Here is a 223,929-nt window from a genome sequence, read left to right as displayed (position 1 = left end):
TAATTAAACACAAAAATATGAGGGAATAATAGGGAGTTAGCCCTACGACGAGAGCCGCGCTCGTCGAATCGACTACCACTCACGGACGAGAGTCGCGCCCGGGTCTGTTTACGAGCATGACCTTTCGTTCTACAAACCAAGTTTGATGTATCTGTGTTACAAATAATCGGAATCATGTCGTGTTTAACATCATTTTAATTGGGAGAGTACAAGGAATCGATTGGTGTTACTTGCGTGAAAATCCGTTTGCGAATAAGAAACTTCAATTTTTCCTATTTAAATCCCTAATGCTATCGTTGTTTTTTATGACGTCCTTGTTCTCGGGCGTCGAGCTCGATCGCGATGGTTCCAAGAATTGGTTTCTCGGCGGCACGTATCAAACGAGGTAGTGAGGATAAACCACGGCTCTCGTCCGTGTAGACGAAACGGCTCTCGTCCGCAACATTACTGTACTATAGGTTTCAACTATATTTTAACATAAACGTAACGTATGTCGTACGTTTTCGATTAGAATAAGACCGCCATTAGAAATAAGACATTACGCATGCGCGAACTACGACTGACGGGTATATAAAGAGCTGCGGAAGCAGCAAGAGGCACACTTGTCCCTGGTATCAGGTTCCGAATAGACGAAGATCTTGAAGGTACTTGATATACTCGTCCAGTAAGATCGAGACCGCTCCTTTAGAGGTAGCTATACCGTTTTCCAGCGATCAAGAGTATTTGATGCTCCTTTACGGGTTCAGTCTGGAGTAGCCTTATGACAGTTGCATTACGAAGATTCCTGTTAAGTGCAGTACGGGCGACATCTTGGAGGAAGCTGATATACTAATAGATCGAGACCGCTCCTTTAGAGCTAGCGACCGTTTTAGCAACGAGTAATTGATACTGCTTTAATATAGAGTTCGTGCTCGCGGCAAGCAGACAAATCGCCTGCTAACAAACGCTAGAAGCCATTCCTAATCGGACACATTTCTAAGATCGCTCTCGAAGAGTCTTTTCTCCAGGGTAGCGACTGTTGTGGGAAAGATAACGAAGGGCTTACGGATGCTTAGGCAATTAGGCAAAGATTATATGTTTTATGGAACCTTGAGATCGCTCTGAAGTTACAGTCACCTATAACTTTGGCAGCAACCAGGGCATACGAGACAAGATCTATTGCAGACACACACACACAATACACTTCGCCTTGTATAGAGGATCCTCTACCGCGAATAATATAAATAATTACATAACCTAACTCTCGTTCAACGACATATATATCGTATTTGCATAACTCTTACGTTATCGAGATAATTGATAGATAATTATAATATAACCTTACATATAGATAATCACACATAATATAACCTCATATCATCTTATGATTTTATTTAACCAAATTAGAATAGTTATCAATGTTGTATTGACGTTAGGATTAGAATAAGTATTATTGAATAAATTATTGTTAAGAAAGATATAAGCCTTGGATTTTAACTCCTTAACGGTACGCCACACGAACCCCCACCTTTTCGTCCATTGGAAAGCCGCTCTTCCATGGACAACGTAGCATCGGTTTAGGGACGTTACACTTGCAATTGTCGACCACTAACAAAGTCAGTGGTCCTGCGCTTTACAGCGCAGTGCGACGATGGCCAGTAGTAAGATTTGTACTGCTTTCCGAGAGAGACCTTTTTCGCTTCTCTAAGCATGCTCTCTCCTCCAGTATAAATTGAGGCTCCCGAATGTGTATACCCCTATTATACCGGCTGTCTATTAATTCCGGTAACATGCACTCCATATAAAATTGGATTAACTGTAATTCCATGTTACTCTTCCAGAAGTTATCATCCTTATCAATTCGAAGACATTTAAATCCTCTACGGGTCCGCAAACAAAATAGGCAATATTTTCTGGCTGTAATGTGCAGTTGTCCCTGCACCTGATAGTAATAGTGATGATTTTTATTCATTGTTGTTCCCATTTCATCTTGAAATATTCTCCGGACAGTTGCAACAGTTTTGATGGCCTCCTCCGGCAATAAATTTTCTGCTGTTTTCGGGCATTTGATTTCCACAATGCCCTCTTCATCAATGACTCCATCTGGTGAAGCTCCTAAGAAGGGTATTGATGCATCGATGAATAGTCCACATTCCTGAATTTGTAGACCAATATTGGTACTGAGTTCTTCACGGGCAATCTTTTCACATTCCTGCCCGTATTCTACTGCAGGAACAGTAATTAATTTTGGATGTACAAATGACTTTACTGCATTTCCACAGAATGTGCCACTTCTGCGACGGCATACTCGTCCAAAATTTGATGCCGTCAAAAGTTTCGATTTACAATTCAACCATCTCAGATTCTTTGCTTGGCCGATGGTTTCTTCTTGAATCTCATTTTTTCTACTTTGCCAATTGTGGAGCATTTCCATATGTTTTTCCTGCTCCATTTCGTATATGGTTTTGTCAATATCTGGTTTTTTTTTCTGGCATAATTCGAATCCTTTGGTTTGCGGAATTATTTTCGCACATACTTAGAAGTTCTTGTTTCTTTCAGCTTCTCAGCCTTCTTCAAGTTTTCTTTCTTCCTCCTGTTTTCGATGTTCCGCAAGTACGGGTGGTTTCTTGTTCATTACCGTGTTCAATCGCGACAACACTTCTTTTGTATTATATTGTAAAACAGCAGCAGCACATCTTCCTGTGTACGATCCTCTCTCACCAAAATTTAATCTTTTTCCACTTGTGTATTTCGCTATAATTCCATTAAAGCTTTCAACAGCATTATTGTTGCTATTGTACAGCAAACTTTCTGCATGTGCTAATAATGGTCGAAGTACTTCTCTTATTTGTTGATATACTCCAATCTTTATTAATTCAGGAACGATGTTTTTTTCATCTTTTTTAATTGTTCCATCGCAGAAGTAATGCAATTTTGAACATTCCGCGTGTTCACCGAAAACGTGGCTTGGCACGTTCTGTATGTCACCATACAAATTTTTTATTTTCTCGGCGATTGTTTCATTTTGATTATATCTATATTCTGCGGCTTTTACAATGTCTGCACGCATCCGCCGAATACTGCTTTCCACGACTCGTCTCAGTGGGCCAGATGGTGTCTTTTTTGCAATCTCTTTCATTTTTTTGCAAAAATTCCGTAATAAATGATTCGTGCATTCAATTTTTTTTACACGAATTTGGGCTTTGTACGGATCTGCATCTATAATTTTTTTATATACGCTGCTGTCCCCATCAGCAATTAGCGTTGAATATACGAGTCCACGTTTTTCTAAGCTTGTCTTGAAACCTTCGACTATAGCATCGCTTTCCATAGCCGTTGATGCTTGATTTGTGCTCCAGTTCTTGAAGCACACGTGTTTTCGATGCTCTTCCTTCTTCTTCGCAGCACTCCGACAAATTCTGCATATTTTATTTCTTACGCCAGTAAATAAAACTTTCTTCGTGTGATATCCAATTATCACACCGACTCCAGACATGGAGTCGTACGTTCCAGTGCGGTACGATCTCTTCATCCAGCTTCCGTCAGCCACAACGGGGATGTGAGGAATCCCGGACATGGGAAGAACGTCGCCTCTTTCAATAGCCAAGCGTTTTTCTTCCTCAGCCGCTGCTATCATCTCTTCTTCTGCGGCAACAATGAGGGAATTTATTATTTCATCGTGATGTTTTCTAAACTGTTTCTTGGACATACAGGGTATGTTCATTGCTGCAAGAAACTCCTCCATTTGGGTATAACCGCCACCGTTCAAAAATGTTCCCGCAACGGCGCTCTTGTTGGTTTCTATTTTATCCGTTTCGTCGGGTTCACTGTGGATTTCACCTTTGTAATGACACATTGTGCATGTTACACTGAGGGTGGTCCTCAAACCAGACCGTTTCTTGCCGGTTATTTTTAGATATCTGATTCCACAGTCTTCCCTATTTCTTGCATGGTCGCCAACTTTTTGAAATTCGGTAAAAACATGCTGCATGTCTACGATGCTCAAGCCACTTGGAAGGGACGATTGTTCTTCAGGCTCGTTCATAACTGCTTCCTGCGTGACGAATGTATCTTTCTCGGAGATTGTACTTTCTAAATCCGTTCCTTCTTGTCTACTTTCTGCTTCTTGCATTTCCACAGACAATTCTTCTGATATTTCATTCAAACTCGCCATTTCAATTTCGGAGATTAACGATTTCTCTACACGTTCCTGAATACATTCTTCGGGACTTTTACTTACATCCTCAGTAAAATTGTAACCCTGTAAAATTTGTATTGTGTTTTCCTTTTTTGAAAGGGCCAAGCGATGTCTCCTTTCACGCCATATTTTTCTTTTTGAAAATCTTTTTCTAGATAACGGTAATTTTTTAGTGTAATTTCTTTTCACATTCAAACAGTCTTGCTCACAACGATTATCCGCTTCTTCGTGGATTTCTTCATCAAACACATTTTTTCCAACACTCATTCTCACACTTTTTAAAACACTTCAAAACACACTTCAATTCGCTTCAATGCACTTCACTTCAATGCACTTCACTTGAATAAACTGGTTTTTTTTCAAAACTTGGAAAAGGATTGAATAATCCAATCCGTTTGGTGTTTTGAAACAAACTGTCTATAAAACATAAAATGCGAACCTTTTGTTATTGAAATATGGTACCGCATCGAGTGGGGAGCAGAGGAATGTAGAGGTGTTTTTTGGTAAGACGACTGATATTCTTAGTACGGGCAGAATCGTTATAATATATTGTTTATAATTTCGTTATGAAAATCACTGTTGAAGAATCGATCGATAAAATCGAAATGACGATCGTCGCACGTATGATGCACGGACATGAACGCTCGATCGTTACTCGCAAAGCAACATTTGCAGAACAAACAACGTAAGTACCCTCACATTTACTATACCTGTCTTTTCTATTATAATAATATCATAATTCATTAAAAACATGTCCAGGGAAAATGCATTTGTGTCTCTTTTTACACGATTCACATTTTTATGGATTTTTTAACACATTTTCTGTCGGCGATTAGTAACCAGAGATCAGAGACGGCGGCATTGCACGTGTAAAAAAGAGACCCAAATGTATACATAAATGTATACTTTATAAACGAGAATTCTTTTGTCGAATAAAGATAATTTCTTTCGTGGAGTTCCGTCTTGAGAATACAATAATCTATTTATCTTTATGTATAATCTTAGTCGACGATTTATTTAATCTCACATAATTTTCGATTGCGTGCCGAGGAATCGGGGACTTGCACCTTACAATGTAACATTGTCCAATGACGAACATTTTAACATTTTTATAGTCATTTTCAGAAACAAATTTTTAACAATTTCCTAATACTATTTTCAAAATGATACGATCAAAATGATGTGCAAGACAATCTCCGACTCCTCGTCACGCACACGAAAATTGTGTGAGGTTAAATAAATCATCAACAAAGATTATACATAAAGATAAATAGATTATTCTATTCTCAAGACGGAACTCCACGAAAGAAATTATCTTTATTCGACAATACTTCGAAAACTTATTCGATTTCTTTTCAGATGGAAATAGAAAACTTAGAAACAGTTCCCTCTCCCGCTCCTGCTCCCTCCCCCGCTCCTGCTCCCTCCCCCACTCCTGCTCCCGCTCCCGCTCCTGCTCCCTCCACCGCTCCTGCTCCGTCCACCGCTCCTGCTCGTTCCGCCGCTCCTGCTCCCACCACCGCTCCTGCTCCCACCACCGCTCCTGCTCCCGCTCCCGCTCCCGCTCACAATGTGAATACAGAAATAGCAAAATACAAAAAAAAAGTAAGTGGATACATAAATAATATAATCACATTTTATAATGAATCGCAAATAATATAATAATTGCGTTTATTTTTTCCATTGCAGATAAAAGATTTGAAAAAGGCGATGTATGGAGGCCGTGGTGGTGGCCGTGGCCGTGGTCGTGGTCGCGGTCGTGGTCGGGGTCACAGGGGCAAAAGAGGGGGGAGGGGGCGATATCAAAATATTTTTATTTTTAAATAAAAAAGTATTAAATAATTTCGTTTGTTTATTTCTTATGAATGTGAAATTTTGTGTAAATCTCATACGACAATGTTGTTTTTAAAGTTTGAATTATCTTACAATTAGACTACTTTCATAATTAAGGGCACATATGTACTGTCTCATTCGTAATACTCTTTCTTTCTCGCTTGCACCGTCCTTTTCTATATTCCGTATGAAGCAAAATATCGGCTCAAGTCGTATTCAGCAGAGATTTACTGATGCATAAAATTGTAATTGATGTGGCAACAGCGTGACAGAACTTTCCTACGATGCGATTTGGCAATTATACCTTCGCACTTCTCATTTGTAATTCAACAGGATAACGCTAGATGCCACATTATCAAATGTCTCATGTATGAATTATATGTTTTCACTAATGCCCGTTTCTTCGCAACAGCGCTTCGATCGATTCGGAGTAGGCCCCGAAGGAGTCTGCCCCCTTAAGGGGGTACGATCAGATATGTCAGAGTAGCGACATTACCGACAAAATTAGGCAAAAACAGGGGTTTACGGCCTGACACTTTTCGTCCTTATATGAGATGATTTTAAGCTGGGAATGGGTTCATTCGAAAGAAAAAAGTTCAATGCAGCGCAGTCAACTCACGATTTAACGAAATTCTACTGATACTTAGTAATACGAGTGTTATAAAGTAGAGCAAAAATCTACCATTGACAGCTATGGAAATTTAAGCGTTTTTATGTAATTTAGAGAGTGTTTTGAACGAAATCGCGAGTTGACTGCGCTGCGTTGTACTTTTTTCTATCGAATGAACCCTTTCCCAGTTCAAAATGTTCTCATATAAGGACCAAAAGTGTCAGGCCGTAAAACCATACCACAGTATTGCTTTTGGCTGGGTTATCGATAAAACAGAGCAAAAAATATGACAAATTTAGTTGGCCTTTTGCGAACCAGGCGGCGCCTAATTTGAAAGGCTTGTGGATTCTACCTCATAAAAGAATAAGCGGAAACAGGAAGCTAACGTCATCAAAAATTCAATTTACGCGCGTTATGTTTATTTGTTTGTTAATTCAACTATTTAATTTGTTTATAGTAACGGGAGAAGAGGATTGGCTCTGAGATTGTGATAAGAACAGTCGTGTATTTTGTGAGAAATTTAATATATACATTTATTTCATAAATATTGTAGTTTTTAATATAAAAGAATCGCTACAATATTTAATTGGTGACCCCGACGTGATCGGATACAAATAGATAATTAAATAATTTTTACAAATTTCACAAGAAAAATGCCTCTTGATCGTTCTCCATTACGGCAGCCGGAATTCTCGCCATCTAACTCGAGAACAGAAGATTCAACACAGGATCAAGCTCAAAATGATCCGGGAACTCAAGAAAACGGTCAGCAACAAAATTTCGGTGCAATCAACGCAACCAGTTCCGTCAGACTTCCCCCGTTTTGGAAAGAAAATCCAGGACTTTGGTTCGCTCAAGTCGAGGCAGCGTTAAGCATTGCACGCATTTCCAGTGATGACTCGAAGTACAGGTACGTGGTCGTACATTTAGACCAGAGCATCCTCCCAATGGTGTCAGACATCCTTATCGATCCACCTCAACAGAATAAATACCAAACGATAAAAAGTAGAATCATTAACGCTTTCGAAGAGACCAATGAGTCCAAATTACGAAAATTAATGCATGGTTTAGAAATTTCTGAGGAAAAACCCTCTAATTTCCTACAAAAATTAAGAAATTTATCAAACGGCCAATGTAACGATTCAATACCACGTTCGTTATTCTTAGAAAGATTACCAGACAATATTCGAAGTATATTAGCCATCAGTGAAGTTTCTGACTTGCAGAAACTAGCCTTACAAGCGGATAAGATATATGAAATGTCAAAATCACATATCTCGACAATTTCTTCTTCGACAAATACGGGCACACCTTCGTTATCCGATGACCGTTACAAAGAGCTGAAAACAATGATAGAAGCATTAGCGGAAAATATTTACACACGTCGTTCAAAACAGAAACAAAATCGATTTAGACACAGAGCTAGATCTAATTCCCGAAATAGTAAATACTGTTTTTATCACCAAAATTTCGCCGAGAAAGCAAGGAAATGCACCCCACCTTGTTCTTGGAGACAAGCTCCAAATCAGGCAGCATCGACGCATACGGAAAACTAGTAAAGTCATCGGTATCAGAGGCAATTCCGGATGACTATTCAAAGAATCGCCTCATTATCGTAGATAAGAAAACGAAAACACGTTTTCTAGTTGATACCGGAGCTGATATTTCTGTAATTCCAGTAAAGGGTTTTAAAGGAACGCGTAAACAAGACGACTTAAAATTATATGCCGCAAATGGTACAGTCATAAATACTTTCGGTCATAAACTTCTATCCATCGATTTCGGTCTACACCGAGAATTCACATGGGAATTCATAATCGCAGATACTTCCAAGGCTATTTTAGGAGCTGATTTCCTAAAACATTATAATCTTCTTGTTGATTTGAAACGGAAAAGGTTACTGGATGGGATCACATTTTTAAGTTCCCCAGCTTACACCACATCCAAATCTTACGTTACCTTATCGACAATTAACGAAGCCGGAAAATTTTCATCTCTCCTGAAAGAATTTATTGACATTACGAAACCTTTAGGAAAACGTGGATGTAAACATCATGTTACACATCACATTCTTACTACTGGACCTCCAATTTATGAACCAGCTCGCAGACTCACACCAGAGAAGTTACAAATCGCGAAGAAGGAATTTGAAAAGATGATGAAAGAAGGCATCTGCGATCCCTCTTCCAGTTCTTGGGCGAGTCCACTGCACATGGTTAAGAAGAAGACGGGAGATTGGCGTACATGTGGTGACTATAGAAGGTTAAACAAAGCTACCATCCCGGACAAATACCCCATACCTCATCTCCACGATTTCACACACCGACTACACGACTGTAAAATTTTTACAACGTTAGATCTTACACGCGCATATTATCAGATCCCAATTGCCACAGAAGATCAACCAAAAACTGCAGTCATCACACCTTTTGGCCTTTTCGAATTCAAAGTCATGACTTTTGGTCTCTGTAATGCCGCACAATCATTCCAAAGATTCATGGACACAGTTCTACGTGGACTGGATTTTTGCTACTGTTATATTGACGACATCCTCATCGCTTCGAAAGACCTTGTCGAACACAAAATTCATCTAAAAAAAGTTTTTCAAAGGCTTAAAGATTTTGGTTTAAGCATAAATGTTGCAAAATGCGTTTTCGGCGAATCGAAAGTCACTTACCTCGGATATACAGTATCTGAACAGGGACTTAAACCTCTTCCTGACAAAGTTGAAGCCATTAAAACTTTCCCCACTCCGAAGAATATTTCTGAACTCCGTCGTTTTCTCGGAATGATCAACTTTTACAGGAGATTCATCAAGAATGCTGCGACTGCTCAAGCTCCACTCAACGCTCTGCTGGGTAATGCTAAAAAAAAGGACAAAAGATTAATTTCCTGGACGCCTGAGTTACTCCAAGCCTTTAACTATTGCAAAAATCAATTAGCCGACGCTACTTTATTGGCTCATCCTATTACTGATGTTCCTTTAGAAATTCGTACAGATGCATCGGATATCGCCATTGGCGCCGTTCTTCAACAATTCCATGAAGGTAATTGGCTTCCTTTAGCATTTTTCTCTAAAAAATTAAATGACACTCAGAAAAATTATAGCACCTATGACAGAGAATTACTAGCTATTTACAGCAGCATTAAATTTTTTAAACATCAAATAGAAGGTCGACAATTGACGATACGCACTGACCACAGACCTTTAACTTTTGCTTTTTCTCAAAAGTCTTCAAAAGCTTCTCCACGGCAAGCAAGACAACTCGATTACATTTGCCAATTTTCCACGAACATTGTTCATATTGCCGGTCAATCTAATATTATTGCTGATACTCTTTCGCGAGTAGAATCAATAAATATGCCTACTGTTGTTACTATTGACGAATTACTAAAAGAACAACAGAAGGATCAGGAGTTACAAAATATCTTACAAGCAACAAACTCTTCACTGAAGCTTTGCGGTCTACGCGTAGATAATTCGGATTCTCTACTGTATTGTGACACATCCGGAGAAGACATTAGACCTTACGTACCCATCTCTTTACGGAAACAGATTTATACACAAGTACATAATCTTTCACATCCTAGTGGAAGAGTTACATTAAAATTAATCTCACAAAGATTTGTTTGGCCACTTATGAGGAAAAACATAAAAGATTGGACACGTTCCTGTCTCCCATGTCAAAGAAGTAAAATTCATAGACATGTGAAAAACGTACCAACACAATTTCCAGTTCCAAACTCTCGTTTCGAACATATTCACATGGATATTGTTGGACCTTTTCCTATTTCCCATGGTTTTAAATATTGTTTAAATATCATCGATAGATTTACTCGATGGCCAGAAGCTATTCCAATCATTGACATTTCTGCTGACACTGTAGCTACTGCATTTTTTAATAATTGGATATGCAGATTTGGTTCTCCAGCCACAATTTCTACAGATCGAGGAAGTCAATTTGAATCACAACTCTTCCAAAGCTTGTGTAAACATATTGGAGCAAATAGAATTCGGACTACGGCTTACCATCCAGCTGCCAATGGTTTAATTGAACGCTGGCACAGATCTCTTAAAAACGCCATAATTTGTCATGCAAATACTAAATGGATGGACGTTCTTCCAACCGTTTTATTAGGTTTACAAACCTGTATCAAAGAGGATTTGAGGATTTCAACAGCAGAACTTGTTTATGGAAAATCATTAAGAATTCCTGGTGATTTCTTCTACGATTCTGATTTCCATCCTCCATCTGAAATATTCATAAACAAATTCAAGGAATATATGCAAGAAATCCGACCTGTTCCTACCTCACATCATTCTAAAAGAAAACCTTTCAGATTTAACGGATTAAATACCTGTTCTCACGTATTTGTACGAGTTGATGCTACAAGAGGATCTTTAGACGCACCTTATGAAGGACCTTTTGAAGTTATAAATAGGAATTCAGATTTAGTTTATACCGTTAAATATAATGATAATTTAGTTACAGTTTCCACTGAAAGGCTTAAACCGGCTTATTTTGAAGAAATTCCCACAGAAGTCGTTGAAATACCTACAGCAGAAAATGATCATCAACCTTCATCCTCGTGGTATGCAACAAAAACATACCCTGGGAAGAAGAAACTCACATTTGCGTAGGTTACTAGGAGGGGAGTACTGTGGAGTCTACCTCATAAAAGAATAAGCGGAAACAGGAAGCTAACGTCATCAAAAATTCAATTTACGCGCGTTATGTTTATTTGTTTGTTAATTCAACTATTTAATTTGTTTATAGTAACGGGAGAAGAGGATTGGCTTTGAGATTGTGATAAGAACAGTCGTGTATTTTGTGAGAAATTTAATATATACATTTATTTCATAAATATTGTAGTTTTTAATATAAAAGAATCGCTACAGGCTGCCGATGTGGAATCGGAATCTGTGATACCCAAATTGGCGATGCGAGTTACTGAAAATTTCCCCCTCCACTACACACACCATCTTAGGATTCGCGTGTGCATGAGCTCGACGCTTCGGGCCACTTCGGACAGCTTCGGAAAGTCAAAAGAGAACGCGAATGTAAAGTGAATCTTACTCTCTCGCTCTTGAAATACTGTGAAGTTGCCGACAAACGGCGCGCGATATTTTCATTTGCCCATATTTATTGTGTCAGCATCGCCGACTTCGACGATCTCTAGAAATGAAGCCACTGTGACTACACCGGTTGTAAAAAGAATCAATACAAGAATTAATTTATGAATTTATGAATTTATTTATTTTTTCATTATAATAATCACTTTATTATAATATTTTTTGGGCCGTGGCCCTCTCCTCCCCCTCTTCTCTCGCCTCTCCCGCCTCTCCCGCCTCTTGCACCTCTTCCGTACTTATAAAACTTTATTAACTGTTTCATTTTTTTCATCTATAATAGAAAAAGTAAATAATTATAATGTTATGTAGTCTGAAATTGCGTATGTATCTAATTATAAGTACGTACCTTTTTAAGTAAAGCCAGCATTTCTGTTGCCGGCGGCGACGGAGACCGCGGCGTTGTCGCTCCTCCTGTGACTTCCTTCGATGGAGAACAATCCATGATGGTTTCCTTGTTTGCCATCTAAAAATAAATTAAAGAAATTATTGTACCCTTTTCTTGAATTATTATTTATAATTCATAGACAAATTACAAAATCATGCTATAATTCACTGAAAATATGTCTTTACTTATCTCGAGTGTCGAATAACTTCTTTATCTTTAATTCGACGATTTATTTTCTCAAATAATTTTCGAGCACGTGTCTAGTCGCCGAATGCTGACTCGGGGACAGCCTCGAACATTACAACGTAACATCATCCAATGACAAAAATTTAATCTTTTATTACCATTCTTAAACAAATAGGATGAAAATCATAAAAAATTCGTGCATTGTCCGTACGACGATCTTCATTTCGATTTTATTAATCGAAATTCCAGCAGTTGTTTTCGTAACGAATATATGACACTCAATACTTTTCAAGATATTAGTAAAATTTTATTATCTTCTATAAGTATAAATAAGTTAAACATAATATTGAGTAATGCGTTGGCGTAAAAAAACTTCTTCTTTTCAAAATTTTCTGATCTATTTATGTAAAATAATTACAAAATGTACAAAATGTAATTATGTTACATAAATAGATGAAACAGATTCAAAGAGAAAAAGGGATCAATTTCTTGCCATTCCAAGGGTATACAACTTGATACCCCTTGGATGATAGTTTCGCGTACTTTCTTCTTGTCAATACATTATTTGATATCACCAAGATATCAAGTTTTATTTTTAAATAAAAAATTTTAAGACATGCATTGTTTAGTTATTTCAAACTAAATGTATTGTGTAATTATCGTTGTGATGGATCGTAATCGATGTGGGCGAACAATGAATAATATGAATGTAGTGGTATTTAGAATGTGACACGTGTAAAAGTTATACACATACAAATAACATGTGTCGTTTGCTAAATACCACTACATTCACACGATTCAGTGCTGTATTGAATCACTGAAAATATCTCAGCAATCGGAAACATCGCGCGTGGCTCGTGCCGCTTGTAGGGATGTGAACAGTTGAATGTGGCGTTTCAAGAGTGAGAGAGTAAGACTCATATTCGCACTCTCTCTACTTTCCGCAAGTGTCCGAAGTCGGTCGCGACGCGTCGAGTTCACGTACACATAACTCGTATAGTAGTGTGTGCAGTAGAGGGGGAAATTTTCTAAGCTACCTCCCGAAATCGAAATCATAGAAAGGCTCCATCTTGCGTTCATCAGGCAGCCACGTGTCTGTGGGTAATACTATTTCTGTAACGAAAACTGTAATAGCAGATACCGACCTGGCAATCTCGAAAAGTCACGTGACTACCGTACTCCCTTAAGAAGAAAGTTAGAAACTATCGATTTTGAGGAAGGAAAATACGATGACACTTTTGAGCTGTTAAAAGACAAAGTTTCTCAGTTCCAAGATTCTCGAGACAATGACTGCACTCTTGGACTGGGATACATCTTGAATAAAATTATATACAAAACAAAGTGGGATTTTGTAAGTAATGATTTCTTATAAAAAAGTATAATGAAAAATTGTAATTTTTTATATTTAAATATTTTGCCAAATGTAGGACAAAACGAAGGAACGCACGGGCTAGTTATAGCGTTAGGAGGTATATTTTCCCGTTGGAAACAAAACATTACGCACTACATCACACCTAGCAGTTATGATGGAGCAGTTTTAAAACCTACAATATTAATCATTATCCGCAAGGCAGAATCAATCGGATTTCGAGTTCATTGTATCTCATCTGACATGGGATCGAGTAATCAAAGTTTGTGGCGCGCGTTTGGTACATGTATCGCTGGTCATTATACAAATATTATAAATTCAATAATTTATCGGTGTGACAATCAACGAAGACTGTGGTTTGAAAGCGATCCAGATCATTTAGAGAAAAATCTAAAATGGTGTTTGATCAATAATAAATTTATAATTTTACCTGACAGTTTTCTTAAAACGTACAAACTGTCGAGCTCAGTTGTGCATTTCGAGCATCTATCGGATTTAGTAAACAGACAAGAAAATTATGATTTGAAACTCGTTTCGAAATTGAAAACAACCGATTTTGTAAGTAGTACATTTGGTAAAACGGAGGTGAATAAGGCAGTCAATTTCTTTTCTCGAGACAGTAGTTCAGGACTTAAATTTTTACAAGAATACACGTCGAAAATCGAGTATTTGACAACAGCAACTTTTGTTGAAATAATATCCGAATGGTTTTCAGTAGTCACTTCACGCACCCCTTAAATGGCGTTAGGAAAAACAATAGGCAATGCAGCTTCAATTAAAAAATTCAAAAATTCGATCATGTTTCTCCAATCTGTCACCGAATTATTTTAAAATGTCAAAGTTGGCAAAAAGAACACATTTAAACCAGTACAACAAGGTAATCATGTTAACGACGAAAACAGTCATCGAATTGTCAACTTATTTAATCGAAAAACATAACTACATTTACATTTTAAGTGGACGGTTTACAACAGATATTGTGGAAAATATTTTTTCATCTATTCGAGCAAAAATAACCGTTCCAAATACATTGCAATTTAAACAAAATCTTAAAATAGTTACTATTTCTAAATTGTGACCACGCTGCGGCGTGGTCGCTGGGGGGAAGCAAGGAAGAAGGTGCCGCCTCAGTCGGGCGCCGGGTTCGTTGTAGCGAATAAAGGGAGTCAGTTAAGTCTCGGTTGAGAACAGTCTTTTATTGAGGTTCGTGAAACACGCCGGGAGAGGGCACGTATGTCCCAACGGTGGTGTCGGCGGGTGTTGGGAGCCGCTGCTCCATTCCGTATTTACAGTACGCAGGAGAATAGAATCATCGGGATCGGAGTGTGTGAGTGGTGCTACAGGTTACGGCGGCTACGCCACCCGTTGACCTTGGTCGAGGGGTCCGTAGCCTGTGTCCACCGGGCTACGCCACGAATGGGACACAGAGACCCGAGGTTAGTGACGCGAAGAGAGAGCTATCCCGTCGATGATCACGATTATTACCACAAGGAGCGGTTATACACCACCTCCAAGGTCCGTTGGAAGACTAAGCACAGTCCGTTAAAAAAAGAGAAAACCAGCTTGTGCGCTATCGCGGTACTCGCTCGCTGTATGCACGCTCGGTGGCTGGAACGCTCTCACCCGGTGCCGTTTGCCTGCTTTATATTTCCGCGGTGTCGCAACTTCACTCGCGGGATCGCGAGATTTTGCGGTGGCCGCCTCGCGGCCGTGGTCTGAACTACGTTCTCCTGAGGCAGTCTCGAGTGGGGAGTTGGCGGTCTCCCCCTTACTCGTTACAAATATTTGAAACCTTTACCAACTTGCAATTATGAAGATGATAGACTGATTATTGGTGATTTTCTTCATAGAAAGAAAGTAATGAAACCCTAAACATGTGTTCCTGTAGTTCCCGATTTATCGCAAGAAGTGGTACGTATACATGATCTCGAATAATATGTTTTATACAATATTTCGGGTTACATAGTTTCTCGTATTTCAAAATATAACATATCCTGTAAAGAATGTTTGAACTCAGCTGGTTCATTTTAGCATCGTCCACAGACAAAATATGCTCGACATGTTCAGTTAAAGCGTTTCAAAGAAAACATATTATTCTTTGTGAATGAACCGTCATTTGAATTTTTTTTAAAAATGGAAATTGAATTTTGACGGTACTTCTTTTACTTGAAAAAAAATTGTAGCAGTTCAGATGTAAATTTTTTGGCATTTTTTCTTGAAAAATTTAAAACATTACCTTCTGAATTTGTTATAAATTGTCATAATGTTAAATTAAGAATTATTAAACGATTTATTAATTTTAAATTAAGAATTAATAACAAAAAGATAAAGACATCAAACATTTTTAGTAGTAATACTATGACGATGTATTCTGCTGCGTTTTAATATCAATTATGTTTTCTTATATCTTTGTAAAGTGGCATAACAAAATATTTATCTGTAAAATCTAAAAATTATTTCTTATAAAATATAAAAACGCAAGTTCGTAATACATTTTCATTAATATCAACAATTGCATTTCAGATATCTATGCGTTTCATAAGTATTTTCTAACTCGTACAGGAAAAATGCTAAATTTTTAAAAATTTGAACTTTAAAGAAGCTTCTAAAAAAATGTTTAAAAGTGATACATATCAGACTTCATTTATATGAAAGTTTATACTATTGTAACGAACCGTGCGTCGTAGTACATAAAACGTTCATAAATAGAGTGGCTTACCTGTGAACAGGGAGTAGGATGCGTGTGGCTTGTGGTTAAAAAATAAATTTCATAGACTGATTTTTCTTTAAAACAAAACATGAAATGATTTATTATCGAGGTTCTATATCGACGGAATATTAATGATTTATAATCTGAGCAGATGGCAGTGATGATCAATTTCGATCAAGGAAAAGCCAAGGAGCTGGTTAAAGCTGCTTCGGTCGGTAACCAAAGAGCTGATTAAAGCTGCCTCGATTTCGAGGAAGGAGCTAGTTACAGCTGCCTCGGTTAAGAGTAATCCAGGAGCTGGCTAAAGCTGCCTAGGTCGAAGGAACCAAGGAGCTGGTTAAAGCTGCCTAGATCGAAGGAACCAAGGAGCTGGTTAAAGCTGCCTCGGTATGGATTTGGGAGCACTCTGCCGAACTATCTTGGTTCTATCTCCATGCCTCTGCTGATGCTAGCGCTGCCTTATCTATACCAGAAAATTGCCTGCTTCTTTTGGGCCCAATGGCTGCCCTCGATGTAAGGGTAGCGTCGTGTTGCACCTGCATGTTCAGGAGTCATTGCAGGATACGCGCTCCCAGTTGGTTCTGAGGTTTTGGCGCATGCGTCTGGCGGTGTTTGCGCAGACATATAGAGAGCGTTGCTTGTTGATTGGGTCATGCTGTCATCATCCGGTCGTCATCCTGTCGTCAATGCATGTTCCATCGCACGCCATACGATGTCACTATGGTGACGTACTGTACAGGGTTATCGTTGAATCGGCAGCCCTACTCTGCTCTTGTTCGTCTTAGGTGATCAGTGCGTATGGGAAACGTATGGAGAAACTAAGTCAAGTAATCAGTATCACATTTGTTGCTCCTCTCGACGCGCTTACAAGGCCAGCTGGGTAAGCTCTCCTCTAGCTTGCGTACCGCGCGCATGCACATCTCTTTTTCCCTCCACTCCCCAATCTGGGGGTACGGAATGCTGGTCTCCACAACTGAATTTGTGCGCATGCGTAATGAGAAGCGTCCTGTTGTGTGTGCACACGCGCGTTGCGTGTCACTGGCACGAGAATTCGATTTAAGGATTTGAGGTTAGGATTATGAGTTAGGAGTTTAGATCACTGCCACTGTTCAGATTTAATTATCATTCATTATTTATTAAAGAAGAGATTGTCTTTCTGGTTAGAACTCGATTTCTTCGTAGCCGAAATCGCAGATGGTTGTTACACTATTGTTAACATATGCACATAGCTTTTTATAAATATTTTATAAAAATATGTTAGCGTTCCAAATCCATATCGCTGAATAGCCTCGCCAAGAGCGCCTTCAAAGCAGCGAGTCGGATGTTTTATTATTGCAACTATTAGTATTAATTATTACAAACGTTCTTTTGTTCGTTTTTTACCACGTGGCTGTAGTTTTTTCTCGAATGTGCATCGTGATACATCTCTCGCTGAAATATTTTGTTCGATTTCGTACATCCTAAATATAAAAGTTTGATGTTATTTGATTTAGTTTCATTAAAGTTTAGTTATATATTATGTGTTGTATCTGTATATTTAATTAGTATCGTATGTGTAGTGCATGTATATTACAGTTAATAAATTATAAATCATAATGTGAAGTGAAGTTTGTAATAAGTATTTGAAATACATTATGTCGAAAAGTATGTTTCATTTTATGTCACTATCGGCTCTTTTATCTGCAAAGTGTTAAAAATATTTATTTTTGTAGACAAGTATTTCTTCAAAAATGAGGATTTATACAATGTTTGGCATGGCGAAACTGATTCTGATAAGAGGATTATTTCTGTTTTTAATTTCATTTTTTATTCAATAAACGAAGCTGACGTATCAGAACAATATAAACAATTAATTGAAGACAAAGTTCACGTCTTCCGCAACAACTTATTGTGAAAATGGAAAAATTCGTTTCAAGTGCTAAAAACATTTAAAAGTAAGAATGTTAAATGGTTGCAAGGACATTTTAGTTTTGACAGATATGATTTAAACGCTGAACCTTCGACATCCGGAAGCATGAGACGTCCTCATTTGTCGTATAGTGAAAAGTCGAGAGTAGTGAAAGATGAGAGACATTAATGCTTGCAGAAAAACTAGATTATCAATTAGATCTGATAATGCACGCCACAACAATTGCACGAAAAAGATGCCAGAAAGATTTAGCTGTTGTTTTAAAAGAAGGCACAAAAAGTCCAGACCGGGCGAAAAAAAATTAGGAAAACGCTCTTTACAAATAAGAAAGAACAAGCTCCATTCACAATAGAGGAAGCTGTGGCCTTCTTTTTTGATAATAATATAACAAAACAGCAAACATGAATATAAGATTGGAAAAGAAAAAAGGAACTGTGACATGTATCTACCATATGAAGCCCTTCTGGAATATAGGCAAAGTAGCAGACCGAACGAAATCACAATAACAGAAACCACTGCAAAAGTTTCGCTACAAAATCTATCAAACAATGCAATACATAGAATTATTTTACAACGAAAAGAAGTAATGGAAAGTATAATTTCTACTACTAGGAATGACATTATGGAAGTACTGGCTATTCCAGATATAAGCAAAAGCTCGAAGAAACTTCATCTGATTCAGATCTTTTTGAAACATTAATTCCGCTTCGATACATAACAACCGATAACCCGATTCTATGGAATAATGTTACCCCTCATGCTGCGAAATTCTGCAGACCAATCCAATTGCAATTTGTAAAAGAATCAACACAACACAGTCTCAAAGAAAAGGAAGATATTGATTATCAAATTAACAACCTAACTGACTGCAACATACCACATGAAAATAAAATTTTTAAAAGTAGTTTTAAATTAGTTATGACGTTGATTGATGGTACAGTTTTAAAGATTATTACAAAAACTATGTCATATCAGTGTTCTCCAATATGTGGAGCAACTCCCCAACAAATTTTAAAAGTAGATGATTTTCGAACGGATGAATTTACACGTAAAAATGAAGAAAATTTACAGTATGGCATTAGTTCTTTGCATGCTTGGATTCGAGTTTTTCAGTGCGTAATTTATATGACTTATAGAACAGGAATTCAAAAGTTACAAGACAGGTCGAAGATAAGGAAATGCTATTATCTCGTAAAATCGAAATACAAAAATTATTCTGGGAAAAACTTGAATTACATGTAGATAAACCTGAAGCAGGAGAAAGCGGAAACACAAATGACGGGAATACAGCTCGTCGAGCATTTTAAGAAGTAGAATTACTTGCTGAAATAGCATTAATTACTACTTCTTGTCAGTTCTCGATAGATTTAGAGAAGTTCGAAAAATTTTGTTTCGAAACTGCTCAGGTATCTAAAACAAAATACCCGTGATTTTCGATGTCACCTACAGTACATAAGATTTTGATACATGGAAAGCAAATATTACAGCACTGTTTTGCCCTCTGGATACCTGAGTGAAGAGGCTTCAGAATCTAGAAACAAATTTTATAGACAATATATCATAACGAAATATATTGTGGCGACCCGTGCACGTGCACGGTGTCACATTGCAAAGAATCCGGCGATGCGTCGATCGCCGTCTTTCACGCTTGGGCAGAACGGAAATCAGTTTAAGTTTGTATATATTTCGTGGCGTCGTTCTGCCCCAGCGTGATAAGCCGTCGCCTAACTGTCGCGTAGTCCTCAAGTGTTTAGAGAAAGAGGAAAACCAAAAAGGTTTTTCTACAGTCGATCACGAGACACCAGCGAGCGACGACGCTTGCAATAAAACGACTGAAGCGAACATATGTATGTGTGGAAGTGATTTCACACTCTACATTCCTTCCCACAATATCATTAAATTTTATTTTGAATTAAAAAATTAGTATCAATCGCCTTTGAGGTTATGATATACGGCGTATTGTAGCCGCCATTTTAAAATTGAAACTTTTGTATTTAAATTTGGCATCAGCTACCAAAAAAATCCCTAATTAGAAAGTTTTAGAAAAATCGGATAAAATTTTGGCTTTTGGCCACAACTTGCCGCTTGCTAGACCACTGTGGGTTGTATAAAACAATTGCGAAATTAAATGAATTAAAATATGAAATTTTGGAACAAACCAGCTTATTCACCGAATTTTTCGCGAACGGTGTTTCATTTTTTTATACATTTAGAACAGTTTTTACGGACTAAACAGTATGAAAATGAAGACAGCCTGAAAAATTCCATATCAGAGTTTATTGATTCTAAAGATCAGAATTTCTTTAAAACAGGCATCTATGATTTAAAATCTCGTTGAGAAAAGTGTATTGAAGTAAATGGAGCATATTTTAATTAAATAAACAGCTTCTGAAAAAAATATGCAGTTTTATATATTCACTTAAAAATCCGACATTTCATACTGTTTAAAAAGCGGTTATGTAACGAGTATTTGGCTCGTCCGAAAAATATGTGGTTTGTTGGCACACCTGACCGACCGAAGGTCGCCTTCGGTAGGAGATTCCGTTTATAAGTTATTTTGAAACGTTCTACGGCATTTCGTAAATAAAAACAAGATGATACACAGTTCGGCGGCGAAATTAGGATCGATACTGACGATTTTTGCCGAAGTCCTTTCCTCGTGCCCTCGCATCCTCGGGGTGTAGTTTCGTCGAAATACTCGAATTTGATTTGTTAGTTGACACCAACGAGGTTGGATCTTCCTCGGTTACTTTTCTAGTGGAGGTGGTAGTCTCTTCTTCGGGTCGAAAAAATCGCAAGCAAATTCATGGGAGAAAGCAAAGGCATATCGGATTAGGGTAGGAGACTGTAACGAGTATCTCGCAGATGTAGCCGTTTATGATGACAGGTATTGCCCTGCAAGTTCGAAGGCGCCATCCGTACCCGAGACTGAAGGCCGCAAGGGTCGTGTCACGCTTAGAGTTGAAGTCCTTTCGAGACTCGAGCACAGCAAGTAGTGAACGCTACGCCTAGCTTGTGCCCTGTCACCGGACGGGCGTCCGTCCACTATAGGCGCTCTCTGATTGGTTGATGTTTTTCGTTAATAACTCGTTAACGAAGGCCCGGAGGAAATTTTTACTAAGGAAAAAATTGCTTAGAATTACCCCAGGAATCACCCTTTTCCGGGTCCAACACATATTCTAGGGCACCCTGTATATCTACACCAAAAAGCATCAAAAAAAATTTAGATCGAGTAAAAAAATCACTTTCAGTTAAATTTTAACATAAACACAACGTATATCGTACGTTTTCATTTCTGATTAGAATAAGACTGCCATTAGAAAGTAAGACATTATGCATGCGCGAACTCCGACTAGCAGGTATATAAGGAGCTGCGAAAGCAGAAAGAGACACACTTCTCCCTTTTTTTTCAGACACTTTGGATAGCAACTCTACTCGTTGTTACAAAGGACGCTTCCGGCCTGTACAAGGCTAAGAAGGCAAAAATTACGGATCCGACGGCGATCGCACTGAAGGCATTCAGGAGCCAGTTTGACTTTATGAAGGCCTCAACTTCAAAGGAATTGGCTATGGAGACCATACGGAACACTCCCAAACAAGTTACCATAAACGATATGAAGGATCAGCCTAAGTTTAATAATCTCCCTTCCGCCTCGGTGATCAAATTAATCAACACACAAATTAGAAACTCATCCACTAATATGGATTATGAAAACATACCGAACATCGCAACACATAACCGATTTGACATATTGAACTCCTTCATCACTCCGACTTCTGTCACTCCCGAAAACACCAACCTCATTCGTCAGACAGTTAGCCCACAAGATACTAAAGGAGATAAACCTCCCCCTATCTACGTTAAAAACTTTGATGGAGACATCGTGAAATTATCCAAGTCATTGGAGTCAAATTATGGAAAAGAATTTAACCTCAAATTTCTGGGTAAACAAGTTAGAATTCAACTAACAAAGGTCGACGACTTCACTAACCTGAAACAAAAATTGATTGCAGGAAGCACACTTTTTCACACTTTCACGTTAAACTCTCAGAAACATTCAACTGTTGTGCTGAAGGGTGTGGCTGAAGTTCCTATTGATACCCTCAAGGAAGAAATTGTAAAATACGGTCTAACACCTACTCACATTTCCGTCCTCAGACCAGCCAAAAACACTTCTGTCTACTGCTCATACAAAATCTCATTCTCCATGGGAACATCTCACAATGAGATAAATAAAATCAGATACATTTTCTACACCAGAGTGTACTGAGAAAAATTCTACTCAAAAAAGTCGTACACCCAATGTTTTAGATGTCAATCCTTTGGACACTCCTCGGCTAACTGTAACTTGTCTCCAAAGTGTGTAAAGTGTGCATGTAATCATCTTACCAAAGAATGCACGAAAGTCCCAGAGACTCTCCCAGTCTGCTCCAACTGCTCAGGTAATCACACAGCTAATTACTCCAAGTGTCCGGCGCTTGAGAAATACCTAAATCGAAGAAATGGTAAAGGAGGACAACGCGTGCAAGGGTTAGAAGCCCCAGCCATAAATCAAGAGAACGTTCCAACCCTTCCTAAAACTAAACAATACATACCACCCTCCTCAATGGCTATGTATAAACTACCAGTCTCATACAAGGAAGTACTCCACCCTTCTTCAATTGGACCTTCGCCAGTTACTCCTGGCACCAACTCCATCATGGAAACCTTCAACGTGTGCAAAGAAATTAACAACATTTGGAATATGGATGCTCTTTTCAATGCAGCCAAACTGCTTCTCTCTAAGTTAAAGAATTGCAGCTCCAACGCGGAAAAACTGATGGCATTTTTTGAAGTTGCCCAGACTCTTGACTAATGTCCGCTCTTCCTAACTTTTTACTCTGGAACGCTGGTTCTCTAAACAAAAAAAGGAACGAACTTATGCTAGTGCTACAGAATAATCAAATTCATATAGCTCTCATAACCGAGACTTGGCTCAACCCAAATGCTGACTTCTCCATGCCTGGCTATAAGGTTGCAAGGAAAGACAGAGGAACCAGCTCAAGGGGCGGCGTGGCAATACCAATCCACAACTCTCTCTCATTTACCACCATCTCAAATCCATATCTGGACACTAACTCTTCCTTCGAGAGCATCTTCATCAAGTGCTCACATCCATCCATTTACATAGGGGTGGTATATAATCCGCCTAATAATAATTTAAGCTCTGCAGATCTTGATGCATTCACTGGGATAGGATCCCCATTCATAATTGGCGAAGACTTCAACGCGAGGCACACGTCCTGGCGGAACTGCAACAACAATAAAAGTGGTATTACACTTTACAATCACGCCAATAGAGGTCCCTATCAAATTATCCCTCCACAAAAGTTCACCTTCCAAGGTGCACCTAAACAAAACCCGTCTACACTGGATATCTTCTTGGTTCATCATCAAAAATACACTGAGTGTGAAGTCAAGGATGACTTTACAACGCAACATAGACCAGTTGTCCTACGACCCACTGAAAACGCAATGAGCCCTCCTGGATGGACTAGAAACACGGACTGGGAAAAATACAATCTGATTACTCACAATTACAAATGTGAGTCTGGAGTTAGTAAAAGACTCATCTCACCACAGTAATCGACATATACAACTGCATCACCAATTTTAACAAATTTATCATCACCTCTGCTAGAAAGGCTTCGGAAGCCATTCCCACCAACGATGGCATACCCATGGACTCCTTATTAACGACATACATTCGCCGGAGGAGAAAAGCCAGGAAAAACTGGCAGAAGAAAGCTGATCAAAAACTGGTAATTTATATTTCCATTCAGTCATGAAGTTATACTCCAACGAAATTCTAAAGCGAATTTCTAACATCCGCTCTGAAAAATGGAACACTCATCTCAAATCTCTGGATAAGGCTGATCCAACCTTCTGGAGAGCCTACAAAGTTTTAACTCACACTCCCACAATCATTCCACTCCTCAACATAAATGGAGCACTCAGTCCGGGCGACAAAGAGAGAGAGCAGACGCCCTGGCAGCCTCCTTCGCCGCACCCATTCCCAGCAACTCAGGCTCGCAGTCACCGCACGAGCAGGAAGTCCAGGAATTCATCGATTCGGTCAAATCTGACATCATCGATAAACCACTAGAAATCTTCCAAGTGAATTTCAACGAGATTTGCGCTGAAATCAAACGACTCCCTGCCAATAAAGCACCTGGACCAGAGGGCATCACTGCCAAAATGCTACAGTTCGCCTCTAAAAAGATTATCCTACAAATTGTGACGTTGCGCATAGCGCTGTCCCCGGGTATCGCAGTCGGTAATGTTATTGAGAAGAAGGACCGTACGGCCCCCTTGCGAGCACCTGCCGAGAGACGTCTCCTGGGGGAAAAGTCGCGTCTTAAGAATAGTTGCTAACTTCGGGTGCCTCCGTGCCGAGCGCGCACGACATTTCAGGGCCGTAGAAGATATCTGAGGGACCCTGAGCCCGTCCCCGTCCCCTGGCCGTGCATTCCAGATTCAGGCGCAGTAATGACACCGGATGTTACGGGGGCCCTCCACCCTCAGAGTTGAGGGACTTGCCGCTTCCGCGGTGGACCAAAGGGCCGAAGAGGGAAATCACCACCAGACAGATGGTTCCGCGGCGCTGCCCTTCTAAGGAGGCTCAAACGGAAGGCGAGGGTGGAGGCGAGCCCGGAGATCGTTGCCCAGGCGACCAGAGCCACAGAAAGTCCTGGGGGAGTCTCCACATTGGCGGACAAATGCAGAACGCCACCGGAGAGGAGCGGAGCCTCGCTCCTCACGTACGCGCCTGGGCCAGAGCGAGTACGCGGCGGGGCTATAGCGCTTGCGCGGGGAAGGGACGTGCCACGAATCGAGGGGGGTCGCATGCGCGCGTGCCGAGTATCGTCACTCGTCGAAACGGCGGAGAGATCATAGCGAAATTAGGGTAAGCCATTTGATTACTTTGGTCTTAGAATTTTATTGGGCACGGAGTGCCGGTAGTGCGAGGCGCGACTCGGATTTTCCTCCAGGGCGTCTTTAATACCGCGATAACACTTTCACGTCTGATTATCGTGCTAATTCGACAAAATTTGTGACGGACGAGTCCGCGTGTGCCGAAGCGTCGGACACGTGTCTGTTAACACCGACCACCTGTGGTCTTCCTTCACCGTGCCGTCTGCACGGTGCCGTAATTGTAATAAACATCTGTGGGAGACAAATTGAGTTTAGTTTTGTTATCGCTGTAGCCCGCTTTTCCGCGTTTCCGGACCACGACTCGTCCTCTTCCGACGAGCTAGCCGAGAAAAGCCGCCGTGCCCGTTCTGCAAGTGTCGCGTAGTGTTGCGAGATTTTACTAAATCGGTACAAAAGTACCTGGCGCCCATCCGGTCAATCGGTCCATTAGTAGAGCGACTTGCAGGGCGGATACGGCGAAGTTATCAGGGCGCCCTGCCTCGAGCTCTCAACAGCTCGACGCAGGAGGATTCCGCGAAAAGCATTCCGTAGAGAATAAAACACCTGATAAAATATGCTACTTATTTCGAGCCTCAGTCACCCTCTCCTATGTTCCAAACTCTTGGAAAATAGCAAGAGTGATGCCCATTCCAAAACATGGAAAACCCAAAAACGAAATAGATAGCTATAGACCAATCAGCTTACTGCCGATCTTGGGCAAAGTCTTCGAGAGGTGCATCCTCAACTTAATGAATCAACACATTCAGGACAAAAATATACTCATGAACGAACAATTTGGTTTTAGATCCGGACACGCCACAATCCATCAACTGATACGAGTTGCTTCGGCCATAACTCACGAACTCAATGTAGGCAGACTGGCTGCCATGGTCCTTCTAGATCTGACAAAAGCATTTGATTCCGTCTGCCACGACGCACTAATCTACAAACTAAACAAATGTGGATTTCCAATGGTTATAATTAAACTTCTTCACTCTTACCTAACTCAAAGAGGGAATTTTTGTCTCCATCCATGGCAAGAGATCCGGCACATACACCCTCACATCAGGAGTGCCACAGGGCTCCATACTGGGACCTTTATTGTTCTCACTCTTCATAAATGACATCCCAAGAATGTTTGGCTTTCTGTTGTCATTGTATGCTAATGATACAGCCTTAACCGCCTTCTCATGGAAAACCACAGCATTACTGTCGAAGATACAAGCATATCTCAATGACATTCTGGATTATTTTACCTCCTGGAAACTTACAGTAAACCCCTCCAAAACCCAGGCAATCTTCTTTAATACAATAGGGGCTCCTCCTCCGGCCGATACACTCAAGATTGGAAACAACAGCATTCCGTGGTCATCTAAAGTCAAATGTCTCGGAATTATCTTTGATAAAAGGTGCTCCTGGCAGCCAGCAATCAACGACAGAGTCAAAAAAACCAGGAAAGCAGCTGCAGCAATCAAAAAATATCTCGCTCCATCCTCACGACTTAATCTAAAACTCAGGTTTCACACATATAAAACCTGCATACGTCCAGTCCTTCTTTATGGACATCAGATCTGGGCTTGCTCCGCAAAAACCAGCCTTAAAAACATACATTACACACAAAGAAAAATCCTGAGAATGATCACAGGAAAGTCTAACACATATTCAACAACACAGCTACACAAGGCCACTGACACAGAGCCCATACTGAACCACATCAGAAGATCCATTAACAAATACTCAGTCAAAAACCATCAAAACCCGCTAGTCCAGATTACTGGCACGTACGATTTACATCGTATTCCATACAAAGTAAAATACCTTTTTCCCCTCATGATGAGAACATAACCTATCAAGCACTTCATATTGACCTCAATTTTATAACTCCCTAACAATCTCATACTCCCTAATGCTACTCACTCTTTTAATTAAACAATACTCGGGTTTTTGAAAATTTTTCCTGGCTTCAACTTAAAGCATTCACTACTAGGATATCAAGACGGTAATCCCATATCAATCAGCTGCTGACTGCTGGTAAGGTGGCGCTGCAGCTCCCAGGAACGGCGCAATACACTTAAGGAACACGGCACAAAAAAAAAAAAAAAAAGAAAGAAAGAGACACACTTCTCTTTCACTTTTGTGTTCATCATTGCTGCTACGCCTTCATCGAGGGGCACTTCCAAGAAGGGAAAATCCGAGGACTCTACTTTAGGTATCAAGGGAAATCCCATGGACTTCGAAGTTAAAAATAGGTTCGACTTTCTAAATTCTGAATTCTTCAGAAAACAGGTTAGTGAGGTAAAATCTAGTAAGTCTGGAAATCAAGCAAATTCCAAAGTTGTTACTCCATCCACAACGGGTACTCATAACGTCATTTCCCTAGCGAAACAGTTAAAAAACAGCATAGGTGATAAATTCAAATTGAAATTTCTAGGTGATCAGGTTAGACTGAACTTTAATGAAGTTCAGGACTACATAGATTTTAAACATACCCTTAATGACAGAGGACTGCAATTCCACATATACTCCCTTAGATCGGAAAAACCTCTATCCGTTATTTTAAAAGGACTCCCTTCATTAGACTACACCGAGATAATTGATGAGCTCAAATCTGCAGGCCTAAATCCCCTTAGCTGTATGCAGGTTAAGGGGAAGTCATCTTCCAAGTTCTCAATTTATAAGATTTCATTCCCTCCAACTGTCACCTTTACTCAAGTCACCAAAGTCAATCACCTCTTTTATCTTCGGGTTTGTTGGGAGAAATTTAACAGTACCAAAAGATACACCCAATGCTTCCGATGCCAGTCATTTGGACACGCATCCGCCAACTGCAACAGATTGGAAAAATGTGTAAAATGTGGAGACGCTCACCCTACTCGCTCTTGCAGTAAGTCATCAGAGTTACCGCCCAAGTGCGCTAACTGTGGGGGTACACACACTGCTAACTATTCAGGCTGTTCCGTTCTTATAAAATTTCTAGAAAAAAGAAATCACATCAATCACTCATTAAGACAGTAGTCAACTCTTCTCAAATTATTAATCATACTAGGAATTTTCAAGTTCAACCTTTTGATTCTAAGACTCACTCTCCTACCACATCCCCTCTTGTTAAATTTAACACAGTAAATACACCTAGTTCAGTTAATAAATCAACGCATCAAATGTCATATGCTAAGGCTCTTATGAGTAATAAACCTCAATCACAAACAACATACGACTCGCCACTTTCAATTATGGATGATCTTAAAAATCTAACTAATGCGATTTCAAATCTTGAAAAAGTCATTGATATCAAAAAAATGACCTCTATAATTATTTCCTTAACGCAAAAGCTTGCTTCATGTCAAAATAACATGGAAAAACTCCTTGTTATTCAAGAATTTGCTCACTTAATTGATGACTAATTCCACTAAATGTACCCATAATTTCATGACATGGAAGGCATGCTCCATTATTCCCAAAAACTATACAAGAAACATGGCTAACCCCTAGCTCTTCTTTATTCATAAAAGACTACTCGATCATACGAGCCGATCGTCCAGATAACTCGGGTTATGGGGGAGTTTGTATCCTTATACATAAAAATCTCTCTTACACTCCATATCCTTTACAGAACACCGGTATAATTGAAGCTGTTGCCATTAAACTTAGAAATCCTAACCTAATCTTTATATCAGCATATTGTCCCCCTCAGTTAAATTAATCCGTACTTTTCTAGACACATTAACCTCCTTCCGTATTCCATTTATACTAGGAGTTGACCTTAATGCTAAACACCCTTCTTTGAACAATCCCTCTCGCAACTACAACGGTGGCATTTTTAAAACTCACTCGGATAGTGACCCTTATAACCTAATGTTCCCTCCTACTCAAACGTTCTTCACTCCAAACTGCACCCCCTCTACCATCGACATTTTTATTACTAACTCTCAATTTCGATTTTCTTGTACCACAATAGATGACCTCAGCTCTAATCACAAACCAGTTACTCTAAATCAAAGTCATAATCAAAAATTACCCCAAGCTACCTGCGCCAGCATAACCGATTGGGATGAATTTAAAAGCCTAACAAATCGTTTCACTATCAGCTCCTCCTACAACTCTACAACCGAAATCGACAACTCAATTAGGAAACTTGGATCCTTTCTTGGTAATTGTAAAAATAAAGCTTCAACACCAGTTCATGTTTCCACACTAGATTACACACCTGATAACGAATTCAAAACTATTAAAGCACTCCGCAACTCTGCCAGACGTTCGTGATACCGCACCGGTCTATAAAGAATTTTATAAATCCCTAGCAACAAAATTAAATTAAAAAATTATCACTTTAAAAGCATTAGAAATTCAAAGCCAAATCAGTAATGCTTCTAAGCAGGACCATACATTCTGGCCCATATATAAAAAGATCACTAAAACCAAGACAATTATTCCACAACTACAGGATTCCTCTGGTTTACTATATGACAGAAATTAAAAAAGCAAATGCTCTGGCCAAGCAATTTCAAAACACTCACAATATAGCAGCCTCTATTCCCTCCAGTATTAAAAACATTATACAAGAACAATTATCATCCTTTATTGATTCCAATCCTCTCACTCCCTACCGGACGGAATTAGTAAATTTTTAACACCAACAGTAATTAAGGAACTCATGTCTAGTTTGAATTCTAAAAAGGTTGTAAGTCTCAACGGCATTGCTCCAGAAGTCCTCAAAAAAGCCTCTGGTAAAATACACATGCAGATCTATTATTTAATACGAGCTTTAATACAGTTTAACTATTTCCCTTTAAGTTGGATAACCGCTAAAGTTATTCCTATACCTAAACCAGGAAAAGATAAATCTAAAACAATAAACTATCGCCCAATTAGTCTACTACCCACTCTTTCAAAAATATATGAAAAGATTATCGCAAAAGTAATTCTTACACATACAGACATAAACAATATTATCCCTCATTTTCAATTCGGTTTCAGATCCAACCACTCAACTATTCATCAGCTTATTAGAATCTCCCAGTTTTTAACGCACGAATTGAATATTAATCACTTTGTAGGTATGGTTCTACTTGATCTTGAAAAAGCTTTTGACTCTGTATGGCATGATGATCTTCTAGTTAAATTCATTCAACTTGGTTTCCCTAACTGGATAATTCACCTTTTAAGTAATTATCTTAAAAATAGGGAATTCTTTGTGCAAATTGGATCCAGTAAATCCTCAACTTTATCAATTCATGCTGGTGTTCCCAAAGGTTCAATTCTTGGCCCTCTTCTCTTCTCTATTTACATTTCTGATATCCCTAATCCTAATAATACCTTATTAGCATTATATGCTGACGATACTGCTATTATTTCTGCATCATGGAGCCTTTCTCTCCTGCAATCCAGACTACAACATGCCCTCCTTAATCTGCAGCAATATTTTTCAGACTGGAAGCTTACGATCAACCCCAATAAAACACAGGCTATATACTTTACAAGAAAGGTAAAAATACAAATTCCTCCTCTACTGTCATTGCTAGGGATCTCAATTCCTTGCAGCAAGACAGTCTCATATCTAGATATAATATTTGATTATAAATTTGTTAGACTATGGTCGCAGACCGGATCGGGTGTGATCGGGCGCGTTTGGAATGCGACGGAAACATGTGTCTGGGAGCGTTACGAAGAGCGTTACGGTGTACGTGCCTTATAGCGTGACGGCATGGTCCAATTTGTTTTTAGAACTTATATTGTAATATTTCTATTTACGATAAATATATTTTCTTATGTGCATAATAGTGTTAAACTTGATCCACGAACAACAGTATGGTAGCAGAGCGTGGTTCAAATAGTGGATGGGAATAGATATTGTGACGAGTGTGAGGTTAGAAAAGACACGTGGTTGAAAAAACAAAGTGCGCCACAATGGAAGAAGAAACGATTTCTAATAGACGCGTGGACCTGTTAACTGACAAAAATTATTACGTCTGGGCTTTGAAGATTAGTTCCATCCTAAAAGCGAAAAAGCTTTTTAAGGAGGTTATAGAAGATTAAGAACCTCCGAGGACAAACGAACGAGATTCCCAAGCAGGTAAAGCACGTTTACGATGGGAAGTAAAGAATGACGAAGCTTTTGGAATAATTATAACTTCGTTGTCAGACGAACAAGCTGGACAATTTCTCGTAGAAGATAACGCAAAAAGGATTTGGAATGAGTTAAAAAATATACACGAGGGAGATGTCCAAAATAAACGAATAAACACTAGCCTCGAATTAAAAAGCATAAAGATGAACGATAAGGAATCGGTGATGGATTATATCACGCGAGCAAGAAGCATTGCATCCAGCAGTGCCGCACTGGGATTTGTCATAGACGAGAGAGAAGTAAGCCACCATATAATCAGAGGTATACACCCCAAATTCGAGAAGGTTGCAGTTGTGTTACGAACACAGAGAAACAGCAAAATTGAGGAAATCCGGCAAGCATTAGAAGAAGAAGAGAATCAGTTAGGCTGTTCAAGTTCTAGACACGAACCTAAGGTAGCCTTTTCTGAAAATGCATATAGAGCAACTCGTAAAATTAAAAAACAATCAAATTACAGTGGCTGTTTCATATGCGGAAAAACAAATCATAAAGCAAAGGATTGCTTTCACAATAAAGCGGCGAAACAAAATAAAAGCTATAGGCAAATACACAGATACACAAACAAGGGAAATCATCGGAGGACCAAAGATGAATCCAGTTGCATGCTCATAGAACGTCAAGAGGAATACAGTTTACTAACAACAAGATCCAGAAGAGGAATCCACAACTGGGACAACGTTGAAGATAAGCAACAGTGGACACTCGACTCAGGTTCAACGTCACACATGTCATCGAGTATGGAAAATATGGTTGTAGCGGCCAGCAGTACGTACAAATAAGAACATTTGGCGTGCAGATGGTTGGCAGGATTTTTAGACACGTGCGTAAAGAAAGCTATTTTTGAGAAGATTGTTCCGTTAGCTGTTTCAAACAGTGCATGTTTCCTTTTGTTCAAGACTTTTATTTTTGGGCCTCAATAGCTACGGCGGGTGTCATAAAGTCCGGAATTTCCGAGAGGCCTAGGCATTGCGAGATTGACAACGTGCGGGCCAAATGGTCAAGCGACTCGGGCCTCTGGGAAATTTCGCTGCGTTGCCAAGTTGGGCCAGTAGACCGTTCTCCGTAAGGTAGTGACACGAGGTCACCGTCACGACGGTTGAAATAGAGGGCGCAACCGAGCTGGAATTTTCCCATTGGTCAAAGAGCGTGAGCATTGGCCAATGGGAAGGTAGGGATAGGTTCGGCGCGCTTTCGTGGTAGCGAAAAAAAAAAGACTTAAGAGAGTTGACTTGTAGACGCCTACGCGACAACCAGAAAAAAATTAAACACCTTCTTCAGAAGCAAAATAAGTGATTTTTGGAAACGCATCCTTTCGCTAAAGTCGTGACCCCGACGTGATCACGGGTTCTGAAGAGTGTTGAAGTTCGTTTTTCTTTTGGACAGTACGCGTACATAGTGAAAGACAATGGCATCAGAAAGTGACGCAACGGTGACAAACAATTCAAGTGCTGCTGCAGTTCTCAGGTCCGACATGACGCCTGAGGTAAGCCGCGTTGGTATCCGGGTTCCACCGTTTTGGCCGGAGCAACCCAGCGTTTGGTTCAACCAAATAGAAGCGCAGTTTGTGTTGAACGGGGTTACGTCGGATACGACGAAGTTTTACTATATTATGTCTCAATTAGAGCCGAAATATGCGTTACAGGTGCAGGATATTTTTAACAATCCTCCTCCGACGGATAAGTACGAGACATTGAAACGGGAATTAGTGCGCCGATTGTCAGCGTCTCAGAGTCAGCGCATTCGTCAGCTGCTGGAGCAAGAGGAAATGGGAGATCGGACTCCATCCCAGTTTCTACGGCATATGAGGAGCCTGGCCGGCACGACTGTGACGGAAGATTTTTTACGGACGTTGTGGTCTAGCCGTTTGCCCGAAATGACACGAGCCATTGTGACGGCTCAGACAGATCTTGGTCTGGCTAAGCTGGCCGAAATAGCGGACCACATTCATGAGAATGCAACTAGAACGCAAGTGGCAGTGGTATCACAAGACAGGGTGAATGACGCTCTGCTAAAAAGGTTAGAGAGCTTAGAGCAGCGGATCGCGGAGCTCTCGAGATCTCGTTCGCGCGATCAGTATGGCAGCGGAGCCCGTCGTCGCTCTGGGTCGAGAAGCGGCAAGCGTCGAATGTCGCCTGCGAGGAACGGTCATTGCTGGTACCACCGTGTATTTGGGAACAAATCCACGAAGTGTCGTCCTCCCTGCAACTATGAGTCGGGAAACGCGGAGAATCAGCACTGAATGCGGCTATCAGTGACTGGGCGAAGTCTAGCCGCCTCTTCGTAGTGGATCAGGGGTCGAAGGAGCAGTTCCTGGTTGACACTGGGTCGGACCTCTGTGTATATCTTCGTAATCAAGTGAAAGGACGACTTACAAAGACGTCGTACGAGATGTTTGCGGCTAACGGTTCCGTCATTGGGGCATATGGAGTACGGACCCTCGTCCTCAACCTGGGACTTCGTCGAACCTTTAGCTGGAAGTTCGTGATCGGTGACGTGTCAAGACCGATCATAGGAGCCGACTTTCTCAGCCACTACGGGTTGCTGGTGGATCTTCGATGTCGACGCCTCCTGGACCAAACAACCTCGTTGTACACCGTTGGAAGGAGGATCAGAGAAAACGAGTCGGTGAAGATCATCATCGGGGTTTCCCCGTATCACCAGCTTCTTGCGGAGTACCCAGATATCACGCGCCCAACAGCGGTTACTCGTACGGTAAGACACGACGTAGAGCACCATATCAATACGTCTCTGGGGCCGCCGACATTCTGCAAACCGCGTATATTATCCCCGGAGATGTTTCGAATCGCGAGAGCGGAATTCGAGAGCTTGATGGCCCAGGGTCACATTCGTCCTTCGGAAAGCCAGTGGGCTTCAGTACTGCATATGGTAGCCAAGAAAGGTAACAAATGGAGGCCTTGCGGGGATTATCGCGTTCTAAATTCACGTACGATTGCGGATCGCTATCCTATCCCGCATATCGAAGATTTTTCGCGGACGTTAGACGATAAAACTATTTTCGACGCTAGATTTAATTAGGGCATATCACCACATACCGGTATATCCGGATGACATAGCTAAGACCGCGATAACGATGCCGTTCGAATTGTTCGAGTACGTGGTTATGCCGTTTGGTTTGATAAACGCTGCTCAGACGTTTCAAAGGTTCATTGATACTGTCTTGAGAGGTCTTGATTTCTGCTACGCTTATATCAATGATATATTGGTCGCCATAAGAAATGAGTTAGAGCATAGGCAGCACCTACAGCAGCTTTTCTCACGCCTTAACCAGTATGGCATAATTATAAATCCAGGGAAATGCGTATTTGCCGAGAAAAAGATCAGGTTTCTCGGGTATACTGTGGATGAAAATGGTACGAGACCTTTAGCTGATAAAGTGCAGGCTATTGTAGATTTTCCAAAACCCGGTACGGTGAGACACCTGCGTAGATTTCTAGGGATGGTAAATTTTTACTGGCGGTTCGTACCCAACGCCGCGAAGTTGCAAGCTCCACTCAATGTCTTGTTAAGGGGAAAGAAAATAAAAAGTAATGCACCGGTCAGTTGGTCGCACGAGGCAGAAGCCGCGTTACAGCAGTTAAAAGACACGCTAGTCAACGCAACATTATTAGCGCATCCATCAAGCAGATCGCAGCTCGCGATTATGATGGATGCGTCAGATTTCGCGCTAGGTGCAACTTTGCAGCAAAGGAAAGGTGATACGTGGCAGCCGTTGGCTTTCTTCACGAAAACCTTATCACCAGCGCAACGTAAATATAGCGCCTATGACCGGGAATTATTAGCGGTGTATTCGGCCATTAAGAAGTTCCGCCACGCGGTGGAGGGCAGGCCATTCACAGTATACACCGATCATAAACCTCTGGTGTACGCATTTCGCCAAAAATTAGTTAAATGTACACCTCGACAATTCCGGTACCTCGATTATGTGAGTCAATTTACGACTGATTTGCGTCACGTTAGCGGAACGGATAACGAGGTAGCAGACGCTCTATCTAGAGTTGAGTCGGTGGTCGCGTCACTAAATTTTGAAGATTTTGTCCGATCACAGGAATCAGATGAGGAATTGAGAAGTCTCCTGACGGCGTCTGATACCTCGTTACAATTAAAGAAAATTAGGTTAGTCGATAGTACTGTAAGGCTATATTGTGATATTTCTACGGGTGATGTTAGACCATTCGTTACGAAACCTTTCCGGCGACAAGCGTTTATGTCTGCACACGGTTTGGCACATCCCGGTATGAAAGCCTCGGTAAAGCTTGTGAAAGAGCGTTTTGTGTGGCCGTTGATGGAGAAAGATTGCCGCGAATGGGCCCGTAGTTGCCTCGAATGTCAACGAGCCAAAATAGTTAGACACGTATCTAGCCCTATCGGGAGTTTTGCGTTGCCCACCTCTAGGTTCGAACATGTTCATATCGACCTAGTAGGGCCGTTGCCGATTTCGCGGGGTAACAGATATTGTTTAACACGCGTCGACCGTTTTACGCGATGGCCGGAAGTTTTCCCGATTGAAAACATTGAGGCCGAGACGGTCGCGAGAGCATTCTTAGCAGGTTGGGTGGCACGTTTTGGGCCGCCAGTACGTGTCACCACCAATCAGGGCAGATAGTTTGAGTCGCAATTGTTTACGCGATTGAACGCTTTATTAGGGACAACGCATCTACGAACGACAGCGTATCATCCCGCGGCTAACGGATTAGTGGAACGTTTTCACAGACAGTTGAAAGCAGCGATCAAATGCCGTAGCAACGAACGTTGGTCCGATGCGTTACCGGTAGTTTTATTAGGTATAGAGCGGCCTATCGCGAAGACTTAGGTGCGTCAGTCACAGAATTAGTTTATGGCGAAAATTTACGTTTACCAGCGGAATTTTTCACATCCGAGAAGGGAAATAGCATGGAACCGGTTGAGATGTTAAAACAGATTCAAGAACATTTCCGCGAATAGTGACCAGTAGCAGGATCAAAGCATGGTAGTAAGGAGGTTTTTGTTTTTAAAGATTTAGCCACTGTGTCGCATGTATTTGTAAGGGTGGATACAGTAAAAGGTCCACTACAGAACCCTTATGAGGGATCGTTTCCAGTTATTTCTCGCTCGGAGAAGACTTTTGTAATTAAGCTTAGATGCTGGAAGACCACAGTTTCGGTAGATAGACTCAAGCCGGCATATTTGTTTGAAGATAGCGATGAGTCTGATTCGATACCCCCGCAAATGTTAATACCTCGGAAGGGACAGAGGATAAGGTAACACCGACTTCGACAAAAGAGTTAGTACGAACTCGCTCAGGGAGATGTGTTAAGTTCCCAGACAGCTTACATGTTGGTGGTCGATAAATGCTAGTGTAAATAGTTAAGTAGTTGTATTTTGTAAATATTCTTCGTATATAGAAGCGTTAAGATAAGTAAGCTAGTTAGATTTTAGATAGCGTTAACACTGGCGAGGGAGCGATGTAGCGGCCAGCAGTACGTACAAATAAGAACATTTGTCGCGCAGATGGTTGGCAGGATTTTCAGACACGGGCGTAAAGAAAGCTATTTTTGAGAAGATTGTTCTGTTAGCTGTTTCAAATAATGCATGTTTAATCTTGTTCAAGACTTTTATTTTTGGGCCTCAGTAGCTACGGCAGGTGTCACAAAGTCCTGAATTTCCGAGGGGCCTAAGCGTTGCAAGAATGGCAACGTGCGAGCCATGTGGTTAAGCGTCTCGGGCCTCTAGGAAATTCCGCTGCGTTGCTAAGTTGGGCCAGTAGCCCGTTCTCCGCAAGGTTGTGACACGAGGTTACCGTCACGACGTTGGACATAGAGGGCGCGACAGAGCAGGAATTTTCCCATTGGTCAAGGAGTGTGAGGCAATGGCCAAAAAAGATTGGAGTAGAGTTGACTTGTAGACGCCTACGCGACAACTAGAAAAAATAAACACCTTCTTCAGAAACCAAAAGTGATTTTTTGGAACACAGATCCTTCGCTAAAAAGTCTTTAATTTTTGGTTCTTGAGGTAGAGTTCTATATTGGCTCTGGAGTGGTTCCTGTTAAAAGCTATTACTTTTATAACTGTTTATAGCTATAACTGTTTTTGTACTAGAGAATTTGAATCCTATGGATTCGGACCAGGAGTGAAGTTTGTTAAAGATATTTTGAAGTAGATTTTGGGTTGTGTTGTAGTTTTTTCCTTTGCATAACATTGTTAGGTCATCTGTGAATAACAATGCTTTGGCTGCAGCGGTTATGTTTGTCAACACGTCATTGATTGAACTAGAAACAGTAATACACTTAATGCTGAACCTTGGGGACTCCATTTTCGATTATTTTTGATCGAGATAGTGTGTTGTTGGCTTTGACTTGAATTAATTGTATTTTTAGAAAATTCCTGATGAAGTTGAATATGTTACTTTGGAGGCCATAGTTGGTTAGTTTGTTGAGAGTGTAATGTCTCCATACCATGTCATATGCCTTCTCGATGCCGGTACAGACAGCTATTAGATGTTGCTGCTTATTGAAGGCATCACATATGTTTGTTTGTAAGTGATGAGGTAGTCGTACGTTCAGTGGTATCTACGGACCCCGCTTTAATATTCAGATATGAGATGGTTGCTTTCCAGAAACCTTCGTAGTCTGGCGTTTATCATTTTATCCATAAGTTTGCAGAGAGTATTGGTCAGAACAATTGGGCAGTAACTGTTGGGATTTGTGGGGTCTTTTCCAAGTTTCAATACAGGGATTACTATTGCTTCTTTCCATGTTTTTGGAAAGATGTTGTGTGTCCAGATACTGTTGAAAATGAGTAGTAAGTGCCCAAGGGCTACTAGTGGTAGTTTAGTTATTAGGATGTTATGTATACTATCGGAGCCTGGGCTGCTGTTCTTGGTTTAAATTAGTAATCACATCAGTTCCCTTAACTGGAACGGAACGTCAAGAGTGGCTATGGATAATGATTCTTCAATAGTATTTAAGGCTTCTCTGGTGAGGGATTCTGTATTTTCTTTGTATGAACGAAATGGTTGGGAGTAACTGCTATTACTTGCGTTATTTGGAAGGTTAGTAGCACGTAGTTCGGCTATTTCTAAGGGGTCGGTAGTGATAGAATTATCCGTTTTAACGAGTGCAGGGATTGATTGTTGTGATTTGATCCCTTTAATGGCTCTTAGTTTTTTCCAGATTTCGGAGATAGGGGTACTGCTGTTTATACTTGTAACGTACTTTTTCCAGGATTACAGTAATGTTGCGAACGAGAGCCGCTCTCGGGTCTGGTCGCGACTCTCGTCCGCGACTGGTAGTCGATTCGGCTTCCTTTGCTCTCGGTCGCCGAGATAATTGGTACACGACCGGAGAAGCAAAAAAAAGGGTCTCGATCGACCGTCGATGCTCGAGCTCGATGCCCGAAATCAATGACGTCAGAAAAAACAAGGATAGCATTAGGGATTTAATAGGAAAAATTGCAGTTCCTTATTTGCAAACAGATTTTCACGCAAGTAACACCAATCGATTCCTTGTGCTCTCCCGATAAAAATAATATCAAATACGACATGATTCCTATTATTTATAATAAAGATATTTAAATAATAAAGGTTGGAACCCTGCGACGGTTACGGAGAATCGTCAAAGTTACTTTTCTATCAGTTCTTTACGAGCTAAAAATGACAGTAAATGAAGATTTGGCTAACAGAATTTATGTATGTTATATTTAATCGATGTCGGAAAGAAGATATTGAAAATAAAAAAATAAAAATTTCTAAACATTTAAAACGGAACTTATATACTTTTTGTGTTACGCTTTCATTTTCTTAACAATTTCAGTCATTAAATAATTAAACACAAAAATATGAGGGAATAATAGGGAGTTAGCCCTACGACGAGAGCCGCGCTCGTCGAATCGACTACCATTCACGGACGAGAGCAGCACTCGGGACTGGTCGTGCTTAAAATTGACTACCACTCACGGCCGACAGCCGCGCCCGGGTCTGTTTACATAACGCGCTGAGCATGACCTTTCGTTCTACAAACCAAGTTTTATGTATCTTTGTTAAAAATAATCGGAATCATGTCGTGTTTGACATCATTTTAATCGGGAGAGCACAAGGAATCGATTGGTGTTACTTGCGTGAAAATCCGTTTGCGAATAAGAAACTTCAATTTTTCCTATTTAAATCCCTAATGCTATCGTTGTTTTTTATGACGTCCTTGTTCTCGGGCGTCGAGCTCGAACGCGATGGTTCCAAGAATTGGTTTCTCGGCGGCACGTATCAAACGAGGTAGTGGGGATAAACTACAGCTCTCGTCCGTGTAGACGAAACGGCTCTCGTCCGCAACATTACTGTATCTTATATTTTTTTGTATCACTTTTCGTGCGATGGCTCTATATTTTCTGAATGTTGTAAGTTTTTCTGTAGATTTTTCTTTTTTATAGGGGTTGAGTGCGTGTTTGCAGTCCCCTAGGGCTTTGCCGCAGTCATCATTCCACCATGGCATATATATTTCCTTTTTCTTGTTGATGGGTCGTGTTTTCTCTAATGCACTGAACTGGCCATTTGAGATGTTGAAGCGAGTCGTTTTGTCGAAGTTTAGGAGGACTAGGTTATTGTTGTCAAATATTGTTTCCATCGTTATACCTCGGTGGTTTGTTTTATAGGAGCCCCATATGTAGCTGTGGCTGTTAAAATCCCCTACAAGGATGAAGGGTTCAGGTAGTTGCTGAATTATATTTCTTATTTCCAATTCCTTGAGTCATTATCGATTGGGAATGTAGATGTTGCATAGATGTAGGGGTCTTGAGATTATTATTTTAGTAGCTGTCACTTTTAGATTCTTCCGCAATATCAATTGGGGTAACTGTCCCTATTAGTAAGCCTGTTCCTATTAGTGTGCCTTTATATTTAAATAAGTCGTCAAAAAGAATACCTCGAAAAATCAATGAAACAAATTTTTTTTATTTAAGCTAAACTATTAATGCATGTGTTACAAAAGATAATATTGCATTTATAAACGTTTAAAGTGTAGTAAGATTTTTTTTAAAATGCACATCACGAATCCGAGGGTTTTACTCAATTATCTTGTTAGAAACGTTAAGGAACACGTATTTATCATAAGTTAATAAATTGATAAGTAATATGTTTTATATGTATATGAAGTAAGCATTGTATCATAAAGATGTTTACGTTTATTAAGATATCGCAAAATAAATCCTTCTGAAACGTTTACGTATTTTTTAAAGTGAATCTATTAACACTGCAAGATTTTACGGCTTGTCCGTATTAATGTGTCTCAATATGTTCACTTACTGATACTGTGTTACCGTCAAACCTAACCTTATTTTCGGTTCCGAGACTGGCAGAGCGCCGGAAAGTTTTGTCGTGAAAACCTTTCGAAATTAGCAAAGATGGATATTGTAGGCATAAACGAATAAAGATTTAAACAATATTTACCGAAACGGTTAGTTTATAAGTATTATTCATTTCAACAATTATCAAACTGAATACAATACACAGAAAAAGCGGAAGACGTACATCCAGGAGGTTATGGAAAAAGCTATAGAAGCAGTCAAATCCGGAACACCCATCAATACGGCTAGTAAAACATACAATGTTCCACGATCAACACTGCATAGTATAATTACAAAAAAATATGCTCGTGATAGACCTGGACCAGCTACAATATTGACAGAAGAGGAAGAAAGTAATCTTGTGCAATGGATTTTATTTATGTGCTCCGTTGGATGTTCAGTGACAAAAGAACAATAGCGTGGTGATATTAATACAAAAACTAAATAAACCGACCCCTTTTGTAAATAATCGACCGGGTCGGCATTTGTACGAAGGTTTCCTTCGTAGGCATACTATATTAAGTAATAGAATATGTGAAAACGTATCGATTTCTAGAGCATTGGTTAGTGAAAACAGTATAAGAAAGTGGTTTAAAGATGTTGAACATTATCTGAAGAAGAAAAATTTATATAACACTGGTGCTTCAAGAATATTCAATACAGATGAAACATCTTCGTAATTAAATCCCAAAGGAGGTTCTGTGCTGGCTGAAAAAGGATACAAGAACGTATATAATATTTTTAATAATAACGAAAAAGAAAATTTGACAGTTCTTGTGACTGGCAATGCTGCAGGACAATTAGCTTGTACCATGGTTGTATATGCTTATAAAAGAGTTCCCAGTAGCATTTACGCTATGCTATCAGAAGGATTTTGTATTGGAACATCTGAAAAGGGATGGATGACAGCAATGCTGTTTTATGAATACATTACTAACCAATTTTGGGACTGGATTGTTGCAAAGAAGATCCAGTTACCAATAATTATATTTGTAGACGGACACGTATCACATTTGACACAGCCTCTGAATGAGTTTTGTTATGCGCACAACATAATTTTAATAGTTTTACCACCGAACACCACTCATTTTATGCAGCCCATGGACATCAGTGTATTCTCACCATCAAAAGCTTATTGGAAAAGAAATGTGAATGAATATAGGATAAAGAATGAAGTGTTAAGCGTTAAAAAAGAAAATTTTGCACAATTGCTTCAAAAAGTATTTAGTGAAATGGACCTTGTAAACATTATGGCAAATGGTTTCCAAACCTGCGGCCTTCATCCATTTTCAGTTGAAAAAGTGAACTTTTCAAAGATTTTTATTCGTTCGAAAGAAAATGAACCAGCAATTGCACAAACCAGCTTAAGTGAAAATAAATCACTAAAAATATTGAGGAATACACTGATCCATTAACATTAGAAGCATTTAGATCATATAAAGATATAGATAAATGGACAGGTCGAATAGAAGATACAAGTCTTTTTCATGTTTGGAAAAAGATACCAAATAATAGCAAAGAAAATGAGGCTTACACTGAGTGTAGCGTTGAGGCAAATGTAAATAATATAACCATTTTTTAATGTCTGTTAATGTTCTTAATTTAGATATTAATGTTTATAGTTGTTTACAGTACAGTAACAGATCTATTGATTTAATGGTAGAGCATATAAACAATGAAGCTGACAGTTACCAGAGTGAACAAGACCTAAGAATCGTAGATACAACACATATACAACCAATAAATGAAAATAACCAAAACAAAATTATACACACAGAAGTAAATTAAAAATTAATATATTTATTTTTAATGTAATATTTCTATTAAGCAATTAAAATCCACTTATTTTGTAAATTCAATTGATCTATTTATTTCACTAAAGCATTTTAACAATAGTATGTACAGGGTGGGTGTCTGACCTGATTTTGACATCTTGATTTTCTCGCTATCGTTACTCGTAACAAAAAATGTTTCAATGGAGGCTTAAATAGTATAGAGTGGAGCATATTCTGATGTTATTAGTTTTTTCGTGAGTGGACGCGTAAAGGTCATATAAAAATCAACTTTGGCTTTTTAAATGGAATGAAGTATTTTTTAATACATCAATTGATGCAGCTGGACATTCGTTATAAAAAAGTACTGATCTATGTGTGTTGAAAAGTTCGTGGTTCAGGAGATATTTCAGTTTAAATTATTTAAATTCTTAAGGCATCATTACTGACACACTAAGGCGTTAGTCCTGTTTACCATCGTTAGACTAGTGTAACGAACCGTGCGTCATAGTACATTGTAGTGGCATGACCATGTGGTGTGTGGGGCAGGGGCCCTTGAATGTGGGTAGACGTGATTGAACCGCGTGGCGCGCAGATCGCGGCGAAAGGAAGCGACGGGAAAGAAAAGAACAACGGCGGCGTCGCGAGGAGAGTCGACACGTTTTCTTACGAATAAAATCCTGACTACGGTTTCTTATTTTTCCAATGGGTTGCCTAATCCATTACAATTTCAGAAGTGGGATCCGGGATTCACATTCGGATATGAATTCAGATATGATTGAATTCGTTTCGTCAGTGATCCACGTGCTATTTTAGTGAACGACTGTCGAAAACGTGTGTTGCAGTGCATATTATGTGAAGTTTTAAGAATTGATCTTCTCGTTATGGCGACCCTCCGAAGTGTTCCAGAACTAAACGACAATATTAGCAGAGCACCAAAAAACGCAATCGTTGCATTGCATCGATTTGTGTTTGCGGAAGATGGCGATCGAGGTAACCGATCACATTTGCGGAAATTTACCAGCTTCAAATTTGCTGAAAGGTCTGAAGTATATAGTGCGAAGATTCAGTGGGCAGTGGAAGAATTCAGTTTAGCAGACTTAATTACAATATGTAATGTGTTGCGGATAGATTACACAGATACCACATTGGAGTTAGCCTCTCGCATTTGTCGGTATTTAACGAATTTACAATTGTTATGTAGAGAGTGAGACAAAGTCAGACAATGAAACAGGTGATGATACGGTTATACCAAGGAGACGCGATGGCGACAGTGTTGAAACAGATGAAGAATCGTCAGTGAATGTAACCATGCCGACTTTTACCATGAGTTTTCAAGACATAGAAGACACAATTCCCAAGTTCGACGGTGGAGATAGTTATCCAATTGAAGTGTGGATATCGGACTTCGAAGATAGCGCAACTTTATCCGGATGGACTAAGTTGCAAAAATTACTTTTCGCCAAAAAATCTTTGACGGGATTAACGAAATTATTCATCAGAGGAGAACGAGGAATAAATTCCTGGAAGAAACTGAAGTCGCTGCTATTGCAAGAATTTGCGGTGAAGATTACAAGCGCCGAACTACATAGAACCTTGATTCGAAGAAAAATGAAACGCGAAGAATCGGTACAAGAATATTTTTTAGCTGTGAAAGAGATCGCTGCGCGAGGATCCATAGAAACTGATGACAACACATTGATACAATATGTGGTCGACGGAATTCCTGAAGAAAGTAGTAAGAAGATTAGTCTATACGAAGCATGTACTTTAGTGGAATTAAAGACTAAATTGGAAGTTTATCAGAAAGTAAAGCAGAGGAGTCAAGCACAAAATTTCGGAAATTCACAAAATCGTGCTAGTGACAAAACTCCATCGCGAAGCGGAAGCAGAGGCATTATCGTTCCGTCGAAGGAAACAAAAGGCGAGGAGTGTTGTTACAACTGCAACGAGCGTGGCCACAGCACTTCTGCCTGTCCTAAACCAAAGAGAGACAGGGGGACGTATTATACTTGCGGATCAGCTGATCATCAGAGGAGGTCGTGTCCTCAACGTGCATCGGTAAAACAGCAACCTACGACAGCAGCCAGCAATCCTGCCACTCATCTCGTCCAACCGCAGCGGAAAATGATACCTTCGTATAACGTTTCTGTTAATTTGGACATTGGTGAGATTAACGCCGTATTAGATACAGGTAGCCCTTTATCTTTATTGAATAATAACGTCATACCGAATCAGATTCAGCTTGAACCGTACATCGACACCTTGCAGTTCGAAGGTGTTAATAAAAGTAGAATTAAAATATTAGGTTGTCTGAAACGAAAGATTTCTGTTCAAGAGCGCGAAGTATCAATTAATTTTTACGTAGTGCCAGATAGTGCAATGAGCTATGCTTGTTTGTTAGGTCGCGATTTTATTTCATAACCGGATATTCAAGTTGATCTTAGCAATCCCGTTAGCATACGTAAGAAAATAGAAGTAGAAACTGCTAATTTCATCTCGGAAATAATGCAAATTGATGTATCGGATGGTTAGTAAAGACGTTCATGTTCAGGTGAATAATAATATTGATTGGGAAATCCAAAATCGAGTAGGGTGTCTAATAGATGAGCACTACGTACAACCCAGGCGACCCGAATTTTCAGTAACGAATTTAGAAATGGAATTGGTGTTAAAATCAAACCATCAACCGTTCTTTTATCGTCAAAAACGTTTGTCGTACAGCGAAAAGGAGGCAGTGACTAAGATCATTCACGATCTATTAGATAGAAGAATAATTCAACCGAGCCTTTCACAGTATTGTAGCCCTATTGTATTAATTAAGAAGAAAACCGGGCAGTATAGAATGGCTGTTGATTACCGAGATTTGAATAAACTAACGCTACGTGATAATTTCCCCATTCCAAGAATCAATGATCAAATCGATCATTTGCGAAACAAGGTGTATTTCACTCGTTTAGACTTAAAAGATGCATTTCATCACATAAAGTTGAAAGAGAATTCTATCCCGTATACTGCGTTTGTTACTTTTATGGGTCAATTCGAATATTTTCGAATGCCTTTCGGTCTCGCAAATGGTCCTTCTTTCGTTATGCGATTCGTTAACACACCTTTTCAAAAACTCTTAAGGGAACAGAAAATACTGATTTATTTGGACGATATTCTGATCGCAACCGAAACAGTAGAGGAAAATTTAGAAATATTAGAAGAAGTTTTATCCATTCTCATAAATAACTGTTTAGAGCTAAAGATGGAAAAATGTGTTTTTCTGCTCACGGAAATCGTATACTTAGGATACAACATAAATTCTGCTGGAATCAAGCCAAGTGCTGACAATATTCAGCTTGTAACTGATTTTCCCATTCCAAGAAATTATCGAGAACTGCAAAGTTTTTTGGGTTTAGTTTCTTATTTTAGAAAATTTATAAAAAATTTTGCCTTGATTGCTAAACCTTTATATGATTTATTGAAATCCAAATCTGATTATAAATGGGATCAGGAAGTATCGCTTTGTTTTGAAACTTTGAAGAAATTATTAATCTCAGAGCCGGTGTTATCTATTGTAGAATGTGAGCACTGACGCGAGTGCGAGTGTGTGTTTGAGTGCGTGCGTGTGTGTGTGTGCTAGATGTATGTGTTGTTTTTGTATACGCCGCGACATCGTCATCGACGCGTAACGAGCGGTTACGCACCTAATTTGAAAAGGACGCCGAGAATAGGCGAGAATATGCGAGAAGATGCGAGAACATTCGATCGGCGGAAAACAAAAGGCCGCACCCGCGGCGCGCGGGGTCAGAGCTACGCGAGTCAACGAACGAGTATAGAAAAACGATACGAAAGATCGATCACGACGACAACGGCTTTGAGTACACGAGACGGTTTTCGGCTTAACGGCGGCGCTTGAACGAATTTTTGCCGATCGCATACGCATATTAATCGTACTTTTCTGTCGCGTGCTTGTCCCAATAAATAGATACAAACAATTCTATTCCTACACTATTTATTCTCATTCAGCTGAAACCGAATTACATTGTGATGCGAGCACGCATGGGTTTGGTTCTGTTTTATTACAAAAACAGAAAGATGGAAAATTCCGGCGTTAAGCCGGAATCATAATATTTTAGTGATTGCTGAAAATGCTTTCGAAAGAAACTTAACAATATTACAGGATTTAGATCCGGAAATTTGTAACATACGAGAAAAATTAGAACAGAACGAGGACAAATTCTACGAATTAAATAACGGTTTAGTATATCGTAAAACAAATCACAAATTGTTATTTTACGTTCCGAGTAGAGGTTGGTCATCAAGGTATTAGTAAAACTATCGAATATTTAACTCGTGTTTATTGGTTCCCGAAAATGAAAGAAAAAGTTCACAAATATATATTGAATTGTCTAAAATGTATAACTTACGCAACTACAAGTAATAGGGTTGAAAGCAAATTACATTGTCCTTCGGTAGGCAATCTTCCATTCAAATGTCTTCACATTGATCATTATGGACCACTGGAAAAATTGAGTCATCGGCAGAAATATTTATTTGAAGTAATTGATTCTTTAACAAAATTTGTTAAGCTCTATCCAACTACGAGTACTAATTCAGACGAAGTAATACAACATCTTAGAACATATTTTTCAATGTACAGTAAACCTACCAAAATAGTGTCAAACTGTGAGGATATCGTGATATATTATGGGGAAACTCCCTCTTTACCGACCGTGTCGCTGGCGATCATTTGTTTTGTTTCTATTGTAACCTCTCGAGGACGAGTGCCAGTCTAGACGCCACGTGATAAATCGCTTAATAAATCCTAACAAAGAATACCGGTGTTTTGATATTTATACCTGCGCCTGCCAACACAGACCGAGGAACCGCTTTCACATGAGCAAAATTTAAGGAATTTATGGTGCAAAACGGTATACAGCACATTTTAATAGCAGTGGCTACTCCTCATGCAAACGGACAGATAGAGAGAATTAATCATTCGTTGACTCCAATGTTAGCTAAATTATCGAATAGTACAAGTACATGGGATCGCATAGTTTCGGAAGTAGTTTGCACTAAATGATAGTGTAAATCGTTCCACGGGAGTTACTCCTTCTAAATTATTATTTGGTGTCAATCAGAGACGTCCAATTAATGATGATATCCGATTGTTGTTGGAGAAACAACAATCTAATGATCGAAATTTAATTATTATTCGAGAGAATGCGATAAAACAAATACGAAACTCGAATGCGTATAATGAGAAATATTACAACATCAGCATAAAATTTCTACTTAATATAAACAAGACGATTATGTTATGATTAAAAACGTAGATGTTACTGTTGGTGTAAATAAAAAACTATTACCGAAGTTTCGCGGATCGTACGTTGTTAAAGCGGTCCTGGATAAAGATAGGTACGTCGTTATGATCCCGAAGGTCATCAGTTAACACAGATGCCTTTTGAGAGCGTTTGTTCACCGAAAAATATGAAACCCTGGATAAGTATTAAATAATTCGCATTTATGTAACTTGAGTTTAGACCGTATAGTTAAGTTGTAATATATACAATGTGTAGTCGTAACAAAAGCATTATAATTTTAGATGTAAGTCTGATAATTGTAGTTTTAGGTTATTCTTTATTTAAGTTTAGTTGTTTGTATCACAAGAAGGAATGTACACAGTTCAACGGATCGTGCGTATGATGGAATGTAACTCTCATGTATGGACTGACAATCATATGCTCTTATTATGTTCATTCTTATGATTATATTACGTGAACTTATGTGTATCCCTTATGTTGAATATCATGTGAGAAAATTCGGATACGCGCCGCAATATTCGAGAAGCTTCGAAAAGCTTCGAGGGCCTCAGCCAGCAGCGACCTACCGCTGAGCTGGTTAGCAACAGTGACCAGGACCCTCGCGGGAAAAACCCACGGAGGTCAAGTCATCCCTTAACGGCGTCGCGGGAGATATAGGCAGACCTTTTTGCGAGAACTACTTGTAGTCAACCTCTCGAGCTGGATAGATCGACGTAGAGGTGTTTCGCGTACCTTTGTATCTGTGTTCGAGCATATTACACTCCGAAATTGTTTCACTGAATACCCGTCTGTGTGTTCAGTCCCTATTCGCCACACCACGTCCTCACCTCGTTTTTGAGATTTTCTAACAATCACATTTGTGGTTGATTCTTATGTTCCGATTGATGTTTGAATTCTTATGTATTATTTTATGTATCGTATATAGTTTCTTATGGTAAATTATGGTGAATTATGTATTAAGATGTGTTTTGTATTACACTATTATACGCTTATGCTAATGATCGAGGGCAATCATTCCGTCAGAATGGCCGAACTGTAGTGGCATGACCATGTGGTGTATGGGGCAGGGGCCCTTGAATGTGGGTACACGTGGTTGAACCGCGTGGCTCGCAGATCGTGATGAAAGGAAGCGACGGGAAAGAAAAGAACAACGGCGGCGTCGCGAGGAGAGTCGACACGTTTTCTTACGAATAAAATCCTGACTACGGTTTCTTATTTTTCCAATGGTTGCCTAATCCACTACAACATAAAACGTTCACAGATAGAGCAGCTTACCTCTTACAGTAACTATAGATGCTTTTAAGACTCCCCATCTCCGTGTTTTCGAGGGGTCATGAATCTATGCTTCGAGAACAAGCGCCATCTGATCCATTCCAGATAAAAGAAACACTTGAAACACTTCGCACCGTAGCAATCGAATATAGCTTGACAGTAAAAGAAGAGTGCCTGTTTTATCAGTCCATCTTTTACCTTTGTGAGTAAAAAAACTACATTATCCGCTCTGGTGAAAGAGTACATATATAGTATTCGTGCAATATCACTAGATCTAACAAGTCTGTTTTCAGTTCGTACAACAAAACAAGTACTATCTCCTTTTATTTCATAAAATGAAAGAAGACAACAAGTGGCTCATTCTACGTTGATCGTGGTTGATGCAATAATTATATTATTAATAATATAATATAAATAAATATAATAATTGTATTTAATTAAATCAATAAATATTTAAATACATATCATGATTATATTTAGATTCAAATATTGATTAATCAAAGATTATTGCGTATATTTCTATCGTCTATAATGAATAGCGTAATATTATAGTAGGTATATAAGTAATAAATAAATATTAGTCATCATTACATAGTTTGGGAATTGAAAATAAATGTAATAGAGGTAAAAAGAAATTGACTTAAGTGGAGTTTTGAACTCACATTAGAATAGTGCAACGATTTGTCAGCTTAAGACTTTACTGCCTGGCCAACGACGCCGTTGACAGTCAAAATTTTTATAAAATATATAGCGCTTGGCATTGTTTCAATCGACTGAATTTTTTAATCTACTCTATTGTGTTGTATAATAATTCATTGAAAATGCTATAAAACATTTATTTAACAAACCTTATACAAACCTTTCCCTACTCTGTATATATACTTAATAAATATGTGCAATATAAATGTTTTACATTGAGTTTTGGCATTATTGCTTTCTATTAAAAGGTTCGCGTGCCATTTGTTTACAATTTGTGTGACAATTACGTAACCATGTAACCACGTATATCAGTATCGTGAGATTACGACAACAAAACGAATCTCCACCAATTTCTAGTAGGAAAATATGGAGTATTCTAAGAAACACAATATATCATCTAAGAAATGTGCTTCCCGCAGTTGTAAAATTACGTCCCGGAATAAAAAAAAAAAGTTTCTTTGCATAGTTTCCCCATTAACGATGGGGAACGATTAATTGAGTGGGTGGTGAACAGTGGAAATGACGACATCGCAGAATTGTCTAATGAAGTCCTGAAGTCCTTTCGAGGAGAATGATAAAATCATCCAAATTGGACTGAAGAAAGGCGCCGTACTGGTATTGTATAATTCGTGTAATAATAACTAACAGCCTATTCCTAATAATTTTCATAGTCGACCAAGTAAATATCGTCCTCGTATGCAACAGAAAGAACAAGAAATTGCATACTTGAAAACGGTAACACAAAAATTGCGTAGATTGTTGGTAAAAAAAAAATAAAAGAATTGCGTCACTAGTGCATAAAATAGAATCATACAAAATAAAGGACTCAGGTGTAGTAGAAAAAATAAAAAAAAAAAAAAAAACGAAAAACTTACGGATACAGTAGACATTTATATTAATGCTGTTATGTCCGTAACGAAGAGACATATTTTCTTCCTCCTATTTTCCTATAGTAAAGGAGTTGCAGAGAGGGGAAAGTTTTCCAAATGCGTCGTTTACCAACTAACAGTTGCTTTTCAAACGTGGCCACCCAGTTTCGGAGCATAAATTCAAGCACTGCCAGAATAGGGACTTAAGGACGCAACCCGAGCCTGGCTGGACCCATATTGTACCGTACCGTAGTGATAGAAAACAGATATATTTGCCAGTCCCTGTTTTCTCATTGACTTTTCAAACTGGGGGAGTAAAGTCCTGAAAGGCCCCTTGGCAGGCAGTCTTAGTTTTTCGGTCACAGAGTTCACGTCTCTGCAGCTCCTCTTAAGCACACAACAATTTTTCCAACACTAAAGTATCCCGGAATAAAGTTCTTAAATGAATTGATTCAAAAGCGGACTTCATTTATTTCACACGATATTCCCAACAATGCAAATTGGTTCACGTCATATTTATTCTGCAGACGAGCATCAAATTTGCCTGTCGATGCATTATACGTCACCAAGTTTATACCAAAAACTTCGTGATCATTTTGGCTTCAATTTACCACCTAAAAATACAATTAGTAGGTGTTTTAGTAGTACAGAAATGTGACCAGGAATTTGCACAACGTTTCTTGCGCAATTAGGGGGAAAGGTATTGTGAATGGATGTCTCTGAACGACATTGTGTGTTATTGTTCGACGAAATGTCAATAAAAAAATGTTTCGATTTTAATTTTAAAAAAAACAAAAGATCGAAGGCTTTGAGGATTACGGAGCCTTTCTGTTCCGTTCGGCGAGGCAATCTGAGGACATCATTTGGAGAACAGCAGCCACCATCCTCTGAAACTCACTCATCCAGGACAGCGGACGGTTCTCATCGACATTGTGAAATCCAGCGAAAGGTAGGTTTGTTATTGAGATTTGCCAATCAATCCCTACACAAACTTTCCTTCCACTTCGTTCAATCTGCCGCGCTGTTAAAAGATGGCAACCGATTCCTCCATCACATCCGATCACTCCGTCGCGCACCTTCGTGACTTAAAACACAAACGACGGTCGTTCAAAGCTCAGCTCACAATGTTCGGAAATTGGGTCGAATCTCCAAGGGAACGCGCCAAATTGCGGGATCGAATTGAACGGATACAGAACCAATTCGCCACTTTTAATCGCATCCAAGACGAATTAGGTTTACTGGAATCCTTTGAGGAAGCGGAAAACGAACGCCAAACGACCGCGGACCATTATGACGACGTTATGGCCACAGCGGTCTTACTGCTCGAAAAAGCAGAAATGCGCGGAACGCAGCCTCCACCCGCGAGCAACAATTCTCAAACGTTACCATCGTCACCGTACGCACAATCGATCAACCTGCCGAAGATCGATTTACCGAAATTCGACGGCCGCCTCGAAAAGTGGATTACATTCAAGAATGCGTTTCACACCTTAATCCACACGCAACCTGGATTAAGTAAAATACAAAAACTACACTACCTACGTTTATCGTTGTCCGGAAAAGCCGAAGCCGCGATCGGGGCCTTCAGCATTACGGACGACAACTACGAAGCCGCGTGGAAACATTTGAACGAAATATACGATAATAAACGCGCGCTTGTATTGCGACACGCTTCTCTTTTGCGCGATACCCCTGCGATGCCAGACGACTCATCTGAGTCGATACGCGATCTGGCAAATCATATGCAGCTGCATCTTAGATCTTTGCAAGCTCTTGGTCGGTCACCAGTGGACATCGCCAACGACCTCCTAGTGAGCGTTCTCATCTCGAAAATGGCGATCGACACCAGGAAATCGTGGAAACGCACCTTATCTGATACCGAGGTGCCAAAGGTTAACGATCTTTTTAAGTTTCTAAATAACGCGTCCCACCAATCTAAGGACTACGAGACTGTAAAAACTCATGTGTCATCATATAGTGACTCCGTCGGTAAAACTCGGTCGATCTAGGTTAACATCACGTGAAACGGGTGGTCAGCGAGGTATTATTCACATTCGAACAGTTTAATACTTTCGCAATCGAAATCGAGGCGATTTTGAACTCACGGCCACTTACACCGCTATCGTCCGATCCTAACGATCCTTCTGCCTTAACCCCTGCCCACTACCTGATTGGTACTTCCATAACGAGCATGCCCGAGTCTGATTTCAGCAGCACTCCCTGTAACCGGTTGTCAAATTGGCAACATATTCAAAAGGTAAAACAGAACTTCTGGACCAGGTGGCACAAGAAGTACATCCATCAGCTGAACGTGCGGAAGAAGTGGACCAGGGGCTCGCACGAGATCAAGGAGGGGTCTCTCGTCATCATAAAGGATGACTATCTACCGCCATTACAATGGCATCTCGGACGAGTAGATAAAGTGCACCCAGGACCGGACAACGTCATCCGAGCGGTCACCGTGCGGACCAACCAGGGCATCTATCGGCGCAACGTCAAGCAACTGGCACCTCTTCCAATCCACGATGCGAAATCGGGATAAAGACTTTTTATTTTAGAATATTTTTTGTTTATAAGTTTCGTAGCGATAAGTATTTTTAAGTGATTTTCCAGAATACGTGTTTTATTCAGCGCCTAACGGAACGACCGTTCGAGTTCCGATTCGGTCAACGTATTGATTTCTATATTGATCAACTTGGTCGATCAACGGGGGGAGCATGTTCCGTTCGGCGAGGCAATCGTTGTTTATTGTTGCCAGATGTGAGAATTCAAGATTCATTTAGACAATTGTCTATTGAGTCGTTCGTTCGAAAGTTCCACATCTGGCAATTCATAAAACAATTTCGTGCTTTCGTCGAGCGGCGTGTTCCTTCTGAGTTATAAACATCGAAGGCTGTATTGCCCCACAGTCGGTACCGTTACGCCAACTCATCGTCCGTTCGAATTATCGGAGGGTTGACGCCGACTCGCGGGACAATACAGCCATAAAAACATCTGGAAAACACTCGCGTGGGCCCGTTCGAGCCGCGTTATTCCGGGGCTCGTTCTTCCTCCCCAATCTTCGCGAACCTTCGACCTGAGGGAGAGGTTCCTCCACCACCACCGCCGCGGAGTGACCAGGAGGAGCCCGTTCCACCCCTTATCGGAGCGACTGGGGATCCTCCTTCCTCAGGTCGATAGACAAATCGATTGCGAGCTTTCGTCAACGCCCAAAAACTATGACACTGTGGTGGACCTTCACCATTTTTACTAAAATCTGTGAGTCGGAGACATGGTTCGATGATAAACAGATGTGGGAAGTTTCGTGAAAGTTTTGCGCAGCGACAGGGCGGGTGGTCATCCTGTGCGTTTCAAGGAAGGTTTTCTCTTCCTTGAAATGTTTTAGGAAAATGCCACACGTGTGCGTTAGAGGATCTTCCCAAAAAACGGTTGCGAGAGCAGAATCGTCTGAACCGTCCAAGCGGTCGTTTCGCTTGCAGCGCGTCACGATTGTACGCACTCGAGTTTACTTTACTCATTCAGTGTGTTCGTTTTTATTTTCTTTCCTGTAGACTAAGTGTTGCGTTTTTAATAAAGTTTTATTTACTTGTTCACGAGCACAATTTATGACCTACCCACGCTAATCCCCAAATTGGTGACACCGACGTGATCGGTAATAAACGGGGTATCGTGGGCTGTGTTTCTCTTGTGACATTTGTGATTTGTGTAATAAATCATCATGGAAAATCAACCAGTCAAAGTGTTTTCTGGTGAGGATTCCGCTAACGTACAGGATTCCGCGAGTGTGGCTGCCACTGCCCCGATTAAAATCCCCAAGTTTTGGCCACAAAAGGTTGCCCTGTGGTTTCGGCAAGTAGAAGCCCAATTTGTTATCGGTCGCATTACTAGAGACGAGACAAAGTTTGGTTACGTTGTCGCCCAGTTGGATGGGAAGTATGCCGAAGAGGTCGAAGACATTATCTGCAACCCTCCGGACATTAATAAATACGAGACGATTAAAAAAGAACTCATCAAACGTTTATCGGATTCGGACACCACTCGAGTTCGAAAGCTGTTGGAAACGGAAGAGATCGGGGATCGTACGCCAACGCAGTTTTGGCGGCATTTACGAGAGCTGGCAGGCTCGGCGGTTAGTGACGATTTTTTGACCGAAATTTGGAAGAACCGCCTTCCAGTAAAAACGCAGTTAGTGCTCGCGGCGACGTCAGATAAGGACGGTACGAAATTAGCAGAAATAGCAGACCGAGTTCATGAAATACCGGTCGAAAAAGGAAGAATTGCTTCGGTTTCTCATGCCTCGGAAATTGATTTGTTGAGAGAAGAGTTGAAGCAGATGCGTTTACAGTTAAATGCAATGTCGAATGGTGCACGTAAGCGATGGCGATCACCCAGACATGGACAGTTTAGGAGTCGGTCTTCGAGCAGAGACCCTTCGCAACGTACCGGGGGTAAACGCGAACTGTGTTGGTACCACTACAAGTTCGCGGAGAAGGCTGCGAAGTGTATTCCTCCCTGCAAATGGGCAGGTAAGCACTCGGAAAACAAATAGGACCGTCGATTGTAAACGCGGCTGATTCCGACGGTCCCCATACCCGCCGCATTTTTGTTACGGACCGACGCACTAAAATTAAATTCTTAGTGGACACTGGTGCGGATTTGTGTGTTTTTCCGCGGACGCGTGTGAAAGGACGTCCGGATAAGTGCGAATTTGAGCTCTACGCAGCAAATGGCACCCGCATTGCGACTTATGGCACCGTCATTATGAATTTGAACTTGTCGTTGCGTCGCGAGTTTGTGTGGCGTTTTATTGTCGCTGATGTGGAGAAGCCTATCATTGGCATGGACTTTTTGGCCTACTACAATTTAATTGTGCATCCGAGGAATAGGTGCCTGTTTGATGCAACAACTAGTTTGTTTGTGGTAGGACGTCGCGTTACGAACAATGTGACTTCGATTAAGACAATTAGCGATTCGGGATATCATCGGCTGCTCGCCGAGTACCCCGATCTCACCAGGCCACCCGTGTTTCGTAAGGAAACGGTAAAACACGAGGTCGTGCACCATATCCTGACCACGCCCGGCCCACCGGTTCATCATAAACCCCGACGCCTTGCTCCGGATAGATATCAGGTAGCCAAGGCCGAGTTTGATTTGATGCTTCAACAAGGGATCATTCGGCCTTCTAAAAGTCCATGGGCCACGCCGCTACACATGGTGACGAAGAAGGATGGCAAATCCATGCGACCATGCGGAGACTATCGAGCGCTCAACGACCGTACCATACCCGACAGGTATACACCCCCTCATATCGAAGATTTCGCTCAGAAATTAGCTGGTAAGAATGTTTTTTCCAAAATTGACCTTGTACGTGCGTATAATCAGATCCCTGTGGCACCTCGGGATTGCGAAAAAACCGCTATAACTACTCCGTTCGGGTTATTCGAATTCGTTTTTATGCCGTTCGGATTGCGAAATGCCGCGCAAACGTGTCAACGTTTCGTGGATAGTGTAATTCGTGGTTTAGATTTTGTATATGCGTACATTGATGATTTTCTTATAGCCTCGGAGAATGAAATCGAGCATAGGAAACATCTTAGACAACTTTTCGATCGTTTAAGTCAATTTGGAATTGTCATAAACCCGGCGAAATGTATTTTTGGGGTCAGCGAAATCGAATTTTTGGGTTATACAGTTAATCAGGACGGAGTTAAACCGTTGGCGGAGCGCGTGGAAGCTATTAGAAATTTTGTCAAACCCGCGACAGTAAAACTTTTAAGAAGATTTTTAGGCATGGTAAATTTTTATCGTCGTTTTGTGCCTGGCGCCGCGAATTTACTAAGAGCCTTAAATGATTTATTGAAAGGTTCAAAAAAGGGCAATGTACCAGTGCTCTGGACTGAGACGGCGGAAGAGGCTTTTGTAAAAGTTAAAGAAGCCCTTGCAAGTGCTACAATACTTGCGCATCCCGTTTCAGGTGCACCCATTAGTATTACTGTTGACGCGTCTGATTATGCAGTTGGTGCCGTTTTGCAACAACTGGTTAAAGGTGTTTGGCAACCGTTAGCTTTCTATACAAAAGCCCTTTCTGCTACCCAGTGTAACGCCCCGCGACTCTGTCTCTGTCTCTGTCCTTGTCTCTGTCTCTTCCTATTTCACTCTATCTCTCTCTACTATCGCTGTCTCTCTCCATCTTATTGTAAACATATCTATCTTTTTCTATTTCTATCTAATAACTGTATAATAGCGCGTATTTTGTTATCCAATTATTAATAAACATTTTTGTATTATGACACATATTATATATTATAGATTTTAATTACATTTTCATATAAGTATAGCAGATTTCGTACGTTTTCATGTTAAAATAGCCACTATTAGAATAAGAGCGCCATTAGAATTAGAACAACTGCGCATGTGCGAACTCCGACTGGCGAGTATAAAAGGAGCTGCGAAAGCAGCAGGAGCACACTTCTCTCTGGCATCAGGTTGCGAATAGACGAGGATCTGGGAGGCAGCTGAGATACTCGTCCAGTGAGATCGAGACCGCTCCTTTAGGGGTAGCGACCGTTTTCCAGAGATCAAGAGTATTCGATGCTCCTTTACAGGTTCAATCTTGAGTAGCTTTATGACAGGTGCACTACGACGATTCTAAGCAAGTGCAGTACGGGCAACATCTTGGAGGTAGCTGAGATACTAAAGATCGAGACCGCTCCTTTAGGGGTAGCGACCGTTCTACCAAATAGTAATTGATGCTCCTTTAATATAGAGTTCGTGCTTGCCGTAGGCAGACGAATCGCTTGCCAACAAGCGCTAGAAGCCATTCTAAGTCGGACGCATTTCTAAGACCGCTCCTGAAGAGTCTTTTCTCCAAGGTAGCGACTGATGTAGAAAAGATAACGAAGGGCTTACGGATGCTTAGGCAATCAAGCAAAGATTATATGTTTCATGAAAACCTTGAGACCGCTCTTAGGTTATAGCCATCTATAACTTCGGCAGCGACCAGGGCATACGAGACAAGATCTATTGCACACACACACACACTTACACTGCGTATCGTCTAATACAGAGGATCCTCTACCGCAATTAATACGGATTAATAATTGATAACTTAATTTCTATTCACGAATCATAGACACATAACCTAACTCTCGCGAAGTATATCGCATAACGATTACGATCAACATAACCTCGTCTGTACATAATAATTAACCTCAATTGTTCTTGTAAATGTTTAACGAATTAGAATAGGCATTAGTATTGTATTTACGTTAGAATTAGAATAGGGTTTTACTGAATAAATTAATGTCAAGAAAGATCTAAGCTTTGGATTTTAACTCCTTAACCGCACGCCACACGAACCCCACTTTTCGTCCATCGGAAAGCCGCTCTTCCATGGACAACGTAGCATCGCTTTAGGGACGTTACAGACTACGTATACACTTTTTGGTGACAGCGGGGTGGGATATACGAAGCGTAGAACCGCGTGTAATTTCGATAGAATCAACCCACGATAAGCTTAATATCTTACGATAATAAGCTTTGTGAAGCCTACTCCAAAATATAAGTGAGTACTATCGATTAAGTTGTGGCAACGAGAATTACTTCTCAGCGGGGCTTATATCTGACTTGGCATAATGGCATCGACTAACAACCCTGACGTAGATAACCTAGCGAACGATGTGGAGCAATTACAATTAAACACTGGTAATGCGACGCCTGTTCATACTACTCCTCCTTTTCCACATATGAGCATTAGAGATGCCGCTGATACAGTTCCTTCTTTTGACGGTAGAAACTTAGCCGTTTATCAATTTGCAAAAAGCTGTCGCAGTGCTAGGCGAATGATTGCTCCAAACGCTGAGTACGGATTAGTACAGTTAATAAAAAACAAACTCTTTGGACAAGCTTCACGAGTAGTTTTAAGTGGTGATTATAACACCATTGAAGACCTTATTTCCGTGCTCAGTTCGCGTTTCGCTCCATTACACTCGTCAATACAATTATATGGCGACATGTCTAAAATTGCTCAGATGCCAAATGAAGCCGTCGTAGATTATAGTAGTCGCGTTTCGAACATTCTACTACAAATAAGGAATTGTAACGAGATCGAAGTACCCAATCATACCGCGCAATACAATATAACTGCGGAACGCAACGCTATCAAGGCTTTCTTAACAGGGTTAAAACCCGAGATATTTTCCCGTATGCGATATTGTGATTATAGTACTCTCGACGCAACTATTAGCGCAGCTATTAGGGCAGAGGCCGAACATCACGAAAATCAAATGCGAATTCGAATGGCAGAAGGTCTTATTCAGAATACCCAATGCACAAATTGTTTCGGCTACGGCCATAATACAAATACCTGTAGTAGTCAGCCTATGGGAAATCAACAACAAGTTTCTCGAGTAGATTGGCAGATGAAACACTGTCAATTCTGTCAGAAGAGAGGTCATACAGTTCAAGAATGCCGAAGTCTAAACCGTCCTAGAAGAAACGCTCAACTTACAGACGTTCCTACATGTCAATTCTGCAAATTTAAGGGACACACAATTGAGCAATGCAGGAAGAAGAAATACTTCGACCAACGGGAAGCTGCAAAAACCGCTAACCAGGAGAGACCTCGAAGAGAACCAGTACAACCAAGAATGAATTCGACAATGGGCGAGCAACCTTAATGGTGGATACAGGCTCTGACTTAAATGTCATAAAGAAGTCTGCCATCTCCGCTTATGCACCTATATCAACCAATCTCATCTTCGATCTCAACGGAATTACGGAAGGACGACTTACTACCCTAGGGTATATAAAAGTAAAGACCTTAAATACAGAAATCATCTTTCACATCGTTGAAAACCTTCCTATACCTCAGGACGGCATACTGGGAACCGAATTTTTTGGAAGTAACAAGGCGACCATCGATTACACAAAATCTGCAATAACATTAGGGAATGAGGTATTACCCTTTGCAGATCCAGAAACTATTACAATTCCCGCAAGAACAAGAACTCAAATCTACGTACGCGTCGCTAATCTACAAGCAACCACAGGGTATATTCCCAAAATGAACATACATCCCAACATCTACATGGGAAATGCTGTAGTAGCAAATCATAATGGCACCGCCTATCTCTTTGCTATTAACTCTTCAACTGAAGATATCGAAATTCCAGTGCCCACGGTCGAAATACAGCCTTTTGAAGAGGCACCTTCAGCTGAAAACTGCACAAGAGGATATAAGGACCCGTGTCGAGCTTACAAGGTACTCCAACACATGCGCCTAAATCACCTTAACTCTGAAGAAAGAGCCAGTGTAGAGACCTTGGTAAAGCAACATGCAGACAGATTCTTACTTCCTGGAGAAGAGCTACAAGCTACAAACAAGGTGTACCATAGGATAATTACCGAAAATGAAGTTCCTATACACGTTAAGCAATACCGCTATCCTCAAGTACACAAGGAGGAAATAAAAAATCAAGTAAATGACCTTCTCGATAAGGGAATTATTAGACCCTCTTCCTCCCCATATAACTCCCCCGTCTGGATCGTTCCGAAGAAGGAAGATTCCCAAGGGAAAAAGAAGTGGAGGATGGTTATCGACTTCAGGAAACTCAACGAAATAACTATGGGAGATGGTTATCCACTTCCAAATATCGCAGATATATTGGACCAATTAGGAAGCGCCAAATACTTTTCTGTATTCGACTTGGCTTCTGGATTCCACCAAATCCCCATGCACCCTGAAGACCGGCACAAAACCGCCTTCTCCACCACCTACGGGCATTATGAATATGTACGGATGCCCTTTGGTCTCAAAAATTCTCCTGCAACCTTCCAGAGGCTAATGGACGAAGTTCTAATCGGCCTACAAGGGGTAGAACTGTTAGTATACGTCGACGACATAGTCCTCTATGCAAGTTCACTTAATGAACATGCAATTAAGTTCAAGAAACTAATGAAACGTTTACAAGAGGCCAACCTCTCACTACAACCAGAAAAATGCGAGTTCTTAAAGAAAGAAGTCGCATACTTAGGGCACATCATCAGCGAAAATGGTGTTAAACCTGATCCAAAAAAGCTGGAAGCCGTAAAAAATTTTCCAATTCCCAAAACACAGAAGAATGTAAAACAATTTTTGGGACTGTGCGGATACTATCGTCGATTCATTAAGGATTTTTCTAAAATTGCTAGACCCTTAACAAACTTAACAAAAAAGGACTACACTTTCGAGTGGACAAGAAATCAACATAAAGCATTCGAATTTCTACGAGATGCACTTTGTAAAGAACCTATCTTACAGTACCCTGATTTTAACAGGATGTTCAACATAACAACAGATGCATCTGGCTTTGCTGTAGGTGCTGTTCTCAGCCAAGGAGAAATCGGTAAGGACCTTCCCATAGCATATGCATCCAGAGTCCTGAACGATGCCGAGACAAGATACTCTCCAACAGAGCGAGAATTACTTGCTGTAGTATATGCTGTGCATCACTTTAGACCTTATGTGTATGGCAAGAAATTCCTTCTCATCACAGACCACAAACCATTAGAATGGTTACAAAATCTGACTAACCCAACGTCACGGTTAATGCGCTGGAAACTAAAACTAGCTGAGTATGAGTTTAAAATCGTTTATAAACCTGGCAAATATAATACTAACGCCGACGCCTTATCCAGGAATCCGACTTCACTTCCTGTATATGCAAAACGAGCAATTACTCACTCAAGCCCAGATTCGGATGAATTCAAGAGGAAAAAGGAATTTCACCAGTACAGAACCCGTCAAAGATCAACATCTCGCTCTAGCTCTGACCATGGTCACAAAAGGAAAAAAGAAGTTCACCAGTACAGAACACGTCAGAGATCAACATCTCACTCTAGCTCTGATCCTGAAGATCACAAGAAGAAAAAGGAATATCACCAGTTCCCAACACGCCAGAGAAGCACCACAACTTCAGCATCTGGGAATCCAGCCCCAAAGAAACAAGCAAGAATATATTCAAGCGATACAGATAACGAAACAGAAGTAGAAATTAACGGAAAAAAGAAACAAAAAAGGAAAAAGAGCCAAACAACTTCCTCCTCCAACCAACCTGCACCTAAGAAACGAACAATTCAAGTGGAAGTCCATGAAACCCCAAGATCACCTCCTGCCAAAAATCCTAGTAAACCAACTCCCCTTAAGCAAAAACCAGAACCTACTGACTGGAATGAAATTATGGAAGCTGACGAGGAAACAATAGTCCCCAAACATCAATTTAGAGACCCACCAAAAATAGATTCTTGCTCAAAAACTAGTAGCAGTACAAGTTCCAGCGAAGCAACACTTACCGCACCTAAAAGGGAACCAATGTCAGACTCTAGTGGTACGTTAACAGCCCCCGTATCCCCTATAAGGATCAGCAAGAAGGAACACAGAATACTTACCCCTCAAGTCTATGGACCAGTGCAGAAGAAGACAACAAAAGAAGTGCACAAGAAACCAAAAGTTGTTAGTAATGTGCCTGTAGGAGTTAATATTCAGGAGTCCAACGATCACCTATGGATGAGGAAGGAAACGATAATAATATTCATTAATGAGAATGGCAAACCATTAGGAACATTAGGGGAAGAATTAATAAAACAGAAAAAAATCAAACCATGCAAACCACTGCAAGCAGGACAAATAGTAGAATTAAAGAAGGGTAGGAACACTGTCTTTGGTATAGTCACTACCAGCAATCCTTCAGAAGAAACCCTCCATAAGGTATTGAAGTCACTAAGGATTAAGCTGCAACAAGAAAACATAATGCAAGCATGCATATCAGGAGAAAAAGGAAAAATTCCGTGGAATAAATTACAAAATTTAATCCGGTTAAATTTTCTGCAAACAAATATGAAGTTTATTTTGTGTAAAGGCACCATCCAGATTCCACCACAGCAAGATCGCCTACAAATCATGAAGGAAAACCATGAATCACCAATAGGAGGTCATAAGGGTATTAAGAAGACTTACCATCGCATCAGAAGTCAATACTACTGGAAAAACATGAAATATGATGTTACAAATTTCATCAAAACTTGCCTACAATGTCAAAGAAATAAATTAGTTAGAGTAAAAAACAAGGAACCAATGATAATAACAGACACACCTGTGGATGCATTTGACAAAATTTCCATGGATATCTTAGGACCACTTCCCTACACTGAAAGGAATCATAGTCACATTCTGACAATCCAAGATAACCTCACAAAATACTCCCTTGCAGTCCCATTAATGGCGACCACATCTGAAGATGTTGCCAAAGCGTTCACTGAACATTTCATATGCAGATTTGGTAGCCCAAAGGCAATATTAACAGATCAAGGCACTAATTTCACAGGATCCCTTATGAGGAAATTTGCACAAGCCTTCCACATCAAGCAATATCGAACCTCCGCTTTTCACCCTCAGTCGAATGGTTCCATTGAAAGAAGTCATCATGTTCTCATCGAATACTTGAAGCATTACGTATCCAAGGAGAAACAATGGGATCTATGGTTACCTCAAGCAATGTTCTCCTATAATACAAGCACACACGAAGGAACAAAATTCACTCCGCACGAACTTGTCTTCGGCAGAAAAGCGCGCTTACCCTCAAGCATTCCTTCAAATGACAGTCTAGGCACTTATACAGATTATGTAGACAATTTAATTTCCAAATTACATTCCATTCGGGAATTAGCACGAACTAATCTCGAACAATCAAAGTATAGACAAAAATATTACTATGACAGGAAAATTCATCCTGAAATCTACAAAGTTGGAGATTATGTGATGCTACTCAATCCGCGACGTGATAAACTAAGTAGCGAATACAGAGGGCCTTACCAGGTCATTGAAATCCTAGAGAATAATAATGTAAAAATTGCTATAGGACCGAAACAACTTAAGGTTGTCCATATGGACAGAATTAAAAAAGCCCATCTATCATAAAATACATACATTAAGACAAAGACAACGGCCATTACCGACGCCAAGAAACAACTGACAGAGCCAAAATCGTAAGTAAAAAATAGGAAAATTTAAAGAAGATATAGAATAGAATACATTATTTTCTAGAAGATCATGGAACGGTATACATGTCTGAAAAAAACGGCGCCGGTAGAAGTATGCCTGATCAAGGAATTCTCAAGGATGGCCTGCGGAAAATGTGTAACACGAGAACCAGGAGAAATAGCTGACTGTCCCGACGCACACTTATTAGTAACAAAGGCAGCGAGAAGAAGACTCGCGATATGCCACTTTTGCCGCCGCATTCTATACGGGCACTATCCGGCGGCGAAGTGCATGGAATGCAGGCAGGCGTCCCAGCAATTTTCCGAAGAAGATTGGTTCATCCTGGGACAAGACAGGCCTGTCCCAATTAGGACATAAGAATAATAATAATAATAATAATAATAATAATAATAATAATAATAATAATAATATATATATATAAATAAATAAATAAATAAAAAAAAAAAAAAAAAAAAAAAACGCGACAAACGAAACAAAAAAAAGCAAAATTATTCATTTTCCCTATCATAACCTTCCTGCGAATTCGAAATGGCGCGACCAAAGTGCGCCCCACGACCGATAAGAAGCAAATGCGCAAGAGGAAAATTCAAACGATATAAATACTCCTGCGCAAAGCTGCAAGCGCACCAATAGGGAAACAGGAAAAACAAAGGGACCAATCAGAAACCTACAAGATTTTTCGACAGCTTCGAAAAAGGGTATAAAAGAGCGAAAAAAAATCACAATCGCCACAGAAGAGAACATCATGCCGAAGCGAGCAGGCAAACGAAGAACCTACAGAGCTAACCTGGAAAGAATTATGGATAATTTACTCCAGATACCCGCTCCCATTCTCCCTATCCCAGAATCCGTCTTAGGACCGGTAACCATTAACTGAAAATTTTCTTTATTCTTTCATCTTAAAAATACTAATAGCCTCTAATCTAACGAAGCAGCACCGAGAAACGCAGTCAAAGCCGACTGTGCGGAGCAATGTGCCGGTCGATCCGGGAACCAGGATAATGGTAGCAGGAGCTGTCCCAGGCCTTTATCCAGAGGGCGCCCCAGTCCTTGTCCCAACAAAAGCAGCTGCCCCTGCAGAAGACGCTCCAGCCGTCCAGCCTCCAGAGGAAACCTGGTCCCTCCCAGTCACCCCGACCAGACCAATAACCCCGGACCCTGGACCCCTCCCAAAACCCACGATCCCGTACCGGCTAGTACAAGTGGACGTCCCAGAGCCAGACTGGAACCAATACAAAAACCTACCCGAAAACGACCCCCGAAAAAATTTGTGGCAAATAGGAAGCCTATTTGGAACCGGAGCTGCGGGTCCCCCAAATTCAAATGGGAACTGCAGGTGCGCCCGATGCACGAGGCCACCAAAAGAAGACACATCTCAGCGCAGAAAGACAAAGGAAATCCCAAAAGCCTTGAAAAAGCAATGGGTAAAATCCAAGTCAAGACTCGATCTCTCGAGGACGAGAGATTCCGTAAGGGGGGAGGTGTAACGCCCCGCGACTCTGTCTCTGTCTCTGTCCTTGTCTCTGTCTCTTCCTATTTCACTCTATCTCTCTCTACTATCGCTGTCTCTCTCCATCTTATTGTAAACATATCTATCTTTTTCTATTTCTATCTAATAACTGTATAATAGCGCGTATTTTGTTATCCAATTATTAATAAACATTTTTGTATTATGACACATATTATATATTATAGATTTTAATTACATTTTCATATAAGTATAGCAGATTTCGTACGTTTTCATGTTAAAATAGCCACTATTAGAATAAGAGCGCCATTAGAATTAGAACAACTGCGCATGTGCGAACTCCGACTGGCGAGTATAAAAGGAGCTGCGAAAGCAGCAGGAGCACACTTCTCTCTGGCATCAGGTTGCGAATAGACGAGGATCTGGGAGGCAGCTGAGATACTCGTCCAGTGAGATCGAGACCGCTCCTTTAGGGGTAGCGACCGTTTTCCAGAGATCAAGAGTATTCGATGCTCCTTTACAGGTTCAATCTTGAGTAGCTTTATGACAGGTGCACTACGACGATTCTAAGCAAGTGCAGTACGGGCAACATCTTGGAGGTAGCTGAGATACTAAAGATCGAGACCGCTCCTTTAGGGGTAGCGACCGTTCTACCAAATAGTAATTGATGCTCCTTTAATATAGAGTTCGTGCTTGCCGTAGGCAGACGAATCGCTTGCCAACAAGCGCTAGAAGCCATTCTAAGTCGGACGCATTTCTAAGACCGCTCCTGAAGAGTCTTTTCTCCAAGGTAGCGACTGATGTAGAAAAGATAACGAAGGGCTTACGGATGCTTAGGCAATCAAGCAAAGATTATATGTTTCATGAAAACCTTGAGACCGCTCTTAGGTTATAGCCATCTATAACTTCGGCAGCGACCAGGGCATACGAGACAAGATCTATTGCACACACACACACACTTACACTGCGTATCGTCTAATACAGAGGATCCTCTACCGCAATTAATACGGATTAATAATTGATAACTTAATTTCTATTCACGAATCATAGACACATAACCTAACTCTCGCGAAGTATATCGCATAACGATTACGATCAACATAACCTCGTCTGTACATAATAATTAACCTCAATTGTTCTTGTAAATGTTTAACGAATTAGAATAGGCATTAGTATTGTATTTACGTTAGAATTAGAATAGGGTTTTACTGAATAAATTAATGTCAAGAAAGATCTAAGCTTTGGATTTTAACTCCTTAACCGCACGCCACACGAACCCCACTTTTCGTCCATCGGAAAGCCGCTCTTCCATGGACAACGTAGCATCGCTTTAGGGACGTTACACCAGCGTAAATATAGCGCTTATGATCGCGAGTTGTTAGCGATTTATATGGCCGTTAAAAGATTTCGTCATTCAGTGGAAGGACGTGATTTTGTGATATATACAGATCACAAGCCACTTATTTTTGCCTTCAAACAAAAACTTGAGAAATGTTCTCCACGTCAGTTTAGGTATTTAGACTATATAGGTCAATTTTCTACTGACATTAGACACATTAAAGGTACTGAAAATAATGTGGCAGATGTATTATCGCGAATCGAGTCTATTTCTTCACCCCCAGATTACAAAACGATTGAACAAGTACAAGAGGTGGATGAGGAGCTTAAAGAAATTTTAGCTTCCAATTCAAGTGCACTTTGTTTGAAAAAGGTTCATTTTCCTGATTTCGAGGTGTCTTTGTTTTGTGATGTGTCGAACGACACAGTTAGGCCTTTTGTACCTGAGTCGTTACGGCGTGCGGTTTTCAGTTCCCTGCACGGACTGTCCCATCCAGGGGTTCGTGCTACGCAAAGGTTGGTAACCAGCCGTTTTGTATGGCCGTCAATAAATAGGGACTGTCGCGATTGGACGCGGCACTGTATTCCTTGTCAGCGATCAAAAGTTACGAGGCACGTGGCAACCCCTATTGTCAATTTTCAAAATTCGGGTAGATTCGAGCATGTTCATGTCGATATTGTAGGACCTCTACCGATGTCTCAAGGTTGCAAGTACTGCGTAACAATGGTCGATCGTTTCACGCGTTGGCCAGAAGTCATTCCGATCGCGGAAATCGACGCGGAAACGGTGGCAAAAGCGTTTGTAAGTGTGTGGGTGGCACGTTTTGGTGTACCTTTAAAAATTACCACTGATCAAGGACGTCAGTTCGAATCACATTTATTTAAAGAGTTGCTACGGTTAATTGGGTCATGTCATCTACGTACTACAGCGTATCATCCGCAAGCTAATGGGTTGGTAGAACGGTTCCATCGTCAGTTAAAAGCTGCAATAAAATGCCACGCGACTGAGGACTGGGTACAAATACTACCTATTGTGTTGCTTGGTATTCGGTCAGCCCTTAAGGAGGATTTAAAGGCGACAGCCGCAGAGTTGGTTTATGGTGCAGGTATTCGTTTACCGGGCGAGTTCTTCGTGTCAAGCAGGGTTGAGGGAACTTCCGATTTTGTGAATCGGCTAAGGAATTTTATGAAACATCTTAAGTCCTGACCTGTTACACGACACGGTTCTCGTAAAACTTTTGTCTTCAAAGATCTGGCTACCTCAACATATGTATTTCTGCGACATGACGCTGTGAAGAGTCCATTACAACCGCCTTATGACGGGCCATATAAAGTCGTACAACGTAGCAATAAAAGTTTCACGTTAATAATTAACGACAAAGAGGTTAAAGTTTCGATTGACAGGCTAAAACCTGCTTTTCTTCTGACTGACGATGGTAATCACCAACCAGTTAGTAGCAGACAAACAGCTCCGGAAGATAATCCAAAAAATTTATCTACTGACGAACAAATTAGACAGTCTGATCAGAATGCTGTGCCACCCACAGAAAATCTTGGCAAAACGCGATCTGGTAGACGCGTTCAATTTCCCGATCGGCTGCAAGCTGGTTTTTGAACTATGTAAATATTTTATTGTTCGCTAGTGTATATTAGTATTGTGTGTTTATCAGATTCTACTATATTTCATATTATTGATATACCTTTTTCTTTTGTATTCACGTTACATTTAATTCTAGCGTAGAAGTTAGCATAAGTTTGCTTTAATAATTTTTGTGTGTAATATAGTTATAAGACATTCTTTGTTCTTTTGTTGCGTTATCACTGGTAAGGGGGTAATGTGGTGGACCTTCACCATTTTTACTAAAATCTGTGAGTCGGAGACATGGTTCGATGATAAACAGATGTGGGAAGTTTCGTGAAAGTTTTGCGCAGCGACACGGCGGGTGGTCATCCTGTGCGTTTCAAGGAAGGTTTTCTCTTCCTTGAAATGTTTTGAGGAAAATGCCACACGTGTGCGTTAGAGGATCTTCCCAAAAAACGGTTGCAAGGGCAGAATCGTCTGAACCGTCCAAGCGGTCGTTTCGCTTGCAGCGCGTCACGATTGTACGCACTCGAGTTTACTTTACTCATTCAGTGTGTTCGTTTTTATTTTCTTTCCTGTAGACTAAGTGTTGCGTTTTTAATAAACTTTTATTTACTTGTTCACGAGCACAATTTATGACCTACCCACGCTAATCCCCAAAACACCACCGAACGCGCGAATCGGGGGAAGAAGAGCTGAGGAGGAATCGAACTCCGGAGACAAAAATCAGAAACGATTCGAACGAACAAGTGAAACGATTCGAACGAAGAAGGTTACGATTCGAACCGAACAGGAGAACCGACTAACGAGTCATTTAAGACATCTCCGAAAAATTCCCAACCGATTCGTGGGAACTTAGCATCACGGAAAGAGTAGGAAACGATTCGAGACTTCGCGGAAGTACAACCGAGAGGTTTCGCGACTTATTCTTTCGACCCCTCTATCAAGCGTTCGTGATAGAGTTAACCAGTTATTTCAAAATTAATTTCGCGAAATAACGCGTTGATACGAACATCGGTCGGTTCGTCAACACTTTGGAAAGCAATCAAAACCTGGCACGCACGCGCTAGTGTTTATGATTCGCGGTTTGTTTTACAATTGGAAACAATCCGTTGCCTATTTCATAAACAGCGGCACCGTATCCACTATATATTTATTGAATATACTTGATGCAATAATTGCTGCTCTCTTTAACGTTGGCTTACGCGTGCGTGCAATTGTTTGTGATCAAAGTTCTGCTAATCGATCATTAACAGATAGAAAAGTTTGCGTGGAGAAACCATACATAATGTTTAAAGAAAATAAAATTTATTTTCTTTGCAACTATTTGCATATATTTAAAAATATTCGAAATAACTTATTAGAATACGATTGCATGATTAATAATTCTTTAGTTTCATGGTCTGACATATCGTCCTTATGGTATTTTGAACGAAGCAAAGGTACTAGAGCAGCTACAAAATTATCAGAAAGACATATTCGACCAAATTCATTCGAGCGAATGAATTGTAGACTCGCTTTGCAAGTTTTCAGTCGAACAGTTTCGGCAGCTTTGTTAACGGCCAACATGCAAGGAGAGATCCAAAGCGATACCGTTGTTAATACTGCATGCTTTGTTCGAATATTAAACGATTTGTTTGATAGTTTAAATAGTCGAACCGCTTATAGTCCAAATCCGCTAAAGTGTGCTTTATTAAATACTGCCTCTCAGGTAGAGCAAACTTTGATAGAGCAGGCTACAGAATGCACAAACTGGTTTGTGATTCAGAAATGACAACAAGTACGACCGCCGTGCTTTACGGATCTTCAATTATCAATCAACGCAACACTACAACTATGGCATGACGTTTGCGATGAAAGTGCATCATATTTGATGACACCTCGATTGCAACAAGATGCAATAGAAAATCTATTTTCTATGATTAGGCATAACGCGGGTAGTTATGAACATAATCCGGCTGTGAAAATGTTTCGATTGTCTTTGCAGAGAAATATGGTTTTAAATTTAAATAAGCCCACGCAATTTGCAAATTGTTGGGATGACGAAGATATGCACCTTTTTGATTCGATAGAAATTTCTAAAAATCTTCCACCATCCAGTGGCAATTCTTCGTCACAATTATCAATTCCCATTGATGTTGAAAGTCCCGAAACAGAAGACACGAATGATATTGCTGACATTTCGTTACCAACATCTGAATCTGACCATACACTAGAATCGTGTGCAATTGAGTATTTTGCGGGATATGTCGCAAGTGTAACGTCCCTAAAGCGATGCTACGTTGTCCATGGAAGAGCGGCTTTCCAATGGACGAAAAGTGGGGTTCGTGTGGCGTGCGGTTAAGGAGTTAAAATCCAAAGCTTAGATCTTTCTTGACAATAATTTATTCAGTAAAACCCTATTCTAATTCTAACGTAAATACAATACTAATGCCTATTCTAATTCGTTAAATATTTATAAGAACAAATAAGGTTAATTATTATGTACAGACGAGGTTATGTTGATCGTAATCGTTATGCGATATACTGCGAGAGTTAGGTTATGTGTCTATGCTTAAAATTCGTGAATAGAAGTTAGGTTATGTGTCTAAGCTTTTACATTCGTGAACAAGAGTAATTATGCTGTTATTAATTATTAATCCGTATTAATTGCGGTAGAGGATCCTCTATTTTAGACGATACGCAGTGTAAGTGTGTGTGTGTGTGCAATAGATCTTGTCTCGTATGCCCTGGTCGCTGCCGAAGTTATAGGTGGCTATAACCTAAGAGCGGTCTCAAGGTTTCATGAAACATATAATCTTTGCTTGATTGCCTAAGCATCCGTAAGCCCTTCGTTATCTTTTCTACATCAGTCGCTACCTTGGAGAAAAGACTCTTCAGGAGCGGTCTTAGAAATGCGTCCGACTAGGAATGGCTTCTAGCGCTTGTTGGCAAGCGATTCGTCTGCTTACGGCAAGCACGAACTCTATATTAAAGGAGCATCAATTACTATTTGGTAGAACGGTCGCTACCTCTAAAGGAGCGGTCTCGATCTTTAGTATATCAGCTACCTCCAAGATGTCGCCCGTACTGCACTTGTGTAGAGATATAGTCAGGAAATGATAAAGGGGAATTGACTTTATCAGCACTCCACTGGTAAGGTTTAAACAAGAGTTATAATAAAGTTTATTTAAAGTCTAACACAAGTCTATAATACACACTTAACACTCTAGGAATATAAAATATAAAAATCTGTACACTAAAACTAATTATAAATTATGTACCGCTCACTAGAGTTTCTTTATAATACACGTTAAGTTTAACGAAAGTGTTAAAACCTTTGCACGGAATAACACGTCTAACACCTAGCACGCTTGCCAAAAGAATGAATGAACGCTTGCCGGAAAAAGGGAAAGTACGCCTTCCCGGAAAAGCCGGGAAAAGCCGCGTCCCGGAAACGTGCGGCGCCCTCAATACAAAATGTCGCGCGCTTAAAATTACAGGAACCGCACTTTTCTACGGAGCGGCTGACTCAACGACTGTGCCGCCACACTTGCTTAGAATCGTCGTAGTGCACCTGTCATAAAGTTACTCAAGATTGAACCTGTAAAGGAGCATCGAATACTCTTGATCTCTGGAAAACAGTCGCTACCCCTAAAGGAGCGGTCTCGATTTCACTGGACGAGTATCTCAGCTGCCTCCCAGATCTTCGTCTATTCGGAACCTGATGCCAGAGAGAAGTGTGTTCCTGCTGCTTTCGCAGCTCCTTATATACCCGCCAGTCGGAGTTCGCACATGCGCAGTTGTTCTAATTCTAATGGCGCTCTTATTCTAATAGTGACTGTTTTAATATGAAAACGTACGAAATATGTTATACTTATATGAGAATGTAATTAAAATCTATAATATATAATGTGTGTCGTAATACAAAAATGTCTATTAGTAAATGGATGAACAGAATACGCGCTTATATACAGTAATAAGATAGAAATAGAAAGAGATAGACATATTTACAATAAGATGGAGAGAGACAGCGATAGTAGAGAGAGATAGAGTGAAATAGGAAGAGACGGAGACAGAGTCGTGGGGCGTTACACAAGGAAAAGCCTTAGGAAAACCAACTGCGACTTGTGCGAGTCAGAATTTTTTGATAGTACAACAGTTCTTTCACGAAATGAACAGACGTTAATTTATCTTCGTGCTTATAAAAAAAAAAGATAATGTTTCGGATTTTGGAAGTCTGAAAGCGCCTAATAAAAAATTTTCTTACATATTTCGAATATGTAATGCTATTTTTGACCTCGTATATCCCACCTAACAGGCTGAAGAGGGCATACTTGATAAAATATTTACATATTTTGTGCAAGGTGTTGACATTTCGTCTGACCTTCGTGGTTGGTTTGAAAGCAGTACCTGTAATGAACATAGAAGAAAAATGGCTTATTTTATGATGAAAATAAAAATTCATAAAGACATTATCTGGCTCGGTAAAGAATTACGACGTCCTAAAAGTATTTACCAAAAGTCAATGCCAAAGATGTGAAAATTGCAAGGACTATAAACCTTTAAATTACACATTGTAATAGCGAAATTAATTTCGTTCACGATTGAGGGAAAAAGAGCGAAAGCCCTGCTTCAATAATAGATACAATCGAATAGATGTATTCAATAAAAAATTTAACAACAATTTGTCGTTTTTAAATATATTTATTATGATTTTCAATAATAATAATTAATAAATATGTTGCATGTACGTGCCGTTTGAATGGGCCGCGCACGCGACCGTGGCGCCCGCGACCGTCGCGCCAGCGGTATAACCCAGAATAATCCGTTTTTGTTAAGATGGCGACAAAGCGCTACGCGTATTAGTGTAACAAATAATAAAACTGAGTAATAAGTATAATTGGAGTACAAACCATATTTTCCCCAATTTCCCAGAGGACATAATAAAATACATTTCCGTTTCCTCTACCCGCTGTTCCCCCTCTTCCTCCTCTTCCTCCTCTCCCACCTCTCCCTCCTTTCCCTCCTCTCCCTCCTCTTCCGAAAAACTAGGAATGAATGGTAAGTGCAGCGGTAGAGTGTAAAGTTGTCACGCCGTTAGCCGGAGTTCCGGATCTCGTACCATTTGATTACTTTTCTCCCAGTTTTTACATTTTTCATTAATTTTTAATCATGGAATAACATTTTTGATACTTTATGCATCCTTTTTTGAATACACGTTACATACTATGTATTTTGCGTTTACATATTATATTATAACATAATATGTTTTAGGAGCAACAGTTAGCTACGAACGTAGTTACGAGTATAAATAATTGTAAATGTTATAAATTTCGCTGCACATGTTAACGCGCTCTTTCAATTGAAGAAGACAGACGACGTGCGCGGTCAACATTCGCGACAACACGCATCCGCAGAATGAATAAATTATTCATTATAAACTAATGTGCATGATTATTTATTGTATTAATCCTGACAAGAAGGCAAGTTATTTAATTACTATGAACGAGAAATGATTTTGTGAACTCTTCCGAATAAAATAATATGAATAGCTTGGCCGTTTTTATCAATAATATTCATAATTTAGAAAGATATTAATTTTTTTTCTTTCTTTTTTTAATTATAAAAGAAAAATAAGGAGATAAATTGCGTGTAATCAGACAACGAGTCTCTTGTACATACGCCATAATTAAATAATCTTATAAAAATTAAATCATTGTACACTGTACACGACTTTTCAAATGTTAAAATTCCTTACTCTGCTCTCCGCTGAAAAGGATGTTGGCAACATTATACGAATTCTATATATACGTTTCTTCACCACATTGGATAATGTAATTGCGTTGCAAATATGATTGACAAAACAGGCATGACTGTCGATATCGCAGTTTTCTGTGGGTAGAGACCTACCTTTATACGGGGGTCTCTGGGACCCCCGAAATTCATGACCCTCGAAAACAGGCAGTGGGTAGTCTTGGAGTCATCTATAGTCACTGCCTGTGAACAGGGAGTAGGATTTGTGTGGCGTGCGGCTAAGAAATAAGTTTCATAGATTATGATTTCTCTTTAAAAAGAAAAGAAAAATTTCTCTTTAAAAATAAAACATGAAATGATTTATTAACCTAAACGTTTTACACCACGAAAGTACTTAATTCTATTCTTATAATCATACAAACTTCAGTCTTTTGATGAGATAGATTCTTATTACTACATGAACTGGTATTTGTCGACGGAACAGATGGCAGTGATGATCAATATCAATATAGATCAAGGAAAGGCCAAGGAGCTGGTTAAAGCTGTCTCGGACTGATAATCAAAGAGCTAGTTAGAGCTGCCACGATTTTGAGGAACTCAGGAGCTGGTTGAAGCTGTCTTGGTTACGAGTAATCCAAGAGCTGACTAAAGCTTCCTAGATCGAAGGAACCAAGGAGCTGATTAAAGCTACCTCGGTATGGACTTGGAAGTTAAGGTTGGAGTTTGGAGAAAGAGAAGTGCACTGCGTACTACTACTTCTGTCACTCCCTCATCTGCTAGCGCCATCTTATTTATACGGGAAAATTGCCCCCCTCTTTTGGGCCCAATGACTGCCCTCGATGTAGGGGTAGCGTTATGTTACGCCTGCGTGTTCAGGAGTCATTGCAGGATACGCGCTCCCAATTGGTTCCGAGATTTTGGCGCATGCGTTTGGCGGTGTCTGCGCAAGCGTATAGAGAGAGCGTTGCTTGTTGATTGGCTTGTGCTGTCATCATCCAGTCATCATCCTGTCATCAATGCGTGTTCCATCGCACGCGATTGGATGCCACTCTTGTGACGTACTGATTTTGTGCGCATGCGTAATGGGAAGCGTCCTGTTGTGTGTGCGGACGCGCATTGCGTGTCGCTGGCGCGAGGATTCGATTTAAGGATTTGAGCTTAGGGTTATGAGTTGAGAATTTAGGTCACTGCCACTTTTCAGATCAAGTTATCACTCGTTATTTATGAAATGTAAAAGGAAAATTGTCTTTTAAAACTCGATTTCTTCGTAATCGAAATCACAGCTGGTTGTTACACTAGCAAAAATAATTGACTGAGGTCGGTAACGTTGAAATGTAAACATTTGAGAACTATTCAATTATGATAATCATTCTTCAGTTTGAGTTTAGTTTCTCGTAGACATCTATCTGTTTGTCCTAAAATGAAATACGCAAGAGCCGAAAAAGTAGACATAGTTGCAGCGTATTTGGAAGCTGGAAAGAGTGTAATGCGTGCAAAACAGTTGTATGGAGAGAGATTTTCTCGTAGAAGTCAACCATACCGTAATACTTTCAGTTATCTCTTCAATCACTTTCCTCAAGCTGGAAATTTGTCACGTAAGACACCTAATCGAAAAAAAAACAGCGACAAATACTGCACATGAAGTTACTATTTTGGCTACAGTGACAATAAACCCATCTCTAAGCTGTCGTCAGCTTGAAAGAGTGTTCAGTTCTTTTGTTTGCGTTTATTTCTTTCATATTGGAAGCACGAAGGAAAGAAATGGGAACGCAATAAGCGAAGATCGCGCCCTCTGTAAGTCGTTAAAAAAGTTTAGATATATTAGAATATGTGCAAGGTGTGTGTGCTTCCCGGGATTGCTGAGAAAAATTAAACTGATAGGATACTTTGATCGTATTGTCGAATATTGCATGTTACATGTCGTTTGTATGCAATTCATGGCTGCTGTTCGTTGTGGCTCACAACTGTGTATGACGCCCTGGAATTGTCTAAAAGAAATAAAAAGTTTCACAAAAAGAATCCAATATTAGTCGTTCTAATTTTTTTTATTAGTATCATACGTGTACTGCATAGGTAAAATTTCACCCATATCACATATCAAAAGTTCAAGATTTCACTGATAATGACTTTCATCGTCGTTTAGAATTCTGTGAATGGACTATTCACCAAAGTGCTGATTTTTTTTAAAAGGTTATGTTTACAGACGAAGCGACGTTCATAAAAGATGGAAATTTCAATTTAAAAAATACACATTTTTGGTCGGTACAGAATCCACTTTGTTTCAGACAAATTGACTATCAACATCGATGGAGTTTGAACGTATGGGTTAGTATAATCGATACTCATATTATTGGTGCATATTTTATCGATGGACCACTGACTGGACCGAAGTACAAACACTTCATAATGAAAATTTTACCTACATCATTGGAAGATGTGCTGCTACATGTTCGTTTAGGAATGTGGATGCAGCAAGACGGATGTCCTGCACATTATTCTTCAGTAGCAAGAAATGCTTTAAATTGAAAATTTTCGAATTGTTAGATTGGAAGAGGCGGTCCCATTAATTTTCCAGCACGGTCACCTGATTTAATGCCTCTCGACTTTTTCTTATGGGGCGTTTTAAAGAATAAAGTTTATGCTTAAGCTTCAACTACAGTGGTCGATATGAAGCAACGTATTATCACTGTGTGTCATAAAATATCAGACAATACATTAAACATAAGTCAGTCATTACTTGATCAATTTCAAAAATGCTGTGATGTAAATGGTCGTTACGTTGAACCATTCCTGTAAATAAACGCTAACGTCTTAGTATGACAGTAATGGTGTTTTAGAATTATTTAAATTGAAATATCCTGAACCAGTAACTTTTCGACATACGTAGATCAGCACTTTTTTTATAACGAATGTCCTGCTGCATCAAATAATGTATTAAAAAATACTTTATTCCATTAAAAAAAAAAAAAAAAATTGACCTTTATATGACCTTTATGCGTCCACTCACGAAAAAACTAATAATATCAGAATATGCTCCACTCGATACCATTCAAGCCTCCACTGAAACATTTTCTGTTGCGAGTAACAATAGCGAGAAAATCAAGATGCCAAAATCAGGTGAGACATCCTGTATAATAAAGAACAAGTACCGGACAAGTTTAGAAATGTCCTATTAGTCGACGAAACGAATGAAAGTAATATTTTTTTACTATAGAAACATATACACGTAAACACGAACTTATTAGCATCATGCAACACACGAAATATTAATACAATAATACCAACATAAGCAGAAGTAACCAATATTGTTTGAAAGTAGTGGAAATCAAATAAGTTGACCCGCCTTTCTCCGGATTGTCCGTTTGACCAACTCTTGACAGGATGTGTATGCAGAGTACTCCGTTCCTTTTTGATTTTCTATTACTAATATATTGTAAGTTTTATACACTGTTTTGTATAAATATTTTAACAGAGATAATCAATTTGTTTGTATATGATAATCTTCGGCAGAATCAGAAAGTTTTCATGTTTACATATGTAACTTTTTATTTTGATAACTTCAATGACTCGTACACTTTGTTGCATCGAATTTGTAAACATAAATCTGTCATAAACGACATTACATGAGCTTCTTTATCTCTTTGTTTTCCACTTTCGTATACAATGACAAGCGTCATTTTAGGATCAGTATTGTACATAGCATATGCGCATGAGTCCTGAAACAAATTGGTATGTATTATCATGTATATATTTATCACACTTCATTCGATAACATACTTTTGCACTTTTAATTAAAATAATTTTATCCATAGTTAGAAGTTCTAACTGTCGTTCCTGAATTCGTTTTCGTATATTATCCAAGTGAATCGATGGCTTCTGCACAAATGTCTGAAACAACGGATTTTGTTATAAATGATAAATATAATATTAGCACTAATCATTAGAAGTTTAATCATTCAAAAAGTTTTTTTAACAAATATCACTGGAAGTAAAATTCATAATGAGCGAAAAAGTTAATATGGACAAAAGGTTATTAAAATTATCTTTACGGAGAATAAAAATACACGGTTAAAATTTGCTCGAAATTATATGACTTGGCGTAAAAAACTGAAGAATATAACAATATCTTCTGTCAAAGAAACGTTTAATTTAGATGAACTTGTTGGTTTCAAAAGGTCTAGCAGGATAAAGGGGGTCAGAAGTGCCCTTGAGCTGATTTTTATCGGGAATGTGTCATTCGATAGAGTAACAAAAGAAAACATTCCGTGTCAATTACGATTATTACCCAACGTAAGTTGGGTCGTAATGGAATTAAAACATAAGCTTTTTTTATTTCAGCGTTATTGAGTAAACACCGCGTCGCAAACCGCGCTTCGCCCTATAGCAATGAACGATTTGTATTTTTTAACATTGTTTGTATTATAAATATTGCGAGTATTAGCTCTTTTATCATTTTGTTTACCTTTTTGTTGTATTTCTGCACACAATTTTTTTTAATAATAAATAATGCCGCGAAGAAGTCGTTTAAATATAGGTTATATTACTAGAGAAGCAAACAGAAAACGTCTTAATGATGAAACCGAAGAAGAAAGGGAAATTAGGGTGTCTAATAAGAAAGTAATTCTTTGCGCAGAAATAGAGAATCGTCTGTTGAACGTGAAGTTCGTCTCAATCTTGACCGGGATAGACATAACTCACGGAGAGCCAGAGAATCCTCCATTGAACCTGAAGTTCGTCTTAGTCGTGACAGGCATAGACATACATCTCAGAGAACCAGAAAATTGTCCAAACGCAGGTCCATGAGGGATCCTAATGTGTGATCAAATAAAGTGAATTCTGCCATGAATTACGATTCTTTCATTGAATACAGGAATGATCCTGTCGTTTCAATAGGTACAATGTCTGTTGTCTGTGAATACTGCTCTACTTTGAAATGGAAGGATGACTCTAAAGGCCTGTGTTGCTTACAAGGAAAAGTAAAATTGGAGGAAATTCTTTCTCCACCCGAACCACTACACTCTCTTCTTACAGGTGATCATCCTAAATCTAAACCATTCATGCGCAATGTACGCCAATATAACAATGTTTTTCAAATGACCTCTTTTAACAGTACGCAAGTTTTTGAGTGAGGTTTTATGCCTACATTCAAAATTCAGGTGCAGGTATATCATTTAGCAGGAACCTTGCTACCATATCGGCCCGATGATTATAAATTTTTGCAGGTCTATTTTATTTCAGAATCGGAAACACAAACATCAACGCAGTGTAACAGTGTCGCACAACCAATTGATAATAGTTTCGTGAGATCTCTACAAGATATGTTACATTCCCATAACAGTTACATACAATCTTTCAAAACTATTATTGAGAGTGTTCCACCAGACACAACCGACTTCAACGTCGTAATCCATGCAAATAAAGTGCCTGCTGAAGTACACAGCGGCCGTCATAATGCCCCATCCATGAGTAAAGTAGCAGTTGTGATAGCTAGGCAACAGTTTGATAAAAGAGAGATTGTGTTGCACAGACGTGACGTAAACTTGCAAAAAATATCAGAGTTGCACCGATCTTATGACAGCTTACAGTATCCTTTAATGCTATGTCGGGGAAAAGACGGATATACTATCAATATTTCTCAAGTTGATCCGGTTAATGGAGCACATCTACGTAAACCGGTTTCATGCATGAACTATTATTGCTACCGTAACAACCAGCTGCGATTTCGCCTACGAAAAAATCGAGTTCTAACCAAAAAGACAGTCTTTTCTTTAATAAATAATGAGTGATAACTAAATCTGAACAGTGGCAGTGATCTCAACCCCTAACGCATAACCCTAACCTCAAATCTTTAGATTGAATCCTCACGCCAGCGACACGCAATCAGTACGTCACCGAAGCGACATCCTATGGCGTGCGATGGAAGATGCATTGACGACACGATGACGATCAAGCAGCGACATCGCAAACCAATCGGCGAGCGATACTCTCAATACGCCTGCGCGAGCACCACCAGACGCATGCGCAAAGATCTTCGAACCAATCAAAAGCACATATCCTACGATGACTCCTGAACACGCAGGCGCAACACGACGCTACCCCTTCATCGAGGGCAGTCATCGGGCCCAAAAGAGAGAGGCAATTTTCTCCTATAAATAAGGCGGCGCCAGCACCACCATTCAGATAGAAGGAAGATAGTAGTAGTAGTACGCATCGCAGTTCTCACTCTGAATCCAAACGCTTAAATCATACCGAGGCAGCTTTAACAAGCTCCTTGGCTTCTCCAAATCGAGGCAGCTTTAACCAACTTCTTGATTACCACTTGATTGATTAAGTTAATAAATATTGTTATATATTATTTTAAAGAAAAATCATAGTCTATGAAATTTATTTCTTAATCGCACATCACACGAATCCTCCTTCCTGTATACAGGTAAGCCGCTCTATCTGTGAACGTTTTATGTACTACGACGCACAGTGGGGCAAACGTGGAAAAAAATCCAAAATCGAAGGTCCATACTTCAAGTTTAATTTTATTGTATTTAATTCTTAAGAGCCTAAGAAATAATTACCCACACTCTTGACTTCCCAACATTTTTTTTAACGCGGGAATTATAAATTTTTGTTGATGTAAAATTATTTCAATTTTTAAAGAATATTATTTCCAACTTATTGCAGTAAATTTGCGTAATTATTGTTTTACATCATTAATGTACCTGTATTAACGTCTAACATTATAACAGTAACTATCCAGTAAACCCCTCCAATAACCCATAATATAGCATTCAAAATTATTAAATTGAAACAGGTTTGCAGAAACGGCGTTACGCCGCTTTAAGCTGAAAGTTGTTGATCTAGGAGTAGAATGCATCCGAGAATATATTCCCAAAATTTCATTTGGCTATACTTGCCTATTGGGCAGTTATGGTCGTTTATGTGAAATAGATAGAACAGATTAAAGCAAATTTCTTTAGTTATCACGCCAAATTAACTTATTTTCTGCACAATCAATTCTTACCATATAAAACGACTGTGAGCAAAATTGCCATCATTTAATAAACATTTGGAGGATCTCGCGGCCACATTTCATCGACTTCGACGATTTGGACTTCGTATGAAACGGGAGAAATGTCATTTCTGTTGTACAGAAATAAAATATCTGGGACATGTTCTGACATGTGAAGGCATTAAAGTGGATTCTGGAAAGGTCGAAGCCATTCTAGGAAGAAAATCACCTAACAACGTAAAAGGTCTGATTAGTTTTTTGCAAACGTGCTCATGGTATAGAAGGTTCATTCCGGGTTTTGCGGACATTGCGGAACCACTCACTCGTCTCACTAAGAAGAAAGTTCCTTGACAATGGGGAGAGAAACAGAAAGAAGCTTTTTCAGTCAACCATGGATGATTCAAACGGATGCTAGCGGATACGCTATCGGAGCTGTTCTACTCCAGGGGGAGAAAGAAGAGGAACGCCCAGTGGAGTATGCTAGTCGTTTATTATCTGCACCAGCATGTAATTACTCAACAACGGAACGAGAGGGTCTTGCAGTGGTATGGGCAGTCAACAAATTTCGTGGATACATTGAGGGAGCTGAGGTACGAATAGCCACAGACCATCAACCGCTACGATGGTTGATGACGCTAAAAACTCCTATTGGACGTTTGACTACGTGGGCATGAGTATTGCAGGAGTTCAATATTCAAATTATGTATACTCCTGGAAGATCCAATCATTTGGCAGATTTTCTTTCTCGACCTTTTGAAGAAGAACAAGAGCAAGGAAAAGAACAGGAGTTGGGAGTAGTCACTCTGGACGTTCCAACGAGATCTAGTCACGAAGTACGAGAAGAACAGCTCGGGGATCCTGAACTGTAGAACATCGTTAATTGTTTTGAGGAAAATCAAAATAATGAAAACTTCCTACATTGGACTCAAAAAGGATATATCTTGGCTAATGGGATACTGTATCGTTACGCTCCTGAAACGGATGCTGAAGAAGCTCAACTCGTGGTGCCAGCACATGAACGAGCGGGGATTTTAAAAGAATACCGCGACAGTCCGACTGCAGGACACTATGGAGTAGAGAGGACAGTTCACAAAATCATGACTCGTTACTATTGGCCGGGAATAAGGAAGGACGTTGCTCAGCATGTAAAAAATTGTACTCAGTATCAGAGATACAAAATTTCTAATTTGAAACCTGCTGGTTTACTCCAAACTCCATCAATGCAGCGTCGATTCGAAGTGATTTCTGTCGACTTATTTGAGCCTTTACCAATAACGGAGAATGGTAATAAGTGTATCCTGATAGTAGAGGATACTGCAAGTCGATGGGTAGAACTATTTCCGTTGCAACAAGCTACATCGGAAGCATGTGCTACGACACTCATCAATGAAGTCTTTCTTCGTTATGGTGTTCCCAGAAGAATGATTTGTGACAATGGGACACAGTTTCTCGGAGGAATTATGCAGCAAGTGCTTCACTGTTTTGACATTCACGTTCAGTTCACACCTGTGTATTATCCAGAAGCCAATCCGGTGGAAAGGAAGAATAGGGACTTGAAAACGCAATTTGTATTGTTGGTTGGAGACCAACATCCCACGTGGGATAAAAATGTTGCTGACATTCGGTTTGCAATGAATAGTACGAAAAGTGTTCCAGTACTGGATTTTCGGCAGCATATCTGACGTTTGGCCGAGAATTAAGAACGATGGATGATGTGTCTCGCGATTTTCGAGCAATTGTGCAACCAGAAAACTTTATTGCCGAAATCACTCCGAAATTATTACAACTTGCTGAAACGCTACGTGCAGCTCGAACACTCAAGAGCATGCACAGGATCTGCAAAAGAAGTATGCTGACCAGAGCAGAAGACCAGACCCTGGCTATCAAAACGGCGATTTGGTGTGGGTGACTACACACCTGTTAAGCAAGGCTGCTAAGGGCATTTCTGGAAAATTCGCTCCTAAGAAGGATGGACCGTACGTGATTCTTCGTCAAGTGGGATCTACAAGTTATGAGGTGGAAACTCGGGCTAATCCAACCGTACCATTAAGGATATACCATACTTCCACTCTTACTCCATGTCGAATAGAAGACACGGATAAGCCAGAGCAACCGATTGCCCCGATCCGAAGGAGAGGAAGACCACGCAAGGATGACACCCGAGGGGGAGAATTGTAACGAGACAGTATTAACATGTAAATAGTGAATTAGCGTGTAATAAGTGAATTAGCAGAACGTCGCGCGGCGATGCGACAGGACGATGGGACAGTGCAGGTAAAAAGGATCCGCCCGCGTACAAAGGTAGCGCGCTGCATCCTCATTGGTTGACGCTAGGTGCGAAAATAAGTATAAAAGGCGGCGATTAAGACAAAAACAAGAGTCTTAACGGAGCAGACATAGAGCACGGCACTCCGGCCAACTAAAACATAGGAAGAAACCAATCCCTCTAGAGGAAGACGTCAGAACGCACGGCACCTCTAGGTTTCGGCACCCCCAAAACCGTTCAAGCAGACGTAGAGACGGCTCTTGTGCGATTTTTCCTTTCACAACATATCCTCAACCTCCACGGGATCATACTTGTCGTGTCGCGGACGTTTCTTTTTACCAGGAAAAGCGAAAGACTAACAATATTCTTTTCCGAATAGAACCCATAGAAATTAAGTGATTTGTGTACCACCTAGTGAAGAGCGTTTGTTTAGATGTTTCTGTTTTTGTTTTAATAAATTGTGTTAAAAAGTGTTTACACATGTCGAAAATTCGTCTATTTTTCGATTTTATTTTATAACTCGTGAACTATGCGAGATAGGAAAAAGCTTTTGAGACAAAAGTTATTTCTTTTGATTATATCTACCAAATGGTAAAATATTGATTAATTGTTTAAACAATTATAAAAAAGTTATAAATAAAAATGTTGATAACTTTTAATAAAATTAGTTTTTCTCGTGAAAACTTAATCAGTGGTACAAATAATTATAAAGAAACATAATCCATGTTTTTTTTCATACCTATATAACCTGTGCAGTATTGATAAATTCTATTTCTCGATTATCGCAGAACATCTAACAACGCCACGTATCAGCTGTAAGTTGCGAAGCCAGCCATGTTCCTCTAACATGAGAAAACAGTACATAACACATAGATATAAATAAGATAATTTATACAGGGTGGTCTCTAATTTACGGTACGAGTCAGGTCAAGGAGATTTTGTGATTCAAAATAATACAAAAATCAAGAATAAAAGGATTAGGTTGTTTTCGAAGAAACTGGATTTTAAAAATAATTGAGTACGCATGCACTTAATTGGCATTGTAAATATTACAATGGGTACAAACCGCTGGTGTGGCTATTTTTGTTCACGGTACAATGTTAGTGCTACGTCTGCCGTTATCTAGCATTGAGAAGAAAGTCGAGGAAAGTCAAGATGAACAATAAATATTATGAATGAGATTAATAACGCATTTCACTGTGTAACGCCCCACGACTCTGTCTCTGTCTCTTCCTATTTCACTCTATCTCTCTCTACTATCGCTGTCTCTCTCCATCTTAGTGTAAGTATGTCTATCTCTTTCTATTTCATTCTTATTATTGTATATAAGCGCGTATTCTGTTCATTCATTTATTAATAGATATATTTGTATTACGACACACGTTATATACTATAGATTTTAATTACATTCTCATACAAGTATAACATATTTCGTACGTTTTCATATTAAAACAGTCACTATTAGAATAAGAGCGCCATTAGAATTAGAACAACTGCGCATGTGCAAACTCCGACTGGTGGGTATATAAGGAGCTGCGAAAGCAGCAGGAAAGACACTTCTCTCTGGCATCGGGTTCCGAATAGACGAAGATCTGGGAGGCAGCTGAGATACTCGTCCAGTGAGATCGAGACCGCTCCTTTAGGGGTAGCGACCGTTTTCCAGAGATCAAGAGTATTCGATGCTCCTTTACAGGTTCAATCTTGAGTAACTTTATGACAGGTGCACTACGACGATTCTAAGCAAGTGTGGCGGCACAGTCGTTGAGTCAGCCGCTCCGTAGAAAAGTGCGGTTCCTGTAATTTTAAGCGCGCGACATTTTGTATTGAGGGCGCCGCACGTTTCCGGGACGCGGCTTTTCCCGGCTTTTCCGGGAAGGCGTACTTTCCCTTTTTCCGGCAAGCGTTCATTCATTCTTTTGGCAAGCGTGCTAGGTGTTAGACGTGTTATTCCGTGCAAAGGTTTTAACACTTTCGTTAAACTTAACGTGTATTATAAAGAAACTCTAGTGAGCGGTACATAATTTATAATTAGTTTTAGTGTACAGATTTTTATATTTTATATTCCTAGAGTGTTAAGTGTGTATTATAGACTTGTGTTAGACTTTAAATAAACTTTATTATAACTCTTGTTTAAACCTTACCAGTGGAGTGCTGATAAAGTCAATTCCCCTTTATCATTTCCTGACTATATCTCTACACAAGTGCAGTACGGGCGACATCTTGGAGGTAGCTGATATACTAAAGATCGAGACCGCTCCTTTAGAGGTAGCGACCGTTCTACCAAATAGTAATTGATGCTCCTTTAATATAGAGTTCGTGCTTGCCGTAAGCAGACGAATCGCTTGCCAACAAGCGCTAGAAGCCATTCCTAGTCGGACGCATTTCTAAGACCGCTCCTGAAGAGTCTTTTCTCCAAGGTAGCGACTGATGTAGAAAAGATAACGAAGGGCTTACGGATGCTTAGGCAATCAAGCAAAGATTATATGTTTCATGAAACCTTGAGACCGCTCTTAGGTTATAGCCACCTATAACTTCGGCAGCGACCAGGGCATACGAGACAAGATCTATTGCACACACACACACACACACACTTACACTGCGTATCGTCTAATATAGAGGATCCTCTACCGCAATTAATACGGATTAATAATTAATAACAGCATAATTACTCTTATTCACGAATGTAAAAGCGTAGACACATAACCTAACTTCTGTTCACGAATTTTAAGCATAGACACATAACCTAACTCTCGCGTTATCGAGATAAATAATAGAAGTATATCGCGTAACGATTACGATTAACATAACCTCATCTGTGCATAATAATTAACCTTACTTGTTCTTATAAATATTTAACGAATTAGAATAGGCATTAGTATTGTATTTACGTTAGAATTAGAATAGGATTTTACTGAATAAATTATTGTTAAGAAAGATCTAAGCTTTGGATTTTAACTTCTTAACCGCACGCCACACGAACCCCACTTTTCGTCCATCGGAAAGCCGCTCTTCCATGGACAACGTAGCATCGCTTTAGGGACGTTACAACTGCATAAACATGTTTTGTTCATACGAAATATAGTAAAATATACATAAGTACTGGTTCAGATCGTTATTACTGTCAGTGGTATTCAAAAGATTTGGAGAGTGACGATTCATTAAGAATAAGAAATACTTCTCCGCAGTCCTTGTAGAAATAATTCGTTGTAGTCCATTATAACATTGTTAACAGTAAATGTGTTGTTTCTGTAAAGAGACGTGTGCCGTTTAAAATGGTTCGTATAAATCCTGTAAATATGGCCCGTTTACTTATGATATCATTTGATATTGGAAATAATAATGAGACACCTATTAATGTCAGAGAGAGGGAATTACATGATATAATAAGGGATATGATTATTAAATCTAACGAAGATACTTCATTTTCAATGGAATCTGATGTCACATTAGAATTTCTGGATCCATTTAGACCAAATTTTGCAGAATTTGTTGATGATACATATTCATCTACGCCTGAAGAACTGCTGGAAGCGACAGAGATCGAAAATGAACAGTGTGTACCAGAAGAAGGAGGTATTGTAACTTTACAATATAAAGTTAATGCTGTTACATACTGGAAGAGTGGGAAGAGGCAGCGGCATTCTTTAGAATCTGTCAGATATAGATTTCAAAAAGTTTCATCCTTACAACAACTGTATAGGTGAGTAGAAAACAGAGTAGAGTTATGTTAAGATGGTTGTGTTTATGTATTTTATTCTTACAATGTTGTTTTGTATACATTAGGTGGGAAGAAACTACAAACAGGGGAAGGACCCGACGAGAAAAATTATTACAAATTTCCGAATATGTTTATAATAAGTTTGTTGTCGGAGTTGAATCCCATGCCAGTATTCATGATTTAGACCTTCAAAGATGGGCGTCAAAAGCTAATAAAGAAGTAAATTTGGAAAATTTTAAAGCATCTCCGCATTGAATCTAGAATTTTAAAGAAACTTATAGAACAGTTTCAAGAAAAGTAAACAAATTTATTACCCGCTCATATACTACAAACATAACAGAGCTAAATAACATTGCTTCAACTTTTGTTAATGACGTAAAACCTCATATTAGAGATATTGGGAAACACAATACATATAACGCCGATGAAAGTGGAATTACTTTAGAATTACATTCCGGTCCAGAAAGAACAAAAGCGGTTCAAGCCGTTGTATAATCTATATCTGCACCTACACACAATTATACTGTACTCCCAATAATATCAGCTTCTGGCAAACTACTTTCTCCACTATTTCTTGTTCTGAAAGAACAGAGCGGTACTTTTGGTCCACATATACAAGAATCTTTATTTCGACCATGGAATATTCATATAACCGTATCCAAATCTAGAAAGCTAACAACGGAACTGTTCAGTGAATGGTTCACAGGCGTACAGCTCCCAAATGCGGGATCTCGAACCATTTTATTATTAGACTCGTGGACTGGCCACTGTCCATCTACATTGCAAAACAGTGTACCTCCTAGTCAGCATATTGAAATATTGACAATACTAAAAAAAATTACTGGATTGATACAACCGCTAGATGTCTATGGTTTCCGAATATGGAAAAACTTTGTACGAAAAGGTTCTGACCTTGTGTTATTGTTTAACTATAATCTAGAAACGCTGTAGGGTCTCGACGCCAAGTACATGACGAAAAACACCCTGTATATACAGGGTGTCCCAGCGAACACTGTACAGTGCGTTAATTCCTAAAGTATTAGAGATAAAAACAATTGTTCATATAGGATTACATGAGATATGATGGTCAAGCTTGGTTTTTTAAATGGACCTATATACTTTTTTACACATCAGTTGATAGTGTGTCTCAAGACGAATCTAGCGACATCTAATTTATATACTTTTTTAAATTAATTTTCGAGATATTGCGCCTACAAATTTAGTAATTTTCGTCGAAAGAGAACCTTAGTATCAGTTCGGTTCCGACCGTCGACGAGTTTCGTTTAGTGCGAATGTAAACATTGCCGACCGTTAGCGACCGCGAGTACCGTCAATTTAGGAAATAAATCATAGTGAAATATTGTGTGCAATTGTGAAAAATAAGGTGTAATAAGTGCATCTGAGGTAGCTCTCTGCGCAACTAAAATTGCAGAATGGCCTCTGACAACAGGAGCCATTCACAAGTTCCAGCGACTCAAGAATCCAACGTGCAACGTATCCCAAATGTCAGCTATGTGTCAGTAACACGAAACACCGTATTTCCTACCAAAGATCAAGCCATAATTATGGAAGTGAAAGATGGAATAGAGCTCAAGGAATATGTCCGTGCAATAAGGAATCTAACAAGTCCAAACAACATACGCTTTGCATCTAGAATATCAAATGGCAGAATATGCATATTCCTAGCGACGAAAGCAATCGCTGAGAAAATGACAACTAAATACACCAAGGTTAACGTAGCTAACACAACAGTGGAAATTCGTCCCTTAATGGTTAAACATAAAAGAATAATCTTTTCTAATGTATATCCAACAATCCCACGCACCGTAATCGAAGAAATATTAGATAAACTAGCTGTCAAAAGAGAATCTAAAGTATCTTTCTTGCGAGCCGGTCTATCCGAACAAGGATATAGACATGTACTTAGCTTCAGACGTCAAGTATATATTCATCCCGATGACGCCAACGAAATTCCCTAAACTATACAAATAAATCACGACGATACCACATACTGGATTTATCCTTCTTCCGAAAATCTGAAATGTTTTATATTCAAAAAGGATGGACGCGTAGCAAAAAATTGCCCAACTAATGAAAAGCATTCAATATTAGAAACAGATACGAATTTCAACTGGAACAATTAGAAGAAATAAGAAATGTATTCCCGATAACTTGAAACAAACTAACGTAAACGAGGTAAAATATTTTCGAAACAATGAAGTATTGTTCTGTGCGTATCGCGAAAAAAAGAGTGTAAAAAATCCTGTGCTACTAATTTCGACGAAAGCAGAAGAGTAAGATGTGACTGTAACGAAAAATCAACATGGCAGAGAAATACATTCCACAAAACCCGGTATTATTCAATCTTATAATGCCTTCATGGGTGGTGTCGATGAATCCGATAAAATGCTGTATACCTATCTCGATGAACGAAGATCACTTAAATATTGGGAAAAAGTGGCCTTTAATATAATCAACCGCATGGTTTTAAATGCGTATATAATCTACAAGAAAATAGTTAAGAGCAAAGCAATAGTCTCGGTTAGATTTTATGTCAAATATTGTTTAAAAAGCGGTTATATAACGGGCATTTGGCTCGTCCGCGAGATTCCTGATCTGTTGGTATACGTGACCGGCCGAAGGTCGCCTTCGGTTGAATATTCCGTTGTTCTAACAGCAAAACACGGTCAATTGTCGTATGACTCGTTTTTATCGTTAAAATTGAAGTTCATACAAGGTGAGCATTGTCGAGCAACGGTTTTGAACTCCAGGCCCGATGTCGAGTGGGAATATTGGAGCCTGGAGGAGAGAGAGAATAAGTCGTATCACATTAGAACGATGCAAAAGATAACGTAGCTGCAAATTAGTGTATTTCGCGTTTTGCGGAGACACACGCGGCTCTCGCAGCAGCAATCGTCTTTTGGCAGTCAAGCTTGCGCCAGTCCTTTAGACAGGTCGTCAAGCCATCATCAGCATAGCCAGTTACATGATTTTAAGTAGTTTGGTCGCCAGACACTTGAAATCCTACTTGCTTCATAGCTGAATCGTTGTCTCCTGCGACTAAGGAGTTGCTCTGTTCGATTTAACACGTATTGTACGTACGACAGAGCACCTAGTTCGTCAAAAGGTGACAATTCAGCGAGATTTGCGCTCTTGGAATCGGGGACTGCCCTGATTCTCTGAGTTTCGTCTTCGTCAAGGAGCAACAAAGGCCGCTGCCTGGTTGATCTTTGAGAGACGGGTTACAACAGAGAGAGTTAACGTACGTGCCTATCACCTCTGCGTTACTCGCGCTGTGCCACCCCGTTTAGGATCAACTCCCGTGTGATGAATAGAAGCACACGGTGAGGTGAACGGAGTGGTGGAGCCTCTGGCCGTCCTCAGCCACCAGAACTAGCAATCGCTAGCTATAGCGTGTTTAAAATATCTTTACAGAAAAAGGAAGTGTAAAGAAAAAAAGTTAAAAGTAAAGTAGAACATGGTTCAATTTTTCCGGACCATACTATAATATAGTATGATAACTTCATGGTTTGTAACTTTTGGAAAATAGATTGAAACTAAGAACTAATACATTGTTGTATGGTTTAGTCAAGACGGTGAATTTGTCGTCAGTAACACTGTGCTATAGGTTTCTATACATTGTTTTAATTCAGAGCTCTGTTTTGTTTTTCAAGTCGTGGAGATCAGTCGTGTTAAACCATTTAGAGTGTTTCTTCGTCTCGAAAAACTTGTGAGCAGTGTAATAGATTTGTATTTTATTGTGTCTTTGAATACTCTTTCGCGTTTTTCTTATTATGTGTATATGTGTATGTGTATCGGCGTATTTTTGTATGTGTATATATTGTGATATAGTGTTTTTATAGTTCATTTAGTAGATTTATTAGTGTAGATAGTATACTATAGTATAGTATAGTATAGCTATTAGTGTAGTGCCGTAATTAGTTTAGTGTAACATAGTGCAATGCCACGAAAGTGCGTAAATGAACCAAACTCTTTCTGCTATATTTGCGGAGAAATAGTTTTAAAATCTGCTCGGCGAAATATAACTACCCCGATCAAATATGCTTATAAACATTACTTCAAGTGCAAATTCGACAATCAGGACAAATATTGGGTTCCGCATACTTGTTGTCAACGTTGTGCGATAGTACTTTTAGCTTGGGTGAAGGGAGATCGAAAGAATATGCCTTTTGCAATACCGATGATATGGAAACAATCGAGTGACCATGTTACGGATTGCTATTTTTTTATATGCAACACTAAAGGTTTTAATAAAAAAAGGAGAAGTAAAGTCGAATACCCGAGAGTTTCTTCTGCCATCCGACTTGTCGCACATTCCGAAGAATTCCACGCATCAATGTCACCTCCAATTAAAGAAAATGCATGTGCAAATATTATACAAGAGGAGATCAAAATTACAAGTGCAAAATCAGATGAATATGAAATAGACCCTGTCACAACATCGAAAGAACCGCATTTTATCACCCAGTCTGATTTGAACGATCTTGTACGGGACTTGAACTTATCATAGGGACAGGCAGAAGTTCTGGGATCACGTCTACAAGAATAGAATTTGCTTCACGATGTAAAATCACATCCTTCAGAAAACGACAAGAAAAAATAAAACAATTTTTTCATACACACGAGGAACATTGCGTTTGTACCGACACAGACAATTTAATGAAAATTTTAGGTTTCGAACATGATCCAAAAGAATGGAGATTATTTATAGATTCCTCCAAAAAAAGTTTAAAAGCAGTTTTATTACATATTGGTAACGTTTATCCATCTGTATCAGTTGTCTATACAATAAGTGTGAAAGAATCTTACGGATCACGCAAAGAAATTTTAGACAGAATTCAGTATGAAAAGCATAATTGGAAGGTTTGTGGAGATTTAAAAGTAGTCGCAATATTGCTTGGATTGCAATTAGGTTACACAAAGTACTGTTGCTTTCTGTGTGAATGGGAGAGCAGAGCAAGGGAGCAACATTATATAAAAAAGATTAGTTCCAGGATTAAAAAGATTAATTCCAGGACAGAAAAATATCAGATACAAGAATTTAATCGATCCGAAGAAGGTATATTTGCCACCGCTTCACATAAAGTTGGGACTTAAGAAAAATTTTGTAAAAGCAATGGATCAATCCGGACCTGGCTTCACTTATTTAAACACAAAATTTCCACATATTTATGACGCAAAAATCAAAAAAGGAATATTTGTTGCACCAAAAATCAAACATTTAATAAAAGACGAACATCTCATGGGACTACTGAATTAATCAGAAAAAGTAGTATGGCTTTCATTAAGAAAAACAATAAACTGTTTTCTTGGAAAAAACAGATGAAAAAATTATATTAGTATAGTAAATGAACTACTGAACAATTGTAAAAAACTAGGTTGTAACATGTCCTTAAAAATGCATTTTTTGCATTCGCATTTAGATTTTTTTCCTCCAACCCTTGGTGACATGAGTGATGAGCACGGAAAACACTTCTATCAAGACATTCTAGCTATGGAGAAACGATATCGAGGGAAAGAGATGAGTGCAATGCTTGCAGATTATTGCTGGACACTTCAACGAGACAATAAAAACAATCTCTAAATGACACTCAAGACGCAACCATTTCTAAAGTGTCTGGAACAAACGATACTGCAGTTAATTCATTTATTATATGTTCCATTTTTGTCTCTATAGTTCAAGAACAAGATTAAAAATATGTTTTTAACCGGGTAACAATTATAGCTAAAACTTTCACTAATTGAAAATAATTTAATAGTTTTTACCATGTATACCATCATAAAGTCAGAAAAAAAATCATGCCTTAAATAGAAAAAGTGGGCCCTTGTTGGACAACTTTATTGGTGTCGATTGAACGTAGTTACAGCACTGACGAGTCGCGACGGACGAGCAATTGCCACGCGGCAGCAAAACGCTGCGCACATGCTGCCGATTAATGTTTTCTCAACCTGTTCGAGTTAAAAACCGTTCTGAAACTTTTTCCAGACTGATTTATCTTCAAAAACGTTCACAAAAAAAAAGAAAAAAAACATCGAAACCCTATGGGGCGCGAACCCGCACCAAAAAGTATGCAACGGTCCCCAGCCAGACACTTTACTTACTGCGCCACGGCCACCATTGAAAAAGTGACTGATGGACCCCTGATAAAATGTGTAAACGAGCAGCAACCATTTTTAAGTACTTGTACGTGATTTTCAAGTGCCTCGGTAGCGCAGTAGACAGCGCGGAGTGGGGGGTCGGTAGAGCATCAGACTGGGATTGAGTCACTGCAGAAAATCACTGTGATATTTTATTAAATAGTGGTGTTTTCCGTCGCTTTGTTTCGGCGGATTTATATATATTCTTTTTTGGAGTTTTCCAATTGTTAAGTGTGAGTGTTTGCTACAGTCTTGGTGGCCTTTTTGGCCGCCTTCAGGGCGTTTTCGAAAATGAAGCCTCGACCTCATGGAAGTAAGAGGGACGCCAATGAGGACGACAAAGAAAATTCCAACCCGGAGGGTGTAATTGGAACTAAAAAGCAGCGTAGCTCTAAGTTACATTCATTGCAACTTGATAGACAATACAAAGAGTTTATCAAGGACTATGATTTGAAAAGCATCAAATCAAATATTATACCTAACCTTAAAGCGGCGAGGGCTTCCACTAGTAAAATGGTGGATACATCTAAGGGGGTAACTTCTTTACCCTTGGAGACGGAAATCTCTAACCTCAATGATCTAGAAAAGGATGGGACTCTAGCGGACTTACCGACTGGGGAATGGAGAAGCCCCAAAAAAGTATCTAAATCAAAAAATATATCTCAGGATACAAATAAGAATTTGACTTCGCCTAATATTTTTGAGACTCTTATCCAAGACGATGATATGCGCGCCTCTGAGGTGGAAGTTATTCAAGATGCTAGCGAGAGGACACCGAATAAGAAGATCAAACCACCGGCTATTTTTAACTCCGGATCTAACCTCAAATCGATAATAATGACAGCTACGTCTGCAGGGCTTTCAAAGAAGGATTTTGTGTTAAAGGAAGTGAATGCTACGAATCACACTTTATACGTGTTTTCGCTGGATCACCATGAACTAATGATTAATAGACTGAAAGAGAATAAGTTATCCTTTTATTCATATACGCCGAAAATCTTAAAGCCTAAATCCATAATTCTAAAGGGCATCAAAGGGGGTTTTAGCCCTGAAGAAATTAAAGCAGAATTGATGGAGATTTGTTTTGGCAATATAAAGATCTTAAAGATATCTAAATTCTGTTATAATAAAAATTTACCAGACAACTATCATTATATACTACAAATTGCGCATGACTGTTCACCTGCTTCACTGTTCAAAATTAAGTATGTGGCTTATCAGAAGGTTAAGTGGGAATTTCTCAAAAAGCCTCTAATTTTCCAATGCAGAAGGTGCCAAAGGCTAGGCCATGCTAGTTCCAACTGTGCTATGGATTATCGCTGCGTGAAGTGTTCTCTATCGCATCAGCCTGGTGAATGTAATATTGACAGGAATGCTCCAAAAAACTCCCTTAAATGTGCAAACTGTGGTATGGAAGGACACCCAGCTTCATATAAAGGTTGTCCGTATATCAAATTTGCGCTCGATAAGAAAAAAAAAATGGACAAAGAAGTGATCGAGGGGAAGATGAACCAAATTAAAAAACTTACGTCTTCTGTGAGGAAAAATGTATCATATGCTCAAGTGACTCAAAGTAACCGAGTTCAATCAATAATTAATGAGGACATCCCTGCTGTAATTAGTCCTGCAAAGGAGAGGACATTGCCTTGTCAATCATCGATGGATAACAGGATGGAGTGCAATAACCTAAATAAGGAAGTAACAGCTGATTGGGTTGCCAATCTGAAGACCGATCTATCAAATGTGATCACAAAACAGTTCCAGTCCTTGGCAGCGCAGGTTACAGTCAACTCTGAAAAGATTGAGTATTTGATGAACTATTTCTTCTCCACTCATAATGGCTAATACAACATCGTTTAGTCCTTTATTTTTATTAAAACTTGCAGCAGTAAATGTAAATTCTATAATTTCTAATGCTAGAAGGCATGATTTGCTACAATTTATTGATAAACACAATTTCGATATAATTTTATTATCCGAAACTAAATTAAATCCTAAACATGTTGTCTCATTTAAAGATTATTATACAATTAGAACTGATAGACCTGAAGCTATCCAAGGCGGAGGGACAGCTGTACTAATTAGGAGAAACTTTCAATTTGAAATTATTAAATCTCCTTCTTCTGTCAATAACGAGATTATAGAATTTACCATAATTAAATTAAATATAAGGAATAATTGCGATCTTTTTGTGATTAGCATTTATGCAGTTAATGACAACCGTAGCTTATTTATTAACGAATTGAATGCTTTGTGTGAGGGTTTGAGGCTACAGAATAATAATAATTACTATATTATAGCAGGAGATATGAACGCTAGACATTATCATTGGGGTGACAGGGTATGCAATCAGAGAGGCAGATATCTGAGACAATGGGAAGATAAGTATGGTATAAAATTTAAAGCTAAATTTTATTTCCCCGAAGTTCCGACGTTTAAACCTGCTCAGTCATTCTTAGATATCTGCCTTGCAGATTCAAGACTGATGTTATCTAGGAGCAATAACGACAGACTACATACTCTCCCTTACGATAGTGATCATTTAGCGGTTCTCTGCGAATTTGAATTGCCAGCCGAAATTAATTTATCATTAGTACAACCTCCTGAATCTTTAGGCTTGAATTTAAGGGCTATCAACTGGAAAAGATTTACTGAATGCTTGGATAATATTTACAATGACCATATTCCGGATGACAGGAACTTGTCAATTGTGGAGGTGGATAGGAGTATCAGTATTATATCAGAGGCTATAGTATGGGCTCTAAGATTGACTGCACCTCTGAGAACTGCAAGGAATGGTTCGGATAGATATCTAAACAAAAAAATTATCAAGCTACAGAAAATCAAAAATAAACTTGTGCCGATATCTCACGATTTATATAAGATTGATCCTTCTGGTAGACTTCTTGTATCTAGGGAGATCAAGCGGGCTATCAAAGAGGTTTCAACCAATCTCAGTTTGGAGTTTAGAAAATCGGCTGATGAGTTCTGGAATAAGCAAATTAAGAAAATAGATTACCATAAATCAGAGGCTTTTTTCCCAAATATAAACAGAATTTTTCGGGCCAAACCGATTCAGAATATTAATAGTCTTTGTGTTGATAACGATAAAAATAAATTAATCAACAGAAGCAAGTGTGATTTAAACAACGCAACCATTAATAATAACTCTTTTACATTCCATAATCAAGATGATATTTTAAATTTAATTGGTGCACATTTTGAAGAAGTCAATTCCCCGAACTATTTAAATTGTAATTCTAGATTGAAAGAAAGGGTGGATTCTACTGCTAATAGTATGAGGAACTTACATGATTCTCGCAGAATTAATAATTTAACAGTTAATGCTTTTTCTCCTATAAATAAGTCGTCATTTCCAACACCGGGGGATGCACCGTTATCCCCTTATTGCTACAAAATTCAAATACAAAAAATTCTACGTAATCTTCCTAACAAATATTCGGCAGGCCTAGATGATATCCCTACGGTGGCACTTAAACACTTGCCAGATACAATTATTTCTAATCTAACCATAATATTTAATAATGCCTTAAATCTTTCTTACTTTCCTAGGGCTTGGAAAAAGGCCAAAGTTATACCGATACTAAAGAAAGGGAAAGACCCTGACAACCCTGCTAGTTATAGGCCGATTAGTCTAACTCCTACGCTGAGTAAAGTGTTCGAGGCAATAATCAGTAGTATGATTAGTACCCATTGCGCCCTTAAAAACATTATCCCAGACTGTCAGTTTGGCTTTAGATACCAGCTTTCAACGGTGAATGCTTTACACAAATTCTCAAACGACATCAATTTGGCAGTTGAAAATAGTCAGCTTGTGGGTGCAGCTTTGATAGACATTGAAAAAGCATTTGATTCAGTATGGCATAATGGCCTTTTATATAAATTAAACAAAAAAGAGTTCCCCCCATGGCTTATTTGGATTATACTCGACATGATCAAAGATAAAATCTTTGTTATATCCAATGGTTTAAGTATATCTTCCGAGCTATTCTATATAATGGAAGGTTTGCAGCAGGGGGCGGTTAACTCCCCTATTCTTTTCAACATTTACATTAGTGACCTACTTAACCTATTTGATTTAAATAAATCAAAAGAAATTTCAGCTATAGCGTTTGCTGATGATCTTATCGTATATGTCGTTGATAACCGGATTAATAAAGTTAAAAATAAATTGGAAGAAGTTGTTGATAAAATTAACCTCTACTACACCCAATGGAACCTAAAAATAAATCCTAACAAATGCGAGACAATTTTATTTCGGAAACCGCTACATTATCTAAGTTTTAAAGCTAAAAATGGCAGCAATCGGTTTCAAATATCAACATTTAGACCGGGGTCGATGGATAGAATAGACATACCTCATAAAAAAATAGTTAAATACCTGGGTTACAATATAGATTATCTACTAAGGGGTAACTCTCATATTGATATACAATTAGAGAAAGCTTTCAAAGCATTTCAAGCTAATAGCAGACTCTTCCACTGCCGGTTCCTTTCTGGAAGATGTAGAGTGATTTTATATATGCTTCTGATAAGACCGATTCTTACATATGCTGCTCCCATTTGGTGGAACATCAACCACTCCACAATGGAGAAGTTACGTGTATTTGAACGTAAGTGTCTGAGAGCATGTTTGGCTACATACCGATCAGCTAGCAGTGATTGGCAACATTATGTTTCAAATCAAGAATTATATAAATTGGCTAACATCCCTAGGATTGATAATTTTGTTTTATCTCTATCCAGAAATTACTTTAGTAAGCTAACCTTTTCTACAAACCCTTACTGCAAAAGTTTTACAGTACAATCCCCAACGGCAGCTAAGAGACATATCAGTACTGGATATATTGTTCCACACACTTTTTTATTTTGTGACAAAATGGGTTTAATACAAGATAGCTCCAATGTTCCCATAGTATATCATTGGAGAAGAAACAAAGCTAACAAAAGAATAGCATTTGACCATTTCTCTAGAGACACGAATCCTGAGAAGTTTATGTACTCCACCAAATTATCAGAAATAGATTACAATAATTTTAGTAGGCTAAATTTTAAAAAGTTTTGGTGGCTTGGAGCCTCAGACCCTCACATGGCTGAGCTCAAAGAAAGGAAAGAGCAATATTATAGAGAAAAAAGACTTATTTACAATACGAGATGATTATCTGATTTCAACATCTTGTCGATGATAGTTACCTACATTTTTATTGTAAGAGCGCCGCTTCATTGTATATATAGTATGTAAATAGCGTTTAAGTGTTAAGTTAGGTTAAGTTAAAAATAAAAATGTTTTAGGGGTTTTGTTCCAATTTCCTATTTTGGAAGTTTTTCCCCTTTTTCCTAAGTGCAATTTGCATAATATTGGTGGTATGTGTTCCTGTAGTTTTAATGCATTGTTATACTAGCCTAAGAATCTATAGCGCATATATGTTTCTGGTGAGTACCATTTAGCTGGTCTAACTGGGTAATAAGAGATGTTTGTGATGTTTCGAAGTTTATTTTTCACAATTTTATATATTATTGTACGGACTTTATAAATAAACTTTATTTAAAAAAAAAAAAAAAAAAAAAAAACAGCGCGGAGTGGAGTCTGCTCTGGGCAGCCGAGGTGTAAACATCGAAGGGCAGAATCATTGGTATTCTTATACAGTGATAAAGTGCGTAAAAATAGTAATTTATTTATAATCATTATATAATAAGTTATAGAAGTATATATAGTGTTAGGGAGTGATCATAATAAGTTCTGAGGCCGTTTGGCCGCCCGAAAGGGCAGAAAATAAAATGACGCCACAACCACAGGGCGTGAAACGAGGAATGCCTTCAGAGGAAGAAAAAGAAAATATGCCACCTGGAAAATCTACTACAGGAGGCAAAATCAAAACATGAAAATACATTCGCTTCAATTGGATAAGATGTATAAAGAATTTATGAGAGAATACAATGGAAAAACTCAAAAAAAGGTAATAAAACCTAACCTTAAAACGGCACGACCTACCGAAAACACAACCAATACAGCGCCACAGGTGGAAGCTATACCAAGCACAAGCAAGGATGCACAGGAAACCATTTTAGATAAGGAATGGGAATCACCAAAAAAAACCAGGAAAAATATTAAGATAGCACAAGTTGGAAACAATAATACGGAAACCGTTTCCAAAAATATATTTAATACTCTTCAACAGGAGGATGATATGGATACATCAGATGCTAACTCTATCGAAAATTCTACTGATAAAGGTACAGTAAAAAAAATAAAACCACCTCCTATTTACACAACAGGTGGGGACTTAAAATTACTAATAAACACACTAAAAACATTAGGATTAAACAAAGATGATTTTTCTATCAAAGAGATTGACATCAATAGTCATATAATTTATGTGAAAGTAATAGAACAATTTACTATAGTATCCGCAAAACTAATGGAATTAAAAATACATTTTTACTCATACACACCTAAAGATAAAAGACCGAAATCTATAATATTAAAAGGAATACATGGAAACTTCAGTGCAGATGAAATTAAAAACGAATTACTAGAAATACAATTCAAAAACGTAGAAATATTAAAAGTGGCTAAATTCCATTATAATAAGAACTAGCCGGAAAAATTCCATTTCATAGTCCAGCTGACAAACAATAGTTCACCTCTTGAACTTTTCAAAATCAAATCACTAGCTTACCAAAAAATCAGATGGGAATATCTGAAAAAACCCACATTATTCCAATGTAGACGTTGCCAAAGACTAGGACACGCAAGTTCCAACTGCAATAGTTTAGATGTGTAAAATGTTCACTTTCACATCCACCAGGAGAATGCAGCATTTTACAGAATACTGCCAAAGAAAAGCTAAAATGCGCTAACTGTGGCCTCAATGGACATCCTGCATCCTATAAAGGATGCCCATTTATAAAATTTGCTTTAGACCAGAAAAAAGATACGAGAAGAACACACATGAAAGAAAAAATAAAACAATATAATTACATAAATGCGACAGTTAGAAGTAATATTTCTTACGCACAAGCTACAAAAGGAAACCAACATTTTACAACCCAGGATACTGGAGGGATTGGACAAGGGGACACGACATTTAGGCATCCTACAAAACAACCCACAAAAAGTACAAGCACACCCATAGAAAAGTCACAGCAAGATACAACACCGCCAGATTGGGTCAAAACATTAAAGAATGAATTGGCTGAGTTATTCTCCAAACAATTTCAAACAATTGCAGCTCAAGTGACTGCAAATACTGAAAAGATAGATTTCATATTAAATAGTTACTTTAATACGCATAATGGATAATAACAAAATCCACATCGATAAATTACAAATGGCAGCCATTAATGTCAATTCAATTATTAGTAGTAATAGAAGATATGATTTACTACAATTCCTAGAAGGTAACAATTTAGATATAATTGCAGAAACCAAACTAAACTCGAAACACATAATTACTTTTAAAAACTATAATATAATAAGAGTAGATCGTCCTAATGCAATCCAAGGAGGAGGTACAGCTATTTTAGTTAAAAAAAAACATACAATTTGAGGAAATAAGTCTACCGCCTTATATAAAAAAAGAAATATTAGAATACACCATAATCAAAATTAGCATTAGTAGTAATATTAACTTATACATTGTAAGTATTTATGCAGTCAATGATAATCGAATTACAGTACTAGATGAATTAAATAACCTGTTCGATAGTTTAAGATTAGATAATAGAAACAATTATTATATAATAGCGGGAGACATGAATGCCCGACACAAGTCTTGGGGAGATAGATCCAGTAATCAAAGAGGTAGATATCTATTAAAATGGGAGTCTAATTGTGGTCTTAAATATAAAATGAAATTATATTTTCCATCAGAGCCAACATATAAACCAGCACAATCTTATTTAGATATTTGTATAGCTGATACAAGACTAGAATTAGTAAACAGCATTAATGGTCTCTTAAAAACATTACCTTATGACAGTGATCACATGGCAATTACTTTTTCATTTTCTTTACCGAATGATATTATGATAAATAGCGACTCATTTATATCTTCACCCCAACTCAATTTTAAAGCCACAAAATGGTGGAAGTTTACTGAGATACTTAATAATATCTATAACCAGGACATACCAGATAACCGTAATCTAACTATAGAGGAAATTGATGCAGGCATAGAAATAATTACATCAGCAATAAAAGAAGCTATAGATAGAGTTGTACCAAAATGGTCTTCCAATAACAGTATGGAGCGTTATGTTACAAACAAAATACGTAAAATACAAAAAAGGAAAAGAAAAATAGTAACAATCTTTCACTATCTAAATAGAATAGATCCACACTGTAAAATGAATATAACCAAAGAAGTTAAAAGTTCATTAAAAATTATCAATAATATACTACAATTTGAATTTAAAAAATCTATTGAAAAATACTGGATAAATCAAATTAAAATAATCGATCACACTAAAAGCGAAGCTTTTTTCCCTAAAATAAATAAAATATTCAGGAAAAAACCTCAGTTAAAAATAAACAGTTTACTCATTGATTGTAATAACAAAAATATTATAAATCGCAGTAAATGTAATATTAATCAGCATAACATAGAAAATAACAAAATCAACATCAATAGAAAGGAAGATATATTAAATATAATGGGAGCTCATTTCGAATCCATTAACTCTACAAATAAATTAAATAACAATACTTGCCTTAAAAATATAGTGGACAAAGTAGCTGAAGATTTCAAAAACAAATTTAACAATAATAGAAACCATAACAAAGCTATAGTTTCATTTAATGAAATCAACAGTTCTACCAACCCGATCTATAATGAACCATCACTCTTCCCATTTTGCAATCCACAAAACGTATTCCTAATTCTTAAAAAACTACCCAATAAATATTCAGCAGGATTAGATAATGTTCTATCAATTGCTCTTAAACATCTAACCCCTAAAATAATACTTAATTTAACTATACTATTCAACAATTCAATAAACTTAAATTACTTTCCATCCTCTTGGAAAAACGCTAAAGTCATACCTATTTATAAAAAAGACAAGGATCCTTGTAACCCAGCCAGCTATCGCCCCATTAGCTTAACTCCTAATATTAGCAAAGTATATGAAGCAATAATCAACAACAAAATCAACGAATTTTGTAGAAAAAACAATATCATTCCAGATTGTCAATTTGGATTCAGAAATCAATTATCTACCGTGCATGCGATAAATAAACTGATATCTGATATCAATCAGTCTGTTGAAAATAGCCAACTGGTAGGTGCTGCACTTTTAGATCTTGAAAAAGCATTTGATTCGATATGGCATAATGGTCTTCTATACAAATTAAAAAAAAAATCTTTTCCTTCATGGTTATCAAGCTTAATTTGGGATATGATCAAGGATAGATCATTTGTTACATATATAGAACAAGGTTTATCTTCTGAAAAATTTTCCATAACTGACGGATTACAACAGGGCACTGTAAACTCACCTGTTTTATTTAATATATATACCAGCGACCTCTTTAACTTATTTGACCTGAACAAGTCTAAAGAAAAAGCAGCAATTGCTTTTGCTGACGATGTAATAGTATATATCACTAGTAATAGAGTCAATCTAGTAAAAACGAAACTTGAAGATATAGTTGATAAAATTAACCAATATTATTCTCAATGGAATTTAAAAATAAATCCAAACAAATGCGAAACCATATTGTTCAGAAAACCGCTTCATTATCTTTCAAGCAAAACTAAAGAGGGCAGCAACCGCTTTCAAATCACAACCATAATACCGGGCACTAATAACGATAGAGCACCAATTCCTCATAAGAAAACAGTAAAGTATTTAGGTTTTAATATTGATTATTTATTAAGAGGTAATAAACATATAGACATACAATTATCTAAAGCTAAAAAAGCTTTCCAGGCCCATAGTAGAATATTTTATAACAAATACTTGACAAAAAGGTGCAGAATAATTCTATATATGTTATTAATTAGACCAATCTTAACATATGCTGCTCCCATATGGTAGAACATTAATCATACAACAATGGAGAAATTAAGAAGCTTTGAACGCAAGTGCCTGAGAGCATGTTTATCTATGTATCGATCTAGACAAACAGATTGGCAACACTACTTAGCAAATTATAATATATACAACGTAGCTAATATACCTAGGATAGATTCTTTTATATTGAGGATCACAAGAGACTACTTTAGTAAACTTCCCAACATTAATAATACTCATATACAATCAATCAAAGAGCAACATCAGGAAATATCCTGTAGACAACTGATTACTGGTTATATAGCCCCACAGACTTTCATGTATTGTGATAAAAAGGGTTTATTACAAGACAGTAATAATATCCCAATAATATATCATTGGAGGAGGAATAAAGCGAACAAAAGAATAGCGTATTTATATAACGCAATGACTGAATTCCCAAATAATTTTAAGTATTCGACTGCGATACCTGAAATAGACTATAACAATTTTCATAGGCTTAATTTTAATAAATACTGGTGGATCGGAGATTCCGATCCAAATATTCCTGAACTAGCCATTAGACAAAATTTTATATCTAGGCGCAATACGTAAAAGTACCTGACCGTAATAGTAACCAATTTATGAGTTAATATTAAAAAATATTACCTAGGGTTAAACACAAATAGTTCTGACACCCATTGTAAATAGCATTAGTCCGTAATTAGTTTAATTAGTTCGTAGTATTAAGTATAAGTTTTCTAATACTGATTCAGGGGTTTTTCTAATAATTTTTCCCCACGTTTTTATTCTTAGTGCAATAGATGGTAGTACAAATGTACAAACTGGTTATTTTGTCACACTAATAGAATATGAAATAGCGATTTCGCAATTAATATATTGCAATGAGAGCCAAAAGCGATTGGCCGTATTGGAAAAAAAAAACTAATAATATAAGGTGTTTTTTTAGAAGTTTATTATCACCAATAACTATGATTGTATTATTATTTTTTTCGAATAAACTTTGTTAAAAAAAAAAAAAGAAAAAAAAAACAGCGCGGAGTGGCGGCCACATGGTAGTAAAAGAGAAGCGGCCATTTCGGACAAAGAAAATGAGGCTCCGAGGGATTCTTCGCAATCCAAAAAATTGAAAAGTACGAAATTACATTCGTTGCTCTTAGATAGACAATACAAAGAATTCCTTAAAGACTATAATGGGCGTATTAATAAAAATACCATCACGCCTAACCTCAAAGTGGCAAGAGGTTCGGTTAACGTGGGGGCTTCTACTTCTAAGGAAGCTAACCTCAAACCAATTGATCAGGAAGATTCAGAAGAATTGGATAAACAGGGAAAAGTGGAACAATCCATTCTACCAAAAGAGGGGTTGGATTAGTCCGAAAAAAACTGTGAAAAAGAACATATCGTCTCAAAAAAATATATACAATAATGACAATACCCCCAAAAACTCTTTTGGAGTGTTAAATAATGAAATCGAAATGGAATTTGATGAGAATATTGACGACGCAGTTAACGTGGAAGTTCCCACAAATAAGAAAATTAGAACCCCACCCATTTTCACAACAGGCTCAAATTTAAGATCAATTATTGAGTTACTTAAATCTCTGGGATTAAATAAAAATGATTTTACAATTAAAGAGGTAGATACATACAATCATACCATTTACGTAAACTCATATGAACATCATACGTTACTGACAAATAAGCTAAGGACTAACAATATTGCGTTTTACTCTTACACTCCAAAAGACAAAAAGCCCAAATCCTTAATTATAAAAGGTATTAAAGGAGGATTCAGCCCAGAGGAGATTAAGACTGAACTTACGGACATTTGTGGAGACAAGATCAAAATTATAAAAGTGGCGAAATTCCAATTTAACAAAAATAAAACAGATGGGTTCCATTATTTAGTTCAAATTACACAAGACAGCCCTACTATTGAGCTATTCAAAATAAAAGCAATAGCGTATCAGAAAGTTAAATGGGAGTTTCTTAGAAAACCTTCCATTTTTCAATGCAGGAGATGCCAGAGATTGGGACATGCCAGTTCCAATTGTCAGATGGAATTCAGATGCGTCAAGTGCTCATTAAGTCACGCACCAGGAGATTGTAGCATTAAGTCCAATGCTGATAAGGAAGCTTTAAAATGTGCTAACTGCGGGATGGATGGACACCCTGCATCTTATAAGGGTTGTCCTTACATCAAGTTTGCACTTGAGAAGAAGAAAATTAATAAGAAAAATTATGTGACTGAAAAGTCAAACCAATTAAATAGATTAACTGCGACAATAAGGAAGAACGTATCTTATGCACAAGCTACTCAGAACTTAGTAACAAGGAACAATGCCAAGGATGAATTGGTAACTTCCAAAATCGACTCTGAGAAGAATTCCCATGCAAATGTTACAGTTCTAAAGGAAAACTTTGGGAATAACAACGTTACGAAGGACCCTCAAGCAGATTGGTTTAACAAACTCAAAAATGACATATCGGAGATTATCACAAAACAGTTTCAAGCCATCAATGTGCAAGTTAATAATAATTCAGAAAAAATTGACTTTATTATGAATTACTTCTTTAATACTCATAATGGCTAGCACGAATACTACAGGATCATTATTAAGAATAACATCAGTGAATGTTAATTCTATTATTACTAACGCTAGGAGGTATGAATTAATACAATTCCTCAAAAATCATATTGTGGATTTAGTCTTACTGTCAGAGACTAAATTAAACTCTAACCATAACATTACATTTCGTAATTATAATATGATAAGAATGGATAGACCCAATTCAACGCAAGGCGGTGGGACGGCTATCCTGATTAAAAAGAGTATCCCTTTTGAAGTTGTAAGATTTCCATCCTCCGGTGATAATGAGATAGTAGAATATACTATAATTAAGTTAAACACAATAGATAACTCGAATTTATTCATAATTAGTATTTATGCTACCAATGATAACAGAAAATTATTTGTTGATGAACTTAATGCACTTTTTGATGGACTTAAATTATTTAACAGTAAAAACTATTTTATTATCGCTGGGGATTTAAATGCGAGGCATAAGTATTGGGGTGATAGATCTAGTAATCAGCGAGGGAGATATCTAAGACAATGGATGCTTAATTTTAGCCTAAGATACAAAACTAATGTATATTTTCCAATAATTCCAACTTTCAAACCTGCACAGTCATTTCTGGATGTCTGCCTGGCTGATTCTAGATTAAGACTAGCTGAAAGCCAAAATGATTGTCTACTTACATTTCCATACGATAGTGACCATTTAGCTATTAATTGTAGTTTTGTAATACATAATAATTTATGTTTAGATGACATTGCGGTGTACCCTCATAATATGCTTAATTTAAGAGCTACCAAATGGGGTAAGTTTACTGATAAACTCAAATTAAGATACGCTAGATCTGATACTATTCCAAATAATAGGAACTTAACAATTCATGAAATAAACGCGGGAATTGAATCCATATCACAAGCTATCTTGGAAACGCTAAATTTGGTTGTGCCTAAGAGAAATATGGTTAATAGCACTGACAAATACATCAACAAAAATATTATAAAACTGCAGAAAATCAAAAAGAAACTGGTTAGATTATCTTATAAAATGTACAAAGTTGACCCTTCTTGTAGACTCTCACTGTCCAAAGATATTAAAATAGCATTAAAAAATATTTACAATATTCTTAATTATGAATTTAGAAAATCTGTGGAGAATTATTGGAATAACCAAATTAAAAAAATAGATCACCGTAATCCAGAGGCCTTTTTTCCTAATGTTAATAAAATTTTTAGAACCAAAAAGTTACAAGTCATTGATAGCCTAACTGTTGATATGGCTGATATTAGTTTGATAGAACGTAGCAATTGTGATTTAAGTAACGTATTACGTGATAATAACAGATTAAAAATAGTCAAACAAGATGAGATTCTTAACTTGTTAGGAGCACACTTTGAAAAAATTAATTTCCCTAATAATCTTAATTCAAACACTCGTCTCAAAAGTCTAGTTGATGGTAAGGCTAATGCAATTAAACAATCTTTTTTCTCCAACAGAGATAATAATTTATCCCTAAATAATTTTAATAATCTTAATAAGTCCTCGGCTCCAATTCCAGATCTATTACAGGTCTCTCCATAGTGCTATCAGCAACAAATACAAAATATTCTTAAAAAACTACCTAACAAATATTCTGCGGGTCTTGATAATATCCCATCTATTGCACTTAAACACCTTCCACCGTCAATAATAACCGATTTAACTATTATTTTTAACAATGCAATAAATCTATCCTACTTTCCAATAGTCTGGAAAAAAGCTAAGGTTATTCCGATCCTTAAAAAAGGCAAAGACCCACAGTGTCCCTCTAGCTACAGACCCATCAGTCTGACACCAACACTTAGTAAAGTGTTTGAAGCTGTTATTAACAATATTATTATGAACCATTGCAACTTAAATAAAATCATACCAGACTGTCAATTCGGTTTTAGAATTCAACTATCAACTGTGAACGCTCTACATAAATTTTTAACAGATGTAAATTTATTAGTTGGCAATAGCCAAATAGTTGGAGCAGCTTTAATCGATTTGGAAAAGGCGTTCGATACAGTATGGCATAATGGGTTATTGTATAAATTAGAAAGAAAGGCCTTCCCGAAATGGCTAATATGGTTAATTTGGGACATGATTAAAGATAAAAGCTTTGTTATCTCAAATGGGATAGCTATGTCGTCTGAAACCTTCCTAATTATTGAGGGTCTGCAGCAAGGAACAGTCAACTCTCCCATATTATTTAATATCTTTACAAGTGATCTTCTCAAATTATTTAGTTTGAATTTGACCAAGGAATTATCTGCAATAGCTTTTGCCGATGACTTAATTGTTTACGTTGCGAGTAATAGAGTAGAATTAGTCAAAAAAAAATTGGAAAAATTAATTGACAAAATTAATATGTATTATATTCATTGGAACCTTAAGATTAATCCGTCTAAGTGTGAAACCATACTTTTTAGAAAACCTCTTCATTATTTATCACATAAAGCAAAAAGGGGCAGCAAAAATTTTCAAATAGCGACTTTTAATCCGGGAACTAACATTAAAGTCAATATTCCGCATAAAAAAATAGTAAAGTACCTAGGATTTAATATTGATTATCTTCTTAGAGGAAATCAACATATTGATATTCAATTAGACAAAGCGTATAAAGCATTTCTAGCCAACAGCAGATTATTTCACAGTAAGTTCCTTACGAATAGATGCAGGATCATATTATATATGTTATTAATTCGCCCCATCATTACATATGCGGCCCCCATCTGGTGGAACGTTAATCACTCGACCATGGAGAAAATCCGTATTTTTGAACGTAAATGCTTAAGAGCCTGTTTATCTATGTACCGATTCGCTATTAGTGACTGGCAACACTATGTATCCAACCAGCTTCTTTATAACTCGGCGAATATTCCAAGGATTGATTCTTTCGTATTAAAATTAACTAGGAATTATTTCAGTAGACTTCCTCAGCTAGGGAATAGCTTTTGTAAGGAATTAGTAGAGCAGTCAACTATGGAGATATCTAGACAGTTACATAATGGTTATATTGTGCCCCAGACTTTCGTCTACTGCGACAAAAAGGGCTTAATACAGGATAGCATTAACGTTCCAATACTATATCATTGGAAGCGAAATAAAGCTGACAAAAGAGTTGCGTGGAATTGGGACGCTAGAGTTACCTCTGCGGAGAGTTTCAAGTATTCGACAGCGATACCTGATCTAGATACTAACAACTTCCAAAGACTTAATTTTAAGAAGTACTGGTGGTTAGAAGCCTCTGACCCTCACTTAGCCACGCTAGAGAACAGAAGAAAAATTTTATCGAGACAGCATTTAAATAACAGATAAATTGTCTATTAGACTTAGTTTAATTATAAGTTGTATAACTGTATATATGTTTGGGCTGATGCCTTGATGTATATAATTTTTAGTTTTTAAGTAGTTGTAAGTAGTTGTAAGTTAAATTTATGATCCCAAGACTGAATTAGGGGTTTTTATTCCCAAAATCTGGGAATTTTTCCTCTGAAACTTAAGTGCAATTAGACAAATATTTTTATTAACTAAATTACTAAATGAAAAGCGAAAGTATTATTAATTTTAAGAGTTGTATGACAAAGACTGATTCCTATCGAGTACCAATGACGAGCGGCCTAGATAGGACTAAACTTATGTTCACACTTTTTTTTATATACTGATTACTGTACGTGAAATTTGAACAAACTTTATTAAAAAAAAAAAAAAAAAAAAAAAAAAAAAAAAATGACCAGTATCGGTACAGTGACCCAGTGACACAGATTTACAAACTACAGATGAATTGCATTTAATTCATTAATGATTATTATTTTTTAAATCTAACGCAAACTACTTTCAACGTTTCTATCTTCAACGTTAATTCTCCAATTCTCCGTTCATTTCTTTTGTTGCATTGCTTTTTCGTTTATACGTTATGCAAATATTTTCACACTAATGCTATTTCCTTCGACGCATGTCGACTTTCTTGTTCGGAGTACAACCGTAGCGTCCAGCGCGTACCCAACGCTACCGCAGTCGCTCGAACGGCAAACTCGCGCTCTCATTGGCCGGTGTTTTTCATTAATAACTCGTTAACGAAGCCTCATCTTACATATTCGCTAAGGAAAAAGTTGTTTCAAATCACCCCCTGAATCACCCCTTTTAAGGAACTGCGACATTTTTGTTACACCCTGTATATTATAAGTGCCTATGCCAAAAATGATAATCGTAAACTATTTACCAAAGAGTTAGATTATCTTTTTAATGATCTTAAACTATATGGTGCTAATAATTACTTCATTCTAGCCGGTGACCTAAATGCGAGGCGTAAAGCTTGGGGGGATAGGTCTAATAATGAGAGAGGCAGATATCTGGGACAGTGGGAAGCTAATCAGGCGCTACAATATAAATGTCAAATAATTACACCAGAACACCCCACCTTTAAACCTGCTAACACATTCTTAGATATCTGTCTGGCTGACTCGAGACTTAAATTGATAAACAATAATATTCTCAAAGCACCTACGCTCCCTTATGATAGCGACCATACCGCTATATCGCTCGTGTTTTCATTAAGTTACGACAGCATCCCTGTCAGTCTTTCAACTGAATTCCGTCTTAATTATAAAGCCACCAAATGGGAGAAGTTTACTAAAAAACTTTACGAACTATACAACAACAATATTCCAGACAACCGAAATCTAACAATAACAGAAATAGATGATAATATCAATAAGATTAACAATGCCATTTTAACCGCAATCTCACATACTGTTCCAAAAATCAAACCTCACAGTAACACTCTTAATTATACAAATAATAAAATTCGTAAACTCCAAAAATATAAGAGCTATCTCGTCTCCCTGCTGCATGATCTACATATTAGCGACCCTAATTCGAGACGCAGAATAACCAAAACAGTCAAAGCAGCCCTCAATGATACTGTACGGAAATTGCAGGATAGCTTCAAAATATCTATTGAAAAATATTGGGTGAATAAATTAAAAAAAATTGACTATCACAAGCCTGACACCTTTATGCCTAAAATCAACGCGCTGTTCAGATATAAACCCTTTAATAATATCCAAGAATTACATATCCAGCACAGCAATAATGAGTTACTCACCAGAAGTAGATGTAACCTTTCGATTGCACAAAAAGTGAACAATAATTTTATCTTTACCTCCTCACAGGACAAACTTAATATCATTGGAGCATACTTTGAAGCAATTAACTCCCCCCGCTACCTTAATAGTAACTCTCGCTTAAAAAATTTAGTGGATAACATAGCGAATAAATTTAAAGAAAAATTCGAAAATCTTAGACTTCAAAATCACTCTATCACACAATTTAATGACATTAATACAGCCAGTTTCCCTGACTTGATAAATGAGACAATTAATCCTTTTTGCTCAGTAGCATCATTAGTATCAATTCTGAAAAAACTTCCTAATAAAACCTCGTATGGTCTGGATAATATACCCCCAATAGTACTAAAACACCTACCTAGGAACATTATTACAGATTTAACCATAGTTTTTAACAATGCTATAAATATTAACTACTTCCCCAAAATTTGGAAAAAGGCAAAGGTAATACCCATTTTAAAAAAGAATAAAAATCCGAAGGACCCAGCTAGTTATCGCCCTATTAGTCTCACCCCTAGTCTCAGTAAAGTTTATGAGGTTGTCATAAATGAAAAAATTTCCACATATTGCAATATTAATAAAATTATACCAGACGAACAATTTGGCTTCAAATATCAACATTCAACGGTTCATGCGATCCATAAGCTTATGTCAGATTTAAACACTTACGTATCAAAAAGCAAATTCGTAGGGGCTGCACTATTAGACCTAGAAAAAGCATTTGACTCAGTTTGGTTAAACGGCCTCATGTACAAGCTAATTAAAAAAAACTTCCCTCAATGGCTCAGATTGCTCATATGGGATATGATCAAAGACAAAACCTTTTTAACTTGGGATGGCAGTGCTATGTCATCTGAAGAGTTTCGTGTTGAGGAAGGATTGCAGCAGGGTACGGTTAACTCCCCCAAACTTTTTATTATATTTTTGAGTGATCTTTTGAAACTGTTTAACCTTAATAATAAATCTGGTAGTTCATTTTCCTTGGCATTCGCAGATGATGTAATAGTTTACACCATTAGCAACAAAGTAAAGTCAACCAGAGATAATTTAGAAAAGTTAATTAACAAAATAAATAATTATTACTGCACATGGAATATGAGATTGAATCCTGAGAAATGTGAAACAATCCTTTTTAGAAAACCCCTGCATAATCTTAATTCTAAAGCCAAAGCAGGGAGTGCATAATTTAAAATACAAACTTTCCTCCCTGGTACAAACTCTTTAGTATATATTCCACATAAAAAAATAGTTAAATATCTTGGCGTACATATAGATTATCTATTACGTATTAACAAGCATATTGACATACAAATTGAGAAAGCCAAATCAGCATTCATAGCAAACTGTAGACTTTTTCATAACAAACATCTTACTCCGAAATCCAAAGTTATTTTATATATGCTTTTAATTCGTCCTATCATGACTTACGCAGCTCCCATTTGGTGGAATAGTAACCATACAAGTATCGAAAAATTAAGAGCATTCGAACGTAAATGCTTAAGAGCTTGCCTCAAACTTTATAGATCCGAATCTTCAAACTGGCAAAAATTTATAAGCAACCAATTTATCTATGATAAAGCAGATATTCCACGAATAGACTCATTTATAATAAAACTCATAAGAGACTATTTTAAAAAATTACCGGCCATTAATAATAGTATTATAAACGATCTATCAGCGCAGGATGATCATATCTCTTCACGACAACTGGATACAGGATATGTCACCCCCCAAGCATTTATATTTAGTGATCAAAATGGTCTAATCCAAAATGACCAAAATATACCCATTATATATCATTGGACCCGAAATAAAGCTGATAAGCGAATTGCGATGTCGTATAATGATTACACGATTAATAGAGATAAATTTAAATTTTCTACAGCGCTACCTAAGAAAGACCGCTATGACTTCCATAGACTTAATTTTAAAAATTATTGGTGGCTTTCTCCTCAATGCACTCATATAACTGAGTTGTATAGACGTAAACGTTTAAATCGTTAAGTACAAGACTGATTATAACAAATAGACTGATTACTATGTTATTAATATTCTAAAGAGTATTTTTATACTCCATTGTAAATAGTTTTAGTTTTAAGTTATTATGTTTAAGCTCCCCACCTAACACCCCCTTCCCTCCCTTCATATCCCTTATAATTAACAAGAGTGGCAATTTTATCAATGTTAACTATGATAGGGGTTTTTATTGTTTTTCTCAATTTTTCCCCTGTTGTTATACCGAATCTACAGCATTAAAGTACAAAAAATATATGTATTTTTTATTTTTATTATTCCTTAAGATAGATTATATTTGAAAATGTATTATTATAATTGTAAGCGAACAATCTAAGAGCATCGCATGCGAGCGATCAATTAGATTTCATCTTGTCAAAAAAAATGTATGGTATATTTTTTCTATGTTATTTTGTAACCATAATCAAATAAACATATGTTCAAAAAAAAAAAAAAAAACCAGCGCGGAGTGGGAGACTCTAGACTAGACTGAGACAGCCCGTAAGTCTCTGAGTTTCTGAATCTGGAAATCCGGATAACAAGAATATTTCTCATAAAGAGTGATAGTTCAGATTTAGCTTAAAAGTGTGTTTAAAATCATTGTGTAATAGTGCTTCCGATTTTTTATTAACGTTGCGGATAATCCGCACGTTATCGGATCCGATGTCTAACCTCAATGCACAAGGGACTAAACGTGGTGTATCTCCAGATGCATCTGATAAAGAAAATGTACCTCCAGAAGAAATATCACCCAACCCACGGGCATCCAAGACGCCAAAACTGAATTCGCTTCAGTTAGATAAACTATACAAACAATTCTTAAAAGAAAAACATGGTTGCAACAAAACCACGTTCCAACCTAACCTCAATGTTTCGAGGAAACGAAAAGACACGACGACATCTATGAATACAGCTTCTACAAGCAATCAAAATACGATTCTACATACCACATCGGCAACAAACGTTTGGGAAATACCAAAAAAAAACAACCAAAATACGTTCAAAAAAAATAGGAAGCAACAATGAATCTGAATTTAATAAAAATAGGTTTATAAGCCTTTCCGACGATAGTGACATGGAAACTGAAAACACTATTAAATCTCCCACACTACTGAAAGAAAATATTGTAAAAATACCAAAACCACCTCCTATATATACAATGCAGACAAACATTAATGATTTAATCAACTTAATTAAGAGATCAAACACCCCAAAATCTGCATTTTTAATTAAAGAACTAGAAAGTGATAAACATATCTTATATATCAATAGTAACACGTATTACAATAACATCACAAACTTACTAACAACAAATAATGTACAATATTACACATACACCCCAAAGAATCTAAAACCCAAATCTATTATTCTGAAAGGCATTAAGGGTAATTTTTCTGTAGAAGAAATCAAACAAGAACTTCTAGATCTGAAGCTACAGAACATAAACATCCTGAATGTATCGAAATTCATCTTCAATAAATTACATCCGGACAAACATCATTACTTAATACAAATCACTAACAACAGTAAAGCTACAGAATTATTTAAAGTTAAAAATCTAGCCTATCAAAAGGTTAGATTTGAATATCTTAGAAAACCTGATATATCTCAATGCTGTAAATGCCAACGCCTTGGTCATGCCAGTAATAACTGTCAACTAATATTCAGATGTGTCAAATGTGGTAAATCACATGGCCCTGGCAAGTTTACTATGCTACAAAATGGTGATAAAAACCTTCTTAAATGCATTAACTGTGGACAAAAAGGCCATTCTGCCTCTTATAAAGGTTGTCCATACATTACATTTGCTCTGGCAGAGAAGAAAAAGGCCAAGTTTCAAAAAATCAAACAAATTTCAAATAAAATACACAGTCTTCCATCAGGCATAAGGGACAATGTATCTTATGCACATGCAACAGCCGGTGAAGCAAAGGCAGAATCTCCTCCGATCATCCTAGGATCTTCAGAAGCGGATAAATCAAGAAAAACCCACACAACCTCATCAAACACAGGACACACAACATCCAATACACAGGAAAACAACTTTAATACTCCTGCCTGGATTGCAGACCTTAAAAGCGAAATAGCAACTCTAATCAATAACCAATTTCATAACCTAGCGAAAAGAATCACAGAAAACTCCGAAAAAATAGAATTTATTCTCAATACAGTTTTCTCCAATCAAATATGAGTCCAATAGCAAATAATATTTCACAAATTAAGATAGCAGCAATCAATGTAAATTCATTAATTGCTAATCACAGAAGAGCAGAATTACTACAGTTTATGGAAACTCATAAACATGATATAATTCTAATCTCAGAAACTAAACTAAACAGCAATCACGTAATCTTCTTCAAAGATTACAACCTTATAAGAAGAGATAGACCAAACGCTATACAAGGTGGCGGTACAGCTATATTAGTTAAAAATAGTATATTATATGAGGAGATTAATTGGCCATCATCCTCATCTAATGAAATAGTTGAATACGCTATTATTAAGATTAAGCTAAACAGTAGGAATAGTTTATTTTTAGTAAGCATCTACGCTAGAAATGACAACAGAAGCCTATTCATCAATGAATTAAATGAACTGTTCCTAAGACTTAAATTATATGATAGCAATAATTATTATCTTATTGCAGGAGATTTAAACACCAGGAGAACGGCCTGGGGAGATAGAGTTAATAATCAAAGAGGTAGATACTTCCGACAGTGGGAACAGGTCTTCGATATGCAATATAAATTAAATGTAATCCCTCCGTCCCATCCGACATTTAAGCCGGCACCGACCTTTCTCGATGTGTGCTTGGCCGACTCAAGGCTGGTTTTCGGGGATATTAACAATGGTAAGGCACCAACCATATATTATGACAGTGACCATAATGCTGTCTCTTTGACGCTTGAATCACCAAACGATATAATTCCTTATAACTATTACAACATGAACTTTAAATATAATTTTAAAGCTACTAACTGGATTAAATTTGAAAAAAAATTAACTAGTTTATATGTAAATGAGTTACCAATTGACCGCAACCTATCAATAGAGGAAATTGATAATGGTCTCCAGAAAATTATTGACTCCATATCTTTATCATTCACAAGATCGGTCCCTACATTCAATAGACACAATTCAGTCAATAAATATATAAACCATAAAATCATCAAACTACAAAAAATCAAAAAATTCATAGTCTCAAAGCTTCATATACTACACATAAGTGACCCTTATTCTAGACTACCCATTACAAAAAACATTAAAGAAATACACAAAAAATTAGTTAAAACAATACAGAGTGAGTTTAATATATCAGTAGAGAAATATTGGACTAATATAATGAAAAGTATTAATCATAAAATAACAGATAATTTCTTCCCCAAAATCAACACTATTTTTCGCCCTAAACAATATTCCGGTATCAAAGACTTACACATTGATACATCGAACAATGATATACTTAATAGAAGTAATTGCGACTTAGCGCACACCAATTTAGTCAATAACAAATATATCTTTACGACCAACATGGATAAATTGAATATCATTGGAGCATATTACGAATCCATAAATTCACCACGTTATCTAAACAATAATACCCGCATTAAAGAAATAGTTGATAATGCAGCAGAATCCCTCAAAAATGATTTTAAACATATTAGAGACCAGAATTCTACCATAGTCCAATTTAATACTAACAATACAGCAGTGTATCCTACTATCCCAGATATGGATCCACAACCTTTCACTAGTCCAAACTTGATAATTTCCATACTTAAAAAACTACCAAACAAATGTTCTAGTGGTATCGATGGTATCCCGCCTATAATCTTAAAACATTTACCGCAAAAGGTGATTTATGATCTAACTATTCTATTTAACAACGCAATCAATTCATTTTACTTCCCGAAAATATGGAAATGTGCAAAAGTTCTGTCCATTCTTAAAAAAGGTAAAAATCCCAACGAAACATCGAGTTATAGACCCATAAGTCTGACACCCAGCTTAAGCAAGGTATATGAAGCAATAATTAATGGAAAAATTTTCTACCACTGTGAAAGAAATAATATTATCCCCGACTGCCAGTTTGGGTTTAAACATTCCCATTCCACCAGCCATGCAATACACAAATTTTTATCTGACGTCAATTCTTGGGTAGACAAGAGTCAGCTGGTGGTGGCGGCACTGCTTCACATCGAGAAAGCGTTTGATTCGGTCTGGATGAACGGTCTATTATATAAGCTAGTCAAGAAGGAGTTCCCACTATGGTTGATTTACATAATATGGGATATGATAAGTAACAAAAAATTCGTTACATGGAATGGTTCAGATACTTCTGAAATTATATTTAACATTCTAGAAGGTCTCCAACAAGGAACCGTGAACTCTCCCATATTATTTAATATATATATCAGCGATCTACCGAAACTATTCAAGCTCAACACCCCTGGTAATCCATTTTTAAACAAGTTTGCAGATGACATGGTGGTTTACCTCTACAGCAATAGAGTAAATAAAGTTAAAAATAAACTTGAAATCGTAGTGGGAAAAATAAACAATTACTTAATGATGTGGAACCTAAAATTAAACCCAACTAAATGCGAGACTATATTGTTCCGAAAGCCGATAGATAAACTAACGTCCAAAACAAAGAGTGGTAGTAAAGACTTCCGCATCTCAACCACAGTTCCGGGAACTGATACGAGGATTTGGATTCCTCATAAAAAAATAGTTAAATATCTTGGAGTTCACATAGATTATCTGCTTAGAATGAACAAACATATCGATATTCAAATTGAAAAAGCCTGTAAGGCATTTCGTCTAAATAGCCGTATTTTCTACAACAAATATTTAACAAAGAAGGCCAAACTTATTTTATATATGTTATTAATACGCCCTCTTATTAGATATGCTGCACCAGTTTGGTGGAATTTTAATCACACAACAGCTGAGAGAATTAGGGCTCTAGAAAGAAAGTGTATTAGAACATGCCTTAAAATGTATCGCTCACAGAGATCTGGTTGGCAACACTATGTTAGCAACCAAGCAATATACAACATAGCTGATATTCCCCGTATAGATATATTTATTATCAAATTAGTAAGGGATTATTTCAGCAAAATCCCGCATATAAATAACAGCATACTCAAAGAGCTGATAATAGGTGTAACGTCCCTAAAGCGATGCTACGTTGTCCATGGAAGAGCGGCTTTCCGATGGACGAAAAGTGGGGTTCGTGTGGCGTGCGGTTAAGGAGTTAAAATCCAAAGCTTAGATCTTTCTTGACATTAATTTATTCAGTAAAACCCTATTCTAATTCTAACGTAAATACAATACTAATGCCTATTCTAATTCGTTAAATATTTATAAGAACAAATAAGGTTAATTATTATGTACAGACGAGGTTATGTTGATCGTAATCGTTATGCGATATACTTCGCGAGAGTTAGGTTATGTGTCTATGATTCGTGAATAGAAATTAGGTTATTAATTATTAATCCGTATTAATTGCGGTAGAGGATCCTCTGTATTAGACGATACGCAGTGTAAGTGTGTGTGTGTGTGCAATAGATCTTGTCTCGTATGCCCTGGTCGCTGCCGAAGTTATAGATGGCTATAACCTAAGAGCGGTCTCAAGGTTTCATGAAACATATAATCTTTGCTTGATTGCCTAAGCATCCGTAAGCCCTTCGTTATCTTTTCTACATCAGTCGCTACCTTGGAGAAAAGACTCTTCAGGAGCGGTCTTAGAAATGCGTCCGACTAGGAATGGCTTCTAGCGCTTGTTGGCAAGCGATTCGTCTGCTTACGGCAAGCACGAACTCTATATTAAAGGAGCATCAATTACTATTTGGTAGAACGGTCGCTACCCCTAAAGGAGCGGTCTCGATCTTTAGTATCTCAGCTACCTCCAAGATGTCGCCCGTACTGCACTTGCTCAGAATCGTCGTAGTGCACCTGTCATAAAGCTACTCAAGATTGAACCTGTAAAGGAGCATCGAATACTCTTGATCTCTGGAAAACGGTCGCTACCCCTAAAGGAGCGGTCTCGATCTCACTGGACGAGTATCTCAGCTGCCTCCCAGATCTTCGTCTATTCGCAACTTGATGCCAGAGAGAAGTGTCTTCCTGCTGCTTTCGCAGCTCCTTTTATACTCGCCAGTCGGAGTTCGCACATGCGCAGTTGTTCTAATTCTAATGGCGCTCTTATTCTAATAGTGGCTGTTTTAACATGAAAACGTACGAAATATGCTATACTTATATGAAAATGTAATTAAAATCTATAATATATGATGTGTGTCGTAATACAAAAATGTTTATTAGTAATTGGATAACAGAATACGCGCTATTATACAGTTATAAGATAGAAATAGAAAAAGATAGATATGTTTACAATAAGATGGAGAGAGACAGCGATAGTAGAGAGAGATAGAGTGAAATAGGAAGAGACAGAGACAGAGACAGAGACAGAGACAGAGTCGTGGGGCGTTACATAGGGAACAACACTGAGTTTCAAAGACAATCCAACACTGGTTATATAACACCACAATCTTTCATTCATTATGACAGAGCAGAAACAATCCAAAATGATGCAAACATACCACTAATTTACCATTGGTGCCGAAATAAAGTCGACAAGCGCATTGCGTTCTCCCACTACGATTTCACCCAAAATAGGGATCAATTCAAGTACTCGACCAAAATCCCAAAAAGAGATTTTTTTGACTTTCAACGTCTCAATTACGAGCAATATTGGTGGCTTAACCGAACTTGCACCTTTATGACTAAATTAAATGAGCGCAAACAGGCTTTACCAAATCCATAACAAGTACAAATATTCAGTATCATTATAAGAATAACCAAAGTTCCTCTACATACTGTGATAATATAGTAGGGTCATGCCCATTGTACATAAATTTCCAGTAGTTTATAAGTCTTAAATTATAAGGTAGCATATAATTTAGTTAGTAAGTCATATATATAAACTAATACTGATATAGAGGTTTTTTTCTTTTTGTCTGGGTAATTTTTTTTCCTCATGTTACAAAAAATAATAAGGATATCTTTTATTAAGGTACATACTCTCATAATGAGTCTTCCTCAAATTGTTATTGTTAGTTCCTAAGTTATAAACGCGTTTATACCTGTTACTCACATTTATTATTGTATGGTTTCTTTTAAATGTTTATTCTAACCATCTATTATAAAAATTGTACTCACACCCTAATAATAAACATTTATTCAAAAAAAAAAAAAAAAAAAAAAACAGCGCGGAGTGGGGAGGTTCGGCGGTGAGCGGTCGTCGAGTGAGGTTGGCATAACCTATAAATCTTTTACGTAAGTCTAGTGTTTTGGTGAAATTATCGCGGTGGTGTGATTACCACAACCAAAATTTAGTATATATTTTCTCACATAGTGATTGAATATATTCATCATAAAATTACAAGAAGAGCCCCATGGGCTTCAGCTCTGATGGCGTCTCAAACGCAAGGTTCCAAGAGAAGCTTCTCCCCAGCAGATGACGAAAAAGGAAATCGATATTCGAAAATTCCAACAAAGAGGAGTACTTCTGAAATAACAAAGCTGAATTCAATACAACTTGATCGGCTATACAAACAATTCATGAAGGAAAATGATTGTCCTAATACAGCTAATACAATAAAGCCTAACCTTAAGGCAGCAAGGCCCTCGGTTAAACGAGTCCCTCTGTCGGGAGCGTCACATAACGAAGCTAACCCTCAAAATCAGGTAGCATCATCAGACTGGGAAACACCCAAGAAATCTGCAAGGAGGGCAAGTACGAGCTCATTAACGCAAGATGACAACATTAATACGGATAATAATAGTTTTAATATCCTCTCTAATGATGTTATGGATACAGAGGATACAGACCAAACATCCACTTCTGTAGCGGTGTTGAAAGCATCTAGAGTCAAACCTCCACCAATTCATACAGTTTCTTTAAACATCATATCTATAATAAATACAATAGAAGCATTAAACATTCCAAAAACAGCTTTTTCCATTAAAGAGGTGAACCATGACAATCATACAATATATACTAAAAATATAGAACATTACAATATGATTATTAAACAATTATCGGAGCGCAAGTTCCAATATTTTACATACACACCTAAAATTATAAAACCTAAATCATTGGTTATCAAAGGAATTCGTGGTGATTTCAGCACAGATTACATCAAAAAAGAAATTGAGGATTTAAAAATCAATAACCTTAAAATATTGAATATTTCTAAGTTTATATTCAATAAATCTCAACCGGAGCGGTTCCATCACATAATTCAAATATCCCACGACAGTCAAACAACAGACCTTTTTAAAATCAAAGCACTGGCATATCAAAAAATAAAATGGGAGCACTTAAAAAAACCAAGTATATTTCAGTGCAGAAAATGTCAGCGTCTTGGCCATGGCAGTAAAAACTGCAATCTGGAGTACAGATGCGTAAAGTGTGCACTTCCCCACAAACCTGGGGAATGTGAAATCACATCACAAGTGTCAAGATCTAGTATGAAATGTGTAAACTGTGGTCAAAATGGTCATCCAGCATCATATAAGGGTTGTCTTTTTATGAAATTTGCTATTAATCATAAGAAGAATGTGAATGAAAGAAAAAAGGGTTCAATTACAAATAAAATTAATGCAATTTCCTCATCTATAAGACAAAATGTTTCTTTTGCACAAGCAACAGCAGGACCATCACAATCAAAAGCAACGCACTGCACCAAACCAACGACATCAACAGATCCAAGAATACAAGCTAATATATCAACGTCAGGACACGCTTCATCATATATAAACAACCAGATAACAGCAACAGTACCCAACTGGATTTTAGAGTTTAAAAACGAAATAGCAGCTCTAGTCACAAGTCAGTATAGAACACTAGCAGCACAAATTACGTCTAATACAGAAAAAATAGAATATATTTTCAATACCTTATTTAATGATTAATAATGCATAATAAAAGAGTACAAAACAGCTATATTAATGTAGCAGCAATTAATGTCAATTCTATAGTAGCCCATTACCGTAGATTTGAACTATTACAATTTCTTGAAAAATATAATCATGACGTTGTCCTCCTTTCTGAAACTAAATTAAATAAAAATCACAAGATATCTTTCAAAGAATACGCAATCATTAGAACTGATAAACCTAACGCTACTCAAGGGGGAGGAACAGCAATCATAATTAAAAATCAAATTCCATTTGAAATAATTAACTTCCCTTCTTCTTATAATAACGAGATTATTGAATTTACCATTATAAAGATTATAACAGATAACAATTCTAATCTCTTTATAATAAGCATATATGCTAGAAATGACAACAGAGAAAAATTCATTGAGGAACTCAATTCGCTTTTTATAAGTCTTAAGCTAGACAATATTAATAACTATTTTATTATAGCAGGTGACTTGAATGCAAGACACATGTCTTGGGGAGAGAGAAGTAATAACCAAAGGGGTAAATACCTAAATCGTTGGGAAATAGCAAATGATATTAAATTCAAATTAAAAATAATATCACCAGAATCGCCAACATTCAAACCAGCTCAGACTTTTCTAGACTTATGCTTAGCGGATTCTAGATTAATTTACAGGAATAAACCCAATTTCAAAGCGAAAGTACTACCTTACGACAGTGACCATTCCGACATGTCTCTAAAATTTGATATTCGTAAAGAATGGCTACCTATATATAAACCAGTTATACATCCACACAAACTAAATATTAAAGCCACCAATTGGGACATATTTACGGATAAATTAGCTAATTCATATAATCTGGAAATACCTGACAATCGCAATCTATCCAAATACGAAACTGAAGACTACTTATCTAAAATCAATTCAATCATCTTGAATGCTATGAATAATGTAATACCAAAGTTCAAAACAGAAAATAACACATCAAAATATGTTAACAATAAAATCAAAAAATTACAAAAAGCCAAACGGGAGCTAGTTTCCATATTACATAAAATTCATTTAATGAATCCATCAAGTTGTATTCCATTACGTAACAGAGCAAAAAAAGCTCTTAAAAAAACAAATAAAGCTTTACAAAATGAATTCAAACTTTCAATTGAAAAACACTGTGTTTAAAAAGCGGTTATATAACGGGCATTTGGCTCGTCCGCGAGATTCGTAATTTGTTGGTATACGTGACCGACCGAAGGTTGCCTTCGGTTGGAGCATACGTTGTCCTAGCAGCAAAACACGATCAGCTGTCGTATGACTTGTTTTTGTCGTCAAAATTAAAGTTCAAACAAAGTAAGCGTTGTCGGGCAACGGTTTTGAACTCCAGGCTCGATGTCGAGTGGGGACATCGGAGCCTGAAGGAGAGAGAGAGTACATCGTACTACATTAGCACGAAACAAAAGATAATTTGTGAGCGCCGCGTAGTGGTAAAATTTAGCACGTCTTCCGCTTCACGGAGACACGCGCGGCTCTCGCCCCAGTCGTCTTACGACAGCCTAGCTTGCAACAGTCAGTGTGACCGTTCGTCAAGCGTTTCTCAGCTCAGCCAGTCTCCAGATTTCAAGTAGTTTGGTTACCAGACACTTGAAATCTCACTAGCTCTCAAAAGCTGAACCTCTGTCGCCGACAGACTAGGAAGCTCTGCTCGATTCGTACGTATAATACGTACGAAAGAGCACCTGGTTTGTCTTAGGAGACAACTGATCGAGATTTGCACTCTTGGAATCGGGGCCTGCCCTGATTCTCTGAGTCTCGTTTTCGTCTCGGAGCAACAAAGGCCGCTGCCTGTTGGATCCCTGAGAGACGGGTTACAACAGAGAGAGATAACGTACGTGCCTATCACCTCTGCGTTACTCGTGCTCTGCCACCCCGTTTAGAAGCAACCCCCGTGTGACGAATAGAAGCACACGGTAAGGTGAACGGAGTCGCGGAGCCTCTGGCCGTCCTCAGCCTCCAGGACTAGCAATTCGCTGGTTATAGCGTGTCCCTCCGCTCACGAATCCCTAAGTTACTTGGATTCGTACGAAACGAACCTTTCCAAAAGGTGCAAGGCGAAGAGAAGAGGTCTCTTCTCCTCTCTAGCCACTCGCTCATCGACTTCTTCTTCGCACCAGAAGAAGAGTCGATAATACAGTCCACTGCATTACCTTTGCGTTACAGGCAAGGTATTGCCATCCCCTCCAAATAGGCTCGCGAGCGCAGCCTGGAGTTGGGAATCTTTGGTATAGCTAGACTTCCACTCTTGCTTACCGCCGCGGTTCCGCCGCTATCTCTCTTTTTCAGACGCCAACGTCGCTAAGGGGAGCACCGGCGTCACCACCAGCCAGGGCCCTCCGATCCACCGACGACCACCCGAGCCGACGAGGACCGGAGCAGCACCCAGCCCCCTACACGAAAGTTTAAATAAACGTCGCTTCCAAGCCCTTTTCAGGGCCGACAAAATATAAAACTTGTGTCTTCGTTTTCTTTCGTATTCCCTCAATCTCACCTCATCCGGACCTCCGTTGGATCCCTTATTTTAAGCGATTCCAACAACTTTCCATCCTCTTGGAAAAACGCTAAAGTTATACCGATTTATAAAAAAAACAAGGATCCCTGTAACCCAGCCAGCTATTGCCCCATTAGCTTAACCCCTAATATTAGCAAAGTATACGAAGCAATAATCAATAACAAAATTAACGAATTTTGTAGGAAAAACAATATCATTCCAGATTGTGAATTTGGGTTCAAAAATCAATTATCCACTGTGCATGCGATAAATGAATTAATCTCTGATATCAATCAGTCTGTTGATAATAGCCAACTGGTAGGTGCTGCACTTTTAGATCTTGAAAAAGCATTTGATTCGATATGGCATAATGGTCTTCTATACAAATTAAAAAAAAAATCTTTTCCTTCATGGTTATCAAGCTTAATTTGGGATATGATCAAGGATAGATCACTTGTTACTTCCATAGAACAAGGTTTATCTTCTGAAAAATTTTCCATAACTGACGGATTACAACAGGGCACTGTAAACTCACCTGTTTTATTTAATATATATACCAGCGACCTCTTTAACTTATTTGACCTGAACAAGTCTAAAGAAAAAGCAGCAATTGCTTTTGCTTACTAGATTGACTCTATTACTAGTGACATATACTATTACTAGTGACATGTACTATTACGTCACTAGTAATAGAGTCAATCTAGTAAAAACGAAACTTGAAGCGATAGCCGATAAAATTAACCAATACTATTCTCAATGGAATTTAAAAATAAATCCAAACAAATGCGAAACAATATTATTCAGATAACCGGTTCATTATCTTTCAAGCAAAACTAAAGAGGGCAGCAACCGTTTTCAAATCACAACAATAATACCGGGCACTAATAACGATAGAGCACCAATTCCACATAAGAAAATAGTAAAATATTTAGGTTTTAATATTGATTATTTATTAAGAGGAAATAAACATATAGACATGCAACTAACTAAAGCCAAAAAAGCATTCCAGGCCCATAGTAGAATATTTTATAATAGATATTTGACAAAAAGGAATAATTCTATATATGTTATTAATTAGACCAATCTTAACATATGCCGCTCCCACATGGTGGAACATTAATCACATAACAATGGAGAAATTAAGAAGCTTTGAACGTAAATGCCTAAGAGCATGTTTATCTATGTATCGCTCTACACAAACAGATTGGCAACACTATTTAGCAAATTATAATATATACAATGTAGCTAATATCCCTAGGATAGATTCTTTTATATTAAAAATTACAAGAGACTACTTTAGTAAACTTCCTAACATTAATAATACTTATATACAGTCAATCAAAGATCAACATCAGACCATATTCTGTAGACAACTGATTACTGGTTATACAGCCTCACCGACTTTCATATATTGTGATAAAAAGGGTCTATTACAAGACAGTAATAACATACCAATTATATATCGTTGGAGGAGGAATAAAGCGAACAAAAGAATAGCGTATTTACATAACGCTATGACTGAATTCTCAAATAATATTAAGTATTCGACTACGATACCAGAAATAGATTCTAACAATTTCCATTGGCTTAATTTTAATAAATACTGGTGGATCGAGGATTCCGATCCAAATATTCCAGAACTAGCCATTAGACATAAAAATTTTATATCTAGGCGCAATATGTAAAAGTACCTGACTTTAATAGTGAACCAATTTATGAGTTACTATTTAAAAATATTATCTAGGGTTAAACAAAAATAGTTATACACCCATTGTAAGTAGTATTAGTCCGTAATTAGTTTTAATTAGTTTGTAGTATTAAGTATAAGTTTTTCTAATACCGATTCAGGGGTTTTGTAATAGTTTTTTCCGCATGTTTTTCTTAGTGCAATATATGGCAGTAGAAATGTACAAGTACACTTATAGGACATGATATAGCGATTTCGCAATTAACATATTGCAATGTGAGCCAAAAGCGAGTGGCCTTATTGGAAAAACTAATAATATAAGGTGTTTTTAGAAGTTTATTACCACCTATAACTATGATTTGTATTACTATTTCTTGAATAAACTTTGTAAAAAAAAAAAAAAAAAAAAAAAAAAAAAAAAAAAAAAAAAAAAAAAGAGTGGAGCATGAGACTGGACTACCACGGGTCGTTCGCCATTAAAGAAATTCATTAATATAGAAGTTGTATGGTGCCGGAGATTCCCAAAAGTGTACCAATAGTGGCAGTGCGCATGAAACAATGAGCGAAAGTATTAGGAGTTAATTGTTCATAAAAGATAAGGACAGGGTGAGCAAAAACATTCAGTGTGATAACTTTACTACAAGTGAGGTTACCCTGAATGGGGAAACCGCGACGCCTTAAGAGGAAGGACGAGCAGGACATCTTACAGCAGGGAGCTCAACTAATTTAACGTCAGCTCGCAAGATGGCAACAAAAGGGAAAACGATAAAGATAACAGAGACTACAAACAAGAAAAACATCCCTGTCGGAGATAAAGTAATAGCAAGAGAGCTCAAAATAATAAAAAACCTTTCGGCGAAAACGAAAATGACAAACATTGAAGAACTGATGGATAAAGTGAACTCACTCACGAACAAATATGTAAAGACAAGCGTCGCACCAAAGATAGGAGTGTCAAGAAAAAGGGAGATAGAAAATTCAAACACTGACATAAGGGAAGACATGGTTTCGGATACATCCAGTATAATAGAGAGTAAGAGTACGAACCAAGATCAAGAAAGTATGGAAGTTGATACAGAATGGAGACAGAGCGAAGGTAGCAGAAACAGCGCCAAAAAAAAGAACATTAATATAGAAATGACAGAGCTGGAGTCCGAAGACGCATTAAAGCAAACGCGAATGCGTAGAACAGAATCACAATTACACAATAAAGGAGACGGGAGCAGACAAAATAATAATAGGACGAAACCACCACCAATTCAAGTTATGGATATGACGATTAAGAGATTAAGATATCTCTAATTTTGCAAGAATAAAACAAGTTCTGACAGAAGAGAAAATAAATTTTTACTCATTCACAATGAAGAGTAAAAAACCAATCTCCATGATTCTAAAAGGGACCAAAGGGGATTTCGAAGCAGATGAAATCCTAGCAGAAATAAATGATTTGAGACTGCAGGAGATAAATATTATAAAACTAAACAAAATAGATTTTAATAAAAAAATGCCAGAAAACTATCACTTTTTGGTACAACTAAAACCGGGAAGTAGAATCGATAATCTAACTAAAATAAATAGATTAGCATTTCAGAACATAAAATGGGAAAGAATGATCAAGAAAGAAGTGTTTCAATGCCATAAGTGTCAAAGAGTGGGACACTCCAGTTTTAACTGCGATATGGATTACCGATGTGTAAAGTGCCTGGAAAATCACGAACCAGGGAAGTGCAGGCTCACAATGGACACACCAAGAGAAGAGCTGGCATGTGTAAATTGCAGGCAGAAGGGACACCCAGCATCATATAGAGGATGTAAATACATCAAAATCGCAGAAGAGATTCAGAGAGGAGAGAACTTAAAGAACGCAACAAGCAGGAAACATATAGTAAATGTCTCAAAAACAGTGAGAGAAGGCATCACATATGCAAAAGTGGTAGGCGGAGGGATGACATTGAGCAGGAGCAATTGCGGCAGGAGCAGGGAAGCAGACACATCGCTGCACAACCAGGAGACGCACCAGGAGACAGAGGGACGGATACAACGGAACCCAGCACTCCAGATGGAAGGCATCAACAGAATGTTAAAACCAGCGATGAATAACCTAAAGGAGAGCATCATAGCGAGCGTAAACCAACAATTAAAAGAAATTTCAAAGTTAATGCAGGATAATACTAACAGAATAGATTATTTATTCACGCTTATAGATCATAACTATGGATAATCACAACCATAACAATGAACAATCAAATAGTGAAGCTGGGCGAAGCCAAGAGGTAATTAATATAAACATAAACAAATTAAAATGTATGGCACTGAACGTCAATTCATTGATCTCTAATGCGAAAAGAGATGAGCTTTCAGATTTCCTAAAAAAGCATAACCCAGATATTTTGATGATATCAGAAACAAAATTAAATAATAAACACTAAATGACATTTAAAAATTACACAATGGTGAGAAACGATAGACCAAACTCTATACAAGGGGGAGGCACCGCAATTCTGATCAAAACATATATTCGTTTCGAAAAGGTTATCGTAAATGAAATAGAGTCAAATAATTTATTAGAATCAACGATAGTAAAAATAGCAGCGTGCACAGATATAAAATTTTACATAATAAGTGTCTACGCTACAAACAGCAACAGAATAGAATTCATCAATGAATTGAACGTCCTCTGCTCAAAACTCAATTTAGGAAAAGATAATGTATATTTCGTTTTGGCGGGTGATCAATGCGAGACATCAAGCCTGGGGAGACAATAAAAACAACCCGAGGGGGAATTACTTATACATATAGATGGGTAAATTAGAGAAACGGACATTGGCTTAAAAATACTACGAGCGGACCTGCCAACGTTCCCGAGCGCGGGTTCTTTTCTGGATATAGGAATAGTAGACGAAAGAATTAAGATCACGGATCTCAAGAACGGGAAAATAGAGGCAATAGACACGGATAGCGATCACAGAGCAATATCGTTTACAATAGATCTGGGCTTCCTTGGGAGAAACACACTGATCAAAAAACTCCCTCATTTCAAATACCAATTAAAAAAAACCAACTCGAGCAAATTCAGAGAGGAATTAGCAAATAAATTCTGTTTAGAAATCCCGGATAATAGAAATCTTTCAAACAAAGAAATAGATTTCTGGCTTTCGGAACTGGAAAAATTTTTAAAATCTATAATGAAGAAAATTATTCCAAAATTTAAACCAAACAACAGTACAGATAAATATATGAATAATAATATTAAAAAACTAAAAAAGGCCAAATCCTTACTTCTTACACAAATCCTAAGACATAAGAATGATTACAACAAGCAAGAATACATAAAACTAAAGGAAACTCTTAAGGAGGTCAAATACACGATATTGAAGGAGTTTGCAATAGTGGTAAATAAGTATTGGGCGAATAAAATAAAGGAAATAGATTACAGAAAATCCGATAAATTCTTTCCAGAAATAAACCAGCGATTTCGACCTAGGGAGCCCATATCGATTGATGACCTGCATATAAAGAATGACAACTTAAATTTAATGGTAAGAGCGGATTGCCCTGTAAGTAGTGTAACTCAAATTAACAACGAATTCATAATTAGGAAACCGAAAACAAAACTGGAAATTATGGGCGCACATTTCGAAAAAATCAATGCACCCAAATATCTTAACCAGGACACCAGACTGAAGGAGCTGGTAGAGAAAAGGGTGAGCAATTTCAGATTGGACCCACAAAGGAAAAAGTGTATATTGCAGTTCACTGCGGAAAATAGGGCCTTAGATCCGGTATACACAGAGCAGGAAACACAAATAAAGTTTTTCTGTAATAAGGAAATTATAAAAGCAATCCTAAAAAGATTACCCAACAAAACATCAACAGGTCCAGACGGCATTCCATATTTAGTAATAAAAAATTTAACAACCCAAATAATAAATGTATATGCAATAATTTTCAATAACGCAATTAATAATAAATATTTTCCGAAACAATGGAAAAAAACAAAAGTAGTTCCCATTAAAAAAAAGGTAAAGACCATAAAATTCCAGCGAATTATGGACCAATAAATTTGGCACCCAACATTAGCAAGGTCTTCGAAATAACAATCAAAAATTCAATAGACAAGTGCTCTGAAGAAAATAAATTAATCCCTGATAACCAATTCGGCTTCAGATTCAGCCACTCCACAAGCCACGCGATAGAACAACTGTTAAATAATGTATATAATCATCTCAACAAGAACGAATTAGTAGCAGCCTGCCTGTTAGACATAGAGAATCATTCGACACCGTATGGCACGAAGGGCTGATATATAAACTAATTAAAAACAGATTCCCAGAGGCCCTTATACAAATTATTGATGATATGACATCGGACACGTGCTTCGTAGTATCAAATGGAATTCAAGAAATAACAAAAACATTCAAATTAATAGAAGGTCTGCAACAGGGAAGGGTATGTGCCCCAACCCTGTTCAACCTATACAATGACGGTATAAATATGGCAGATATCAATAGTAATAACGGAACATACTCAATAGCTTGCGGGGATGACGAAATTATATATGTGGCAGGGAAGAATACGGAAAGAGTAAAAGCGAGTCTACAAGAGTTAGTAGAAAAAAGAGTCAAACGTTACGCAATGTGGAATTTGAAAATAAACGCAGAGAAATGTGAAACAATAGTGTTCAGAAAACAGATAAATTTTTTGACAAAAAACTCACAAATAGGCCTAAAAGATTTTAAAATTAATATCACGGATCCAGGCAGTAACGAATTAAAGGAAATAACAAACAATAAAACAGTTAAATACCTAGGAGTGCATTTGGACCATCTACTTAGATTAAATAAACATATAGATACGCAAATTACGAAAGCATTCAAAGCGATACAAACAAACAACAAATTATTTAAAACTAGATTTTTATCAAAAAAGGCAAAAATAATATGCTATCAACTTTTAATAAGACCCATACTTACTTACGCTCCTTCAGCCTGGTGGAATATATCAGCGTAGTCAATGGAAAAACTTAGGAAGCTTCAAAGGAAATGTCTAAGAGCCTGCATACATACGAACGGGTCATTCCATGCGAAATCGTGCACGTTTCGGAGCAAGTTCTTGTAATTTGCTGAAATTTGAATATGTTGTAGTCTTTAACGATATTTAAACGTACCCCAAAGGATTTTTCAAAATTTTGAAAATTGTCGATTTTACAGCTGTTTGAAGTTAAGTGCTACCTTTTTTTTAAAAAATTATAGCTATTGAACTAGTAAGCGGATAGAGATGAGCTTTACGGTGCTTATAGAGAAAACATTGAAGTTTGTAAAAAAAATTATTTCATTTAAAAAAAATTGTTTTTTAATCATCTTTTTTGCAATAATTTAAAACAAATGCAGGTTTTTAAGATGATGCGCGATTTTAAAAATCTGAAAAAAAAGGGAGAATATAGTTTGATCCTTCCCCTTGATGGACGAACTTTCAAAAAGATGGACATTTTAAAATTGGCCCTGTGAAAGTTGCCGAAAGTTGACGCTACGTCGAGTCGCACGGCCGCGGCGGGCGCGTCGTCGCTGGCAGCCTGGACGACTCTAGCGGGCGAACGTGCGTTATTATTTGCGATCAAATCATTATTCTACATCATTTCCATTTGCAAGATTTAATGTGATGAATAAAAAATATTGGTAACTCACTCTTTGTCAATGGTACTTATTGTTCAAAACATTTCAGTTGCCATAGTCTAATGGAAACCACGAGGAGGTGGTGAGTTTTCTTCCATCGGGATGGGATGGGATATCATGGGAAATTGGGTTAAGGATTGGATCATATCAATGAGTGTGTAACGGAATGAATAATCGGATGTACAAGTAATTAATTCATAACTTTTACAATTTCTGACTTTGTACTATAAGAATAGACTCTGACCGATAAATCAGACACTGTGTCTGTTCGAGCGAAAGAATGAAACTGTCGCGTTCCAGGAATTGTTTTGGCAAGTTCACGTCTCGTTACTGATATTGATAAATGTTTGTTATATTCTTCTACTGTACTGAATGTAAAATTAATATTTTTCACATTAACAGTCGCCCAGTCACACAATTTCTGTGGTGTGGTTATCTGGTCTTCTAATGGGCTTTGCAAACTTGATCGAGCTGCAAGACGTTTCAAAGACCCGCCAACACCATCGCATGCATTTTTGCCATGTGAAGTTGCAAAAAAGTGCCATTCTGCATTAATACCAAAATCTTCGAAATGAAAGCTAAGATTTTAGAGATTATATTTATTTTTATATTCAGAAGCAGCTCCGCCAGAAAAATATTTAATTCTTTTAATACCAGTACCGTATTTGTCTTGCAAAAATGCTATTAATTTAATTTGAAATAAATGAACAGAAATATTGTCATGCTGATGACAATCTGAAATAATGACAAAGTTGCCATGTTGTACAGTATCATTTGTACGATGGTAAATAACGAAAATGTGAATGGTAGCCTGTTTGTTAGAATGATAATTTTGAATTTCGTCTTGAATAACAAAAGAATAATTTACAGTAAAGTCTCCGACGACAGCGAATTCATTAGGCTCTAAAGTTTCTTTTACATTTTTAAAGTAACTACTTTGATTTTTTGCAATAAAGTCATGGACTTGTAACTTGCATAATTGACTTTCTAATTCATTAAGAAACGCCATTATTGTATACTCTACCGACTCTAAACTGGATCTATCGGTATTTGTCCACTGGGAAAAGGAAAAGGATATAATTCCGTGTTTTTAAATAAAGCTTCTAATTGTATGCGGATATGTTTAAAACCTGGACAATGTTTGCAATTATTCAAATAGCAAGATTCGTTAGACGAATCGCAACGCATATTTGAAAGCATGTCCTTGTATGTAAAAGGAAAATCGAGTGAAGCAGGCATTAATTTTTGCAGTTTGGCACCAGCTAATATTTATTTTACATTTTGATGCATAACACATACGCACACAGAATGTGTTCCACTAGTTCCTGCTAATATGCACTCTTTGGGACGAAGCTGAGCAAATTTACTAAATCCTACTTTTACGGACGGATTTCGTTCTTTGAAAAGTGAATACAATTCATTTAAATTATTCAAAATTAAGCGTTTCTGGATATGTAATTTGAAACCGTCTTTTTTAACCGAAACGAAGTCTTTTTTCCCGGGCATGATTCTACTGACTTCGTCATTACAATAAAATGATTGCACCAAGGATATGGTAGATTCGGACAATGAGAAACCTTTCTTATTGTCGGGGTATGATAAAATACCCTTTTCGACGTATAACTATTTTGCTTTAGTTGCCATGTGTTGAGTGCAATCAACTTCAAGCATCATGTCTCTAATACTTCACGATTTTGGAAGAACCGTAAGAAGGTGTAACTGGTCATTATAATTGCTTAATAATTTGTACTTGTTTCTTAATTCAGGTAAAATTTCTGCATAAAAGCAATCGGGATTATCATCAATAAAGTTATTTACTAACTTTCGTTTTATTTCTGTACTGGTATAATCTAGTGTTTGTAACAAAGAGTCGGATGTTAAAAAATCTAATGAAGTTAATGGTGGTTGTTTTAAAATGCTACGTGTCTTGTTGATGGACTCAGTAAGTAAAGCTTTGTCAAATATCTCCTCTACATTTTCTACTTCATCCGAATCTGAATTTGAATCTACTTCTATACCATGTGAAACCTCAAATGGCATGAAACTGCTGTTAGAGGTTCCAGGCTGTGGTTCTGTAAATATATTTCTAATGTTTGATGCAACAGACAAACGATTGCACTTCAACTGGCAACTATTGCAAATATACTCACCTAATTGTACATGTTGATACATCCCCCGCGACGATTCCGTGATGCGTCTGGTATCCTTGTAGTATCTAGTATGGCGTGCAATCGCAAAAGGGTTGCAGCAAATCCTTGGTCCCATTTTAGCAGCAGTAGATATACACACGTGCACACAAGTAGAAAACAAATCGCTCGTTTTTCTTATGCTAAACAATCCGTTGGTTGAATTGTTTCTGATGCGCTGCCCTGACTTTCGCTTCGTCCAAGCCTTGTGACTTTTGATCGGGGGTACAAACTACGGTTACAATTGACAGAAAATAGGCACGAAAAATCCTTGCTAAGGGATTGGCTGTAAGGCATTATCCTTTTTCTGATTCGTTGACAATTATATTCCACAAAACTGATCAAGTGTAGGAAAGGTAAGCGGTCGGCGTCAGTACCCTCGGCCGAGCGGCAGCGAAACCTCCCCTATCCGATTTATGACACATTGTAAAACAATAAGCCTATTCTCCTGGAAAGGATGAACATAAAGTCGCGATATCCAACAATACCGAAGACTAACTTAAATGCTGGAAGAGAAATTATATTATTCTTCAGACTACGATTTCAAAAGAACTGCTACAATAGAATGCAATGTTTTTCCCTGCAACACAGGTAATGGCAACTGAAATGTTTTGAACAATAAGTACCATTGACAAAGAGTGAGTTACCAACATTTTTTATTCATCACATTAAACCTTGCAAATGGAAATGATGTAGAATAATGATTTGATCGCAAATAATAACGCACGTTCGCCCGCTAGAGTCGTCCAGGCTGCCAGCGACGACGCGCCCGCCGCGGCCATGCGACTCGACGCAGCGTCAACTTTCCGCAATTTTCACAGGGCCAATTTTAAAATGTCCATCTTTTAGAAAGTTTGTCCATCAAGGGGAAGTTCGAACTATATTCTCCTTTCCTTCAGATTTTTAAAATCGCGCATCATCTTAAAAACATGCATTTGTTTAAAATAATTGCAAAAAAGATGATTAAAAAACAATTTTTTTTTAATGAAATAATTTTTTTTAGAAACTTCAATGTTTTCTCCATAAACACCATAAAGCTCATCTTCATCCGCTTACTAGTTCAATAGCTATAATTTTTTTTAAAAAAAAAGGTAGCACTTAACTTCAAACAGCTGTAAAATCGACAATTTTCAAAATTTTGAAAAATCCATTGGGGTACGTTTAAATATCGTTACAGATTACAACATATACAAATTTGAGCAAATTACAAGAACTTGCTCCAAAACGTGCCCGATTTCGCGCGGAATGACCCCAGATCAACAAAATTTCGAACCTGTTGAAACTTGTCATCGCTTGACTGATGTATTCATCAGTTTGTCACCAAATTTCGTAAAGATTAGACACATATTAGTACCGACAAAAAATGAATATCGATAACGCATATAAACGTGCTGTGTTATATTTTTTCTTTTCGAGTGGTGAAACTGCCAGATCTACAGCAATAAAAATTAATAGTGTACATGGTGCACATACTATTAGTGTAAGGACTGCCCAGAAATGGTTTGAAAAATTTAAACTTGCAAAAAGCAACATTAATGATGAACCCCGTTCAGGGCGTCCTGTCGATTTTGATACCGACGTTCTTAAAAATCTTGTGGAGTCAGAGCCACATTTAACAGTGGATCAGATCGCAGAAAAGATGCATTCATCTCATGGGAGTCTTTCGCCATTTAAAGGAGACTGGAAAAGTGTCCAAGCTTGGAAAGTGGGTACCACACGAGCTGTCCGAAGCCAATTGCCAGCAGCGATTAAACATCTGCATTTCCCTTCTATCGCGCTTTGAAAGAGAGCCATTTTTAGACCGTTTGGTAACAGGTGACGAAAAATGGATTATTTATGATAACGTCACCAGAAAAAGACAATGGACAGACAAAGATAAGCAGCCAATTCCAACACCAAAGGCGTTTTTACATCCCAAAAAGGTTCTGCTAAGTGTGTGGTGGGATATGTATGGTGTCATTTATTATGAATTGTTGGAACCAAATAAAACCATTAATGCAGATATATACAGTGAACAACTTTGCCGTTTAAATTCAGAATTGATTAAAAAACGCCCGCGATTAGTGAATATGAAGAAAGTGTTGTTCCACCATGATAACACTAGACCACTAATTACTGAACTGAATTGGGAGCTTTTGCCGCATCCTGCATACTCCCCGGATATTACCCCAAGTGATTTTCAGTTATTTCGTGCCTTACAAAATTTTTGCCAAGGCAAAAAGTTCAATTGTAAACAGGATATACAAAATGAACTCATAAGTTTTTTTTGCTTCAAAACCAGAATCTTTTTACACCAATGGAATAAAAAAGCTACCAGAAAGATGGCGAGATATTGTAGATAGCGGAGGAAAATATATCATAAATTAAAATGTTAAATTGTGTTTTATTTACACCATTTAAAAATTTCACCAAAATGCGCACGAACTTTTGGACTGACCTGATACAATGGAACCTAAAACTAAACCCTGAAAAACGTGAGACTATCCTTTTCCGGAAGCCTCTACACAATCTATCGTCTAAAGCAAAATCGTGTAGCAACCGTTTCCAGATAACTACTTTCAGACCGGGCGCTGAAGAAAGAGTAGCAATCAATATGTGCTTCGGGGCGTATAAATAAGTGGGTCCCTACAAATAAAGAGGAAATCAATCGCTTATTTGGGCTCATTATATGGATGGGATTGGTAAAATATCCAGCGATATATTTATACTGGTCCAGGGATCCGCAATATTATCATCCATTCCCACCCAAAGTCATGAGCAGGAACCGATTTGAGATTCTCTTAAGGATGCTTCACTTTTGCAACAATGAAACAGCAGATGTCACCAACCGTAAATACAAAATCCAGCCGATTATCGACGAATTGAACAAAAATTTTAAAAAATATTATCGTCCGACGGAAATAATTTGTATTGACGAATCGATGATTCCATTTCGTGGACGAATTATGTTCCGACAATACATGAAGCAGAAAAAACACAAGTATGGAATACAAATATTCAAACTCAGCTGTGGCCTCGGCTATACATATAATTTCAGTGTTTACACTGGTGTAACGACCCACGGTCTTCCCTCTCACTCTATTCATTTCCGGAGAAACAATGGGATCTATGGTTACCTCAAGCAATATTCTCCTATAACACAAGCACACACGAAGGAACAAGATTCACGCCACACGAACTTGTCTTCGGCATAAAAACGCGCTTACCCTCAAACATTCCTTCAAATGACAGTCTAGGCACTTATACAGACTATGTAGACAATTTAATCTCCAAACTACATTCACTCCGAGAACTAGCACGAGCTCTAAAGGAGCGGTCTCGATCACAGACAGCAGACAGAAGTATTATTACGATAAGAAAATTCACCCTAAAAATTATAAGATTGGAGATTATGTAATGCTCCTTAATCCACGACGCGACAAACTAAGTAGTGAATACAGAGGGCCTTACCGGATTATTGAAATCCTAGAGAATAATAATGTAAAAACCTCTATAGGTCCAAGAAAACTTAAGGTTATCCATATGGACAGAATTAAAAAAGCCCATCTATCATAAAATACATACATTAAGGGGGGGTACGATCAGATATGTCAGAGCAGCGACATTACCGACAAAATTAGGCAAAAACAGGGGTTTACGGCCTGACACTTTTCGTCCTTATATGAGATGATTTTAAGCTGGGAATGGGTTCATTCGAAAGAAAAAAGTTCAATGCAGCGCAGTCAACTCACGATTTAACGAAATTCTACTGATATTTAGTAATACGAGTGTTATAAAGTAGAGCAAAAATCTACCATTGACAGCTATGGAAATTTAAGCGTTTTTATATAATTTAGAGAGTGTTTTGAACGAAATGGCGAGTTGACTGCGCTGCGTTGTACTTTTTTCTATCGAATGAACCCTTTCCCAGTTCAAAATGTTCTCATATAAGGACGAAAAGTGTCAGGCCGTAAAACCATACCACAGTATTGCTTTTGGCTGGGTTATCGATAAAACAGAGCAAAAAATATGACAAATTTAGTTGGCCTTTCTCGAACCAGGCGGCGCCTAATTTGAAAGGCTGCCGATGTGGAATCGGAATCTGTGATACCCAAATTGGCGATGCGAGTTACTGAAAATTTCCCCCTCCACTACATACACCATCTTAGGATTCGCGTGTGCATGAGCTCGGCGCTTCGGGCCACTTCGGACAGCTTCGGAAAGTCAAAAGAGAACGCGAATGTAAAGTGAACCTTACTCTCTTGAAATACTGTGAAGTTGCCGACAAACGGCGCGCGATATTTTCATTTGCCCATATTTATTGTGTCAGCATCGCCGACTTCTACGATTTCTAGAAATGCAGTCACTGTGACTACACCGGTTGTAAAAAGAATTAATACAAGAATTAATTTATGATTTTTTTTAGTTTTTTATTATAATAATTTATTTATAATTTATTTTTTATTATATAATTTATTTAATGATAATAATATTTTGGGGGCCGTGCCCCTTTCCTCCCCCTCTTCTCCCGCCTCTCCCGCCTCTCCCGCCTCTCCCGCCTCTCCCGCCTCTTCCGTACTTATAAAATTTTAATAAGTGTTTCATTTTTTTCATCTGTAATAGAAAAAGTAAATAATTATAATGTTATGTAGTCTGAAATTGCGTATGTATCTAATTATAAGTACGTACCTTTTTAATTATAGCCAGCATTTCTGCTGGTGGTGGCGACGGAGACCGCGGCTGCCTCGGTTCCCGCCGCGGCTGCCTCGGTTCCCGCCGCGGCTCCCTTGGTGCCCGCCGCGGCGACGGAGACCGCGGCCGCGGCGTTGATGATCCTCCTCCGACCTCCTTCGATGGAGAACACTCCATTACAGTTTCTTTGTTTGCCATCTAAAAATAAATTAAAGAAATTATTGTATCCTTTTCTTGAATTATTATGTATGATTCATAGACAAATTACACAATCATGCTATAATTCACTGAAAATATGTCTTTACTTATCTCGAGTATCGAATAACTTCTTTATCTTTAATTCGACGATTTATTTTCTCAAATAATTTTCGAGCACGTGTCTAGTCGCCGAATGCTGACTTGGGGACAGCCTCGAACATTACAACGTAACATCGTCCAATGACAAAAATTTAATCTTTTATTACCATTCTTACAAATAGGATAAAAATATAAATCATAAAAAATTAGATTTGTGTTATTGGACGATGTTACGTTATAATGTTCGAGGTTGTCCCCGAGTCAGCATTCGGCGACTAGACGCGTGCTCGAAAATTATTTGAGAAAATAAATCGTCGAAGGAATTATTCGACACTCGAGATAAGTAAAGACATATTTTCAATGAATTATAGCATGATTTTGTAACAATAGAAGAAACAGAGATAGTAAATGCGAAAATACTTACGATGCTTGCTCCGCAAATGTCGCTTTGCAAATGACGGTATGCCTGATAATCGAGCGCTCACATTCGTGCATTGTCCGTACGACGATCTTCATTTCGATTTTATTAATCGAAATTCCAGCAGTGGTTTTCATAACGAATATATGACACTCAATGCTTTTCAAGATATTAGTAAAATTTTATTATCTTCTATAAGTATAAATAAGTTGAACATAATATTGAGTAATGCGTTGGCGTAAAAAAACTTCTTCTTTTCAAAATTTTCTGATCTATTTATGTAAAATAATTACAAAATGTACGAAATGTAATTATGTTACATAAATAGATGAAACAGTTTCAAAGAAAAAAAGGGATCAATTTCTTGCCATTCCAAGGGTATACAACTTGATACCCCTTGGGTGATAGTTTCGCGTACTTTCTTCTTGTCAATACATTATTTGATATTTTCTTTAAATAATTTGTACTTGTAGGAGGTACTAAAACTTTATGTGTAAATATTCTAAAAATCTTCCATCTCCTATCTGTGTTGTAGAAAGAGAGAGAGGGAGAGAGAGAGAGAGGGGAGAGAGAGAGAGAGAGAGAGAGAGAGAGAGAGAGAGAGAGAGAGAGAGCGTGTTGGAAGGACAAGGATTGTTCGTTGAGTTGTTATAAATTTTGTAATACATTAGTATTTACGTTAGAAAATAATGTAATTCGTACATCCATATTCTTTCTACTGTCTTTTGTTTTTCCTCTCATTAGTTTTTTGCTTTGTGTGCGACGGTGAAAGAATACGAAGCAATCGAGCTTTTACTTAGTGCACAAATATATTCGTATTGCAATTTAATTTCGTCTAAAGTGCTACATTTCTGTACGGTTCATTTCGTACTGCAACTTTTATACGGCAGTTCCGTGATAATTCGTGTGTGTTCATAATTGTGTGATTATTCTATTGGCATGGAAGCAAGAAAGCGAGGCGAGAAAGAACGATCACGCTATGTAAAGGGGAACAGAAAATGTTTTCGTCCTACAACGTGTTCAAAGCGCATGTCCAACAATACAAAGTGGCGGAAAAGGTAAGTCACATTTTATTGTACTTTGCACGAGGATAATAATGTCCTAATTTTCCTATACCTTGATTGGATATTGTATGTACATATAGCAAATCCAATCGATTGACCAACAACACAGTACACAAAGAAATAGTCTATATATATGTCATTATAAACAGTACTACATTCATATGATTTATTATTGACTGGCATCGATTGATTTTGCTGTTGAACGATATTCAAGTATGAAAAAATTAGTCGAAATCATATAATTGTTCGGAATGAAGTGGGCATCTAACGCTGGCGACTGACTACAACCGATAGCTACGAGCTTCACGCCTGTTTCAGCCGTTTGGTGGACTCACGCGTGAATACGAACTGTTGAATCTATAGAATGTCTAAATATTTCGTGTCTCTAAAAAAAACATAGCATAGGCGGTAACGTGCAAGAATACGGAGCCCGTCTTTTGCTGTCATGCGGGTTCAAATCTGTGACTTTTTTATTTAATACATAATTTCTTTTTAGTTTTTTAACTTTAGAATTCCTCGTTTCATATATTACTTCATTTATAAAATACCGTAGAAAATATAATTCATATTTTAGCCGCACAGATAGTCATAAAACACAGTTGCACTGTTCTCATTCTTTTACAACCAGTCTTTTATGGAATACAATAATAATTTGAGCCAAAGTAATATAAAATCAAATTTATATAAAGATTCAAATTGTATATTAGAATTATTTCTAGAATAAAAAAAAGTTGCAGGTTTGAACGGGATCCGAACTCGAGCAAAGGTAAAGACATAGATGACAAGTATAGGATTTGTGCATTTTGACGTTCATCATTTCATTACGGTTACGAGGTGAGATCCTATACATGTCTGATGTTGCAGTTAGATTATGCATAATGAAGAAACAAATGCAGCAGATCACATGTATATTCAAAACATTCGTGTGCGTTTGGATACATACATCACCAGCCACGCATAGGGAATTGAAATATTTCAGGACCGTCGATTAGCTGTCGCGATTTCGAGTAACAATCGGTCATGTTCGGCTCGCGTCGCGCCAAGCATCGCTCGCTCGTAGCCTAGCGCGTTACCACCTATCTATACATACAGGGTGTCCTGCGTAACACTGTACAGTCCATTATTTCCTAAATTAAGATATAAAAAAACTGTTTACATGAAATTTGCATGGTACAAAGGGGAAAATTTATTGGCTATCACGAGAAAGGCTCTTTTTTTGTTTAACACTTTCGTACTTTAGTTGATTCATAGTATGACATTGGTAATTTGAGGACATATATAATACGATTTTCAGATTCTAAAACTGTGATAATCGAAACAAAGGCTTATCTCGAGAAAGGTCTTTCCTCCAAATAGCTACTCAATTGTACATGATTTTTACTATGCCTGTCTTTTTTCTACTGCATATTTCGTATATTTTACGTACAGACGACAACTAAAGGATGCAGCTTGCCTCCTAATAAGGCAATATCAACAAGACGATACCAGCAACATACAACTCCGTCAGGATACTCGTAACATAATCCAAACAAGTACTGGTACAGGTGCGTCCGGTGAAATATTCCCAAGTACGTCCACTATAGCTGATTTTCATGCAAGACATGAAGAAAACATTGGAAATCCCGAAGACGTCGAAATTATAGAAGAAATCATAGAAGAAGACGACTTGGAAGATATAGATATAGAAGATATGGAACAAGAAGATCAACTGAATAGTGAAAGAATTTCGCCAGTGCCGGAAGAGTCTTGGCAGTCTTCCGCAAGAGAAAGCAATGAAGAAGTAAGTGAAGATGTTCGAAGTGACATTAATTCCAAGAGGAACTGGTTGGTAGATAGAGAAAAACCACAAGGGAGACTTTGTCGACTTTCCATATGTTTTCAACCAAATAATACAGCTCGGAAAACATTCAAATATCGGCTGTGGCATCGAACATTTTAAAATAGTTGGACATCAACAAAACGGATTAGAGAAAGTCTATAATGTACAGTGTCAAATGTGCAATCATCAAGAGCGCATATCATGTTTGCAAAAGACTGATGCCACTATGGATATAAATCGCAGTGCCGTTTCCGTGACAATGCTGACAGACGGCGGATATAATCAACTGGAAGAAATAATGTCTGGCATAAACGTATCGTGTATGTCCAGAAGACTGTACGACAAATGTCAAGATGAGTTGATCGATGCCTTCGAACTGGCTGCACAACGAGAAATGGAAGATGCAGGAAAAGAGGAGAGAGAACTGGCCATAGCAAGAGGCGATGTATACCCGGGTTCTAATGTACCGTGGATCGCAGTTGTCGCAGATGGCAGTTGGATGAAAAGATCATACCGTGGTGGTGATTACAATTCTCTTTCTGGTGTAGGGGCCATCGTTGGGTACCACACAAAAAAAGTATTGTATATCAACGTGAAGAATAAATTCTGTATGATCTGTCAACGAGCAGCTAAGAAGAAGGAAGAAGCGCGCGAGCATCGCTGCTTCAAAAACTGGGGTCGTAATCAGAGTTCAACTGGAATGGAAAGTGCTGCTATTGTGGAAGGCTTCAACTGTAGCGTAGAAATGCACGGCCTAATATACGCAATATTAGTTGCCGATGGTGACAGTAGTGTATACAAAAAGATATTGGATAATGATCCTTACAAAGAGTACATGGTGCATGTACGGAAAATTGAATGCACCAATCATCTCTTACGCAATTTCGGTAGAAAGATAAACGAAATCGTTGCAAAAGGTCGATGCAAGGAACTAAGAGGCATCGTCAAACAGAATGCCCTCCGCCTGCGCACGGGTATACACAAAGCTGCGGAATACCGATTCAAGGAGAAGATAAATCTCGTCGACCAAATAAAAAATTTGAAGGTAGATTTGAGAAATGTGCCGAGCCACGTTTTCGGTGAACATAAGGATTGTCAGAGATTAGCATATTTTTGCGACAAACACTCTGACTCCAACGGAATCAACTACGTTCCACAGCTGAGGGAAGCGGGCATTTATCAGAGCATTGAGGAGGCGATGCAGCCACTGTTCGTTCAGGCTGAAAGTTTGCTGCACACTCTGAACAATAATTCCGTCGAAACATTTAATAATATTATTGCTAAATTCATCGGAGGAAAACGCATAAACTTTGGACGAAAAGGCTCGTATCAAGGTAGAGTTTCTGCTGCTGTTGTTCAATGTAACTCAAAAGAAGCGTTAAGCCGATTGAGTATCGCAATGGACAAAGAACCGACAGCCATTGTAAAAAGGATGGAAGAACAACGTAAACGTGTATTATTGAGAAAAATGAAATATGTACAACAAGCGAAAGCGTCCTCCTCTCGGTATGAAAAACAATCATGCGATAGCGATTACGGCCCCAATGCAGAGAAACCAGACATGGAAGAGGCTGTGTACTTTTCTGAGTGTGAAAGGCATGTAGCAACACTACGCGAATGGCAGAGGATACGACACAGGATCGAAGAGGAAACTCGTGATCAGGCGAATTGTGAAAAATGGATGGCATATAGGAAAAAATTATTAACTGCGTCTAATTTCGGCAAGATATGCCGATTACGAAAGGATACGCCTCGAGCAAATACTTTGAAGAGTATAATGTATCCGCAAATACAAAATCTACGTTCTCTGGAATACGGAAGAGAGAACGAGGTGAAAGCTTTGAAACAATTAGAAAAAGAATTTGGAATTACTCTTGCATCGTGTGGCCTCTTCATCGATGCCATCGTACCTTATTTGGGTGCGACGCCCGATAGCCTCATTGAAGACGATACTATCGTTGAAGTCAAATGTCCGGAATCGGCAAAGGATTTATCGCCTACTGAAGCGATACAACAGCTTCCTGCAATACGACGGATTTATTGCGGTGATGAATTAAATAAAAATCACCATTACTACTATCAAGTGCAAGGGCAGTTGCATATCACCAACAGAGAAAATGCTTTGTTTTGTTTATGGACCCCGAAAGGGATGAAAATTACGAAAGTAAAAAGAGACAACGAATTCTGGCAGACAGAAATGGAAGAAAAACTAAAAAAGTTTTATGAGGACTGCATGCTACCAGAAATTGTAGACAGCAGGTTCAATAGAGGTCAGCCAATTAGAGAGCCCTCATATATAAAAAAAAGAGCTACATGCTCAATTCAATACAAAAATACATCTAACGATGTGTAATGCTGGGAAGACAACTCCCACTTTATTGAGGCAATAATATTGTCTAATAATATTGTCTAATGTCCCAATTGCACCAACGAGTGCAAAGCAGCGCACATGAAGAGCTGTCCGATTGCAATCTAATGTCGCAATTGCACCAACGAGTGCAAAGCAGCGCACATGAAGAACTTTTCTATGGCCTATTGCGACTACAGTAAAATTACAAAATGTTATCTATAGGTGAATTAATTCGAAATCATCATGAAAATAATTTTGTATACATTTCTTTTACAGGTTCATATCACAGGAATAATTCTTTTGTATGAAGTGGAAATGATGCACAAAAAACGGTAAGTACGATAATGATGATATCTTTATCGTATAAATAATTGGACAACACCATACATTTCTTCTGTTTTTCACAGATCAGTATCAAGAGTGCAAATCCTGCCACTTGAAACAAAGACAGAGCCAACACTTTACAACATATGTAAAGAGATAAGTATAGTCACATACATATAATAATAATGTACATTTTTCATCGAAGATAAATTCATTATAAATCGTTTTCGTTGTGCTTAAATTTTTATCACAGATTTTATAGCATCCAACTGTAATTTTCTGACTTCTGTAAGTACAGGGCATCAAAAAACTCAAACTGAGTTCAAAATTTATTGGAACTTCACTATCATTTTTCAATAGGACAGCTGAGTTCCTTCGACACTTGCGAGCTGACAATGGTAGTCATCTGCGTGAAACGACTGCATTCTCTCAGTGAACGCAGTATAAATACAGATGAGCCGTATCGCCATGACAAGAGTTATTGAACGTGTATAAAAAAGGTATATAGATGTATAACAGATTTCATGCTAACTAATCATATTTCTCCTGTACATCGAACATAATGTAATAATTATATTTATTTTCAATATTATAGATAAATAATTGTGTTTACTTTGATAGAGAAAGAGTTCACACTACGCAAGTGGAAGAACGGCAGTAGCAACTTTGACCGGGGTCGTGACAGCAGCTACAGAGGCGGAAGAGACGGGCACCAAGATATCAAGTTTTATTTTTAAATAAAAAATTTTAACACATGTATTGTTTAGTTATTTCAAACTAAATGTATTGTGTGATTATCGTTGGGATGGATCGTATCGATGTGGGCGAACAATGAATAATATGAATGTAGTGGTATTTAGAATGTGACACGTGTAAAAGTTATACACATACAAATAACATGTGTCGTTTGCTAAATACCACTACATTCACACGATTCAGTGCTGTATTGAATCACTGAAAATATCTCAGCAATCGGAAACATCGCGCGTGGCTCGTGCCGCTTGTAGGGATGTGAACAGTTGAATATGGCGTTTCAAGAGTGAGAGAGTAAGACTCATATTCGCACTCTCTCTACTTTCCGCAAATGTCCGAAGTCGGTCGCGAAGCGTCGAGTTCACGTACACATAACTCGTATAGTAGTGTGTGCAGTAGAGGGGGAAATTTTCTAAGCTACCTCCCGAAATCGAAATCATAGAAAGGCTCCATCTTGCGTTCATCAGGCAGCCACGTGTCTGTGGGTAATACTATTTCTGTAACGAAAACTGTAATAGCAGATACCGACCTGGCAATCTCGAAAAGTCACGTGACTACCGTACCCCCTTAAGCCAAAGTCAGCAGCCCATTATCGACGCCAAGGTGCAACAGGCAAATAGAACGAAAGAACGGAAAAACAAAAGAACAGCAAGACCATGGAACAATATACATGTTTGAAGAAAACAGCCCCGATGGAAGTATGCTTCATTAAGGAATTTTCCAAAATGGCATGCGACCCATATGCAATTCAAGAAATGGGAGAGATCGCGGACTGCCCCGAGGCGCACCTAATTGTAGCAACCTCGGCAAGGAGGAACATCGCCATATGCCACTTTTGCCGCCGTATTCTGTTCGGACACTACCCGGCGGCGAAGTGCGCGGAGTGCAGGTGGGCGTCCCAACATTTTACGAAGGAGGATTTGTTCATACTAGGACAGGACAGGCCCGTCCAGATCAGAAAATAATTTGATTATTTGTTAATATATAATAATAATAATAATAAAAATAATATATATATAAAATAATATATATATATATATATATATATATATATATATATATATATATATATATATATATATCGCTCGGGCGGCAAACTCGCGCTCTCATTGGCCGGTGTTTTTCGTTAATAACTCGTTAACGAAGCCTCATCTTACATTTTCGCTAAGGAAAAAGTTGTTTCAAATCACCCCCTGAATCACCCCTTTTAAGGAACTGCGACATTTTTGTTACACCCTGTATAATTTAAACTATATAAATTCATTTAAACTTTAGTGTTAAATGTTAAGTGTATAACATATTATAAGAACATACATGTGTTAAGTGTGTATATAAATAGTAATATAGTATTTGTGTAATGTTGTTATACATAATATCGCGTAATTGTATAAATAAGCCTGATTCATTTTGTTACGTTTGCGGAGAGGTGGTTTTAAACTCTCAACGTAGAAATATAACATCTTCAATAAAAACTGCATATGAACTATACTTCGGATGCAAACTTGGAAATCAGGATAAATATTGGGCCCCACATGTGTGTTGTGAACGTTGTGCTTCGATTCTTTTAGCTTGGATGAGAGGAGATAGGAAGCAAATGCCCTTTGCAGTTCCTACGATATGGAGAGAACCAATTAATCACACCATAGATTGCTACTTTTGCACATGTAAAATTTCTGGTTTTAACAGAAAGGGAAAAAAACCACTATATATATCTGAACGTGCATTCAACTATTCGTCCTGTGCCACATTCTGAAAACATACCGGTACCAATGCCAACGCTACGTCCTACAATGTATACAAATAATACTGAAGAGGATAAAAATACGGAAATAGATCCTGAAATTGAAATTCCGTCAACATCAAAGGAACCGCATCTAATAAATCAATTCGACCTGAACGATCTCGTTCGTGACTTGCAATAACAAAAGACCAGGCAGAATTATTGGGATCGCGACTGCAAGAATAGAATTTACTAGAGAAGACAACAAAAATAACATATTTAAGAAATCGGCAACAAAAATTCCAGCAATATTTTTGTATTCTTGACCAACTTTGTGCTTATACAAACATAATGTAAGGAGTTTTAAAAATTGCCGCCTAAACGACCTGAGTGACACTCCCCGGAAGCAACCACCGAGGCGGAAATGCACCCCCGCGAGGACAAACGGCAACCCCGGGGAAAAACCCAGCGAGGCAACACACCTCGGCAACGTAGCCGAAACTACGTGCGGAAAGGGACCCCACGCGTAGGGCCCTTCCTTCTGGCTCGAGCATCGCTGCTAGTAACATCGGTGGAGTCCTTGCGCCTGATTTAACGAATAGTTGTACCGTTCGTTATTAGCTTATAATTATTGTAATAAGCGCCCAAGGGTTAGAATACAATTTTAGTAAATTTCTAACACGTATCGTAAAACACTTCAATAGAGTGTTGTCCGAAAATAAGAAAAAGTATTGACCTTTCACCCTCCTCTTTCCATCATTTAACTACCCTAATGTTCAAGAGTGACCAATAGGAAATGCAAAACCATGGTCAACCAATAGAATTTGCGACACAAGTTCCCGAAAAGCCTCTTTTCCTCCTTCCACGAAATCGCCACACGCCCACCCACAACATGAAGAAGATGAACCAAAAAAAGTAAGAAAGCAAAGTCGAGAAGCAAATTCAGTAGAAAAGTATCGCCAGTGAGAGACAGTATTTACAGTGACAGTTTGAAATGTTCACCAATAGTGATTATTACGATATGCTATTCGTACACGGCCAATGCAATGGCAATGTTCTTGCTACTGTACGTATGTACAATGACAAGTACCGTAATAGGCAACCGATTTCGAGAAAAATTTTAACCCGTGTCATTACAAATTCTCGACACTACGGTCATTTTGGTCCCAATACATTGAGAGGGCGAACAAGGGATGCCAATTTTGCCACAATTGAAGAAAGGGTACTTCAAGAAGTTGAAGAAAATCCTACAACAAGTGTACGGCAGGTAGAACATATTCTGAACGTGCCACGGTCTTCGGTTCACCGCATATTACAAGAAGAAGGGCTTCATTCCTACCATTTGTACTGCGTCCAAGCTTTACAGCCGTGCAATAAACCTGTTAGGCTAGAGTTTTGCACGTGGCTGTTAAACACATACGAACATGATCCGCACATTTTAAACAAGATTTTGTGGACGGATGAAAGTACGTTTACGAGAAGTGGTGCGTTCAACCTCCGAAATTTGCACGTGTGGAGTTATGTAAATTCGCGCGAAACTCACACAAGCAATTTTCAACATCGATGGACCGTCAATGTGTGGGCAGGGATAATTGGCGACAAAATTGTGGGACCGTGTTTCCTCCCTCACAGACTGTCCGCAGAATCATATTTGGATTTCCTCGTGAATCAGTTACCACAATTATTAGAAGATGTTCCGTTAAATGTTAGACCACACATAATTTATCAGCAAGACGGTGCTCCTGCCCATTTTCGTCAACATGTAAGAAGATTTTTGACGCAAACATATGAAAATCAGTGGATAGGACGAGGAGGTCCAATACCTTGGCCACCGCGATCTCCGGATCTTACGCCCTTAGATTTTTTTTTATGGGGCTATGTTAAGCAACAGGTATACGCTATCCAAATTGACAATGAACAAATGCTACGGCAGCGTATATTGGATGCGTTCAATCAAATAAAGACTCAGGATGTGTGCGGTCGAGTGCGTGACTTCTTGTTGAGAAGACTACAAAAATGTGTACAAGTGCAAGGAGATGTGTTTGAACACTTTTTGTAAAAAATTAGTGAATTTGAATTTGAGTGAATTTGAGAACTATGAAGGTGCGTCAACAGATGTATTTGAACATTTATGTTTAAAATACATTTAAATTTCGAAGCTTTGTTTCGTCCGCGAGAATCACAGTACGTTAACGTACTGTGACCGACCGAAGGTCGCCTTCGGTAGGAAATTCAGTTGCGTTGACAATAAACTCGGTACATTCGAATTGCGACTCGTTTTTCATCCGATGCGGTTGAAGTTCGAACAGGTGAGCGATTACGATCAGCTGTTTGAATCTCAGGCCCGATACCGAGTGGGGGTATCGGAGCCTGACAAAGAGAGAGAGAGAGCAAAATCGGTACATTAGACAAAGAGAGACAATGATAAGCGAACGCCGCGTAGCGGATTTTCGGGGACTCCGCGATTTTCGCGGTGGGTCTCGCGCTCGCATGTCGAAGTCAGTCTTGCACCGAACGCTCGCACGGTAGCAAGGAACAGCACTTACAGAAGAGTCTACAGAGTTAGGAAATTTGGACACCAAGTTCCTTAGCTCGTGACGCCTTCTACGCTGTAATATCGCACTACAGCTCGCTATAACTCCGTTCGAGAACCACGTATTACACGTGCGAAGGAAAAGCGATTGTTTAGTCGCGATAAATTTAAAAGACGAGTAACTGCGCTCTTGGAATCGGTGGCTACCTCGATTCCCTGAGCTTGCTATTCGTCGGAGGAGCAATCAAGACCTCTTCTTGGTTGAGCCCCGATATTGGCACCAACAGAGAGGGTAAACGTAAGTGTATCACCTCTGCGTTGCCCGTGCTGTATCACCCGTTTAGCAGCAGCCCGCGTACGACGAATAGATGCGTACGTTGCGATGAACGGTGAGTGCTACAACCTCTGGCCTTTATCAGCCGCCAAGGCTAGCTAGAGCTAGTACCGAGGGTCGAACGCTCGCGAATCTCGGCTTACAACCGTGATTCGCACGAGGCAAGCCTTCTTGGAAGGCAGGTTGAGCAGAGAAAAGGAGGATCCCTCCTCTCTGCACACTCGTTTGCCGACGCTTTCTTCAGAGCGAAGAAACGTCGGTATTACAGTCCACTACACTACCTTAACGATACGTCAAGGTACTGCTCCCCCCTCCACGTAGGCTCGTTTCGAAGCCTGGAGTCGGGAAGACAACGGTTTGACTTGAAAGCAATACGCTCGCTGACCAGTGCGGTTTTGCCGCTCTTTTCTTTTCCAGACGCCAGCGTCGCTGAGGGACACCGGCCGGCGTCACAACAGAAGACCACGGAACCAAATTGAAAAATAAACGTCGTATTTAAGCCCTTTTTAGGGCCGACTCAAATTTGATTACGTGTACAATTTTTTTTCTTGACACCCTCCTCTCAACCACCCAATCCGGACCCCGCTAGATCCCTGAATTCAGCGATTCTAACAATGTAAGTTTTTATTTTGCATCTTTGATTGATACTTTGATTTAATGTATTATCATTTTAAAAGAGCCGCTAGGTAACGAATAAAATATTCAGAAATACTACATTTCCGTTAAAAAATCTTTAATTGTGTCAGACATACAAAACTGTAACTGATAAATTTTTCTTTATTTCAGCATATTTAAAAAATTGATGCCCTCGTATTTTATGCCAATGTCAGTCATTCTGCTGTTGTCTCTATTTTTTCGTGCACTTATGTAAGTCTCTACTTTAAATTTTTGAAGCTTTCTATATTTACAGAAAATATTTTCTGTTAATTTTAAACCTTTTCGTTTTATATTTTTTATGATTTTAAAAAATAATTATTAGGAAACAAATAAAATTATATACCAATTGAAAGATCTTTGCTTGTACGAGACTTGTAAATTTGTAATGTAAGCACTTTCTTCATTTCAGCAAATGTACAAGAGGATCTAATTGCTCTTTGCCTATCTAACATCTGTCGGTTTGCTGATGTCTCTGGTTGTCCGTGCATTTATGTAAGTTTTTATTTTAAATTGTTACAACTTTCTATATTTAAGGAAAATCTTTTTAACTTCTTTATTCTATCTTTTATTATTTATTACAAAGCTTCTAAGGATTTTCAATGTAGTATTAAACCGAAATTTTTATTGAAGGTGCTGCACCACCTTTACTTGCTACATTTTCATCGATGCAAGGGTCACTCACACTGAACCTCTCGTACTGTTTGTAACGAGTGCAAGACCTTGCGCGTATTCATTAGCAATGTTATTATTTATACATTTAGTGAACAATAAACAACATGTATCATAATATAATGACAAAAACATTATAGGAATATATGTTTTTCGTAAAACCACTCGTTTGAAGGCCCAATTTCGTACAAAATGTAGTCTAACTAGGAATGCTATTATTTTGTTTTTAACGTAAAAATTCAAAATTCTATTTCAGCCGTATTTTGTGTTTTGGTTCATAGTATTTGCATAAAAATTTGCGAAACGATCGATCAGCATGTAGTCAGTGAAAGCAACGACAATATACTATTTTTTAATATATTTTTTAAATAAATTCATATTTTTAAAAACTGTTTACATAGGTGGATTCGTCGTTCAAAGATACACAATCACCCCATTTTGCTACACGCACTAGTTTTGGAGATATTAAACGAAATATGTTTTCCACCCCCAACTTTGGGGCTCTAATATTAAAGTAAACATACCACACAAAAAAATTGTTAAATACTAAGGATATAATATTGGTTATCTCCTTAGAAGCAACCTACTACACGTCGAAATTCAACTAGATAAAGTATATACTTATTAATAATTATTGCCGTTTACTACTATTGCTTTTTTGTTACCTATTTCCTACTCATAACTTTTCTTTATTTTGAAAACTCGAGCACAGTTGCGACATTATTGTATCGCTGAATTTGATTGCTTCTGAGGGTTTTAGTTTTGTGTAAGTTTTTATTTTGCATCTTTGATTTGTACTTTGATTTAATGTATTATCATTTTAAAAGTGCCGCTAGGTAACGAATAAAATATTCGGAAATACTACATTTCCGTTAAAGAATCTTTAATTGTGTCAGACATATAAAATTGTAACTGATCAATTTTTCTTTATTTCAGCACATTTGAAAAATTTACTTTCACTTATTTCATGCCATTATCAGTCATTCTGCTGCTGTCTCTATTTTTTCGTGCACTTATATAAATCTTTACTTTAAATTTTTAAAGTTTTGTATATTTAAAGAAAATATTTTCTGTTAATTTTAAAACTTTTCGTTTTATATTTTTTATGATTTTAAAAAATAATTATTAGGAAACAAATCAAATGACTTGTAAATTTGTAATGTAAGCACTTTCTTCATTTCAGCAAATGTACAACAGGATCTAATTGCTCTTTGCCTATCTAACATCTGTCGGTTTGCTGCTATCTCTCGTTGTCCGTGCATTTATGTAAGTTTTTATTTTAAATTGTTACAGCTTTCTATATTTAAGGAAAGTCTTTTTAATTTCTTTATTCTATCTTTTATTATTTGGTAAAAAGCTTCTTAGGATTTTCAATGTAGTATTAAACCGAAATTTTTATTGAAGGTGCTGCAACAAGCGCGTGCCTGGCAAGGGATAAAAAAGAGACAGGGGTTTCTATACAACAGTAGCTGCGCGGAGCGTCAGATCGAAAAGGAATTGTATCGAAACGTTTCCAATGAAAATAATATGTTATATAGTATATTACATTATATTATACATTATGTAGCGAGTACCAAAGTTTTATAGCGATAACTATTTCGTTCAGTATATAGTGTGAGACAACTAAGAAGGGAGCTAATCAATCGCACATTCCATAGCTGTGCCATACGTATGTTATTTTTGCATGTTTATATTTAATAAAACAAATCCTTATTAATCGTATTCTTGTTTTAATTAATTAACATTTAAAGAAAATTCCTGCACGTGAACGTTTTTAAGACGTCTTTTGGACGATGACAGTAAGTCCTTCCAGTGTCTTTAAGGCGTCTTGAAAACGTCTCTATACTGTGACCAAATGTCTTTCACACGTTCGTCGCCCAGCGCGATTCGGCTGAGTTTCTCCCGGTGCCCTAATCCGACTGTCGGAGCGCCGAAACATAAACAGAGCGATAAGCGGGAAATAGCAGGGATGTAACTCGAGTAGGCACCCGAGCAACGTTTTCGAACCTTCGACTCGCAACAAAGTATTTATTTCTAAAATGGGAAGAGCGATAAGGTTTTCGGCTAGGGGACTGTCTGGGATCTCACTGCATTTATCCCAGATCCTTCATTCAGTCGAGAAGCATACTTTTTTTGATACGCACGTCGGTGATATTTTTATCCTCAAAATGTTCAGTAGACGGCGTGAAAATATTATTGAAAGTGAGGAGAGTAGTGGTGGCGAAGTAGTGAGTTTTAGAAGAAAAGTGCTAAATAGAATTTCATCGAGTTCAAACTCCGACACTGACACTTGTGAGGGATCATATGCAAGTGAAGACCTTGACGATCTGTTAGAAGAACTTGCTTTGGACGAAGAAAAGGAGCTGAACTCTGTTGCTGATTCATCGGATCATATCCAGTGGAACGAATTTGCTGGCAGGCAGCAATCATTTACTTTCACCGGAAAAAGTGGCCTTCTCATGGATTTACCGTCTGACATTAGGGCAAGTGAAGTATTTTCACTCTTCTTGAATGAAAACCTCATAAGCCTTTTAGTTACAGAGACCAACAGATATGCAGAACAAAAATTGCAACAAGAAACGACTGAGCATGCTCGATTGAACAGGTGGAAACCCACCACTTCTGCAGAAATTACTCGTTACCTGTTGGTCAACGGACACGCTCTACAACTTCCCATTTCCGCGCAGCAAGATGTCCCGTAATCGTTTTGAGTTGCTGTTAGCAACCTTGCATTTTGCAAATAACGAAACGATAGAAGAGGATAGCAGACTCGGAAAAGTTTTGCCACTCCTAAACCTATTGACAAATAATTATCAAAAAGTCTTTTCACCAGGTGAAGATATTGTAATAGACAAAACAATGGTTCCTTGGAGGGGACGACTCATATTCAGGCAGTATATCCCAACGAAATGCCATAAATATGGTATAAAATTGTTCAAGTTATGCTCCACCGAAGGATATACATGGTCGGTGAAAGTATATTCTGGACGAGATACCAGCGGAAGAAGGCAAGTTGGCCTAGCGGAAAACGTCTGCATTGAACTAGCAGATAAATTGAAAAATGTGGGGCGAACTTTGTTTATCGACAACTTTTATACTAGTTATGAATTAACATTAAAGTTTTTACAATTCAAGACGCATGTCGTTGGGACTGTGCGGCATAACAAAAAATTTATGCCGCATTTTGTAATGTCGTACCCACTCAAGAGAGGTGATATGATATCAAGAGAAGACAATAACGGTTTTGTGGTACTAAAGTGGAGGGACGTTCGTGATGTTAGGATGTTAACAACAAAACATCCACCTATCATGACATCAACCACGGATTCGACTCATCGCGGACGTTCTCCTCAACAGAAACCTTTGGCGGTACTTGCTTATAACCGCGGAAAAATTGGCATCGACAGGAGCGACCAGATGGTGTCATATGCCACAACGATACGGAAAAGTATCAAGTGGTATCGTAAATTAGCATTACATTTGCTTTTGGGTACAAGTGTAGTAAATGCTCACATAGTATACCAGAAAGTACAAAATAAAAAAATTGAAATAAGAAAATTTCGAGAGCTGCTTGTTACCGAATTGATGTCCCCGGAAAATTCTACGCTCGATAATAATAGGGCTAAAACAAGGAACGAGTCCCATAAGCTGCAGATTCGTACGAATCAGCAGGGCAAATCTGTAAGAAGGATGTGCGCCCTATGTTACCGGAAAAGGAGGCAAACTGCTGAGCGACAAGAAGCAAAAAAAAATGTAAAAAAGACTACGACCTATTGTTCCAATTGTCCAAATTCACCACAAATGTGTTTACAATGTTTCAATGCACACCATACGACATAGTATAATGCAATATGTTATCTTAAATATAAATTAGTAAAAACTATAGTATAATATGTATATTTTTAGTATTTTTATGTTGTATATCCTATATTTATATTTCAATACTGATTCCATTAAATTCGTTTTAAAAATCCACCTGAAAGTTGTATTAACTTGAATAAGAAGAGCGTCACCCATATTCGGGTGACGGGGCCCCCACGGAAGCATACCCGTCACCCGGATCTGGATGACGTCGCGACGAACGTGTTAAGATGTCATAAAGACCTGTTTTTGTAACATATAGCGCCTGAAATACACGTTTATTACATTTTAAAGGCGTCATAAATGTGTAAAACAGTCGTCTTTAAAATGTCTATATAACCTACTAAAGATGTCTTAAAGACGTTCTATTTCGTAACATAAGACGTTCGAAAATCGTGGCTAGGACGTTTGTAGCACATTACGGATACTTGTAAGACATCTTGAATGCGTGGAAGATACGTATACAGGACGTCTTTGAGACATTTGTGTGACGTTCTGAAAACATCTTAAAGATGTCAGGTTTTGTAACATAAGCCGTTCGAATGACATGTCTGTAACGTTTCTGGGACGTCACCGGTATTTATAAGACGTATAAAATGCTGGAACAAACATCTTTAAGTTGTCCTTTAGACATGCGTATGACGTTCTGAAGACGTCATAGAGATGTCATGTTTTGTAACAACAGATGTGAGCATAATTTATATAACAATATATATAGGATAACAATATAGGACATTGCCAACGTCGTCTGAGCGTTTTGAATCTAGGCACGGATGTCTTTAACACGTTGACTGCCACGCGCGTTTACAGTGAAATCCCCGTCAGGCCACGCGTACCGCTATACGGAGCGTATTCCGATATTTAAAAAATGCGAATCGTTTATTGTCCTGAGAACAGCTCCCCACCCCGTTTGTTTGCATGGTATGATGCTCGGTCATTTATTTTCGCTACTTCGCACTTGTTTCTTATTTCGGTATTGTATAGGATCAGTTTGACTCTTTGCCGAGTAACGAGCGGTATAACTGAAAATCTCTACCCTAATAATTCGTTGAAATGTCGAAAAGGAAAAGGGAAAACTTATTTGTTCGAGAGTCAAATTGCAGTGAACAAGAAAGCTCTTACGAGGTTTACACGAATTCAAATAGCAGCGATGAGGAAGAAATCAGATTTCCTAGAAATAGAAATGTAAATAGAATTGCATCATCTGATTCCGATTCGGATATTGATGAGTGCAATGGTAGTGATACTGAGTGTAATGAAGATTCCATTGATGAGATTTTACAAGAATTGATCATTGATGAAGACAGGAGGACTGATGATACCGAGGAAAATACAATTCAATTTGGCGAATGGAATGAATTTAGTGGTCGGCAGAAGTCATTTTCTTTTTCCGAGACGGGCGGCCTCATTAGACAATTACCAGGTGATGTTCATCCATATGATGTGTTTGCGCTGTTCGTCGATGACGAAATAATAGACTTACTGGTATCAGAAACAAATAGATACGCGGAACAAAAGCTAAATAAATCTGACCTACCACCGTGTTCACGGATGCATAAGTGGAAACCCACTAATCCCGAAGAAATAAAAAAATTCTTGGGACTGATTTTATATATGGGAGTTGTAAAAGTAAACCCCATTGCCAATTATTGGTCGAAAAGCCCACTATATAATTTTCAATTACCGCGTACTATAATGTCACGAAATAGATTTGAGTTACTATTGAGTAACTTTCATTTTGCCAATAATGAGTCCATTGCCCGTAACGATCGACTTGGAAAAATACGTCCACTTTTCGACAAACTGGAGGGAAAGTATCAGGAAATATTCACGCCTGGAGAACATATTGTTATTGATGAAACGTTGATTCCATGGCGCGGAAGACTCATTTTCAGACAATATATACCAAACAAAGCGCACAAGTACGGAATCAAATTATTGAAATTATGCTCAGACACGGGGTATACATGGGCGATGAAAATTTACTCTGGTAAATCGGCTGATGGTATTAGAGAAACGGGATTGGCACATAATGTATGTCTTGAGCTTGCAGAAAAACTTTTCCACCAAGGACGCACATTGTATATTGATAATTTTTACACCAGTTATGAGTTAGCAATATCATGCCTAAACCGCAAAACCCATGTCGTGGGAACACTTAGGAATAACAAAAAATTCCTTCCAAAAGATATTCTTCATTGCAAACTGAGAAAAGGAGAGATGGTATCCAAAGAAGATGATAACGGGATTGTGGTACTCAAATGGAGAGATACAAGGGACGTAAGAATTTTATCCACAAAACACGCTCCTATCATGGTCCCAATTGCAAAAAAAAATCGTAGCATTCGGACTATTTCTCCAAGTGAACAGATACCTGCAACACTCAAACCACTAGCTGTTGTCGAATATAATACAGGAAAGTGTGGCATAGATTATTCCGACCAAATGGTTTCCTATGCCACTACAATTAGAAAAGGAATCAAGTGGTACCGAAAGCTTGGCATTCAATTGCTTCTGGGAATTTCTGTTGTAAACGCCTTGACGGTTTACAAAACTGCAACGAAGAAAGATGTAAATATTAGAAGATTTAGGGAAATATTAGCTTCAAAATTATTTGGGTTGTCTGATAGCACAACAAGTCCATATTCTCGTCGAAGACAGCACCATATCGCCGTTCGAAAAAGTGATTCCGGAGGAAGCATTAGACGCGCATGCAAACAGTGTTATGCAGATAAAAGTCGTCAAATGGGCAGATCAAGAACACGAGATAATGTAAAGAAAACAACAACTTATTGTCCAAGTTGTCCCAACCAACCCCAGCTTTGTATAGAATGTTTCAAAGCTTGGCATTCTCCATAATTTTCTTAATAAACCATTTTCAATTAAATTCATATTTATAAATATAGTTTATATTAAATAATATTCAATAGATTTGTTACTTATTCTGCGAAATATCTTTCCAAACACATACGAATGATCTGCGCAAGTAGTCAAATAAGCGTCACCCCAATACGGGTGACGCGGCCCGATCCGAAACTTGACTGTCACCCGAATACGGGTGACGCGGCAGTCAACGTGTTAACTAATCCATCAGAAAATGCCTGTTTGTATCGTAAAAAGCTGTCGGAATCGAACCTCTACTAAATCTTCTAGGCAAGACCTTTTAGAAAAGACACAAAAAATTACTTTCCATAGGTAATTAGAAAAAGAAAGATTTCACATAGGGGGATGACGGGGCGGCGAGGTAGGATGGGGTTCTGTACAAATGCGCTAATTAAAACTGTGCTGTAATATAATAATCAATAGGGAAACACGCGTATTTCGTTTTTAGGCTTCCAAAAGATGTTAATAAAAGAAAATTATGGCTAACGAATCTGGGATTACAGAACTCTAATATCCTTTACGATGCAGTAGTATGTTCGACTCGTTTTAAGAACGAAGATTTTAACAGGACCTCTTTATCGCGTGTAAGATTAAAATCCCACGCTCTGCCTCATGCATGTGTTCTATTTGTTATATTATTTTACTTACTACTTCGAAATTATGTCATATAAAATAGAAGAATTCTAATTAAAATACTAGTATTGTGTAGAGTCAAACATAGTATTGAAACAAGAGCTACAGGAGGAATATGATACATTGAGTGAACCATTACAGAAAATACGAAAAGTTGAATCATCTCCATCGAGCAATGAATGTGTGAGTTATTACATGAAATATCATGATAACTAGGGGTGTGCGGAATTCCGAAATGCTCGAGATTTCGTCCCGATTCCGAGAAAAATTTCCGTCCCGACCGGGATCCCGCACACCTCTGATGATGACACTAATAGCCAATTTGTGTTTCGATATTCATTATATTTTTTTATACAATATCATGCACTAATTACAAATTAAAATGATATTAATACAACAATCATGAAACAGTTACAGACATTAGATAAGAATGACGTACGAGTGCAGGTACACATATCGAGTGTAGATAAAGGAACATCTATATGACCAAGAAGGTTGTACCATTCACCAAGGAAAAACGCATTACGCAAATATGCAATGCAAATTAAGCAAAAATACAAACACAATTTAAAAGTATTAAAGGAAAAAATGAGAAGACATAACAAAAAAATTTCCAATTTAAATACAATTTTAAATATACTTAAAAATAAGAACTTATTAGACAGTGAAGACGTTGACGTATTGAAAAGTATTTCTGACTTTGATGATGAGCTTGCTCAGTGCCTAAAAAGAAAACATGGAAAGTGAAGTGCTAAGCGTGTCTATTCACCTCAAATAAGATTGTTTGCACTTACATTGCATTATTACTCACCGCGCGCGTACGTATATGTACGTAAAAAATTAGAATTATGCCTTCCCCATCATAAGACTATTTACAAATGGTACAGGTCTGTTGATGGGGATCCGGGATTCAGGACTGAAGCTATGAACCACCTTAGTAAATTGGGTAAAAATGTTACTAATAAAGTTTTCGCTTGTTTAATTATTGACGAAATAGCTATTAGACAGAAAATTGAATTTGATGGTTCAAAATTTTGTGGTGGAGTAGATGTAAGGAATGAATTTGTTTGTAATTCGGAAAATCTAGCAAAAGAAGCATTCGTGTTCTTGATAGTATATTTAAATGGAAATTGGAAAATACCCGTATGTTACTACTTTTTAATAGACAGTATCAATGGTGAATAAAAATGTAATTTAGTAAATCACTGTTTACAGTTAATATACGAATCAGGTGTAACCATAATTTGATGTGAGATGGAGCCGCTAATAATATTTGGCTTATTTTCAGAGACTTATTTTCCACATCCTACCACATCGAACCGCGTATATTTTATACTCGACTCATGTCACTTGATTAAACTAATACGCAATACATTAGGTGATTTTAAATGTGTTATAGACCCAGAAAATAATGAAATTAAGTGGAAGTATATAATGGATCTAGAGAAGTTACAAGAGAAAGAAGGCCTGCATTTGGGCAATAAATTAAACAAAGGACATATATATTACCAAAATAATATAATGAAAGTTAAAAGTACGCTGTACAAGTACTCAGTGAGTCAGTAAGTCATGCAATGAAACTCTGTAGAGAAGATTTACATTTACCAGAATTCCAAAAATCTGATGCAACTGAACAATTTATTACACTTTTAAATGATACATATTAAACTCGGGAAACTTAAGACAAAAAATATATAAAAGACCAATTAATCCCGACAATTATGAACAAATTAAAGCAAAATTATTTCAAGTGAAGAATTATTTATTGAATCTAACACTAGAAAATAGCCAAAAAGTGATACAGTTGTTACGTTCCGATCAAATTTTAACAAATTTTTCATTAAAATATGGAGCGACGTGATTCAACAATGCATTGCATTGTGGAGTTTTCCTAGTTGAGCAAGAAACGCAATAGATTTATCAAACGTACAGGAAGTAGATATCAAATTGTAAACCTCTTGTTCTTTGGAATGATTGTCACCGAGGTGGTCCATAGCCTACACTCTCGTCGTAGTATGCGATAAAATCGTTTACGAATTCCTTTGGCGAATACGTGGCGCGATAACGCGTACCGCCGTGAGAACCTTCTCGAGAAAATTTGTGTCATTAAAATTATTGTAACGTATCAGTCAGTTCAGCCTGTTAAACTATAGTACTTTCATGTGAATGATCGAACCAATACAATTTCGGAATTGTTACGAATGCTATTATAAATTCAACGAAAATGTATGGAGGGACTCTCTCAACAATGCGATGTAGATAGTGCCTCTCTTTCGTAGATTATTCAGTATGCGTAATAAAATTGCGAACCATCAAGGTTTATTGCAACAAAAATTAAGTATAAAATTATAATCAGGTGTATGAGAGTGAGCGAAGTGGTGTATGTGCATTGAGCTAAAACCAAACATATATGTATGTGTAATGAACGTATGAATGAGCACTGTGTGGGAATCTTGGAGCCCAGGAGGGAGATGGACGCATAGTAGCGCACACTTCTTTCTCTTGGATCTGATTTGACTTGACCAATCACGGATCGTCGAGTGCCGAAAATATTACTCTCATTAGCTAATGAGAAAGAACAATGCGATTACGCCTTAATCGGAGCGGTCCGACTCTGGACGCTTCCGGACGCGCGAAGCTGCGACACTCTTTGACGAATAATCACGAGGTGCGTGTCGATGGGTCCGTGAGTTGAGTTAAGCTAGAGTTTGTACGATAGTGCGAAAGACTTTTGGCTCACGTAAAGCCTAGTTTATAGTTTCCGCAAATTTATTCATTATTATATACTTATATTTTTTTCTTTAGAATTCATTTTTCTTTTATTTCAAGTTATTATTTTTTTATTTTTATCAATGTGTGCATATGTGTGTCTGTCTTCTGTCCCTGGAACAGAATTTTCAGCCAACCAGAGAGAGAGAGCAAAAAGGGTTGTAAAAAGAAAGCGAAAGATACAATTATACAAAAAATCCGATCAATTTGTATAGACTGGGTGAGTTCTTTAAATCATTATCATCTTCCAATCATCTTCTAATATGGTTTTATTTTATTATTCGATAATAATCATTGGCAATAGTAATCTTCAGTAGTTATTATTAACTTTGGATTACCTGACTGAAGATTCTGTTCTTTTGCTTCATATTTATAAGAAAATTGTCATTGCATTTTGAACTCTTTATAATACATATACATATATTCACAATCACTTGTAATTAAATTTCTTTATTTCTCTATAACGAGCCTTGAATTCCAATAAACAGTAAGGCAAGCGCGAGGATTTCAATAAAGGTCCAGTTCCGGATGAAAGCGTCAACGAACTCACATGTAAAATAATTATGTTACGTCGCCCGCCGTAACAATCACCTTTTAATATAGACGCTGAAAGGATTCCCGAAGAATTCCCAAATGCAAATAATTGATTTACAAAACGACACAGAACTAAAAAATAAATTTCAAAATTGTGGTATTTTTGACTTCTATAAACGCTATTTTCCAGCTGATACATTTCCGTTATTAGCTACTCATGCCAAACAAATGATGAGTTTATTTGGCAGTACATTTATCTGTGAGCAATTATTTTCGAAAATGAAAATTTTAAAAACTGATCGTCGTAATCGACTTGAAGATGAACGGTTGAAAAATTGCATTCGAGTTGCCGTTTCTAATGATATTGAAGCCAATATTGACAAACTCGTGAATGAGAAACAGAATCAAATTTCTCATTAATTAAATTAAATATTAACTTCATTTTTTTAAATTTAAGACTTATACACATTATTAATACTAATTGTTTTATTGAATTACTACTTGTAATAGATTGGTAGATATATATGTTCACATAATACTATATTACTAATAAAACGTAAATCAAATTAAAAAAGACTGTGTTATTGTTATTCTATGTGCTGCGTCGAACTTAATAAATTCGCCCCCTAAATTAGAAGTTTTCGATCAGTACATTTAATTATTGATTATTAGGTTATTCGTTATTCAATATCCGTATTCATTGCGGTCCAGGTGTTATATTTTTTTTCCATCTTTGGCCCACAGCAATCGAAAGGTTGCTCATCACTGATCTAAGGACTGCCAATATTTCATTCTATTCTTATACACCAAAAGACAAAAAGCCTAAATCTTTAATTATATAGAAGGTATTAAAGGAGATTTTAGTTCAGAGGAGATTAAGTCCGAACTTACTGAATTATGTGAGGATAAAATTAAAATTATAAAGGTGGCTAAATTCAAATATAATAAAAATAAGCCAGATGAGTTTTATTATATTTGTGGAGTTAGTGGAATACAGGACAATGACTTGCACTTGTCTCCGTTTTGGTTTCGCCGTTTATTTTCACCTTGCTGGCTCGTACAAGACTGACTCGCTTACACCGCTCCTTCGCCTACCGAACCGATATCTCGATGTCGCTGACCTAGTCTTGTCGTTTTTACGTGTCTATTGTTTAGCCCCTTAATTGGATCAACGATCTCGCGGATCCTACCGATTGCCCGTCGCGATCCTCGGTAGAGATCGGTGCGCATGTACCGCATACGCATGTATCGCGCCGCTACCTATTGCACAAATTATTCAAGATAGAATTGACGCCAATGCTAATAAGAAGTTGTTAAAATGTGCAAATTGCCCTGGATCCTATAAGGGTTGTCTTAATATCAAATTTGCGCTAGATAAAAAGAAGTTATTAAAAGAAATTATGTAAATAAAAAATCTAGCCAATTAAGTAGATTAACTTCAACGATAAGGAAAAATGTGTCATATGCACAAGTTACCTAAAATTTATTAACAAAGAGCACTGACAAGGATCTATCGATAACAAACAATGTCAACTTGAAGAGGATTCCTCATCCAAATATTACAATGAGGAATGAAATCTCTGAGAGTAACAAAGATATGAAGGTCTCTCAACCTGACTGGATTACCAAACTTAAAAATGACCTCTCTGAGATTATCACCAAACAATTCCAAGCAATCAATGTGAAAGTAAACAATAATACGGAAAAGATTGAATATATTATGAATTATTTCTTCAACACTCATAATGGCTAGTTCGCATTCTGCAGGTTCAGTATTAAGAATAACAGCAGTGAATGTTAATTCCATTATTTCTAACGCTAGGAAGTATGACTTGTTACAATTCCTCAAAACTCATAATGCTGATTTAGTCTTATTGTCAGAAATAAAATTAAATTGTAACCATAATATTACATTCCAAGATTATAACTTAGTAAGAACGGATAGATCTAATGCAACCTAAGGTGGTGGGACAGCTATCCCGATTAGAAATAGTCTCCCATTTGAATTTGTCAGTTTTCCATCCTCTATTAAAAATGAAATAGTTGAATATACTATAATTAAATTAAATTTAATAGATAACTCAAATTTGTTTATAATTAGCATATATGTAACCAATGATAATAGAAAATTATTTATTGATGAACTCAATGCCGTTTTTGATAGCCTTAAGTTATTTAACAGGAATAATTATTTCATTATTGCTGGAGATTTGAATGCAAGACATACTTATTGGGATGACAGAAATAACAATCACGAGGCAGATATCTGAGACAATGGATGTTCAATTTTGGAATTAGATACAAAACTAAGTTCTATTTTCCATTCTTTCCGACCTATAAACCAGCAATCATTTCTAGATATCTGCCTGGCTGATTCTAGATTAAGTCTAGCTGAAAATCAGGGTGATAGACTGTTCACACTCCCATATGATAGTGACCATCTGGCTATTAATTGTAGTTTTGTGCTACATAACAATTGAAGTTTAGATGATAATACAGTATCCCCTTCTAAAATGCTTAATTTAAGAGCAACTAAATGGGATAAGTTTACTGAAAAACTCAAATTAATATACTCTAGGTCTGATACTATTCCGAATGATAGGAATTTAACAATCCCTGAAATAAATAATGGAATTGAATCCGTCTCACAATCTATTTTGGAAACTCTGAATTAGATTGTGCCGGTAAGAAACAAGGTAAATAGCACTGACAAATATATCAACAGAAAAATTATAAAACACCAGAAAAATAAAAAAAACTGGTTAGATTATCATATTATATGTATAGAGTTGACCCTTCCTGCAGACTCGCATTGTCTAAAGATATTAAGATAGCCTTAAAAAATATTTCCAATAAAAAATCAGTAGAGAACTATTGGAATCATCAAATTAAAAAAATTGATCACCGAAATCTAGAGGCCTTTTTCCCTAATGTTAACCGAATATTTAGAGCTAAAAAGTTACAAGTTATTGATAATTTAATTGTAGATAAGGATGATGCTGGTTTGCTAGAACGCAGCAAGTGTGATTTAAATAATGGTTTACCTGATAATAACAGATTAAGAGTAGTGAAACAAGTTGAGATTCTTAACTTATTAGGAGCCCACTTTGAGAAAATTAATTCTCCTAATAAGCTTAATTTAAACACTCATCTTAAAAGTATAGTGGATGGTACTTCGACAATAATAACTGATCTAACTATTCTTTTTAACAATGCCATAAACTTATTATATTTCCTTGCCGCCTAGAAAAAAACCAAGGTTATTCCGATCCTTAAAAAAGGCAAAGATCCACAGTGTCCTAGTTACAGACCTATTGAAATTGTATTTCGTAGCAAAACAATGCAATACCAATTTATTAGGCGTTACCTAAAGTACACGGCCGCGACAATAAGAAAACAAAAAACAATATCTTCGACAATAAGTAAAACAGCGTTTTTAGATTCAGCGATAATATAAACAAAAATTCACTCTATTTTACATAAAAGGATCACGCCACAGCCATACGCAAGCGCTACACGCGAACCAGGCACGCTTGCCAACATGAGAACATAAAGAAAAAATACATAAAACTAGAAAACTAGAATGGACACAACCTTGATATCCAACATTCCCACTTTTTGTGCATTCTATCTATTTCAAATCGTGCATCAGCTCGCATTTATTCGCCAAAAATTTACATCGCGTTAAAGCTTTAGTGAAGATGTCAGCAAACTATTCCTCTGAACGAACGAAAAATTGTTAAAGTATTCCTTCCTCTATTAAATTGTGAATGAAATGATATTTCACATCTATGTATTTAGTACGCTTACAACAGTCCCTCCCATTCGCAACTTTAATAGCACTCTGATTCTCAACATATAAAGGTATCGGTAGATCAGTTTCCGCAACTAACTCATTCATAAAAGCATTTAACCACATCATTTCTTGTGCTGCGTCTGAGGCCGCTACGTATCCAAACTCGGTGGTTGATCGAGAAATACATTTCTGTTGACGCGATGACCATGTTATTGGTCCACCACAGACCATAGCAACATATCCACTTGTTGAGCGCCTTATTTCTAAGTCTCTTGCAAAATCCGCATCTAAGAAAACGGACAACTTGAATTTGTCCCCACTGTATCTAATTCCACTAAACTTAGAACCTTGAAGATACCGAATTATTTGTTTCACTGCTTTCCAGTGTATCGATTTGTAATTGTTTAAGTATCTACTTACTTGACTAACAGAGAAGGTAATATCTGGACGTGAGATATTTTCCAAAAATAATAAAGAACCTACCGCCTCGCGATAAGGTACTTCTACGTTTTCTTCGTCCGAATTCAATAATATACCTGGGTCCAGCGGAATTGCCTTCGCTTTACAATTTTCCATGTTAAACTTATTCAAGATTTTAGATACATAATTGGTTTGCGTCAAGAACATTTCCCTTGAGCTTCTGTCTCGTTTAATTTCCATGCCTAGAAATAAACTTAGGGGTTTTTTAGTTATTTTAAAACGCGAGTTGAGCTCATTTAAGACCATATCAATAAAACAAGCGTCTTTACACATAATTATGCCGTCATCAACGTAAAGAGCCATATATATATCATTTCCTTCAAAATTAGAAACAAAGATGCATTTATCTGCATTTAATTGCTTAAAACCGAAAACTGATATAAAATCAACAAACTCATTGTTCCATACTCTGGATGATTGCTTAAGCCCATATAAACTCTTCTGTAGTTTGCATACTAAAGAACTATCAGTCTTAACAAAACCTTGGGGTTGTTGCATATATATGTCTTCAGAGAGATTTCCACTTAGAAATGCGGATACAACGTCGAATTGCAGTACTTCTAAGTCTTTCGCTGTCGCAAGTGCTAATAATAGTCTTAACGAATCATACCTGACAACCGGTGAAAAGGTTTCGTCATAATCGATACCAGGTTTTTGTGAACAACCTTTCGAGCATAGTCTAGCTTTGTAACGCGCTATTCTACCTTCTGAATCATACTTGCATTTGAAAACCCATTTAGATCCAATAGCAGATCTTCCTTGTGGTAGCTCCGTCAGCCTCCATGTTTGATTTTCTTCTAAAGATTTAATCTCTTCTTTCATCGGTGTTATCCAGTGGTCCCTTTCCTTGCATGCAATCGCCTCTTCATAGTTCTCTGGTTCATCGATGATAGCTGCACATGCAACGAAGTTCGACTGGTAACGTGATGGTAGTTCAATATTTCTGCGATCCCTCAAATTATAGCGGCTTCTACTTGCATTCTCTTCTGTGTTGGCTTCTGTGTCATCAGGTAAATTGGTTCTTTCTTCGGAATTGGACTCTCCGACTATTTCTTGAACTCTGTCCAAGTCCTGGTTATCATTTTCAGATTGCACATGTTCTTCATTTCTGAGAAATATTTCAAAATCTTCCTTGCGTTCTACGCTTTTTTGTAGGTTTATGTTATCTTCATAGAACTCTAAATTTATAAAGATCGTAATTTTTTTAGTCTTTGAATTAATCAGTCTATAGTTTGAACTATTATTATCGTAACCTACTAAGATTAACTTCTTACATTTGTACTGAAACTTAGTGCGAAATTGTTTTGGGACATGAACATACGCCTCTGCACCAAATTTTCGTAAATGGCTTGTTTAAAGAGGTTTTCCTGTCCATATCTCGAAAGGTGTTGCCTCACCATCTGTTCTATTTGTCCGGCAATTTAACAGATACACGGCAGCGTTAACAGCTTCTGCCCATGGGTCTTCACTTAACTTGCTAGTTGGTAACATGGATCTTGCACTCTCCACAATTGTCCTCAAGTCTCTTTCTGCCTTTCCGTTTTGTTCAGAGGTGTAAGGTGCAGTAGTTTCGTGTATGATTCCTTTCTTACGACTGAATTCCTTGAATGATTGATTGACGAACTCTCTCTCATTATCAGATTTAAGGATCTTGATAGCATTCCCTGTCTGACGTTGAACAAGTTTTTCAAACTCCAAGAATTTAGAATACACGTCACTTTTGTGTCTAATAAAATAGACAAACCGAAAACCTGTGGCACGATTCTTAAAAAGCGCAAAATAATCTGCACCACCCGTAGATGTGACTGGCATCTTTCCACAGACGTCTGAATAGACATATTCTCCTGGCTTGAAATTGTTCTTTCCACTTCTTTGAATGAAGTTCGACGACTCTTCCCATACTGACACAATTCACAAAACAGGCCATCTGTGCTACTAAATTTAATCGGTATATTACCCTTATCTGCCATCTTCTTTAAGGCAGCGAAACTTATATGCCCCAAACGTTCATGCCACAACATTATTTGACTTGTTGCTGCATTGGCTTATTCCATGAGCTTTGTTCTGAAAAGCATTCTGTAGCATTGGTTAGATTCCTTAATACCTGTAGCAATCAATGTACTTCTTTCGTGAATTGTCACTTTGCCAGTATTGAAAGTTACATTTAATCCTCTATTTGTCACAGCACCAATAGAAAAAAGATTTTTCTTTACCTCTGGTACATACAGGGTCTTCTCGAGAGTCCTTGGTTCCCATTGACCATTGTAAGGGCCCTCAACGCATACAATTCCTATTCCTTTTGCATATACACATGAGTTATCACCAATCTGGACTGCAACCTCTTTGTCCCCGAACATGTTTAATTCCTTGAACCATTCTTCATGTGAAGTCATATGTCTTGAAGCTGCGCTGTCAGCTAACCATTCACTTTCACCAGTGAGGTTAACGTTACTCTTAAGCGTAACACTGAGTGCTTGATGTTTGTCATTTCTGTGAAAACTCTGAACCTTCCCTGAATTTCTTCTTTTCCTGCATTCACTTTTATAATGATCCTTTTTATTACAAAAGAAGCATACTACTTCCTTTTTCTTTTTGAACCCTTCTGACTCACCACTTTTGTGTATTGAAGGTTTCATCTTGACTGCAGCAAAAGCCGTTGCTAGCTCATCTTCCTGTGTCAGGCGTTGCTCTTCCTTTAGTAACCTTGCCGTCAAGTTCTCAAATGATTGCTTCTTCTCATCAAATGAGTCCCATGCAGTGACGAACATGCCATATTTTGCTGGCAAACCTCCAAGCGCTTTAGCTATCTTGTCGACATCGGAAACTGGCTCGTCAACGTCAACTAGCGCTTGAGTCATAGATTCAATCTTACTTATGTGCTGTGAAATGGTATCCGTTTCACTCATTTTATAACTAAAAAACTGTTACTTTAGTGTGACTTTGTTAATGGAAGACCGTTGCTCGCGTAACGTTTTTAAACGCCTCCAGATTTCGGCAGCATTTGTACAAGAAATTACGGATTGAAGTTGGCTGTATTCCATTGCTGTGGAAATTATTAGCATTGCTCTTGCATTTTGATCGTCCCATGTCTTCTGATCAGGTACACCCGCTGGGCGTAAACTTTCCCCGTTTACTATACTTCTTATGCCTTCAGCATTAAATATAATTTCCATCTGACACTTCCATAACTGGAAATTGTTTCCGTCGAAACGTTGAACTTGGATTCCACGCCATTTATCCATATTAAGTGGATACAATAAAATCACTTTATCCTGTACAACACGTTTCTGTACTTTACTACTCCTTACCCGCAGTGGAAGCGTGTCCTGGGCCCATAACTTATTGAAATTGTATTTCGTAGCAAAACAATGCAATATCAATTTATTAAGCGTTACCCAAAGTACACGGCCGCGACAATAAGAAAATAGAAAACAATATCTTCGACAATAAGTAAAACAGCGTTTTTAGATTCAGCGATAATATAAACAAAAATTCACTCTATTTTACATAAAAGGATCACGCTACAGCCATACGCAAGCGCCGCACGCGAATCAGGCACGCTTGTCAACACGAGAACATAAAGACAAAATACATAAAACCAGAAAACTAGAAAACTAGAATGGACAAAACCTTGATATCCAACAAAACCCATCAGCCTGACCCCAACCCTTAGTAAAGTATTTGAAGCCGTCATTAATGATATTATTGTGGCCCATTGTAACATAAATAAAATTATACCAGATTGTTAATTTGGTTTTAGAAACCAATTATCAACCGTGAATGCTCTACACAAAATTTTTAACAAATGTAAATTTATTAGTCGGTAATAGCCAAATAGTTGATACAGCTTTAATTGATTTGGACAAGGCTTTTGATACAGTGTGGCACAACGGGTTATATAAATTAGAGAAAAAGGCCTTCCCGAGATGGCTCATCTGGTTAATATGGGACATGATTAGAGATAAAAGTTTTGTTATTTCAAATGGGATATCTATTTCGTCTGAAACTTTTTTAATTACTGAGAGTCTTTAACAAGGAACAGTCAACTCTTCCATATTATTCAATATTTTTACAAGCGATCTACTCAAATTATTTAGTTTTAATATGACTAAAAAAATACCTACTATTACTTTTGCTGATGACTTAATTGTTTAGGTTTCGGGTAATAGAGTAGAATTAGTCAGAGAAAAATTAATTTATCGCCAATAGCTCCTAACCTCAAAACGACACGTGCTGGGAGAGAAGCCAACTCCTCAGCACCATTTATGGAAGTTATTGCTATGTAGTACAAGTTATTGCTAGTAGTCAACCTCCGAGAACTTCGTTACCCACTGAGGACTAGAAGGAGCCAAGAAAAACAGTAAAACGGCTCACAAATACTGGAGTAGAAAGTAATATTAATATCCCTCTAAATAAAAATACATTCGAATCACTACCTCAGGACGATGACGAGGATTTGTCTACTGAAGCCACTTAAGCGCAGCCGACGAAGAAGGTGAATATTAAGAAGATCCACCCCGCGCCTATTTACACCTCGGGCGCTAACCTTAAAAAATTAATTAACTTGATCAGTGGTTTACTCTAGCGATCACCGTACGCTTATTGCCAACAAACTTAAAGAATCGAATATACTGCTCTATTTGTTCACACCTAAAAATAAGAGGCCAAAATCAATATTGCTGAAAGGAATTCGTGGCGATTTCAACCTATAAGAGATACTAAAAGAATCGAGTGACTTACACTTACCGAAAATTGAAATAGTCAAAGTGGCCAAATACCAATTTGACAAAGCGCACCCTGTAAAATACCACTTCATAGCCCAGATAGCACGCAACGTCTTGAAGACGTCTATTTTATGTTCATTTTATGCCTGAACGTCTTACGACATAATTTAGACGTCTTAAAAACATTCATGAGTGTACATTTTTAAAAAACTTGCAAAGTTTACGTCTACAAACCGTCTTAAGGACACACTACATGGACGTCCTAAGGACTTACGCTTTTGGACGTCTTAAAAACGTCTAATTTTTATCTGAACGTCTTATTTACGTAATTTGAACGTCCTTAAAACGTCTTCTAAATGTTTCTTAAGACGTCTTTTACACATTTTTAGGACTTTACTGGACGTTTTCAAGACGTCTCATTGTAGTCGCCTCAAAGACATCTAGAATTTATATCATAAAGACCTGTTAAAGATATAAATTTCAAACATCTGTATGACGTCAATTTCAGACGTCTTGAAGACGTTTATTCTAGACATCTGTAAGACATCTGAAATTTATACATTAAAGACGAAGTAAACGTCGTACTCATATTGGAAATTTATATCAAAACAAATGTTGGAATGACACCTGAAATTTATACGTACTTAACATATTTTAAATAGAAGATTTTACAGATTATTAAAACGCATTCTTAGAACATAAAATACACAAAAGCGTCTTCATAATTTCCTAATTTTTTGTAATTCCCATTATTTAATTGCTATACATACAGATTCTGATCTCAAAAGTATATAGTATTACAATTATATAATAATACAATTTAATCGCAGAAGATCACATGCATATACTGTGGCACAAAACAGACGCCAATCTGAGGTGTCGATCCAGACGTGGTTAAGAAGAGCTTCGGACAGGAGAGGAACAATATCAAAGAAGTTTTAACGTTCATAATGTTATTACAGTGTTTATTATAATAATGTTTGTATATCTTACATAATACTTTAAATAAATATTTTAATTGTGATTAAAACTTTTGATTTACTTTTATTAATTTGATTTACTTTTTCTTGAAACAAACGTCAGAAAAACGTCTTTAACAGTGTCCTAAAGATGTCTTGAAAACATCTTATAAATATCTTAAAATCGTCTGAATAAATGTTGTTTTTCTTTTGTTTTTGTTAAAATAAAGTGGACCCAAAAAAAAGATGAGATTGCCGCTCACGCGCCGTGAGAACCAAAGGAAGAGTTTAGTAGAAGCATCGTACGTAAGGAAAAGTGATCTAGCCGTTTTTCAGATCGTATCGCGTATTCAACTAACAAAGGCACAAACTAAAACAAATCTGATCGGTTCGGCCTTTGGCATAGGTGTTCTGGGTACTTTAAAATAAAAAAAAACGTAGACACTTGAATGTTTCCATGACTTTTCTAAAAGTGGCATCATGTTTCGTAAAAAGTAGAAATTACCTCATTTTCCAGGTCATTTTGAAATGGCTTGTATACGATGAAAAAAAATTCTCACTAAATTTCCAAGGAAATGCCCTTAAAGGGAAACTTTTCAGCTTTCCAAAACACCCTTTGCAATTTTCCTACGATTACTCAGTCGTAAATTATAGGTGTTCAACGTTAAAAGTGTCATTTTTCATACAACAGTAAATAACGTGGTAACAAAAAATGGTAGAACAAATCTAAAAAAAGGAAATTAAAGGGAAAAGTTGTCGCCTTAAAAGCATTTAAATGGATTCGCGAAGAAAAATTTCTTTCATCCCATGCACCACTTCAAAGTTCACAAAAATTTTTAACAATTTTTTTGTTGCGTTCTATCTTGAAGAAAATGGCATTATACTGCACAAAAAATTAGCTGGACACATGATTTCAAAACTAGAAATTTCAAGCTAAAAAATGGCTGCTTTCAATATTTTTTATACCGATTTTTCACGGAGATACAGCCAGTTGAAAATGACCAAATTTTTCGCAAAATTTTAGTGGACCGTTAACTTTGTGCACCAGTGTATATAACATATATAATGTAATATAATATATAACAAATTTACACACAACGCCCACAGATGTTATACTTGAATCAGTTATTACTCTAAAACACTATACTAAAACACTATAAACGCAAATTAATATGTAAATTTGAACCACACGGTCTTCGCGCCAAGCCTAACGAAGGCAGAGGACTCGCGTTGCTAGGATAGGAGCGCGGTTCAAATATTACCAACAATCTCTTGGTCGTCATATCCCTGATCCTTGTATTGAGTCCCGTTTGAAAATTGTTGGGAATGGGACCTAAAATGTGATCGTTGCACCCGCATACTTGCCATCGCTTCACGTGTGGTAGGCTTTTGTCTCATGCGTCGTCTCTTCTGGTTTAACCGTGTGGTAATACACACGTTGTTCGTCGTGCTCTCGTATAATTTAACTAATAATAAGTACTATCGTATATGATGTGCGTGTGTGTGTGTGCGTGTTCAGTTCTTTAATAATCTTACAAAAATTAAGAAGCAAATTTCAGACGTAATTACATTCATAAGACGAGTAAGTACTTTTTAATTATTGCGGTTTATTACTTTTGCTTTTTTGTTACCTATTTCCTACTCATAACTTTCCTTTATTTTGAAAACGCGAGCACAGTTGCGACATTATTGTATCGCTGAATTTGATTGCTTCTGCGGGTTTTAGTAAATTTATGTAAGTTTTTATTTTGCATCTTTGATTTATACTTTTATTTAATGTTTTATCATTTTAAAAGTGCCGCTAGGTAACGAATAAAATATTCAGAAATACTACATTTCCGTTAAAAAATCTTTAATTGTGTCAGACATACAAAACTGTAACTGATAAATTTTTCTTTATTTCAGCATATTTAAAAAATTGATGCCCTCGTATTTTATGTCAGTGTCAGTCATTCTGCTATTGTCTCTATTTTTTCGTGCACTTATGTAAGTCTCTACTTTAAATTTTTGAAGCTTTTTATATTTACAGAAAATATTTTCTGTTAATTTTAAACCTTTTCGTTTTATATTTTTTATGATTTTAAAAAATAATTATTAGGAAACAAATAAAATTATATACCAATTGAAAGATCTTTACTTGTACGAGACTTGTAAATTTGTAATGTAAGCACTTTCTTCATTTCAGCAAATGTACAACAGGATCTAATTGCTCTTTGCCTATCTAACATCTGTCGGTTTGCTGATGTCTCTGGTTGTCCGTGCATTTATGTAAGTTTTTATTTAAAATTGTTACAACTTTCTATATTTAAGGAAAATCTTTTTAACTTCTTTATTCTATCTTTTCTTATTTATTACAAAACTTCTAAGGATTTTCAATGTAGTATTAAACCGAAATTTTTATTGAAGGTGCTGCACCACCTTTACTTGCTACATTTTCATCGATGCAAGGGTCACTCACACTGAACCTCTCGTACTGTTTGTAACGAGTGCAAGACCTTGCGCGTATTCATTAGCAATGTTATTATTTATACATTTAGTGAACAATAAACAACATGTATCATAATATAATGACAAAAACATTATAGGAATATATGTTTTTCGTAAAACCACTCGTTTCAAGGCCCAATTTCGTACAAAATGTAGTCTAACTAGGAATGCTATTATTTTGTTTATAACGTAAAAATTCAAAATTCTATTTCAGCCGTATTTTGTGTTTTGGTTCATAGTATTTGCATAAAAATTTGCGAAACAATCGATCAGCATGTAGTCAGTGAAAGCAACGACAATATACTATTTTTTAATATATTTTTTAAATAAATTTATATTTTTAAAAACTGTTTACATAGGTGGATTCGTCGTTCAAAGATACACAATCACCCCATTTTGCTACACGCACTAGTTTTGGAGATATTAAACGAAATATGTTTTCCACCCCCAACTTTGGGGCTCTAATATTAAAGTAAACATACCACACAAAAAAATTGTTAAATACTAAGGATATAATATTGGTTATCTCCTTAGAAGCAACCTACTACACGTCGAAATTCAACTGTATAAAGTATATACTTATTAATAATTATTGCCGTTTACTACTATTGCTTTTTTGTTACCTATTTCCTACTCATAACTTTTCTTTATTTTGAAAACTCGAGCACAGTTGCGACATTATTGTATCGCTGAATTTGATTGCTTCTGAGGGTTTTAGTAAATTTGTGTAAGTTTTTATTTTGCATCTTTGATTTGTACTTTGATTTAATGTTTTATCATTTTAAAAGTGCCGCTAGGTATCGAATAAAATATTCAGAAATACTACTGTGACCCCGCTGCGGCGTGTTCACCGGGGGGAAGTGAGGAAGAAGGTGCCGCCTCAGGCAGGCGCCGGGATCGTTGTAGCGAATGAAGGGAGTCAATTAAATCTCGGTTGAGAATAGTCTTTATTGAGGTTCGTGGAACGCGCGGCGTGAGACCTGACGCCTCTTGTTCACAACACAGTGTTGGAGCCGCTGCTCCTTGTACGCGGTCGAGTAGGTAGTCGCGTTCCCCGCTTAGTTTACTCGGGTCGGGAGTCGTAGGTTCCCCGGCTAGACGGTCGCTGTCGGTTGGGAGCCTTCAGTACGCGGTAGCGGGACGTATGTCCCAACGGCGGGGTCGGCGCATGTTCGGCGCCGCTGCTCCACTCGGTATTTACAGTACGTAGGGGAGAGTGACGCTACAGGCTACGGCGGGTACGCCACCCGTTGCCTCTGTCCACCGGGCTACGCCACGAGTGGGACACATAGACCCGAGGTTCGTGACGCGGAGAGATAACTCCTCTTCCGTCGATGAACACGGCTATTATCACAAGGAGCGGTTAACACACCACCTCCAAAAGATCCGTTGTAGGACTGAGGACAGTCAGTTACAAAAACAGAGAACCACCTTATGCGTTATCACCGTGTTCGTTCATTGCATGCACGCTCGGTGGTTAAAACCCTCTGTCTCCTAGTGCGGTTTGCCCGCTTTATATTTCCGCGGTGACGCGGCTTCACTCGCGGGATCGCGAGATTCCGCGGTGGCCGCCTCGCGGCTGCGGTCTGAACTACGTCCGCCTGAGGCGGTCTCGAGTGGGAAGTTCGCGGTCTCCCTCTCACTAGTTACACTACATTTCCGTTAAAAAATCTTTAATTGTGTCAAACATACAAAACTGTAACTGATAAATTTTTCTTTATTTCAGCATATTTAAAAAATTGACTCCCTCGTATTTCATGCCAAAGTCAGTCATTCTGCTGTTGTCTCTATTTTTTCGTGCACTTATGTAAGTCTCTACTTTAAATTTTTGAAGCTTTCTATATTTACAGAAAATATTTTCTGTTAATTTTAAATCTTTTCGTTTTATATTTTTTATGATTTTAAAAAATAATTATTAGGAAACAAATAAAATTATATACCAATTGAAAGATCTTTGCTTGTACGAGACTTGTAAATTTGTAATGTAAGCACTTTCTTCATTTCAGCAAATGTACAAAAGGATCTAATTGCTCTTTGCCTATCTAACATCTGTCGGTTTGCTGATGTCTCTGGTTGTCCGTGCATTTATGTAAGTTTTTATTTTAAATTATCTGGACTGCGGATGCTATCTGCGACACTCGTTGTCGAAAAGACTAAACTAGGCCTCCATAATTGTATTCTGGTGACACTTCTGTATCATCCTGCATTTTCAACCGAGTGTTGTGCTGGCGTTTCTAAGCGGTTCCACACAGGGTTTGTCGCGCCTTAACCGGTCTAATGTAACCGCTGTTCCTCGAAACTCGTTGGGGTTTATTCGTAGGAGAAAGAATATTTGGCCGAAGGTAAATAGGATTTTTCCAGCTCAAAGCATTAGAACTCAACCGAAGACGGTTAAAACACGAATTTATTTAAACTGACACTTTTCTGGGCCTGAAGGGTCGTGAAAACCGTTTAAACGGATTATGTTTAATGAGTGTCCACAAAACACTTGTTTGGGAAAAAAGAATGAGATAGGTGTAAAAGCAATAAACAAATTCTCGGGAAATCCCAGACGATTAATATTATAAATCAATTTTATATTACTTAACAAATAAAGTATTTGAATTTGAGTTGCATATTAGTAGTACCTTTTTCGTTTTCAACCCCCCCACCCCCCACCCCCACCCCCCGGGTAAAATCATGGCTACGCCCATGATGATAATTATATATTCCACGGGGCTGTACTCTATTGTATATAATCTTAGTTGTGTTAAGTAGTTAAGAAGTAGTTTCAAATTAGTTTTAAATTAAATTAGTTTTAAGTTTTAAGACTGTTTTTAGGGTTTGATTCTCATATACTGAGAATTTTTCTTCTTAATCTTAAGCAGCTATGCCAAATAATGAGACTTTATTAGTATCTAAACGGAAATGCCAAAGTATTGTTATTAATAAGAGTTTATAACAAAGAGTTATTCCCTTCGAGTACCAAATGCGATTGATCTAGCTGGGATAGAATTTATGATTTAGTGCTTGTTTTTTTTAAGTTTGTTCATACTTTTATATTTTTGGGATACTGTACTTAAAAATTAAACAAACTCTTTTACAAAAAAAAAACACACACACAAAAAAGCAGCGCGTAAGTCGGATCAGACTGATGAGACTGGACTGGACTGGTGATTGGAGACTGGACTAGCGCGTAAGTCTGAGACTGGTGAGTTTGTACCCGTAAGCATTTTAGACGTTTTTAATTAACTGAAATTGTTTTGATGGATCATAGTGTGTATAATAGTGAAATATCAGTGAAAGAAGTGTTTCCACAAAAATTGGAAATTAAAAAGACTGCCCTTCGGGGCAGAAATATATCAATAACAATGAAGCCGCGACCACATGGCGTTAAGGGCCTAGGATCACATACGTCAGGACGGTAACATTACCGACAAAATTAGGCAAAAACAGAGTTCTTTACGCTGACGCTTTACGTCCTTATATTAAAAGATTTTGAGATGGAAAAGGAATCATTCGATAGAGGAAGGTTCAATCTAGCCCGCGCTGGTCATAATTTAATCAGATTCTGCTGATGTTCAGTAATATGAGTGTTCAAAGTAAAGCAAAAATCGACAAATTCACAGCCATGAAATCTAAGCATTTTTAGCTAATTTAGAGATTGTTCTGAGCGAAATCATGACCAGCGCGGGCTAGATTGATCCTTCCTCTATCGAATGAGCCCTTTTCCAGCTCAAAACCTTCCAATATAAGGACGTAAAGCGTCAGCGCGATTTGGCAATGCTTTTTGCCAGGTTAGAGATAAAACAGAGTAAAAAACTGACAAGTTTAGTTCCGCTTGAACACACCAGGCAGCACCTAATCAGGAGGCCCGTGCTGCCCTGAGTTGGCACGCGAGTTTCGAGAATTTGACGCACTACTACACATGCAACTATACGAGCTGCGTGTTTCGTTCATGTCCCACAAGAAGTCCCATGAAAAGTCATTCCGAGTGACATTGTAAGGTTCGAACAGAAAGTGAGCTCGACGGTTCGGACCGCTTCAGACGGCTTCGGAAAGAAGCTTGAAACGCTTAGGTCCAAGTCACCGGCAAGCACAACGAGGCACACGCAGTTTTTTTGATATTATACATGACGACGCATTATTTGACGAAGGTGCGCGGTTTTGGTAAAAAGGACGAGAGGACGAGAAAAAGGGGCTGGTTTGATGAACGGACTGACGGGATCGGAGCACACGTTCAGTGCCCCACGGATTCGCTATTCGTTTCCTTAATTTTGAGAGCGGAGATTCTTTCTGAGTGAATTCAAGCGAATGAATGAGGATCACTCGAGCACGAACAGAGAAATATTCGCCCCGACGTCAGAAGTGGGATCGGCGTCGCGGTCACATACTGACCATACAAGACCTGTTGTCTAAATACCTCGTGTACACTCCTCTAAGCCAAACCACGTCCTCGGATGTCGCCGATGCATTCGTTAAACAATTCATTTACCGCTACGGAGCCCCGAGAGCAGTCCTCACTGATCAAGGTTTTAACTTCACTAGTACCTTCATGAAAGCGATCGCACGCAAATTCAATATCCAACAATATTATACCACAGCGTTCCATCACCAAACGAATGGCTCTCTAGAGAGATCACACCACGTATTGTCAGAATATCTAAAAATGCTTATTAGTAAACACAGTGACTGGGACAAATGGACCGATCTGGCTGCCTTTTCGTATAACACTAGCATCCACGAGGCCACAGGTTTCACCCTCCACGAAATAGTTTTCGGTAAACGCGCCCGCATGCCTAGTTGAGAACCGGTAATTGAAGATCATTTCCGTAAAGAAAACGAGACATATGGTGACTACCTTTCAAGACTTAGCAAGGTCATCAACGAGCTGCAAACAGCGGCAGCTCAGAATCTCAATAAAGCAAAGAATGAATACAGAATGTATTACGATCGACATACCCACGAGGTAAACTTTACGCCTGGGGACTCAATTTTCGTATGTGTAGAACCGCGGAAAGGCAAGTTTGGCGATCATTACCACGGGACCACATACCATCCTGGAAGTCCTACCTTCGAACAATCTAAAAATCTCCTGGAAAAGCGGTACTAGAATCATACACTCCAATAAAGCCCGCCTCGCTCGTGAAGGCCTAGCACGATCCCCTATCAACCCGGTCGCACCAGAGCCGAGACATAAAGTTCATTAACTGTATTTACGAATTTCAGATTGACAAAAACGACTGTGAGTTTTTCAGTTTTGAGCTGCAGTCGAGAAAAAACGAAACAGTTCGAGACGAGGAAAACGTGGAGAACATTGATCAAAACGAGCTTCAAGAAAATACTCTCGAAGACGAACCCGAAGAAGAAGTAGAATTAAGCACAAGTCGAAGCGAACATGCAGAGGACATAGTTCAATCCCAACCCGAGCGCAGACGCGGCAGACCGAAACTGGTCAAAACCGGCCAAAGAGGTAAACCGAAGAAAATTCATGCTTCTAACGTAACAAACACTCATCAAGTTCAGCTGGCATATTACGAAGGTCCAGCACCAACAGTCGAGACTGCACTATCAGGGCCGCATGCCTCAGAATGGCAAAAAGCAATGGAAAAGCAATGGAAAAGCAAAGCTTCATGCACTTAAAGAAAACACGGCGTGAAAACTAGTCGAACGTCCGAAGGACAGGAACGTCATCGGGTGTAGATGGGTGCTGCGCACAAAATATAACGCCGATGGAAGCGTTGAAAAATACAAGGCGAGATTGGTTGCCAAGGGTTATGCTCAACAACCTAATGTTGATTTTGCAGAAACTTTTGCACCTGTGGTGAGATTAAGTTCTATACGTGCTATTATCGCCATTGTGGCACCGCTCCGTCTGAAATTGTATTTACTGAATATACAGGGTGTTTCTAAACTCGTGGGAAAACTCAGAAATGTAGGTAGAAGACAAAAAAATAAACCGAAAATTTCATATGAAATATTCTCGGAAACGCTTAGATTGTTAACACATTAACGACCGATAGCCTATTAATAGGCTTTTCGTCGCCAACGCTTACCGACCGGTAGCCGATTAATAGGCTTTTCGTCGCCAACGCTTACCGACCGGTAGCCGATTAATAGGCTCTTTCTCGCCGACGCTTATCGACCGATTATTTTGTGTTAATCCTTAAGTTAATCGTTAAGTTATGTTATGTTGCTCAGTGGCGTTAGTTGCGTTGCTTTGCTTTGTAACTTGCTACAGAGTTATATCGTTTGGAAAAATTTACCGTTCGCAATGACTGAAAAAAGTGACACCGGAGAGTTTTATTTAGATGATTTGTCAGACTGTCCTGACAGTTATTCAGAAAGTGATAGTGGTGACGACAGTGATAGTAGCGATATCATAATTCGGAGACGAAGGTGTGTATTGCCACTAACATACACTGATTCAGAGGAAGATGAAATAAATATTATCGAAAACGATGTGAATAACAATGAAAATGACGATGAGGTATGGTCGACGAACGACGAGGCAGTAATTCTGGAACCGTTCGAAGGCAGCCCTGGGATAAAAATTATGCCAAGTTCTCCAGAGAATATAATGGACAGTGTCAATTTATTTATTGGAAACGACTTTTTCGAACACTTGGTGATAGAATCCAACCGATATCATTACCAGGTCATGGAAAGATATAAAACTTCATCAAAAACAAAAAAATGGACTGATATCACGGTACCGGAACTGAAGAAGTTTTTAGGACTAATAGTTCTAATGGGACAAATAAAAAAAGACGTTGTATACGATTACTGGTGAACTGATCGAACTATTGAAACTCCATTCTTCTCACAAACAATGAGCCGAAACAGATTTGTGCAAATTATGCAGAGCTGGCATTTTTCGGACAATAACAACATACCGCACAATTCACATAGGCTTGCTAAAATCCAACCTGTGATTGACTATTTACGGCGAAAATTTACTGACGTGTATAAACCATGTCAGCAACTATCTTTGGATGAATGTATAATCCCGTGGCGGGGCAGACTCTCGATTAGGACGTATAATCCCGCAAAAATTACTAAATATGGAATACTTGTGAGAGTGGTGTGTGAAGCTGTCACAGGTTATATATGTAATTTTCACGTTTATGCCGCTGACGGAAATAAATTGGAAGACACGGTCCTAACGGTTATTAAACCATATAAAAACGTGTGGCACGAGGTTTATCAAGACAATTATTACAATAGTGTAAAAATGGCTAGAATTCTCCTAAAAAATAAAATACGAGTGTGTGGAACCATTCGTAAAAATAGAGGTCTTCCTAAATCATTACGAACATTACGGCTTTCAAGAGGACAATACGAATTTCGCAGGAATGGCCAAATCTTGTTAGAAGTGTGGAATAATGGCAAAAGAAATGTCAACATGATCTCTACCATACATTCTGCACAATTGATGGAATCCACAAGCAGAAGCAAAAGATCAGCAGCCCTGATACAAAAGCCTAATTCGATCATAAATTATAATAAATATATGAAGGGCGTAGATCGCGCGGACCAATATCTCTCATATTATTCCATTTTCCGAAAAACAAAAAAATGGACAAAACGCGTTGTAATGTTTTTCATCAATTGTGCACTATTCAATTCATTCAAAGCATACACAGTGCTAAATGAAAAAAATATTACCTATAAGAATTTCTTGCACAAAGTGGCAATTGCGTGGACGGAAGATAATGAAACGGAAGATAATTGTACGGAACATGATAACAACCTGCCCAGTCCTGTACTTACAAGGAGAGCACCCATATTAGACCATCCCGGCAGACTATCGAATTTGAGGAAACACAAACTTATAAATATAGTGACAAGTGGTCGAAGTGTAAAACCACAAAGACAATGTAGAGTTTGTGCAGCTCATAAAAAAAGAAGTAGAACATGTTTTGTTTGTAAATTTTGCGAAGTTCCATTACATAAAGGCGACTGTTATGAACGATATCATACTTTAAAAAAATATTAACTATTTCCTATGTGTAGTAACCACTGTAATACATAAAATAAGTATAATTTAGCGTTACAGTATAACATTATTAGAATAAAAGATTTTATTAAATATACTTTTCCTATAATAACAGAAAGCAGACAATTTCATTTAAACACATAACACGCACAGACACCCCCGCGTGACACTCTAAACCAGAACAGAGCCGGCGCGAGAGCGAATCCGTGGCTGAGCGGCCGGTCGGACGTGCGTATACTGTTGAAACGCTAGCGGTCGGTAAAGTGTTAACACGTTGAGCGCTACGCGTATTTCTAAGACAATCCCGTTCAGGCCACGCGCGCCGCTTCGATTGAAGAGCTGGTATTGAAGGACCGGTGTTTCCGATCACAGTAGAACATAGTGTACGTTTGGAACGTGATACCTATAGTCATTGATTCAACAAGTTCGAAAGTACTGTAAATTATGTTATGACAAAAATGTAAGAAAAGATGGTAGAGTGATGGCAAGGAGAAAGACCAAGCGTGTTGTAACATTTTGTGATACTTGTGAAGGAAAACCATTTTTATGTTTGCCATGTTACAATGAATCCCATTAATCCTGTAATGATACCAAATTAAGTAAATTTTAAATAAATTTTCTGTAATTCCGTAAAATAGTGTAAAATTTTATAGTTCTCATGTTACACGCTGTCAGCCACCGATGGGTGACGCGGCCTAAACGGAAAGTCTAGTGTCAGCCACCGATGGCTGACATGGCGCTCAACGTGTTAATTATACGCGGTTTTATATTTCGTAAAATACCGAGGTAACAGTGGTCCATCCCCTTCAAGGTCAGTGTCTGAGCTTCAACGAGGCCTCGAGCTTTTAAAGGACTAGGCATCTCTGAGCCCAAGTGAGCCTCTGGCGACTCGCAACGCGTGTCGAGAAATACTTCATCGAATGGGAAAGCATATCTTCTAATTAAAAATACTATTGATATTTATCTACGATTAAGGGGTTGCTTTAGCATTTTTAAGAAGTCGAAAATTTTGCTTTCTCCTAAAGGGATAGCTTAAACCTTTTTAAATAACGTGGAAAACATTTCATACTAAAATATTGAAAATGATATTCGATTTGAATACCCTGTCATTTCTAAAAATGTTTCAACATGTATTTTTACAAGTAAACTTTTAACGCGATTCCGACTAAAATTTTAAAGAAGAACGCTATGTGTGAATAATAAGGACTTACCATACGTTTATAATCGATGTTCGAAATGAACATTTTTAGAAATGACCAGGTCACTAATGACCGGTGCGAGTCCCGCACTCTCCCGCACATTGCACTGCTGGCGCGAGGGGTGCGTAAACGCATTTCCCCAAATAAAAAAAAAAAAGAAAGAAAAACAACTGCCATGCGGCAGACAGGTATGGTGCTAATCACGGCACGCTCTCTGTCACTCCTGTACCGGTAACTGGCGCGAAACTAGCGCACAAACGAATGGGATACTCCTTTCTTCGATACGCTAACGTCAGGGTATATCCACTTTTGCTTATTGTTTAAAAAGCGGTTATATAACGAGCATGTGGCTCGTCCGCGAGATTCGTGATCTGTTGGTATACGTGATCGACCGAAGGTCGCCTTCGGTGGATATTCCGTTGTCCTAACAGAAAAACACGGTCTATTGTCGTATGACTCGTTTTTATCGTGTACATTGAAGTTCAAATAAGGTGAGCATCATCGAGCAACGTTTTGAACTCCAGGCCCGATGTCGAGTGGGGACATCGAAGCCTGAAGGAGAGAGAGAATCAATCGTAACACATTGGAACGATATAAAAGGTAATTGGTGAGCGCCGCGTAGTGGTAAAAATTAGCACGTTTCCCGCTTTGCGGAGACACACGCGGCTTTCGCCCCAGTCGTCTTTCGGCAGTCTAGTGCATTCAGTTGTAATGTGGGAAAAATTAAACAAAACCAGTCAGATACAATGTAGACGTTGTCAACGTATCAAATTGCAACTTGGAATATAGGTGTGTAAAATGCGACGAAAAGCATAACCCGGGGGAGTGTAAGCTACTTCCTGTAAGCTACGAGAACAGAATTGATAATACAGAAAACCATATTGCGTTCACTGCAGAAGTTTTAGACACCCCGCATCGTACAGGGGCTGTCCTAAGCTTACAGAAATTAGAACTAGGATAGCAGAAAAAAGAGAACAACAAAAAATAGTCAAGCAAAAGAGACTAGACAGCATAAATAACATAGTAAATCCGAAAATCTCATTTAATGAAATAATCTCAAACAAAAGAAAGCCACCTACTATGTCATTATCTCAGCCGCAAATGATATCACAAAACACGAACATCTCACAGACATTCAAACATTTAGATAAACCCACACCCTCCCTTATTGAAGAAATTAGAAACACCATCACAGAGACCGTAAACATTCATCTAAACAAAATAACAGCTCAGATACAAGACAACGCCAGGAAGATAAACGCCATAGTAGACATACTTGACATAGATATTTCATAAATGCCGCCTACAGCTAACAATAAAATTCTAGTCAATAGTTTAAAAATAATATCTATAAATGTAAATTCACTAATCACTAACGAGAGACGAGCCTCGCTCAGTGATTTTCTTGAAATATACAGCCCGGATGTGCTGTTGCTGTGCGAAACTAAACTTAATCCGACTCATAAACTTGCATTCAAAAACTACAATATGATCAGATCTGACAGACCAAATGCTAAACAAGAGAGGGGCACCGCAATACTAATTAAAAAAGAATTTAATTTTAATATCACTAGTGTAATAAATAGCAAAAGCAACTCTAGTCTAGAATTTACCGCAATTGACATAAAACTTACAGACAACGAAAAAATCTTCTTCATAGCCGCTTACACGACATGCAACTGTACAAAAGAATTCATGCAGGAACTCAAAATCTTATTTGAAAAATTAAAATTAGAAAATAAAAAAAACTACTACATAATAACAGGTGATCTCAACGCCAAACACACCTCATGGGGCAACGCAATTAATAATAGCAGAGGAACCTCCTTATACATATGGTACAACGAAAACCAAATAACTTATAGAACTAGACTACTTAGAACCTCAACACCATCATTCCCCAATAGTAACTCGTACCTAGACCTATCTTTAGCTGATAACAGAATTAAATTCCTTAATCTGAGTGCAGGCAACATCAAATGCATCGATTATGACAGTGACCATAAAGCGCTTCAAATGTCCATTACTATAGAAAACCATCCCCTACTACTTCTAGATAAAGTAAATACATCACACACATATAACTTTAATAAAGCAAATTGGGATCATTTTAAAAAGCATCTAGAAGAAACAACAGTGAATATGACATTCCGAATGACAAAAATCTAAATAAAATAGAAATACATTATCACTTGCATAGAATTAACGAACACATAATAGAAGCCATTGGAAATACGGTCCCCCAAAATAATTTCAATAATAATTCTGTAGACAAATACATTTTAACGATTATAAAAAATCTCAGAAAACAAAAAAGTTATTTAATTACCCAAGTTAATAATATCAAAAACATCAATTCGAACAGCATAGTAGACGAATTACAGATTAAAGTCCTAAAAAAGTTGTTAAAAAACACTAGATACACTAGATAAAACACTGCGTTTCGTTTCTGTTTGTCGCGAAGGCCCGATTCTCCGGCGTTTCCAGACCACGACCCTTCCTCTTCCGCCGAGCTAGCCGAGGATAGCCGCCGTACCCGTTCTGCAAATGTCGCATAGTGTCGTTCGATTTCGTATAATCGGCACGGAAGTGCCTGGCGCCCATCCGGACAACCGGTCCTTTAGTCGAGCGACTTGCAGGGCGGATACGGCGAAGTTGTCAGGTCGTCCTGCCTCGAGCCCACGGTGGCTCGACGCAGGAGGATTTCGCGGATAACCTGCCTAAGGAAGTAAAACACCTGATAAATTTTATTTAATAAATGCTTAAACTTATTATACTTTCCCTCAGCATGAAAAACCGCAAAATTAATAACTATAAAGAAAAAAGATAAAGATGGAAACGATCCATCCAGTTAACGACCAATTAGTCTTCTTCCCAACATCAGTAAAATATTCGAAACAATCATCAGCGATTCAATAAATAACCATTGCAAAGAACATAATATAATTCCAGACACTCAATTCGGCTTCAGACGCGGACATTCGACAATACATGCTATCACTAAATTCACGTCAGACATCTACTGGGCCAGAAATGCCGATGACTGTGTCGGTGCTTGCTTTATAGATTTAGAGAAAGCCTTCGACACAGTGTGGCTTGATGGCTTATTTTTCAAATTATTAAAAAAAGGATTCCCAAAACACTTAATTAAGATGTTATGGGAAATGCTACATGATAAACGGTTTTTCGTCACAATGGATAAATACAAATCATCAATGCAATTCACAATAAACAACGGTCTTCAACAAGGTACGGTAAATTCCCCCATCCTGTTTAGCATTTACGTCAGCGATTTATTACAAATGTTTGGACTAAACAATATAGATATTACAAATAACAAACTCGCATTAGCATTCGCAGACGATCTTCTAATTTACTCTAAAAACAGTAAACCCTCTATCATAAAAGTAGAATTACAAAAACTATTCGAAAAAATCGAAGATTACTTTTTCACCTGGAAACTTAAACTCAACACACAAAAATGTGAAACAATCTTATTCAGACCTTACATTTCAAAAATTTCAAATGCCAATAATGACGTCATAAAAAACTCAAAAATTTCTACGTGTCGGAGAATGCGATTCAAAATGTGTGGTCAAACATTGAGTACAGGGGCCTTGCGGCCGGTCTTTTGTTTTTTTCCTGAGCGCTTCCGGTGTGGTTTTTCGTCCAAGTCGCATGACTCTCATAAAGTGTGTTTTATTTCTATATCCTTTTAACTGCAATACATTCCAGTTATATTCCAAATGAGTTCACTCATTACCGCCTAAACCTCCCACAACCTCAACAGGTTATGGGCCCAGGAAACAAAGGCAAAAGTATCGATAATTAGAAAGTGAGGTTAGGTGTGTCCGAATGCCACGTGTTGAAGATAAGTAATGCCAGCACCATGAGCACTGCAAATATCCAACAAATTGAAAAGTTGGGAAGTGAGAATTATGAATCATAGAAGATTCAGATGAAAAGTATTTTATGCTTTAACGAATTATGGGGATATGTAAATGGAACGATTGCGCAAACAATAGAGAATACAACCACATGGACTACGAAGGACGAGATAGCTCTCGATTTAATTATATTGAGTTTACTAAAAAATGTAAAAAGTTTAAACTAAAAAATGTAAAGTGGGTCCCAGAATTTAGAAACAATCTTCTATCTGTGTCAAGCATCACTGACAATGGTTTCATAGTATCTGTTAATGAAAATTCAGCCATTGTGAAACGTAAAGATGGTAGCATTGCGTTAACTGCCTATAAACAAAATGGATTATATATAGTAAAACCAACGGTTGACCAAAGGGCCATGTTATCAAGAGAAGATGACAAATTCACTAGATGGCATCAAAGGCTAGGTTATTTATACTTCAAAGACGTTAGGAAGTTGATTGACGAAGACATGGTCCATGGAATGAAGATGAGCAAACGAGAGATGGGGAGCGTGCCCAAATGTAAGGTGTGTGACTTAAGTAAAATTATACAACTATCATTTAAAGATTCAAATAGCATTGAAGAAAATGTATTGGGGCTCGTGCACACAGACATTTGTGGACCTATGAGCGTACCATCTTTACGGGGTGCTAGATACTTCGCCACCTTCATTGATGACAGGAGTAGGTACACTGAAGTAGCCATCCTCAGAGAAAAGTCAGAAATACTTTCTGCATTTAAAGCCTATAAGAATCGTGTTGAGAAGCAAACGGGGAAACGTATAAAGAAATTACGTAGTGACAACGCCAGAGAATATCTCTCCAAACAATTTTCTATATATCTTGAAGAAGAGGGCATAACGAGGCAACTATCAACCGCCTATACGCCACAGCAAAATGGAGTTGCTAAGCGTGCTAACAGGACGATAGTTGAAATGGCACGTACAATGTTGACGGAATCAAAATTACCAATAACGCTGTGGGCGGAGGCTGTAAATACAGCAGTCTTTTTGAGGAACAGACGTCCAACCAGAAAATTGAATGCAACACCATACCAGAAATGGACAGGTAAGAAACCATATCTTGGATTTTTACGAATTTTTGGAAGCACGGTGATCGCTCTGGAAAAGAAACCCAGAGTAAATAAATTTACACCAAGGGGTATAAAGAGTATGTTCTAGTTGGATATGGTCAAGAATCAAAAGCATACAGACTATGGGAACGTGGAACTAACTATATCATAAAACGAAGAGACGTGAAATTTTACGAAGAAATGAAAACTATTAAAGACAAGGAAAATGATTTATTCGTATGCCCAATTCGGAACCAAATAGAGACGACGGAGATTGAACAAGAACAAGAAGAAAATACTGAAGAAGAACAAGAAGAACGTACGGAAGAGAAACAAGAAGGAACATCTAATAGAAGAACGCGGGGTCGTCCTAAATTATTGCGAACCGGAAATCGAAGTAGGCCTAAGAAAATCTACCACCAGGCAGCCAACACAAGCGAAATAGAATACAAGGAACCAATGACACTTGCACAAGCAATGAAAAGCAATGAAAAGGAGTTATGACTGACCGTCATAGAAGACGAATACAACTCCCTCATCGGCAATAAAACTTGGGAATTGGTAGATAAACCAAAAAATACTAGAATTCTCACAAATACAGTTAAGAGCAAAACTGAACACACATACCAAATTTTTGTGTAAATAATATTTTATTCAATGTTTGCATATAGAATACAAAAGAAACGAAATATACAGTATTAAGTACAATGTTTTAACTGTCCAAAAAATTTTCAACTATCGTCATATCCTTATTATTTTGATAAATACAAATGTTTTTCGTATGGTCGGTTTTGCACCGCGTTAGAACTGTTTTGTTGACGACCTCTAAACACAGTTTTGTAAACAACGCCCGGCAGTATCCGTGACCGGGAGTACTCTAGTAATTAGTTCATTGTTGTTTGTGGAGTGATACACATTAACATTCTGCCATGAAGCCATTATCTAAAACTGTGAAGGATAATATTATTTTCCAGTTAAAGTCTGGCTTATCGACACGAAAAATTGCTAGAGAGTTTGCTGTTAGTCAGGCAGTAGTGCATAAAACACGGAAACGATACTGCAATGACGTTCCTACATCTTTTGGAGGTCGTCCAAAATTATTATCTTGCCAGGACAAGCGACGATTAACAAAGTACATTACTTCAGAAGTTGCGACGACAGCATCAATGGCTGCAAAGCTGTTGGAAAGTGATGTTGGAAAGAAAATAAGCAAATGGACGGCTCGAAGAGCACTAAAAGAAGCTAATTTTATATCAATAGAAAGAAAAAAGAAACCTGCCCTTTCAAAGAAGAATATAAAAGCCCGTTTGAGCTTTGCAAAAAAATATGTAAGTTGGAACATTGAACAATGGAAGAATGTAATCTTTTCAGATGAGTGTAAAATTAATCGAATTTTGTCGGATGGTCGTTCTTGGTGTTGGAAAAGGCAAGGTGAATCACTTAAATCACGTCACGTTAAACAGACAGTTAAATTTGGCGGTGGTTCAGTTATGGTATGGGGTTGCATTACGGCGTATGGTGTAGGTCCACTGTATCGAATTGAAAGTACGGTGAACCAGTACACTTACAAACACATTTTAGAAAAGAATCTACTAGATGCAGTTGACAATATGCCAATACCAGAATGTAATGTTGTTTTCCAACATGACAATGCCACAGCACATTCTGCAAGGAGTGTGAAAAATTGGCTCGATGTTCAACCATTTCAAACGATAGCGTGGCCTCCTCAAAGCCCAGACTTAAATCCTATTGAGAATGTCTGGGCATATTTGAAAATGAAACTAGCGAATGATTACAATACTCCGCCAGCGACAATAAACGATTTGTGGGAAAGAGTGCAGGAACAATGGTATTCAATTACTCCACAATACTGCGAAAATATATTTTTAAGTATGCCTAAACGTATTCAACACACCATCAAGGCCAAAGGTTTATGGACGAAGTATTAAATTTATAAAAAACTAAAATGTTTATTTACACATGCTTTACGGTGCAAAACCGACTACGCAAAAAAAATTTGTATGTATCAAAATAATAAGGATATTACGATCGTTGAAAATTTTTTGGACAGTTAAAGCATTGTACTTAATACTATATATTTTGTTTTTTGTGTATTCTATATGCAAACATTAAATAAAATATTATTTATGCAAAAATTTCGTACGTGTGTTCAGTTTTGCTCTTAACTGTAGATGGGTATTTAAGCTGAAGAAAAATCAAGACGGCACAATTAACAAGTTCGAGGCAAGATTGGTAGCCCGTGGAAACGAACAATGGATAGGAGTGGATTTTAATGAGATATTTGCACCAGTACCACGGTACGAAATAATACGAACTCTCCTGGCGGGAGCAGTGGAAAACAAAATGCACGTGCATCACATAGACGTAGTTACCGCATACGTGCAAGGAGAATTAACAGAGACCGTGTACATGCAACAGCCTGAAATGATTGTGGAAGCAGGCAAAGAAAATAAAGTCTGTAAGCTCATGAAACCGCTCTACGGTCTCAAACAGGCAGGAAGAGACTGGTATCAAACTTTAGATAGTTTCCTAAAAGGAATTGGTCTAACCAAATCTTCAGTCAGTCCGTGTATTTATATAGATAACACTAAAAATATAGTATTAATCATATATGTCGACGACACATTAACAGCATCAGAAGATCTGCAAGAATTAATAAAGAACAGGTTAGGGAAAAAGAAATCCATTATTTTCTCGGCAGATGGCTGTAGTGATCGATATCTCGTAAAGTATCGGTCAAACAATTTCAAGTTTATGCACACTGTCAAGGTGACATTTCACATTAAAAAAATTCTTTTGCTGTTTTTTGTTTGTTCCATTCAGTTGTGAGTTACAGGGTGTTAACAATGGAAGTCAACAAAGAGAAAATTCGCTACATTTTACACTTTTTCTTTGATAAAGGCGAAAATGTAAGCCAGGCCGCTGAAATTGTGAATGGTGTTTATGGTGCCGATACTGTAACAGCTAATTACGTGCAATTTTGGTTTTGTCGATTCCGTTCAGCCATTTTTGATGTTAAAGATGCACCTCGCACAGGCAGGCCCGTCGTCGAAAATGTCGATAAAATCACAGAAATAATCGAAGTTGACCGACATGTTAGTAGTCGTAGCATCGCCTAGGAGCTAAAAATCGACCATAAAACAGTTTCAAACCATTTGCGCAAAGCTGGATTCAAAAAGAAGCTCGATGTTTGGGTGCCACACCAATTAACACCAAAAAACATTACGGATCGAATTTCCATCTGCGAAGCCTTGGCCAAACGGAATGAAATTGACCCATTTCTTAAACGGATGGTAACTGGGGATGAGAAATGGGTCACATACGACAATATTGTGCGAAAACGATCGTGGTCAAAGAGTGGTGAAGCAGCTCAAACGGTGACCAAACCAGGACTAACGGCCAGGAAGGTTCTACTGTGTATTTGGTGGGACTTGAAAGGAATCATTTATTATGAGTTGCTTCCGTATGGCCAAACACTAAATTCAGATCTCTACTGTCAACAACTGGACCGTTTGAAGCTAGCGATTGACCAGAAACGGCCAGAATTGGCCAACAGAAGAGGTGTTGTGTTCCGTCAGGACAACGCAAGGCCACACACGTCTGTAGTGACTCGCCAGAAATTCCGGGAGGTTGGTTGGGAAGTTTTAATGCATCCACCATATAGTCCGGACCTGGCACCAAGCGATTACCACCTTTTTCTCGCATTGCAAAACTTCCTGAGTGATAAGAAATTGATATCAAGAGAAGATTGTGAAAATCGATTACTAGAGTTTTTCGCCAATAAGGACCAAGACTTCTATGAGAGAGGCATTATGAAGCTACCTTTAAAATGGCAACAAATTATACAACAAAACAGTGCATATTTGACCCAAATCGGACAATCCGAAACATCTTAAATAAAGTTTTGAATTTCACGCAAAAATAATGGATTTCTTTTTCCCCAACCTAATATAAAACAGTTATTGGAAAGGAGATTTAAAATAAACGATTTGGGCAATGTAACGAACATCCTTGGCATGTCCATTCAAAGAGAAGGTGATACTGGTCAGATCAAGATATGTCAACGCAAATATATAGAAGAAACCTTGAAGAAATTCGGCATGGAAGATTGAAAACCAGCAACCACACCATTGATAGCGAACGAAGTGTTCAGTCAAGAAAATACGAACAGGGAAAACATGTCAAAGGTCCCATATAGGGAACTTATAGGAGCATTAATATATCTGTCAAATGCCAGCCGGCCGGATATAGCATTTGCCGCAAACGTCCTTAGCCAGTTCAGCGAAAACCCGACTACTTACCATTGGAAAGCTGGGAAGCACGTTTTACGTTATCTAAAAGGTACGATAAACTACGGAATAACTTATTCAGTTGTAGGTAAACCAATCGAGGTGTACGTTGACGCTGATTGGGCAGGAGACGAAAACCGAAGGAGAAGTCGCTCTGCTTACGTAAGCATGTTGGTGGGAGGTCCCATCAGCTGGGAATCCAGAAAGCAGAAGTCCGTCGCTTTGTCAACGATGGAGGCGGAATATGTTGCGCTCTCAGAAGCAACAAAGAAGGCAGTATATTTGAAAAGACTGTTAAAAAGTATGAACTTTAGTAATTTAGTGTACGATAAAGTTACCATATTTTGCGATAATCAAAGTGCAATTCAGTTGTGCAAAAACAGTATGTATCACCGCAGAAGTAAACACATTGAAATTCGCTTTCATTATTCTAGAGAGATGCAAGAACGCTGTGAAATAGATGTAAGATATATAAGTACAAACGAAATGATAGCAGATGTATTGACAAAGTCATTGCTAAAGAATAAGTTAGAAGTATGTGTCAATTTATTAAATTTAAGAAATTAAATTAAGCGTTACGTAAAGACTGAGCACGATATTTTGTATTAGAAGACATCTACTGCGTGAATCAATTGAACGGAGCACTTTGAAAGGGGGAGTGTCGGAGAATACGATTCAAAGTGCGCGGTCAAACATTGCGTGCAGGGGCCTTGCGGCCGGTCTTTTGTTTTTTTCCTAAGCGCTTCCGGTGTAGTTTCTCGTCCGAGTCGCATGACTCTCATAAAGTGTGTTTTATTTCTATATCCTTTTAACTGCAATACATTCTAGTTATATTTCAAATGAGTTCACTCATTACCGCCTAAACCTCCCACAACCTCAACACTACCTACATGAGACCAATAACCCTGACAAGAAGATTCCTCACAATAACATAATCAGATACCTTGGCGTTTTCTTAGACTTCAAATTAAATTATAATAAACATGTTGATATTCAAATTCAAAAAGCCACCAAGGCATTTACAATGCACAAAAGATTATTTTACTCAAAAGATCTAAACAGCGAAGTAAAAATACTATGCTACAAATCATTAATAAGACCTATTTTAACGTACGGCTGTCAAATATGATTCAACGTAAGTGCAGGAACCATGGAAAAAATTAGAATATTCGAGAGAAAGTGTATCAGAGCATGCCTAGGCAAATATAGATCAAGAGAAACAAATTTCGCTCATATGATTAGCAATTAAAAATTATATGAAGAAGCCAAAATAATACGTATCGACTTATTCATTTTAAAATTAATCCGCAAACACTGGAGCAGAATCCATGAAACCACGACCAACACCCTTATAAGGCACTCAGTTTACCCAAACCCATTATACTTTGAACACATCCGCCTCACTGGTTACACTCCCCCGGAATCCTTTGTTTATCTTGATAGTAAAGGACTAATACAAAATAACGAAAACATACCAATAATATATCACTTCAACCGCAAAACATTTGACAAAAAAATAATTTACAGTCCCAATATAAATACAAATGATACTAATTTAAAATTCAAATATAAGATATCATCTGTAGATATTAATGACACATACAGGAAGGATACAAAAAAATTCTGGTGGTTATAATAACCTAAATATACATAAAATTTAATAATAAGCTTTACTGATAAGTCTTTTATTATATTCTAGATTAAGTCTACACTAACTTATGCACTATATTATTAGGATACAGTGACCAAGTACAAAATAAATTAAACCAAAGCGTACCAAAAATAGTTAGTAGTCGTAAAATACAAAATAATGCGAGGCTGGAAACATCTCCTCCTCGATAGTATAGCGGTTAGTATCCCACCCAGAATACCAATTCAGCTTCAAACACAAACACTCTACAGTCCAAATGTCTTTTTTGTACTAGCGAGATCTTAACGCTAGACACAGCTCGTGGGGAGATCAAACAACCAAAGAGGTAACCAAATCATGAGATGGTTAAACAGAAACTCAGATTATAAAATTAAAAGTTTAAAGCCTGATAGTCCAACTTTTCCAAACTCAGACTCGTTTATAGATCTTAGCTTCATTGGTGACAGAATAACATTGGTTTTGAATAATCATCATAAAGGAAGTTCCGCCATGTCCCCCTACCATTTATATGCTACTCTCGCGCCTCACTAATGTGTTTTTCCGTCGTCACGTTCTCTTCTTGCGCAATGCGCGTATTGTTGTATCAATTACCTTTATATAGTTTTCCTTATAATATTTTCACGTTCATCACGTTCACTTTTATTCATATTTATTTAATACATATTGTGTGTATAACATATGTAATGCCTCTAAGCTCTTTATTCGCCCAACCTGCTACAGATAATTATATTATGGAAACACTAAACTCAAATAGTGATCACAAAGCTGTAGCATTCACAATACATGTAAGTAACCTAAATGGAAACTGGTTAGTGAGTAAACCACCAATATATAGCTTTCAATTTAAAAAGACTAACTGGGTTAATTTTATAGAAGAAGTAGAAAGAAAATATTCATTTGAAATTCCCGACAATCGGAATTTATCTAATTCTGAAATAGATTTCTAGCTCAGTGATAATTGTTTGGAAATTGAGATTTCCATTTTCCATAATGGAAAAAACAATTCCACGATATAAACCAGAGTATAGTACGAATAAATACATAAATAATAACATCAAAAAACTCAAGAAATATAAATCGTACCTTATAACATAGTTAAATAGAAACAGATCCAGCTATAATAGAGAAGAGCTGAAGGAAATAAAGGACTTAATAAAAGACATTAATTACCATATAGCCAAGGAATTCTCAATAGCCGTAAATAAATTCTGGGCGGACAAAGCAAAAGATATTGACTACAGAAAGGCAGATAAATATTTCCCTGAGATCAATAAACAGTTTAGAAGAAAAGAGATGGTAGCGATCAAGGAAATCACGGTCCCAAAGAAAAAAACAGTTCTGGTCAACAGATTAGTGAACATGGGACTAGACCATAAAATAATTAATGGAAATTATACATGTAATGGTCAAAAAGTAAAGCTAGACATGCTAGGTGCCCATTTTGAAGAGATTAACACGTCCAATGGACTTGATGATGGAACAAGGTTAAAGGAGATAGTTGACAAGAAAGTTAACATATTCAGAACAAAGAGAAATAATTTAACAACTATAACTCAGTTTTCGGATGAGAACTTAGCATCGAACCCATTTATAACAACAATAGGTAATGATGTTAATTATTTCGGTTCTTGGATAAAAATTCAATACATTTGTAAAAGTCTACCGAACAAAACGTCAGTTGGATTGGATGGAATTCCAGCGATCGTGTTAAAAAATTCACTTCCAATACTATCAAAGACTTTTGCAACTATTTTCAACAATACACAGAACAATTGCTATTTCCTAGTGGCATGAAAGGTTACAAAAATAATACCATTACTTAAGAAAGGTAAAGATAAAAACAAAATTGACAGTTACAGACCAATTAATTTAGCTCCAAACATAAGCACAATATTTGAAGCCCTGATTAAAAACGCCATTGATAGTGTGTGCCTTAAAAAGAAGATAGGACAACCAATTTGGATTCAGGTCCAGACATTCGACAATGCACGCGATTAAAAAACTTCTGACATGCATATACCGTCACTTAAACAATAATGACATCGTGGCAGCTTACCTATTGGATTTAGAAAAGGCATTTGACATCGTATGGCATAATGTGCTGATTTACAAATTAATTAAAAAAGAATTCCCACAGCAGCTAATCTATTTAGTAGATAATATAATAGAAGGATAATCTTTCAGAGTAGCAGATGGAGCTCTTTTCTCCAATAACATTTTTTGGGTAAAGGAAGGCTTACAACAAGGTAGAGTCTGTTCACCAATAATATTTAACATATACAATGATGGAATAAATATTGCTAACCTCAACTCAGGAAATAACACGTATCCTATAGCTTTTGCAGATGATGAAATAATTTATGTAGCAGGTAAAAACACTGCTGAAGTTAGAGATAAATTGCAAGAATTGTGTGAGAAAAGGAACAAGCATCATATGATCTGGAATTTAAAAATCAACTCCTCGAAATGCGAAAGTATAGTATTTAGGAAAATGTACAACTATTTAAGTAAAAGTATAAAAATAGGCTTGAAAGACTTTAAGATAGAAATAGCAAAACCAGGTACGAGTGAAAAGGTAGAGATTCCAAACAGAAAAGTAGTCAAATACCTAGGCTTAAATTTAGACTATCTTGCAAGAATGAATAGGCACATAGACATTCAATTAAAAAAGGCAGAGGTTGCTTTGCACATACACAGTAGGCTATTCAATAGCAAATATATGCCAATGAAAGCAAAGGTAATTTGTTATCAGTTACTAATAAGACTGACCTACGCACCAAATGCATGGTGGAACAGCTCGGCTTCAACCATTGAGAAATTATGTAAGTTTGAAAGAAAGTGTATCAGGAAATGTGTTAACGTGTGTAGATCTCCTAATTCAGAATTCAAATATCACTATAGCATTAGAACAATCCTTAACACCGCAGGTATTACGAGAATAGATAATTTTGTACTTAAATTAGTCAGATATTTCTTGGTGAGATGTAAAAGCTCGAGAAACGATATAATTAAAGGGTTTATGGACTTTGCAGGGCTGGATATTGATAAATGTTTATCAAGTGGTTACATACCAATAAATATATTCCCGTATCTAGATGAGATAGGACTTTTACAAGACAAATATGATGTACCTATTATTTTCCATGTAAAAAGAAACAGAGCAGACAAAAAAATTAAATACACATGGGATGACATTAAAAATGAGTCAGTTAGATACAAATATTGTAAAATGGTTCCAGATCATCTAAACATTATAATAAACGCAAAGTATATTTTTCTGTAGTGTGAAACGTAATGATTTATTTACACTTGCGCTCCTGACACTTATTAAAATAGTATTACAAGTAAAATATTTTTTTTCGAATGTACAAGAAAACCGGCGGACAATGCACAGTGGTCCAGAAGCCCGGTTTTTGTGGCCAACATTCAATTTTTCAAGGTTAATAGATTAACAAATTTTTTTTGTTATAAACTGATAACTCTTCAAAGCTCCTAAATGCAAAATGTTATTGATTTTAGGTAATTCTATAATCAGATACGGCGTTCTAAAAACAAAATCATAAACTTGAACATTCAATTAAACGTTTTAAATACCACTTATAGAATATCAGAAAACAAGTTGTAATTATGATTTTTTATATGTTAGTAGATGTACTTTAAGTTCTAAATAACATCATAAACATTTTCTAATCCATAAACAAATATTCCGAAGTTTATAACAATTTAAGCTTTGAAAGGGGTTTTAAAAAAATACTTAAAACTAATCTTAGGACTTATTTTATACGAAAGTTTACACAATTGTTAGAAAGAATATGCAACGTTTAGCTGCTACCTCTTGCTACCTTTAACTCTGTTTTAATTTTAATAAAGGCGTCCAAGGTATTTTTACGTTGCGTTTGGGACCTGAACTCGCCCAAACTGTTCGGCGCTATGTACCATAACTGTAATGTTTTCTTAAAGGGAATCTTATCTCTTGTTAGTATTATGTATCGTAGACACTTAAGATTCGAACAGATTTTCTCACTACGTCTTTCGCTTCATTAGATCAAGCTTTTCTGAAGTGACCAAAGCGAAATATCCAGTACAGTGCAGTGGATATAAATATTTTCTAGAGTGTTTCTGTTTTATTATTATTTTATTTTATAATTAGTTGTGTAATACTACTTATTTAGTGTATAGTAATATTTTAAACATTCTATATAAAAATTTCGAAAAGATTTTTAAGTATGTTTCATTTTTCGTAGTGTATTAGACAGTAGCGTTCATAAAAAGTTACTAACTTTAATTTTTTAGATTGCTTAGATAGATAAATGCTCGGAGATAATGTATATTAATGTCGGGTGAAGCCGCCTTGATCGCAAATAATAACGCACGTTCGCCCGTTGGAGTCGTTGAGGCTGCCAGCGACGACGCGCTCGCCTCGGCGGTACGACTCGACAGAGCGTCAACTTTCGACAATTTTAAAATGTTCATATTTTTAAAAGTTTGTCCATCAAGCAGAAGGATCAAACTATATTCTCCTTTTTTTCAGACTTTTAAAATCGCGCACCATCTTAAAAACCTGCATTTGTTTAAAAAAATTGCAAAAAAATAGTTAAAAAACAATTTTTTTTAACTGAAATAATTTTTTTTACAAACTTCAATGTTTTCTCTATGAGCACCGTAAAGCTCATCTCCATCGGCTTACTAGTACAACAGCTATAATTTATTTAAAAAAAGGTAGCATTTAATTTCAAACAACTGTAAAATCGACAATTTTCAAAATTTTGAAAAATCCTTTGGGGTATGTTTAAATATCGTTAAAGACTACAACATATTCAAATTTGAGCAATCTACAAAAACTTACTCCAAAACGTGCCCGATTTCACGTGGAATGACCCATCAGACAATATATTCGTAAGCGATTGATTGTTCAATAATTGAACTGTTAACTAATAAATAAATTGCGATAAACGTCGAAATTCTAGATAAAAATTGATTTTTAGACTTATTGCCACGCTTTTCGGCTTTTTCACCACTATGCGTCGTGGCGATAAGTTGAAGCAAAGCGGTAGGAATTTAGTGTAAGGTTATTATAGCTCTAAGATCCAATTTCGAATATAGTGATTAAGGCAACTTAGCGCAATTCATTCTATACTACTGTACTACAGTGAATCACTATGTCTCCAAATCCTTAAACCTAGATATATTTTATGTAAACTTACACTTGGACAGCTGAGAACAACAGGTAAATGTTCAATAGTGCTTGACCTTCTGTTAGGATGTCTGTACCCTGGCCCTGAATCTTCTACTCCTCTAACATCAAATATTATCAAAACTGCTGATACATCATGTTTACGTTGAAAACTCTGTATTCTGAAATAATAACATGCATTAGCAATAATCAATGATTCTACATTAAAATGATGCATACGAAAGCCTTACTTATGATAATAATCCACATTTTGTTTGCTCATGATGCTTCTCATTTCTCCTGGACTAGTTTGCTGGCTTAAAGTAGCATGAAAATATAAAGAGCATTTAGCTAATATGCTACTGCGTAGTTTTACTAACCACTGGTACAATGCTGGCTGCTGATTTGCTTTTAGAAAAGTTGCACTGAAGCCTAGTTTCCAAGTCTAAAAATTAAAATTGCGTAAGTTTTTATGTGAAATAAAATCGGAATATTTGCGTGCAATGATGTATTAATAACATAATACAATGTACTTGATTTATCTTCAACTTAACCTATGATTTTAATTTAAATCTGTACCATCAACGTAATGCACAAAAAGACAAAGCAATTCTTTATTCAGAGAAGTATTACTTAGAGATGAAATTGCATAAATTACAACAAAAGTGACGTCAAGAGTTTACTTTACTTTACTTTAATCGTTACTTTATTTTGCAAGATTTGCAAACAGTAGACTTGCTTACAACTCTGTAACATCCTCCTTGATACTATACAGGGTATTCGGCGACAGGTAGAACAAATTTTAAGATGTGATTCTAAAGGTAAAAATAAGACGAAAATCAACAATGATGATTTGGTATTTAGGACTTCGTTAATTATTTATAAGCAATTAAAAATTTGGAAAAATCCGCCTGTAATCAGACAAACTGACTTACAATATTGATCGCATCGGGTGCGCGGCAAATGACAGCTGATCAAATCACAGTAGTGATCATTGCCATTGAAACAACGAATGATTTACCTCATAGAGAGGTAATAAAATTCGACGATACTTGTTAGACGATTTTGCGACACGCTTTGTAGAAGATCGAAACATTCCCTGAGATTTTGGAAAAGAAAGAATTAATTTGTTCGTCTTCCCATTTATTTTCTGTCCAATCCACACGTACTAGAGGTGTAGTAGAAAACTACAGGAAATTTACGCGAATACTTCCGAAGAATCATACACGGTTTGGAGTGTTGAATACGTGAATAACCAAACCACATTCCCTAATTATTTTTTATAATTACAAATATTCGAATATTTGAGAAACAATTTGTGAGTGCTAGTAATTGGTGAAATTATGTATTTGTGTACAACTGTTAAGAATATGAGTGTCACAAATATGGAATTAACGTGTTGTCGTGATGTGTGATTCTTCCGAAATATTCGTGTAAACTTCTTATAATTCTCTTCTACCCTTCTAGCACATGTGAATTAGACAAAAAATGAATGGTAAGATAAACACATTAATCCTTTCCCTTCCAAAATCTCATAGGGAGTGTTTCGATTTGCCTTACGGATTGTTGGGAGTAGGCAGGTTTATTGTTATTCAACAATACCCTTCGATTTTCTAGAAAGCACGTCGCAGAATTATCTAGCTGAGACAAACATCGTCGAATTTTGCTGCCTCCCTATGAGGTAAGTCATTCGCTATTTCAATGGCAATGATCACTATTGCGATTCGATCAGCTGTCATTTACTGCGCACCCGATACGATCGGTATTGTAAGACAGTTTGTCTGATTACAGGCGCAGTTTACCAAATTTTTAATTGTTTATAAATAATTAACGAAGCCCTAAACACCAAATCATCGTTCTTGATTTTCGTCTTATGTTTACCTCTAGAATCGCATCTTAAAATGTTCCCACCTGTAACCAAATACTCTGTATACGACTGGCAAGTTGGTAGATGCAACAAATGCTTGTTTAATTGATCATAGCGAAATAAGTCACCCTACTCGGCCACAAGCATAGAGTCGGACTACATGAACTTTCGCTATTTAGTCGAATTAGTCACATCTATCTATGCTTGTACAGACGACAAAGGTAGTGCTAGGTGCCGTTTCATCTGCTAATTTACCAACCATACGAGGTACCTAACCAACTTGTAACTTAAATATATAGAACTCGACTTCTTCATTTATTCGCACGCCCCATCAACGAGACACCGTACACTCATTCTCATTGAATCTGTTAAAACTATATATATTGGGGATATAGGCAATTTCGAATAAGCTTGTACCTACTCTGCTACAGAAACAGTTAAGTAGACTTTCGAGCAGGCACCACCAGTATCGAAATTCGCGGTTAGGTAGGGTCACTTAGTTGACGTATAAACTGACATATCGGCGTTCTATATCAAATTAGGCGTTAATTGTGTAGTTCAACTCTCGTAAGTTGGTCCTGTTGGTCCTGTATTATCTCAGTTACGACTGACCGAGCATAAATTTTCTGGTTCTCCTACTTTTTGCCGCTAGATGGCTTCAGCTACGGTGCTATCATCAGAAGACGCGGTAGTCTCGTGCCTAGTAGTTGGCAGGCTAATACTTAGCGCGAGACGTTATCATATCTCCTGATAAAAAATAGTTTTCTTTATCCCTTTATCTTTTTACTTTTGCACATTCTTATTTCTTTACTTATGTGCTGTACTACTCTTTCATTTATTTGGACATTTATTTATTTATTTCGTGATCTGACAGATTAGTGATGCGAGCTCTTAACACATTAAACGCTAAGCCTACTTTGTTTGGCGTTCCGGTCCCTAAGGTTCGAAGCAGCGTAAAGGAAAAGTCGAAAGCCGGTTCCAGGGATTGGCATGACATTTAACGTGTTAACCTCCACAGAAGCACCAACTACCCTTGTATCGCTGGATAATAGTCGCTGCCTATTAGAGGAGCGGTTTTATCATCAGTGGACGGCTATATCAGCTGCCTTCAAGGTATTCGTGTTAACATCACGATTGTCAGAAAACAAATCTATTCTCTGCTGCTTGTGCAGCTCTTTTTATACTAAAAATTCTAAAAATACGCCTGAGCAGTGTTTCACAATTTAGGTTATCTTATTCTATTTTCAGCATTGTTGACATACATTATTACGATTTGATTTAATTTTTATAATGATTTATATTAGGAACGTAGTAAAATATAATATTAATATAATTTATGCCAATACTTGGTTTAATAACAATTTCTAACATTTAGTATTTCTTTTTTGGCGAAGTAGAAAAAAAGATAGCCTGTATTAGAAGAGGGGATAGAAAATGGGGTTAGAATAGAATAGAAGTGGCAGATGAGGACAGAAAAGGACAGGAAGAGAAGCGAATTAGTAATAGAAGAAAGAAAGTATAGAAAGGAACAGGTAAATAGAAAGATAGAAAAGAACAGAAAGAATAAATTAAAGATCGAGATTGTCGGACGTTACAGTACTTTGTTCAAATCAATTGAACTCGTGTTTTAGGTAGTTTCCTAATTAACGAGATGTAACGTTTGTCTGTATAAACAGGACAATTATTTTTTATTACAGGACTTTCTTCGAATCAAATGTCCTTGGAGATATTTTTTGTAGGTTTAATGTTTTTTAGACTTCTTTGGGAGTAGGGTATCAATTTTCTTCACTGTTAGACAAAACTCCCAATTCTATTGACATTAAAAAATGTATGCAAAATGGATTTAAAAAACGTGAACTATACTCGTTTAATATTGGAGCCATATATTTTAATAAGCTTTTTACTCGAATCAAAGTAGTTAATATAAGTTCTTTGAAAGTATTAGAAAGCTTATTAACTATACACCAGCTGGAATCATTCCATGTATGATTCCAGGTATAATTAAATACATCCCAGCTCCATTTGGAAAGGAATGAAGAAAGATGAAAATCGTTTTAAATTTTGGTACAAATTATCACATCCAGATGAAAATATATGAGTGACTGAAACCGATTTGTAGATAGTTAGTGAGCTAGTAGAGTTTGATGATAGAATTGTTTCTAAAACTGTAAATATGAATAATAAAAGTGTACCGCAAACATAATTTCGAAAATATCAGTACGACTGTCAAAAATTATCTTAATCATTTGCGAAATCAGTGTGTGTTTAAAAAGCGGTGATAATTCAAGCCTTTGTTTCATCCACGAAAACCGCTGTCTGTTAGCATACGTGACCGGCCTAAGGTCGCCTTCGTTAGGAGATTCAGTTGCACCAAAAACAGATATGATACATTCGAATTATGACTCATTTTTCAGCTATTACAGTTGACGTTCGAACAGGTGAGAGATTTCAATCAGCTGTTCGAATCTCACGCCCGATGTCGAGTAAGGATATCGGAGCCCGAAAGAGAGAGAGAGAGAGAGTGAAATCGTAACATCGAACGCGCACGGCTGTTAACCATTTTGGGCCATCGAATTTGTATAGGCAAGGCCTTCGGACATGAGGTAGTTGCAGCTGTGTGCAAAACATGAGTCACCACGTTTTCGGAAAATTTAGTTTTTAGGTCTGGAAAGTCTCTGGTTTACGACATGTTATCCTCGACAAGACAACGACTGCGGGCCAGAGGGTCATTCCATCGTTGACTGTCTTGAGTCGCACACCGAACTGTTCGATTTTGCTACCCTCAACAAGAAGGCAAGTTTATGGGAAGTAATTGCTACCTTCATGATTCTATTTGAAACTATATGTAAATAGTGTAAATAAATATTAGCGTTAGGCAAATGGTGTATAGTTATTATCCTCCACGTATACCACTTCATTAGAAATAGACAGACCATGATAAGCGAGCGCCGCGTAGCGGATTTTCGGGTGCTCCGCGCTTTCGCGGAGAGTCTCGAGCTCATCTGTTGGAGTCAGTCTTGCACCGATTGCTCGATAGGTAGCAAGGGTTTTAGCGAACATAGAAAAACCTAACAAGTTTAAGTAGTTTGGTTACCAGACTCTTGAATTCGAAACGCATTCTACGCTGAGTGTTTGTCTACTGTGACTCATGTAATTACTCTAATCGGTTATCACGTAGGATACGTACGATAGAGTATCGAGTGCGCAGTTCCAAACCATTGTAGGCGATTAACTGTATTCTTGGAATCGGTGGTTACCCTGATTCCCTGAGTTTCCTATTCGTCAGTAGAGCAACCAAAGATCACTATTTGGTTGAGCCCTGATAATTGGTAATACAACAGAGAGGGTTAACGTAAGTGCGGCACCTCTGCGTTACCCGCGATCTCCCACCCGTTTAGTAGCAGCCTACGTGTGACGAATAGATGCACACGTTGTGGTGAACGGTGAGTGGTAGAACCTCTGGCCATTATCAGCCACCAAGGCTAGCAGCAGCTAGTTATAGTGAGTCTCACGCTCACGAATCTCAGCGAAAGCCGAGATTCGTACGAGGCAAACCTTCTTGAAAGGTAGGTTAAACAGAGAAAAGGAAGATCCCTCCTCTCTGTACGCTCGCCGACCGACGATTTCTTCAGTGTAATACAGTCCACTGCACTATCTTAGTGTTACGGCAAAGTACTGCTCTCCCCTCTACATAGGCTCGTCGTCGAGGCCTGGTGTCGGGAGCTCACATTTCAGCTCGAAATATTCGATAGCTAACTGTTTCGGCTTCACCAATCCTTCCTTGTTCTAGACGCCAGCATCGCTGATCGGCTCACAAGGGAAGTTCGGTGAATGTTAATCGCCGATTTTAATGAAACTTTGTACAATTATTCTTCAGGATTATGTTTCGGGAAACAAGATATCGAAATTTATAGGTGTCACATATGCGGAGAAATTGCAATTCTCCGAGAAGAACCAGAGAACCAGAAGCGGTTCAGGACCAAGCCCCGGACTGCCCCCTCTTCCCCCTCTTTTTGGGATTTATTTTAAAATAAAAGGTATGTCCTTCTAAAAACAGACGAAAATAAAATTGAACGCGTACACTTTCTTTGAGACATCTGATCTGTACCTCATCCGGACCCCGTTAGATCCCTGTGTGAATTTATATTTTTTTAGCTACATACTGCACACCCATTTTTCTTTTATAATTACAGTTGCTTCTTACAAATTAAAATAATATCCCGATTTACATGTTTAGATTGCAGGTCTTCGATTTTCAAGCATTTAAGCGACCAATTTCATTTTTCGGTCTTGATACGCTGCATCATTCGTCAATTTGTACGTAAATTAAAAAGTCTCAAATGTCATGGAAACGAGATACACAGTTTAGGGAAATTTATCAATTTCCTTGTTTGTAGTGTGACGCTGTGCGTAGCGCTGTCACGGATTTGCAAAATAACGAACTTGGGAAGAACTGAAAGATCCTCTTGTGAACCCACGTGCCGGGAGTCGCCGCCTGGGAGATATTCCGAATATCATAAGGCTTCGTCCAAACTGCCGAGCCGAACACGCGAATGGAATTGAGAACACCCTGCGAGGACAGATAGAACCTAGTCCATTTATCTGTTTCTCAAGAATATTCTCAATCACATGTGCATGCTCGGTTCAACAATCTGGACAACACCTAATGCGCCACTAATTTCGGGTATCTCAGTACCGAGGACATTATATGAACGTACAAAAGGAGTGAGCGATCCTGAAGCCATCACTGTCCCCTGGTCGCGCAGTTGTTGGATCCAGTCAACATATCAATATGGTAAGAGCGTTGGAGCCCTCAACTTGTGGTGACGCATTCGAAGGTATTAAGAGAGGAACTTTTGGGCGAGTTGACAACGTCGAGTTAACTTGCAGGCTCTCGAACAGGCTATACCATAAAACGCGTACGGCAATCTGTTTTTCTTCTAACACCGCGTCACACTCCCTTACAGAAAATCCGAGGTCCCAATATTTGAGTACCTAGAATGAAGGAACAGAACGCTACGAAGTGTCCTCACGAGACGACGTACACAGTGCTACGCTCGTCACAGCATTGTGCAAAATAAAGTTATTTTGCGCCTTAGTACGAGTTAATTATTCCCAAGTATATCACCTCAGACTTGACGCATGCGCGGTGGGCCAAGGAAGCCAAAGAAACTTGCTGTTCAAACCAAGGATCGGACCCGCGGTGCTGCCTTTCTAAAGGGACTGTGGAAAAAGGTGAAGGTGGAGAAAAGTTCAGAGGCCGTCGTCCATGATTCGAGGAAAAAGACGAATCGGAACCGAAGAGATTATATCAATATACGCGCCTGGGCAATAGCGAATACACTAAGGGGCTATCGTGTTCGCATAGGAGAGGGACAAACCAGAAGGGGGTTCGCTCGCGCGCGTCAGTCAAGCGGTCGTCGCGCAGGTGCCGACACTATAAAGAGAAAAGCGAATATAAGTGCTATATGTTCATTAGTCAACTTCTTAGGGTGAGTTACAGCCTATTATTCTGGTCTCAATATTTTCCGAGCACGGAGTGCCGGGTGTGATACTCCGAGGTTCTTCCAGAGTCAAGTTAACGAATAAACACCAAATTACTGAACAAATACCATGACAAGTCAATCGCGCGCGTGCTGCATAACACAGACACATTCCTGTACGAACGATTACGTATTGTAATTTTTGAACAGCCGCAACTATGCCGACCATTAGCTTGAAGATCTGTTCTGCCGCGTGCGGCTAGTATCTTGTAATAAACGTCTGTAAAACAGAGATTGAAAAGATTCCGAAAATAGCTGTTTCAAACTGTTACAAAAAATGTTATAACTGTTATTGGAATAACTGGTTCTGGTGTAATAATATTACACCGGTTTCGGTTGCGATTCTAATATTGGTTCTCATATCGGCTCTATTTCGGTTCCATTTCGGTTCCATTTCGGTTCTATATTGGTTACGGTGTTAGTATCGGTTCTAATATCGTCTCTATTTCGGTTAATGAATTCATCACAATACATTTTATAGTGAAAACAATTAGATGTGCAGCTCGTACTTTCCAGTTAGCTGCTTCAAATTTCTTAAACAAACATCAAGTATCTAGAATTATTGGAAAAGCTAAGGAAGTGGTTAAAAAACTACGTACACCTTTATTAAAATCCACCTTCTTGGCAGCACATACAAAATATGCAATACTAAATCCTATACTATCCTGTTTTTGTGATTTCGTTAAAAAAAATTTTGAGGATACAATTGCAGAATATACAATATTAATTCGTAAAGTCTGAAAAAGGTAATACTATAATAATATAAAATAAAATAATAATAATACTTATTATTATAATAATATTTATTATTTATTTATTATTATAATAATAATATTTATTATTATTATTTTATAAATAATAATATTTATTATTATTATTTTATAAATAATAATATTTATTATTATTATTATTATAAATAATAATATTTATTATTATTATTCTAGTTTACATCACTCACTCACTCACTCACACGCACGCACGCACGCATTCTTACAATCTGTCAGTGAACACCACTACGAATATCCCATGTTAGTGAAAATTAGTAGGTATCATTTTTAATGTTTCGACGATCTTTACGATTTTACGGCTGCAGGGCACTGCATGATGCATAACTCCAGCGCGGGAATTGGTGAAAATCAGCGCCAGCAAGGTCAGGAATTGGAGCAGATGAGCAGATGAGCAGATTGGAGGATTGGAGCAGATGAGCAGATTGGAGGATTGGAGCAGATGAGCAGATTGGAGGATTGGAGCAGATGAGCAGATTGGAGGATTGGAGCAGATGAGCAGATTGGAGGATTGGAGCAGATGAGCAGATTGGAGGATTGGAGCAGATGAGCAGATTGGAGGATTGGAGCAGATGAGCAGATTGGAGGATTGGAGCAGATGAGCAGATTGGAGGATTGGAGCAGATGAGCAGATTGGAGGATTGGAGCAGATGAGCAGATTGGAGGATTGGAGCAGATGAGCAGATTGGAGGATTGGAGCAGATGAGCAGATTGGAGGATTGGAGCAGATGAGCAGATTGGAGGATTGGAGCAGATGAGCAGATTGGAGGATTGGAGCAGATGAGCAGATTGGAGGATTGGAGCAGATGAGCAGATTGGAGGATTGGAGCAGATGAGCAGATTGGAGGATTGGAGCAGATGAGCAGATTGGAGGATTGGAGCAGATGAGCAGATTGGAGGATTGGAGCAGATGAGCAGATTGGAGGATTGGAGCAGATAAGCAGATTGGAGGATTGGAGCAGATGAGCAGATTGGAGGATTGGAGCAGATGAGCAGATTGGAGGATTGGAGCAGATGAGCAGATTGGAGGATTGGAGCAGATGAGCAGATTGGAGGATTGGAGCAGATGAGCAGATTGGAGGATTGGAGCAGATGAGCAGATTGGAGGATTGGAGCAGATGAGCAGATTGGAGGATTGGAGCAGATGAGCAGATTGGAGGATTGGAGCAGATGAGCAGATTGGAGGATTGGAGCAGATGAGCAGATTGGAGGATTGGAGCAGATGAGCAGATTGGAGGATTGGAGCAGATGAGCAGATTGGAGGATTGGAGCAGATGAGCAGATTGGAGGATTGGAGCAGATGAGCAGATTGGAGGATTGGAGCAGATGAGCGGATGAGCGGATGAGCGGATGAGCGGATGAGCGGATGAGCGGATGAGCGGATGAGCGGATGAGCGGATGAGCGGATGAGCGGATGAGCGGATGAGCGGATGAGCGGATGAGCGGATGAGCGGATGAGCGGATGAGCGGATGAGCGGATGAGCGGATGAGCGGATGAGCGGATGAGCGGATGAGCGGATGAGCGGATGAGCGGATGAGCGGATGAGCGGATGAGCGGATGAGCGGATGAGCGGATGAGCGGATGAGCGGATGAGCGGATGAGCGGATGAGCGGATGAGCGGATGAGCGGATGAGCGGATGAGCGGATGAGCGGATGAGCGGATGAGCGGATGAGCGGATGAGCGGATGAGCGGATGAGCAGGTTGGAGGATTGGAGTAGATGAGCAGATTGGAGGATTGGAGCAACATCGGCGGTACAGCATAGAAAGCAACAGGAAGCTCGAATTTTTTAAGATACAAGGAGATTGAAGAGGAATGAGCAGCGAAGCACGAAGATATCAAGGATCGCAACAGACGCATTAGAAATCAGGTTTGTTGAATTAAAAATTGTAATGAATCATGCAGATTATAATCTCTATAAGAAACCTTAACACGTCGCGTGTGGGAATTTTGAAGCAAGCAAATTTTTCGGAGTAGTAATGTAAGACTCAGTAATTTATATTTCTCTTAAGTTGGCGATAGTGTGTAAGTAGTGTGTGTGTGTCTCTGGGTTGGCAAGCTTGAAAACAAAAGCCGTACGCACTGCGTGGGTTTTTCAAGAAGAACGATCGTGAAGCGTGTACTTTGACCAGCAAAAAGTTCAACTTATTACAATTCAGAAGTGGAATTAAGTTAATCCAATAGTATTGTTGTTTGCATATTGTTGAAGCAAACGTAAAATGAATGCACGTGATATTAGATTGCCACAATTGAAAACTATAGCGAAGTCGTTACATTTGCCAACTTCGGGTACAAGAACCGAATTGATCAACCAATTGATGGAGGCCGATCCTTCGGAAGATTGGATGAGAATTATGGAAGCTGATGGTGATGGACATAGAGCTGAGGCGGTGAGTGGGGATCAAGAAGTACAGCAAGATAATACCGTAGTGAGAGAATTTGAATTTATGCATAAAGAAATTGAATTAATGCGTCGTGAAATTAAGCTATTAGAAAGAGAAAACGAGATGTTGCGCAATTCAACTCCCACTGGTAGTACTTCCTCAGAAACACCTTCAGCTATTAACGAGAAAAGTATAAGTGAGCTATTAAGTGAATTTAATGGGGTATCTCCCGGTTTTGAGAATTTTAAGAAGCAGGTTGGATTGTTGACGAACGCTTACCATTTGGACGAAAATACTGTCAAGGTTTTGATTGGAAGCCGACTAAAAGGAAAGGCATTGGCATGGCTACATTCTCGTCCTGAGTACATTCGAATGAATGCTACTGATTTGCTTTTGGCCATGAAGGAAATGTTTGATCTTCGTCCAAGTAAAATTTGTTTGAGGAAGCAGTTTGAAAAACGAATTTGGAAATTTGATGAGTCTTTTAATGAATACTGTCATGATAAAATATTACTTGGTAATCGTGTGCCTATAGATGATGGAGAAATAATTGAACATATCATAGAAGGCATACCTAAAGGACAGTTAAAGAATTTGGCGAGGATTAAGTGCTTTCAGTCTACATCAGCACTGATTAAGGCTTTTGAGAATGTCAATCTTAACAGAAATTATCCTCAGAAGCAATCAGATGGTAAAGCAGCGAAGGCACCAGCAAAGGAACCAAAGGATACATCAGCTGTATCAACCATTCGCTGTTACAATTGTGGAAAACATGGACATTATTCAAAGAATTGTAAACTACCTAGCAAAAGGGAGAAAGGAACCTGCTTCAGATGTGGCAAGTTAGGTCATACAATTCAGAATTGTACTAGTCGAGATGAACCTCAGGTAAACTATGTGTATGAAGATGCTAGGAAGTCGGAAGAATTCAAAACACCAGTAGAAATTAAGGTAAAAGACAACAAGTTTAAATATCAAGTTATATTAGAAGCATTATTAGACACAGGAAGTTCAATATCGTTTGTCAAAGAGTAATTTATTCCTAAACATTTAATAATGCAAGATAATGATACCAAGAGAAATTATTTTGGTGTTATACAAGTATATTAGGAAAACTTAATATAGACATAGTACTTTGTGAAAGTATGAAAGAGAATGTATGTGTGTATATAGTAACTGATAATACAATGGTAATGCCTGCTGTGATTGGAAAGGATGTACTTGGACTTTTTGGTATTGGTCTGATTGAATTGGTTCAAAATCCTGAACAGGCAAAGCCATTGGATATTATGAACATAGATATATCTGGGTCAAATGATAGTCCTGTTAGTGAGTTAAACATCAATGATAGTATTGATATAACTAAGAAAAAGAATTTTGAAAATTTCTTCATGACCAAATATGTATTAGCTGAACGCCCAGAATGTCCAAAAATTAAAACTGTATTGAATCTAACATTAACAGATACCAAACCGTTTAGTTTTTCATCACGCAGTTGTCACATTTTGAAAAGTCGGAACTACAAAAAATTATCCAACGATTATTGGATAAGGGAATTATTCGACCTAGTGAATCTAAATTCACTTCACCAATTGTTTTGGTCAAAAAGAAAACAGGCGAGTTGCGAATGTGTGTGGACTACAGTAATGTTACGAACGAAAGCCGCTCTCGGGTCTGGTCGCGTCTCTCGTCCGTGACTGGTAGTCGATTCGGCTTCCTTTGCTCTCGGTCGCCGAGGTAATTGGTACACGACCGGAGAAGCAAGAAAAAGGGTCTCGCTCGACCGTCGATGCTCGAGCTCGATGCCCGAAATCAATGACGTCAGAAAAGACAAAGATAGCATTAGGGATTTAATAGGAAAAATTGAAGTTCCTTATTTGCAAATAGATTCTCACGCAAGTAACACCAATCGATTCCTTGTGCTCTCCCGATAAAAATGATATGAAATACGACATGATTCCTATTATTTATAATAAAGATATTTAAATAATAAAGGTTGGAACCCTGCGACGGTTACGGAGAATCGTCAAAGTTACTTTTCTATCAGTTCTTTACGAGCTAAAAATGACATAAACAGAATTTATGTATATTATATTTAATCCATGTCGGAAAGAAGATATTGAAAATAAAAAAATAAAAATTTCTAAACATTTAAAACGGAACTTATATACTTTTTGTGTTACGCTTTCTTTTTCTTAATAATTTCACTCATTAAATAATTAAACACAAAAATCTGAGGGAATAATAGGGAGTTAGTGAATTGGAGAACTTTTCGTAACATTCTAACATGCTACGACGAGAGCCGCGCTCATCGAATCGACTACCACTCACGGACAAGAGCCGCGCTCGGGTCTAGTTGTGCCTTAGAATCGACTACCATTCACGGACGAGAGCAGCACTCGGGACTGGTCGTGCTTAAAATCGACTACCACTCACGGACGAGAGCCGCGTCCGAGTCTGTTTACATAACGCGATGAGCATGACCTTTCGTTCTACAAACCAAGTCTTATGTATCTTTGTTAAAAATAACCGGAATCATGTCGTGTTTGACATCAGTTTAATTGGGAGAGCACAAGGAATCGATTGGTGTTACTTGCGTGAAAATCCGTTTGCGAATAAGAAACTTCAATTTTTTCTATTTAAATTCCTAATGCTATCGTTGTTTTTTATGATGTCCTTGTTCTCGGGCGTCGAGTTCGAACGCGATGGTTCCAAGAATTGGTTTCTCGGCGGCACGTATCAAACGAGGTAGTGGGGATAAACCACAGCTCTCGTCCGTGTAGACGAAATGGCTCTCGTCCGCAACATTACTGTATAGGACTTTAAACAAAGTTATAACGAAGGATAATTTCCAGTTACCAATAATTGAAGAACAGGTGGAAGCTTTGAACGGGAAAAAGTATTTTTCATTGCTTGACTTACATGATGGCTTTCATCATATTGAGATCGGAAAAGATTCAATTAAGTATACGTTTTTTATTACACCTATTGATCAATTTGAATACCTAAAGATGCCATTTGACTTGAAACCTGCACCACAGAAATTTCAGCGACATGTACAAACACTGTTCTCAGATCTTATAAAGAGTGGTGGTGTTTCAACTTATATTGATGATATTCGTGTATCTACTACTACCTATGAACAGCATATTCAAGTTTTAGACAAAGTTTTTCAATTATTGGTGGACAATCATTTAGAATTACGAATAGATAGATGTAAATTTTTATACAGGGTGTCTCACCTGATTTTGACATCTTGATTTTCTCGCTATTGTTACTCGTAGCAAAAAATGTTTCAGGGGAGGCTTGAATGGTATCGAGTGGAGCATATTCTGATGTTATTAGTTTTTTTGTGAGTGGACGCGTAAAGGTCGCATAAAGGTCAACTTTATTTTTTTAAATGGAATGATGTATTTTTTAATATATCAATCGATGCAGCTGGACATTCGTTATAAAAAAGTACTAACCTATGTATGTCGAAAAGTTAGTAGTTCAGCAGATATTTCAAAAAAAAAAAATTGACCATCAACATCGATGGAATTTGAACGTATGGGTTGGCATTATCGACACTCATATTATTGGTCCATATTTTATCGATGGGCCACTGACTGGACCGAAGTACAAACACTTCATAATGGAAATTTTACCCACATTATTGGAAGATGTGCCGCTACATGTTCGTTTAGGAATGTGGATGCAGCAAGACGGATGTCCTGCACATTATTCTTCAGTAGCAAGAAATGCTTTAAATCGACAATTTTCGAATCGCTGGATTGGAAGAGGTGGTCCCATTCATTTTCCAGCACGGTCACCTGATTTAACGCCCCTCGACTTTTTCTTATGGGGCGATTTAAAGAATAAAGTTTATGCTAAAGCTCCAACTACAGTAGCCGATATGAAGTAGCGTATTATCGCTGAGTGTCGTAAAATATCAGCCGATACATTAAACAATGTAAGCCAGTCATTACTTGATCGATTTAAAAAATGCCGTGATGTAAATGGTCGTTACATTGAACCATTCCTGTAAATAAACGCTAACGTCTTAGTACGACAGTAATGGTGTTTTAGAATTATTTAAATTGAAATATCTCCTGAACTACTAACTTTTCGACATACACAGGTTAGTACTTTTTTATAACGAATGTCCAGCTGCATCGATTGATGTATTAAAAAATACATCATTCCATTTAAAAAAACAAAGTTGACCTTTATGTGACATTTACGCGTCCACTCACGAAAAAACTAATAACATCAGAATATGCTCCACTCGATACCATTCAAGCCTCCACTGAAACATTTTTTGCTACGAGTAACAATAGCGAGAAAATCAAGATGTCAAAATCAGGTGAGACACCCTGTATAATGAAATTGAATACTTAGGGTATTTGATAACAGAGGAAGGCATTAAACCGACTAAGGCGGGCATTGAAGCTATTGCCAATTTTCCTATACCACAAAATGAACACAATGTGCGTAGTTTTGTAGGACTATGTTCTTACTTCAGAAAATTGATTGAAAATTTTGCCATTATTGCAAAGTCACTGTACGATTTGCTTAGGAAAGATGCGATATTTAAGTTTGATCAAAATGAGTTGCATTCGTTTGAAACGTTAAAAAATAAGTTAATTTCCATACCAGTTCTAGATATATATAATCCACATGATGAAACTGAATTGCATTGCGATGCAAGCTCTTTGGGTTTTGGGAGCATCATCATGCAATATAAAAATGATTCTAAATTTCATGCTATAATGTATTTTTTCAAACGGAGATCCGAAGCAGAAAGCAAGTACCATAGTTTTGAGTTAGAGACTTTGGCCATTATATATGCGTTAAAGCGATTTCATGTTTATTTATACGGTATTACCTTTAAAATAGTCACCGACTGTAATTCGTTAAAGTTGACATTAGATAAGAAAGACATAAATCCGAGAATTGCCAGATGGGCATTACTATTGCAACAGTATGATTATGTACTGGAACATCGAATGGGTACGCGAATGAAGCATGTCGATGCTTCAAGTCGCACAATTAGTATTTTGGTTGTTGAAAGTAATCCTTTTGAATTAGACCTATCATAGTCGCAAAATTAAGATGCTGAAATTAAAAAGCTTAGAGAGCAGCTTAAAAAACAGGAACATAATATGTTCGAAATCCGCAATGTTTTGGTATATCGTAAGAACAGTCAAAGTTTGCTATTCTATGTTCCAAGAAGTATAGTTAATAATATCTTGTACAAATATCATGATGAGATGGGGCACATGGGTATTGATAAAACAATTAGTTTTATAAAAAGTAACTATTAGTTTCCAAGGATGAAAGAGAGAGTTTCATTAGACGTACAGAATTGTTGAAATGTATTTCTTTTTCGCCAACTGCGGGCAAGATTGAAGGTTTTCTGAAAAATGTACCCAAGGGTAACGTTCCGTTTGCAACTTTACATTGACCATTGTGGTCCGGTTGACTAACGTTGTAACGTTGTAAATTAAAAAAATACATATTCCTCGTCATAGACGCTTTCACCAAATTTATAAAGTTATATGCCGTTAAGACTACGTCTATACTGCGTTCACTGAGAGAACGCAGTCGTTTCACGCAGATGGCTTCCATTGCCCCAACTGATTTTTCCACTGAGATTGGTGAAGGATTCAAGAGCCTGAAAAGACACGCCTTGCTTCTTTCTACTCTGTTATACCTAGTGTCCAAATGAAACAAATGTTTCTATCTATTAAGAAACAATATTTATTGAGATATCAATGTATAAGAATCCGCAGCATATTTGATTATAAAGAAACGGCAACGGTAGAACTGTTTCCTGGGTTTCCTACAAAATGTTCGATGCGACCAGGTAGTTTATGACACGGGAAATGTAGGGTCGTTTATGGTATTGCAACGTAGTAAGAATTCTGACTAGTACCAGTACGTTTTCGGTCGACAGAGACGATATTCAAGAAGATTTTTATTTGCTAACAGAGCCGCATTAATACTTTCGGAGAAAACTAAAATCTAAAAGAATATCGTTTGCTTGCTCAAAATTTCTTTCACACCGTTTATGCGCTAACACTTGAAGAAGTGACTTTCTTTAGAAATGGTAGGACCTTCAAGGGCCCAACAAGGGGTTCATGGGTAGGGATGTGCTCGGGAGTAACAGAGCCAATAACTAATGAGCGTAGGCGTGAACTGCGCAAAGGGTACGAAAACTCGTCAACCGGCAACTGCGTTCTCCCAGTGAACGCAGTATAGTAAAGAAGTGATGGATAGCCTAAATGCATATTTTTCATATTTTAGTAACCCTAAGATTCTTATTTCAGATAGGGGTAGTGCTTTCACTTCTAAAAAGTTTGAGAATTTTCTACATGAACGTGACATACAACATATTAAAATTGCTAAGGGGTTCACCTCAAGCAAATGGACAAATTGAGCGAGTTAACAGAATCGTTATGCCTATGCTAGCTAAACTAACGGATAATGACAATGGTAAACACTGGTACAGTATATTACAAGATATTGAATATGCATTGAACAATTCTGTACATACAGCAACTGGTCAAACTCCTCCCAAATTGTTATTTGGTGTAGAGCAACGTGGTAAAGTAGTACATCATTTGAAAGAGTACCTTGAGAACCTTAACCAGGAAACTCATCGAGATCTTGAAACCAATAGACAGAGGGCGATTGATAATATTTTAAAACAGAAGAGACATAATAAAGCGTATGTAGACCAGAAAAGAAAGGTGCCACATGAATATGAGACTGGAGACTATGTAATGCTAAGAAATTTTGATAGTACCCCCGGTCTCTCCAAGAAGTTAACTCCTCAGTTCAAAGGGCCTTATGAAATTATTAAAAGATTGCGTAATAATAGATATGTAATTGCCGACATTGCTGGCTTTCAAGCCACTCGAACTCCTATACAGGTGTGTGGAAATGCGCTAATTTGAGACCTTGGTTAACTCCTGTTAGCGACTAAAATATATGTACATGATGCATTAGAGATAAGGTATGAGTGATTAATAACTAAAGTTTATTTTGAAGTTTTTCTTATTCAAAATGTTTATTTTGCATATGTGTTAAGTTGTAATCAAAGTTTATTTTATTTTTGCGATGGCGGTTGCATCCTGTTCTAATCAGATTCTTTTCTTTTATTTATGTTAATCGTGCACGTTATATTCTATGCGAGTTCGAGGCCGGACTAATATCAGAATTGGCCGAACTGTAAGAATCAGTCATTTATATTTCTCTTAAGTTGGCGACAGTGATAAGTGTGTCTCTGGGTTGGCAAGCTTGAAAACAAAAGCCGTACACACTGCGTGGGTTTTTCAAGAAGAACAACACGTGGTCGTGAAGCGTGCACTTTGACCAGCAAAAAGTTCAACTTATTACAGTAGTTCTAACACATATCACTGTTAATTGTATTATTGCCGCTACAGTTTACCTTCTACAAAAAATATTTATGACGCTACTATATTATATGTCCCTGTATTTTAACCTAAAAAGAAAAATTCTACACACCGTTTAAAATCAATCACAGCTTGAATATACTTGACGTCGCGACCGTTTGATAAATTGCGATAGTATACATAAAATTTTCTTTTTTGGTGACATGGAGCATAAGAAGTGTAAGGTTCGGGACTGCACTCTGAGAATCTCAAATCTCGGAGCTTTCCCCAACAAGGTCAACGATCATCAGGGTTGACTAAAATGGATTACCGTATGCGGTAACATTTACTCGTGAAAAACACGGAGTCCCGAAGCGTCTGTGATAAACACTTCGAGGAACATTTTAAGTTGGGAACATATCAGAGCAAGACAGCAGTTCTCACTCTTCATTTACCAAATGTGTATGTATTTTTAAGAAGCTTGCAGTAAAGTACTCATGTTCGCATCTCACTTTATTATAAATAAATTCAATACTGTGTACAACCTGTTTCGTTCAACGATACTATAATTCAAGGAAAAAAAAGAAGAAAAAAACAGATTATCATTTAGTGCTTTTAAATATTTCAATCCAATTTCTTTTATTGTCTGTACTAAGTAGATACTTGTACTAAGAGAATTAAAAAAAAAGAACGTTCATTGAGGAAAATATATTCCCCTCATAAGCTATCGGTACGTCTAAATACTTAGACTACAGCCAATCGAGATGACGAAGGCTCTCAGGTCGCACACTTGACTCCCCGTCGATTCATTATACAGCATAATCTGAACGGATGTTTAGAGTGAGAACATCTTAATTTTCGATACGGCCAACTTTCGCTTCACGCGAGTTGCTTAGATTCGCTTTGACGAGTACATTACGAAAATACAACACTTTTTTAGCGAAATTGTATTCAAACTGAAAAATTTCATCGTAATGTCTTCATATTGCTGTGAATATTCTCAGCACGATTGTATGATCTTTCACATGCATACAATGATTTCAATGAATTTGTTTGCCCTAATATCTTAAATTGATTTTTTTAAATGATTCATGCTTTTTGGGAGATTGGATTCTATACAGTAGATTTTTCAAGGGACCGCATAATTTGGCGTGCTTTTGTTTACCTTTAGGGGGGGGATTGGTTAGGTTTATCACATCCAAATTACATGTTACATATACAGGGTGAAAATTATAAGGTGTTATAGACGAATATCTCCAAAAATATTGATTATACGCAAAAATGTTTCAGATGAAAGTTGTTTAGCAACCAGGGGAATATCATGTCATGGGACTTCTATTTTTCCCGGTGGACGCGCAAAGGTAAGGTGAAGGTCGCGATCATTTTTTCAAATAGAACCATACTTTTATTTTTTGCTAGTATTATAGCTTATTTTAAGACAAATTTGAAAACTATCTACAGAAGGTCATTCAAGGTCAAACTTGCATGAAAATGCCGAAAAGGTGATTGAAATAAATGTATTGATAATTTAACATTTATTTATGACCTTATATAATCCCCAAAAGCCATCGTATACTATATAGTTGGACTCATTTTAATGCACGCGCTTTTACATGATATAAAAAAATATTTAGCATTCCATTTAAAAAAATGAAGGTCACCTTCGTTTTTCGAAGAATATTAAAAGTACAAAAAATTGAGATACGGTATCACGTTGCCAATAAAATATACTGCAACCTTCTCCTTTCCCATTTTTTTCTAATGTTTACCGTTGATGAGAAAAACACTGGTTTGCATTACTGCGAACATCCTGTATATATAACATATATTACACCCTGTATATACTATAAGTACACTTTATAGTAGAATATGCATATTACATATATGCACTGACCTCTTTACTTTGCAATGTTCTTTCCCATGCTGACATTCGTGTTTGTGCTCCATAAAGAGATGTTAATGTTGATAAAAATCTCCAATGTTGAAGTTCAATTTGTGCTTTAGTTAACTGCACTAATATTTCAGACTCTAAACTGATATAAATATACATAGTGTTATAATCACAGTCTCCACTATACAATTCTTAAATTACTTCTGTTTCAACTTACGTTAATCTTGTCTTGACAGCAGCTAATATCAAATGTGAACAAGATAAAGAATGATTTTCTACTATTCCTTCTACACATTGTAATAATTCTTGGTACTTCATAGTTTTACTGTTTACGCTCATATTATACATTTTTTCATAACTGTAAGACCATAATGTTAAAAATTGAATTTAACTTATGTAGTACAATAATAATATACTGACAAGTCTATCAACTGAATTTTTGCTGTAATGTATTGACACAATTGATTAGAAACTTCAGCAACTATTGCACCCATATTATTGGTTCCTTTGGTCATTTCCTCTAATCTTTTCAGATCAGACTTTAAAGATTCATATACTGTCCTCAATGAATTCTAGAATAATTAAAAAGAGATATTAAATAGATATAATAATTACTTAATTCTATTTTGGTTAGAACATAATATATTTACATCTTTCCTTAGAAAGCCTTTGTTTTTGGTATGAAGAAAACCTAAATCTGCATATGAATGTTCTGCTATTGCGATTTGTGGTAAATGCATAAGTAACATTCCCCATGGACCCATTTGTGTTTGACGGCATGATCCACGTTCTTTTTCCTACATGATAATCATTATTAAAGGAATATTACAAAAAATTACACTACAAATTAGTTTTTTATTCAAATTAAACCATAAATTTGCATTCCCTATTTACTTTATAAAATATAATAAAGTACATAAAATATTACTTAAAATTGCTTTAACAGGAATTCAAGTTGTGATATATGAAATTATATACTTTTGCTTTTTACATGGCTTATTTTTTACAATTATTTGGATTTATATAAGTAATTGAATTGAATTCTAAATAGAAAAAATATCATAAAACGACATGAAATGATTTAGAATGTTGCATTTACTGATATTGACTTTTTCATCTCAAAAAGTTGCTATACTTTTTCATGCACTAATCAATATACTTTATAATCTCCTACAAAATGCATTTAATTTCTTAAAACAATTGGTTTAAAAATTATTTCAATATCAGATTTCTACTATTTTCATTTTAACTTACAATATTTTTTCTATTTAAACCTCTCTATATATAAACTAGATAAATACAACTACTTATTGAATATACTATAAATAAATACATATTATAAGATATATCTTATTTAAATCCAAAGTGATTCGTAAAGTCATTCTTACAAAATATATTTCTTTTTAATTAATTGATAATTGATAACTCTTAAAGCGACACAAAATAAGGCAGAAACATTATTTGAATATTTTTGTCATTTATATCATAAGCAATCTAACATGTTCAAATAAGCAGTAAACACAGAAAAAATGTACTTTGTCTCTTCTACAGTAAAACAAAAAAACTATTATGAAATGGTTCTTATCATATGCATAAAACAATGAGAAGAACTAGAGTAATGTACATGACAGGCTCTTTAGCATCCACTACGGAATAAGGTTTCTACATGTATTAATTGCATACGGATCAGCTCTATTGTAGAGTATAGCTATGGAAAGTTGTATTTCTGATACTTAATAGCTAACGCATTTCTGAGCTATCAAAAAATATTTAAAACTAACTATTCCTTATCTAAGCAATATTATTGTATAGACTACAAGAAGATTCATTCCTATTTTAATCAAATATGTAATGAATATTAACATATCCTTTTATAAGGCTATAATACTTGCAATAACACAAATAATTGATTGCTTAAATTTGACTAACATAAATGATATATAACAAACCTATATTCGTAACAATTAATATCATTATTTATAGTATTACAGAACTACTAAAAAATGATTATCACAGTTCCATTTATTCGTATAACCTATACAATTTGTTATGTATAATTTATACTTGTCTTTCATTGTTATACGTTATTAATAAAAGTGATAAATTTTATTACATAATTGAATGAATCTTGAATAAAATAAAAATATTGTCCAATAATCACTTACAACTAATTCCTTTGCTTTATCAGTACATAATTGGGCGACATGAGTAAAGAAAGTATTAAGGAATTCTTCTTCGTGATCCATTTTGTATATACTTTTACTATAATCGCAATAAAATTGATTACTTTTATTTTAACTTTTCAATCTTCAAAGATTACGATATTTTATTTTAGCTTGAATTCAAAAGCACGAAACCATTGACAAAGCATAAGACAGATCTACCAACTGCTACCAACTAATGCTTTTTCCGTTACGTTAAGGAAGTAAAGTAGGCACGTGACTTTTCGAGATTGTCAAGTCGGTATCTGCTGTTAGTTTTTGTTATTGTTATAGGATTATATATTTGTTATTGTTATATATGGAGCTATTCTATGATTTTGAATTTAGAACACGGCTTAGAAAATTTCCCACTCCGCTATACACACTGTTTCACGAGCCACGTGTATGTGAGCTTGACACATCTACAGCTGAGAAAAGTCAAGAGAGAAGGCAAATGTGACCCTTACTCTCTCGCTCTTGAAACACTAAGATTCAACTGTCCACACGCGATCTTTTCAATTACCCAAATATTATCATTTTTCGAATTGTTAAAAAGGAACAGTGACGGTTCTACTCCTCAAGAGGCCCAAGACCTTACAAATTTTTGGAGCTCCACTGTAATAAGTAAATTATGGACAATATGTATTGTTTTATTTTTATACAATATTAAATATACATAAAATTAAGAATATTTGAATCAAGTTTTTGAAAAGACATTTGTTTCACATTTATCGCGATAATAATTTAGCTATATACTTTCGTCCGATTTGCTTCAAATTTTTGGTAGCTGTTGCTAATGCTATTCTGTTCAATTGCACTGTTGCACGTACGGAATTTCTGGTGAACTAATATATATGTACGTATTTTTCGGTACCCCCAGAGATTTTTATAAAATTTTTAGGGATGATTCTAGAAGTGATGACGTTTTCTGGAATATCTCTATTTTTTATGAACAATCAAAACAAGTCTAACTACATATCTTTGGAAATTAATAATAACATTCTGAATGAAGGCTGTTGTGTAGCTGTGGATGATGATTTCTTTCTAATTGTAAGTAACAGATCCTGCGTTCAGTATCTAGTACGGAAAGAACTTTTTTGCTTTTTTAAAATATATATGATGACGCATTATTTGGCGACAGTCCGCGGCTTTGGTTCGCGTTCTTCCGGCAGCGATGATTTACGTACGCGTTCATTGTTTATTTGATTAGTCGTTCATAATTGGACAATAATCCGACCAGAGTTACATAGGTACACGTTCGAAAAATTGTAATTTTAGTAGAAAGATAAACGAGATCATCGCAAAAGGTCGATATAAAGAACTAAGAAGTATTGTAAAACAAAAAGCCCTCCGCCTGCACAGTGGTGTACATAAAGCTGCAGAATATCGATTCAAAGAGAAACAAAGACTGGTTGGTCAAGTAAAAAACTTAAAAGAAGATTTGAAAAATGTACCGAGCCACGTGTTTGGTGAAGACAAGGAGTGTAAAACGTTGGCATATTTTTGCAACAAATATTCTAATTCCAACAAAATTAATTACGAAGGAAGCGGATATTTATTAAAATATTGAAGAAGCGATGCAGCTACTCTTCGCTCAGGCTGAAAGTTTGATGCACACTTTAACTAATAATGCTGTGGGAAGCTTTAATAATATCACCGCCAAGTTCATTGGAGGCAAACGGATAAACTTTGAACGAAAAGGTTCGTATTAGGGTAGAGTCCCTGCTGCTGTCATCCAATTTAACTCAAAAGAAACATTTAATATTTAATTGATTAAGTCTTGCACTGAATAAAAAACCGACAATCGTAACGAAGATGGAAGAATGACGTAAGCATGCGTCAATGATAAAAATAAAATACACACAAGAAGCGAAAACCTCACCCCAATCATGTGATAAAGATTACAGCCTCAGAGCGGAGAAACCAAATATGATACAGTATACTCTTGTAAGTGTGATAGGCACATGGCAGCACTTCGTGAGTGGTAAACAATGCGACACAAGATCGAAGCGGAAACAATGAACAATGGAAGGCTTACAAAAAAAATTAT

The 223,929-nt window shown here is 37.6% G+C and overlaps 5 protein-coding genes, 1 long non-coding RNA gene and 1 pseudogene across 6 annotated transcripts; 5 read left to right on the top strand and 2 right to left on the bottom strand.

Annotated features, from left to right (window-relative positions):
- Nucleotides 1-8,894: 8,894 nt before the first annotated feature.
- On the bottom strand, nucleotides 8,895-9,663 carry LOC143180579 (uncharacterized). The gene is made up of 4 exons (XM_076380409.1): nucleotides 9,618-9,663; nucleotides 9,530-9,542; nucleotides 9,298-9,484; nucleotides 8,895-9,210 (listed from the first exon to the last, which is right to left on the bottom strand). The coding sequence occupies exons 1-4, from the start codon at nucleotides 9,661-9,663 to the stop codon at nucleotides 9,130-9,132; spliced, it is 327 nt and encodes a 108-aa protein (XP_076236524.1). The 3' UTR covers nucleotides 8,895-9,129.
- Nucleotides 9,664-14,927: 5,264 nt separating this feature from the next.
- On the top strand, nucleotides 14,928-16,079 carry LOC143180565 (uncharacterized; annotated as a pseudogene).
- Nucleotides 16,080-43,053: 26,974 nt separating this feature from the next.
- Nucleotides 43,054-47,393, top strand: LOC143180500 (uncharacterized). The gene is made up of 11 exons (XM_076380264.1): nucleotides 43,054-43,154; nucleotides 43,229-43,298; nucleotides 43,340-43,701; nucleotides 43,751-44,889; nucleotides 44,932-45,024; nucleotides 45,089-46,056; nucleotides 46,123-46,312; nucleotides 46,362-46,545; nucleotides 46,599-46,743; nucleotides 46,793-47,215; nucleotides 47,262-47,393. Exons 1-11 carry the CDS (start codon nucleotides 43,054-43,056, stop codon nucleotides 47,391-47,393), a joined length of 3,807 nt encoding a protein of 1,268 aa, XP_076236379.1.
- Nucleotides 47,394-63,558: 16,165 nt separating this feature from the next.
- On the top strand, nucleotides 63,559-64,042 carry LOC143180478 (uncharacterized). Its single transcript, XM_076380229.1, has 2 exons — nucleotides 63,559-63,669; nucleotides 63,731-64,042. The coding sequence occupies exon 2, from the start codon at nucleotides 63,734-63,736 to the stop codon at nucleotides 64,040-64,042; it is 309 nt and encodes a 102-aa protein (XP_076236344.1). The 5' UTR covers nucleotides 63,559-63,669; nucleotides 63,731-63,733.
- A 116-nt stretch (nucleotides 64,043-64,158) lies between these two features.
- Nucleotides 64,159-65,261, top strand: LOC143177965 (uncharacterized). The gene is made up of 2 exons (XM_076376321.1): nucleotides 64,159-64,547; nucleotides 64,621-65,261. The coding sequence occupies exons 1-2, from the start codon at nucleotides 64,431-64,433 to the stop codon at nucleotides 65,170-65,172; spliced, it is 669 nt and encodes a 222-aa protein (XP_076232436.1). The 5' UTR covers nucleotides 64,159-64,430; the 3' UTR covers nucleotides 65,173-65,261.
- Nucleotides 65,262-77,354: 12,093 nt separating this feature from the next.
- On the bottom strand, nucleotides 77,355-222,024 carry LOC143182001 (KICSTOR subunit 2). Its single transcript, XM_076382746.1, has 9 exons — nucleotides 221,844-222,024; nucleotides 220,329-220,475; nucleotides 220,099-220,250; nucleotides 219,896-220,036; nucleotides 219,682-219,820; nucleotides 200,081-200,274; nucleotides 199,861-200,011; nucleotides 77,587-77,697; nucleotides 77,355-77,525 (listed from the first exon to the last, which is right to left on the bottom strand). The coding sequence occupies exons 1-9, from the start codon at nucleotides 221,922-221,924 to the stop codon at nucleotides 77,355-77,357; spliced, it is 1,287 nt and encodes a 428-aa protein (XP_076238861.1). The 5' UTR covers nucleotides 221,925-222,024.
- On the top strand, nucleotides 144,480-145,223 carry LOC143182058 (uncharacterized). Its single transcript, XR_013002390.1, has 4 exons — nucleotides 144,480-144,601; nucleotides 144,682-144,737; nucleotides 144,813-145,017; nucleotides 145,090-145,223. It is a non-coding gene; the product is annotated as an uncharacterized LOC143182058 (long non-coding RNA).
- Nucleotides 222,025-223,929: the final 1,905 nt, after the last annotated feature.

Source organism: Calliopsis andreniformis, chromosome 1 (assembly GCF_051401765.1).
Source record: "Calliopsis andreniformis isolate RMS-2024a chromosome 1, iyCalAndr_principal, whole genome shotgun sequence".
In the NCBI taxonomy this organism is placed as follows: Eukaryota; Metazoa; Arthropoda; class Insecta; order Hymenoptera; family Andrenidae; genus Calliopsis; species Calliopsis andreniformis.
Note: the sequence above shows the minus strand (reverse complement) of the source record. Positions and strands in the feature narration are given on the sequence as shown.

What these genes read in the sequence shown, in the direction of transcription:
- LOC143180500 (XM_076380264.1), top strand. Translation starts at nt 43,054, where the DNA reads ATGTGGGTAGACGTGATTGAACCGCGTGGCGCGCAGATCGCGGCGAAA. An exon ending in TTACAATTGTTATGTAGAGA is followed by an intron (nt 43,702 to 43,750) that starts GTGAGACAAAGT and finishes GGTTATACCAAG; the next exon opens with GAGACGCGATGGCGACAGTG. An exon ending in GCAAATTGATGTATCGGATG is followed by an intron (nt 45,025 to 45,088) that starts GTTAGTAAAGAC and finishes AAAATCGAGTAG; the next exon opens with GGTGTCTAATAGATGAGCAC.
- LOC143180579 (XM_076380409.1), bottom strand. Translation starts at nt 9,663, where the DNA reads ATGGAATTGTTGAAGAACGGCGCCAATGGCGATATCCGATGCATCT. An exon ending in TCAGATACTGTATATCCGAG is followed by an intron (nt 9,211 to 9,297) that starts GTAAGTGACTTT and finishes AACTTTTTTTAG; the next exon opens with ATGAATTTTGTGTTCGACAA.
- LOC143182001 (XM_076382746.1), bottom strand. Translation starts at nt 221,924, where the DNA reads ATGGATCACGAAGAAGAATTCCTTAATACTTTCTTTACTCATGTCGCC. An exon ending in GCTGTCAAGACAAGATTAAC is followed by an intron (nt 219,821 to 219,895) that starts GTAAGTTGAAAC and finishes TATTTATATCAG; the next exon opens with TTTAGAGTCTGAAATATTAG. An exon ending in TTTTAATTAAAAGTGCAAAA is followed by an intron (nt 77,526 to 77,586) that starts GTATGTTATCGA and finishes AATTTGTTTCAG; the next exon opens with GACTCATGCGCATATGCTAT.
- LOC143180478 (XM_076380229.1), top strand. Translation starts at nt 63,734, where the DNA reads ATGGAACGGTATACATGTCTGAAAAAAACGGCGCCGGTAGAAGTATGC.
- LOC143177965 (XM_076376321.1), top strand. Translation starts at nt 64,431, where the DNA reads ATGCCGAAGCGAGCAGGCAAACGAAGAACCTACAGAGCTAACCTGGAA. An exon ending in CAGAATCCGTCTTAGGACCG is followed by an intron (nt 64,548 to 64,620) that starts GTAACCATTAAC and finishes CTAACGAAGCAG; the next exon opens with CACCGAGAAACGCAGTCAAA.